This window comes from Pagrus pagrus (genome assembly GCF_965226575.1).
Source record: "Pagrus pagrus genome assembly, chromosome: 12".
Lineage (NCBI taxonomy): Eukaryota > Metazoa > Chordata > Actinopteri > Spariformes > Sparidae > Pagrus > Pagrus pagrus.
Genome location: NC_140196.1, coordinates 16,353,633 through 16,613,111, shown reverse-complemented (window position 1 = coordinate 16,613,111; position 259,479 = coordinate 16,353,633). Strand labels below are relative to the sequence as shown.

General features: G+C 40.9%; 6 protein-coding genes across 13 annotated transcripts; 3 read left to right on the top strand and 3 right to left on the bottom strand.

Annotated features, from left to right (window-relative positions):
- Positions 1–18,372: 18,372 nt before the first annotated feature.
- LOC311266815 (receptor-type tyrosine-protein phosphatase mu) lies at positions 18,373–190,347 on the bottom strand. 8 transcript variants are annotated; one of them, XM_084369382.1, is made up of 35 exons: positions 189,950–190,347; positions 151,432–151,554; positions 138,374–138,648; positions 133,558–133,636; positions 131,600–131,715; positions 128,672–128,846; positions 121,939–122,232; positions 106,689–106,997; positions 104,296–104,405; positions 98,814–99,015; positions 97,960–98,062; positions 86,517–86,790; positions 83,372–83,408; positions 81,774–81,848; positions 79,448–79,583; positions 77,602–77,631; positions 66,330–66,577; positions 62,957–63,037; positions 62,245–62,271; positions 60,402–60,413; positions 58,233–58,426; positions 52,995–53,082; positions 51,291–51,367; positions 45,158–45,194; positions 36,284–36,381; positions 33,731–33,847; positions 32,002–32,156; positions 31,499–31,634; positions 29,390–29,539; positions 28,817–28,990; positions 26,723–26,854; positions 23,610–23,735; positions 21,496–21,659; positions 21,130–21,265; positions 18,373–19,345 (listed from the first exon to the last, which is right to left on the bottom strand). In XM_084369382.1, the coding sequence occupies exons 1-35, from the start codon at positions 190,020–190,022 to the stop codon at positions 19,292–19,294; spliced, it is 4,617 nt and encodes a 1,538-aa protein (XP_084225508.1). In that variant the 5' UTR covers positions 190,023–190,347; the 3' UTR covers positions 18,373–19,291. The 8 variants fall into 8 exon arrangements, with proteins under 8 accessions (XP_084225508.1, XP_084225511.1, XP_084225509.1 ...); XM_084369385.1 differs by having other exon boundaries at positions 23,610–23,723; XM_084369383.1 differs by having other exon boundaries at positions 29,390–29,533.
- Positions 190,348–211,256: 20,909 nt separating this feature from the next.
- LOC311266230 (uncharacterized protein) lies at positions 211,257–213,771 on the bottom strand. Its single transcript, XM_084368501.1, has one exon. The coding sequence runs from the start codon at positions 213,565–213,567 to the stop codon at positions 212,668–212,670; it is 900 nt and encodes a 299-aa protein (XP_084224627.1). The 5' UTR covers positions 213,568–213,771; the 3' UTR covers positions 211,257–212,667.
- A 12,874-nt stretch (positions 213,772–226,645) lies between these two features.
- Positions 226,646–232,707, top strand: LOC311266231 (GTP-binding protein Rheb). Its single transcript, XM_084368502.1, has 8 exons — positions 226,646–226,947; positions 227,960–228,031; positions 230,067–230,134; positions 230,308–230,390; positions 230,506–230,562; positions 230,680–230,727; positions 231,144–231,225; positions 231,889–232,707. The coding sequence occupies exons 1-8, from the start codon at positions 226,896–226,898 to the stop codon at positions 231,979–231,981; spliced, it is 555 nt and encodes a 184-aa protein (XP_084224628.1). The 5' UTR covers positions 226,646–226,895; the 3' UTR covers positions 231,982–232,707.
- Positions 232,708–234,457: 1,750 nt separating this feature from the next.
- Positions 234,458–236,382, bottom strand: ly97.3 (lymphocyte antigen 97, tandem duplicate 3). The gene is made up of 4 exons (XM_084368369.1): positions 236,285–236,382; positions 235,920–235,989; positions 234,928–235,050; positions 234,458–234,592 (listed from the first exon to the last, which is right to left on the bottom strand). Exons 1-4 carry the CDS (start codon positions 236,336–236,338, stop codon positions 234,474–234,476), a joined length of 366 nt encoding a protein of 121 aa, XP_084224495.1. The 5' UTR covers positions 236,339–236,382; the 3' UTR covers positions 234,458–234,473.
- A 1,309-nt stretch (positions 236,383–237,691) lies between these two features.
- On the top strand, positions 237,692–240,256 carry LOC311266950 (gamma-crystallin N-A-like). The gene is made up of 4 exons (XM_084369674.1): positions 237,692–237,731; positions 237,913–238,161; positions 238,641–238,786; positions 240,009–240,256. The coding sequence occupies exons 1-4, from the start codon at positions 237,711–237,713 to the stop codon at positions 240,142–240,144; spliced, it is 552 nt and encodes a 183-aa protein (XP_084225800.1). The 5' UTR covers positions 237,692–237,710; the 3' UTR covers positions 240,145–240,256.
- Positions 240,257–243,252: 2,996 nt separating this feature from the next.
- Positions 243,253–258,827, top strand: LOC311266949 (activin receptor type-2B-like). Its single transcript, XM_084369673.1, has 11 exons — positions 243,253–243,794; positions 245,950–246,157; positions 250,543–250,658; positions 251,014–251,165; positions 251,408–251,551; positions 252,610–252,753; positions 253,556–253,704; positions 253,888–254,002; positions 254,612–254,750; positions 254,998–255,128; positions 255,531–258,827. The coding sequence occupies exons 1-11, from the start codon at positions 243,743–243,745 to the stop codon at positions 255,723–255,725; spliced, it is 1,545 nt and encodes a 514-aa protein (XP_084225799.1). The 5' UTR covers positions 243,253–243,742; the 3' UTR covers positions 255,726–258,827.
- The last annotated feature ends 652 nt before the right edge of the window (positions 258,828–259,479 follow it).

Below are 259,479 nucleotides of genomic sequence, written 5' to 3'. Positions count from 1 at the left end.
CCGGAGACCAGTGTTCGCGTGACATCGCCTGATATTTTTAAAGAGAGAGTGTTTTTGGCAATGGGACCAGGTAAGCCAAAACATTTCCTAACCCTAACTAAGTGTTTTTTTTACGCAATCCGAACCAGACCATACGCACAGCATTGTTTGAAACATAACTGTGGCTTGCAGAATCGTGCATTTATTTTGGCGATTAGGCCGACAACAAGCTCTACAGCAGAGGGGAATGAGATCAGTCAGGCTTTGGATACACAGACAATACTTCAGTACGATCAATTTATTGTTGGTTTTGATCTGTTAATGGGATTTCTTCAAAATAAAGAATGTCACGACGCTTATCCTTTAAGTATACCTTCCATTTTCTTATACGCAATATGTTTTATAACCTGGATTATCTGTGAGAAGTCCATGAATTCCCCAAAGGATCACACTATCAAACTCCAACATCTTAATGTGTAAATCACAACAGACGCAATCAGTGCACAAAATAGGGTTAAGAAGAAACAAAAGTGCATAGAGTACTCTTTATCCCTCAAGCAGAATGCAATTAATAATAATTAAACACACTCACATCAATCTGTTGACCTTCAGTTTTGGCCTGAAGCTACACTTTGTTCATTATCTTCCACAATGGCAATTCAAACAGTGGAATGGAGAACCTCCTCATAAATCACGCCAGAGTTTCCCACCGTAACCATCACCGGCACCATTGTCTGCTCAGGTACTTCAGGGAGAAGACCTTCTTTTGATGAATGATCATTTGGGTCCATCTGCAGCTTCTGCTTGTTGATAATTAGATGCGTGACAGTACTAGCGACTGATGCAGGTCATAGAGACATATTGGTCCGTTTCTATGTCCGGCAGTCATGCGTCTCTGACATCATGTGGAGCACTGGAAGTGGAACGAGTCGCCCAGTTGAAGCAGGTACAGGGACCAGTAAGCTGGGTTACCGAGGAGGAAGGATCATGAGAGCAAGGACGGATGGGAGGGTGGGAGTGTTGAGCAGCAGGTGTACACTGGGTCCCAGCAGGTAGCTGCTTCCCACTGGTGACCTTGTTTCATTTTTCCAGTATAACTGGCTGATGAATAGGCAAGTAAGGACCTGAACATGAAAAGAGGCCAGCTGGTAACACTAATGGGGATTCATGGGAAAATTATGGTGGAAATATGTTCCCTTTAATGGAAGAAAGCCCTAGATAGGGATCTCGGACTCCTTTCTGAAGACTCAGTTGTGGCAAAGTTTGCAAAAACAAAACATAAAACTAGTTCTTTCTTCTGAAGATGCTTATGAAGAGGATAATAAACAGCAATGTGCAGAGTGGGCATTATCTCAAGAAAAGGCAGTAATTACAATCCGCAGCATCAAAAGCTCGGCTCCCCCTAAACTGCAGGATCATGAATCCTGTAGGCTGAGCAGCTACAAAGAAGCTGTTTTTTCCACTATTTAGCTTCATGGCCACATTTTGCAGTGCAGCGAGGCAGTTGCGCAATCAGGGCTGATTCTCGAGGCTTGTAAGATGCAAAGCTTCATGGGATCACAGTGAGAAAAAAGCCTTCTTTGATCTTCCATCCTAGATAATATAGGTCATCTCTTCAGGGAGAAACAACAAAGACCAAATGAGGCGGAAAATACCATTCAACCCACCTCTGTGGAGCAAGAAGCAAATAGTCCCTCCAGTGCTGCTACTGCACGGACCACAACAAACAGCCTAGCAGACCTATTTTTAGGGTCTTGATCTTTGGCATTTTTAACACAACGGTCCATCAGCTTGTGTGCTGACGAGAGAAAACTGATTTTTTTTTTTTTTAAATGTGAAATATTGCATCTGTCATTTCCTATTCTGCTGCCTGTATGTGGAGCCTGTTCAGACTGGGTATCCATGGCAACCGTTTTATAATGCCTCGCGAAACACCTTAGAAGAGGTTCCTTTTTATCTGGGCTGGAGGGCTGGGACGGAGGCAGCGGAGAATCAAATGAGAGGGCAAAAGTGACAGCTGACGGGGTTGTACACAGGATATTTTCTTTTCATCTGACGTCTTTGAAAGGCGCCCCCTCAAAAGGGGTGACTTGCAAAAAGGCAGATCGAGAAAATAATGAAAATAGCTCTGAGAGACCAGAGAAGAAAAATGATGATATAAGATCTGTCAGTTTTTACTGCACGGCCAAATGTTCAGGAAAACCTCTTCCAGTGGACATTCAGAGATTCTTCTTCTGCAGATTCTCATTTTTTTTTTGTGGTGAATACACAGAAAGATGCCAGCATTGCATGTGAGTCAGTGAGACATCCTGGCACTGACATTCATTGTACAGGAGCGCGGTCTCTGGGTCCTGTAGGATCCAGTCATGTGGAATACAGCAGGCGTGAGCATGATGGGAGGGAGGGGGGGGCACACAGCCAGCTGGGTCTTCTGCAGGGTTGAGCCCGAGCCCATGCCAGGAACTGACAGGACCAATCAGGGAAGAGCGCAGGCCTCATCCATGCATGCTAATCAGCCCGTCAGAGGAGCCAGGGTCGAGGGCAACTGCAGGGGTTCATTGCCATGGATACAGCAGCAGCAGTCCCACAGTATTACCTGAGCAGGTAAACCAAGCGGAAGGAATGTGTTGTCTTGGCGTCGGCTGCACGAGGCTCGATGACCTTCAGTTACATCACCGCTTCTTAGAACAGTCAAAGGCTGCGGAGCGAGGAGGCAAAAGTATTGACACATTTTTTTTGGAGGCTTAAAGCATTGTCAGCTACTGTGCTTGATTTAATGAGGAAGGAAAACAAGAACATTTCACCTGATGTAAAGAAGAAAAACAAGAACAGAGAGTCTTAAAAACATGTAGGCTATGGCAAAAAAAAGTAGTTTGTCATTTCAGCACAATCCTATAAGTGGATTTTAGGCTAATGTGGCCGATTTGTCTTTTTCACAGCTCCACTCCTATTTCTATTTTCAGTTGTGCGATACATATGGTGTTATCTCAACTTTGTGTCGGATGATTTTAGAGACCAGGTGGTTTGATCGGAGACCAACAGGCAAACTCCCCACAGCATTCTCTCTTTGGATAAGCTATTTATTCACGTTAAAAGGCTCCACTGAGTCACCAAAGTGAGTGACACAAAAACATCAGTAAATGATAGATAGATGCTTCTACTTTATATAATTTTGACTTTGGAGAGTCAAATATGCTGTAAATGGATTCTCTCCAAAACTGATTTGCCTCTCCGTCCCACAGTGCAGTCTTTTTCAACCCATACAGTATATTTAGCTCATTAATCTCCGTCACAACATTCCCAGTTGTGTAGCAACTGCCAGAAAACGTATTTCCAATCAAAAGGGTTTTCATCTCGGTGGTCGACCTAACACAACCACTTTTGACTGCTTTTATCCGGAGCATCTTTGAGGTCATTCATCTTTTCATATGCTAATGTTTTAATCAACATCTCCCGGTGAATTAAGCCTTTGCAGGGCGCAGGACTCATTTGTGTTATCGGGCAAATTAACCTTTACTGCTGGAGGGACAGCTGAAAATCATAACTGTCTAGCAGCATTCAGAGGAAAGTAATTTTTTTTCTCTTTAAACTTAATGAAATGAATTGAGCAACAATGTGGCAGTGGTGTAGGCTGAGAAAATTCATTTTCAGCCTCAACTGAGAAATGATGGGTTACATCATCCTACATATTGGATTATTGACCCACATTAAGACCTCTCTTAACTTCAAACCATAAATTAGCAATATAATGAAATAAATCACCACATAGCGTATGATTGCTCCTCACTTTAATACACTACCATTATTATGGAGATCAAATAAATATTGATTATGAGTTATACTCATATCTCTGAGGTTTAGAGAGTCACAACCTGTTCTGTCATTGATCTTCTGAATTAAAAAGGTGAGACAGAGCAAAACAGAGATTCAGTAGTGTTTGATCAAAGAGCAAGAAGGCAGAACATGTGATATTTAATTCCACTGGGGATACACTGAACATTCAAGGAAAGAAATGTTTGGCAAGCATTTGCCTTTTCTAACATCCAGCAAGAAGTCTTAGTATTGGCATTTATCAGGTGTTGTGTTTCTGGCCAACTGATGAACTTAAGTCCAATATTCATTCTCACTTTAGCTCTGTTATTGCTCTACAGGGAAATATCGGTGTCTTTAGCTGCCATATGCTGAATTATGTTCACATGCAAGTTGCTAACTGTGTCTGGCCAGCAGCATATAGTGGGTCTAACTGAGATACACATCTGAAGTGAGTCCAACAAAGATGTCATAAAAAAAGATTTTGAACCGCAAGTGGTTGTCTTATGGACGTCTGCATTTGAAGTTGAAATGACGTCAAATAGACACCACATACACTTACACTGTGGCTCCTCACTGGATGTCTTCTGAAAATTTGACATTTGAATTTTTTTGTAACTTTTGGATATGTTTTGCTCAGCAGCTGTCTGCTGTGTCTGGAAATGATGCTGATGAGTGAAATAATACAGTTCACAGCCTAAAAACCAAAAACAACGTTCTGTAGAACTGAACTGTGGATTGACTCAGTTATTAAATACATTTTTTACCATAAAAAATACTGATAAGAGTAGCCTTAATATTGAATCATTAGCAAGAACAAAAAACACGTTTTTCTGCATTTACCTGTGACGAGAGTACCTTTGATTTAAAGCAGCTACAAGAAACTTTGGTATTTTGTTGACTGTGGACAAAAGGTAATCTTTGATTTAGTGCCGTACCACCGGACTACAGAGCGGCCTCTTTCCTCGGGCTCAGAGACCCCCCGATTCATCCTCAACACTCCACCATAAAAAATATGAAGAAGTTGGAATCCGACCTGGTGACAGGCATTAAGAATAACTGTAATAACTATGAAGAAAGAGTCTATCTTCTCACTGATTGTCTCTTTTGCTAATATGTGGGTCATAAAAAGACATCAGTAAAAATCAATCAACCGTTATTACTCGAGAGATCATTGAGGAGTGAACCACCATGTTGGTTCTGACTGAAATGTAATGACGACTGTTGGATGGCTTGCCGTAATATCTTTTTCATTATTCATGTTTCCCAAAGGACAGATTCTACAGACTATGGTGGTCGCCTGATTTTGACTGTAACATGACGCTATGCTTTTGCTTTAGATGATAACATTTTGTTAAATTGATGACATGCGAGGTCAGAATGTCAGCTAGCACCCAGCTGTCTGACATTTGTTCTAAATCTCATTACCATATTTCCTGGAAACGAAGCAGAAAAAGCACATTTTCTGAAAGTACTAGTCATTATAGTAAACAATCCCTGCTGCCAAAAAGCCTCCTAACATTATGTGTGTGAGCAGCAGAACATGTTGTGTACAACCACTCAGTCACACCGTACAACACCATTATCACCTTCTGCTGCCGGGGAGAGCGCGAGTGGGAGCCGGAGAAATGGAGAGAGTCAGTGGAAGTGAAGGAAATGAAACAACAAAGCAGTGTACACTGGCCTAAGACCAAACTGTCCACTGAGAGTGCCTACTCATCACTTTCCTCTGAAACACAGAGCACAGCAGTGACTGATCGGCCATTTGTTTTATCCACATTATCGACACAGGCAGTTGCTTACGTGCTGTGACTTTGCTTTATGTTTATTATGCACATGGTGTCCTTGTTGTGCATCATCAACTCTTCACCATAACAATGAATCTGCTGTATTTAAAAATCAATGACCAGGATGTGACCTACACGTCACTTATAGCAGGTATAATCAATATTTTCATAATAACAATGTAAATGACAATGTGCAAACGCTCGGGGGTCACACCTACAGGGAATTATCCCCAGGCTCTGCAGCTCCTCTCTGCTTCATGGACCTTGGATAGCAGCTGTTTGTTTAGCTGTCCGGCCTGCAGCTTCAATGTTTCGGATCACTCTCGCTGCTCTCGTAACGCAATTTTCAGCTGTACTAGGCAGCAAATTGCTCCGATAAACCCACTGCAGTACCTGCAAAGCACCGAGTGGCAGGTAGACACAGTTAGCGACGAGCATTTAGTGGCTAATGAGCCTGAGGAATTGTAGGAGACCAAAAACAGCTGAAATTGGACTTAGATTCACCAGGCGGCCAAAACACAACTCCCAATCAGTGATCAGTCGCACCGTAACTGCTGGATGTGTAAATAAGCAACTGCTGACAAAAGTGTTTCCAACAATGTTCAAACCCAGAGGAGTCAACGAGTTCACTCAAGGTAACGGTGCGTTTTAATCGGTAGGATGTTGCTATCACTTCCAGGATAGAGTGAGGAAGGAAGTCCATTAATAGCCGTAGACTAGCAAGCAAAAACCCGCAGAGGATGTGTGTGTCTATGTTTTAGCATTCAGGTCAATCACTCAACTCAGCACTCACCAGAGACTCCGGTTCTCCCTCTTCTGTCCTCCTCTCGTCTCTGTAAGTTTACAAGTAAAGTAAAACATTTCCCCTTCAGTAAAGTAACATTTCCCCTTCAGCTCCAGGCGGCAGTCAACCTTACAGAACATAAACACCTGATAATGGCGGTCACGGCCCCGTGGATCGCTGCTGCAGTCAGGTTGATAAATGGGAGTGAAGAGCGTGACTAGTCTACATTTTAAATCCCAGAAGTTAAAAGCAATCTCTGAGCTCTCCTCCTGGCCTCCAAATCGGAGCTGAATTCGACATGATTGTTAATTCCTCCAGAAGGGTCTGGCTCTGCCGTCAACATTCTTCACCAGAGAAACGTCTTTTGTTTTGTTTTGATAGAGAGAAGAGAAGTGGCAGAAATGAATTATTGTGCTGATTTGAGCTAGATTTCATGTTGCTTTTTCCTAGAATGTAATATACTTTGTTGTGTTGCATTATCCTTACTTTCTTTACTTTCTTCTTTTCCTTGTAGTTTGTGCCATTTTTCAGGACTCTAAAACTGTAAATGGGTTTAAATTTGCCCCTAAAATATAATTGTTCCTGCAGCATTGTCACGATAGTACTGCAGGTAGCACTGTAGGACACAGAGTAAACCAAAACAGCTTGCATTGTTTAAGGCTTGTGTCTGCAGTGTTTGCTCAGCCTAACTCGATAGCATCACTCAGCTCCTGCAGGTCTTTTTTTACCTGCAAATTTATGCAGCGATCTCGTTCCATTTTACACCTAATCACAGTGATACGCCACTGAAATAAACTGTGATTTAAATTCAATTACTGTCATGTTCCTGGGTCCATTAATTAAAGAGCGCCGTCAGTCAACAACCAAGTTTCGTAAAAGCTGTGCACATAATGCACAGTTGTTGCAGAGGGACCTACTGTGTGCCAAGAAAAGCCTCTTAGTCATTTTATTACAGCCATCAGCGTGCACCTCTGACACAAGGATGGATAGATCAATCAGTTCATATTGTAAACAGCACATTCTCACACTGACGTCAGTGTCTGACTTGAATTGCAGTTCATCAAACAAGCAAACATTTTCCAATCAATTGTCCATCCTTGTTGATCAGTGCTCCCAGTGTAGCTTTATCTACTTGTTCTTAGCTGAAGGAGATCAGTTCTGCTGCTACAGTTTCTCCACTTGCTACAGATTTGCTGAAGGGCTTGAGCAGCTTCTTTCAGAGGGAGTTAGAGAAGGAAATTCCCACTCAGGGGCAGGCGAATGTAACGACGGATGTTGCTTCCTAACATCTGGAAAGAAACACTTCAAGACAGAGTGGCCAAAGACCTGACATGATAATAGATCGCTGACACATATATTTGATAGCAGGATGTGTAGGATTTAGCCCTTCAGGCCCTGATGATGGATGGATGTGCAGGAGGATGGAGATTAGATGCGAGGTTGCCTATGGCAGCTGTCTCCACTATGGGAGGAACCACCTCAGGGGTTTAAAAAAAACGTGCGTAGGCTGAAACAAGGATCTTGGGCCGTTTACTTCCTGTGAGTGTTCTCTTGAGGACCCAGAAGGTGCTGACGTTTTATTTTCTTTGTTGACTGTGAGTAAACCCTTAGAAGGCAGTCAATTTGATCATCTCAACTGGAAGCAGTTGTAAAACAGTAAAAGTAAAAAAGAAACATAAAAAAAACACTGCAGATGAAAACATCAGGTCCGTGCGGAGCGATGACAAGACTGTAACGTTCCTCAAATTAATACACACGGCAAACATTCCTCTGGGATGGTTTAATGGCACCTGATGGGAAAATCCGTGCAATTAACTGTTTATCTTGACGCACTCGACTTCCTTAAGTTCACATCACAGTAGTGGATGGAAATGCACATTTGTTTGCAGGTTCTTTTAGCAATTTTGGAAAAATCTGCAACACATTTGGATGGAAATCTGACTAGGGAGGTCCTGCTGTAAAAAGACAACGACACTCAGCAGTGTCAAGTGGCACGTTTGATTAAGTTGGCACAAGGAATCATTTCTTAAAAACATCATTCTATCTTCTTCAACTGGGGGAATCTTTGTGGGAAATGCAGGTGGAGAGCATCACTGGATTGGGCAACAGAACCGTGCTCAGCAGCCTCCCAGTCAACGCAGCCAGACCGGGACCAAACGCAGCCTCCGAGACCGATGAAGGCCTAACCTACAGTACCGAGGTGGTTTTCTTGCTGGGTTTGGCTTTTGGCACCCCGAGGCTGACCCTAAAGTAATCTCTACTCAGGCTCTGACTGATGTCTGACCTCCTTCTCACTCCTCTCCCGCTTCGCACCTCTCCTGGACCCACCTGAACCTGCCATGTCTTCCTCAGGGCGGCGCTACTTCTTCATCCTCGCTACACTGTCTCATTATCGCCTCATGAATTGTTATCATGAGACAGGATGCGCCAAGGCTCGCTGGTTAGCATGATGTCTTCAGTAGATATCTCTGCAACAGAATACATAATGTCAAAACTATTAATTCTTCACAATTTGTTGACAATTTTAGTACATTTTTTATGTTTTAAACTACATTTCTTATATATAGCTCCTTTAACAAGGAAAGGTTCTCTGACGTGACCTCTCAAATCCTGGTATGATGAACATCGGCTCTTCTACTAGAGCCAGACCTCTAACAAGCAGCTCTCATTGGAGGACGGGGAGGAAGAAATCTCCCCAAATGGAAGGAGACATCCTTTAAGTACACAAAGATGTCGCTCATGCTGCCTACTTCAACTGAGCCACATGCAGCAGCTGCAGTGTCAGTCTGGGAGACCTCTCTGTCCTCAGTGTGAGGTTACCAAATGGTGGCAGCGATGGATGTAGTCCCATTACAGCCATCATATCACTGCAGGCAAAGTCCGTCACGTGAAGCAGCGGCAGCGAGGATCCACAGCAGAGAGCAACCATGATGGGTTGCCACGTGCCACATGTGATAGTGTTATCACCGCCATTTTCTATTAAGTTTATACTTAAGAGCAGTGAGATAAGGAGATGAAGAACTAGATGTGAAAAACAGAGCAGCCTTCATCTCAAGGTGAACTGTTTCATAACGTACCTTGAACGTTTCGTCCGTCACTAATTAAAACCCAAAGCCTTGAAGTGTTTTCTCTTCTACCACCACCATTTTGTAGCTCTCCTTTTTTTCTTACCTTTTTGGGTAAAACCTGGGAGGTCACCCAAAGTACAGATGTGATTAAAATTGGTAGCCATGAGGATAGTTTTGATTTTATTTGTCGATGTTTGTCTCTGGGATTTCTGCCTCTAGAACAACACAGTGGAGGATGGAGCAGATTAGAATATCTCTTGCGGCGCCCAAAGCATTAAAAAAAACGACATGTAAAAAATTAAACAGCTACATTTCTTTCCAAAAAATAAATAAATAAAAAACAGTGCCCCAGTTACTCTGGATAATCCACAGAAAAACACTGTCAACAGTTCTCACAGGAGAAGTGTTCGGTGGGAAGTCATTCCAATTCCATAATTCCATTCTTGTATGAACTGACCCTTTAAACAGATTTATTTTCATTGTCTGGTCCGTTTTAAAGTGGAGCTAGTAACTGCCTGACTCACTGACTGCACACATTTCAGTACATCATCACTGCAAATACACTACTCACGCTTCCACTCATTCTAATACAAAGTGAGTCAGCTGGAGAGTCCACTCCAGGTTACCTTGTCAGACATGTCTCTAACATCCACCACCTCTGTGTACCTCCTAATTAGCAGCCGATGAGCACATGGCACATCTAAGCGCTGCACCGCTCTGGATCTCAATATAGATACACGATCTTGACATCTACCTTCTCCCCCTTCGGCTCCCTTTGTCTGCTCACCATGTTGCGAGCGCCGAACACAGGCGAGCTCAGCTCAATATAATGCGTCGGAAGATAAAGGAGCTGACTCCCTGCCACGCCAAATCTATCCAGAATGCTATTACGGTGCCATGGCAACAGATGAAGACATGCAGGCCTCTCTGGATGGGGGCACCGCTGGTTCACTCGTCTTCTCTGCTAGACTGACTGGCAGGAAAGCTCCACGGGGCTGCTATGGCAACAGACTGATCATATGCAGAGAGGGGTTTGTTGGCTGCAACGGCAAGATGGGGGCCAAGTTGTCAGTTTCCCCCTGAGTTACAGCAAATTAGATTGACTCTGATGAGGACTTGACCTCGGGCAGGCTCCCAGTATCATTCTGCATCTTGAGTATTTTTGAAATGACAGAGATCGACGCTCTGACATCCGTCTACACGTGTGTGTGTGTTTGCGTGTGTGAATACATTTCTGCTTGTTGGACCAACAGAAAACAGGGAGAAAGTGATGCAATATGCCAGCCATACACCAAACTAGGCTATCCACTTGTGGGTTGACACTAAGCTTGCAACTTCTAAAATATGTAGTCTCAAGCTGCTGAAATATGTATGCCACGTCTGTGCCCAGGAACACGTTTTCTCCAGCCTTCTCAAATCCAGCCTGTAACCAAGAGTAGTACAGCACCGGCAGATTCAAAGGGCTGACGATGCAATCACATCAAGCTGTCTGGGGGATAGGAACAATGTCAGAAGCGCAGAGACTTCTTACTCTCTCTCCTCCATCTGCATGAAAATGGAGGGAATATGAGATATGGATTGGCCTCAGATGTGAGAGCCTCGACAGGGGCGCTTTTTGTATGTTGAGCCGGTCCATTGATTGATCGCTCGCTCCCCCTTGGCAAACGCTCGATGGCAGGGGCTGCAACCCGAAAGCAAATACGCTGAATTATTGGAAGTCAGCTCAAAACAGCTGCTGCATCATTCTCCAAAAAGAGAAACGAGGATGCGGGAATGCTTTTTTTTGTAATTGTCAAAGAAAATCACCGTGTCAACTCATGAGATGCTTTGAGATACTTTGGCCATTTAAAAGAGATCAGTCTGAAATCAGAGCCATGTGAAGCGCACTGTGAAATATGCAGAACGGAAAGCCACATGAGGCCGAGCGAAGATGATGTCCACTTCTGCTCTCACACAGATTTACAGTCCAGTCTGTGCAATTGTTTGTGGTAGAAAAACAAGGTTGGGGATGGGTGGGTGAGTGGGGGGTAAAGAGATGAAGGCAGAGAGAGAGAGAGAGAGAGAGAGCAAGAGAGAGAATAATCCAGTCCCTGGAGATGGAAACAAGCTGTTGTGCTCCAGTTGCTTCAGCTACCCTTTGACCTGTGTGTGTGGATCCGCAGTTGCCTCGTGTTGCATGTGTGTGGGAATCTGCAGTGATGCCTGTGTGACAGTGCTGGAGAGCTTGTTTGTCTGCATTTCGGGGAGAGTCTTGATTACGAGAAAACACACTGCTTAATCTTTCATAGGCAATTGCGGAGTGATTAATTATTCATTGGTTTATTCGGTACATTGTTACATCAGCGCCGAGGAGACAGTGTGGGAAAAAAAAATTATGCTCTGGAATTCAATATACAGACGGAGGATGGAGAAGAGGACACATTAAGCCCTAGATCTGTTCATGATGCACATTTAGAGGTGCGGTGTGATAGGTGTCGCAACACATCATCAACTATGTGAATAAAAACCTGAAATATATATACTCTTAACATCATGAGGTCATTTTAAACATTAAACTTTTATCAGAACGTATTTCCAGGATTCATGAAATATTGACGTTGGGGAATTACATGCTAATAACTAATATATGTATATGTGCTCCTGGGGGGGAATTTCTAAGGCACATTGAGTGTGTAACAGAGTGACGAGTGCTCTCCTCTAGCTGCTGTTGACTTTCGCTGACATTGTGTGGCTCACAGCTTTCGCCCTGCCTGCTCTACACCGCCATCTCCTGGACATGTGGTGCCACGGACGCAGAGCCAATGGACAACTGCAGCAGCAGCAGCAGCAGCAACATTGCTCTCCTCAATAGCAGCTCATGAAAGATTCATGACGAAATGTAATGCCTGCCTTTTTGGAAAATGTGAAACTTGATTCTTGCGAAATGATGTCTGGGAAGACTCTGTCACTGTCAAATTAAAATTGAGGTTGTGGAATAAATCTTCTTAAAGGACTTGGGTCAGGAGAGTCCCTCTGTGGTCGTTATGAGTGTCTTTTAGTCTCTCTGTGGTTGTAATCTGAATCTGTGGTTGCTTTGAGCCTTCTTGTGGTCCTTTAGGTCTTTTTGTGTCTCTTTGAGGTCATTTCAGCAATTTAGAGTCTCCTTGTGGTCGTTTTGGATCTCCTTGTGGCTGCTGTTATGCATTTCTTCGTGGCTCTCGTTGGATGTCATTGTGGATGTTTTGAGTCTCTTTGTTGTCTTCTTGCATTTCTTTGTTGTCGTTTCTGCATCTTTTTGTCTCTTTGTGGTCATCCTGTGTATCTTTGTGGTTGTTTTGCATCTCATTGTGGGTGTTTTGAGTCTTTTTATGGTCTTCTTGCTTTCTTTGTGGTCGTTTCTGCATCTGTTTGTTGACATTTTTGTCTCTTTGTAGTCTTCTTGCGTATCTTTGTGGTCGTTTTGCATCGCATTGCAGATTTTTTTGAGTCTCTTTGTGGCATTGCTTCATTTGTAGTTGCTTAATACATCTTTGTTGACGTTTTAGTCTCTTTGTGGCAGTCTTGCCAATCTTTGTGGATATTTTGAATCTCTCTGTGGTCTCCTTGCTTTGTTTGTAATCATATCTTGCATCTCTTTGTAGACATTTGTGTGTCTTTGTGCTCTTCCTGTGTATCTACGTGGTCGTTTTGCATCGTATGTGGTCATTTTGTGCATCTCTTTGTAGGCGTTTCTGTCTCTTTGCGGTCTTCTTGTGTATCTCTATGGTTGTTTTTGCATCTCATTGGAGATGTTTTGCTGACACTGCTCTGCACAGATATTATGCTAAATTCTACAGCATACTATACATACCAATATGGTCCCAGTGCCCTCCAACTCCTCGGACCTGTGCTTGGTAGGCATGTTTAGTAATCCATCCATGCACAGAATGAATCATCCATCCAAACAATTATTGAAAATGTCATTAGGAAAATAAATGTTATTTACATTTCCTTTGTTTATGCCTCTGGCCAAAGGAAGACTCTGAAGCCAGTCAACTAATGGATTTTCTTGTCTTTCATATGTTTGAGCATGAGTGGTGCAGATATCTGTTGCTGTTTGCATCAGACATACAATTAATGTGCAGCTCTGTGCAGCTCTGTGCATATGTTGTGTGTCCATATGTTGTCTCTGTGCTTCTGGACTCAGGGAACATCTGGTGTGAACCCTCTCAGCCGCTCAACACACATCAAGCCACAGCAGCAGGAGCAGCTCCCAGTTTCCCCAATCTTTCTTCCTTCCTCGCCCCAACCCACTGGATCCCACAGTCTCCATGTGTGAGCAGAGAAATAATTCAACAGCAGCCCTGCAATGAAATATGAAACTATCCCCGGTGCCACAGCGCCTGTAGCTCTGACCAGCTGGAACATTTCTGTAAAGGGAAAAGATGAGACCTTCAGCTTCCATGAAGATGTGCCAAAGATTCCTTCCTGTTATCCAACAGAGAGTCTTCAAGGAGCTGCAGCAGCCTGCAGAGACAAACCAGCCCATCAAGAGCCAATAAAAACCAAGTAGCTAATTTTTAAGAATTGTGATGCTCTCTCTTTGAACCTACAGTGTGTAAGGCAGGGAAACTGGGTGCTGGGTTTGAATTGCTAATCGGCTGCTCAAGTCAAAGGATGTATTTCTAGGACTTATAACAGCTGAAGTGCCAAGGGATGCATGCTGTTTGCATAATATATGCTCAATTGAAACGCCCCATTTCATTGTTTTTTAAGAGTAACGTAATATCTAAACTGAAAAGCATGTTTTCACTGACCTCTTGTGGTTGAAAGTTTTAGTTCTGTTGCAGCATGTGGTCAGAAGCGAGCTCTGTTCCTCCTGGAACACTGACATAAGGTTGCACCTCTACATTTTTATAATGTGTTCATAGATTCATAAATCCCCACTGAGCTGTATGCATTAAGACTAGCTAGAGGCGAAGGAGCTGTCCATCAGACAGTTTAACGTGAGGTATTTAGTTGAAGTTCTTCACATGGAGATGTTGGAGAGAGGCGACGCTTTCTGAGAGCAGTAAAATGTAAATGTAAATAAAACTTTCAGTGAATTACCCAGAAAGTTTCTGATTATTTACTCTTGAGTGATGTGCCCCTTAAGCAATGTGAACATGCACAGTTTAAAGAACTAGACTAATTGTATTACTGTCAGGGTTTAAAGTCTCAAGGTTTGGAAAATTCAGAAGCCCCGAGATCCCAAATTGATTTGAAAACACATTATTTACACCCGTTTTAAAGCTAAATCGTCACTGTAGATGTCTTAACGTCTTTCCAAATCATTTCAGGATCCCTGGGCTTTTTGGGGAATTGGATTACGCTGGACGAGCTGTATGGAGCCACTTTATGGCTTTTTTCTGTTGTCCACAGCCACTTCAGTTGTTTAGGGGAATGCTGCAAAGCTGTTTTGCCGTGAAGCTCCAGAAATGTTTCGTGGACTACAAAACTTCACCTGACTTTCCATCAGCATGAGGATGAATGGCTGGATTTAAATTTTTGGATGAACTGTTCCTTTAATTGTTGACTTAACTGAACTGAACCTTCGAATTGTTCCAGCAGAACTGCTTTCTGGCTGACAGGTGATATGGAGAAGGATTAACGTTCATCCCTGTAGTACTGATGTTTAACTGCATGAGCTCAAATATAAATATTTGCCCGAGTTGATCAAGATGACACTTTTATTTTCATGTCATCGTTTTTAAGTTGATTTACACCCTTCAACTGGACCTGAACACATAATGTGTATCGATTACCAATTACAACATTTTCTTCTCTGACAGATGCATGCGTTGAATGATTAGTGTATAAATAAAACAGTTCGACTTTGCTCACTCCTTGCAAGGGAATTGAAATATAAAGAAATGATTAAACTTTTCTTCCTTTTTAATTTTTTTTATGTCAGAAAATGCTGACCTTGATGCTAACATGATTATATCTGCTGGCCAGCAGTTAATGTAATCTCTGTCCCTTGGTGGATTCCCATATTATTGAGTTTGATCTTGGCAGAGACTTCTCAACCTCTCCAACTGTGCAGGGAAAGTCATTTTATTGAAACGATTGTATTAAATATTACAAAACACCTCACTTACTCAGTTGTAAAAAAAGAAATTGCTAATGTGGACACAACCACAACAAAATGATTTGGACTTGGTCACATGTAACTGATATGAATAAGTTAAATGTTATATGCCACAATGAATTGCTTGTTGTTAGTCAAGGAGAAGGTACTCAGAGACACCACTAGGGGGAGCAAAAGCCAAATGAATCAGAAGGCCCAGAGCTGCACAGGTGCTCCAGATACAGCAGGTTTGACTGATATGAGCTTTGTGCCAATTACATTTCATTCCAATAGAGTAAAATATTCGTATATGATCACATGATATCATTTTCATAGACAAATTACCCCCTAACACTGCCCCTTTCAATTTAACTTCATAAACAAAAGCTAAATGTGTTTCTAAAGATTTAATACTATTTTGTTTTGGTTTCTGAGGTGTTCCTTGATCTGTCAAATCATCAGTTAGCAAGGTATTTATTATATTATATAATTATTTATTCATTTATGCAATGCGTTGTAGGAAAAATCATCTTATCAAAAGCACACTAAACTGATATATTTGAGTATACTTACACGTTACCATTAATAATTATACACCAACAGTACAAGTTGTGACTGACATACATTAAAACATTGTCCATTCTTTATTAACATATCCACCTCGAAGAAGGCAGAAGACTCTACATTTAACAAGTAACACAAAGAACCAATTGCTAACCAGCCATCTGTGTTAGTAAAGTTTCTGCTTTTTTAAAGGTCAGTTTTTTGCATGTATGAAAAGCTCAGGTCTATTCTGACTGATCAATCAGTATAAAGCCTTTGTCTAACCCAGGCTTCTTCAGCACATTTTAATAGAAAAATCAAAATTTGTTGCAAGACTTCTGAGGAATATGGTTTAGAGTCCAACTTCTCAAAGTCACTGCACACTTAACATGTAAAACAGATTTATATAAAGAATTTCTTTTTGAAAAAGAGCGTACAGGTGGGCCAAATGAGGAGAGCTCAATAAATATTTATTCAAGGTTGTAATGCTTGTGAATCTTCTTTTAAAAATCACAGGGAAGAACTTCACAATGTAGTGGATTAAAGTACACTCTCACATTGTACTGCCTCAAAATAACTCATTTAAATGAACACCTCTCTCTAAAATAAAAAAAATAAAAATCTAATTTAACAACCGTAGAGGTAGAATTTACTTGCAGGACTGCTGTATTGGATTGCTTTATATAATTACATGTGTTATTGTGTCTGCCTTCTGTAGGCGAGTAATCTGAGAGCTTTATTTGATCACTGGGCACAAAAATAAAGGTAGACTAGACAGTGCAGAGGTCACAGAAGTCCAGGAGGTCTGGGGTCCATTTCTAGCCTTTATAGATGGACACTCCATAGTAGTTTCAGAGCTGTTAATTCCCCTGGTTCCTGTTACAGTTTGTGTAGTGTTGGGTCAGTTTATTTTATTTATCCATCTTTTTTGTTTGCACAGCACATTGTGTGGATGTGTATCTGTTACTCCTGATATGGATCTGGGGCGGGGAAATGTGCTCATATTGTCCCCTGTTAGCAGCTTTCATGCCTAAACAAATATTTTGTGACACATGGTACATGATTGAACGGATGTATAATTCTTGCATTTTTTCTTGAAATGTACTTCTTTATTTATGCGGGTATACATGCAGTATACTATGTGCTCCTGTTTCGATACATTCACACTCTTTTTATTTATTATCTATTGTAATTAATGCTAACATGTCATTGTTGGTGTTAGTGTTATTTTTGATACACTTTGATTTGTATCCATTAAATGACCAGCAAGGGATGGGGATGGACTGTTATGTGCTATACTTGAAATTGAAAATGGAATTTTAAAAGGAAAGAAATCAATTAAATACCACCAATTCTGACATTAGCGAGAATACTAGTTTTTCATTTAATAATTTGTCAGAATAAAAATGAAGTGCACCTGTCAACTGCATTTACACTGTAGCTTTAAAGGCAGGCACCCTATTACAGGAACACACGTAGTCTTATTTTATATGCGTGCACTATATGATCTCAGATGTTGACTGAAAGTATGATCAGTATATAGTTGTTTTGTTTCAAAGTATCTAATAAAAAAATGCATATTTTACATCTGTCAACATTCAAAATGCATCATTTGTTATCCACTTAAAAGGTGCAATATGGAAGCATTAACTACCTGTCAAATTCATACTCCAAGAGTAACTGCTAACTGCTGCTATCTGTAGCTGCCATTTGCTAGTTAGCTTAGTTAGCTGTGCAGCTAGTGGTTCTATTCTGCCTCTGCCCAGACACCAGAGGAGTGTGGCATAGGAGCTTTGGACCACCGGGAAGAGGTGGTTTTCAGGTCCATGATGGCATCCCTTTTCAGGTACAAAGTGGTTTCACAAGCCCGCACAGGCCAGGGCTAGCTGGTTAGCATGCTAACTTTAGTAGATATCTCTGCAGAACAACTCATAGACGCCTTTGACATAACGACAAAGCTGTTATTTCTTCAATTCTCTTGATAATGTTAATAAACGACATTTTTTTATTCTGACATATTGCACCTCTTCTTCCCACTGAGAACTGCAACGTCAGATGGTTTACCTGTTTCAAGTGGTGTGATTGTTCAACCTGTCACAACTTAATATCATTCAGCAAATATGCTTTAAATTAAACTATTTCCATTTGGAAAAGTGCAGGAAAATCATCTGTCTTATCCTAAAACACAGCAGAACTGAAGACAGTTAGGAAAACTGATAAATACTGTGACATCTTTGAAAGTTGTAATGATGGTGGTGGTGTTATTCTTCATCTCTCCAACAGATGTCCCCCTAATGTCATCTTTCCCAGCTCCACTCAGAAAAGAGGCAGACATACATAATCCAATCTTTATATTGTAGATACATTTATATAATATCTTTTTTCTTTACAATGAAATTGATCTGTCACACAAGATGACCCAAAAAAAAGAGAGCACACAATACAGTCAATAAACCAAACCTATAGAACCTATGATTGTCACTTACTGCGAGTCACAAAAAAAGTACATACCGTGAATAAATAATCTACAGAAATATGTACAATATGCACAACAAGAATTCAATGGAAGTGCAAATAAAGCTTTGGATCCCTGTACAGGAAATAAGGTAAGCAGATGTAGACTGAGCCAGCTGTCCCCAACATACAGTATGAAGCAATAATCATCTAGAAGTCATAAATTTACAGGACATTTAGTAACATTTAGGCTTTGAGCTCCTGCATTTAATGACTTTTAATAAAGAGCTGAGCAAAAAACTGAAATCAGAGAGAAGTAAAATGAACACATCATATTATGTACAGTGTATCGCATTCCACAGAAAACTGAAGAGTATTTAATGCTCGTCGTCCAATGAGGATCAAGGCAACAACCACGGGACTACAGGCGGCTGAGAGAGACAGAGGCAGAGAGAAAGAGGGATCCAGAGAGGAGGCGACTCACTGCAGAGCAAAAATGAAAAAAACCCCAAAACTCATTGTGCTCCTGCTGGCTCCGTTAGCCGGTACGTACTGAAGCAGCCTGCGATATTTAACACTGTACAACTCTGCGACCTTTTCCCATCTAGACCAACTGAAGACCAGAAGAAGACGAAGAAGAAGAAGAGGAGCTGGTCAAAGGAGTTGCATGTATGTTTGTGTGTGTACCTCGCTCCTGTCGGTTCGGTAACACACACACTTAGCACAATGCACACATGTGAGCTGAAGTCTTCTGTAATGTCCCAGACTTTAAGTCTCTGCTGGGTACAGTAGCTCTGAGTTACCCAGAGTTCAAGTACTCCAGCGCCACTTCATAGCAAAACTTGTACTGATCCTAGGAGACAAGAAGAGACGGACAAAACATTAGAGACATGTGCATGGCTGGATTAACTGGCTGTTCTTAACAGCCACACTAGAAGGTGAAGTCATCATACAGAGGTGGAGATGCACTATTGTTTAAATATGGGGATAAAAGCAGAGTCTCTGTTCACATTAAAGGGGCACTGTGTGGTTTTGGAGAAGAAACTGAACCTCAGAATTTTAATATTAACAGTATTATTGAGGTAATAATACAAACTCAGAAATATTTATTTTCCGTAACTCAATAAACAACCTGTTCTCAGAGGAAAATAAGGTCCCCAGAACACTGTTTGAAGCTAGAAAGGTGGCAGGGTCTGCCACATAAGAAGCACTTCTGGGCAGTCAGCCTTTTCCTGTCGAGCAGTGTTTGTTTATTTAATTTGTTTAGGCATTAAAAAAATCAGTCATTGAAGATCTTCCTCTTTTGATTAAAATTTCTTCCCCAAAACTACATAGTGCACCTTTAAAAATGACAGACATTGTTGTGCAATGAATGAAAAAAGACAGCTGGAGGCAGATGTTCAAACACTGGCTCCTTTTTTACCTCCCCAGCTGCACAGTCACAGTGTCAACAGTAATAAAAGAAACTGAGGGAGTGCTTGTTCCCATCCACTACTGTAGGGAGGTGAGTCTTTGAGATAACAGTGGCTGGCCTTAACTCTCCAGTTGGAAAATCATTATAGCATTGCAGAAGAAAAGGGTGCAACAACATGGTGTGATTAAACGCGCACCAGCCGAACATAATGTGTCAATGGGAGGAAGGTTGGATCAGATCTGTGTGGAGCGTTGAGCAGTTTGACTTAATCTAACTTCAGTGGAGGCTGAATTCACATGTAAGTTACCATTTGCTACTTCTAATTCAGCCAAGTGTAAAAACGTTTTTTTTTTATGTGCAAAATAAAAAATTCTCATAAAAACATGTGGATTAAAATGCACCTAATGTTGGATCGTTGTTGGGAGTCACAGAAAGGGTTGTCCACAGACCACCCTAATCCTATGTTGGAAAGGTGGAGGGCCGCAGGATTTCTGATGCTATTTGACCTTGTTTGCGCACTGAATGCCGTATTCATTTACTGGAATTCTCATTAAGCACTTATTAATGCACGTATTGCTTGTCAGGGTCGGTTGCCTATTTGACAGTCCAGACACAGATACGTACAGATTGGATTTTTAAAAATGTGCAGGCTGCATTCTGATGATACTTTCGCTCTAATTTGTAAAAAAAAGGGCAACAACATTTTTTCTCTTTTTCAGTAAATGTAACAATCTTGAAGGGAATAAAATATAACACACAATTTCAATAAGCATTTGTAAATATTTTTTATGAATTATCTTATTTGCCGTGATCACCGAATAGTTTAGATGTCCTATAGCTCGATAGACGTAAGTAGAATTTTGTGACTTTTAAAGGGGCAATCCAACGATTTTACACATGAAGGCCAATTTAATTGCTGCAGGGTGAATCAGCCTGTGATATTGAGGTGAATATACCAGGTATAGAGGGTCTAATGAAAATATGGTTGCATCGTGGGAAATGTTGGGGAACTTTTTGAAACGTTAAAAAAAAAAAAAGAAATTTGGATATTTTGTTCCCTTCTGTTTTGATTTTGACCGTCCTTTTTTAATGTCCCCCCCTGCTTTATGTAAGACTAACTAGCTGGAGCACCCCTTTGAATACCATCTGGCGCTCTTTTAGATTATAAAAAACTCTTCCAATTATTCCAAGTCTCAAAAAAGTGCTGCTGCACAGCTCCTCACCAGTAGGTCCACCATGTTGGGTTTATTGTTCCGTAGTGTTTTGACAGCGTGGAAAACATCCACAGAGCGCTGGTGTTGAAGCATCTCACACACAATGCTGATGGCACAAAATGTCCCACTGCGACCGCCTCCATTCCTAGAGTTGTCACAAAGAAGGGAAACATCAGAAAATATAATAAAAGAAAAGTTGAGCGACATTTAGTTTAACATAGAAAGGTGAGGGTTGATCACAGAGCTGGCAGAGGACTGAGGAGTGTCAGAGTTTTTTGATGCAGTGAAGCTCTTCAGTCAGTAGGTGGAGATGTTTCATTTTTAATGCCAGCTCTGGATGAACTTCCCTCTGCACTCAGTGTTGTGATAACTTACAGACAGTGGACCACAGTGCGTCCCTCGCCCCCGTCGTACTCTTCCTGCCACTTGTCCACCTGTCGGATCAGCTTGAGGAAGGAGCGTTTGGACATGGGCGTGTCTCTGTACATGGGCCAGCCCAGGAACTGGAACTGCTGCACCATCCGGTAGCCGTCCTGAGGCTGGAGGGGAAGGACACACCGGTTATCCCGGGTTAACACACAGGGGGGGGGGTTAATCGCTGCTGTGCAAAGATGCAATCAGACTGTAAAGATGCAGCGACGCTAAGCCTCGAAGTAGGACAAGAGATGGATAAGGGTGCACAAAAGAGATGAATGCGCAGATAGACGGTTTGATAGATGAGCACAGTTACTGCTGGAGACAGATCAAAGATGCAGACACTCTAAATCACACTCAGACATATCGATCAATAACACTTGTCAGTGATCATGTGTGATTAGAGTGTATTCCACGTAACACGCTGGCGGTGCCTCTGCCGGCCGACACGTTAATATGAGGAATGATTATTGACAACCGGAGCTAAGGAGCTTACGCAGGTGACTGCAGGTGACGCTGCCACGGGTCAGGACCCTTTCTGTGCAGCTCAAAGTTAAAGGGTCAGTTCACCCAAACAAAAAAATCACATAGTCTGACTGACCGGTTTGGTTTTTGGCGCTCACATCATTTAAATATGAAATGTAAAACTTGTTCAGCAGCTTGTCTTTTAAGAATCAGTCAGGGATTATGCCTTCACTAAAAAGTACTTCCATAAAATACTGTCAACCAAAGGGAAACAAAATAAATATGAGAAAAACGAAAAACACATTTCTTTTACACAAGTTTAGGTATATTTCTTCTGACCTTTGTTTAGTTTTTTCCTTTTGTCTTATGAAATACTGGATAAAAATCAATAAAATAAAACTAAGTGAGCAGGAAAAATTATTCTTTGATTGAGCTGCCCAACAATTATGTCGACACTGAGGTCTCAAACTGTTATTAGTGGTTTCAAGTTGCTTTAAATTAAGGGGGCTTAAGCCAAATTATGTTGGTGACTCTAGTCATTTTGGGGGAGACTTGTACTTCTCTGTAATTTTACCCGTACTTAAGTATGTATTACACCATGTTATCTACTTAGTTCCTTTCTAAAATCATAATTAAGTACAATTTGAATTAATATCTCAACCTTTCATCTGCATTTTTGCGGTATATAAATCTGATCACAAACAAGTCAATGAAAACTCTGACACTAAACATCAATGGTTAAAAAGTAACTAATACTCTGAGTAGTGTTTGAGAAGGATACCAGCAATTTTACGAGTAATATTTCAGTAATGTAACACACACAGAATTTCAGTACTTTTTCCACCACTGGTGGCCTAATGTCCCTTTAAACACAGCACGTCTACAGGTGGCCCCTTGTCACAGATTTAATGTGCCTATGAGTTGTTGGAGGTATAAAAAAAAAGTGATTCCTCTACTTTTGTTTCATGTGAAAACAGAATTTAACATAAAAGGGGAATTATCAAAGACAAGTCAGAAAAATAATTATGATTTTATGCAGAAATATATTTTGCATTCTCTCCTATCCCACCAATCACCATGAGACCCCTCAGATTGATATTGTGAATTCAGATTGGAAACCACTGATCTCAAAACCTGCACTGATAAAACCAAAACTACTTAAATGCCTGGATACCACTTACTGCAAATGAAAGAATGTGTTTATTTTAGTTCACGTTCATGTTTAGTTCATGTTCTACCCAAAAGTTGTTGATTGTAGAAACAGCCACAGTTCTACTGGGTTTCTACCTTTTTAACAACGTGTGAAGCTGCAAAACTTGTAGCAATAGCACCTCGGTCCAATCACTGGTACAGTGGCATAGTTAAAGGACAGAAAGACTCAGCCTCTGCACAGCTTGAATGGACAGGCCGGCGTACGAGTGGGATGTGTGAGGTGTGCAGTCACAGAATAAATTGGCTGTTGTGATCACCACAGGGAAGACGAACAACTTACAAAAGTTACACAAAAAGGGCAGCAGAAGAGAGAAACTACATGACAGCTCCATCACACAACTGTGTTTTCTCCAAAATAAATGGTTGTTTTGAAGCGTGACCCTCCTGTGCCACCGTACCCGTGCTGCGTTGTAGATCCGGAATATCCTGCTGATGATGTCCTCCTCCAGGTCGGCAGAGACAAACTCCACCTGGATGGGTCCGTGGCGGTGGACTCCGTTTTCTGGCCAGTACTGTGGGCACAACTAAACAAAATAGGCACGTACACACACACATACATTCACACGAGCAGAGAAGCAGGTACACCAGCGCACACACAGACGAAACAAAGAAAAACACACAAGGAAAACAAAAGACATGAAAGATGATTCATTAGTTTCAGAATCTAACTGAAGACACTGACAATAATTTAACTTCATACACAGAGATGTTGAACAGGTTTGAGTGGGATTACAAAGTTCACAAGAAACAAGAGGTAGACGGAAGGAAGGTGAATTAATTCAGTGTGAAGTGCTCTCCTTTTAAAATATGATGACCTGCCTCTTCACTGGAGAACATTCAGAAAAAGCTAGAATACATTTTTGATGGACCAAACACTGGAAACAGATGCACTCTCAGGATGACAGCTTGACCCTTTGTTCAACAAATCAAACAGAAATTCCTGGAAAAACTTTGTTCTTATCAGCTCAGAAAAACACACATACTTTCTTTCTTCAAAGCTGTTTTCTTTACTTTTCTTTCTGGCTAAGAGAAAATCGGAAGGAGTCTTTGTTGTGAAGAAACAGTATAATCAAAAGATATGTTGCTTAAAATAAGGTTGATATTAGATTATTTAATAATTTGATTCTTAATATTTAGCTATCAATTTCAACCATTAATACATTACTTTAAGCTAACTTTACCTATCTTTAAACCGTAGCTCTGTCACTTTAACTAACTTTTCAATTGCTAATTCATTACTTTTGGCTGCAGTCAGGCCAGAAAAAGAATAAGATGTTTTTCATGTCATAACAAGACATTTTCGCATTATTATCACATATAGATTATAGACGCATTACAGGCACATTACAGTATAACTTTTCTTGTTAAAACAATACCCTCTTTACCTTGTTATAATGTGGAACATTTCATGTTATAAAGAGACAAGCTGGTCTCCCTGGTTGACTCCGTGTGGTATGTACCTTGACTGCAAACTGGCTCTTGGCTTCATAGTGTAGCCATACTTCTCACAATACCATCCGAAATGATCAAATAACAGCAGAATCTTGCCATGTCTCAACCTACGCATGAAGTAGAACTGAAGTTCCTTGCACACCATTTCCTCATTGAAACATGAGTATCACATTTTTACACCATTTAATTGCGCGATAAATAGAATATTGTTATAGTAAGAAAAGTTTCCTGGTATGTTGTGATGAATTTGTATGTTGCATATAGTAATGTGACAACAACAACAGCAACAACAATAATAATAATATATACAGAAATGAAATGTAACTTTTACATTTACTGTAAGTAATGCACTTAAATACAATTTTGAGGTGTTTGTAATTAGTAACCACTACATTTTAGGGCCAAATACTGTGCTTTTCACTCACCACCCAAAATCTGACAACCTTACTAGTCACTTTGGCGATTACATGCTGCATCAGAGCCAAAGTAGTGCATTTTTAAATTATTCATTTTATTTCAATCCGACTAAAAAATGACTGAATATCAGATCTGATAATTGGCCAGGCGGGTAGTCGGTCGACCCATAGAATACAGTGTATATATACATGTAAATATAAGTATAATTTACTTTAAGTTTGGATACTTCAATACATTTAATATCAGATTGTTTGAGACTTTAACTCAAGTACTAGTCATATGGTTGACGTTAACACATGGTATCTTTACTTTTACTTAAGTATGACTTTTGGCTACTTTATACCACTCTGGGAACAAATACTAACACAAAACATTTAACAAGTAAAATGCCACTTGAGTGGATCTGGTTTCAGATTTTGTTTGACATAATTGCAGATTGAAAGCTTAAAACTTCGCTTAAAAACAAAAAATAATCCACAGTTGTAGTCCTAATTAAAAGTATTAAGAGGCAGTCACTGATGGTGTTATTGACTGCTCTAGCAGCAGTGTTGAAAAAGTACAGAGGGAGAAATAAACCCCGGGGACGGCATAAGAGCTGCAAAATCTCCCCTATTTCCGCTCCTTAGGAGAGAAAGCCCTGTTAAGAACATGCACCTGCAGAGCGCGCCGCCGGCCTCACAGCACTAAATCAGACTGGTGGAAGCGTACACACACAGATGGACACATTCTGCACTGACAGTCGTGCTTACATACTGATTCATGAACAAACAAGGGGAAAAAAAAAAGAGACTACCTGAGAAGAATGCAAATAACAGGCCTGAGTACACGCATACAGATGGACAGACAAATATACGCTCACTTTGTTTCTCTGACACACGAACAGCACAAACACACATACAGTCTCTATGGCAGCAAAAAGCACCACTTTTCTGGCTTTCTCTGAGAGCCTGTCAAAACTTGACAAATTCAACAGATGCAAAAACAAAGATGCTGATGGAGAAGATGGTGAACCTCCACCTCCCTCGTCTACATCTACGCCTGCCCCCCTACCCTCCCTTCCCCACCTGTGCTGTTTCCTGGGCTGGCTGACTGGCTGGCTACAGTGAGAATATTGAATGAAAGGCCTTTTCTATCCAGCCAGTCAGCCAGTCAGTCAGTCACCTAGGGAAAGGGGATTTGGATGGGGAGAGCAGCCTGGCTTCAGGCTTTGATCCCCGGGTGTTATGACAGAGCCTCGGGCTGAGAAATCTGGAGAGTCTCTTCCACAGGCCTCTTTCTCCATCTACCCGCGCTTTCATGGCAAGTCCTCTTCCACTCTGCGGCTTCTACCTTATTTCAAACATATTCTGTATACACATATATTATGTGTTTGCCAGCACAGATACATCCCTGGGCTTTTTTCCCTGGGTTCATGGTGGAAGTAAACAAAAAAAAAAAAAGAAAGAAAGTAATCTTTCCTGGAATCCAGTTCCCATGCTGTCCTTTTGTACGACTTTATTAGATACAGACGTCTGATGAAAGGAAGTGCTTCATCTGTCATCTGTTTGTGAGTGCACTTCTTGCAGTATCCCTTGAGGATTATTTTCTGTGATGTTTGCACGTGTGTGTGTGTGTTAATGCACATGTATCAGGTCGGGTTTACCTGTGCTGGGTCGACGTCGTTGAGCATCACTATGGATGTGCAGTGGTAGTCCAGCACCAATCTCCAGAAATCCTTCACTGTGTTTGGCAACGGGTGCTGGGTCACTATGAATGCAGAAGGCTGCTTGTAGCTCTGGAAGATAAGGGAAGAAAAAATGCCATTTTAAAAAACGGTGGCTAAATACACCACATGCATGTGGAAGCGGAGAACTAACCAAGAATAAACCAACAACCGTTTTGAAATGTCCTCCATCCTTTGACCTGCTTCCCACTGAGAGTTGTTTTCTAATGGCGATTCCATGTCTAGGGAGATCAGAGCAGGACGCTGCACTTTTAATGTGGTTCCTGGCTCCCAAAGATAGCCCAGTGGTGACTGAGAGGATCCTGTACCTGAAAGGTCACCGGCTCAATGCAGGCAAGAGCCAAAAAGTCCATCACCGGACTCGTGCTTTGTCAAGGTGTTCTTTGTTAGGTCCACCCTGAATAAATTTAACACTTGAAAATTGCCTTACATTGCATTTAGGGTTTATTTTTGTGTTGTCCTGTGGTGCGTTTTAGTCGAACAGAGCTGTTAATTTAAGTCCAAGTCAAGTCTCAAGTACAGTATGTACATGAGGGCTAAGACAGAGACTTTCTTTCATGATCCCATACTACATCTTTTGTTTTGAAATTACAGAAAAGGTATTTCATACTGTGCCTTTAATAGTCCCAACTAAAGGTAGCTGTTCTAGAGCTTTTGACACAATCATACGGTCTTCAATAGCAGATAAAGTTGTCATGAAACTTCTTGAAATTGCTGTCCACTGCTGTTTCCGAGGTCAAAAATGAACATTGAAACTTAACTTTTAAGCCAACAGTGAGGAGGAGTCCGAAACATGCTCATAAAAATGGAAATTTCAACATCTACATCTGCTCACAAGGATGAAGATCATGCAATTTGACTACAACCTCCATACAGGCTACTAAATGGGTGTAAAGGTGAGTCTATTTCTTTGACTGTTGCTTTTTAAGGTCAACCTTTGGAACCATGGACGTCAATTCAGCTTTTAATGGGTGAAAAATCTAATTTATCCAAGAAAAAAGCTTGAAAATTTAGAGGTCAGTAATACAAGTCCTGCTCACTTCTTCCCTCCATATATCTAATTTTAAGCTTTTCTTCTTGTAGAGCCCTTGTCTGTACTTGACAGCACAATACATTTCAATAAATGTCCTTTCATTTTTTTATACCTTCTGTTTTGTGAACACCGAATATTTATTTTAGTTTTTTGTCCTGTGACACTTTTAAATGACACTTTATGTCCCTGTGGTGTGATGACATCCATGTGAGAAAAAGTCCTCAGTATCAAGCTTTTAGCTCTGCGTCAAGATATTTCCAGCGCAGCCGAATTCATTTATTTTTCAGGTATGAAAAACATTAGCGATGTTAATTAAGAACACAGAGAAATCCATTGAATAAAAGGCTGAAATACCAGCGTCACCACTCATAGAGGATATTTTTTCCATTAACTGTCATGGGTAAAATACCTGCTTTGACATCAGTGATTAGCATTTGGCAAGAAAAACAACATGTGGGACAGTTCCAGCTCACACAGAGTCAATTTACCACTTTAAAATGACTGAGATTCAATTTGCAAAGAATTCCAATAATGCTGGACGGCTCCTTCAAGTAACTCTGTGAAGAAATGTCATTAAATATCCTTAAAAGGTAAAACGTTCTTCACTTTGAGGTGCTATAACTACTACACCCGCCTGCATCTGGCTAAAGGGCTATCACACCGCCTCTAAATATGATTTTCTTTCTGTATATTCATTTATTGCAACTGAAATGAACTTTATTACATCTATTTACCCCTTACTCCACAGACTCATAATCAATCTGCCCCTTTAATGTTTTCAACGCTTATGTGAAACCATTCTACCTCATTATTCACACTTTTTTCTCTTTTTACCTCCATGCATATACAGAATATATCTACTCATCCTGGTTCTGTGACTTCTCTGACAACAGGTCCACTATTTTTTCTGTTCTGTACAAAAAAAATAAAAAGATCTCTAAAACAAAGAAGTTTAAAGTTAGTGTCTGCTTGACTCTTACATCCATGAGTGCAGCGTTGATGTAATTGGAGCTCTCCCCATCGATGGTGATCAGGAATGGGAGGCAGCGGTCAGGAGGGAGCACGTCCATGCAGCGGTTCTTCTCGTGGTTCCTGGGCAGCAGGGCGATGCTGCAGTCCTCCACCCGCAGCGTGGGAGTCACCATGTTCAGAGTCTGTCAGGGTTGAAGCAGAATTACACGCTGTCATACCGATACAGGAAGGTAGGCACTTGGGTCTTGAGTGTGCTAATTATCTCCCAATATGGTAATTAACAATGCAATTCTTTAATCAGTTACATTAGCGATAGCTCTAACTCCCCTGATGCGACTGTGATGAAACTTAGGGGGGAGATGCATCCCATATAACTCTGATTGGTCCAGGGAGGGGCGCTGCGATTACAGATTAAAGCAAGGTGACATATTTGCTACTGATTGGCCCAGAGGGGGACTGCCATTCATCAAGAGACAACATGTTTACTGTTGTTTTCAACTCATCCTGCACTTGAGCTAATGCTTTATTAAGGATTTGCATACAGGGTCCTATTAGCCTCATTATGTTAAAAATCTCCTCACCCTAAACTCCTCTTTAATGGGGCTGGAGTTGGTCTGGGGGTCCAGGCGGTTCATGTCGTAGTACACGGAGCGGAGCTGGCTGGCAGGAATGGTGGTGTCGCCACAGAGACAGGCCTCCAAAATGGCATCGTGGATGAAGACATACTGCTCCTGCAAAAAACAGCATCCTCATTGCGGATCTATCAGGCTTCTAAGACTCACGACAACGAACCACATGTGATTTTATTTTTACCAGCAGCAGCAGCAGCAGCAGCAGCAGAAATGCATGAGCCAGTGTTCCTCTGCATATTTGCTCAGAGAATTCAATGACCTTTCCATGACCTTACCATGAGTATTATTTACCCCTAAGGCCGTTCCTATGACTAATATTTGTCATTGTCTATGTTCAAAGGTTACATTACATATTTTTGCATTTTTTGGTACGTAGCTGACTTAATTCTCTTATGAAACTGACATTTTAAAAACCTTGAAATATTTAGAGGCCTGGAACAAAGTATTTTCTTAAATTCCATGACCTTTTCAGGTTTTTCATGACCCTATCAAACCTGGGTGACCTTAGCCGGGTTGAGACTTCGTCATCATTATTGTCATGAACAAGGATGACATCTCCACAACAAAAACACAAACCCCCGCTGTCCTTAACTTCATGCGGAGCAAAACTAGAAAATCGCGACACATTTCCTCCTCCTCGCATCAGTCAGTCAAGCAGTCGACGTGGTGACACAGCTTGAGGCTTGATGCAAATCTTTTCTGAAGTGACATTTTCAGCTGACACTCCCTTGTCACTTCGGACCAGAATCGGCACACATGCATGCACAGGGGGTCAGTGATTTACAGATTCACGGAGAAACATGTGTTGCCATTTGTTAAGTCTAGTGCAGCATGTGAACTGTCGACCTGCTGGCTTGACTAGCTCGGGCTGGGTCGGCGGGTCGGCGGCAATACGGCGCTCGAACCACAGATTGATAGATCTTATCTGAGCTCATAAACTACAAACAACAACAAGGCTTTTCATTTCAGCGGACAGATTAAACCACGTTGGAGAGTTAGTGTCTGGCCGCGGGCTGAGGAGCTGTGCCAAACAGCCTGAACACCTGCGAGGGAAAACACACACATACACACACTTTGAAGGTCACTGAACTTGAGGAGAGTGACTCAGGGTGAACAACATTTGGTCTCCAGTTACTCAAATCCCAATCCGGACGTCAACGATGAAACATTTGCCCATTAAGTCCAATGACGCTTGTGATTTAAAGGGAATTACGGTGAAATGATGCATCCAACGAGACTATGGACACCTCCAGATGGCCGGTGTTCAGGAAAGCGCAAAGTCCTTCGATAGCCCATACTGGCATAAAGCTGGAGGATGAGCCAGGGATGTTTTCAGTCATCAATATGAGCTAAATGCTCTCAGTTACAAGCCTCTAAACCCTTTTATTATAGCATGTATTGGCAAGCACTTGTGCTTAGCATCCTGGGAAATAGTTGGGGAATGCACTTCAATAAATGTCTTTTGTGAGAAATGATCATAAAAATGTAAAGCTGTAGCCATAAATACATCAGCTGTAAATATAAACACCATTCATCTCATATTTCAGGCAGGTTAAAACAAGCACTGAAGAGCACTTGTCCTACAGCTATCAGGTAAAGGTCAATTATCATTTGAATAATATTCCCAGTGTTTGAAAAATGCGGCACTTGAAGTGGCACTTCAAAATGACGGACAGCAAAAAATTAAAACTAATTATGCTGCATTTTTAAAGATAATGGGCATCATCAGTCACTGGCAAAATAGTTAAAAACCTTCACCGGCTGGATCGCTGTTCCGGCAGAGTTATTGCTAATAAATGCAAGGTAATAATTTATTTTACCAAAAAAGAATACATGTTTTATAAAGGAGCTCCTTTCTTTGCTATTAATTCTGAGCATTTGTTCAGGAGCACCAGTGAAGTGGGGCTTATGCTAAGAATTACTCGCAGATACTAGTTAATCCATATTTGATGGCAGCAGCTCGTCAAGCTGCGTCCTCACTCTCTTCCTCTTACAGGATGAGTCTCTGTGGAACAGCCCAGCTCTGCTGAAGCCGCTGTGGGACCCGATCTACCGTACCTCAGTCTGGACCATGTTGACCCTCCGTGAGCGCAGCTCCCTCACGCAGTTGTAAATGTCCACCACACCCTCTCTCTCTGCCATGTCCAGCATGATGTCGATGACGATGAAGCAGCCTGTTCGTCCCGCTCCAGCACTGCAGGAAAAGGCACAGGGGGAACATCAGGAGGGCAACAGAAAGCACTGTTTTAGGACACCAAGTTTGTTACGTACTAACATTGACTGACAAACAAATGTCACCTATGTAGGAGGAAATAGTATTATTCTTTCTATTCTTCAGGTTGATATTTTAATGTTTTGGTTTGTCTTCGACATATTGCCTTTGAGCTGCAGTTCTGCACAGGTTCAATCTCTAGAACTGCTGGTTTTCAATCTACAGACCGTGGAGAATGCTATCTACTACCCGGTGGGACAGCGAACAGGTGAACACAAGTGTAGTGTCAGGTTAGACATAGTAGAAACAAAAGTGTGACTTAGAGTGGTCAGTTTCAGTGCACACCAACCTGCAGTGAACCACCATGGGTCCAGCATTGGTCAGGGTCTTGGACTTGACTCTCCTAATGAACCCCAGCAGGCCCGTGGCGTGATAGGGCACGCCGTGGTCCGGCCAGCCCGTGAAGTGAAACTGTCGAATCTCCCGGATCTCATGAGCCCCTCTCTGAGGAACAGAGTCATCATGTTAAACACACAAAGCGCAGCAGAGGACAACGGGGATGTGGTGAGTAGACAGACGATACAGTGTACAGACCATGTAAGAGGTCCTTCTAAAGCAAATACAGAGTTAGATTGAATACAAACACACACTTCATGGGCAAAGTAGAGGAGGTCTTCAGCAAAGTTTACATTATCTAACAGCAAACAGTATTTTCAAGGCCACTGTAGCTTTTTTTCTTGACTCTATGCCTCGTCCTTCCAGGGATTTAAGTTACATTTATAGTCTGAGCAGTGTGAATCAAACATAAGACAACAGGGTTTGTAGTTTTCATTAAATGGAATTTAAGTTTACTTTAAAGGTGGACTTGGAGTTTAATTAAACACAGTTTAACAACTACAATGTGATTGTATTCTTAATTACTAATTGTTTGTTCTTCAAAATGAATGACCCAATATATTTCAAGTCAAACAGAGTGGGAACCTAATGGTTTAAAAGGGTCTCAATGGGAAAAATGTCAGTAATTGAACAGAACATGCTATCCTTCTTTAGCAACAGTTTTTGGGGTAATTTGCTGCTCCAGCTAAATTAGATTACTCTTTTTACATGCTTTGTTTCTATCATCTTAGAATTACTTCTTTTTAAAACAACTACATTTGAAGTTCTGAATGATTTAAGCATCTTTCATATTATTCTGGGAGCATGTAGTTTTGTTTGTAGTAAAATCTGAATGATCCCAGTGAAACTGGTACAATCGATATGATACCTTTCATCTCAGTGTGAGCTGTGGATTGGGAGCTGGATGCATTGCTGCCTACCAAACAAGCCAAATACAGACACTGTTCAGATCCTACAAATAATGGCTTAATAAAAATTCTGTAGCTTATCGTCACACAGGGTCATGTTAGTTGGTTGTCAGTTATTTTTGGTTGAAAACAATTATATTAGGAGGAATATGAGTAGCATTAAAGGTGCAATATGTAAGAAAAGAAAGCCACCTGTCGAATTCAAAACAAATGGGAGCATGTCACCAGAGCAACTGCTAATTGCTGCTAACTGTAGCTGCTGTTAGCTAGTTGGCTCAGTTAGCCATGCAGCTAGCAGTCAGGATCTGGAGCTTGGAGCACAGAGGAAGTGGTGGTATTTACAGCACTAGCACAGGAGCTTTGGACGGAGACAGGATGGGGCTAGCTGGTTAGCATGCTTATGAGATAATGACCACATTTTCATTTTTGGATGAACTTATCCTTTAAAACTATTTTTGCCAAGTCTTATTACGACCCTGATGAGTAGTTTAAATAAAGTTTATATTGAAAACAGAACCAAGTCCTTTTTAATCAAGTCACGACAGCAGACAAACTTTAAAATATGACTCTCCTGGACCACTTAGAAACTACTCTCAAGGTGCTTATGAGCACAGCACATAACCCATAACTTCTTCAGCCAAACTGTTCAGTGGCCAGAGGTTGAGGTCTAGCACTGAGCAGCTCTCAGCTGAGCGAGTGTGCAGTGCTGTGGACTGATGCTGAAGAGCGCTGATTCAAATCTCTCAGTGGCCAATAAAGGTTAAATAGGCGTACCTTCTCTACAGCAAAGGTCCTGATGACGTACTCCGAGAGCAGCTCAGTCTCTATCAGCGTCACCTTGATGTCTCTGTAGATCTCTGTGTCATCGGGCCAGTACTTACAGCACTTCACCTGAGAGTGACAGAAGCAAGTGTTTCACAACCACATGCACACATAATTTATGCTAACTGCAATGCATTTACATTAGCACACACACAAGCACGTGCGCACACACACACACACAAGCACACACACACACACACACACACACACACACACACACACACACACACACACACACACACACACACACACACACACACACACAGCTTTATTTCACAGCATACCCTCATATAAAATCATTTGAAAGTCTCAAAGTTTCCAGACCATCATTTTTTCCATTAGAGATAATTGTCACCTAACATTACCTTGAATTTGCCACCTGATACTTCACTTTCTGAAGCGTTTCTTTCAAGTCAAAATGAGATTCGCTTCGCATTAGTTTGGACCCCAGGTCAAGGATCTGCTGTAAATGGGAATCTTATGTATCGATGGAGAGCTCATTCTCACATCGATGATGTGAGAATGAGTGTAAAGGTAGACCGCGCAGAGCGCAGGAACAGAGCAGAATAGGTACTGAGGGGGTGTCAGATTTGTCCACCTTAAATTTTTGACTACCAGCACGGAGAAATGGGACAAAACATTAAAAAAATAGTGTACTACAATTGGATGAGGGAGATATAACGACAATCCAATAATGATATGAAATAATAAACCCTCAGCTGTTTAAAACAGATTTCCCAACAGAAATCTAAAACACCCCACTGGAAATATTACTTGTATTAGGTATCATACGAGTGCAAAATTACCCCCTCCCCCTCCTCCTTTCTTTCCCGTTCAATTAAACTGTTGATACTGAGGGAGTAAGGCTGGTGATAGAGATTGAGATCACGGAGGTATATCAGAGAATGATAATTTTTGATGAGGGATAAATGTGACATCAGCCACAACTAGATTCAATTTTCATTTCTGGAGTCTGTGCGCTGATTAGGAATGAAATGAGATTTTGGTTTGTGGAGTGACACAGACAGAGGGGGACTTTCAGGTCCCTCTCTCTCTGACACCCCTGATGACTAATCCCCGATGACAATCACAAATCCACCGTCCGCTTCCAGCCAGATTGAATTAGGCAAAAGCCATTACCTTATTAGATCACTCTGAATCAGGCGCCTGGTTTGGGGGGGAATTAGCCTTTGGGCTAAATTATGCCAGCATACACACAGATGTTCTTTTGCATGGCCACACTTATGAGCATGCGTGTCTGTGTACACAGCACTTGAAGCCATTCGCTCGTATGGATAAAGTGTAAGGAAGAGAAGCACACGTAGCATCACCTCATCACACACATCAGCACGCCACCTTCCAAACCAAATCTCTCATACATCAAAGTGCGCCGAGCGCCGCTCCTGTGTGTGAAACCAGCAGGACAGAGGCTGTGTGTGTGCGCGTCTGTGTGCGTGCCAGGATTTTCCCAGAGTTCATCAGCGACTGTGCCGAGCAGATGGCCCGCTGTGATATGGCGGAGTGATTTTATGGGGCCCTCAGTGGATCCACCGTCACCGTGACCAACTGTGCCTGCCGCCCGCCATTGGACAAGGATCATATAACAGACGGTTTGGGGGCCCGGGCCCACCGAGGACGGCACCGCAGCTAAGCAGGTGTGGAGAAGGTGTGGGGCGGGGCGGGCTCGGCTCAGCTACTGTAGAGGAACGGCTTAATGAGGTACCTAGAGATGGGCCCATGAATCATTATCAGCTCTGCTACATTTAAGCCTCACCAAAAATGCACATCAGCGAAATCAAGGTGTGCCTGTGTTTAAGGGGCTCTCATTGCAAATGTGTTTAAAATTCTTGGAGAAAATTCCCCCGGCAGTCAAAGCATTACACTGTACGTTAGGACCTTCATTTTCTCTTGATTATAACCTAACCAGGAGGAACTACAGTGTGAGTTAAGTGGAACAAATTAGGACTGAAGTAGGGCTCCGGGTTTTCTTTTTTTTCCCGAGGCAGGCCACATGCTGTTGAGTGAACAAAGAGAAAGTCAAGGCTCTAGCATTAGTCTGAACATTATGAACCATCCTCACCACTCAATAACAGTCCCCTTTTGTCCAATGAGGACAACATTAAGAGATGTTTCTGCTAAGAGGAGCCTGGTAGACGCTGGCGGCTACAGCAGACTATAATCTCCTGTTATAGAGTCACTCAGATGAAACAGTAGTCAGTTGCCTGGATGCCTCTCTGGTAATGAAGGCCATCAATCAGTTTTTTTTTCTCACTTCTCACTGATCAGATAGATGGAAAAAGGGCTGCCGGCACGAGAGACCTATGCCTCACTAATCCGGCGCACACACACTCACACACACAGTAACATCTGGGCACTGATGTCTAAAGACGCACACAAAATGATGGCTCCTTTTGCCTTGAGATACAATCAGGCTGTCAGTCGACTGGGGGCAAGGTAATCTTATTTGAGATCTGCGGTTAGAGCAAACGTGTAATTAATACCAACCCTGCCCACTTCCACCAGGTTGGTCACCATGACGATAGCTGCCGTGTTCTCCTGCCAGACCATCCTCCAGAAGTCGAAGACCGTCTCCTGCATGGGGCCTTTGAGACAGAGAGAGGGGGTGACATTTCAGGAGAGAAGTTTCAACTCAATTTACCACAAAAAACATGTAGAGGAGAACTTTTTCAAACTCTGCTTTGGGAACACTTCATGTGGCAGAACTGGCAGCAGAACATACAGACATTGTCATTAAGCAAGACGTTATTTCTGTACAACTTCTTTATCCCGTTAACATCCAACTGCCTTTTGGGGATACATTTTAGTTTAGTTAAATTAAAACCAATGTTTTATTATCGATTGTCAGACCTCATGCAATGAATGTGGACGAAATGTACTATATTCGAGTGATATCACATGAATGATCCCTTTCTGTATTTATTCTTTGTGTAATGAAGAATATCTAATAAACAAATGAATTGTGCATACATTTATTTTGGGGGAGATTTATTACACTGTTCATCTGCCTGACTGTTTTGAAAGTAGGGAGATATGAGACTTTTAAAGAGTAATCTAACACTTAATGCACTTTTTTGTGTTAGTAAATCATCAAGCAGCAACCTCCATGGCTGAAAAATGAAGCAAACATGGAAGTGCCAAATACTGCAGTTCCTCAAATGGCCACTTGAGTCAATCCTCAAGGACCCACATAATAAAATGCCCAACTTTACGGCAAAAGAAACACATTTACAGCCTGGTACAAAAAAAAATAGTTTGGGCTTCTATAGCTAATTTTCCCGGTCATGACAACTGTATGGGGGGTGGATTTAATATAACCTACTCATTTAAATTAAGGCTTAAAGTTATACATAATTAATGGCATGGCTGCACTGAGTGACAGCTAGCCAAATATTATCTAGCTAGCTGTCAGTAACCATGCCTTATTTGGCCCGCCTCAGCTCCACCCACACTCCAATTTCATTTCCCTTTTTTGGATTAGCCCCAAGTTAAGCACTGCACTTTTTAAATTAGCAAATTATATATTGAGTCACTTTATCACACCATCTATTGATCCCGGTCCCATTTTATAGTATTTATTTCAACAGAAGCTATTTCTGGAGAGAAATCCAGTAATTCTGTAGAAAGAAAAAGTCTGGAGTGCTCAGAAGTCAAAGAAAATGTGATGGTGCTCTTTGGTGGGGAATACAGAAGTTCAACAAAAAAAGGATGACATGCACTAAAAGGATGTGAACAACCAAACAAAGTACGTTGTCACCAATAAAACCATGGCCATTAATATGCCGTTACACCACCCTCCACTCTACTGGGAAGACTTTCCACAAGATTTTGAATCCTGGCTACAGAAATTTGCCTGCGTTGAGGCACAAAAGCTATAATGAGGCTGTCCACGGATATTGAGTGATAAGACCTGATGCGCAGTTGGTGCTGGACTTCATCCTAAAGGTCAAGTTTCTCCACACCAATCTGAGAAAAACACTGGGGGTGCTGTCATGTTGAAACCAGACTACTGTCTAAAATGTCATTATGTGCTGGAGTATTAACATTTCACTGAATTGGTATTAAGAGGTGTTGCCCAAATCATAAAAGTTCAACATAGTGCCAGCATGATGCATTTAGTTCAGTTAGAGGCAAAGGGTTAAGTTTAATAAACGGTATCACCCTGAATTTTCCATCATTCTTTTTCTGAATATGTTTCTCCCTCTCTCTATGAGCATATAATACTTCATTGGTTTACCTCTATTCTTAAAATATATTCATGATACTGTATGTATTATTTACTTCATTCTGTTTAAAGTATACATCACGGCAACATCTTTTTTCTGATCATAACATCAAGCCAATAAAGCTTCTGTCACTGTCTTCAGAGGCAGACAGAGAGGCAGATCAACTTACACACAATAAAAACACAGGGGATTTGGAGGTATTACAGCAACAATGCAGTTTATGGAGCATTTTCTTCTCCATTTTCGCTGCTCGGATCGAGCCTTGAAAAACATGTCAAATCAGATTTATTTATAGTGCTTCCAACAACAGATTCCTTGCAAAGTGCTTACTCCACAGCAGAGGGCTTAAATACTAATGGAAACAAGAGAGTACAAATAAATCATAAATTTAAAGATGAGGCTAGAGCTTGTCCATGTATGTGTGTGTGTGTGTGTGTGTGTGTGTGTGTGCGTGCGTGCGTGCGTGCGTGAGTGTTTGTGTGTGGCAGAGCTCAAAGTAATTACCACTACACCTCATCTGTTCAACACCAACCTTTCCACCGAACCAGACCCAAACACGTCTGCTGAACATCAGAATAAATGAGCGCCAGAGCCTTTGAATGTCTCTAATATTTAAAACTTCACTGAGCAATAATTGTGGATTGATAGGAATTTAATTATTATTCTGGTTAATTAAAACAATTATTATTAGTTTTAATCAAGCACCAAGTGGAAAAAAAAAATTACTTCTGACAAATTAATTAGTGAATGCAAATCTCTGCACTTGTGCATTCTCCTGCGTTGGCCAAAATTACCTGGAGACATGAAAAATTATGCAGACACACACAGAGACGCAACACAACAACATGGCAGAGACAAGCATGAATGTTTTTCTTCCCCGTCATTTATGTTGTAGGCAAATTAAAAAACCTTTAGGCCCTTGAAACAGGTGATTGTAAATCACTTTAGACACTTGTATTTGTTGCATTGTTAAACGTTGCATTTAAAACATCTGCAATTAAAATATTTGTCAGTGGACAGATGAGGGGTGACAGGAAACAAGGGGGGAGTGGGACGGGGACGGTCATGCAACAAACATCACCCCCAAATAAAACTCACTGTGAAGTACTACTGAATTGTAAATAGACTTCTTTTCTACTTGAGCAGGGAATGTACGTCATCATTTTTTCACCTATTCAAACTGTGATGGAGGCAGCAACCATGCAAGACACAAGCGTTTGGGGTTATTTAAATATTCTGCATGGAAACCTTCAGTCCTGGGTCCTTGGTGCAAGAACTGCTCAGAAACGTGACAAACACAAGAGCATAAACTTGGCCTCCAATTTCCCAAGATCTCAAACCGATCAGGCATCCATGGGACGTGCCAAAGCAAGTCCGATCGATGGAAGCCCCGCCTTGTAAGAATAATAAGAATCCTGCGTTCGTTACTCTCGAATGAGGCTTTCATATCTACAGAGGAAGAGGGTCCTCTTCCATGGAGTCCGACCAGTTCGTCCTCATCACAAAACAATGTAGGTCGACTGTGAAAGCAGAACAGCCATATTCATGTTTCCTGGATGGTGGCAGCCTCTAGTGGCTATAGTTGTTATTACGGCAGCAAAGGAGGAAGTCAGCTGAGGCAATATAAAGAGCGGCAAAACCCACTTCCGGAGGTGGTCAGGGACGGATGGTTGGGTCGCACAGGACTTTCACCCAGGAGGCGGCTTATGTATGTAACACAGGTACGTTTGTAACTGAAGTTTCAAGCCAAACCACAATGTTTTCCTAAACCTAACCAAACAGTGAGCGTACATTTAAAATCCACTACGCCTGTCACTAGTGTGCTTTGGGAGTCACAGGCAATCAACCTATTAAGTTGTTGAGGGATGAGGATGTGTTGAGTCTGACATGTTACACGGCCATGTTTCCCAGTAGCCCAGAACAAACAAACAAAGACTGGCCTTAAAGAGGTCCATCCATCATTTCTGCATTTTAAGTGGTCGAGGGATGTCTGTTAGCTGAGCGGTTAAGATGCATATCATCCTGCATAACTGAACATTTCTATGTTGACACAGGTTGGGGACCCTTTTTGTTTGTCACCCTTCATTTGCTGTCTGTATTTCTGCATCATCAGTATGATGAAATTGAGGCAAAACAGGATTTATTTCATATAAACTGTATATAATAATTTGATTATCATTGTAATAGTAGAGTATTATTATAGTGAAATCTATTAGACACCAGTTGCAGCGGCTCCAACATCCTCCTCTGTTGTTGAAGTGTTTGTGTTGTGTTTATTGGCTTCCATCTTCTGCAACAACCTAATTTCCCTCAGGGCATCAAGAAAATGTCATCACCATTTTAATCACTTGATTGATCAAGCCATGTTTCATTTGCTTTCTGTGGTGCCTAAACAGGTCTTGACTGTCTATCTTCTGACTGTATGCGAGCACAGCTTATTGTGGCATACTTTAAATCTCTTCACAAACTCTGCAATGAAATTTGAATGAGACTTTTTTCTGAAAAAAAAAAAAAGACAAATGATTCGAAATGAACCATCATCTCCACAATCATATTTCTACTGCCAGCCTGTGCCAGACGGTGTGCCTCTTTGGAAAATGAGAACATCTTGCACAGTATAACGGCTGAATTTTTGAAAAGATTTAAGTTGAACTTCTGCTGACTTTTTTCAATCCCAATTGGTTATATAGAAATTTGGAACAGGGCTCCTCAATATCTTCCATTTGTATTCCCACATTTCCTCTGCTTTGCATGATTTTCTCTGTAGGACCTCAATGTCCAATTCTAGTCACTTCCAGTCTTTCCAATAACTACCCAACCTGATTGAACCACCCACTCTGCTACCTCCCACACTCGTCCCCGAGGGAGGATACACGCTGCTGAGAAGTTTGGGAGAGGGAGACTGAGAAGCAGGACAGCTGGTGTGTAGGACTTCAGTAACACAATAACACTTGGCATTATATGGTAAATCATCCAATGGGGGGCTCCTGCCAAGCTCCAGCAAGCCAATTTTTGTTTCCATATGCATGAAAAGATAGAGAAAAGGTGAGGAGGATATGCTGGGCAGCACTGAACTTATTGATGGCCATAAGGTATCGAGTATGGCTCTTGATTAATTGGTGAATAAGAACAAACAGATTTCATCAGAAACAATTCAACAGCTTTCATGGGGAAGTGGTTGAGAGATTCAAGAGTTTAGTTGAACTTTTGGTGACAACCAGAGGGAAATTTGATATTTCCAAGACAGATTTTTTTGTTTCCACCAATCTTCACTGAAGAATAGCTTGATCGTGTCTGATCCTGATCGTCTCTAACTTGAAAGTGAAGAGAAATATTGCAAGAATGGATGAAAGCGTGCCAAAAAACAACACTGGTCATTTATAGATTTTGAACCAATGACCAGAGTGCCTTAAACCAGCATTCTTTCTTGTTGCCAGCAGGGGAAGACTCTACTGGTTTCTAATAGAAGTCTGGTTGTATGTAAGCTTATGAGAAAAACACCCTACTTCTCACTGGATTTATCATCTCAGTTTCTAATGAGTTTATAGTCTTAGTGTTTAGTTTCAAACCTACACAGCATGATGTTCATTTTGTAAATAATGGTCCCACTAGGTCTAGAAGATAGAGCAGGGTATGCTTTAGAGCGGTTACTTTGTGATTGACAGGTTGCCACCACAGCATGACCTTGGGTTTTCAGTAGGTTAAATCCAGATATCCTCCCCAGATCGCTCCAGGCATTCAAATATTGTCACTTCTGGCTCTCAAAAACCAAGACGGTGATGGCCATAATGTCGTAACTTGAGGCTTCAAAAACGGTGACCTACGTTTTCCTGACAACCGACCTCCTATAGTCATGTGATTAATGACTGCTGTCAAAGGCAGAAGCATCATCTTTCCCTAACCTTAACCAGGTAGTTGTTTAAACTTAACAAGACCTCAACCTTAAAACCTTAGAAATAGCAAATCAGAATATGGTCATTTGAACCTTTTAATAATTTTGTGTAACTATTTCTTGATGTTTCATTTCTGCAACAACTTGTTGTTTTTTCATCTCAGTTTGTGTGTAAACAAACAAGATGCAATGTCTGCTGGCTCTGGCCTCCATAGTTTCTGTGCAGACATTAAAGCACGAGTAAGCATGTCCCCCAAAATGCGGAAACGGCTCCTTTAAACTACAGATCGCACCATGTAAACATATTTTCAAAATTCAAACTTTTTCCAGCTTGTTAAATAATAAAAATAAACACCAATACATGTATGAATTTGTTGAAAAACTGAAAATAATAAGCCCCCGATATCCACAAGCTTAACAGCTTAACCACATATTAACACGACTTTCAAGGATGCCTCAACAAAAAAAAAAAAAAAAGTCAACTTGACAAAGAGTCTTGGTTTAGAAACTGTGTTGAGAGCTCATTCACTTGTAGTGTTTGTAGTAGGCGTGTGTGGGGCCTAGTTGGAGAAGTTTGGAGGAGGCACTTCACAGAAGAACAACACCGGTAGAAGCTTCACTTCCAGCTGTCAGCGAGCTAATGCTGCTGTAGCAGACGCTGTGTTTTGGGACCAGGCCTGTTCCTCCTCAGAAGCAGTGAGTGTGACAGCTGTAGAAATCCCACAGCCAGGTACGCCGCAAAACTCCTGATCAACGTGCGCGCATGCACACTCGCGGGCTATGTTCCCCTTTTGCCCATTAATATTACATGCCGCAGACTTTGGCATAATGTACACTCACTTATCATTGATTTGCTCTCTCTCTCTCTTTCTATCTCCCAACCCTCATCCCCCGTTGGGCTTTGAGATGCTAACCTGTAAATAATAAAACTTTTGCGCTGCTGGTGACATTTGGCGCTCGTGAAGGAGGAAAGGGAAGAGCGGAGGAGACCGGAGGGGGAAAGCTTGATGAAATTGAACCCTTTCCTGCGTCATGAATATTTTCCAAATCACCAGGAGGATGCAGGGACTTATCAGAGCTGTTTGTGCCCCGGCTTCAGTGTAATTCACAGTCTCCACCAGGAAGAAGCTCGTGTCTGATCGGTATTTAAACGATCTGCAGGACATAACAATGAAAAGGGGCAAGGCGGCGAACTGGGAGGGCTGAGCCGCATGCACGCGCTCAATCTGCTAAGTAGGTGAGCTGCAGTTGGCGTTGGCGAATTACTGAGAGTCAGTTGTTGTACTGCTGCAGCAAAAAAAAAACAAAAAAAAAACTGCTGGATGAGAGAATGACCTACATAATGAGGAGTGGAGCTTGGGTGATGAGGCTTTTATGGAGTGACAGCTGTTCTACCTGCCGTTGTCACCTTGACAGTGCAAAGGGACTCATCAATAAATCCCAAACTAATGAGTGTCATTGTAGTTTATAGCATGAGAGAACGGTGACAACGTTTTCCCACATGTCTGCCATATTAAGCACACCCTCAACCACCCCCACAACCAATTTATGGCAAAGATTTTTTAGCTTATCCAGCACTACTGCGGGTATCATCATTTTCGGAGCTACCGCTGGTCCCGGTGGACTTGAGTGGGAAGTGTCACTCACTGAAAAACTTTACTGGGGGAGAGAAGAGACTACTTCCTCATTTTCAGCTCAACTGTGCCAATGCCCAGGTGCTCTTTTCAGGTGCTACAGTATGCACTTTGTCTGACTGAGAGAGACAGGTCTGTGTCTGGCTTTCCTATCATCTCTGGCTGCTCTTTGCCTCAGTGTCAGCAGACTGAGCCTTCCTTCCTGTCAGTCTGCCGGAGCTGATGATGAATTATAAAAGGGCCTGCTCTCCCAGAGAATACAGATGTTTCCACGCACACACACACACACACACACACACACACACACACACACACACACACACACACACACACACACACACACACACACACACACACACACACACACACACACACACACACACACACACACACACAGTCTCCGTTCGTACTGGATGGCTCTACACTATGAAAATCCTTATCGCGCCTGCGATACAGTCGATGGAAAACGAGGACTTAATATGCGAGCTCAATGAGAAAGCAGGGGCTAATTAACTTGAACGCAAACACGTTTAGCTTCTGCAGCTTTTCATCTTGGAGAGGGCTTCTGTTTGCAATATTTCTTTGACTGCTGATCTGCATATGCATATTTTTTAAATGAAATATGGAATGCCCTTAATGACTGTGGGACAATTATAGAAGTCATAATAATACAGTTGAAATCCTTTCATTGCTGTTAAAGTGGCTCGTTTTTTTGTGAACCGAAGCCCCGTAGGAGACTCGGCAATTGACAGACTGTTTAGTTTTGAGTGTTTGACTCGTTGGTCACTATTCACCAGGTGCTGCGCATACGGCCAAAAACGAGCGGCCGCAGCCTGATTGGTATGCCATCTCTTTTCCAAAGTAAGAGCAAACAGAGGGTTGTTTTAATTGAGACACTGAGGAAGAGAGGCAATGCACTAATAAACAGGTAATTATGCAACTCCCAGCTCCGCCAAAGCAGATTGTGAATCCATTAAGGCCTCTTCGCAAAAACGCCTCCTCCTTTTTTTCTTCCTCTGCTGATTATTTTTTTTTTCCTCTAAAGTGGTACGCAAAATCCCCATGCATGCAGCCCTGTTGTGTGGGAGAGAGGCTCCCGACGCAAAAATTCATAACAATTAACCATCAATCAGACTTAACCTCTGGGGTCACGGTAAGTGCTCCTCGCCCCTGTGAATCCGCCGGCCAGATTAACACAGTGACAAAATGTGCCTGTACATGTCAGCTAAGCCATTTATTTATTCAGCTTCCTCCCAGACTGCCTGATTAATCGCTCCCACACCACCGATGGAAGGAAAAGAGGAAACAGACAGCGAGAGAAAACGTGCCGCTCTGTGCGCTCGGAGGTCCGTAAGTGTGTGTCGGTGTGTGTGCGTGCATGTGTGTGTGTGCAGTGAGCAGTACCAGATTCCCCGAACGCACACTTGACTGAGCATCAAAGAGCAGTTTGCGAGAGCGTATGTAAACAACGACGGGGATGTTCAGAGAGACATTCGCGAACACCTGCACACATCCGTCTCTCCAAACAGACAGACAGCTTTAAATTCTCACCGCCCACACATTTCCAACCCAGAGTGCCTTAGCAATTTTTAGAAAGTTTTATTCTTACCTTGAGTGGCAATGTAGTGATTTGGCCTGTGGTAGCCCTGCAGAGAGAAAAAAAGAGAGAAAGGAACATGAGAGTCACTTCACTTTCCTCCTACTCGTAAAATAGAACAGCTGTGTGGCGAGGCCATTCCTCTCAGGAAATTACACACTGTCTTTGATTTTTAGTCTGTTTTCTGACAATGCCGGTTGACCCTGGCATGCAAACGCAGTTTATCTCAAACTTACAAAAAATAAACTTTGCATACAGTGCATCACTGCACAGAGCATATTTAAAATGTATAGAGTACCAGTAAAGATGTTTCTGCAGCGGAAATTAAGTTCCTCTGGATTTTTCTTGAGGGAGAAGGAATAGGTGCCATTTTTAAGGATTTCCATGTTCTAATTATACTTTATTCTGCAACACACTAAAGCAGTTCTGTACACCTTAATATATGCGGGAATGGGGTCTTTGACGTCACTGCTGCTGCACCTTATGAGGTATTGTTTGAAAAATGTGTGCTGCTCTCCTGTGCATGTTCGGGCTGCCAGCTGTTTGCTACTGTACACCCATTCAGTTCTTTGTTTCGACATCTGACTGAGTGAGAGAAAATGCGCGACTGAAAGCCAGTGATGGATGCAGCTGGATGCACGATGCATAAACACTCTCCATCACACACTCTACATGCAGAACACCTCTGGAGTAAGCAGCCAAAGTGTTGATAATCCCCAAGATACAACTAACAGCACTGATCTTCACAACAGGCCCCTAGTCTCACGGATTACTCTAATCCCTTCAAGTTTTATTTGTCCAATTCCTTGTCTTCTCTCCAGAGATATGAGGCAGGAAACAAAACATTAGGACTTAAAGGCTCTTCCCAGGCCCTGCCTCCTCTTGATTGTCTTCTCTCCCCCCCTCCACCCCTCCACCCCACCCCTGCTGCTCTGCTTATCTCCCTCATATTCAATTTAACTTGGACTGTGATTAACGCTCCTCCAATGAAGGGAGAAAGACACAAAGGATATTTTGCTCACTCTCTCTCTCATCCACCGGGCTCTTTCAGCTATTCAACTGTCCTCCATTTTTAATGACTTCTTTATCTCTGGACTGAGGAGGAGATTTGTTTGTGCTTTCATGTAAGTTCTGTCAAGTAAAGTGGAGGCCCAGTACGCCGTCGGATTAGAGGGGGGAGAGACGGGAAGAAAGGAAGGCCCTGACAGTGACTGTCAGGTGAGTAGAGCTTACTATAAATGGACTCGCGGCTTCTTAGACACACGTTACATTAGGTACATAAGAGCGTTTCATCGTGAACAGCACAAAGAGATAAATGCAGAAATGTCTATGTTGAAATTATTAATTGAACAGGTTTTGTTTCCAGGGATGTGTAAATTACTAAAGGAGAATTCAATATGTGTTAGGGTCTCTGTATTTTGCTGCATTGCTTATTTTAATGATCATTTATATTAATTCTTTCCAGCAACAGTGGGGTGTAGAGTGTCTAAAATATGCACAATGAAGTGTTTTTGCCTGAGGGCATGAATCTGTATTTTCAGGCTGAATATCATTAGATAGCCCACTCCTGCTAATCTGGGGTACCAACCCTATCACCTACAGAATACATTCACATACTGCTTATTTGCTTTGCCAAATGCACTTTAGAGAAAAATGCCTTTATTATGCTCACTGGCGATGTTTCATTTATGATCCAGAAAGTGAAACATCCTTCATGGAAGTCATTAGGGGGAGCCAGGCTGGATTAGTAACAGGGCAAAGTGAGAGACTGCCCCCAGGCCCAAGACCACAAGGGGTTTCCAAAGCCTCAGACTCATTATCTATTTTTTATTTATTGTATTTCAGTTATCAGAATCAGAATTTATTGGCCAAGTATGAGTGCACATACAAGGATTTTCTTTCTCTCTTTTTTCCTTACATTTTTTTCTTTTTTCTCGCAGTTTTCTTACAAAACTAGGAACAACTGGACACATGAGGTAAAGGAAGATAAAAAATAAAGAATGGTGAATGGTCAGGACTGTACTGTACAACAGCATTTGACAAGAAAGTCAGTACAGCATAGTAAAAACACCATGGCCAAGAGTCTGTATACAAACCAGCTGTTCTAAATGTTTTAAACAGTGCAAAGAAATAAAGAGTGAATACTGGATACATATGCACATAATGTGGATGGATTATGTACAATATATGCATGTATACATGTCTATATATTACATACTGCATGCAGGATTTACATTGACAAATTATGTACAGCAAGCAGGATATATATTGATCATCAGTAGATAATGATATGTATATGGTAAAGATGGTGCATTTTAAACTAAAAAAATATATTATATAGTGGAAATGAGTGGATGTTTGGTGTTATAGGTTTCATACTGTCACTTGTTTTGGGGTAATTTGTCATTTATTGCATATTTTTGTGATTAAGTGCAAATAATGCACCATAAAATGTAAACTATGTGTTTAAGGGCCTTAAGGTGGGTTATTGATTTTAAGTTGTATTATATCTATCTAATTTTTCTTCTCTACTTCTGGTTACTTTCACCTTTTCAGGCCTAAAATAAAACAGCATGAGGAGAAACAAATCAGTATCTCGTTGGATTCCTCACAGATTATGTCAATAGTTGGTCAAGCGCTGAAGAAGAGGCTGGTTATATGCACATCATATAGTTTCAAGGCTATCAGGAAATCGTGTGAATTAAAGGAGGGTAACGGCTGCACACTTAACCCCGTGCCATAGAAGTTTAATTAAGACAATGCTTCAATCCCACTTGGATCTTCATCAGGTCAGACTGTTTGGCTATGTGATAATAAAATATTGAATTTATTGACCTATACCTCAATTTGTAAACAGCGAGTGTCAGAGCTTTGAGTCACTGTTGTATGCTGTTGTGTTGTTTTCTTGTTCTTTCTTTTAATGGTACTGACAGGGTCGTAAGTATCTTTTCAAAAAGCTTTATAAAGAAACATCAGAATTGAGTTATGGAGCATTTATGGAACAACTCACAGTGACATTGTAAAGACTTGACATGACAAAAGAAAAAAAAAGTCATTTTTTCCACTGTTTAACACATTTCATCATCAGAGGTTAAATGCTTTGGTGACTGTGCAGAGCTTCTGTCAGTAAATACTCAGCCATGACACAAGCCAAAATGGTTGGGAATCACTTTTGCAGAAGGCTTTGCTGAATGTCAAAAAAAGACAGCTTGTTCTGTATTGTATATAACACTGTATAACACCATGGCCTCTATGCTAGACTTGAATGTACATGTAATCATTAGGAGACAGTAAGGATTACCTAAAGTACTTGATTTCTGTGCACAAGGTAAACTCTGTCTAACTTCAGTTTACACTGCACAACCACCAGCAAGCCTCTTTGTGCACAGCAGCACAACCCTGCAGACAACAAGCTATTACACTATGTTTCCTTGCCTCCTAAATGCTTATGAAAATACTCAATCAGCTGCTGCGAAAAGAAACATACCCGGCTGGTTCTGCTTACTCGTACATGACTCGAAATAATCGGCAGTATAATAGAGTACAATAACAAACACAGTGGGAAATGTTCTACACATAAGAGTTTATTGGGCAGGACAAGCTTCTAGATGGGTTAAAAAGCTTTCTGAAGAGCAAAAACATCATTACCCATCTGCCTGCATTTCTGCTAAGTACTTTTTCAATGAAGCTGGCAGAGCAGTGGAAATCCTTTTCAATCAGGAGCCTTTTTAATATGCGTATATTCTTATCTTATAATGGGGCCCTCGCTATTGTGAGAGTCTTCTCCGCAGCGGCCCTTTCCGCAGCATAATGGGCTATAAACTGAATAGTGGGAAAGGTAAATAATTTAAGCCCCCTGCATTTGCCGTGGCACACCTTGCATTATGAATTTATGTTTGAAGGCGTAACAAGAGATTACAAATTACCGCATTAGAGGGGCGGGGGAAGAGAAGATGGGAGAGGGAGTGAGAGATCTCTCCTGAGCAGAAAACCACTTAGGACGTCAGGTACATCACCAGGCCATTACACATGGAGCGGAAGCATCTGCTCAAAGAGGCCAATGAGCTGCTGTGTCTGGTCACATCCTGCTACTAACCCTGCTATCAACAGCAAATCAGGTCAGGTCTATATTGTGTGAGGTAAGTAGGTTAGATCTGTTTTCCACGGGAGGCATGTCTCACGCCACTTTTTAATGATTCTTACTGAGTGTAAAGGTGTGCACAGCCACTCGGGTTGCATGTAAGTGCTGTGCTGCGTGTACTCTCCTGTGGTAAGATGTTTAACAGAACCTCTGTATAAAACTGCTGCGCCTACTATTCACTAGCGTGTCCGTGATAGTTTTTAAGTGTCTAACAGTATAAAAGAAGGCAGTTGCCTTGTGTGGAGGTGAGACTGAGAAGCAGCTCTGATCTTTCTCGACCGTCCTCACCAGAGAAGGACAACATTGGCTACTTGTTCACTTGTTTCAAATGACCAGATGTGACAACGCAAAAAAGCAGCAGTTTGTGACAAAGCCTATTAGGAAGGAGACTGATGTGTGGAATATGAATTAACCCTCAAAGACCTCGACAATGTCATCTGTTATGATTTAATAACATTTGTAGTAACTCTCTTTTTTGGACACATCTATGTGGTCAGTAAATTAGATAAAGGATTACACCAGTTTTTCACTAAAAAACGACAAGGATAATAATATAATATAAATGGCTGTAACTCGGCAAGGAAAGGTCAGATGCAAACAAAAATTCATATTGGAAGTCTAAAACATCCAAGTACATCTATTTAAATAAATAAATGACTCTGACTGAGTCATCGTTAAAAAAAGAAAATGTTGGGAAAATGTTGACAGCGTTTTTTTTTTTTTTTAGATCTGGTAAATTCCTCATTCTCAGACAAGGTAAATGTAAAACGAGGACTTTAAATGAGCCATACTGAAACTTAAGATTCTCCTGAATCAAATGTGTTGATGCTGACTGCAAGAAAAACAAAACAAATACAGAGAGAGTCAGGCACCCAAAAATGTGTTTCAGGTTCTGAAGGTTTAAGGAGTCTCACAGCCTGAGGAAAGATGCTGCTCTGTAGTCTGGTGGTATGGTAGCGGATACTTCTGTAATGCCTGCCAGACGGCAGCAAGGTGAAAAGGCTGTGGCTGCGGAGGGTCTTTTTGGGTTTTGCGCAGACAGTTCACCTCACTCATATCACTAATGCACAGTAGATGGGTACCAATGATGTTCTGGGCAGTTTTTAATCACCCGCTGTGGAGCCTTCCTGTCCTACACCGCGCACTAACCAGGCCAGTTTTCATTCATGATGCTTTCTATTGCTCCTCTATGAAAGCTAACGAGAAATTGGCACAGGAATTTTGCTGACTTTGGTTTTCTAAAGATATAATGACGTTTCTGAGCATGATGGATTGACTATGATGTTGATTCTCAGGAATCTAAATCTAAATCTGGACCATAAAGGAAGCAAAAAACATAAATTTTAGTGACAGCAATATAATATAATAAAAAATAATAATGTGGATGACCTACTTGTCATTTAGGTATTCTAAGTTGTTGTATCTTTAATTTGATAGATAGAAGTTGATTATTGTCATGTAAAAAGAAAAAGCAACAGAAGAGTTGGAGTAGCCAAACTAATCATTTTGACTAATTTTTATCTCTGTGTATCAGCTTTGCTTCTATGCGATGTTAAAGGCAACTTGTATTAATTTTTTTAAGTTTTATTCATCATTATATCATTTTAACTTTTTAATGAATTAATCATCCATGGAACTTCTCTCCTTTTTCCTCATTTTCAGTTCTCGTGCTGTTGTTCAAAGCAAGGTCCAAAACTATAACCTCAGTTTCCCCTGAGTGCTGGTTTGCCTTTTCTCTCTCCCAGTGCTGTCAGCCTCTGATCTTCATTCCTCTTAATATATCCAATGAATAGAGTGCTGCAGCAGCCCTCTAAAGTTGAATATAAAGGCACTGTATGTGTGTGTATGTGTCTGTCTGCATGTGTGTGTGGATATGATGGGCAGGCAGTAGGGGCTGCTTTGTCCCTCAGGCCCCCCGCGACGGCAGCACCAGCGCCCTCTCTCTCCCCGAGAGGAAGCGCAGTGACCTTTGCGTTGGTGGCGCTGGCTGGTGTGTGTACTTACATCAACGTAATTTGCATTAATGTAATCGGAGCTCTGTTCCCCCTCCAGGGCCTGCAGCCTGACACGGGAGTGATCATCTGGAAGAGAGGCGGAGAGGAAGAAACCAGCGTTGAATTAATCATATTAACGAGGGCAACAGGAGAAGAAAAGGGAGGAGAGGGTCGGAGAGATAGACAGTAAAAACAGAGGAGGAGGTGGAAGAATGACCAGACTGGCATCATCACACTGTGGCACAAATGAAAACAGAGTAATAGAAATGCAACACGGCTGATGAATGGCTGCTGTCATGTGATTGAGCCTGTATGTCAAACACAATGTATACATCCCAAGTCTCTTATATGGCATCCATGATTCCTTCATTTGCACCCTTTCCTCAAAAAGTCACACGTTCTCTACTCAAGCAGAAGAACAGTAATAGTAGTAGTAACAGCAATGTACTCAAAGTATAAAAGTAAAAAGTTTCCCTCTGAGGGACATTTCTACCGGCCATTTATGTGTAAAGCTAACTGAACCTCACGTCATATTAATATGATTCAAAGACTATCAAACTTATAGGTTGAATCGGTAGGACTTATCCGATCTGTTCGTTAACGCACCAGAAAGATAGTTGATTGTTGAGTCTCATTCACAGAAGGTCAAATACCGACATTTTGGGTTGGCACTGATAGGTTGAAATCAGTCTTGTGATGTTGGAAAGGCGGCATGCATTGATGCAAAGATAAATAAAATCGATAAAGCCCCTTGAATGCATTAAAACTAAAGTAACAAGCCTGTTTTGAAAATGTAAGAAGAAGAAAGTACAGATATTTGTGTTAAAATGTAGGGAGGAAAAGTACAATGTTGAGTTTAATGAGATGCCTTTCCTCCTAAAGCGCCACATGGAGCGACATACGACATCTCGTTCAAATGTGTTTGATGTAGGGGCGGAGAATTGTTCAACGGAAAGTCTTCTGTGAAGGGTGCTCATGTGTATCATTGTTCATGGGTCGTCAGAGATTCCTCCTCGCTGGCCGGAGCACACAACAGTGCAGAGGGACGGCCTGCAAGATGGAGGACCAGAATGACTTCTGGTAAAAGCGAGGAGTAAGAAAAGAGACTTGGAATGTATCCTGTGACGCTGCTGTCAGTTTGCAACCTTGATGATATTAAATAAGAAATGATGTGCTTCAAACTTGCTTAATGGAAGACCTTATAAACCTTCAAATATTTGTTTTAAAAGTATGTAGTGAGGGTAGAGCAAGAACACAATACAGCCATTTTGAATAAGGACACATATTTAAAGTTTAAGTGAAAACCATGCAGCCTTGACTCTGGATCACGGACATTTTCAAAGAAATGGTATTCTGTAGATCTTCTGCATTCTTAAGTTACCTCTTGTGACATAAAAGACACTAAAGTTTGGATAAGTGATTTGAATTTCTTGCTAAATCAAATTCAGCATCTTGTACAAACATTGCAGAGGCAACATGTTCAGTGCCATATGCTGGCGAAGCTTATTTCTCACAACTGAAAAGACACTGCCGGAAGATGAATATAAAAGTAGATTGGAAAGGTCAAAGCTGCTCTCGTTGGCTGATAATAAAACTCTGTTTGAGCAGCTTATAGTTATCCAGAGTCACAAGCCCGGCCAATAAATCAGCCTGAAGAATGGGGACGGCACACAAAAAAAAACTCATGAGCGCTCAGGAGGTGCTTTGTACACACATGCAATAATATTCCCATATCGGTTCTTCATGCGGTTCTCATCCTTCTTGGCAGAGTCCCACGGCGCAGACTGTCCTTCAAAAAAGCTCTGAAAAGACAGAAAAACAGAAAACAGAGAGAAGAGAGATGAAATATGGTGTCATGTGCGAGCACTCTAAATGATAACCAGGCTAAAGCAAAACATAGCCTCCCTTTTTCAGCTCTCCAAAAAAAGGAAGGGAACATTTGCAATAGAGAGAAAGACACACACAGCGAGAGATATTCACATCATTATTAGACATGAAACACAGAGAGGATGGTGGATCCCGGGGAGCTGTGTCAAACAGGGAGTGCCATTAGGGCAGAGGCAGTGGGTGTCACTCTCAAACCTCTCCCCCTGCGCCGCTCTGCCGGGTGGGGCCACCGCAGCGGCTGTCTGTCTGCCTCATCTGAAGGACTCAATCAGCTCGTCGCGGGGAAAAATAAAGCCAGCTCATCGTCTGCAGATCAAAACTGCTCTGCTCAGATTACCCTCATGAAATATTTATCATCTCTCGCTGGGGAGATTTCCATTCTGGTGGCACACCAGGCACAATTAAGCCAAATTATGAAAATACATCTCCACTGCCAGTCCACCGCTGTTCAGCAGGGGCGGGTGGGGATGGCTCCAAGCAGACTAGCCCGGACAAAAACACGCCATTGTTCTGGCTTTTTGATAGTCAGCTAATGCACATTTGAAAAGTCAGCTAGTACATTAGAATGCAGGCCATCTGCGAGTTAAGATTCGAGAGCATTTATCGGAGCTCAAACAGATTGTTTGGAGGGTTCCTTTAAGTGGGGTTAGCCAGTCTGAGAGAGCTGGGCGCGTCGTCTTCAATCATCAGTGTTCTAGGACTTGATGGTTTCATTCATCTCAGCGCTACGGCAGGCAGCAGGCCGTTTGTCTAGCAAATAAAAGGTCCCTCAGACACGCCACAAGGACATATTCCTGTATTAAGTCCTAAGGATTAGTGATTTCTCTGAGAAACTGCTTTAATATGCTAAAAATATGTCCTATCCCTCCAGTGAAGATGGAAGCATGTCTCAAAGATGAATTATACAGGCCTCTCCTCCCGTGGCAGTATGTCTTGAGTAAATGCACGGGCCAATGTCATTCCCTCTGTCACTCTGAAGGATAAAGGTCTAATATCAAGCATCTGGAGACAAATCTTCTTCAAGCCGAAAGGCGTTACCTGGCGACTTTATAATACTTCTCTCTTAAACTGAGTGACCCTGCCCGTCTCAGGCGGTATAGTCTCATTCCTCAGGCTGTTTAGATCCTGAATTCAGAAAAAAAAACTAATTATGGTGATAAAGTAGTTCTCAAGAGGAAGAGATTATATGAAGGCTTTCAATTTAAAGGCTATAAACTCATACTGGGAATAATTAGCTAACTCAAACTCATTGAAAAACAATGGCTGGCTCCATCTGTAAAAACTATTCCCGAGCAAAGGTCGGTGTTGCACTTAATTTTAATGCATCTGCAGGTAGATTTTCACCATCCTCAAATTACTCCCATAGGTCCAGTTCACACTCAGTATGTTTTTAATTACAGGCTACCTGCTGTACTCCTGTCCCAGCAGAGTTTGTCTGGGAGGCTTTAACCACTTTTGTACATTCACTCACTCTGGGAAAACCTACATAAAGCAACAACGGAGCACTTGACGTACACACCATGGCAAAGTCAAAGAAATAATGGGTGTCAACACAAAGAAGAGTTGATTCTGAAGCAATTAATCATTTACAATGTGAGAGAAGGAGACTCATTCAAACTGACTAGTGTTCATTTGTGGTTGGAGCTTATTGAGTTTCTCACAGTGGGCTCGATGCAACACATCTCCCCTTCACATAAAAGCAGGCTGAAAACAAGTGAAATACAATCACAGCATAACATTTACAAACTTGTTTTCTGCTCACTGTCCGCTCAAACTGTGCGTCAACATGCAGAATAATTTGGACATGCAGATAATTAAAGTTTTGACCAAAAATGGCTTTATAAAGCTTTTGCAAAGTATAAAACAAAGTATGAAGTGATGTCTGATCTGTTTGGTACTGTAAATTAACTTATTTATTTATATTTAGTTAGTTTGGCTATGTGATAATAAAATAATGAATGTATGTACCCAAACCTCAGTTTGTAAATAACTAGTAGTGTCAGAAATGGATTGTTATCGCCCAATTAAATTATTTTATTACCGAGTTATTCTGGCAAAAAAAGCTTTATAAAGAAACATCAGAATTAAGATGTGGAGCATATATTGAACAATTCACAGTGACATTGTAAAGACTTGACATGATAAAAGTAAAAAAAAATAAAAAAAAATGTCACTGCTTTACACACTTGATCATCTGATGTCAAATACTTTGCAAAGCTTCTGTTGGTAAATGCCCTTTTCAGACTAGATCATAAACGTGAGATGTTGTTATCCCACAGGGCCAACAAGCACCATCAATCTGTCAGGTTCGTGATGATCATCTAAAAAACTCACAAATAACCAAAAATATTGGCTTACCTCGTTTATCTGATCCAAAGTTAACGTACAGAATAACAAGAAGCATGGGTCAGAGAGAGATATAGTACAGTGTAAGTCAACAGGTTTAGAGGTGCACTGGGCTCCAATCTCATCATCAGAAATCAACGGTTTAAAAGGGCATTAACCTAAAGACAGATTGATATAGAGAAGACAGCAGCCGAACACAACATACAAATGAATCTCTCTAGCCAAGTTAGAATGAGCTCCGCTCCACACTTTAAGCATCCCATGGGCCTTTTTTGCAAAAGGCTGTGGACGGCGGCAAGAGGAGGGGGGGCCAATAGTTTGTTGTGGCGTTGCTTGTGTTTGATTGACTGTTAGGTGTCGATGCAATGCCGGCCGCATGAACCCAAAACACCTTTATCCATAATGGATTAGGCCCGGAGGGCAGCCCAAAGCACTCCAGACCCTCAATGATCTGATGCTGCAGGTAGCCATGGGAGGCTGCATTATTTAATTCTGCAGTCATAAGCAGGAAGTGTGGAGTTAATTACTGATAAATCTGGCCCACACATAGTAGAGCTAAGCAGGGAGGGAGAAGAGGAGAAGGAACGCAGGAGGTGTAGATGAGGAAATTAGAGTACAGAGAACATACGGTCAGCGGGTTAAAAAAAAGATGTGATGCAAGTTAAAGGGACAGTTCAACCAAAAACAACTGAAAATACGTGTTTTTCCTTTTACCTCTCTATCTAGATTGTTTCGGTGCGAGTTGTAGAGTTTTGGAGATATCGGCCAGAGAGATGTCTGCCTTCTCTCAAATATAATGGAACTAGAAGGCACTGGGATCCGCGCTGCTTAAAGGTGCACTGTGTAGTTTTGGGGAAGAACTTTTAATCAGAAGAAAAATATCTTAATCGATTTATTTTTTATGCTTAAACAAACTAAATAAACAAACTCTCTTTGTTTTCATGACTGAATAAACTGAATAAACAAACTGACCTTAAAGGACAAAACAATTTCATGCCGTTTTACTTTATTTATATGTGGATCTACTCATGGAAGAGGCGTTAATGCTTGTGAATCTTCCTTGCTAGCCTCACGTCCCTGAGTAGATGTACAGTACGCTCCATTCTGCATGGTGACACAGTTAGTGGGTGTAATTTGGTGGTTCGAGCACCACAAGCTGGGTGCCAGCTAGTTCCATTATTTTAGATTAAAGGCAGACATCTCTGCTAGAGTGTGGCTTGTGCTGCATTTTTCTGTCTGAACCCAACTGAGTCGGAGAGAGTACAGTAGTAACTGACCCCACTTGAACTAAACGCAATGAGTTGAACCTTGCAATGACTTTCTGTCCTTCCATGCAGACTTGTCCAGCTTTTGCATGCCTGAATATAGTTTGTAGTGTCTTAAAATATGAATGAGCCTAGTGATAGTGAGTTACTTACTACAGCTTCATTCACAGTATTGATGAAACGATGAAACTTAATGATGTGTGCTGTAGCGAGTGTGTGGTTGAGCAAGTGAGAGAGAGTGAGCGGAAGAGAGCGAAGGTGAGTGCCCGCAGAACAAAGGGAAAGCAGTGAGGCTGTCAGTGAAAAAAGTAGAACATTTAACCTTTAAGGATGACTCATTGTTACCATGGTTACTGTTTACCCTGATAACAGACATGTACAATTGTAGATTATCATGAAAAGATATTGTTCTACACAAAGATACCAAAAATATGTATATTTATGATGTGACGGACTGTAACCCGAACCCAGAAACATCATTGCTAAAGTTTTGTACCTTTTAAAAAAAGAGAACGTCAGGATGGAGGAAGATGAAGAAGAAAGACAGAGGATGTCAGAACAAAAAAGTGGCAATGCTATCAACAATAAAGGGTGATGTCAGATAGAAAGACTGAAGCCATACAGATTAGGTATTTAAAAAAGAAGGATTTAGAAGTATAGCTTGAAGCCAGTCTGTTACAATGTGGCATCAGGGTGAGATGAGGCTGGCTGGTGTGGTGTTGAGGGATGGCGAGGAGCCTGGAGCTCCGCCAAGCCCCTGCCAGCCTCCTGCACTAATGAGAGGAAATGAGAGTGATGCTCTTCTGGGGCAAAAAATCTTTTGTTTTGGTGTCAGCGATAGGCATGGTGTCAGATTACCAATGCTGTTGTGTGACAACAGTCTTAAGAGAGCAGCCGGCTGCTGTCGCCGGAGCCTAATCGGACCGGATTCGGATAAAGAGGGGACATGGCTAACACACAGCTAGCTGTTCCTTGCGCTTTTTTTGTGTGTGGGGTGGGGAAGGGGTTTGCATTTCAAGTTGGTCTACAGCTGAGTCTCCGAGGGGGAACTGGGACAGCAGCATTTGACACAAACACACGCGCACACACACACACACACACACACACACACACTCGCTGCAGACAACAAGGAACAGATGAACAACAAAACGAATCACACCGTAAACACACTGAGACGGGGTGCATTAACAATTTATCATAAAAGTGCATCTGGGGAGAAACAAAACAGTTGTGCTGTGCGTTGCAAAACAGAAAGAGAGACAGACAGAAAGAGAGAGAGACAGATACAGAGACAGAGACATGGGGCTGTACACCATGACACAGATGAAGCCTTGTATTAGACTGATAAACATTCCCACTCAAGAAGCTCTGTGGAGATGTTATACGTCTATCACCAGGCTTTATTTGTGTTTGCAACCTTTGTTGGAGGGGGTGACAGCTGGGTTGCGTCCTACCTCGTACTCCTCCTTGAAGCCGTAGCCTTCGGCGCATTTCATCTGGGTGATGTGCTGGAGGAGGTCTGCAACGCGGATGGCCGGGTGCAGCTGACCCGTCTGATACGGCACGTCGACCGGCTCCCGCTTCCTCAGGGAGTGAGTGTGCGACTGCACCAGGCTGCTGGTGTCGCTGCCCATGTTCTGGCTCTCATCTGTGGGACATAAAGAAAGAAACAGGCCAGAGCAGGTCAGGATGGAGAGGCAGGAGATAGCATTTATTTACCCATATATTGTTATAGGATAGGTGACATAGTGCTTGAAGCAGGAAATGGCAGTAGTGTTTGATTAGTTTATCAATATATACAGTAAAGTTACATAGGTGTCTTCACTCACACCAGTTCATATCTCACAATTGTTCCCATTAACAGATGGCACATTATCTCATTTACTGTTAAGCATTATGTCACCGACCTCCAGATTGACAAACAACTCTCAACTAGTAATCTGTTTGTTATGGATGGTCACAACAACACAACATCATTGAGTAATAGGATGAGTCATGTGGTGGGAAGGTTCAGGTCCATCTGTCTCAGTGTGTGGCTGGAAAAATATTTCATGTTACAGGCCTACGGCACTGTACGACAGCCTATAGGCATTACAATACAAGGCCCCTAAGTGCTTACACTATTAACATTTAATACGTAGAGATGTTCCAACACCATCTTTTCCTTCCTGATACCGATTCCAACACCTGAACTTGCGTATTTATCAATACATTGATCAGTTACCAGTGCATTAAATTAAATGAATAAATAAATAAAGACAGCTGTGTAACCCTGTATGGATGTGATGTTATTTATATCATTGTTGTATGGCCTGGCTCAGGTTAAACTCTTTGTAAAGCATAGACAAATACCTACAACTAGGGCTGGACGTTAAAATAGTATTGCAATTATATATACAAAATCAAATATCACAATATATTTGACCAAATACCTCAATATCAATATTGCAACAATATTGTAGAGATTACTCTTTGACACTATGCCAGTTTTCGATTAATAATAATAATAATAATAATAATAATAATAATAATAGGTGGGTAAAGGCCAGTATTAGAACAAGTGGAACAGTCTGGTAAGTATTGAAAATGAGGAAAAGACAACACTAATGTCATATCATAACGATATACAAAATCTAAAATAATATATACATACAGCTTGCTTATGCTTTCTAGTTTGACAATCAGTAATAACAGAAAAATAACATAATTATCAAAAAAATGTAAGGTTGCTGAAACGCTTGAAGTTACACAAGTCGCTTGCCATTTTTGGCATTTCTGGGGAGCAGCAGGGTCCTATCTCAGGATTACTACATTTTGTGGTAACAGATCGGTGGACAGACTTGCCGATACCCAATCCAGCATTTCAGATATTGGTATTGGTATGGGAACAACCCTACTAATATGGCTACTGTCAGAATAAAAGGAATCAGTGGCCCTTAACTGCAAGAAACACTGTAGAGCGTTTGTAAAAATCCACATAAAGATGCTGTAAAAGAAGTTCACTTTTTTTTTGTTTTGTTACTGGCAGTACAGTATGCTGGTTTGGGCTGCAGCTCATATTGAGAGTCCATTCCAGCTCTTTCATACTGTAATCCAGTCAGTGGCATACATGAGGCACAGATGCTGTGGGGGAGCCAGCGGACGATGGAGGGTGTCCAGAGACATGAAGGAGGAGGATGTGAGGGGGGTGCGGTGGGCCACAGTGAGCATGTTGCAGCAGGCACCGTCAGAAGCATCACACAGACACAGCGTGGATTCAACCCCTGCCACCCATTCTTCCCCCGAAAAATGAAAAAAAATAAAAATAAATAGATAAATAAAATAAATAAAAATCAAACCTAAATTTAAAAAAACAAAAACAAGAAGAACAGGAGGGAAGCGGAGATGGGAGGAGAATGCATGGGGTGATGCTGCCAATGGGGCACTGTACGTACTTTGACCATGCTAGGCTAATGGTGGCGTGGTGGCACGGTTACGGAGGGCGGTGAGATGCTAACATGTCCACTGGTCATGCAATAAAATGTCGGAATGTCCATGTCAGAAGCAGCCTCTCACTGTCGGCTTGCTCTCTGAGTAAACACCACCTCCTTCCCCCAACCCAGGGCCCACTTGGGAAAACTTACCATTAATGGGCACTTTTTAGATAGCAGATACATAAGAGGTTACGTGTGTAAAGAGAAAGAGAGGAGAAGAAAGAGGAGAGAGGGGATAAGCAACAATACAGCATGAGAACCTGTTACAGTAGAGTGTTTTAGAGCTACGCTATAGGGCAAGATCACATGCCTTCTCAGTCCAAACTGCCTAAGTAGAAAGCCTAGTCAAGGGGGGGATGTTGAGTGGATGGATGGGGCAATTTCAACAGTGCAAGACAAAATTAAAAAGAACAAAACAAGGAAGTCATGGATTTCAAGGGAGAAAATAATGGTGAAATTCTGGTCGTCTTTGCAACAAGCTGCAATTGTTTCCGATTCGTGACTTGCGTATTATAATGACGCCAATTATTTTTTTGAGCATTCTGACATTTTGAATTTCTTTCTCTAATTGCGATAATTATATTTGCATGTGCTGGTGTGGTGACACCTGTATTTATAACGTTTCGTTTCTTTTTTTTTTTTTTTTTAATAGGGTAGAGGAGTGTGCGATGAAATAATAAAAAAGAAAAACCTTACCAATTCTTTATGATCTAATCAGTTTTGATCATTAACTTCGACTGATGAGACAATGCTGTGACTGAATGTGTCACAACTGAAAGCATTTAACCTTTTGTGGCTGTCGTAATTTCATGTTAATTGTTTCATGCTTCATTAGATGTGGAACTAACATAAGCAGCTGTCACAGCGGTGATGATGAAAGACGCAGCTTTAAGTTGCACTAATGTGAAGGAAAAAAATAAGCCCTGACTGTAAGTTGTGTCTACTTGTGGTGAAGCTGGAGTAGAGTTGCTTATTGCATCTTCCTTCTTGGCCTTGAGTATTAATTTATTGCAGTTCTAGTGCCCCACTTTCTAGCTACATTTCGTGGTCTGCCGATATAAAAAGCGCCTGATCGTTTAAGATGCTGCACTTTGGGCTGCTCTGCATATTCAACAAAGGCCAGTAATAATTAACAGAAGAACAAAATGCCTTTTGATAATTCTATTTTATCACTGAACAGGATGAATAAACACTGGCGAAAAAACCAAAACAAAAACAAGTAGGTCACTAGCAGTTAGCCAAAGGCAGGGGGAGCGACATTAAAAAGAATAATAGAAAAGGTTGTTGTTTTGGAGGGAGGGAGGGGAGTTAAATGCGTAGTGAGGAGAGAGGGGAGGGAGGGGAGGGCAGCACAGCTAATGCAAAACTTTAGATGTTCAGATGTTCAGACCGAACGCATCCCGGTTTGGAATTTGTCTTTTTTGGTGAGGGGGGCTAAAAGAGAGAGCGTTTTTCTGTCTCCCTCTCACACTTTTTAATTTCTGTTTTGTGTGTCAGTGCAGCTGCTACGGCTTCAGCACGCTGTAGCCTTGGCGCCGGGGCCAACTGCCCCCCCGTTGACCCCCCTTAAACACTCCCCCCACATCCAGTCCACATGTCTGTCCATGCATATGAGAGGTCAAACATGTATGTGACATCACACGCACGACACGCAATGCGGATGGGATGGAGTGAAGCCAGCCTCAGCCCAGGAGAGCCCCTCGTCTGACGGGGAGGGAGAGGAAGAGGAAGAGGGGAGGAAAAGGAGGGGGAACAGAGGGGGGAGGGGGAGGGGGGGGGAGGAGAAGCAGCAGGCAGGTATGAAGGTGAGGAAGCCATCTTTAGTAAAAAAGAGCCAACTGAACCAAAAATGGGTAAAAGAAAATCTGTGCTTTTTTTTTTTGTCCTCACAGTTAAGTCTTCAAACAGCCATCTTATGAATGTAATGCGCTGTCGCTTTCTTCAGCGTAGAAGTAAATAATCAACAGCAATGGGAAAAGAAAATGTGTCTCACCTAAGATAGCAGTTGGCACAAAGGGATCTGCTCATACCCCCATAACAAGTGCAGAAGTTGGAGGAGGAAAGAGAGTTTGCAGTAAATAAAAGAAGATAAATCCACAAAAAAAACAACAATCACAAAAAATAATAGACAGTTCCTTTTTGGTTTCTTGCCAAGCAGCATAACAAGAAACTTATCACATTTTCCAGAGAAGCTAATGCCACTCTAAGTGTAGTTGATTGTAAATCTAGCTGCCCTTTACTCCATCTAATCAATGAGCTGTAATCTGATTACATAAGACGCACAATTATGCATATTATTTGGAGAAACTGAAGTTATAATTGAACAGCTAAATTGCATCGTGGCAAAGTGATTCAAAACACTTTCTGTTGCAAGAAGAAATTAAGCAGGGTGTAAAGCCATCCAAAGTCAATTTAATCTACCTTCTCATTTGTGAAATCAGTTTCTAATTTTTAAAGCACATATTAACTTTATTAGCTGAATTCATACCACGCACTAAAGTCTGTAATTTACATAAAAAGAGGTCTTACCGAGAACATTAAACTAATTAATACTTTTTTGAAAACACGGTGTCTTATTAATTTATCCTGGTATTGTGAAGAATAAATTTCACACCTTCTGGTTTCGCTCAACATCACTGCTTATATAGTCAGCACTTCTCTGTTGACATACAGGATTAGCATGAGGAAATGCAGTGTATGTTTACCTGGGTAGTAGGAGTTGGTGGGGATGGAAGTACTGAGAGTGTTGGCTTTAGGCAGTGTAAAGGAAGAGGGCGATGATCCAGCTAGAGATGCAAAGAAGAGCATAACACAAGGAAATCAATAATCTAGCATTGCTTAGTGTTGGACGTAGTATTCAGAATGTTTGCATTAGTAAAAATAGCAATACCACTATGTAACAATAAAATACAGACAGGTGAGGAAATGTGGTTCTTTGTGGGAACAAGATATTATCTTGAGGGAACCAGATACTCGTTGTGTGAACAAGGTTAATCTTGTGCTAAGTTTTTATATTGTGTGAATGACATTATTGTTATCTTGTGGGGAAAAAAACATTATTATATATATATATATATATATATCAGATACTATCCTGAGGGAACAAGATATCTTGTGCACATACTGTAAGCTACCATGTTGTACAAAGAACTCTTCACCTTTTTAGACTTCAGGGGCTTCTTTCGAAAAAAGCTTTTATGGTCTACAGACGAAAATGTGATATATTCTCTTCAGCAGGAGAGAATACACCATCATTAGGCAACCTGCCGTAGAAGGCGGTCGCGAGCAAGAAACAACAAGCATGTTTCCTGGTGAGAAACATTGTGCTTACTTCTCATTTTGCTGTTCTGGTAAAACCTTTAAAATACTTTTCTGTGACTTTATAAAACACAGTGTAACAATAGCAACATGGAGAAAGTCACACAGGTTTTACTGCAGCAATGTTTGCTTTCATTAGCCACCATCAACCAAAACATGTAAGAGTATAGTGGCAAGACCCCTGAGTGTATCGGACTCAGCAAGAGTGTTTTTCACTGCATTTGTAGTAGAGAGTTTGTGTTGCTTTGTCGTTGAAAAGTGACATTGTCTTGCTTTTACGCAAGGCTGCAACTGAAGATGATTTCTTATTGATTAGTCTGATGATTACAAAAAAGAGTAACAAATGTCTCACACAGGTTCCCAGAATCCAAGTTGACATACTCACATGTCTTGTTTTGTCACCCAAAAGTCAATAACCAATAGGTATTAAATTAAAAGTGAAAATGAAGAAAACCAAGCCAACTAAGCAAATATTCAGATCTGGAAATAGTTTTTGGCATTTTTGCTTGGAAAAATGACTTGAGCGATTTATCAGTCATCACTAATCAGCTTCCTGTCCGCACAACCAACAAACCTTTTAGCTCTACTTTTAAAAAATGCAAATGAGTATTCATTCAGCAGCAGAACGTCCCTCTTAACTACACTTTATCATAATCAAAGTAACTTGTAACTATAGCTAACACACATGCAGTAGAGATGTGAAGGATTGTGGTGGAGTTTAGAGCAGCATACCAACCTACAGTATATACTTAAATGTAAGTGGGTTTCCATTTATACTGATGATGTAGCAGCATAGAAGACTACTAATACTCATATGGGCAATACAGTAAATGTCACCCCCCCCCCCCGGTTTGTCATCTCCTCATGTAACAGAGCTAACTGCCACGCTAATGTGGCTTGTGTTACGAGTGCTGCATGTTCATGACTATAATCTGTCAGCCGTGATGTTTTGAGCCAAAATGACACTATTGACAGTCACATAAGGTCATGGAGCGTGTGAGAGGACTTCGGTACAGTATTGAAGGCATTACACTGATAGGCAGTAAAAAGTAATGCATTTAAATCATTTGTGCTGGCAGACAGTGGGGTCAGATTTAAAACATCCACAGACAGTTAATCAAGGTCAGAGCATCTTTGGGGCTCATCCCCTGCAGGGTTGTGGAGACAGAAGCTGGTGTGGAGTTTTAATCTGATGGTTTTGACTGGGATTATACCAGGTCAAGCCCTGGGTGCAGACTTAGCCAAGCTGTCCATCAACAAAGTATTAAGTTTAACCTGGGACGGAGAAAATTAATAGGTTATCGCACCGGGGAACATCTTGTACGTGTTGTGCTTTTCCTCTGGGAAATGGAAACAAAACGAGTTTAAGCTCTCACGACAGACTTCTCAGCCTTGATTAGAGATCAAAATACAAGATTCCCTTCAGGCTATTAACACAACTATTAACACAGCTATACAACTATAGTACAGAGCTTGTATCAGCAATAAAGTCCTAACAGTAACTTTTTAATATTGCTGATTTAAGTTTACTTTTTGTTAATTAAACAAAATGTATAAAGGGAATGTATAAAAAGGGTAGAACAAACCCTTGAGGCCCTGTGAAGAAGGATGAATCTCTGGTTGAAGAAGAAATGAGACAATCTTTCTCAAAATCATATCAAAGCCTTTCCCGTCAAATCAAAGTAAATTCTGTTGAACTGTTTTGAAGAAGCCGATTCCCTGTTGACTACCACTGCCGCTGTTAACAACGGTCGTTTTTCAAAAGCTACAAAATTACTGTCAAATCACTGCAGACTGAATAAAGCCTCAGTTAGAACAAGGCAGAAACTGAAAAAACAAAAAGATATTGAAAGTTTTTTTTTTTTTTTATTAAAAATCAATTTTGAACACTGTTTTATGCAGCTGGATGTGGTAAATGATAAAAAAGGTCTTTATCATGGTAATAAGATAGAGTCTTTTGGTCAAAACCTAGATGATTTCAGACCTAACATGGAGGAATAGTTCACCCAAAACTACACATGCATGCCAAAGGAAAGGGTGATGTTCCACAGAACATTTGTAGAGCTTCATAACAAAGTCTAACTGAAGGAGATCGGGGGACTTACATCATGTTGGACAGAAAGAGAAACATAAAATGGCTCCATTCACCTTGTCCAGTGTAATCCAAGTCTCATAAACCCTAAGATCCCAATCGATTTTGAAAAGACGTTTCTTTTAAAACACCCTTTTTAAAGCCGAAATCTTCACTGTAGCTGCTAAGCTAAAAGTGTTAGCCTGTCTGAAGTGGATGCACAAGCTCGACCGTGCTTTTAAGGATGTAAATAACGTCCTTTCAAATCAATTTTGTTTCTTGGGGCTTCAGGAGACACACTTTTCTTTTTAAACATTTTAAAACCAGTCCCATCTGCTTCTGTTTTTCAGGAGAATGCTGCAACACTGTTTTGCGGTGAAGCTCCAGAAATGTTTTGTGGACTACGAAACTACTTCGCTTGACTTTCCATCAGCATGAGGGTGAGTAGATAATGATTTGAATTTTCAATTTTGGGAGAACTGTTCCTTTAATCTGCAAATGAGGATTTAATACCAATATTGATATTTGGGTTCTGTGGACCAGGAGTCATGCTTTTTAACGTTACCCCAGTGTGAGTATTTCCCGTGTGGCCGAGTCTGATTTCTTTCTCACCTGACCAAACTAAATAAATTGCTTCCACCGTGCTCGCTATGTGTGTGCGGATCAGGTAGGCTGATGCACCGTCTTACCTCGGCCGTTGAGAGTGAGCGCACACTCGCTGCGGCCGTTGAGCGTGAGCGCGCACTCGCTGCGGCCGTTGAGCGTGAGCGCACACTCGCTGCGGGTGTTCAGCGTGTGGTTGTGTGTGTCCATGAAGGACAGCGCCTCGTCACAGTTGGTACCCTGCTCCGTGTAGCTCTTGTCCATGGAGTTGACCATCACGGTCATCTCCTGCCGGGTGCTGTTCAGTGTCTCCTTACGCTTCTTGGCCAATTTCCTGTACGGGGGGAAGAAATAAAAACAAACAATCAGATAAGAACAACAATGACTCTGCTTGAATTGATCTGATATGATGTTGGCAGCGATGACTCATAGATGTAATGAGATGGCAGAGCTAATGCGCCCCAGGCTGTGGTTACATTAGGTTTTTATTAGGCTCCAGATGCTTTTTCAAGCAGTGAAATATAAATCGTGGAGAATGAGCAAAGGTGTGACACCCTAACCCAAATACATCAGCGGCCCTGATGATTTAAAATTAGCTATAGTATTTGGGGGCCGAAGAATTAGATTTGTGAACGGTGAACTGAAACAGTCAACCTGCTTTTATTGACCTACTTTGAGTTGATGTGCTGGAGCCTACAAGCAATCTGTTCCCGATCAGACACCATTAGAGCATTGTGTACAGAGTAAACACACACACGTGCGCACATTCACATGTATGCACACACGCATATTCCCAGATTGATTCTTATGTAGAAGCAGCTGCCGGGCTCAGATTTCACCTGTGCTGGCTTCACTTTACTGACTGATACTGAGATTCATCAGATTCATGTTTTAACCTATAAAGCTGTCCAACAATCACACCAATCGTTTTTATTCATGAGTGTTTTAAACATCTGGCGGCGTTTTAAGGTGAGGGCTGTTTGACCCCAATCAACACACACATCTCAGGGTCACAAGGTGCTGTTGTTGTGGCCGCAGGCTCTGATGCAGCCTTCATAGACATTAGGTCGATAACACTGAACTGTTAAGTCAGTGTCCAAAACATTCATGTGCATTTAATCTTAATTGATGTAGTGTGTGTGTGTGTGTTGTCTAGAATTGAGTCTGTTCCCATTGGTACAAATGGAATGGACTTAAAGTATAATGGAGCACAATTTAACAGCACCACAAACAGCCTGGACCCCGAAAACAAGAAGTCCATAAATCAACATCCATCTACAACGGTCTCAACGAAATCTAAAGAGTCTAACCTCAAGGCAGCAGTTATTCCAGGACTGTTGCATTAATTGTTAGCCTGGCATCACCAGACTAATTCACAAATGCGTATTAGCCTGGAACATCTCAGTTCATTTTTGATTTCCTTGGGGCTTTATCAACTGGTGCAGACCAAAATGCCTCAGGACGCAATTGGATAGACCTATAACCAATCAAAGCAACGAAACGTGACCTACAACAAAGCAGAGCAATGAAATGTGTGGTGTGTTTGTGAACAGGAAAAGAAATGTCTGCCTGGTCACAAACTTTCTCAAATTACAACACACTGAAATGTGTTCCTGAAAAACATTTAATGAAAGATAAAAGCTGTGCAGTAACAGAATACTGATTTATAGTTGATCATCACTGCCAAGTTTGATGGTTGAATCTGAGTTTCCTGAGCCTGGTGCATTGTGCTTGACGGACCTGAAGACCGGAAGCAGTTAGATTTGCTACGTTTCACTAAATGTGAGGACCCAAACGCAGATACAGTGGGGCAGGCAGGTAGGAAACAAAAAGCAAGCATCATTTACAGTGCCACTATCCAAAGAATCACAGTGCAGGCAATATACTGTATGGCTAGTGACAAAAAGGCAAGAAGAATCCAAGAAAAAACTAAGCTTGCAAAACAAAGAACAAACCAGAAAGTTACGGGGAAAGAAACCTCGAAAACGCAAGGAGCAAATGCAGACACAAAAAAGGCGAGAAGAAACACAGAGACAGGAAGTGGAAAGTCAAATATGATACGTGAGGATAAATCTATCAAAATAAAAGAAGAGGAAACATCTTAAAATGAAACCGAAACCCACGACAGGAGTGACTTAAACCAATCAGAGCTTCAAAACAGGTGATGTGCGACTTTTCAAAAATCCAGACAGGTGACGCTCCTCTGTCAGCTGCGGATAACACCCGCCAGGTATTAGATAAACTGTTGTGACTGGCCCGTTACAAACCAGGATGCCGGGAAATCTGTCTGATTGGGAGGGTGGCCAGACGTATCAGCCAGAAACATGAGCTTGCAGATTTGTCTGGCTCCCACGCTGATAAACTGCAGGTAGGTGTAATAAAATGGCAATTGGGTGTAAATACAAATAAACAACCTAAATTCTACTTGTCTGACTTTGCATTTCTTTTAATTTCATTTGTATTATTGCTGTTTTTCTTTTTGAAACATGATACATTTGCTTTGCCTTTGGAATCTGCTCTAGTGACATTTTGATGACATTTATTAATATGTTTGAATTGTTTCTAACGAATTATATCGACTTAAGGGAGTTGGACAACAGGAGAGAAGGCATTAGCTGCAACTCTCAAAGATTTGTGAGCTGAAACAAATTTCCCGCTACAACTTCTGACCCTGCTGAGGTGTCATAAGTAAAGCTCTGATGCCGTTCTGAAGCTGACCCTGACCTCTGACCTCCCAGAGATAGGAGCCACTTTTACCCTTGTATCCTTATCCCCATGGAGATAAATAATGTGTCACTTTGTCACACTCCTATATTTCCACAGGAGTATCGCTATAGAAAAATGGCAAACAGCTTGAGAGGGAACACACTGTAGCCATATATCTGATGGCTGCCGCTGCTCCGTAGCTGGAGGGGAGCGAGGAGTAAGAATTAACTACGGCAGCCCTCACACTGATCCTCACACTTTGTTACTCTCTGTGTGACCCCTCTGCCTATTTGAATTGCAGTCTCTCTCACGGACAACTGCTGTCTAATGATGCACTCCTGCTGCGTTGTTTTCGCAAATCTCCTCTGTTTATTCAATTTCGTCGCTGTCTCGTGCCATATGGCAACAGGCCCCCGCTGCCTTCAAACAGTCATTTGCTCTGAAGGCCGCGACGTGAGGCTAATAGTGGATCGGTTCTTCAGAAAGCAAAGTGACAAAGTAGTGACATTTTCATCTGCCGGACCCACTTTTTGTCTTTAATCTGCAATTAGAGCGGGGAACAAAATGGCAATCTTGTCTCTTTTTTTCTGTTATAGCTTCATATTGTAATAGGGGGGAGCGCAGAGGGGAGGGGGAGCTGTAGGCACCCCAGGCGATATTAAGACTGATTCGGCACTGTGTGCACTCATGGAGAAGACCATTAAGAACCACTATAATCCAGGTTTTAATACTGTATCACTGTTCTTATTTCTCTTTCTGCTAAGACTTGGATTTCCGATTTCCTGGCCTGTGTAACAGCTGAAGCAAGAGCCTTGGAGATAAACGAGGCAGCGCGGACACCGGTGCCAAAATGAGGAAAGCACCAGCAATACTGGGATGTTTGCTAGGCACCGTGGGTGTTAGATGAAGATTAATTGGCACGCTATTCTCTGCTCATTTGTAAGAATGGAAAATTTAATGATAGATGACTATATTGCAGAGTGCGATGTGCCAACAGAGATAGTACGAGGAAGTGTACAGTATAGTGTTTGTGCATGCTGATGAATGTGATCATTTATCATATCCCCAGATAGTTAGTGTAAAGCTGCATGTGCAAAGATCCCAACAAAGAATGTAAGGACTGATTGCTTGCAGGCATGCATGACAATACAATCACACATTTCTTTGATCAGTATTGAATGTGCATTTGAAGGGGATGGTGCACAGACAGATGGCAGAGGTGTTTGTAGAAGTAAAGACTGAGCAAACACTGGAGGTAACTATATTAGGCAACTCTCATTAGAGGGATTGTCTGCAGTTCAGTACATGACAGGCCTGGCATACCCAGGATCTTAGTGAGCAGAGCGCCGAACGCCATGAGTTCAGCGACAACAAAAAGGAAGCTGCAACGATTGTATGTGTGCGCGTGTTTGCCAGAATGTCTGTTCTGTGGGAGGTGACGCGGCTGCAACTTCTAACACAGGAGCTTCAAAACCTCAAGCTCAGCATGGTGGGCCTCATTTCAGCGCTGGAGCAGCCTAAACCTTGTGACATTGAGACAAAGAAGGCTTCATTAGACGATTCACACACATCCGCAGTGCATGGGTGTGTGTGTGCGCGCGTGTGTTAGATGACTGACACGCAGCTGGGAGGGGCAACAGAAGCGTCTTTGATCGACCCAGTGGGGGCATTTCAGTAGTTGTTTGCGCTGTGTCCTATTTCAAACTTCTACCCATCTTTAACACAGGTTGTCTGTCCATCCATCATACATCCATCTGTCCATTCTTCCGTCTATTTGTTTCAGGAGAAGGAACAGCAGAAAAACCAATAGGGACTACTTCTGAATGCAGACTCTATTCAGTGGCGCACAATGCTCTTTATCTGCTAACTTGATTGCTTCATCAATTCTGTGAAACAGTATTCTTTTAAACAAACAAGAAAGTGAAGACTGTCCTCCGTAACTTTGTCAATCTAAAGACAACAATGAACTGTACTAAGAAAACAGCTGCAGCATGAAGAGCCTTGTGCAGTCTGACATGACCAAGGATTCGTTCGAACTGAGGCGGTTTAATTAAATTTGGAACATTAAATTCACTGCATATAATACATGCTTCAAAATGTGAAGTATGAAATACATGAGAAGACACAATGCTGGGGGTCATTATGTTCCCCAAAAGGTTGGTATTCTTGTAGATAAAGCCTCAACCTGTGATACTGTACAGAGCATTTGGTCTTACTTTTATAATAGCTGACATTTTATTACAATTTGTAACATTTTGGATCTGGTAAAGTACTACTCGTTGCCTCCAAATCTTATTTTAACAGAAGAACTTACATGAATCAGTTTTTTGGCATTATGGCTAGGTTACTAAAAGTTTACTAAACACTAAATGTGCTAAAATACAGAATTGCACCAAATAGTTTGAAACTTTATTAAAAATGTTGTCATTCGAATGCTGCTCAGCTTTTTCTTTTCTTTGTTTTTGCATCTCTATTTAGCTCTAAGTGCTGTATCGTAGGCAACTGGACTGTTCTAACTAACTGGAGGGTTAGGGTCGCCCTGAAACAAGTCAAGTTTCCTACGATACAGCAAGTAGATTTACCACGGCCTGGATGACTGAGAACCTTCATCAACATCTCTATTTAGCGATTCTGGAGAAAGATTGTTGACTGCAAGGTCTTCAAATATTGAAGCTTAGTAGGGGAAATTCTCTAGATCCAGGATTTGATTTGTCTTTCAGTTTTTAAGATTTAAATTCAAGAATTTTAATTTTAATGTTTTACAATAAAGGCTATCTTGTTTTGCAAAGATCAGTAGAGCATTGGCTTTATGCCCTGACAACTGTCATGCAGGTGGATCGCCAATCTGGTGGATTGTATCGTAACTTACGATCTTTAATTTTCAAAAACACAGCAACACTTTAAACTGCACCTTAAATTATCTGAGAGAAAAAACATGCTCACATCAATGGATGTTTTAAGTGAAAAATAAAATGAATCTGGAAAGATTAAAGTAATGTTCACGCTTTTATTTTTTGTGAGGTAAAAAATGCTCTTTAAATTTGTAGGATCCCTAATTGTTTAATAGCATTCAAGTTTGTCAATTAAGGGAACTTGGGATCCTAGTACCATTTTGCATCTTAACAATACAATACAATACAAAACAAAACAATACAAATGGTGCTTGCTTTTGGCCCCTGGCCCAACATTACGTTCCAGTTTCGGCCCTCCAAGGGGAAAATTCTGCCCTCCCTGGTCTATATTATACCAACACATGTTATATGTATATGTTATAATTAAGAAGCTTATAAGAGTGTGTATTGTGCCAAACTGTGACAGGCAGATGTTTTATGAAAGACACATCATTTTAAAATGTATGCATTTAAACTTTGTCATTCCATGCATGACATCCCTTCTGCCTGCTCGAGCTGCTCTTCCTCTCTCCCCCACCTCATCAACATTCAGAGCTCGTCGGTGCAAAAATCTGCAAGGCTTGTACCAATTAATGTGATTCTGCTGCATGTTCGGCTTGTAAGGTTTAATGAATGTGCTTGCCCTGAGCATATTGTGTTATACATGGTACGTTTAGTAGGCCTCCCATTCTGACACTGAGTGTAGTGGAGGTGATTATGAAAAGAAAGATTTATGAAAACAGGGAAGATGATTTATTTGTCTCTCTCCGCGTGTTTTCAGTTAAAAGGAAGACACGTATTTATAAAAAGTACATTATACAACACTATGACACTGCAGGAGCTTGGTAAATTACAGGTGATGCAGTTGTTTATTATTGGGGCCACTCAATACAATGCACGTATTCATCATACCATAATGGATTTATCATGTGAGTGACCACCTGCCAGATGGAAATGGAACATGTCATTACCTGAATGAAATTGAATTGTATTAAGTGAAACTATAAAACACCAGGAAGAAACATTAAGCATAATTCCAGTATTTAAAATGGATATTTTGGGCAAATATGGGCTAATATTTTTATAACTGGAAATAAATCGTTTTCATTAGTGAGGTAAATAGGTAATTAGTTGCCTGTTCCACACATTTATTTTAGGTATGTTCCTGCTAAATCTCAAGTATTCCTTAGTAGTATAAGGCTGTTTAGTGGCCAAATCCTGAGATATATTCACAAGGTAGTTGCTAAGTTTATGTGTTTTTTTGCTGCCGGCCCATAAATCTACTGTTTAGGTTCAATCTCACTGCTTTCATAGCGTTGTTTTCAGCTGTTTTAAGCAGAAAAGCTCTAAAAAACACTGTACACTATCACTGTTAGTAACTAGCTGGTGAACATATTGGAGCATTTAATAGCTAAAGATATATTATTTCCCTCAGGAGTTGGTAGAGACCAAAAACAGAGCTGAAAGAGAGGGAATTTTGGATTTACACTCATTATGCGACCAGAAACATGACTCCCCAAATGAAAGCTCTGTAACTACTGGATGTGTAATTAAGTAACTGTTTGCAAAAATGTTTTCCATATCAACTTGTTTCTGCTCGCCCAAAGTAGCCAAAAAATTTGTTATTGAAGCTTAAAAGCTTTTTTCGCTTAAAGTAGTTCCCTGCTGTGACTAAAATGTTTGCTACGAGAGTGGAGAGAATGAAAAAAAAGCACTAAAGTTGCAAATAGAAAACTGAAACAAGAACTGTTTCTGAAGTGCTCAGTAGAGCTGAGGGGAACTGAGAGCCGGGTGATGATTCTCCATGTGCTCGTCACTACAAGTGAGTCCTTTCACATTGGACATTGTCTTTTAAAACGTTAATTTAAAAACATTAACTTGAGCAAACAAAGAAACGTATAATAAAATGTGTATGCAAATTAAACGGCAGTGTTTCTTTTTTTTTTAGCTTTTGCTGAAAAAGAAATGTCAGCATCTAAAGAGTGGGTCAGATGTCTTACTAGCCGACACTGCAAGAAATTATTTTTACGTCTCGCAGTCTAATCCAAATATTTAACATTTTTGTTCTTTTATTTAGATATATCTGTAGGTGTGGGGTGTGTTTATACAGTTTCCTTTGAAGAATTTTATCTGACATGATGAAGAAAAATAACATGGACAAAATCTGCACATTCAGATCACCTCATACCTGAGGTGTGCTTGTATTCAACATGCTTGCTGCTTTACGGATGAATCAAACCCTCACGGGAATAAAAACCCAATTGCAACCCTTGCCCTATGCCAATTGATCTTTCTCTCGTCCCCAGCAGCAGCAGGCACAGCGGCCGGTACGGCCATCTGATTAAAGGACGGTCATATATTTGATCACACATGTAACTGCATCCCTAATGAGCGCGCTGACTGATGTTGTGTTGCGTGCTAGCCCCCGCAGTCACCTCTGGCAATATACCTAAAGTGCATATTTTGGCGACTGCAGGATGTTCTCATGCCTTTAAAAGTCTTTGATGAATGCATGAGAGCATTAATGGGGTTCATCAATCATAGAGGTGTTGTAATCTCATGGCTGGCAACAAGCCTGTCATCAGGAGTGCAGATGAGCACTTCAGAGAACGCTTCAGAGGAGAGCATCTTAGGAATGCAGTGTTTAATTAATTTGACAATGTGAACCTTGGGTATGTGCATCATATTAGTTATATTTGCTTATGAACTGAACTTAGACACATTGAGTGCAGTAAAAGTAGGGGTGAGAAGATTAATGCCAGCCCAATCCCAACACACCCCTCTTCCTACCACTTAGCCGTACACCTTCATTTTTTGTGACTCCACGTCTAGGTGTAGGGTGTCCCAAATCTTGAGACAGAGCTGCAGGGTGAAGCTACCTAACTTTGCATTGTTATTGCTGAATTTGTGTATACAAGTTTCCAGTACCACTACCCTTTGTAACTCTGTTCTGAGGGGCAATGGGGCACTCGAAAAACACAGGGTTGGGCTAAGAATGGGAAGTAGGATTGAGCCACCATTCCCACAGAGTCCTTCTGTGGTGAGATGCAACAATTTCAGCTCCTGCATTAACAAATCAAGGTGCAAATCAGAGTCGTTCCAATTAGCTAACATGCTTCGGCGCTTCTCTGTGCATACCGTGCAAACCACAAGAGAGACAGATATAAGGAGGAGATGGAAGGATGGGGGGTTGTATCACTGAATGGGACATACCTGTTAATGGCCTCACAGAGAGTTTACTTTGGTTATACTTAGCGATGCAGGCCTAGCGTTGAACAACCTGATGTTATTGTTATTAAATTGCTCCAACAAAAGGTGACGGAGGTGAAAATAACATGTGAAAAATCATTCACATTGTCTTGCACCGAGGTACAGTAAAGATCCCTACACCTACAATAAACAGCAGTGCAGTTCAGAAACTTGGTGAATAAAAATCATTAAAATCGTCATAGAATCGGTTGTTTGACTTTTGAAATAATGTTTAATAATTACACCCTCAGGACTTTCAATCCAATACAACAACTTTGCCAAGAATTCTTGTGTTATGAAGCTTATACTTTTTCAGTTCCTGTTGACACCGTCAGAAAGGAATTAATTCTACTTTGTGATCATGATGAAGGTCAAAGTGGGTGTATGTTGTCGTACTGGAGTGCGTTATATTGAAAGGTGCTGCTGATATACTGCAATCTACCACCTCAATAGTGAATATGTAGTTAAATTAACACCTCTCTGACAGTTATCAATCAAAACAGAACATTATCATCTTTGCAAATGCAGATTTTTATTGCAGCGATGACGTATTGGATCACATCACATCATATCTAATGAAGTGGCCGGTGAGTGGATGATGTTTGAATAGGCGTCTTGCATGTAAAAATATCCGGGGGGCTGTTGCAGTCTAGATTTTTCCATCACAATATCACTTCTTACAGAGATCCCTGTGATTTAAATAAAGTGTGTTTTACTATTACTTCATATTTGCTGCTGTCATGGCACATGTCCCAGTGGGAATCATTAATCCTTCATCTTATCTGACTGTACATTATGTTGTTATCTTGTCAGCTTTAAGAGAGGAGTCACAACATTCACAACCCACTCTTTCCCTTCTTTTTAAATCCTCACAGTAAATCCCCCCCATTTCATTTTGACATTTAGAAAAAATGAGGATGCGGTGCTGTCGACGTCACAAATACATGATTTCTTTTTTTTTTTTTTTTTTTTTATAAAGGGACTCCCTAAAGCCTGCGATTTAACGTAAGTGTTTTTAGAGCCAGGATATCCAATTTGACTCACCTAAATCCTGTCAATCAAAGCAAACATGCCTTAGAACAAACCCAGCTTTAAACACGCACATCTGAAAATTAGCCATTAAATCCCTGACGTCTTCGTGAAAATAATACATCGACTCCAAGAAGATATTATTTGCATGTAACGCCTAAAATAACAGAAACACAAAACTGATATTTTGATTGTTTCACTGACAGCCTCGTCTCTTCCTGCTTAGCTCGGTCAATGTGTGTGCTCAGCTTTGATGACACCACTCCTCCGAGTCATTGGGGCTTTCCATTCAAGACAGCTGTGATCTAATATGAGTGACACACGGAGTAGCATTATCTCCAGGTGTATTCGGAGATGTTCTTTGATGTGAGGCAGCCTCCATTCTGTCCTCTGATCACAGTCATCTCAAGACAGATTAGTCGGCATCCATCACAAAGAACGTACAGAGGGAGCCTATGAGCTACAGCGGGGAAGGCAGAGCTGCAGAATAAGCTCCTTTACCATTCAGAGGTGTGATTTGGAATCAACTGTTATGTTAAGAGCGAATACAGCGGCGAATAAGACGGCCATTGTTTAAGGATGTTCGAGACATCTACAATAAATAGAAAGGAGGCGATTCTGTGATCGCATCAGCTCGTTCAGGAGCGATGCAAACATCTTGTCAGCTAAAGACACAACTCCACCATCACCATAGAATCAATGGGATGGACGTGCAATAACCCAAAAAACATGCTTGGAAAAAGAGGGGAGGAAAAAGCGTGAGATGGTTTGATGAGGATGGAGTAGGGGTAGAGAAAGACTTGAAATTATCACATGCATATGGAGCCAAATTGGTAACGTCAACATATCAGCTCATGCTTAAATTTTCAGTGTTAGCTATAAATATGAGCAATCCTACATAGAATTATTGACAGCATTTGTTTTTTTTGCATTTGCAGGGTATATACATAAGTGTAGAAAATGTGAAATGTTTGGGCTGAGCTCATTGAGGTTCTAGGCACAACTAAAGCATAGATGCACTGTGATAGGCACTTCAAAGTCAACAGAGATGAAATCATCGGAGGCAAATGAAAAATTCACACTCAGTAAAAATGCAGTAGCTCCTGCATTGATTTTTTTTTTTTCTTCCACAAGATGAGTTTGGCAGCCGTACAATCATTAAGGCAGTTTAGTTCATCATACGATAAACAAACTCCTTAAAAGTCGAGCAGAAATCATGTCTGCACCAACATTTCAGTGGCAGGTTCATTTTACGTGGGGGTGTAGCTGCGTCAGAAGTCGTGCCAATGTGACATACAGTGTGATGTGCTCGTCGTGTGGAGAGGCATTGGAGTGGCGTCCTCCGTTCCTCCGGCAGAGATTACAGTTGGGCCTCTGTAATAGCTCTGGGCAGGAAGAGGATGACATGGCTCTTTGCATGCATGGGAAACAGCGTGTGTGGGTGAGAAGCATGGCACTAACATTACACAAAGTGGTTACTTACAGGTAGTAAGTGTAGGAGTGATAGGTTCTTCTGCCGATTGGGGTGGTGGTAGGATTTAAGCAGTGGAGGAGGGGAGGGGATGGAATGAAAAGGAAAGAAAAAGTAAAAATATATTAATGTTTGAAAAAAGAGTAGAAATGAACAAAATCAGATATGGTGGCTTACGTGGAGGTAAACTAGTGATCATGAGGGCAAAGGTGATCGCTTGGAGTCATGTCATGCTTTGCAAGGGAGGAGGGGCCTCAGTACAGTACAGTACAAACTCTCTAATTAAACTGATATTGAGCTGCTCTGCAGCACGTGGTGGCAAATCAGAGGCAACCGTTCTGTCACTAAAACTCCCCTTTTTATCAACACATCATTTTATACACCTATAAAAATTACCATATCTGACCTCCAAGGTTGAAACTTAATGAGCGGTTTGAATGTCTAAACACAACTCCGATTCCCTGTTGCTAACAGCAAATTACACAAAATTCAACCAATGAAGTCATCTCCATCTCTGGTTTGATTAACGCTAATTGAAAACAATTCCATTACTGTGTGCTGATTTTTACACCCACCTACTGATCACTGGGCTACACAGGCAGGGCCTGCCGCAGAAAATGAAGAATCTTACATTAACCTCAAAATAAAAATGGAACATAGCGATTATATTAACGCACAGCTATCACCTTCCCACTCTGCTGCATCTTCTCTTCTCTGCACTGACCTTTATTCTTATAGTCAAGACAAATTAAACTAACATTAAAGGAGAAAGTACAGTAAAATATATAATATAATAATAATAATAATATAATATCATTGTTGAAGCGCAACTTCCTTTTTCTATTTCTATTCAGATCTATCAGTGTCTCTTTGTGTGACTTTATAACATAGACGATACTGTAAAAAAGCCATTAAACACCAATTTCCGCCATGATTTCAGTAATGAAATGTTATATAAATAAAGCTATTAATGATATATAAACAAACCCCTCTGTGAAGTCCTTCAATATATAGATATAAATATTCAACTGTAAAGTTTGGTGTATGTAAGTGCTACTGAAGTGGAGATTCAGGGAAAAAAAGCATTTTGAGGAAATGGCTTTTAAAAGGTATTTATTGTAAAATTCCATATGATTTTATATAAAAAATGTTTAATATGATATTTTTTTTACTTGTAGATATCACTGTGAAACTTCCACAGTTGATTACTTACATTTAGAAAAGAAAATTATTTTATGTAGACATTTTATGTATATCTAAGTATTCATCATAAAAATCTACACCTACAACACAGGAAGTCAACTTGTGTCTGCTAAAGAAATCTCTGCAGAAACTGTTATTTCAAGCCTGTCTGTGGACAAAAGGGGGTTGATATTTGCTGAGCTTCATCTCCACTGATTGTGGGGATATGTACAGAGGACCTACTTCCAGTATGGGGTCCTGGGCTAATGTAAACTCAGCCTTCAGCTATGCGGCCATCATCTTCCCTTTTGAGCCTTTCATCATATTTTCTTTCTTATCTCCTGCACGCCTCTCTCCATACCACAAGCCTCCAAAACATTTTTCCTATTCCCATTCCAATGTCATTGAAGTGCTGCGCATTTGTTTGAGGGTGCCGTGGAAACGGATTAATTTTTCATGGCACACTGTATCTCATGGTTGTAAACAGCCTTAATGGGGCGTATCAACATAATCAAATTAATTATTTACCGCGACACTGACAATACTACCGTTTGAGGGAGAAATATACAAAATGATAAAACAGAGGCTACTTATTTGTGAGGACTCGGAAAGTTACGTTTCAACCTCTTCCACAAATCTAAAGTAGTATTTCAACGAGTAAGAAAAGAAAGCTTACCTTTTCTTCATGAGGAGCACCACTCCTAGGAAAATGATGACGAAGAGGAGGATGCCAGCGATGACCCCGGCGATCTTCACCGTGTGGTCCGTTTGTTTCTCCGGCTCCACGGCGTCAGGTTTGTGGGTGGCTGCTCCTGAAAAACATCACAATTCATAAAAAGATCGGACAAAGAAAGCGCAATTAATCAGGAATGTGAATAAAATCTAATTTTATAAATCTATTTTGCTTTTGTTCAACATCAGAGTGCACATTCATGCTTTCACTATTTTCTCTCATTGATGCGACAGTGTGGCGGACTGAGGCGTATCAATCAATACGCTGATATTCTGTGGCATTCTCTGGACCATAAATATCAATACACATTAATTGGCTCAAAGTAATGCTTATTTTGAAAGTAAGTGACTCCCTTTTGTCCACCTTCAGCTGCGTCCTCAGTGGACATCAGCGCTCTGTGGATCGAGCTGCACTCGGAGAGATAAGTGCGCACCATCTTTACCCTTGGTTAATCATGTTTGGGGCAAATGGTTGCTCGGCTGTAGAAAAATGTAGGATGCATGGCGGGAAAGATAATACCCATGAAGATAAAAAAGCCTGAAATAACCAAAACATTAAATATCAGCCCGGGAGGAGATAGCCAACAACAAGAGACACAAAGAGAGAGGGAGGAGGGAAAAAAGCGTCTTGTTTAAACAGCATCTGCTCCCCGGGAAGTGATAAGAAGCACTCTGAGGAAGGCAACGCTGCCGGAATGACAACTGTCCACCTGAACAACACCATTATTCCTTGTCACCAGGGGTAAATTTAGAATGATAAATTGTTATGTCAGACAAATCTGTTAGAGTGGGGTTCCTTCTCTCTTCAGCGTGGCCATTTTCTATCCCTATCAAAAAGGTAAATATCTATCCCCGGCTGGTTTCTGACATATTGTTCTTTCAACAGCCACGTCTCTATTTAGATATAAGTTTTTAAGGCAGGGCTGTGGAGGATTTCAAGACTGGTGACATATTTGCAATCACGTCTGGACGGATGGAGCTGATTTTGTCTCAATATAGTGTTACAGGCTAATCTTACAGGACTGCTGTCAGTGACAAATCCCCATTTGAGCTGTGAGTGCTGTATATTCACTGCTGAGAGTCAATATTCTTCCATTCTAGGCCAAGGGTGGACAGAAGCAAAGTACAGCTCTTAAACAGATAATATGTAACACTTCCGCATTAAAATATCTAAAAATGACTACACCTTTGTTGAGTTGTGTACTTCCATTCTGCAAAATGTTTCAACAATGTTCAACCCAGAAATTCAGAATTTTACCCCGGTAAGGCAGCGGTGCGTTTCATTTGGTCGCGTGTTGGTGATAACTTCAGGTGAAGCATCAGATGATACGTCAGAGAGTGAGGAAACAAACTAATTGAACTTGAAGGTGGTAATTGGTTTATTTTACAAATAAACATTGTGCAACATTTCTGTGCTTGGAGTGGTTACAATGTTATGGTTGTGCGTTATGTTATGGTTAGTCAAATCAAATTGTTTTTAATGGGTTTACCCACCAATTTGTTGTATTGGGATGAAATTAATTAATTAATGTCAAGTCAAGTCCTTAATATGTGTTTTAATCTTGCCAGTAAACACAGGACTACTGTTAGTTATGTAAACTGTGGCAACAATACAGCAATGCATTGCAAATAAAGGTAAAAAATAAATAAATAAAATAAAATGCAGTAGTTTTAAATGCAGTACTTTAACTCAAACTTTCACTTGTATTGGAGTAATCTTTGACCAGGAGTATCTGACTTTGACTCAAGTACGTGACTTGCGTACTTTTTCCACCGCTGCTCTAGTCTGAGATTACTTACGTCAAAACTGAGCAGAGCAGAATTTCAAGAGTTAATTTCTAATTAGAAATTTAGAAATTTCTCCAGATCTTCACATCGAGCACCTCAGCATCCTTTTGTGTGTTTACAGTTGTCACAACTGCACCGAGCAAAACTTAATCTCCCAGAAATAATGAGAAATATTCATGAAAGGGGATTAACTCCTGCCAAAAATCTCTACCACTGACACATCAAATGAGAATCACACCTCAAACAGGTCTTTCATGTCCACTAATGCTGAGGAGATGAAGGTAGACAACAATGTCTACGAGTCTTTGTTTTAGTCATTGATTCTATGCAAATAGCAGGACAACAATCAAAATCCACACACATGCAATATTCCACTTGTTTGTTTTTCTGTTGAAGGAATTGTCACCGCTGCATTCAACAGAGTGGGAAAACCAAGTTGTGGACAGCATAACTGACATAGTGGGCGAAGCTGCGGGTCTGACCTGTTAGTTGGTTGTCACCGGCCGCTGGGGCGATGCGGATGTAAGGGGTTGTGAGCTGAGTCACGAGTATGGCGGCTGAGTAGAGTCAGTGGATCCAGGATTGCATGCAGTCGAGAGAGACGGAGAAAGGGAGGGAGAGAGAGAGAGAGGGAGAGAGAGAGAGAGGCCACACTGAAGCAGAAAACAGCCACACCAACAGTTCCCATCATCATGCAACATTGAGGCAACTCATTACAGTATTAGAAAGCATTTCACATTTTGTTTTGCCAACTTAGCAACAGCAATCATTTCACACAAGTTCATACCTTTGTGAGCCTAATGTAGAGCATTTAAATTTATCCCTGCAGTTGATGAATTGCTTACATGATCCTTGTAATTCTAGTAGGTGCCGTTTTACTTTCCAGCCTGTTAAGCCATGTAGATGGAGATATCTGGAATTCCACAAAAAATCCATAGCGGAGCCGCATGCAAACTCCACAATATCTAAGATTGTTGGAGCATGTGACAGGGCCTCCTACGGCCCAGAACAGAGTGTGACTCGGGCTCCCTCCGGCCTTATCAATTCTGCTCCCGAATCAATCAATGGTGCTTAGACTTCATCACCTCTAATGTGTGGAGCAGGATGTACAGGCAGCATAGCTAAGTACATCCAGACCTCAATAGGCACACAGGCTGCCTCCCAGTCATGGAAAAGCACATGTTTTTTGGTCAATACATTGACCAAGAACATGTGAAGGCCGTAACACACATTTTTGTCTTTTAAAACAGCGTTTCTCAACCAGGGGTACTTGTACATCAGGGGGTACTACTGCTGCTGCCATGGTGTACATGGAGAGACTATTCATTTAGGCATTATTGCAGTTAAAGGAACGGTTCAATCAAAAATTAAAATTCAGGCTGAAATCTTCACTGTAGTTGCTAATAAGCTACAAGTGTTTTTGTGCACCCCGTCTAAAGTGGGTACATGAGGTTGACTGTGTGTTGAGGGTGTAAAAAACATATTTTCAAATCAACTTGGGCTCTTTGGGAATTCCAGAGACATGGATTGCACCAGAGCCATTTTGTGTTTCTTTTGCTGTTTTTTTCTTACGTTTTAAAACAAATCAACATCTACTAAAGACTTTCCATCAGCATGGGGTTGAATAGACACTGAGTGAATTTTCATTTGTGGGTGAACTAATCCTTTAAGAGTGTGTGAAAACTAGAAGGTAAGAGAACACGACCAAACCGAACAAAACGTTGACAATTCAATTGCAAGTATTGTATCATCCACAATTATATCACCTATAATATTATTAATTGTTCAATAACTTCCAGTTTTAAAAATTAAAACATCTGGAACATAAGTGGTGCTGAAGGAGTACTAGAGTTCATTGGACTGGGCTATGGCTGTACTTCTTACAGAAAAGGTTGGGAATTGCTGTTTTAAGAAGCTTTCAAATGGTAACACATTAACACTAAAAAATGTAACGTTAAGTGAGAGTGTCAAGATACTGATTTCAGTGAGATTCACTTAAAAACATGTTAATTTTGTTAGTTTTTAGGAATCGTATGCAAGTGATGTTAGGACATCATTCACACAACCGGATCTTTCCTACCTTTGGTTGCGACTCGAACGCAGTCAATTTTGGTCTCCTGTACAAACAGATAATTTACGGGAGGAGAGGGGAAGAGGGCGGAAGAAACAGAAGAGAATCAGAAGTTATCATGACACACATGTTCAGACATGACACACACACACACTCTTACACCTATCTAAGAATCCATGGTTACAACAAAACAGCTCGGCCAGTTCCACGCTGTCCCCTATCATCTGTTGAGCTCAATGACTGTGACACAAAACGCAGTTAGGCGAGAGGGCCTACAGCACAGATTAGTGGTGCTGAGCTGCTGATTTGTCAGCCAACAGCGATCTGTCGGCAGCCTGCGGCTCAAGGTGGTCAGCCACTGTGGAGAAACCAGAGCCCTGTGACAAGCGACACCAACCCAGCGTGCAGGGCTCCAAAATGACACGTCAGGGAGCCTTTCTGAATATGTAATCGAGTTTCAGCTCTGACAACAGCCTTCAACAACATAGAAAAAAAAAACCCCAACAACACTGCTCCCGCTGTTGGCAGAGAAGTTTGTTGTCAACAATGGTCTGGTGAACAGGAAAAAGGACACGGACAGGAACAGGGAGGCTGTGAGTAATACAACACAAAAGACACGAGTGCTGTGTCCCTGTGTTTGACCCGGCCAAGCTGTCCAATGAGCAATGAGCACACATGGGAGAAACAGCATTTAGAGGCATGATAAAGAAGAGAGAGAAAGAGACAAAAACATTAATGTTCCTGTGATCCCGGGCGCATGTGTATTCACATTACCGCAGCTTTTAAGCTGTCCTTTTGTTCAAGGAGACATTACAGGAAGCTATATTAGATTTTTATTTGAATAGAAGGCAAAAAAAATATTCTGGGTATGGATGCCACGCACCTTTTCTAAGTGCTAATTTTGTTTAAGAGGCTCAAACAAATCACTCCAACACGATTAGACATTAATTAAAGCTTGCAGTGCTATCCATCGACAGTGATGGCTTAATGAAAGAGAGTGCATTTGGCTATTGTAAATCAAAATATTGAATAGAAAAAAAATGTCAGAAATGTCCCCATCAAGGAGACGGAGCTTTATTCTGTATCAACAAGGGACTCTTTCATTTTGTTTGTTCGAGGAAGAACACTATCAGCCAACTAATACCACTCGGTGATTGGAAAGTTTCAGGCCGCCAATGCTCTACTCTCAAGAGCAAACTCGCTAATTGGATTCAGCCCTGTAGCACGTGTTACTTCTATCGCCTCCTTAAAGACGTGCTGGTGTTTCTCAAGGAGGCTGTTTATGGTGATTCTCATTCAGCACCACAATCAGTAAGGCTCTCGAAGTCACCATTGAGCTGTCTGCCGTGGCTCCGCGGAGGGAGGGCCCCGCCAAGTGCCACTTGATGACAGAGGCTTCGACCTGTGCGATCGGCAAGCCCTGTTGTTGTTGCCTGCCTCCCACACTTAAATGCTGCTGGGACGACTGCCTCTCTTAAATGCCGTTGATCAAAGGCTTGTTTGGCATTTGGCGTGAAGCGCCATTGGAAAAGGCAGGAGACCCGAGCAACAGTAATAGCGAGAGAGAGCATGTCACCGCATAGGGCTCTGCATTCCACGCTTGACCCTGCTGTAGCCTATTAAGAGTGCAGACAGTGCTGCTGGTGCACCCCGCCAGAGTACTGACACATCTAGCAGAGGCCAAATGCAATTGTGCTGCTGCGTGCATGTGTCTGCCTATGTGAGCCGTTCCTGTGTGGCATCAGGGACTTGTGTACTCAGCCACTTCAGTCCCTTCAGTCCCTTTCAGTCGCCAAGTCAATCAATCTGTCAGCGAGCCTTTCACTCTCATTAAACCCATCATAACATTTAGCATTTCATGTACACTTTAAAGTGGATATGATTTAAAAGGCGAGACGTGGATTTGACTTGGCAGTGTGTTACAGAGAGTCCTGTACAAAGAACTAGAAACATAACAAAGTCAACCTTCACATTCAGTTTTAAGGAGTGGGCTTTTTTCTGATGTCAGTGCTCTTGGTTCATTAATTACATACACAAATTTGACGTTTTCTCGACTACCCTAATTGTTTAGTTGCTGAGCTGAGACTGTGTAGAGTACATACTTAGCGCAGCACTATAAGACATGCTGTCAAACAAAAAAATGTCAAGCTGGCACACACTGTTGCCTCTCTTTGTCATCTTTGTTATTAGTGTTTGGTTATAAAGAGTGGTGGAGGGGGTATTAAAGGGGAATTCCAGTATTTATAAAACTGGGCCCTATATTTACATGTTTCGGTGTGTAAATGATTCATACTTACCAAAAGGTTTGGAACGTAGATCGTCTCAGCTGGCAGCCGCAACACTGCTGCAATGGCTGCAACGTAATCCTTTGGGGTAACTCTGACTGCCAAAATGACGTCCCATGAAAGTGCTTGTTTTTGAAAGAATTGCTACAAGGATACACCTGTTTTTGGTAAAGAGTAAGATCCTTTTTGTAACCAGAAACACAAGTCTCGTTTTGGGAGAATTCTTACTTGATTGTCAAAATCCATTAAAGAGTCAGCCATGAAAATACATTATTTCCAACGTCGTCTTCCTGGAACAACTCACCTCTCACAAGATTCTAGAGCGAGACTTCTCCTTGAGCGAGACCTGCGTTTCCGGTTACAAGACAGATCTTATTGTTTAACTAACATGTCTGTCTCTGCAGGAAGTGTTTTTGTAATTTGGTCAGACACTGAGAATAACAACCTCCACCTGAGAGTGACAAAAACAAGCACTTATAGTGGACGTAACTTTGACAGTCGTAGTTGCAGCTGGTGCCACCATGTTGCTACCGCCTGCTGTGGTGATCCACTACACCGATCCAAAAACTTTCACTGAGTGTGAATCATTTATCCACTAAAACTTGTAAATAAAGGGGCCATGGATGATGTTTTTTGTTTGTAAAATCTGTATCTGAAAAGTATTAAAAACTGCTAAATGAATGTAGTGAAGTAAAAAAAAGAACAATATTTCCCTCTAAAATGGATTAAATGTATAAGGCAACGTTAAATGAAGACACTAAAGGAAAGTACCTCAAAATTGAACCTATAGTCAGTATCTGAGTACACATACTTTTGGAAACTCAAAGTAGCTTTAGTGCAACTAACATGAACACTACATGAACACCCACCCCGTTGGCTGTGCTGACAGCCTGGTAGTAGATGCTGTAGCTTTTCTGAGGCAGCAGCGGGGCGTTCCAGTAGCCGTTGTAGGTCTTGTTGTCCCCCACAGTGAAGGGCTGTGGCGAGTGGATGCCAGCGGCGGGGAACTGAGCAGTGAAGTAGTACTGGGAGTTTAGGAGCGTGGCGTTCTGGAAGTGAATGGGAACCGGGTAGCAGCGAAGGATTTCTGCTGTGCCTCGTGCTCTGCGTGGACGTTCCTCCTCCACCACCACCTGGTACGCACTGCAAACACAGGACACAAACAGAATGAACAGACTCCGACGGGCCAAACAGGCACAGGCAGAACACGGCTGGCAATGAAGGCATTTTTCTGTTTTGCCTGTTAGTATCACAAACTGTAAAAAAAGAAAAAAAAAAAAAGCCTCTTTATGAATGGCACAGAAAGGCACGTTGAAAGCTCCAAATCTCAGAGTACACCAAGTCTCTAGATATTCTTTATTTAGACGTGAAATAGAAGAGATTTTTCTTATCTAGCCATTTCAGATTTGCTCATTAAAAGTTTAATTTAAATACTATGATGAACTAAATACGCTGTTATGCATCTGACTTTTGTTCAAGGTCAGAGGTCTGGAACTTTTGCTGATAGCACATACTCACCCACTCACTTATTTGACTTACGAGCAACATACATTCAAGTTTGTCCATATTTTTTTTTCAGAATCAGACGTGTTCTTGCATCTGCAATAGTTGTAGAAATTGTGTAGTGGAGAAAATGAGACACGCTCTGTATCTGTGATTTAGGAGCTGATCGCAAATTCTCCAGTGGAAAGACACATACACGCTCTCCCGCAGTCAAATAGAGAATGTTAAAACATTTATCTCACGGCAGGCTTGCACTGAATGATCTTCAGCTACACTGTATATTCAATGCGACTTACAATTTATTGATCAATATTAAATATATTTCAAAATAGAAAACGTTACACTTTATAATGTAGTCTGGATTGACTCAAAGTTCCCAACTTTGAGAAGCCCTGATACAGTGCATGATCATGTATATGTGAAGATATGAGTGTAAACGTGTAGCTCCCTGGCAGAGTTTCGTTTTTAATATAAAGTCGATAGAGACTGTTCTGAAAAGTTCTGAAAAAGCACAACATTTTGAAAACTTTATATGTGGTTTTATTTTTGGCATATGACTTAGAAAACTAGTTGGAAGCTTAAAGCTAAAATTAATTAGCTTAAGCAGTTCATGGAGTCAAGCAGTTATAAGAAGGCTAACAGTAAGAACCTTAACCAATAATAGTCCAACAAACTTTGTCTGTGAATGTGCTGTGTAAAAAGGGTTATTTGGTGAGCCAAATAAAAAGAAAATGCTTAGAAGAGTAGAGAGAGAGCAGGAAATCGTTACTGATAATTACATTCATTTCAACAACTGTGGTTATTAAAAACTAATTCTCTTAAATAATCATATAAGAGCTGCATAAGAAATTCACTTGTTTTCCTAAGTGAACAGGATAGACTCAAAAATACAATGCAAGATAAATGAGCGGTGACACTGGACAGGGCCTGACGTTATTTGCATTTTCATTATTCAACAACTGAAAAGGTTAACGGCTCTTTCCATTTCCTCTCTGCCCGAGCCTTGTGTTTAGCTAGATCAAAACTGCAGCCCTCTGTGCTGCTGACAGAGATGACATTGTCTCTGAGCCGGCCACTTAGCTGGAGGGGGAGACTGACTGTCTTATAGACGTTCATGTTAGTATGCATCTCGCATCCACCTGGTAAATCTATTGAGTCGCTGAGTGACAAAGAGTCTGTTTACAGCTGCCACGGAGAATAACCAGCCATGATTGGGGACTAGTGTTCCATCACCAAAAGAGTCATGCATACAAGTTATAATTACAGAAGCCTGATCGATGAATGAATGCATGAAAAAATGTATGAATGAATGAATACTATGATGTGACATGTTCTGGTTTTCTGATTTTGGATGGATGACTTATGATTTCAGCACCATTTTTTCCTACAATTGGATGAGTTTTCTTTTTTTTTTTACTAATAGTATTGTAATTTTTGAAGAGTGGCTCATTTTCTTTGTATCATGCAGATGCACAAGGATGCACATCACACGGGCAAAACACGTATTATTGCAATGGCGGATAGTGGCAGCAAGGTCGTAAAGAAGAAGACTGCAAGCTCGCAAACATGGTTGTGCACAGTATTAAATGTACATTTACAATAAAAAAGTGGGTTTGCAAATGAGGAAGGAAATGCATTTAACATGTTTGTTAGACCTCAAGGATACACAAACACTAACATGTGATCTGTATCTGGACTATTAATGACGGTGAATGGACGATGGCTCACAGGTATCATCTGGTGAGCCCTGCACCGTTGTAAAAAGTAGTGTTGTTTAAAAGTGTTATTACAAGCCAACAAGGCTGCAAAATGGTCCACCACAATTCGAGACACACTGTTAGATATATCTTAAGGACACCTGGGAACATTTCCACCTGTTTTTGTGGCGACCAAAATGGGCGCTTTCTCGCTGCAAGTCAGACAATATTCATCTGGGATCGCAGCGACCAAAACAGGCATTTTAAGACGAACCATGATTCTTTCCTAACTCTAACCAAGTAATTTTTGTAAATAAACCTTACCAGAGCATTTGCACCACTTTGTAACAAGTGAGGAATGGGAAGTTAAACTAAACAAAGTTGCAACATAAAGAAACACTCAATTTTAACCCGTGAAGCCCAAGCAAAGCCCAATTGGGCAATTTTTTGAGCACCTAGGTAACATGTAAGTTAAATATATAGTTTGGTACAGATGGTGCCAAAATGTGCCAATATTACACATTTGCAGATCTTGCCTGAGTACTCTGCACTAAAACCTCTCTAATTTTGGTCTGATTCGCTTTATTAGCATCAAAGTTGGCAGAGGTAATATTCAGATGTTTTGCTATGGTTTGCTAGAGATTTGGAGCTGCAACAGCATCATTCCTCAGGGATATATTTTTTTTAAAAATTCTTCATTTATGCTGTGTGCCAACTTAATTTACCCAGTGACATATATACTTATACTTACACATCTGAACAACCTTAACTATTCAAATAGACCTTGTAGTTGCAGAGATACACTATTAATTATCGAGCAGAGACACAAAATAGAGGCTAGTTCTTGCAGCAACGTTTTTTTAACATTTGTTCTGGCGATTGGGTTGCCTCAAACATCTGGGAGAAGCGGAGATAGGCCACCTTTCAACCTGCTTTGCACCTCTTCGATAAGAATGTGGTCACGCTGTATGGATTGCATTTACACCTGGTTGAGATATGATCACAATGCAAGTCAGACCTTCTCCAGATGTGGTCTTGCTGATCCAACAGCATCCCAATCCCAATGCATTCAGTTACACCTAGCATTAACATTAACATGTTTTTTTTCATTATTCAGATACAGATCACCTGCTAACGCCAGATGTAAACGGGGCACAAATGCCGACAGAACTTATGTTTGCCTACAGGAAAATGACCCAAGGCACCGTGTGGTCCTTCCCTCACCTTAAAAGATATCGCTGATAGAATATGAATACATTAAAAGATAATTAATAAATCATGTACTTCACTCTTTTAATAGAGTATGCCAATTTATTTATCTTTTTTGCAAACAAACACCTCATTTTCATACGGCATGGTACAACACATTCACAATGATTGAAATAAGGATAGACCTGGCGGGATGTAGAGCTTGGATGACCCCGAACATTTTCCCTCAGCCCGCATTATTAGAACAACAAGTAGGAAAAAAAATAAACCTGCTGTTGTGGCTGTACTCTTAAGCTCCATAGTCACAGTACCAACAGCTCTGGAGATGATCAATTGTTCCCTGCGGTTGGTGCTGGATGATTAAGTGTCCCCTTGTGTGTACAGCATGTGCTCTTTAACCCTACAGTTTATCATAAGGTGCTTGCAGTGTCATTAGAAAATCCCCCTTTGCTCTTGGTGGGTGTGTCCCAATTCCTCAGAGCTCTCCCATTTAGTGCTGGGTTGGGAGGTGATGAAATATCTAATCCCGCTGAGAGCCTGCAGGAGAAATCAGCCTTTAATTACTGTCCCCTATTGAGAGCGGAGGTCAAAGGGCAGGAGGAGATGGAGCATGGGAGCCCCTTAAGTAGCTGCAGAGCGGCAGAGTATGAATGGCTTCAGCCAAAAAACCCTAGATCTGATGTGAGCTATGATGAGAAGAATACTTAAAATGATAGCAGCTGTCAATCATATTACATTACCCATCTGCTTTAACAGATACACAGTAACTTTTCAGGAAATATAGAAGAAAGACTTATTTCCTGCTATCAGCTATGTCTGGTACAAATTATGGCCACAATTACTATTTGTTGAACTCAGAGCTTGCCCGTATCTGTACTTTATATTCCAAATCAATCTGCAGACAGTGAAATAAAAACAAAAGCTGGCTCCCCCCTGGGTGGCGTCTTGTGATATGATGATGTGGCTGTGCCATGACTTAATGATAGACACAGTGTGAATAGGACTTCCTTTCCTCAGGCAAAATACCAAGTGCCAAAGGCTATGAGGCTCCAAGGGTAAGAACTCTTGTAATGTGGAAATCTGAATCACTGCCTCTCTTCCACAGAATATTCACTGCGGCAAGAGACCGAAAATCTCGCTCGCAATAAATTTGCAATTTAATAAAAATGTTTTGTTCGTCTTTGTAAGTGATAGCGACAATAATACCCACTGGTTTCACTTCAAGCTTTTTTCAGTGGTAACTTGCAGTATGCCTATAAAATATTTAAAGGCGCACCCTTTCTTGGTCTTATACACATAAACACTATTTTCAGCATGAGCTATAAAAGTGACCCAAGAGTGTAATGTTGGCTATTTAAAAACACAATGATTCCGTCTTTTCTGTAATTGCTGCTGTCACATTAATGTGCCTTTGAGCAGCTGACACCTTGTCACCACATGCTGAGTTCACAATTTACATTATGAGTCATTTTGACAGACCAGAGTCATTTAGTCATAATCTTGATTTAGCATGACATGACTGAGCAATGAGTAAACAACAAACAACAGATGAACAACAAGCAATGGCTTGATAGCAAGAACAAAGAAAACCTTAATGGCTGATGTACCATTTGCTCCAATGTAGGCATGATTTCATGTCACTATTACCCTGTCTGACATAACTGCGATTCACAATGTTATCCCGATAAGCACCAAAATATTCTTTAAAGTCTTAAAATTGCACTAAAACATGCTGGAATCACTTTACATTTTGCAAGGACCAACATTTTTTTTTTGCATCACAGGTAGGACAACTTTTATTGTGAAAAACAACCAAAGAATCTTATATAAGTAAAAATAATTCACAAGGCCTTCCTGCACATATAAGGATAAATACATGGTGGTAACCTCATCTGGCTGTCCTTCGTTAGTTTGTTATCCATAATATTTACACAAATCCGATTTAACTTCTCGTGGGATTATCCTGTTAATGAAAATTCATCACGATCAACTCATTGTGTGTTTTTATAGTGCTAAAATCTTTTATCGTCCCATCCCTAATCCAATGCCAACCAGAGAGTTGAAAATTAATTGAATTCATGTATTGATGATGATGATGATGATGATCCAATGATAGCTTAACTTCCTCAAGCAAAAGTCGCAATATCACAGCAAAATATCCTTATCGCATACAGTATGTAATTACTAAATATCGTAGACGCTAGGGTACTTTAATATTGTGGTAGGTCGATGTGGAAGTGCTTGACTGATAGTGGTTTGTCAAGGGTCGATATTATAACTTATGCTTAGAGCAGAAAAAGGCAAATAGAATAAATATATTCTGCAGTGTTGGAAATGAACAATCCTCGACTTAATTAAAAACTGGATAACTGTTTAACTGAACATCAAACGCAAAGTAATAAATACCTGAATTAATACATAAATCTGTGATGTATATCCGCTGTGTGACCATCCACTATGGGAGCCAAGTTCTGCTGACACCGATAAAACTTTTTATCAGCGCCGGTTAATCAGATTAATCAGTCTACCTTTAGTTTTATCTATAACAATCCATCATACGCTGTAAACTGATCATATAATTTGCATATAAAATGTTAATCTCAAATGTTGACCAGCAACAATAGCTGTACAAATAAACAACTGTGATACAACAAAAAGGTAGCATAAAATGGATGCACTCAAAGCACGAGTACCTAACAATTGTTAGTTTGTGAATAAATGCAGTTTAATCTGACTAGGCAAGTGATGAGCAGTTAATAGTCCTCAAAACAGCCGACTAAACCTTCACAAACACACAGATCAAAGATTAAAAGGAAGAAAGCCATAGCTTGCCTCTGTGAAAAGCTGCATAATTGTTCTTAAATCCAAAACTGCTTCTCTCCCTGAGCAGAAGATGGAAAGACAAGGAGAGAAAGAGGAATGAAGGGAGACGCTGTACGAGATGAGCGCTCTAAGCTGTTAAAAGTGGTGTGCCAGAGGTGCCGGCGGGGCAGACCTGTATTCCTGCAGCAACGGTGCAACCTGAGCTGACACCAATTAGGCCTCCTCCAGCCTCACTGCCCGATAGATTTCAGCTCTGCCGCCATGTGACGCCAACCAATTATGGCGGATTGACTCGGAATCGACTGGATTGTGACCTGAAACTCAGATTTATTTTTCATGTGGGCTGATAGGGGGAGAACTCCAGGCTGTTTGAGCAGATGAGGGAAGGTGTATGGGGAGCATTTCAATCACTGTCTCGCTCTCTCTAATGCCAATTGGCTGGCTCTATATGCCTATATGTCTGATTTAAGAGCGGTTGTAAGTAACACACTTCCCCTGACCCAGCAGCCTTCCTCCATGCGTCTGGCTCCTTACTTTATATTTCCCTGGTGTCCATAAAGCTATAAAGCAAACAAATTAGAAGGTGCCATAGATTACATTTGCCATTAAATCGTAAAAAGCACTGAGTTGTGTCACGTTTAGGCACAGCTATTAGCGTTTGCTATGCCTTGATCAAAGAAAGTTAGTGCTTATTTTGGGACTGTAGAAAATCACTTAACTGATTTCAGGCCATGGTTGAGCACAGATAATCTGATGCTACAGGGTAGAAACTACACTGGAACTCAGTTTCCTCAATATGCTGCTTACAATGCCGCAAACTGCTCTATTTTATAGCTTTTTCTGTTTATGCCTGTGTGTGTGTGTGTGTGTGTGAGCTTGCTCAAGGCAAAGGTTATGGCAGGGGAAGAGAGAAGGGCTGATTTAGTGGTATGAATGATAAGGGAAGCATCTCGAATCATTTATTTCTGCAGAGGCATGTAAACATTTATTTTGATGCTACGGAGTGAGGAGGCGTATTCTGGCCCTGACGAGGGGCCATTGCAAACATTAGTTAAACACGACATGACTGATAGACAGTTCACTAATCCTCTTAAAGGAACAGTGTCCCCTCTGGTAAAAACTGTTCCCGGCTACGCGTGTCGTCCCCAGAGATTAGAAGCCAAATCCAAGTTGGAAATGTTATACCGATTAGCAATTACACAAATATGAAAAATTGACTGTCTCCCTCAGCAGTGACAACGTCTGCCCGCATCTATCTGAAATATGATTTGACTTCAGCATGACTGCAGGATGCCGGAGTGAAAAGGACATTTGTCGTCTGCTGCGTTCTGATTTTTTCATGAACCGGCACTTATCGTGTGATCTTCCCCTTCCTGCATTACAGCAAAACATCTGCTGGTTGGAACTCAAATGTCTGGAGCTCTATTACCTCCCAAACCCAATCAGCGTGCAAGATTGCGTTATCAAATCAAGCTTCGCGTGCTGCTCTGCTCTGCGGTGCTGCGGATCAGTGTTCTCCCTCGTCAAATCCTTATTTCACAGGGGCTTTAAAACTGATTTCATAAAGTGTTCAATTTCAAAATGAGCTACCCACCACTCTAGAAAAGTGATGGCTACTCCTGCAACATGAGCGAGAGCACAACATTAAATCTAACTATGGTGTGAAACTTAAATCCTTAGCTGACAAAAAAGCTAACTCTTCAATAGACGGACTGAATCGGCTCCGTTTGGGAACTTCATGGACTCTTTCCAGCACTCCAGGTCATGGAACATCTTAGAAAACATCCCTTTATATGTGCCTCAACTTAGAACGACACTTAGTCATGCATCTCAACCCTCCAACCCAAGAAGAGATTAGAGATGTTGTTATTTTTTGAGCCTGGGAAATTCAGATGACTAAATTTATCATTATTGGCCAGAAAGCAGATCCCAACAGACCGCCGGGCTCAGCTCCTCTGAATGGAAGCTACTTTATAGTCACCTTAGATTTTTCAAAGGCATCTCGTGTCACTTGAGGTGGAGGTGGAAAACACCTTCAAAAGCCTGCCAGTATCTCGTCTTAGGCCTGCATCATAATCTCTCCTGTTTGCTGCCCTCCGCCACCTCCTTTTCCTTTGCAATTCATATTTTTTGAGACACCGGGCACACACATGAAGGCAGTAAACTGGCCTTTATGTCCTGCGAGATTTCGAGAGAAGTGGAAGGTGGGGAGAGAAATGTGTACCTGAAAACCCCCAAAGTTTAGATGTGGAGAGGCGCTGCTGTGATCAAAGGATGCCTCAATTAGTTTTGAGGTGTGGTTGTGCCATGTACTCAACTCCACTGATGAATGGTGATGAATTCTTTTAATGGATTATCTCTAGAGTCTCATTAAACATATATGATCCTTAAAACTAAATGTCGGTATCAAAACACATCTTTTTAATGATCAACAAGCACCAACACTCCATCTAAATGGATTAGATGACAATCCCCATATTTATTAGTGCCCAGTTCTGCCTCAGCTCAGGCAACCAGAAAGAAGCAGGTCTCAAACTAAAGTTTAAATCCCCAAAGACACATTTCTTTCATCTGGTCATGAGGTGGGCATGCCTTCCAACGGTAAACAAAAGAGGAGCCCCGCATGCTAATTAATGGAAGCTCCGATTCACGACACTCTGTTAATTATAATTAGGGGTTTGTAATTAGCCCAGTGAAAGAATGGCAGCCAGAGTAAGGCCTTCTGAATTGTACCTGCGAGAAGATTAAAAACCGATCACTCTGTCTTTCTTGCTCAGGCCTCTCCGTTTGGCGCTGGGGCATTAATCTGGGCAGCTGCACATAAGGTAAACATGAGCTGACAAGCCTGACTAAAGATCTCAGGGCTGTAATCTTTAAAGGACTCAGATGAGTTGATAGTGTAAAATTGAGTTTTACAGCGGGCACAAGTGTTTATCACTCCTCATATGAAGGAGATAGCCCACGCTCTCAGGGTCCTGGTGGCTGAAAGCACAAACTTTTGGATAACAGACGTTTCTTTAATATTGTAAAGGCAAATTCACTACGCACTCAACCTCAAACAAAGTACTTACACAGGTCCAAAACAGTGTTGCTAGATGTACAATAATTTTGCCTTCTGTACGATGTCTGATGTATGAAAATTTTACCATTTTGTGGCGCCAACATTAGAAGTTGGTTTTAGTCCACTGTGTCTCATTTCAATACATTTCCTGGCACAATCAGGAGAGCCAAATACGAACCGGCGTCTAACGTGACCTCTTTCCAGCCAATCATGCTCGATGTAGCTCATTTAAAGCTACCTGGAGCTTGAACTTTCTCACCAAGGTATGTTGCGTGCAAATCATGTGTTCAGATGGACTGATGGACATATGAACACAACCTTTCATGCATCATAGTTAAATACATGTTTTTGTAAATGTAAAACGATCATTTCGCCCAAAATATGATCATCTTAAGCCTCTGGTACAATCTGGCAACACTAAACACAGAAAAACATGTACACATTTGCCCCTTGATTCTATCAGATGCCCAAACCAACCAGCCAAGCCAGAAGCACCTAAGATAGGGACTTTTTCTTTTTACCTTGTGCTACCCACCCAAATGCAGCAATTTAAAGGAATAGTTTGACTTTTCGGAAAATATGCTTATTTGCTTTTCCGCATCCATACGACACTAATATCTGTTTGTTAAATATGAAGTTACATCAGTTTGTTATGTTGTATCTCTAGTCAATGTTACACCTCATTTGTGTTGGTAGGTGGATTTTTTTTTACCTTTGGGAAGAGCTGGTGGTGCCGAAAGCTAAGCTAGCCATAGATTTGCATTTAACGGACAGATACAGTAGTGTGCTATTAATCATTTCATCGAACTCTTATCAAGAGAGCAAATAAGCATATTTCCCTAAATGTTCTTACATTTCAAATTATACCTTTAATGTGGGGAAACTTAATGTGTACTAATCACACATTACACTTCACCAATTTTGGAGGACATCATTAGTTGATATCAACATTAGCTACTGTTGCTCTCTGTTAGCAGAGCGGAGAGAGGCACTGAGAGGAGGCACTTGAGAATGTGCTTAAAAGTCTCATCCTTGAGACTGTCGAGGAAAATCGTAAGTCCTTCACAAAGAAATCCAGTCCAGCAGCTTTAAACAACTTCAACAAGTCTCCAACAGCTTGCATAGGCAACCGAGAGAGATGGGGAAGGTCTCATCTTTCACGTCACGTAACAAAGAGTGATTAATACATGTAAATTACTACAAATTGTTCCATAAAGCCCCTTTTAAATGATCAAGCAGTTAAAGCACCTTTATCCTTAACCTTGTTTCTACTATTCAAACTTGCTTTAACATTAGCATTGGTATCACTTATTGATAGGTTAAAAACATATCATACAAAGAAAAACTCGAGGTGCAATAACACTAGATATAAGAAAATTAATGTGGTTCTCAAAGAAGAGACCTGAAGAAAATAATTGTTTCAGTGAAGGCTGCTCCCTTAAAAACTGTTAATGCTGTATTAACTGAACAGTGGTATATCTTAACAGCTAGTACCTAAAAAAAAAATGATCAAGCAAGCAGCCAGAAGCCTGCATTGGCCTTGGGAGGAAACAAAATGATAACTTTTGCCCCAACAACTTGGCATTTAAAGAGAACAGCTGCACTGCTTCCCTCATGAATGACTAATAAATGCAGCATCAAGCAGGCAGAATTCCTTCGTTCCCCAGCAGCCAGTGGTGGCTCGTGGTGGGCAGCCCGGTACATAAAAGACATGTAAAAGGAAAGAGATCCTGGAGCTAGCCTTGGCTGCACCGGGTTTTTGTGTTCTTATCTTCAAAGGCTGTGCTTCTTTTTCAAAAGGATCAAAACCCACAAACAAACAAAGCTCTGAAAATGAGATCCGTACAGTAAGGTGCTGAATTCCCTGGCAACATTCCTTCGCGGTGGGGTATTGATAAACACAATCTCTTTGATAATTTTCTGTTGCTGATGGTCGTTCCTAGTGTTTAAATATGCCGTTTTTTGTTGTTTTTGCTCTGTGCTGTGATGTGTCTGTGAGTTCTTATTGTGAAAGCCTACCTCACAGGTGCACCTCTGCTTTGGGCAGGTTTAAGCAGCACTGTGACCGTGCTGTCCGTTTGGTTCAGAGAGGTCTCCTGGTCGTACGCCGGCATGGAGGGAGCTGAGGAGAAAACCAAACAGAGAGATGTTTTACCACACTGCAAAGCAAAGTTCAGCTTCGGTCAACATCAAGTCGTTCTGTATATCAAGTCCCTCAGCTCGGCAGTAAATAGAAAAAAAGGAAAGCCAGTTTTCTCACTTTTACACAGAGCACTTACTGCCTTTTGCCTTTATAGCTACATAATTTAATCATTAAGTGGAGCAATAACAGAGGAGTGAAACATTTGCTGCTGTCACAAAAGAAAGTCTTCAAAGCAGTGCACATGTATTAGAATAAGAAGCTGTAGAAAGTAAGGAATAATTGCCAACTAGCCTCGTGGTCATTATATAAATCAATCCAAGTTTTCACTGAACACGACTCACCGTCCTTTATGGGAAGTTAAAGCACAATTTGTCTTCGGCCAAATCAGACATTTCTGCTAAGTCTAATGTAAAAGCCAGACCAAATAATGAAAGTAATTTACCAAAACATCTAGCTGGTTCTGTGATTAAGAATAGAAGGTATTCGAGCTCATGAACATTGTGGCTTATTTTAGTGGATTTTTATTGTTTCGCAGTGTGTTGGAGAGCAGACGGACAGGATATGTCCTTTAAGCCAAAAGAATAATATCCGTGAAGTACAACCAGGCATATCTTACTTCGATTTTCTGTTCGATTTTCCATTCACACATTTGGACATAAAGACCCCCCAGCGGCGTTGAGTGGTACACTACTCATTCGACATCCGCATCCATGCCGTTGACCTTACTGACCTGAAATCTTTGTGGTGAACTGGGTGATGATAGGGGGCCCGTAGCCCTTGGCTGTGCTAGCGCGCAGGGTGAAGGAGTACGTGGAGCCTGGGTAGAGGCCTGTGAACATGTGGGTGGTCTCGTTGCCCAGCTTCACCACCTTCCCACTCTGGTTGGAGAGGTCCAGCTCAGGGTCAAAAGAGCTCACTGCCTTGTAGGAGATCTAGGAAGGAAGAAAATGAATATTCTGATAGTGGCCTCTGGTACTCCACACTCCGCTCTCTTCGGCTGAGGAGGATTTGTATTCATTCAATGAAAACGTTTTATGTTGGAGGCATCCAAGTGGCTCAGCAAGCTAAGGCATTTACTGTACTTGCTGCGCTGAGGTTTTATATCCCACTCATGGTGGTGAGAGATATTTAAATTTTTCTATCTTTCTCTCCTCTGCACTACTAAGTAAAACCGAAAGCCACAAAGCAATTCGAAAGAAGTATCATGTTGTACTTCTTTGTGTGTATGCTTCTGAATCACCAGCTTAATATGTTAAAAAAATAATCATATTACGATTATTTTAACATATTATGTTTGCGTTAATAATTCATGATTTTACTGAAAATTATCATTTTTTGCGTCATACTGAAAGAAAGAAATAATATCATGTTTTTTCTTTTCTTATATTTGGAGAACAAGATTTGTTGGCCAGGGCATCTCTACAGCACCTCGTTATAATGCTGTTTTGTCACACATAACTTGTTTTTAAAAAGTGCAGCTACTTGCAATATGGATATTGCACTTGACCATATGGTGATTTTAATATTATTTTGATTATTTGTGCAGTCCTACAAACTTAGGTATACTCCTTCAGCTGAACAGAGCCCAGTGCAGTAGCTCTGGAGCTATTAGGGTCGGGCAATATGGCTTCCAACACTCTTCAGCTGTGTTAAACAAAACCCAAGAGGATAAGTTCTGCATGTGGTTTTATGTGAAATGTATTTTCAATTTTTGGATGGATTGCCATGACATTTGGTACAGGCTTTTATTTTCACCACAGGATGGATTTGTAATAACATTGGAGATTGCATAACTTTCAGCCTGGCACGATCATCAGGCAAAATTTTAATTTGCTTTAATTTACTCTGGCTTATGACCAAATACATGCAAAATCAATGTTATTCCCATCAGCCTCAGCTGTACTTTGGGTTTATCAATTAGCAAATGTTGGCATGCTAACCGACTAAACTAAGCTGGTGAACATGGAAAACATTATACCTGCTTAAAGAGGAAATTTGCTGTTTTATGTGGATGTCCAATCATTGTTGATGGTATTGTAGTTCATAAATTCCTCAGTGTGTTATATATTAACCAAGAAAGCTGCTTTCCCTTTCTGCAATATCGGTTCTTCCCGTTCCACCAGTGACGTAATTGGGGTTAAGGAAGAGCTACAAGCTATTGCAGCTTGGATTAGCCTCTAGGTTGCCAGGGGGCATGAAGCCGCTCATAAACAAAACATGTTTTGTTTCTTGTAAACTAGCTACATTTCCAACAGGGAAAGGGAAGTGCAGAGGCTACATTTTGGGCGCAATGCATCCTGGTGCTCAGCAGCAGGAAAACTTGGTTTTCTCTGTTAATATATTTATGACTATATTTACCATCAACACTGATGGTAAATCCACATAACATTAGCATTGTGACTGTAGGCATGATAGCATACTGACATTAGCATTTAGCCCAAAGAACCATATATTAATATATGTACTTGGACAACATAGTTAGTATAAAAATAACGTGATATGATCATATTACCATATAATAGAATCATCTGACAAAATATTGGAAAGAATAACGTATTCCAGTGCAACAACCCGAATATGTTAAATTGGTTTCTCTGTCTCCTCTGTACTTTCCAGTAAAGTCAAATGCCACAGAGGAAGTCTTATGTTGAGAAGAGATGCTCTTACTCCATGTGTGAGCTTTTGACTTCATGTCAACAGGGCTTTATGCCAGAATTTCCAAAATTATCAAGGTACAAAAGGTCTTTGGAGAGGAGCTGTCTCATAACAGTGGTTAAATTCTACTGTAAAAGCAGTACATAATATTTTTCAACCAAAGCCGATGCAGGCTTGAGGTTTCAAGGAGAGAGGAAATACACTTAATATATTCCTTGTCCATTTATAAACACAGGGAGCTCTGGAGGGAAGCATTAAGGTGAGTGTTTTTGCTAATATCCATTTTGAATAACTGTAAAGTCCCACTTTAAGAAAATGCCTCTGCTCGTAAAGGAAAACCTCCATTATAATTCCAATTAAGAAGCACAATGGAAGTAAGGAGTGCTGCATAATTTGTGTCCATCAAGTTCTGAAATGCTTCGAGGCCTTCTCATTTAGTCTTTGTCTGTGAAATGAGTCCGTGATGCCAAATCCTATATCATAACATTTCAGGGAGAGGAATTTGAAATGACTTGTCAACACTGGGCACATGGACAGGTTTTTACAATTATAATGGAACTGACGGGAAAAAATAAAATAAAGAAGAATATTCATTTGAGCTTGCTTGTAACTATTACTCGATGTGATATATTGAGCTTTTTAAAATTGCATTGGTTTACTTTTTTTTTTATCTCAGGGAGGTAAATGTCAAATTTATGAATAGTTCATAAAATATAAATGCCTGTATAATCTCCAGCACTCTTATTTTGTGAAATAATGAAGAAAGCTAAAGAACAGTTCATTTAAGATGCTGTATAATCCTTCCTGTCATAAAGTAAAATGAAGAAAGTGGAACAGAAAACCCACCTAAACTCTGTTTAACATTTCCATTTGAATCTTCAAAGGTAGATCCACAGTAATTATTAACAGTTTTTAAGTCATTTGAAAAGGCTGCATCTTTTATAAGAATAGTGGCTTTTAAGGAAAAAAGCATTACTTAATTTTCACGTTCTGAATATGCCATTTACTTGTATATAAGTGTCTATTTCCCTGAGAGGTTATGGGATGCACAGCTTTTATTTACAGCAACACTATGATAAACAAAACGCTACTTCACGGTCAATTAGTATTGTTAAATGGCTGACGACCACGAGATGATAATTGGAAAATGTGCTGTATACCTTTTAAAGAGATGCTGGCTCATGTCTGTCTGAAAAGGTACTAATAATATAGCATTCACAGAGCTTGGTCAAAAAGGAATGGAGCTGAAATCTCTTTGATATCAGGTCTTGTCAGACGTATTTCACTTTGAGTCCTTTGATAATGTCAAATCAAAGCAAGGTCCTGACTCGTAAGAAGCAACTTCTGGGGAATACAGGCAGAATACATTGTGGGTTACTTTCTCAAACCAGAGAGTCAGATTGTTGCAGTGCGAGAGGAACACACCTGGAACAAGCTGCTGTCGGGCTACATTTTCCTCATCTGTCACCCGACTAAAGATGAATAATAATACTCTTCGTTACTGTAAAATACGACCTGTGGTTCTAAATGGTGTTGGGAGAACCCTAATGATTCTGAACCACATTACTACACTGTTAAGGCTTTCCAGACAGAGACAGAGAGAAGTAATTGCTGCAGTATGGGACTATAATAGCCCAGGGTAGGTGCTTTGTAAGTTGCTTCAACATAACTGTGAGTGAACCTGAAAGAGCGGCGATGCAAACCACACCATTTGCTGAATGCTTTTACTTGTAGCATGAATTTTTAAAAGGATAAACAACTGAAACATGTTGCTCTAAAAGTGATTAAGTGTGCGGTAAAGCTACCGTTTTTATGGACATTGTTTTCCTGCACTCTGCCAGCACCTTTAAGTGCACAGGACACAACACTGCACTACACACACTTGAATAAACAGGGCCTCGCTGTGATTCTTTAGGACTTTCCGGCTTTGATTGAAATGTCTCTGTGCCACTGCGGGAATATCTATTTCATATTTCATTCGCCTCAGTCACCTGGCAGCGGATTGAGCAACCTATACAACGACCCTGATTGCATCGCTTTTACTATTCAATCCGCTCTGCTCGTATGAGAAACAGCCGTGTCAATGATTGCTAACCTAGTCAAAATATCAAGCGTGAGCAAACGGTGACAAGAGGGAGAATCAACAGAGGAGAATCAATCTGTGGGAAAGGCTGCAGGATTACTTCCATCTTAAGCTGGTTTAGATCAATGTGAACATATATCGTGTGTGTGTGTGTGTGTGTGTGTGTGTGTGTGTGTGTGTGTGTGTGTGTGTGTGTGTGTGTGGAGACTGTTTCTATTATTCAAGACTCGATGCAGCTCCTGGACGAGGCTAGCAGAGGCTGTGTGGAGTCTTATGTCAACATTTGTTCGGTGCTGAATCGTGATGTGTTCGAGGTGTTCTTCAGAGATTGTGTTGTCTTTAGAGGTCACGCACGTGTTGAAGGACAGAAGACGGCAGTAGTTTGCAGTTGATTACATCCAGGTAAAATGAACAACCGTGAAACACACTTGAGAGATACTTCATAAAGGAGGCGAAAAGTAGCTGAGCGTATTGCAACAATCTTGGCTTGAGTGAACCTAAAAAATGGATTCAGTTTTAAGCTGTTCCACAATTATAATTTAGAGTTAAGCCGGCATAAGAACTAATTAAACACATCCTGCTGAATGCTGCTGTCAGCTCAGTTTGCTTCCTTCATAGTCAAGTCAAGTTGGGTTCAAATAGAGTCAACAAATCAGTTTTTTACCTTTATCGGGAGGGCCAAAAGTTAGCTAACATGTCCGAGATAGAATGAGATTATAAAACTTAAAAAGGAGCCAACCAGAGTAATTTATCTGTGCTCAGAGATGATTTATGTTCAATTTTGAAAGGCTGCACAGGAAGGAATCCATTTGAGTCTGGTAGAAAAGATCGGAACACTTAACTCTCTGAAAACAAACTTGACCAGTTAAGTTGATCTGAAATACAGCTGAAGAGTCAGAGTTTTCATTGGCCCATTTGTGATTGGGTAGCCTTACTGGCTGCAAAAATGCAGATGAAAGGTTTAGATATTAATAACTAAGTAGATTTAATGTTACAGCATGTTATGCATACTGAAGTACGAGTAAAATTACAGACTTGCCCAAAAAAATTGACCTAATTACAGTAATTTGAGTAGCTGTAATTAGTTACTTCCACTACTTGTTTTGGGGTACATGTTTCCCTGGCCTGATTTACTGGAATGTGGCTGGTTTAACGGTTAATCTCACTTTATGAAGCACTGTATCCCTTTGTCATGTAGACTGTCAACACACTAGCAGATGCACCCGATTCCCAATCATAAACTGAAAAAAAGAGTGATTCATGATAAAATTAGATTTGAACATTTCTCTGGCATTGCTGTACACTTCTGACTATCACAGCTGCGGGAAAAAAACAGACCTCAAAGAAATGCAGAGAATCCACAGAGAGGTGGGTGAGAGAACACAGCTTGATATTGGAAATAAGTCTGTCGGCTCCTCAAACGGGTGATAAATAATATCTCTTAACATTTCTCCGACCCTGGTCTTTGTTTTACCTCGTACTGAGTGATGATCCCGTAGGTCTGCGCGGGCTCTCTCCACTTCAGGATGATCTTCTCCTCATAGGCGCTGCCTTGAATGGACTCCAGAGGAACAGCTCCTGGCACTGTGGGAAATGATGACAGACAAACAACTCAAAAGTGGTGGCTGAGTGGTAATTTTCAAGGTAGAAACAATGTTATGAAAAGGGTACACAGTAGCATTTCCATGGGTACATATTATAGGCATGTTGTCAATAAAAGTTGAATGAAAGGCTTTTTGTTTTGATTTATGATGTGCATAAAACAATCAATAAAAAGCTTTCAAGGACCCACAGTACACTCAAGCGGCCATGAGCCAAAGTCAAACACATCTTAACAGGAAACTGGGACATTATCTGAAGTCATTGTCACTCAAAACACGCACTCCGATACATGTTTTACAGCAGAACTGAACACTTTTCTCACAGATAGAACTGTGTTGCAAACAAAGATGAACTAGTATTCCCATGGGAATAGGGGGAATCTTAATCTTTCCGCTATGTTTACTTGTACTGAGATGCTGCCAAAGAGATCTGGTCCTTTAACCCCTCGTGTGAATTACTTTCATTCTGTAACCGAAACAGAACGATGTCGAGATGTCTTTTTTTTCCCCTCCAAGATTTATCTTCAAGAATGCAACTATAGCTACACCCTGTCTGTACACTTGTTCCCATGAGACCCTAAACACACAGATCCACAGACGCGCAGCAGTCAGAGAGTGAGAAACAGTTGCCACTTTCAAGTTTCCGACCACAGATATCTGAGCCAGACATGACAAGACTCTCTTTTCGTCAGCTGAGCCTGTTTGTTATCTGGCGGCCGGGGTTCCTTGAGACTTCTATAGAGTTCATTTCCTGTGCCTGCTGAGGCAACACAGAAGATCTTTCATCTTTGAAGGAGGTGAAACAAGCCTGCGACACAAAGGCTTGCTGTGTGACTTCTGTGCTTACCTGGAAAATATTTGGAAAATCCAAAACTTGTCCCGAGTACAAGCTTTTTATGATCAGACGAGAAGTATCCACCTACACTAAAGATCAAAATGTTCCAACTCTAATGATCAAGCGTGTCTGCTTGAGCGGGACTCGTAATTATCCTCTAAACTGCCAGGTGATATAAGGTAAAAAGGAACGAAAATGGAAAATGACTTGCAACTTTTAACGAATGATTGTTTTTATCAGGGCAGATACGGTTACAGATCATCATTGGTCAAAGAGACCAGTAACTGATATCTGGAGTGATGGAGTGTAGAATTCACTCCATCACTGTACGTTTCCGCTTTCTGCTACTTTGTACTATCACTATGCTACATTTATTTGATATCTTTAGTTACTAGTTACTTTGCAGATTCAAAATTATTCAGTGTTGATAGGCTTTTACCTGTGATGGGTAACCAACCAGATGGTGTAGTGGGTAGGCAGGGCCGTAGCCAGGATTTTAGAAATACTGAGGTCATGCCTCCCACCCCCACCCATCCATTGAGAACATCTTGAATACTTTAGTATAAATCTGTGTATGTGTCTACATTTTGACAGGACCAATAATCACTTAGTAAATAACACCAGCACCAGCACATAGATGAAAATTGGACTCAAATTCTGACAGAAGAAGACGAAAAAGAAAAAGTAACAAATATGGCCAATTTTGACTTAGATCTAATCAACTTATTTAAACGTACTTCTAGGCTTAAAAGAACGTATGAACGTATCATAACAAGCACCATTAATAAATGGTAAATTTATAATTCAGATACAGATTTAGTTCAGTTATTTCACTGTTAAGAAACAAGAAACAATGACATGATCATATTTCATGATATATATGAAATATATATATATATATATTATTTTATTTATTTTTTTGTTGCTGTTGCTGTCTGCTTGCTGAATACTTTGGCCCTCATGCAGCAGCTTCTCTCTGGTCTGTAGTCAAGTCATGCAAAGCCAGACCTCCACTTATTGGTAATAAAGCCTTTCCTAGGGAGCATTAATGAATGTTTAAACACAAACAGAAACCCTTCAGGGGTGGTTTTAAAACGGTTTATATAAATGTATTAAAAATGCCCAAAGACATGTCTTTTTCTATGATTTCGAGTATGTTATGGTTCATTATTAATCGACCAGTAATGAGTGCTCCACAAACAGAGTTTCCACAAATATAAATAACAACACAAAAAAGATTTTTTTTTTTAAATTTAGCTTCTAAGTGTTGTAGTTTTAGTTTAGTTGGTCTAATGTTGGTTTGGGTGTTTTTTTGTCTAACTTTTTTTCAATCATATTTCCTTTCAATGGTTTTAATCCAAGGTCTTTTTAACAAAATCTTGTGGCACACTTTTCCGACCCGTACAAGCAGCAACCCTGCATGACACTCACCATCCTCATCAGTCTGAACTTCCAGCTCTTTGCTCTCCATCACCCCCTCTGGATTGCGAAGCACCAGCTTCACACTGAGGTTGGTGAAGGGCGTCAAGTTGTGGATGGTGTGCTGAGGATCTCGGCTCTGGGTGTCATAGCACACTTCCTCCCGGGTCTCCTCCTTGCCTCCCACCCTGGAGCGGTACTGGACGGTCAGGTTGTAACTGTGGCAGCGGGTCACGTTGTAACCCAGAGGCTCCCAGCGCACTGTCACCTGTTTGGATTGGATGTCCACCACTTCTAGCCTTCGTGGGCCGTGCATGGGCTCTGGCGGGATTGACAGAGAGAAAGAGAGAAGAGTGTGAGCATACATCAAGATAATCAATTAGGCCATACGAAACGGCAGGTAGTGTGAGGTAGTTTCAATAAAATCAAGGAAATTATTGAGGTCTATGCGAGGGCACAGAGGAAGCAGCGTTCCTTTGGGTCAAAGAAAATCTACTACCAGATTTTCATAACACTTGAGACCCATTCAATATTCTTTTTTTCATATTGAAATACCATTTCCACTGTTTGGAATTCATACTTCCAGAAAATATTTAAAAATGTCAAAGCCCCGGCCTGATACTGAGCATTGCCACATCCCATCACCGTTGCTAACTCGGTCTCACAGCAGCTGCACACACCAAGACACCACAGGTCTGTTGGTGGAAACCCTCGGCAGGAGGTGTATCATCCCTTCAGAGCGTGCCGCTCCTCTGCTCCTTCCACCTTGTCCTCTGCCTTTTCCTCTCTCTTTTTCCATCTCGCCCAGTGGCGGTCAGCTATTAGCACCACACTGATACAGAGTCAGCCAGCCTGTCAATCCAGGCAGGACACAACCCCCACTGCCATCCTATCACCTCTAATCACATACACTGTGTCTCCTCGCCTTTTCTTTGCTACTTTCTCCATTTTCTCCTCTCCCTCTCCTTCTTTCTATCTCCTCTCTTTCCATTTCCCTGCTCTATTTTCTCTTTTTTTTCTGTGGCTCCCACATTTCTATTTCCTCTCTCTCTCCCTTTCTCCTCATCTTCTCTCTCTGCTTACCCCGTCCATTTTCCCCTCTTGCTCTCTCTCCCTTCTCTTGCCTCCCCTACCTACGGGAGGAAAGCAGTCCAAGCACAAGGTAATGGGATCAATTTCCATTCCAGGTTAAATTCGCAGTCCATTTCTCTGGAACTTAACACTTTACCACCTATTAGGAAGAGCCAGAGCTCAATTTCCCCGTTCCCCAGGAGACACAGTCCAGCAATTCAGAGGCAGCCACGGCAGCCATGTTTAACATTCTGGAGGTGCATGTGGGGAGACTGGACTGGAGCTCCAGCATGCTGTTCATTTCTACAGGCTGCACAAAGGAACATGACAAAAAAAGCAAGAATCTGCAAATAACAGCAACCCTGAATGCGATTCCCACCAAAATATTTGCTCCGATGCCCAATGAAAAGATACTGTCCGACTGATCAAGTTTTATCAAAAATCCGTCAAAAATGTGCAAGAATAATTCTGAAGTCAAGAATTCTTCTCAAGTTCCTTGTAGCGCCACAGAAAAGCTACATAAGATTTAAAAAAAAAATCTAATTAGGTCATGACATGTGACATGACATGACATGTACAAGCGAGAAAGGATAATGCCAGTTAGAGAAGACAAAGGCACCTGCTAGTTGAATGAAAGACGAAACACTTTCAGATCTTACAAGGAGAAACAATGGATGTGATCTCTCCTGCGCTGTAATAGAGCAGATGAAATAGCGTTAGAAAGGCCCAGAGGAGGCGAAGGAAGAGCTCTCGAAGGCAGATGGGGATTTCAATGCGCAGCATACAGTTCATGATGCATACACAAAAGGTTACAAGTGAAAAAAATATGTCTGTAAAAAGGAAGAAAATCTTTCCAAAAGAAAAAAAAGGCAATTATCTTCTCTTTACAGGAGACTTGTCATTATCGGCCGGAAACCTTGACAGAGTATGATCTTCTCTAGTCTTTACTAACAATCTAAACTGCAGCTGAAGAAAATATATACATCTGTGACGTGCAGAGTTATGCAAGGCTCGCTTAAAAGTGCTTTATATTTGCAAAACATTTCTGCAATACTGTGTAGGAGCAGCTGCTTTGAGAAAGGGTCTCTGACCTCCAGTGATTGTTAAAATTTGAAAGAAATGTTAATCTTAATGCAAGACATCTACCTTCAAAAGGATTAGCTGTAGAGAAAATATTCAGCATAACAGACAGTGGGGTAGGCCAACTTCACTTTGCTAGAGAACTAATAATTCTGAAAGTCATCTGCCATTTTAAGAGATTCTAACACAGAACTGGGACGAAATGGTGAAGGAAAACAGGCCTCCTCAAATAGGTTGCAATGTCGGGAAAGCCATCCAGAAAATAGAAGTTTAAACCCCTTTATTTGCGGAACTATCTGTTGGCCGCACTCAGTAGGCAACGGTTACACTAAAAGCACAGAGAATTGCAGGGTGGCCAGGCACAGAAATCAAATTAAACCAGATGCTCTCAAAGTGACAAATGCACCAAAGTGTGAATCTCAAGCAGACGTGCACGAGCGGCTCGGAGGAAGTCTCATTTCTGGAGCGTTCAAGGAAAATGTCACACTCCCATCTTTGTGGAACATCACAGATAATGTCCGCTGCAGACTAATTCTGGCCAATGGAGAGATGCCAACAAGAATGGGGATCACTTGTGGAAAATTGCAGAGGGAAATAGCCCGAATAAAGAAAAAAGCAAAAAATTCAATAAGAGGAATCAATTATATACATTTAAATTCAGCTTTTTGGCAAGTGGTAAGAACATTACACAGATATTTTTGCCAGTGTGCCAACAGTGATAGTGAGGTGCATAAAGAAACATTGGCCATTTAGCAAACAGCTCTTATGACTATTCTATAGCCCCTTCCTGGAGTTTTGTTGAGAAAAAGGCTAATTGTTTGTTGCCCCATTGGCTCCCTGCAGTGCGAATGCCAGCTGTCTGAGGGAGGCTGTTAAATGTGATGATCTGTGGCGGACGCCCAATCACAACTTGTACCCCATGACTCAGAATGACATCATCTTTTTTCATGAACAACAAGGTGCCTCATCCATTTCAGAGCCTGGTCATGATTGACTTTGAAGAAAAGAGGAAAGAGGGAAAATAAAAAAGACACAGTGTACCCTTCTTCCACACTTCATCTGAAATGAACAGATTCGCGCTGAATGGCAGATATCCTTTACAAATCCATCCGTGCATAGATGGTGGCTATGCAGCCATTTTCAAAACAGGCCCAGAGGCCCATGAACGACAACTGATGAGATGAGCCTATTACCCCAGTCTACTGTGACTGCTAGTTTAGTTTTATTGACTGAGCAGTAAGAGGCTCAGTATCAAAAGCCCAAGCACAAATCACAACAAGGAATAACAGGGCTAGCTCTTGAAATCCATACCACTTTTTTTTTTTTTTTTTTTAACAATTCTCACAAGATATCACACACTGAGGGCGACATTGGGGTGAAAGTACTGAAAAATATGACTCTAATATCTCTCCAGTATGGCAGATATTTCTAGTGGAATAGAGTTATAATAATGGCTATGAAAGCATCCCTTGGAGCAGGAAATTGCTGAGGTCTATCTTATGCCAGGGCACACAGAATGAGCTCCAGCAAGGAGCCAGATTGGTATTCCAAGCGGTGGACAAATTATCACCTGCCCCGCACTCGCCGATGTAATTGAATAATTTGAATTTGACATTTGCACAGAACTATTAGTGATTTTTTTTTTGTCATTACAGTGTGACATTTAAATAATGTTTTTAGAAATTATCAGCACATTATTGCCTCTTGTTAATTTGAATGGGGCGCTGCGTACGCGCTCACTGCAGCTGAAGTGATAACATGATTTCCCAAAACATGAAACAAAAACAACAAATAACCGCATGTTACAGGCGTCTGTCCTAGAGGGGGTTTCAAATGGTGCACTTAGCCCCTGGGTAGAGCGAGACATTAGTCCTGGATGAAAGGAAACAAATTGGGCATGTCCGGAGCACAGCCACTTTACTGCGAGACAAGTGTGTGGTGTGGTGTGCGGGTGCATGAGGAGGGTGGGGGACAATGTGTGTTTTCTGGCATGTTTATGAGGGAAGGAGTGTCCACACGCCTGTGCAGCAGCACAGATGTGGTTCCTCAGCACCTTACTGGCTATATGTACAGAAGAACGATTTACTTATCAGATCTTCCTCGGGCTTTGCGGCGCACAAGTCTTTCAGAAAAGCCGGGATCTTTATCAGATCCACATCGATTAAGAGCAGAAAAGCCTGGTGCTGGCATAGACTTCCATCTCCCTGCTCAGCAAACACAACCAGGTGGAGGGGGAAGGGGGCAGGAGGGGAGAGAAAAGACTACTTCCCCAATGATTAGAAACCACCGTCAAGTCAATGTGGCTCCTGAGCCTGGTTGCTATCTCATCAGGATGAAACAGCGCTCAGGTTGAGGAGGAGGAGGAGGAGGAGGAGGAGGAGGAGGAGGAGGAGGAGGAGGAGGAAGAGGGAGCCTTGTTGTTTGGAGATGAAAAAAAGAAAGAGAAATGCCTCGACTTTCACAAGACGGCATGCAGACTGTCGGATTCCTTGCTGGAGAATGTCAGCTAGGGCTAGTCACACACTCATTGTAGACAGTACCAAAACAACATGACAACAACGGCGAAGATTAAATCCCGGTCATAGGGCTGTTTTCATGTAAAGTGTTCCATTCAAGGCAGTGAGGCCTGGTATTGCCATCACTTATCTCTCCATTGCTGTGTGTTATTCACTCTGTTCTGTTTGAGCTGGGCGGGCTGGGAGGCGAGCACATTTGTTTGCCTCTTTCTATTACATCTCAGTGATAGCAGTGAGGCCATTGAGGTAATGACATGGGTTTTACACTTAGGAAATCATTTTCATATCCCGCAGAAGCGAGCCGTAATGATAGCTTTTGATAACCGACAATCAAAGCTCCATCACCCTCCTAGAGTGCTCCTCTATGCAATCCTCTGGAGGAAGAGAGGGAGGGAGGGAGGGGGTTAAGAGGGAGAGATGGAGGGAGTCGATGTGCGGGTGGGTGGGTGGATTGGCGAAAGAAAGCTAAGACAGAGGAAGAGGGAGGGTAGAGGGGCCAAGGTTTTGCCATCAAATGCAACAAGTCGAAGCAGGCCTTGAGGTTTGACGTGTGTACACATGTTATAATTGATAGCACTTTAAAGGCACTGTACATGGACCTCTTGTGTTCTAACATCGCCCTCTACACCCATTACAAAGTCAGAGACAAATGCCCACACGGTCAGGACACACACACACAGACACTTTGCTCATATACCTTGGAGGCGTGGATAATCACAAGGATTTATTGAATGGTGCTGGTCGCTCCTCACTCTATCAAGCCCTCCTTTATAGGCCTCGTGATAAATGAGACTGCCATGATGGGTGAGGATGAGGCGTGGAGGGGCCTACAACACGCTGGATCGAATTGAAACCACAGATTGAGCCCCGGCGCTGGGCCGAGCTGGGCTGCCACCTTGTCTGATGAAGCCCCCGAAGCTGTAGGTGTGGAGATGAATGGGTGAGTGCCTTCCTTCTCACAGCACTGAATAAAAAGGGAAGGCGAAAAGCGTGAGAGGGAAAGTGAGATACGCCCTACTAGTACAGGAGGATGATGCATGAAAAAGACTCAAGACAAGTCAAGTCATACCAAGTCAGTGCTTGTCTCTGTTCATTATCGACCACCCGACTATACGCTGACCTGAAATAGTCAGCAAGCTCAACTGTGCAATTTTATGGCTGGTACTTTACGACATTTAAGGGTCGATCTGTGCTCCAATAGATCCAGTTCATAAGACTATGTCACAAATCAAAACTATTTATGGCTCTTCTGAATGGTCACACTCGAAGGAGAGGTGCCATCAGGCAGACACGATATCTTCAGATATGGAGATAATGGTTCACATTTTCAGTTGTTCAGATGAAAGGTGACAAATAGTTTTGTCAATAATGAAAAAAGGGAACTGGAGAAAGACCTTCAAACCCTGCTTGCTTCCTCACTTCCAAACAGCTGCCAATCACAGCGTGAAGTGAGTGTAAATGTTGGATTGTCGGTTTACAGAAATGGTCGGACACAGGCACCCCCTAATCCGATGTCAGGGAGGTGCGGTGGAGGATGTTTCTGAAGCTATTCGACCGTGCGACAAGCACTTCTGGAGAAGCTTACTGTGCTGACAGCTGAGCACTTTGAACTTCTAGGTAATTTTGCTTCATTCCTTTTTCTTATAAAGAAGATGAACGTTTGGGCAAAACTGCAGTGAAGAAAGTCATGTTGCATTAGTTGCGACCCGTTCCTATTTGCACTTCAGCCATAGGTGCACAGACAACAATTGACGACTGTGGGACAAATTCTAAAGATAGAAAGGGTGCCGTTTTGGCATCATCTCTGAATGAGTTATGCATGTTCATCCTGGCCCAGTTGGCAGCAAAAATGTTGGCAAAGCAGTTTTCTGCAAACTACATACAAGTTAAAACTTTACGTTTCCTTTGGTCCAGTTTTAACCCTAACCCAACCAGGTTCTAGGAGTTAACACAGACAAAGAGCTGTTTATACTGTACTACTCACACCATGAATCTATTCAAAAGCCTTCCTAATAATCCATGGATACAGTATTCTTGCATAGAATCAGTCACTTCATGAATTGATAATGGTTACTTACTGTAATCATGTTTTGCAACACACTAGATGGTGCTGTAGTGTAAAACCCACTACAGCTAAAAGGGGATTGTTGTTTATTTATCATGACAGTTGTGGTGTGAGAGAGGAAGTAAGCACTGTGCTGTAGAGTGCATTAGTAAAGTATTTCAGGTGACATTGTTTCTCTGCTTCCAAGACACATCAACTGCAGCTACAAGTCAGAAAAAGTTGCATCTATCAATCGCAACATCAAAAATTTTGATTTTAAAAAATGAAAGTGGAATAAATAACTCCATAAAAAACAGGATATAAAATGTCAGCAGGTAGTCTTTTCTATCGCTGACCGTTTAGAGGGATTAAAAGAACAAACCTAGAAAGTGTTCCTCAGGGGCAAGAGGTGAAGGGAAGCGCGAGTCCACCGACCGGATGAAAACAAATGGACAGCCAGTTGATGGAAAGAGCAGAGGCAGCGGAGGTGGAACTGGTTAAATCAATCTTTCATTTCGTTTCCACCAATATGCTGTGCGGTGATTGGGGTCAGAGTGACAGGTACACTGACCCCCTCCTTCCTCGTCTGTCTTAACACATACACATACACACACATCCATCTCCACGATCAGACCAGGCTTCGACTTTTGTGTTCAGTTTCCTGGGGAAAACGCCTGTGGTTAGGGCTCACAAACGGGAAGAACGCGAGCCCTCATTTACCGACAGGGACGCAATCTCTACAGGAGCAGTGGGAGGTTACCAAGGTGATCCTTCAACTTCAACACTCCCCAGATGGCCCGTGCGGCGGCGTCATTTGTCGCCAAAAACCTGCATGTGTCGCGCTGAACTCAGGGTGTTACCTAGAGTGTAAATCAAAGTGAAGCGCTTGACTTTGTGAAATGGTCGCTGCGATTTCGGAGCCACCTACTTTGGCGATATATGAGATCTATGATGTAGCTATCTAGGTGGGGAAATACAGGATATAAATCGCAGCCTTCCTGACATCCTTGTCCTTTAGTTGAAGAGGAGACGCACAAATGTTCCTGAGTTAGAGTTATACAAGCAGACTGAATGAGTGCTTCCTGGACGCCTAGCAAGGGGAATGGGACATGTATAATTCAGCAAAAGGATGGAGAAAATCTGTGACAAAAATTACAGCAGATAGACCATGAATAATTAACCACGAAGAATAGAAACATTTAAAGACCTTGAGAAGCATTTCAGTTCAGATTTAAAAACAGCAGAAAAAAAGGATCTTGCCAAGTCTGACTAAACTACAGCTATTTATCTTTCTCCTGAGGCTTAAGAGTTGAGGTTATAAACAACCTCGATGATAATTGTTTGTGAGGAGCTGAAGAGGCAGCTCGACAGTAAGAAGTTTACATGGATGTCACCAGAGTATCGTTTGCGCACATCTGTTCTCAAAGTCTCCATCCCTTCGTGTTTGGGGAATAGATAGATGTAGTGATGTAGACGAGGGAAATAATAAAAATGAAAGGGCTATAAATGCAAAGTCTCTCTCACTCTGCGTCTGTCTCCTTTCCAGCAGCAGTTGTTTGAAGACGTGTCCTTGAGAAGAACACAATTTGCCTTTTGTGGAGCCAATATCATAGTACACAATTCGCCATTCTACTTCCAACTGCCTGTGATAAAAAGACTTTTATTGTGGTCCTCCTATAACCTTCCTGCACACCAAAAACTCAATCTACCCCCGTTTTCTCTGACTGACAAAAGAAAGCAAATTCAATAGGCCTCAGACCAAGGCTTTTCAGTCCTCTTGCTGCAGACAATTTATAAACCCTATACTGTAGGTCACATGACTGCTGGCTATTGTGGGTGACAAACCAGACCAGTGTTATCTGAGATGGTGAGGTGAAGTGGCTTTCTATTCGAGCCTTGAGGCAACAATAGCGTTAATTAGAAACATCAAACCTTGCAAACATTTCCCTTTTCCTTCTTTGACCCACAGAGACAGATCTGCTCAATCTCAGCTGCAGAAAAAATAAAAAAAATATCATGAAGGGTCGGACCTCAGTGAGGCCATTTGCCCTGTAGACATGCATGAAGCTATAGATGGAATAAATAGCAATTATAGCTGACTGATCTATGTTAATAAAATGTCAAGGCTCTTTTAGACAAGAATGGGCGAGGTAAAATATACTGACTCCTTTAAGTGCAGCTGGAGATAATGTAAGCTGATGGAGCTAATCTAGTCAGCAGACTGACAAAATGAGAACTGCCCACCCCTTTAGCAAACAGAATATGTTATCAACATGCATCTCTGTCCTTGGACTTGTAACATCCTTCTTTCTCTGCTTCCTTTCGTTCCTCAACTACACAGTTTATGTACTGTATACACACATGGATATAAAGAGTCAATTCTTCCTGAATGAAGAGACCAGAGACACCATTGCTGTCATAATGCCCAGACAATGGAGACTCTTGCTATATTGTAAGCTTAACCAAGCTAAAATTTGACCAATGAGGGGCCAGAGCTCGCACCAAAACCAGACCCAAATGTTTAAAGTGAATAAGAATATTCATAGAGACTTTATGCGAGTGGTGCCAAGCCCCAACTGTCCTTAGTAAGTCTGGTCATTAAATCTTCTTGTCTATCACCATAAATGGTTTCTTGACAAATTAAAAAAGTACACTGGGGAAAAAGGTCTTTTATCGTGTAGATTGCACTTTTCAAAGCCATTTTTGACTTTGCTGAACAATGCCAGCAAAAGGGAATGGCATTATCTTACGTAAATCACTCTAACCATTATTTTATTCTTTGTAAGGTGAAAAGAAAAGATGAAAGAAAAGGCAGATTTTTTTAAACTATACAACTTTTATGACTCTTATTACATCAAACATGCTCACGTAAGAGGGTCAAATCTTTTTGTGTGTGATTCACAAACCTCAAAGTCTGGCAGTAATGATATTCTTCACAAAGGATTTTTATGGGAAGTACAGATTTGCACAGGAGCGCTTGGATAATTGAGCTGTGTTTCTTGTCCTGTTTAAAATTATGAAAATAAAAATGTTCTCACAAAGACGCTTAATCTTGTATTACACATAATAACAACTTTCTGAATGCACAGATTAAAAAAAACCAAAACATACTTTAATATCACCTTTCATGAAAATATGTTAATTAAATGTAAGCAGACTATCTAAACACACATCCTCCTTTCCCCCATTCATTTAAAAGTAAGAGGTGAAAATTGAACAGGATTTTCTGCAAATATGTGAAGGTTTGCAGGACGTTTCACAAAGAGAGGGAAAATGCTGGAAAATCAGTTTAACTTTCACTGCAGCGACAAATTATTTTCTTGGCAACTTAAGCAATTCCACTCCTAATCTTTTTCATGTTGCCAAACACTGGCTTCATTCTTATTTGCGTCAAAACAGACCTGGTCTTTCACAAATTAACCAGGAGGCTAAATGCAAATAACCAACCTTGGTGTGGGTGCACATAATTGTGCAGCTCCTCCCTACTCTCCGCTGTTATAAACGAGTGTTTAAGCGAGGGCTCATCCCTGATTAACACTGATTCCCCTGTGTTTAATAGCACTCAGTGCAACAGAATGGCAAAGTAAAAACAAACAGATGAGACTACTCCCACGTGGTACTGGAGCGCAGATGGAGACAACTTATAGATGGAGATGTAGAGTTGGCAGAGGACGGAGTCTGAGCAGGTGTTTGGACCCAGCATGGACATCATGTACAGCCATTTTTAAGGAGGCTGAGAGCCAACGGGACAGCAGAGGCCATGGGGTGGAGATGAGGAACGCAGCGAGGGACAGACTGTTCTTCTACCATAGAGACTATGAAATCATCTCCGCTGCATTCGAAACAAGCGTTGTGTGGAAAACTTGCATGTGCACCTCTTACACCCCTTTCACATCAGACAAAAAAAAAAGCGGATGGTGTTGTCCATACCAGGTTAACCCTAACCCCTTTCCACTTCCTCTCTTTGTCTGTTTTCCCGCCCTTTTTCTGTGTCCACCTGACGACGACAGTGGCGAAACAATCTCTTTCGGATTACTTTCGAAGCAATTTGATCAATGATAGAAACACTGACAGCCTATCAAAATCCATCTGAATTGACAGGGTGTCTCTTTCACAACAGTCTTTCAATTAAATGCTTCTATGCTGCAATTTACACATACAGTATAAAAACATTATTTTAACTGAAACATAATGCCAAATGGTCTTTGGTGCTTGTGCACAAGTTAGTTTTGTCCTTACTGATGTCCTCTTTCAAAATCGTTAGGATGACTGTCTGAAGAAAATTTGTCCTTAAAACGTAACAACTTTTCTTTTCTTCGTCTTCTTTTTGTTTTGCAATGTGTACTTGGCGCTACTGTTAACAGAACATTATCGTTCATCAGTGTGCATGCTCACGTCAATGTCATTATTGTTATTGTTATCGTGGAGTTATTGTTCTTGGTGTGGACAGCCCTTTTCACCCACTAACATCTGCCTTTGGTCTTGAGACGGAAAGGTAAAATCGGCATTCATTCCAGGCAGAAGTCACAGGTTTTTATCGGCTCCAGCTCAGAATGCATTGATTGAAACGTGACATCTGGGTGGACACGCTAATATTCACCAATACATTGGAACTGGATGTCAAACACAACCAACATGCGAGAAAAAAAAAAAGAAAGGCATACTCGTCTACAAGCAGAAAAGGAGTCACTCAGCTATCTTTGGTGGGCTTCCCTGAATTTTAAAAGCCTGCATACTTGGGATTTGTTGGGATCCACAGATGAGTTTGAGGGATTTAAACTGAACTCTGAGCTGAACTGTCCCCCACAATTCTCCAGGTCTTCTCACCCGTCACATATACAACCTCATTTTAGTGGAAAAACGGTATTGCTCTGGCTCACTCAACTCCAGATAGTTTTAAAACAATAACCAGAGTAATTGTTGATTGAGCAAAGTAATTGTCATCAAGTTAACAAACTGTTAACCGTCTGTGATAGTCTTAACCCAAAGCAAGAAGACTGAAAAGATCGAGCAAGTTTTTTTTCAACACAGACATAAAGTACAACTCTGACTGCACAGGAGTAGTTGTTTAAGGCTTACTTATCTCTGCTGCCTAGCGTGGGCTGGAAATGGTTTCTCTGCGTGAGATGGTCTCTCAATGGTGTTGCTGAAATGCAGGGCCCCCTGCTGTGATCCTAGGGCACCACCTGATAATACAGTGTCTTCCTTCAAGTAGCACTTACTGAGTGTGGAGAACTCTGAAGTGGTAAACAACTTCACACAGACATAAATTTCACATTTACCAAATGTTTTCTCCTTTACCTCAAAAATATTTGGTGAGTAATGTTAGCCAGTCGAAAAAATGGGAAAATAACAAATGTTAACAAGTTTTGAAATTCGACATTGACGGTCCGAAGACATGAGGACATGCAAAAGCAAAGCGCTTTTTAAACCTCCTGCGAAACTCTTGAAACCTACAAATAACCCCCTGGAGCAATCAAAGAGCCTTGGATAAGATATTCTTTTGATGTTCACTAGAAAAGTAATGAAAGTGCGTCATGGGAAAAAAAATCTTTCAAGGCTCCCCTTTTCTTCCTCCTGCTTCTGAATTGAATTGGTTGCGTCCTTGCATTATACATTCCACATTTTACAGAAGATTGAATTAAAACATCCTTTGTCGTCAGAAACATTGCTCAGTTTGTGAAGTGACCAAGGCATGGCAATGAATAATTATGAGAGAGACAGTGCTCTAAAGTGGCCACAGATTTTCATTAGCGCCTCCAGACAGCAGTGCAGGGAGAAGGGGAGCGAGTCTCGGGGCCTGTCTGTATCAACAGTGATGTATCACACATCCCTGTGAGTCTTAACCGTTCAATTAGGAGCTCTGCTGAGGCCCAGCCTGTCAGTGGGAAAGACCAGCAGAGAGCCGGACAAGATCAAGAGCTGCTTCCTCAAACACACTTCAGTAGCCGGGGCTATCAATCTCCCCGACTGTGACCGGCAGGGTGGCCAAGGGGGCAGGACCCCCGCAGAATCCGGGCCTGGCTCAGAAGGCAGCACAGGTAGGGCCATTCATCCCTATCAGCCAGACTAAAAATGAATAAGCTCATGACCTTCACAGTGGGGAGAGGGGGTTACACCCTGGGCAGGGAGGGGAGAAAAATCTCATTTTCATCAGCATTTCTCTGGACACAAAAACAGCATTAGCCTGGGAAAATGCTGAGGCTAGGTTTGTTTTGTTCCCCAAGTTGGCATCCCGGTACAGCATGGGAATTTAGCTGGTTAATGTTGTGAGAAGGGCAATTTGTACAATATCATCAGGCATTCTCAAAGTGTTTATGTACATGTTTGAGTTTGAATACCCACAGTACGGCAGCGATATAATGATCCAAATCTAAGGTGGCACTTTGCTTCACACGCGATATCAATCTGTGTTGCTAAAGAATTAGGAAGCTTGCAGGGTTGTTGGAATGAGAATTAAGCTGAATAAACAAGTAGTTATGAAGTTAACCATGTGGCAGGGGCAGTTTTCAGCTCTATGTTTGGAGCCAACTATAAATCATATCAATTATTGTGACACACAGCTGTTCCAAATAGCAGGGGAAGTTTAAAAACTTGTTATTATCCCATAGGCTCATATTGTAGTTATCATTTTCTTCTGTTACGTGAAATTTTGTAAAAAGTATGCATGGCTCTAATTGTTCCAGATGCTCATTACTCAGATAGGAGACAATTTATGTCCAAATGCTCAAACTCCTAATGAAGATCTATAGGTGGAAACAATACAAACACAAAGGGCTTTGTCTATAGAAAATAATTACCTGAGTAAAACGGTGATGATATATGTTGGGCAATTATGAGCTAGAGTTACTTACTTCAAATGGCTTTAGAGGCAACACAATGGAGCTCGACCAACAATGGAGCCCTGTACTGATGGATATTTATGTTTGCAGGGGGCGATTTGTGAAAATAGGAGTCTTTTTGAAATGTTTTGTTTGTTAAACAAAGTAAATTCCAGATTGCACAAACTCAAATACAACAAGCCCAAGGCAATAATAATTTTAAAAAAATGCTGAATGAATAGACTGCTTGAACTGCTTGACCACTCTTTTTCACAGGACTGTTACAAAAACCAATATCTCTCTCTCTCTCTCTCTCTCTCTCTGTCTCTCTTCTATTTAAGCGGTCCACTTTTGTTCTTTGTTGCATTTTCATTGTGTTGGAACTGTGCAAAGTGCTGACAGTGAAAGTGAACCTTGTTCGTTCAGTTGTTAGGGCTGTGCACTGTAACAGAGATGTGATTTTGGTTGCCTGGCACCTATTGACACAGGCTCATTCACAAACTAAAACACGCACAATAAGCAGGCAGCAGATTCTGATTCTGATGCATCTGTCCCCACAGGTAAAGAAAGTGCTGCAATTTGAAAAGTTGCCCACCCTGCGAGGCACCTGGATTTGCGCGATCACGTGATTATGTGAACTTTTAAAATCCATTTTTCTAGGCTTCAACCTATCAGTGGTGGCCGAACACAATGGTTGAACCAATCAGTGTCTTTGAGAAACTAATGGCCTAATAACTGATAACCTAACCAAGTAGTTTTGTGCCTAAACGTCACCAAAATGCGACTGAAAACTGAAAATAATCAAATTGCAAAAAAACAACCTAAAAATAACAACTCAACTAAGTCTAAAAAATATAGGTCAGCATTGACTTTTGGCTTCAGGCAGGAGTCCAACATCAATCTCCTGTGTCAAATTCCTTTGTTTAACCCATCTACCAACCATGACTTCATCCTTGAATTACTAATAATTAGACACGTGCTAGTAGCGCAGTCGGGTGAGACTTGCGCTCCCAGCTAGCATCCAATCACAAAGATGTGTTGAAGCAATGAGTAATAGCCAATCACAACATGGTCAGATGGGTCTAGGTCGAGCACTCATGGCAGAAAAAAAAATAACGCGGACGTGCATGCAAGGAGCGGGGGGCCGGTGTAAATATTCTCACCTGAGTGCAAATGAAGAATCGGTCTATTTTATAGATCAGCTGTTTTTCTTGTTGTTTTCTGTGTTTTAGGGCTTTTACATTTAAAGATACAAATTAAAATTTTATTTTTTTCTCTCTGTTCTTTGAAATGTCATCAATAACATGTAATTGCTTTCCCCATGTTGGCTTTTGATTCTCTCTCATCTCAGTTGTGAACAATTGCAAATGATTTTGTAACAAATATGAATACTGCTGTTCCGTGGGCTTTGTCTCTGATGTGTAACTGACGGGTCATTAATTATCAAGTTAGAGTTGAGAAAAGGCTCCTTGCCAACCTCTGCGTTGTGTTGCAAGGTCTGTTACAGGAGTAGTTTGACTGGATTGTCAACAATAAAACTTCTCTCTGTCTGGCTCTAGTTCACTTTTAAAGCTTGGGTAAAATGTATACACAATTTATTTTACACACCTGCATCTACATACTGTATAATGACTTGATTTTTTAGTCACTGTGAAACAATATAATGTGTACAATTTCTCTACAGGGAGGTCTCAGATATGTGCTGTAAGTTATAGTATTTTTGTCCTCACCAGCACATCTGGTCCTGGCCCTCAGCGGCGGTCCGGGGGCTCCGGTGCCTCCCTCCAGAGGTCTGGTCAGCAGAACGCTGATCTCGTACTCTGTGTCTGGATCCAGGTGGCCGATCTTATGTGTGGTCTTGTCTACAGGTTGCAAGTCGTACATGGTGCCGGACACAGTGCGGTATTCCACCTCCCTGTCGATGATTGGGCCGTCCCCATTGATGCTGTTGGCGTTCAGCTGGATCCAAAGGTAGGTGGCGCCGACAGCAGTTAGCTGAGGTGGTGCGATTGGCACTGGGGGCTCTAGGGGAAAAACAAGTATATGATTGATGTTAGATAGCCAAGCTATTATGGTGAAATGATGGAAGGTCTTGACGATAAAGAAAACAATTATTTATTTTTAATTGTGTAAAAAGCACCGACATTCTTAAACAGAAAAAAAACAAAACAATGGATAAATGCTTGTACCAAGAAAACAAGATGCTCAAAATCAATTTTGTTCTTTTTAACAATCAACCACATCAAAACCATCTTGCACAACAAAAGTATCTTCATGTTTTCCAATGATCAAGGTATTTAAGAAGAGCCACGCAACAATCAATAGTTCCAGTGTGGTGAGGAGTCTCATCACCAGTGACTACAGTCACCAGGACCTTGGCAAATGATGCTCCTATTCAACACCGTATTGATTTCAATCATGGACTTCTATGGAAAAGCCTCTGATAATTGACAACTACTGTAGTTGTCATCACTCTCGTCTGATTCAGCAGCTGCCTTAATCTCTCAACTCATTATGTTGTGTAATTTTGCCTTTTCTCTATTTAAAGCTGAAAACCACTGCTGGGAAAGCCTACGACAAAACTCGATATTATGTTAACTATCTCGGCTAGTCTTTCTTTTACAACACAGTTAAGCCTTGTGTTATTTAAGTTAGGTTGTGTGACGCAGTATGCCTTCCTGTCAATGCTTTCACACTATCCCATTGATCAACAAGTGGTAGTAACACGGCAATATACATGTACGCTGAAATGCTTCTGCAAATTTAAAGAAGAAGAGACGACTGCTAGCTAGTGAACACTGATGTAAACAATGCTGAATTTAAAATAAGCTTAAAAATTAGCTTTGCAAAAGTTTTACAAGGAAGAAAATGCGCTTAAAACATTTCTTTGACCTCAAGGATACACACGGTGAGTTTCGGTGTCTAACACTGGAAGTAAACATGACTTTTGGTTCTTTACAAGAAAACCTCTCAAGGCCCCTTTAAAAGATCTCTTACACAGTTGGGGAGGAAGTATTCAGATCTTAGCATCAATACCACATTGAAAAATACTTTAATACTTTTATTCTTTATGCAGCTTAATCAATGATATTGCATCATATTTTATAAGATCATCATATTTAGACCCTTGAGTTATAGAAATAGTAACGACAACTGTTAATTAACAGTAGTGCACTGTAGAGGACATCATATTCCCTCTAAATCATAGTGGAGAAGAATTGAGTGTAGCACTAGGTTGAATATCTGACAGTATTGCAGTTCAACAGCAGGGCATGGGTAGTCAAAGATTTAATCAGTGTGTCCAAATCAGACAAATAATTGTACTTGTTCAATTCAAACTGCTTCAAATGCTTTATCCCTCCACAACATTGTCAAAATAACTCAAGCAGTGACTGAGAAACAGTATTTCAACATCAAACTCTTCATACTATCATTGTGAGGACAGCTTCATCTGTGTTGCCGCCTTTGTTTGAGCCAGACTTACTGGTAAAATGTCCAGGTCTTTCAAAGTTAGAGACCATCACACAATGATTAGCAATAACAATATGATCCTGCAGTCTGTGGTTCTTAAAAAATAGACAAATTTCCAGACTATTATGCAAACATTTAATGGAAGTTCAATTTTCCTCTAAAATGAATGCTTTAACACTTGAATACATTTCTGGGCCCTTTGAACCTTCAATGTGTCTGTTTGGATTTTGCGGCAATGTAATCTCAAGTTCTTCAATAGAAGTTGGCCTCTTTCATACAAATGTGGTGTTCAATGACAGCCTTTAAGATGACCTTTCCTCTCTTATGTCACCGATGTTTGTGTAATCTTGCTTAAACCTTGTGCCGTTTCTGGTTTAATGACACTTCTCAAAAATGTTATTAAAGTTTTTCTAGGGGCTGTATCGTAGGCGTCTGGACTTGTTTCAGTTTCTTGAAGACGTTTCACCTCTCATCCAAGAGGCTTCTTCAGTTCTAACTAACTGGAGGCTTTTAAACTCTGTGTGGGAGTGTCCTTATAGAGTCGTTAAGGACACTGTGAGCTCTGAGTTTCAGAGTCGTTAGGGCCACTTGTGGGTTGTTGATCCAACCGGCGTTTTCATGTGGGTTGTTAGGGTTAGGTGAGCCCAGGTGTGAATGGTTGTTAAGCACCTAGCCCTAACAACCCACATGGACGCCGGTTAGAGTTAGAATTACCATGACCTGGATGACTGAGAACCTTCATCAAAATATTATTTTCAGGATTATAAAAGCAGGAAAAGGGAGGCTACAGTAACATTTGAGTTGAGGCATAATTAGTAAATACTAATGTTTGTGAGAATAGTTCTTCACAAAAAAACAGCCTGTTCTAATTTCCATTTGAATATAGAGAAAACAAAACAAGTGCACCTTCTCAATCCCACCGTCATGTCTTTCATGCTTTGTACACTCCCCGTCTCCTGGTGCAACCAAAAAAACCTGCCATTGTCAACAAAGAGCTATGACCCACAGCCAAGGCATTGCTTAGGAATCTACCCTTGTCATGCACAACAATAGGTACACGTCCCAGAGGCCACGGTGAGTAGCTCTAATGAGCGCACACATGTAACAGAATAACGCCATTAGTCGCCTGGCTGCTTCTCATGGAGTTGTCATGGAGAGGGTGAAGTCTCCAGGCACATTAGAGAGCAGGCTGAGGTGTCCTACAAAGCATTGGAGGCTCTCCCTTAGCAGATGGTTACCCCACGGTGACCTCTGTCGCAGGTCCCTAAACTGCCACTAATCCAAGCCTCCAGTGTGGCTGTCAAACATCACCTAAAGCGAACCAGCTAATCCAGCAGGACTTCTCCCGGACTCACACGCGGCGCACCAGTCTGCGTGCAGGAGCCAGACAGAACAATGAGGTGATCCAAAATCTGGCTTGTTTTGATGGTCTTTTATGGTCTGTTGTTGTGTCTTAAAGGGGTTTAACACAGTTAAGTGGCAATATGCTCGGATTAATGTAAATAACAGAAAGCAGCGCAGACTCACCCTGCCACACCATCCCTCAGAGTACAATGTTATTGTAATGGTGTTAAGCATTAAAAGTTAAAACATCAAATGAGGCTAAAATGTATTAAATGGGTTGGTTTCAGAGAATCTAGTATTTAGATTTCCTTGATGTTGTTTGGCTTTTATTTTTTCTCCTGAGAAAAGCAGATGGCATGTACCATTCGAGGACCAGGAGTAATTTATCTATCATCGGAAAAAAAACAAATTAAAAAAGTAAGAACTTTGTAAAAGAACTTACTCAAAGTACAACTTTTAGTAGAGGTTGTTACCAGATTTTATTGACACATTTGCTGACGCACTCATTCTGTGTTTACACCTGCCACAGGACCAAATGGCTCGAAAATATGACAGTGTTCCTAGCTGCTGACTCAGACATGACTAGTTCACAGGATGACAAACTTAACTCCAATTCAACCAGCTAAGAACCACTAAAATTGTTATACTGCATCTCATAGTTATCTGTTTTTGTTCTGTTTAGTCTGATATAATTACCTATGACATCATCTTCACACCAATCTTCCTTTTCTACAGAGAACAGGCCTTAGATGCACTGCAATGCAAAGCTGCCTCTGCTGCCACTCAATCTCATTTTTGCCGTTATCACTTGAGACCATTCCGGTCACAATAGGACTAAGCAGCATAACGTATGACCGCAATAAGCATTTCATTTTACTTTGAAAAGTTACTGCTTCACAAAAGCAACAGCAGCTTACAGTGATGTAATAACTCCTGTAGGTGCAGTAATCCTCTGTTCAACAGCCATAGCAGATGCACTGAAAATAACGGATTACGGGTGTGAAATACACTCAAGTGCTGGAACACTTTAGGATATTAACAACTCAATTCCCACTGTTTAAGCCTCACGAGGCACCGTCGCAGCAGCGGGGCTCTGGAAAGGGCTCCGAAGCGAGCCCCGTGCTGGCTGGAGATGGGTGACGGCGCGCAGATGACAGTGGCGGCCATACGCGGGGGTCAGCGAGCAGCTGTTGCCATGATGTTGACCAGACAGGCAAACGGCCTCGCGACAGCTGCGTCCTCCTCTGCTGCAGCACCTGCCCGCCTGCCAGAACGCAATCACACAAATGCACGCTCATGCACATGCAACAAATACACACACGCTGGCATGCACATGGACCCCCGGGCCGAATGATAAAGACATACTAAGTAGCAATGGACTAGTGCTTGAACTAACTATTATTTAGATCTTTTAATTAATGTGCCTATTCTTAATGTGTCTACAAATTGTATAAAATTGTCAAAAATGCTCATCATGGTGACTTATCATTGCTTTTTTTGTTAAACCGACTGTCTAAAACACAAATACATTAAATTTACAGTTATATAGCACAGGGAAAAAACAGCAAATCTTCACATTTGACACGCCAGAACAACTCAATCTTTGGCATTTATGCTAAATAAATGACTAAAATGATTAATCAGGTCTCAAAATTGTCATTTCATTTCCTTTCCAGTGACTTGTCGATCAATAGACTAATCGTTTCAGAGCTGCAAAACATACATAAATAGCACATACTGCAGACACGCACATGTTTCCTGCCATCCATTTACAATTCACCACACTGAGAGCAATAATAAGAGCTGCCACTCTGCTCTGCTGTTAGATTAGTGAGACCTGAGTCTTTATAAAATCCTTCTTTCATTTGCCCGTTGCATCCACAGAGCCTCTCCTGCTAACATGCAAGAGTTCCTCATTACGTTGTGCACTCTTCCTAATTGGGCGGCTGTGAGTAAAGCATTGATCTGGCCCTGATAGGAGAAGAGGTGGCCACAGGAAAATGACGAGCTTGGCTGGCTGGCCTTCGATTTTTGGTGGCTATTCTCATTAGTGGTGACACGGCCTCGCCTCGGCAGCCTTGACTTGGTAACACAGCCCAGAATACTACGTCGGAGCCCAGCGGACTCTCTGCGGGCTCCAGGTGATTCTAACCAGGCCAAGAAAGGAGCCAGCACTTGGACAGGGAGTAATTATCCCCCTTTCAGAACCACTGGCTGCACTACGGGAGAGCCCACCACAAGGAGGGCACAGGAAAGGGGCTGCACGGGGCCAATCCGTATGGCGCTCTAGAAATACATGCAGTGCACTTCCACAAAAGCACATAAATCTGACTGAATACTGGCATGAAAGGCAGAAGTGATTATCTGGGATAATCAAGCATTCACTCTCCTCATGTTGTAGAAAAAGGCAGTGTATGGTAATGAGCGGCGGGGGGAGTGCGAGCCGATGTGCCGTTTGTAGCAGGCTCATAATCCACAGAATCGCTCCGTGGTCACTCCTCCAAAAACGAGTCACGGACGCGGTGAACACACATTTAAGGAGGATTTACGACTCAGACACATTGCTAGGAGGGTTAAGCACTTGTTTTATGACTGGTACGATAAGAGGAGATATCAGCTTTTTTATGTGTGACACTTATAACCGTGAAAACGCCTCTTTTCTTCCCCGGACGACGTTGGCTTATGCCGGAGTCATAGAGGTGTGAAATCTCTGCAGAATTTAAAGCAGGGATGCATTACAAGAATCGACGAATGCCTAAATCTAGAAAATTACTTTATTTTAAATATTTATGACAAAGGCACTTTACACTTAACTGGTTTGTCTCGTGCGAGAAGATATCTAGTAACACATTGAAAGCAGTGATCAGCAGAAATATTACCATCTAGCGAGTACGTGTAAGTGCGAGGAGGATGTGCGAGTGATTGTGTTGCTGAATTTATGCACGAGTGTGGTTTTGAGTGCCTCCGGAGTGTCAGTAAATTTTCTTTGAGTACACCACTGAAACCCACTGATACACTCGGGCAGAGAGACTTTATCTCTCTCTTCACTCTGCTGTGTCTGGGCCCGGCCATTCTCGCATGATTGACAGACCTCGATCTGGACAGCCAGGATTAAACCTATCAATCACATAAAGCTTGGAGACAAAAAAAAAAAAAAATGGAGAAAAAAAATCGGGGCAGTAAATTCAATTGAGAGCACAGGGAGAAAATTGAGGTGAAGAAATATAGAAGGCCATTACCGGGCTATAGGGCTGTAGGAAAGTGAGGCCTTGCAGGATTTAGTTTCAGACGACTCCATAAATTCATATCAAATGACTAGAGGAGTGAAATATCAGTGAGGTTACTGTAAACCCTGGTGCCTCTTGCCTTTGTGATCTTTTAGGTGGAATTGTGCGCAGTCAAGGACAGCCTTTACACAGGAAGGTATTAAAGTCCACCGGATAACAAATCAACATAAAAAGCTAGTATTTTTAGTATCGCCTAGGAGGACATTTTCATCTACGAACACGCAGCGTTTCCTGTTTATCTCCCGTTGACTTTGCTGTATGCACAGAGGTCGTGCGGATGGAAAACATTCCCGCTGTCTGTGCTGTGTTCACTCAGATAGGTAGTGTTTGTGTTTCTCTCTGCTCTGGGACCAATACTCACGTTTTATGGTTAGTTCTCCATAATTGGACACTCCAACCCCTTTGTCTGAGTGGACGATGCAGCGGTAGCGGCCCGAGTCGCCCTTGGTTGTGTTCTCTACGTCGAAAGTGCCTATGAAGCGTCGGTTGTTCCAAGGTTTAGTGGCTTTCATGGGGGCCTCCCGTCCACCGATGCCCTGTTTGGAACCGAGACAAACACAAGTGAGCCTCCAAAACGGGAAGGTTTAATAAGCAAAGTGGCCTGACCTTGTGTGTTTCACAAACTCTGGTTGAGCGTACTTGTTGTGTGCTCTTGCACGTGCTTGTTTGTGTCCTATCATTCCCATCGGTGGCTGATAGTAGGAATACATTTATCACACAGGAATGCATGCACACACATGCACGCACGCAAACACACAGCGGGCTCTCCCCAGCTGTCACCCCTCACAGCAGGCAGATGGGGGACATTTGTTCATTAGAAATATTTCTTCATTACTGTCATCGGGGGACTTCACTTAATGTTTGTTTTCCAGCTCCTGTGCTAATGAGGACGTGTTTGTTAAAATGATGGAGTACCTGGCAGAGGACCTTTACCCAGCGTCATGCTCCCACTGATCACATGTGTGACAGTGTGCTTAGCAGCAGAGCCGGCAGGGTTATGTCTGCCAGATGCACTACCTTTGCTGCTCAGAACAAGGTCAATTCAAGACTGCTGTGCAGCTCAGTTGTGCCAGATATAGTACACAGTATCCACAGAGCCAGCATCTATATAGGTTAAGACCATACTGCGGTGATCCGAAACAACTGTAATCCCCCGCCTCCCAGACACAGGTGAAACCTCAAACACAAGGGTACAACGAAGCAGCGTGTGAGTGTCCTGTCTTGAATTTGTCAAATGATTTCAGAGCTACTTTTGTTTCCTAAAACCAGCTTTTAAAAGTGGATGAAAGGCTGGCAAAAAGGCATTTTGGTTCCTAAATTACAGGGGGCGCACTACAGGTGAGAACATCATTTTTTCATGCACCGGTCAATTTTGAGATTTTGGGTTATTTTGCTTTCATGTCTACTTTCAGACTGGTGGAACAAAAATGTCAAAAATAGACATTTAAGATGTGTATTTTAGACAGATATCTGTTCTGGGCATGTATGCAAATTAGTGCATATTTAATTAGATAACCTCATTTAACCACAGTTTAACATAAATATCAGAATACAAAAAATAATTGTCTCAATGAAAGCAAACAACTGGGTAAGTTTCTTGGTGATATCCGTTTAAAAATGTATGGAATTTTACAACTCGTATCTTTAAAGGTCGTTTTCACTCACATGCACAGAGCCTCCCAGTTTTATTCCCATCTATACTCTGAGGGATCTTCAAGAGGAGTTTGTTCATATATCATTTAGAGACTAATTTACATTTTATTCCAAAGAAGATGGCAAAAATTTACTTTTTATGGTTGATGATATTTTCTGATTTATGGAGTGATAAAAAATAAATATCCAAAAATTATCTATGTATCCACCTTTGACTCCAATATGTCAACAAAATGAATCTTGAACAGGCCTTTAACCAACATTTCACATTTCTGGCCTGGACGCGCATTTGTGCAATTTTAACTCGATAATGCCTCATTTCAAGATTTAAACATCAAATTTCTGAAAACTTGTAATCCAAAAAATAGTGCGAATGTAAGCAATCAACAAGGGACGTTTCATGGCAATATCAAGTAGTTAAAAATCTGGCTCCACTTAAGAAAATAGTTTCCATAATTTGTGTAAATATGGTACATGACTAGGTGCCATGATAAACAGACGGGTGACAAATTAAAGGAAAAACCAACATACAGTCTCTTAAAGGTGCAGCAGCTTCAAAGCCCCTTGGCATTGATTCTATAAGTCTCTGGAACTCAACTGGAGGGATGAAACACCATTCTTCCCAAAGATATTCCCTCATTTGGTGGTTTGTGAGCGCTGTCTAACACTTCAGCCGCCATTTGTTATGTTTCTCCACTCTTTTATTCAGGTTTCCTTTAATTATTCAACTGTCTGTATGTTAACATGATTTAAGCCCCCATGGCGTTTCTTCTTTCACTTCCATGTCCGTTGTTTTCTCGTATCAGGCAAAATGCTTAGCTGCCCATTGTCTTTTGAGTTAACTCGTACCGTATCTTGATATATCCAGTACATTATAACCGTTTCAACAATTACTTTCCATTTAAATTACTTTACAAACTGATTTAGAGTTGTGGCTAACCAGAGCTATGTTTGAGGTCTTCTGTTTTACAACTTTAGAAGACATCTGCTAGCCAATCAGGAAGATGTACTGTCTATGGTTGTGGTGTAACTGTTTACATTTGGCGCCATGTAATTAGGGTTAAACATGTTAAAAATAAGCAAGTAGTCCTGCCTCAGCTTCTTTTTTTGCTACCCTCTCTCTCTTACCCAGCTATTTGGACCCAAATAATGTGATTTATTGAACAGGCACACAGTGTCTACAGTATTATGGGTTGTTCTTTGATGCTGATTAATCATCAATTTATTTTTTGCTCACCATCTATTTTATTTTCGTCTCATTTTTGCGAGACAGCTCACACAAACTGGTTGACAGTTGCTAAAATCTGGCCTGATTTAACTTGGATAAAACGTTGATTTGGGAATCATTCCTGTTATGAAAGACGTCGTTATCCCCTCAAACCCGACGTTGATCTCACATACATTAAATGGCGAATCCTACGCTCCTAATATCCCATTTAAAGAAGACATAGGCATGGAGTCGTCTTAGACCTGCTGGCAACAACAGCACTCCAGATCAGAAGATTACATATTCAGACAGTAGGCTCTGTTCAGTAAAACACATTAATTTCCACAGGGCCCGCTTCTAATAGTGATTCCTCCCTCTGATCTTGTCTTTGATCTAGAGTGTAAGTAAGAGGATAAAAATGGATCTCACCTGAAGCCAGAGGCGGAAATTGTCCCTTTTGCGTCCATTGACGGTGCAGTGAAAGGACGCAGTCTGTCCTGCGTTGACCTCCACTCCTTTTATAGTCAGGAAGTGAGGCGTGTTCACTGTGAAAGAAATGCAAGTATTTTTCAGACAGGTGCAATGTTGAGACACAGAGTCCAACTTCCCTAAAATGGGTTTGTACTTCATGAGAATCAATCACCAGAGCTGGGTGCTAGAGAAGCTGCTCATCGCCAGCATTAAGAGTATGCCAACGCCAATTACACTTTTACCCACTTCGTAACTCCTTGTGCCAAAATCTGCATGTAAAATTGGACAACTGAGAGAAGTAACCCTGAATGGATACTGCTCTTTATTACACTCTCTGATACCCCTCGGTGCTGGAAGCCAGCATCGCTTTGTGAGGAACATTCCACCTAAATCCTAAAAATGAGACACCAGAGGCAGATCTCACACCTACCAAAAACCCAATTTCTTCTGTCTTTTAACTGCATCCTTTTATTGATTGAGAGGGAATTTTTTCCAAAAACATTATTCCTTTCTCCAGCTGTGCTCATTACCAGCATGCTCACTGACTGGGATAGTCCACAGAAAGTAACTTATGTAGAACATTTTTGATTAGTACCGCTATTCTGCATCGAAAAATAGGGCAATTCAGTGGAGCGACCTTGATTCGAAACATAACCAAATCTCTAAAGACTTGGCAAAAGCTAATTCTATCACTTTCATCATCAAGACTTTCACTTCTACTTAATATTTTATAACCTCGTCTTTGAACTGCACCTCCTTTATAACTTTGTCCTGTCAATCCATCCGCTGCCAAATAAGACAAATCTATTTTTCTCATCGCTAATGTCTTCTTTAATGACAGAGGGAGAGGCAGACCACCCGGTGGCATAATCACACCTTTGTGCTAGATATTCCACACGGTCATATAAATAGAAAATGAATTGGCTGTGCTCCACAGAGGAGTCGCTCTGATCACTTTGCTTATCACTCAAAGAAACCCGATTGCCACTGAGTGGGTTATCGATCCGCCCACACTTTTACGCATTTGAACATTGATCACGTCGCAAGGTGTCATTGATTTCCTCAAATACATTTATATGCAACACCTTTCACTATAATAAATCCATCTTATTGACATAACATTTGTAGGAATTCAGCTGCTTTCAAATGGTTACCAGGTCATTAGCGCCTAACAATCCGAGCTTGATACTTCAGTTATGTGGGCTAGAATAATGTATAAATCAATTGATGAGACCTCATGTGGTATTGATTAAGACTTAGACTGTAGAGTGTGAGCACCTCTTAGTATAAACTTAAGGAGTGCCATACGGACTAACGTGGCTCTCAGTACTCAAAAGCGTAGCGATGAAGAATCCTGAAGAGCCCTCATCCTTGTACTCCCACGGCAACAGCAGACTTTCCCAAAAGCCGGAGCAGAAAAATTCTAAATATGCGAGTGATGACATGTTCATTAGCTCCGCAGCGCACTCTGAAGTGCTTGTACTTATATTCAGCCACGGTAGCAGAAATCTCAACATCTGAGAGATGAGATGCTTAACTGAATATCCTTCAGGGAGGAGAAACATAGTGGAATCCAAACACGAGCAGCAGCAGCACACTGTACGGTGGTATTTGTTTTTCGTCCCCTTTTCTTTTGCACTATTTCTCCCATTTCTCAAAGGATAGATTTAATAGAGCCACTGCAACATTAAATCACGAGCACACTTGAGCATGTCGACCGTATGCTCGTAAATCTTCAGGGAGCCAAGAGGAGGGAGGTTTACACTTTGGATTGACTGTAGTATCCTCTCTGAAGGCCTTTTGTTTGACTGGGAGGCCTTGGATAGAACAACGGTACAGGTATTTGGGAGGGTGTCATGGAAAGGACAATGACTCTTTGATGATATTCTTTTACGGTGAAGGGAAAAAGGACTTACTGCACTGGTGGCCCTGGACCACGACGTCTTTGATGGCCAGCAAGCCACGCTGCCCGGAGGTTACGGCTTCAAACACAATCTGAGAAGGAGAGAGGAGACTCATAACGCCAGTGATAAATGGGCACATGTCTTCAAATGGCACTTGAGTGAGGCTGCACAGAGAAGTCCAGCTCCTGCTAATACGATCTGCACTTTGCAGAGCTGCAGCTGGTCACACAGCTGCAGGCCGCTGACGTTATTTCCACAATATGTCACAGCCGATAGGTGTTATGACATGCAAGTGTTAAATTAAGTTTGAGCCTTGAGACGATTAGCACACAGTCTGTGGCAAGCACACAGTGTACTGGAGGTGAGACATCACAGCTATGTTTAAGGGTTCAATTCACCCAAACCTCACTTCCCACTTACCGTTATCTAACCACTTGATTTTAATTATCCAGGTGATGAGATTTTTGCCCTCACCCCATTGCAATGTAGGCGAATGGAATTTCGTTTGTGCATTGAATCAGAACAGTAACATCTCTTTCCAGGACTGGAAAGATGAAAATGTCTTAGCTGGAACAGACCTGAGTGATCAGAGAATTTGTTGCTGGAAATTTCTGTAATGCTGTCAAATCCAAAGCAATCACATGTGTAAACAGGAAGTCACTGTAGCATCACAAGCTGTCACTGATCCTGCATTCAGATGCTTCTCAACTGGTCCCATTTCCTGTTTTGGGATGTCGTTGGTCCAACTTCTGTGTGTTCATGAGGTTTAAGCCGCAATGTGGATACAACATAGACGCTGTACAGAAGATGTGTTGTATTCTACTGCTCAGAATGCTTTAACAACATGTTGATTCATTGCTGCTTGAAGCTTTATATTAAAACCTGTTTTTGTCTCAGACTTCTTGCTGCAAATTGTGCATTTCACAAAACCACTAAAATATTGCTTTACTTTCTAACTACTCTATGTCACTCACACACGGTTTAAACCTAATACCATATTACAAAGTACATGTGATCAAAAAAATTTATATGCAAGACGTCAATTAATACAAATTTTCAAGCGAAAAGTTAGAGTTATTGCTCTATAATAGTATAAAAGTATATATAAAAGTTAATATAAATATAACTTATATATAAAAGTTATATAAAATATAAAAGTTTTAGGGTGTTAGCAGTATTTACAGTATGTAGGATGAGTGTGGAATAACAGATTAAGCAAACCTAACCACTGTTATCTGGCCCTAAAGTCTAACATTTTGGCTAATGTTATGTAATTTGAGGTATACTGTAAAGTGTACGTATTTTTATCTCATGAGGTCATTATGTTAGCAAGCTAACATCAGCTTGGTTGGATGTTTCACCTGGCAGTCACTGAGTGCAAATATTTACTACTACTACTACTACTACTACTACTACTACTAATAATAATAATAATAATACTAATTACTGTAATCACTATGTGAGAATGAGTTCATGTGGTGCAATCTATAAATCTTCATTTAGCAAACACTTCAATGATAACCAGGCTTAGTTTAAATATGAGAACAGCATGGTTACTGTTCACTCTGGATAATCCACAGACCTCCCTGTCAGCTATTTTTCATGTTGACAGAATTGCTGGCATTGCTTTCTATTAGAGAAACAGTCTCTATAAAAACTGTTAACTGGGGTAGAAATCTCAGATGTGAATACCTGATACCTGAAAAAATGAAACCAAATCTACCTGCTTGAAAAGATACCACAAGAACTAAGTGTGAACACATGTTCTAGCGAGCCAGTCGTTAAGTGTAAATTTAAACGGTAGGGAAGTGGCTGCTGTTGCATTTCACAGTTGCTCTGTGTCTAATGTTTCCTAGTTGACATGTTTGTTGCCATCTCCGACAACATAACCTCTGAAATCAAGTGCAACTGTGCTGCGTAGCACCAACATGACCCTATTTTAAGGGCCAAGCTCTCCTCCAAAACAAATGGTAGTAAGCCCCAGCAGAAGGCGTGTCCCAGCAGAATGTAGAGTTATGTACTCGCTGGTCTGCAGTGTGATAAAAAGGGAAACAGAATGCCGGGCCCTTCCCAAACCGAGGGTGTGGTGCAGAGACCATTTACACCACACACAGTCGCACTACACATGTTTTGCATGCCATCATTCGCTAAATATAACCCTATATCATCCAGTGATCGGTATATATTAATGGATAGGTACCGTATATGGTGTCACCCAGGAACTTGTGTCCTGCTAGTCATAGCGAGATTGCACACACATACATCTCTGAGATTCCCTTTGTAGCCGAGGAATGTGGAGGAGGAGATAGTTACCATTGTCATCTGGGAGGCAGGATGCCTTCAGATAAGGCTGTCTAATTATAAATTTCTTTTTTTGTCTCATGAAATATGAAAGTGAATGTCTTGGGTGCCAATTATGGCCTCATTACAGGCTAATTTAAAGGAAATTAAAAGGCCAACCACTCCATATATTGCCACCAGACAAATGAACTAGACCTCACTCTCTAATTGAAATCCTTTGTTTGTGCAACAGACATCAGTCAGCCTGCCTAATAGCTGTGATATAATTGATTTCAACATCAATGATAGTGCGATGCATAATTGGGCCTGACCCACAGAGTGAAAATATTCACATGGGACGAAAGCTGTTGATGTCACGGGAAAGTTCACCATTCTCATTTGTCAGAGAGACAGACAGTGAACCCTACATTCAATGTCTACATCACCGCACCTGCTATCCCTAAGGGACTTGGCTAAGTGCTACATTACAGCAGGATTGATTAGCTCTGCCATAAGTTATACTGTATTAAAATCAAGATAGATGAGGACATTTGGGTTTTTCTCTCTCATTGGTGCACTGCTGCATATCGGGATAAATAATGGATGTTCATCTTAAACACTCAGTATATATTTTGAGTGGGATATATTTAGACGATGCATCACATTTGCTGTAAATTATAGTTGTTTGTGTTCAGCAGTTTTGGAAATGCATGACAATCTCAATTAAAAGTTTTTGGGATGACCTGACAGAAGAGTAATTATCAAAGGCTGAAAGGCTCATGATGACTAAAAGCCTTACCGGTAATTAAAAAATAATTTCCAAGTATCAGGTGGCTTCCCTTTGACAATTGCGTAGGTTACTATGCAATTAAAGATACCTATAATTAGTGCCATGTTGTTAATTAGTGACAATTTTAAGCATTGGTCTCTCTTTTTCTTGACTGAGCGTGGTGCTAAGATCATTAGCATCCTCGCATTTACCCATGTTGTCAGTTTGGGTCCGGAACAATTACAAACACAGACAGACCTTCCGCTGGGGTTTGAAAGGCAACAGATGCTGGGAATTTCCCTGAACACACTGGAAGGCATAATATGTCATTTGGGGCCTCAACGCTCACCCTATGTGCAGAGATTTGCTGAAACACGGCATGAACAGTGTCTCAAAATGTTTAACCGTCACTGAACTTCACTTAAAATTCAGATGCAACACACTGTTTTTGTTTGAAGGTGTTGATTTGTTTGTGGCACTGGAGAAGCAGCTGAAATCAATCTGTCTGAACTTTACAAATAAAACCCAAGTGAAATGGGTTTTTTCCCATAATTTCATAACAGAATCAATAACTGATTGGACTTTTGCCGTGGGATATATCCAAACCAACAGGCTATGTCTCTACTACAGACAGACTTCAATCTTTCCAGGGTAACTCCACCATTTTTACACATTAAAGTGAGCTTTTGTGGCTCCAGAGGAAGCTGCATGGAATTTGATAAATTGACTCCAGTGATGTCACTCAGTGGTTAAGTTGCATTGTGGGTAATGTAGGCTCCAGGTTTTGAAAAGAAAGAAAAATATGTGGAATAAAAAAATTGATATCTCTGCTTCTGCTGCATCAGTTTTGATTATTTGTTTGAAAACTGTCAATAGTGAGTCCAGCAGTGTTATACAGTGTATCGCTAAACCCGTGGACTGCTTTTCAAAACCTGGTGCTTACATTACCCACAATGCAATTTAGCCATTAAGTAGTAGTACTCCCCAAGACCTTTAAACACACTTTCAGGTGTAAAATTGGTGGAGTTACCCTTTATGTGACTTGAGCTGAAATAAAAAACATTCAATCAGACTGGCTTCGCATCATTTTCTCACACGAGGGTCACCATCCTGCTAACAGTGAGTGTTATTAGTAGATGTAGCACATTCTGTCTGTCATCTGTTGCCCTCTTTCTTTCTTTTGTCCATGTGCCCCTCATTATGGCTCCTATGTTGCATTCAGCAGTGAGAAGCCCAGCGGTGTGCCTTGTTAACTAAGTTATCAGGTTTGCTATGATGAGCAGACAAGGAGGACTCCCCTCAGCTTCACTGTGGACCTGCACTGCCAGGCCATAATGAAATAATTCACCAAGGGACTGCCTCCCATTGGGAGGTTAAGGGGTCTCTCTGCATCAATTAACATTTGGTGGACTCGTGGAACAAGCCCGGCGAAGACTAATAGCCAGGCAAGTGTGAAATCACCTTGCCCCGGCCAGCAGTCATGTGCATTGGTAAGTGAAAATGAGTTCTCAGAATTGGAAAAAGAGAAGTGGCTCAGATGATAGGGGGAGAGGACAGATTGCCATGGATACCGAGGTAGCCCCAGAAATCAATAATCTTAGGTTAGTTTTAATGGGCTATTGTGCGATTGTTCGCAAATAATAAATTTGTCTTGCTCCACTCAGTGAACAGGCTTTAACGGCTTTAGCTTGACTATAATGGCTGCTTACAATGAGCAGCCTAGTTTTGAGATAAGGCATTATGCAAAAAGAAAGCTGGATTCAGACTACACTTCCTCACCTGGTAGAAGTTGGGCCAGTAGGTGCTGATGGCCAGCTCTATCTGTCCCCAGGAGCGAGTGGCTGGACCCGACACGTTCCAAACAGGCATCCCCATGGGACTGTTGTTTTCTTTGATATACACATTTAGGTGACCTGGGTGGCTGTTGTCTCTGCCTCCGATGTAGTAGTGGAAGGTAACGCAGTGGGTGTCATTCTCTCTCAGCTGAGGTGTCAGCAGTAAGGCCTTCTGTCCTGCAAAGCGTCCGGACGTATTCACCATCATGAAGGCTGAACCTGCAACACGGACAAGAGTTTAATATAATGACTGGAGCAGGTTTTATCCAACTTGCAGTTCAGTGGCAGGAAAACACAGCCTCCCAACTTTTTGGGAATTTGGGGTTGTACATGGCATGATAGCACGCTAGAATGAACTACATTTCATTTTCGGTATACTGAAATACTATTTCAAAAGAATTGAAGTAGTGGTAACATTGGTAATCTATCATTAGCAGAAAGAGGTTTTAAACCACGCTCACGGTCGGCAAGACAATGTTGTCTGTTGGTCGGTCCACCACCTCACTTAGATGATAGTATCTTTATTTATCCTGAACTTTTAATCTATCATCACCAGGGCAAATTCTAATGTGTCCAATCCTGCAGCTTATGACCCAATACCTGCAAAAATAATGACTCAGCTGACCAACCCATAGTGTCAGTATTTGTCGAGTTGGGAATCAACTACCTTACACATTGGACCTTTAATGCTTTTTAAGTCGACATGTAAGGATGTACTACTGTCCCATTTCTCGTGTGTGAGTATCAAATTCTACATCACTATGTTTTTGATTTTCTCTGTATTGCATTCAACACCCACAAGAGGCAAGGCAGGATGTATGTGTAAAGCACCTTTCAACAACAAGTCATAACAGTGACACTGAATGAGAACATTTTCATAAAAACTCTGTGAATATGTTTTGAAACTTGACTACATTGAGTGTCAAATTGTTGACGGTGAGGTAAGGCAAATAACAAATATTATCTTGTCATGTAATGCATCTTTAAAGTCAGCTACCAAAGACTTATGTGGTATTCTATGAGCACTAAAATACTTTCGTAAGGGACACAAAAGACCTGCAACAACTTTATATATCTATGTATGTGTATTTGATCCAGCAACGTAACTTGGATCTGTTGTGTTTACAGGCAGGCGGTTGCAACAGAAAGATCTCACAATCCGGTCCTTAGGTTCAACAGTAACTAAGTAAAAGGGCCAATCCTATACAAGTATGCAGGAAGCAGGTAAACGAATGTTTGACCTTCCTGTTAGTGCTAGAATTTCTAGCATAAATGAGAAAATGCTTTTATCTCTGGATTGATAGAAACTCTATTATCAATTCCATTCATCAAAATACAAAGACAATAAAAGACTCGTCCTACAAATGCCGGATGTTTGAGAGCAGTGTTTTTATCCCTCAATGACGGAGAGAAGGGAAATGATGAGAAATCAATAAGTTAAAATCTATTTGCCAACCAAGCCCCATTTAGATTTTATCGCTTGGTTCAATATTAAAGGTTAATCTAATCCTCTCCCCTCTTGCCAATAAAACACAAGTGAGAATTATTATATTGGCAAACTTTCAAGGAGATGCAGAACACATTCTATTTGTCATCATCCTATTTAGCTTGGCTTGGTAATGAGATGGCACAAATCGTAACAGCATTTGAGACGGCGCCAGAGAGGCTCGGTTTATGTTGAAATACATCTTTTTGCAAGTGTGGAAATGATTGGAAAGCACATTTTGCTCAGAGGTGAGACAAACAACCTGTTAGCTTTACTCTCATGCATGCGAGGCAGAGCTGAAAGGCAATGGATGCAAATCTTTGTCATTAAATTTAACATCTGGTGATTCACTCAGATATGGTGTTAAAAAGGGTGAATAACGTCAACTAAATCAGCAGGCTCGATCCCCGAGTGTGTCAGCCAAACAGCCTCTCACAAAACCCTATTTGCTCCATCAATGACTCGAGTTTGCCCACTTGTCTTGTTGTGCTGCACTTGTAACGCTCACCAATTCCATCTGTCTCCAGCTTCAGATAACGAGTGGGGGCTCTGTCATGTTTACACAATGAAACAGGAGGAGAGGGAGCAGAGGAGGAGGAGGAGCAGTGAGTTGTGATGACACTGAGTCAGCCTCCTCGGCTTTGTTTGTCAGGTAGAAGCAAGTTGTTGTTTTAAGGATCTCAACATGTTTGGGCTGCATGAGGGACTGTATTTTAATATGAACACACTCCCACACATAAGTGGAAACATGAACACTAACCAGAGAAACCATGCTCCAGTACACTGCTGATGAAACTAGTCATGATAAGCGTACACGCCCAACATTTGATTGTGGATCATGTGGACTACATGTGTTGCCCGGTTGTCATCACATTACCTGAGTGTGGAACTTCTGAACTAAGGACATGAAAACGATTAGTCGATTAATCCATTAGCTGATTGAAAGAAAATTTATTGCCAGCTATTTTTATAATCGTTTTCATCGTTTAAGCAAAAATGTCAAACATTTGTTGGGTCCAGTATCTTAAATTGTAAGGATTTGCTGCTTTTCTTTGTCATTTATGATAGCAAATAAAGAGTCTGTTGGTAGGGCAAATGAAGGAATTCAGAGAGGTAATTTGGGGGTGTGGGAATTTGTGATGAGCAATTTTAACATTTTTTTGCCCTTTAAATTATTAATTAATCAGTAAATCGTCAAAATAATCGACAAATCAATCGCTAATGGAAATAATTATTAGTTGTAGCCCTCAACTATTCCAACGCTAAGGAAGACTGTGAGATGCAGCTGTCAAATAAATACATAGTTTCAAGGAATTGATTTAAAAAAGTGAGAATAAGGGTTTGAATTGTTTGTGTGAAAATATTTTTCTCAATTTCTTTTATTATGTATGGCTCACACTGGCCCTTTTGTGTGAAATCTAGTGAGTCATTCAAGGCCAATCATAATACCTCCTTCTGTTTACAGTAATAAAAGGTATTTTCTAAGTTGGGATTACCTATCATAGACTGTATAAAAATGTGGAAAGGGCCACCGTGATGTCCCCTATTGGTATGTTGACTTACTGTAGGTTTTGAAGCCTTGAGTTTGGCAGTTTGGGCTTCGGCATTTTAGTCTTTGGTGAGCATATTTGGACGGGAGGATAGAGCTGGGGAGGATATCCTAATTGGATCTGACTTTGAACCCCTGTAAGGGGGTAGTGACTTGCCAATCACATGGTAGCCAAGCCCTTAAGCATACCCTGCTTTACCGTCTATCTACTCTAAAGGGGATCGTCATTTTCAAAATAAAAATCATGCTGCAGACGACTTGAAACTAGTTACTGAGACCAAAAACTCATCAAGCCACCGTTTACATAAGTGATAAATCGAGTGAGAAGTAGGGTCATTTTCTCATAGACTTCTATACAATCGGACTTGCAACCAGTGGAGTAGCCCCCCTGCTATCATCAAGAAAGAATGAGGCAAAAAGTTTGAGGCACTTCTGCATTGGCTTTACTTTTCAGATCCAGAAGCTTTTATACAGTCCAAATCAGCTATTTTTGATTGTGGCTTTTTTGTTTTTATAGATTTTCCTGCACAGCATGATCACTCATGATTCACTATTGTAAACAGCACACTGCTGTTCTCCCGGAGCTTTGTAATCTATTATTCACATTCGGTTGGTCTCTGATTCAAATGATGAGGCTAATTATTTCTGAGGCTACGCGGGAAGTTGTGTAGGTTACATGTAGAAGGGCAGGAGAGGAGTCGACTTTGAGACACTTGTTTGTCCAACCTCAATCAGGTGCCTCTCTATGAGGGCTTTGAGGTCTCCTTAATAACATTCAGCCATCTGCTCAGGTGCCCAGAACATTTTAGTTTTTTCCCTTTGAGGCATCAGCAACCCTTGGTGTGATGCGAACCAGCACTAATAATCAGTTGATGAATTGTTCGGTTGTAGCTCACGTTACAAAGACAAAGATGCTGGCACCACTGCTTTCCTCTATGATTACAGCAGGCTGTTTACTTTTCATCTCAAAACAGCCACGTTGTGACAGTGTTGCACAGGAGATTTATGCACAGCCGTGCTCTTTGTTGGTAATTAGAGATGAAAATATCAGAAGCCTCAAGCGGCATTTGTACATTTTTACTCCCATGTTAATGAAATATTAATAAAACAATAGGTACCCCTTTTTAAGCAGTCACTTCTTGTTTAATAAAGCTTAATGCAGTGGCCGCTAGTTTTCATGTGCAATTACTAAACAGAAAGACGTGTAAATACAAGAACATTTCTTCCTCACTGCCAGGAAGATTGCAGAACTGTTGCAACAAGGCTGAGAAATTCCTGTCACCGAATTTGAGGCCTACAAATCATCTTGATTTGGGTCAGTGAACTCGAACACAACAAGGGGGAAAAGTCTTTCCTTCCGTCACTGTTGACCACCATAAAATGTAAGAATCCAGTATTTCGGTGACAGTGTACCCACCTAATCGTGCTGCCATTGTCACTGTCTAAAGAAGTGAAGAAGATGACAGGAAAACACTGATTGTCATTCAGTTTCTATGCTCTCAGAGCCTAATGACCACATACTCTGCAGGACCTGCTGCACCATGACAAGCTAATTAGCCAGCAAGACTAAGAGCAAATTATAATGACACTGTGTTAGTGCTGTGCTAATGTGCTAGTGATGCACAAGGGTGTTTTTTCTCCCTCTTGTCTCCTTTCTCTATCTCTTTTGCCTTAACAATGACGTGTTCAAGACCAATTAAAAATAGAGAGCTCTCAGCACACTCAAGGCCCGTCTCCACGACTCGGTAAAGGCCAGGGCTCGGCTATTGTCTAAGGTATTCAGAGGAACAGATTTATTATTATTCCAATGTAGGCCACCTTCACCTTCCATTACAATGATGGCTGAACATGGCGAACATGGAGGCTGGTATGAAAAATGAATTAGTGAAAGATGAAGCGTTCCTGCTGCAGATGCTACATACATTCATGTTGCGGTCCAGAAATGAAGGGGAAGAGCGCTGAAATAGAAATGCATGACTTCATTATGTGAAGATATTTTAGACATTATTAACAAGGACAGTGTGCCTGGATGAGGGCTGTTACACAGAAATCATTAACCATGCATCGATTATCAGACAATTCATTGTCAGAGGCAATAAATGAGTAGGTGGTTCACATTTAGTTGTGGCCCCAAACTTTCATGGACCAATTTCAGTGAATTTCAGTCATTAGTCAACTGTTTTTACTTATGACTAAAGGGGAACACATTAAACATTACACATTAAAATCTGTTTACAGGTCTTGGGGAAAACCACCTCACAGTTTATGTGGAAACACGGTCTTTTGTGGCTTCACAGGAAACCACATGAAGTCTGATAAGTTGCCTCAAATGATGTCTCATGAGTTTGCGTCAGTTGGGGCTGAAGACTACAAGTTTGAATATAAAAAAATCTGGGGGTGTGGAGTAAAAGAGCAGTGACCTTACCAGCTGCTACATTAGCACCTTCTAGTATGGCACACCCGAAGCACTGGCCAAACTGTCGGCTGCCAAGGTGCATTGTGGGTAATGTTGGTGCCAGGTTTTGACAAGGACGTCAGATAAGAGATCTTTTTAAAAAAAAAAACAAGGTAGGAAGTTCATACATTTATCATTCTACAATTTGTAATCCCTTTATGGGGATTAGGGGTACTAATGATATGTCAAAGAAATTAACTATTTTGATTGTAAAGTGCGAAGGATTCAATGGGGAGTTTCAAAGCATGAGGAAGAAACTGTTCTGTAGTCTGGTGGTGTGGCAGCGGATACTTCTGTAGGTGAATTTCCATCCATCCATTTTATTTGCGCACTCTTAAGTTGTGTGTGAAAATGCCAAATATTTAAAATTAAATCTCAAAATCTTGCAACAGAGTTCTTACGCACAGCTGACAGCGTATCAATAAAAGCAAAATGCAACAAAGTGCAATAGAAATACAAATAAGAAATAAATGATGACCTACATAAAGACTTAAACATCCACATCAGAGACATTAATTAGCAGCAGACTAAAACTTCAGATCTGTGTGGAGTGATGAGAACTGTAACATTCATCAACTTGTTTTTGAAACAAGCATTTATTTGCATTTTCTTTGGCCGATTTTCTCCAAATGCGGTTAAAATTTGCGATACATTTGGATAGAAACCTTGCCAGATGAAAGCAGGGTGAACAGAGTGTGGCTGGGGTTGGTGTTATCTTTTAGTATCCTTTGGGTTCTGTGCAGACGCCTCGCTTTACCGATATAACTGATGTTCTGTAGCTCGGTACCAATGATGCTCAAGGTGGTTTTAATCATCCGCTGCAGAGCACATCCATGCCAATTTGTGGTTCATTTGTATTTCTAGTCAGGATGTTTTCTCTTGTTCCTCTGTAAAAGTTAACAAGAACAACATCCAAAACTTCATCAATTAAACCATCAAGAGGCTGCAGCATTGCAAGCTGAATATCTGGTCAGCATTGATTAAGTGTCCAGGGGACGGCTTCCATCAGGTTAATCCTTTGACCTGTCGGCTCACTCGCGCTGGCAGAGCAGGTGGGAGTTGGTCACAGCTTGTGTCGGTTCATATGGGAAAACAAGCTCATTCAGCTAAGAGCAGAAACTGGTGACAAATTCGCAATCACTCAAGAATTAAATACTTTAATTTGATGGTTTTCTAGCACCTAATCACCCCATAAAATAACTTTTTAGTGGCCACTGGAACTTTCTATCCAAGCACATGGGAGCTAATTTTTCTGCGCATTACTACTCTGACATTATCTTGAGAGAACACACGCGAAAAATAATGACCATAATCCATCGAAAGACTAACAGAGTGATATACAATATGAATTCCCGCTTTTATGAAGCATGCAAACTTAATTTAGAAATGACAGCTTTTCAGGATTACCACAATGGGACAAGACCACATCCTAATTTCCTCGTTTCCTGCATCAAAGTGTCTTTAGAGTCTGTCTTTATTGTAGTCATTGTTGAGAGCAGGAAGAGGTTCGGGGTTGGCGGAGACCAGTGACCGGAGACAAACTTTAGATGAATCCTATTAAGCCTGTTCTATTGCATTCATGCCTCCCGTGTTTGACTGGAAACAACTCTGAAGATGCAACTCAGAAAAGACTTAACAGCATCCTGTGTACGAATGAGATTTATCTTAAGCACATCTGATCTGATCTTTTCAGGCAAAGTAGGCATGATGAAGCGAAAACACCCTCGAGCTGGTTAAGAGGCTTTTTCTTTCTCCCTTGGATCCTTTTCTTATATAAAAGGTAGGGAAGTCTTCTTAAGGGGAGTTCAGGCTGATATAATTTAGTTCACACAAATAGGGTACTGTCTAATCCTAATCATCAAAGTCTATAGGTTGAAGGTATTTAGATTAATTATGAGTTGAGTGATGGTCTGAGCAGAGCATATAATTTGCAGTAATGACTAGCGCTCATTATTTCTCCTCCATTCAGGTCCTGAACTCTGTGGAAATCATTATGTGGGGGAAATCAGAATGAAGGGGCGCTCTTTAAACCCAAACCCTCCAGGTCTCATTTGCTAATAAAATTCACAGAGGTCACCGCCGCAGAAAAGCACGGCTGCCGCTTCGGAAATGTCAATGAAGACAGGGCTATTCTCACTGTCTGCCACCAATCAAAAATGCTCTCGCTGTGAGGGTTAGGCTGTTAATGTGAACAGCCGTGGCCTCCACTCAATTTTCCAGAACTTTCCCAGTGTCCTTTGAAACATGAAAGGGTCTGATAAAGTAACAGTGAATAAGTTTAGGCTCTCCATATGAAGGACCTGCCAGGTTTATTTGACGGTGTCAGACAGATTCACCCGAAACCATCCATCATGCGCAACACGTTTCAGCGCTGTCATTTTAGTCAGGTGCAACAACTGACCCTTATTATGTTCCATGACAGCATCCTTTGTTGCCGCATGTCAATCAACAGCAAATCTTAATGGCTTAATATGTCATCTTAATATGCACCACGCACTGTTGGCTCTCCGCTGCAATAAATGGGTCATATAATAGCCCATTTGCCTGATACAAACCCATTACACAACAGAGAGTGTTCACATGTCACCTAGCTGCATCATTAGCTGTAATTGTACATACCATGCACACTAATGGGGGAAAGACATAGTATGCAAATATGTCCTCCATCATGACAATACAGTGTGCTGTCATAATCCTGTTTATAGTAATGCATGCAATCCTGTTTGCTCAGACCACGGTACAGTACTTAACCTCACAATGCTAAATTGAAAATCTCAGTCTGTCGTCCCCAGGAATTAATTCACGAATTGATCAGATGTAATTTGCTGTTCAGTTTCATCCCCTAATCATATAAAGGGGTTTCTCCTTAACCTCACAACCTTGCCAACACCTTGCAAGGTGTGATTTTCACACAAAGTTGTGAATGGCCCAAAAGCAATTAGCTTATTTTCACAAGATGGGGCCCCTCCCTCGTCAACAGCAAATCCCATCTTTTGCTGATGTGATTTAAATTCTGATTAAATTTCTGACGTCCTTCAGTCAGTGGGTGTTCTCTCCTTATATTTTAAGTGGCCATCCTTTGAACAGCACACACAGCGTCGTAAACAACACTGGTTGTCCAGGTAAGGCGGAGGGGCTTTGTCAATTCATTACCTCCTGATTAAAATGGTCATAAAGGTGAACTGTTTGCCTTTTAAGATGATCCGACTTATCCGTATGCAGTAGCCGCACTAAGAAAGGCACCCTTCTGGGTTCAAGAGTGAGCTGCATTTGCATGAACGCATTATCAACCTGACAAGAAAGAAAACAGAGCGAGAGAAGATCACCGTTACCCTATGAAGAACCTCATTCTGCCAATCCTTCACTATTGTCTAGGTGTCATTACGGACCAAGGGCATGCTATCAAAACAAAGGCCTTGTGCAACAGAGAGACAAAAACATTCAATTTCTCTTGCACAACATATTTAGAGCAGATATTAAGAATACAACAATAAGTCATTTAGCCCGAGCTGCACTTGCTATTGTGCCTAGCATAATACAAAAACCCTAATTAATCTCAGTTAGAGGACCTTCTTTCTCCTCCTCCTCTTGTCATTATTCCCCAGAACGAGTCTCAGGGGGGAGGCAGGGAGCAGCGGCCTACTGCTGGCAACATCCATGACACCATCAGAGAGGAGGCAGCCTCTGCACCAGATGGGGCTCACTAAAAAAACAGCTTCCTTCTTAATGGCATCTGGACACCCCCCCCTACAGCTCGGCACTGCAAACTTCCTCACAGTTTCTTCATCCATTCTTCTTTGAGACAACTGCACCATGTTGGAGAAGTCATAACAACAGAGGGCAGGGTGGAAATGAGAGAAATCAGTTTTTTTAAGAGATGACACAAATGTCTTTGATTCAAGTGTGGTAAATATCTTTTTTTTTTTCAAAATAATAAGCAGTCCAAGCCAATTTCGGACTCTGACAGAAGTGTGTCCAGTTTTACTCTCCAAGGCTGAATGAGCGTTGGCTGTGAGGGTTTTATTATCATCGTCCAGGACAGATGAGGCTTGTTGGTAATAACAGGACTGACAGTGACAGTTCTGCCGGGGGTTTCTCCAGTTGGCTCGGGAGAGGGAACACACAGGGGAGTGCCCAAGCAGACATGCAGAGTCTCAGAACTGGGCTGAGCCACTCTAAAGGAGCCAAAGCATGCAATCAGAGCTGTGCGGAGGGATAAACAAGGCTACTCTCCGTCCAGACGTAGCAATTAGGTAGGGATCGCATCGTGGTAAACAACCAAGAGTTTCAGGCGCTGCTCATCTCTTCTTCATGTGACTGGAGGGCTTGTTTTTTTTCTTGTTGCGTTTCATTTTGCCTTTTTCCCTTTTTGGTTCTCTTTTATCTACATGATACGAGGGAGTCAGGCCAGTTTGGTCTTTGGTTGCAGCATGAGCTTTCGTAGGATGAAGGAGAGTCCTCAGCGGGGCGACATCAACTTCTGCACAGGGCCTCTCATGAGTTGTGTGTTCTCTACACTGACACAGCAATGTAGGATGTTTCCTATTGATTTCACAGGCCTTTGATAACATGTTTTTGTAAGGAGATAGTAGATAACATGTAGCGTTCAAGTCTGAATGTTTTCAACCTTTAATAAATATGTGAAAACGGATTGTTGCATAATAAACTTAAATAAACAGGTCTAGTCCAATTTTTCAAATTGACAACGTCGAGATAAAGTATCTGGATACAAATAATGGAGAATAAACCTGACAGATAGGAACCTAAGTGCTGCATGAGTCCACAAAACCTCAAATTAGATTTAAGGACGTCTTTTTTTTTTACATTAAGTGCCAACACTTTTAAAATTCTCCCTTTCTGCATTATCTGCTAATGGCAGCTACAATATGTTATCATGGTAATTAACTTTGGCTGAGATATGATCATGAATGTATTATTGAGACCTTTACACGACGACGCCGTTAAGCCTTGCTTCCAATTTTGCCACGTGACAGATGAAAATGTTCCTGCGCTCCAAAAGCATTTTTCCCAAAGAGCACCATTATAAAAGCTTTTAATAGCACACCTCAATATGCAGACAATGTCAGTTAGGCCTATGACTCTTTCTACTATGGATTTTTGACCCATGTAGGTTTTAATTTTGTAAAACTTTCCTCGAGCCCAGAAAAGTGATATGTGATTAAAAATATGTGATTTCACCACACTGTAAAGAGTATGGGCTGAGTGGGAACTCGGGTCTGGGATCTAGTACCACAATCCATCTATGGGTATGGTTAGAGCTAGAAAACTGGAACACTTGGTTAAGGTTTGGGAAAACAACTGTGAAGAAGTCATGGTACACCACCCTGATCTTCACACACTTACATAACAACCTCACTACATTAAAGGATATGTTCACCCAAAAGTGAAAGTTCAGTCATCACCTACTTCACCCTCACGCTGTAGATAATATCTAAATCTTCATTTTCTTGGTGAACTTATCCTTCAAGGGCGAACTATATCCTGCATTGGCACTCAACATTGGTTTTGGATCGAAGTCATAAGGTGCAGATTTGTCCAAAATTCAAAGGGATACTTGGATTGGAGTTTATGTGAGGTAGCTGTTAAGACCTCTAGAAGGATTTAATTTAATGTTTTAATCATCATTTCAATCATAAATTCACACTGACATTAAGAACATCTCTATTTGGACAGACACTGTCTACAACCAATTCTAAAAGTGTTTGAGGTAGCAATGCCTTCTGTCAGGAACAATCTGTTCTGTGAGTATGATAAGGTCGTTTTGTGAAGATTCATAAGTACAGGTTGAGAGTGAGACAGCAATCAGAGGTGAGATAGCTTTTCCACCAGTGCGGCTTTCACATAAATGCATTTCTACCCATCAACACCCTCTCTCCGGTAGCCCTAAAACAATTTCAGGCGTCAAGTACACTACATTTCACATCCCTTTCAGTGCGGTCAAAGAGGAGAGATTACAATTTCGCACGGCAGGTTGAGTGCTCACACTGAGAAATGGAGAAAGAGCTGCAGCCTGTTAATTACGCACAATTCAAGACACGCGGGTAGAAAACAAGCCTATCTGAAGTGCACTCAGTCTAGGAAGCACAATCAGGGACACCTCTTTACCAGACATGGGATTTTAATCAGATATGTTAAATTTAGACCATGCGCGAGGTGTTAATTTGTAGGTCAAGGCTTTTCCAGATCTCACTGTAACCTTTGCCCAGCCTCTGTGTGTCCCGACATTAATCAATTGCGGTAGAAAAAAAGTCGACACTTCCCCCGCCATGGAAAGCAATTTCTCCGGGGCGGTTCAACACACATCGTCCTGATGTACACATAAACAGGTCTGGGCACTGGCTGCTTAAAATTAGTGAAGGCCTGCTAATTAATTCCCCCTCTGTCACTGGGGGGGCCCGGTGCAATCTATCTGTGATGCAGCCTTTGTGAGATTAGGCATCAGATAGGGGAGGAAAACAATATCCATTAGTTTGCAACGCTACCTTTGTTATAACACGGGGAAAAAAGTCATTCCATTAGTCTAATTCCTTAGGTGCCTCCTGCTCAGTGGCGGTGATATCTCTGCATTTCGAATCAAATGAAAAGCGATCAATGGAACATTAAAGAGACAAATTGTGTGCGACAGACACAAAATGCACGGAAAGCATTTTAATGAATTTCAATATGGGGGGCTGACAAAAAGGCCGCGTTAATTAAAATGGATCTGACTGTTTTTATATCAAATGTCGCTTTTGTCTCAGTTCACGTGACTGTCCCATAGATCCTGTGTAGCAGACACTCATGCGGGGAGAAGTTGTGTCACGTTGCTAATAAAACAGAATAGTGTTGAAACTCTAGAGCAGCAGGTGGAAGTGTTGTCTTCTCTTTAAAGATTACGCTTACGAGATCGAATAGAACATGAACATGCTGTATAAGCTGCAATCAATATTTATTAGTCCCTAACACGAAGTTGTTTACATGCAGCCTTACAGTATATTCCAATTATAGCCAGACGTATAGCCTAATCAGAAAAATGCCCCATGGAAACACCTAAATCATCAGACCGAGCTGGCCATTTGGAGATGCATTTCATTTTGTGAAAAAAAAAACAAAAAAAAAACACATAACGTAAACATTTGTCACGTAAATGCTCTGTCAAATTAGTTGCATGTTAGGAGTATTTATAATGATTATGCTTATAGCATGCCCACTTGAGCCAAGTAATATTTAGGCTACTATTTCAAGGATACTCTTAACCATGGCGGATGTCACGGTGGCTAATCCATCTCCATGTAATAAGGAGGAGCGGCATATTCTGATTCATATTTAATCGGATGCGTTTTAGAAAATAATATTCCTTTGTGTAAAAATAACCCTTGTTCAGCACAGAGCACTGCTTCTTACATAAAAAACAGACAGGGTCAAATGTGCAGACTATTGCAATGGTGTACTCTCTGTATGGTGATGGTTTCATCATTTCTCCTCCTCAGAAGCCAGTGTCACTCTCCTTACCTGAGGGCATCCATGGATCTGATGAAGGCTTCTCTCTGGTATTGGCCTGCTCCCAGTCAAGGTCATCGTCTCTGCCTTGGCTGTACCCGCACGCTGCCAGCGGCTTCTCAAAGTTACAATCGCCTGTGACAAAAGGAAGAAATTTATATGGTTATACAGTTTTTCCATTAACTTGCTGCTCAAATGAATGAATATATAAATTAAATTCGCCTTCTTTTTTTCCCCAGCGGTATTCATAACGCAATATGCCAGACAATGAGATGCATTTAAGTGAGACAGAGTGAAGGATTACTGTAGTAGGCGAGGCACAACATACATTACCATCATTAGCGACACGGCAGTCCAATTTCACAATGACAAGTATGAAGTGTCCAAACTCCATCATCGTTAGGCATTATGTTCCAAAACTGCACCACCATCAGGGATAAATTGATTTATTTTCCTTGCCGGCCACAGAACTTTGCTGTTCATTCGCCCCTACTCCACAGAGCCACTCTAATCCTTTTTACAAGCTGCTTGCAAAATGACAGCAAGCAACCATTAGGGCCAGGCTTCAACCAGGCTTGGCGTGTGATCGATTAATACAAATTCCCCTTTTATTCCTCGCACCTTAAAGGCCACGCGGAGAATGTGAGAGTTGAGCTTTTTTTTTTTCTTGCCCCAAAGTGCCTTTCAATCCACTCATAAATCTACAAAAGAAAGGCATAGACAAAACAAGATGTCGCTGAAAAAAGGAGCTCAAAAAAGTGTGAACATATAAAAGGTGGCTTTTACACAGTGGGAGGTCGATTTCAGAGACGGCAGATGCGGCTAAATGATATTATGCAGCTTCGGATGCGTGATTACACCGGCTCGTCGTTGATAACGTATGCACAGTATATCATCACGCCTCTTGCCAGAAATGAATCTGAAAATGTTTGCTTGCTCATTGCTAATAAGTTTCTAAACACAGATGACATACAAATTTTATTGCCTCTCTTGTAATGTCCCTTGAGCCAGAATCTATGCCCGGCCAAAACTAATATCTCATCTCTTACAAGCTCCCTCTGACATTCTGCTGCATAAAGGCTACAGGCTGGGCTTTTTGTTTTCCCATTTATCTCTCTGGTGACATTTACAGTACACGTGCAAATGAGTGGCCAAACGAGGAGAACACAGGATAATTAATATCCAGCTCCATAGGGCAGCTGCTAATGATATATTTGCTGCTTTGTCTGTTTTTTGAGGGGGCGGACATCGAAAAGGGAGTGATTGCCAAAGAATCACAGGTATAAAAGGTTGAGGAATTGTTGAGAGCGTGTCCAGAAATCCATCGCCTACTCAAGCTAACCCCGTCACCAAAGAAACGTGCTGAGGATAAGAAGGTAAGTGTAACGTTACCTGTGCATTAGCTAGGGTTACTGCTAAGTGCAGAGAGAAGCTAACAGGTGACAGCCAAAAAAACAAACCATACAGAGACAGATATTCAAGAGCTAGCACAACAAACCATAATAAGAGACTTACTTATACTCACAAAGAGTTCAGACTCCAAGAGATAAGTCCATGTTGCTCTATATAGGCTAATGCTAAATTAAGCAGTTTGCTGTAACATGTTAGCCGGAGCTAAAAAGCGCACTCTGGTGAGTTTGACTAATGTTATGTCTACTTTAACTGCTTAATTTAGCTCCAATTGACTCTTCATACCTCTCTTGTAAAGTTTCCATGTAAGCTAACTCCCTTAACTCATTTAACCCTCAACATACACAAGCTGAGGATGTGTGTTGAAGTTGCTGTCAGCTGACATTAGCTAGCTATAATTTGAAAAACACTCGAGGCTGATGAACAAACAACGGGTCCTTGTCACAGTAGAAGAAAATCACAGGTTTAAATACTAATATATAATATTATTCATACTGTGTGTCTAATTGTTTCTGTTTTGTTTTTTTTAATTTCCATATTTACCTCACAAAATGCTTCATATACTTTTGTTTTTCCCTCCAAGCTATTATGCTAAGCTCATTAGCATTCTTTAACAGCTGCTAACTGCCATTGTATAATTGGGTGCAAGTAAGTTCATTAATCTGTGGAGGCAGTTAAGCAGTGGATCCACCTATAGCAGCACAGTACACAGCCTGTCCAACCTGGAACGTTAAGTGTTTTATAAACGTGAAACAGCAATAACAGGTGGCCAAAAAGTGTATTCCCAAGACTAGCAGAGAACCTGGCTGAGGAAATCTGAACAAGAAACCTTTGTGAATCACCATCACCATACCCTTGAGCAAGGCTCTCAACCTGCAATGGTTCAGTGGGAGCTGTTCAGTGGCAAACAGTGGGGAGCCGTGGTTGTCCTCCACCTCCCTGGAGTGACTGTGTGAAATTCTAGTACGAGTATGAAGGCGGTGCTGAAAAAGAGCATGTACTCCATGCTCAGTCAACTTTCTCTCTTAAATAAATAAAAATGTTTGAGTTGCCAAGATGTAACTTGGAGAACATTAACATGAGTCTTTGGCTGCAGCGGCATGGAGACTGGCTCCGTTCCATCAATATTTTGACTCAATAGTTCCAAGATCCTTTGCCCCGCGCCGCCCACCTTCCTCTCACAGCATGGTGGTGCTCAAACAAACCCAAAGAGGTGACTTTTATTGGTGTTTGATATTCAAATCGATGGCATTGGCGAGGAGCAGAATGTATTCCGAGTCAATGGGTGATGGGAGTGCAGGGAGAGTTTCAAAAACATGCACTGAGCAGATCCCTATCGCCGTTCAATTTTCAGAAGGTTTCATTTAACAAAATGTCAACTCTGTGTTTAATAATAAATCAGGAAAATGAGAGGAGTGTGGTTTCTGTTTGAAACTTCATTCCCTTCAAAGCCATCATTAACAGATCCGTTCTATTAATGATTCTCGCATTGCGCAGTTCATTTGAATTCAAAAGACATTAAGTGAAAAGAACACAATTCAGTTTTCACTGCATATATTTCCAGAGGCGATACATAGGAAGTTAACAAAATGTTCAGCTTATATCACCAATATTATTTTACACAGGCCACCTGCAGTTCAACCTGTAGCTGTAATCTCAGTTTTTAGTGGTATGTGACACCAGAAGTTATTACGGTGACAATTAAAAGGCTTTACTTTAAGAGAATTAATTCAAAACCCAATCCTTAATGAGAATGTAGTGATTATAAACCATTTTACAGTCTCTTGGTAACGTTTTAATTGATCCTCTATGGATCTGAAAACGGTGGGTGGAACAAACCCGTACCGCTTTTTTATTGACAATACCGAAGAACCCTCCACATTCAATGCTTTAGCTGAACTATTTTGACCAATAAGACGGGCTAACAGGGTGTGAACATGCAATAAATCAATTTGCATTGCTTTGATTGTTGCAAAGGGCTCTTGGTATCAGATTCCAGTATTGGAAAATGCACCCGTGACGCCTGCAACTTGTTATTGATCTGCTGTAGAACTGTTCTGCCCCGAGGCAAACATTAAAGCGTCTCGTTCGGCAGAAAGCACATGTCATCAGAGCTTTCATAAACATGTGACATCACCATTGTGAGCGCCATAAATCAAAAAACAAAACGTATCACCGATCACATGTTGCACGGCGTCAATACAAACAGCTGCTTCTGAGTCAAGAGATTGTACACATGCATGCAGATGAAAGCATCAATCAATAGCATCATAATAGTCCTTCTCTCTGTAGGAGGTTTATATCGCTGCCAGTGTGTGGCACAACCCCCATATAATCAGCCTCGACAGCTGCTGAAATAGATATCCCAACGAGAGGCTGCCAACTCTCTGAAGGAGATTTAACTTTCAATAAAAGCTTCTATGAGGTGTGGGTAGTCTGGGACTACGAATGAATGTGCTCCACCCTGTCAACATTCCCCTTTCAAGAGAAGCAGGCAGCTTGAAGCTAAAAAGGTGGCCCTAGATATGTCATGAAACAATTTATTCCTGAGTGAGAACACACAATAGTCTTTATATTCTCACGCAGAGTGCATTTCAAAGAAATCTATCCATCTTTTCCTGGACTGAGCCAGAGGCCAGAATCAATACCTCAACCCCTCAATGCTGGAGCCAATTTCTCCTAAAGATTTTCAAGTCAGACTTAAAAGGCCTTTTGTTATTGCACCTGTAACAAAAGTAAACTTTAAGCATTAAAAGCCGTGTGCTTTGTGTGTGCGTGCGTGTGTTTGTGTCAAAGTCTGGTAGTGTAGTGGAGTGCTATGCATGCAGTCCTCTCTCTGAATGCCAACGAATGAATGTGGGAAGGATTGTGAGGGTGAAAATAGAATATAGGAGAAGCAGATGTGTGTTGAGGGAAAATAAGGTGAAAAATAAGGTGTTTTTGAACACATTAGTTGCATTTGTTCAGGATGCATCTCCTTGGTGAGTTTGTAATTCACTTGGCTGGCTTCTGTTTTGGGGATTGTTTGTTTTGTTTGGAAGATTAACATTTGTGAACTTATTTCATTTTTTAATTTTGGAGTCTTTATTACTCTGGGCTTAATGAAAAGACACGTTTATTTGGCATCAAATCCAGGCCTTGATTTGACGCTAACCATTGTTTGTGGTCCTTAATTTTTTTTAGCCATATTGTTCAACTTTTTTAGAAGGAATAGTTTTAATTATTTGCTTTCCTGCTGAGAGTCAAATGAGAAGATCAATACCAATCTCATATGAAAAAAACAGCAATCCTGGGTCAGCCCAAAGGTAATAAAATCCACCTACAAGCGCCTCTCAAGCTCAGTAATGAACATATTACTTTTAATATTGTTTATTTCTATATTGTAGAAAGTCTACTTGCAATACGAATAATGTGAAAGTATCAAAAGGATCAATGCACAGAGAAATGCACACAACCGGTATTCAGAAACTGCCTAAAACGAGCCATCAGGATTTCCGTTACGTTGTGACGTCACAACTATACCTTCACCACCCTCAGCCACGCCCCAAACCAAAAAACACTGGCATAGGTGACATGGAAACATAGTGGGCGGTGCCTGCTCAGGCTTGTGTGAGCTGACCAATCAGAGCAGACTGGGCTTTTCAGGACAGGGGCCTTAAAGAGACAGGCACCAAAATGAAGCGTTCAGGCAGAGCTTGAATAGAGGTGCTGTAGCAAAGGATAGTATGAGAAAAAATAATGTGCTTTTTGAGCATTAAAGCATGTAAACATTTTCTAGTTGACACCCAAGATAAAGGAATGGACCAGAAAATGATCATTATATCAGCCCTTTAATTCATATTACCCATTTTTACTTTTGTTAAACGGCACATAAAGCAGAAAAACAAGAAGACTGGAAGGTTTCCAGGCAAAACATGAACTCATGACTTTAAGGGTAGAGAACATCTTTGGCACCTGTACAATAATTACTAGCTACTTCATAATTAGTGTTCATTTTCCACGCAGTAATTTTGAGAGTTATTTTCTGTATGGCATGTTACAGAGCAGGCAAATGAACAACAGTACCAATAGTGTGGCGTGCGGCTGTCACTCGTATGGCATCAGATAGAATATCCTCGCAGGGAGGATACTGAGCCCTTTTCCAGCATCACCACTGCCTCGGTCCCAGTGGCAGATATCATTGCTGCAAGACCTCCTTAGCCCCTCTGCCAATTCTGCAATTACCAGCCTTCCAACCTGCTCTGTCTGGCTAGGAAATCGCAGGTCTGCTCCTTGCCCCAATCTGCCTCAATGTCTTCACTTGTTTTAACAAACATCTTGTCTGCTGGCGTCCCCGCAGACTGAAACCACAAGGCAATCTTGGGTAATTTAAAACCAATGTCGACTATCTCCCTGCACCACCACCAGTTTAGAGCTCCGGATTCCTGCAGCTAAGCCCCTTAGGGACTGATAGGCCTTTTCACTCTGGCCCTATTTCACTTATCTATTGGCAGCTCCTGCCAAGTCCTATCTCTGCACTGAATTGCATGTATATATACTATCTGTTTGGGGACTTTGAACTGTGGGATGGGATTTAGACAATCAATCTCAATATCATTATCAATCACGTCTTGCTGTTCACCACATTGATTCGGGGGGAAATAAAGAAGTTGGAGTGGAGATTTCCACTGATAATCTGCCTGGCTGAGCTGTGCACTTGTCAGCAATGTTTTGCAAAACAAAACCGACAAATCACATCTAGTGTGACGGAGCAAAATCAGGGCAAAAAGCAAACATCGCATTTGTAAGTTTAGACAGTGAAATATGTCAGATGATGTATGACACTATGAATATTTTGACTTAAAAATATTGTGCACAAATTCATTATTAGAAAAAACCCTTTGGCACTATATGTGTAGCTCAAAACCACCTCATTATAAAAACCTCTTTGCCTTTCCGGGGCATTTTTTTTGACTTGTCAGCCAAATATCAAGTTGATGAATGTGCTTTACATCAGGAGTACAACATAGTTCCTGATCAAATCCACCCTTGTGCCTGGTTAGACGTACATAGAAGATGACAGGCAGCCTTTCTCCTTAGATATGCTAAATTTTGACAGATGATTTTCAAGCTATGTGTGCCAGAACACGGCTTGACGTTCTCTTCCACTGCGCCTGTCAAGAACTTCCAGTAAATGGCTTCAAATCCATCTCCATTCTGTACAACCTGCCAGGCACCAATTAAGATGAATATGGAATCTAAGTCGGAGACATGGTAGATCCTTATTGTCATTTTTCTCTAAGCAATAAAAATGAGGACTTTAGGTCTGACTGCACAGAAGGATCCTGTGGTGATAACATCCAAAAATATGCTAATTTTTCTTCTTAGCTAAAGTCCATTTTGAATCACAGCTTGTCAGAACTTTTAAGGGAGGTTAAGGTCAAATAATATAGTTCATTTACATTAAAGAGCAGGAGAGCTCTCAAACGTTGAAGATCAGATTTAATCCAATCTTAAGACTGAGGACAACCACCTGCTGTGCTCGGTACTTAGTTTGCAGACAGTTGGCTGAGGCACAACCTGACTCTGACTTGACAGCAACGAGGCTGGTTAACAATGGCTTCTCCTCCTATTGTCCCCGGCATCCTCATTCTTGTCTCTATCCACAGAGAGAGAGCTACAGTCTGTCTGTCTCAGTGCCTCTGCCCTCCAGAGAGAGAGAGGGAGAGAAAATGCGGCTGTTTCCTATTCAGCTTAATGCCTGTTGATACACTGAATGGCAGAGCGAAATAGGCTTGTTTGGCTTCCCATTTTCCTGTGTTCAACATGCCCCCAGAAATGATATGGTGACTGAGCATAAAAGGCGCTCAATTAAAATGACTGTTTATTTGTTGCTCAAGTTAAAACTGCAGCGAGGAGAGGGCGCATTTTGATCAGTGAGGTGAGGAAAAGCTGGGAAAAATGCTGAGACTTTGATTGTCAAATAAAAGAAGACAAAGAAACATCCCGCTGTGTCTGACTGCCCCGGTATTGTTGATGTGTATCTTGTGCTGCAGAATCAACTCAAGACGGTTTAAAGTGGAATTAACCCTCTGCATTGATTCACAACACAGTAGTAGCTCGATACGATAAGACTGGAAATTAAAACTTCCTCCAGTGTGGTTTCACATTTGATCCAGGTGTGATGGGCCACTGGTCTGAGCTTCAATCAATGAAAGACAGTAGAAGAGAGGAGAAAACTCCCTGGTTTCCGGAGGAAAATAGATCCACACTTGGACAGGGAGCTCTCTGAAAGAGAAAAAGGAGTCGGAGCCATGCCTGTGCTCAATGCTAAACACCCCCCTGGCTCACTCCAATAGAAAACAACATTCCCATCCCTCTGTGGCTGACCCTTCAGACTGAACCCCTTCAATCCTCCCAAAACCTGCTAAGTCAACAAACCTTTGAATTCTGCCCGAAGAGTGCAACAAAGAAGGGATGAAATGCTAATGTATCTGTAGCTTTTCCCTCACGTTTTCTCCGACTTTCCCAGAGTCTAATTTGTCAAACATGCAAGTAACAATGCCAGAAATTAGCCCAAAGGGAGGTTTCCTCCAGAGGAGAGAATGATTATGTTTGATCATGGAATAAACAAGAACATTAACATGCTTTGTTGGTTTTCCAGAACTGGAACAAATGGTTGTTTTTATGTGTGGAGGAGGGAATAATTCAAGGTTGAATGTCAAAGAATTAGGAAATCACTAAAGCTAATTAGAAAATGTAGAAGAATAGAAGAAAGGTTGAATCAATCCCTCTTGAGAAGGAGGGAGAATCTAGGCCACAAGGCAAAGCTTGCGCATCCAGGCAGAATTATCAGCTTGATGAAATATCATTACTTTGCTTTTGTGTCATGACATATCGTCAATCACATGCAGTGCGTTTAATCCCTCGCCACACATAGCCGCGGCGAGCTCGTAAAGTCTGACCAACACGTGGACAGACGGTGCACAGGTGGAAGGTGGATCTCAGCCCAGGTGAGAGGTTACCGTTTGGATCTGAGTGCTGCCTTAACAGGTGTGGCTGAGGAGATTTCAATCCCAGTGGGAGCTTTTTCAAAGTGCCGTCTTAGGGTCTTCACCTGCACACTTCAAACACATTCAGGCCCTTTGTTTCTCCTGCTCAAGCCCCATAAATCAGCTACCAGAAAGAAAAACCCCGTGGCCAGGCTTAATCCTCCTGGGTCGGGGGGGAGCCAGCGAGGAAGGCATGAGGCACATGAGCCCCCGTTTCAAATTTACTGCGTGTGCCGAGCTCTTGTTGTGCTTGGCAACAGGAGAGTCTGCAGACTGGCCAGTGTGAATCTCGAAAACAAGTGGGAGGAATACCGTCTCACCGAGTTTAACCACAGCCTCACTTCTTACAGACATGACATTTTAAAGACAATGTAGATAATTATATCAATTAAGATCACCAGCAGCACTTACCATGACATTTCTCTCCCTACCAAAGCACCTAATAATATCATCCACATCATTCTGTCTCTGTAGCCTAAAGCCATGTCTAAAACTGACATTGCAGTCAATTTCTACTGTGTCAAAACGCTTCCCAGTGTGCTGCCCAGTCTGTTTCCAAGTAGTGGAGTGCTGATTTTATTGTTTTTAGAGTCAAATAAGCAAAAACTGTAGGAGCCTTCTCGAAGAATATTTTACTATAGTTTAAGTAATGGCCAGGTGCCATTAAAAAAATACTGGATTTTGATACAAGGGTTTAATTTCCACCGGGGATAGGACTTTTCAAAATCCAATTTTTCCCCCCTCATTATTGTTTCATTTTCTTAGCCGACGGAAAACCTGATCAGTGTTGATTTAGTGTCCTGCCGACAAAGTCCACATGAGAGGATATTCTCAGTTGATCTGTCTGTTTATGAAGCTTGAGCTACCAGCTGGTTAGCTTAGCTTAGCATAAAGACTGGAAACAGGGGAAAACAGCTAGCCTGGGCTCATTCAAAGGATACAAAGTCCACATACACGTACAAACACCTCTAAAGTTCACTAATCAACATCTCATATCTCTCAACCACAGTCGAAAAGGTGTAATGACAAACTAAATATCGTCTGTCTATCTAAGTCTGCCTTCTCCTTACCTTACTTTTCTTAGAGGAATGGTCCTTGGACGGCCGGAAATACATTGAAATACTGTGATATTAACAACTGTTTGATAGAATCGCAGGGTAAGATCATCATTTAACCTTAAAAAGATTATAACCAGGCCTTGCATACCTCAATTAGCTGAAATCTCTACAGTGTGTCTCGCAAATTAGCAACTATAACTGCTTGCTGCAAACGTAGACATACTGTCAGGATCTCAGTTTTCCTATTCTTCCTGCTGGTGCCCCACGCCTTATTGCCTGTAGTTCTTCAGTTTGGTATCATATAAAAACTTAGTTCTGGGTTCTTTATCTTTTTGGTCATGCAAAGTGTGGCACAGCAACTTGTAGGCATGAATCTATTGTTTGCTAGCAGACAGAAGTACGAAGGAGGCACCTTCATGCAGCCCAAAGTCAATGCAGAGCGATGAATTGTTTTTCCATCCAGACGTGGGCGGGACTTAATTGTGTACTGTCTCTATAAACACTGGTATTTCTTGGCATTTCTGAGTCTCGGATGGTTGGCTGGCAACCGCACAGTGGTTTTTGCACAGATTAAACAAGCGTGCTATAACGTGTTAATCAGTGAGCTGTAAAAGGTGCTAATAGGCATATTTTCAGATCGAGCAAAGGCTGGCAGGTCGCCCCATTTTCTGTCTTTATACTAATCTAAGCTAGCTGGCAGCTGGCTCCACTTTCATATTTACCATACACACCTTAGATGTTTTTATATATCTTCTAGATATCTTCTAGATATTATATCTTCAGCATAGTGCAAATACATTGTGCATCTTTAACAGAAGTTACCACGATGGAAAACTGTGTCGTCCACAGGCCACAATCGCCTTCACCTACCAGTTCCTTATAATTTAAAAAAGTAAATAGCGGGTGAAGATAAAGTAACAATTGCATTTTTGTGCTAGTTTACACTGCTTTACCAGCCTAGCAATGTCTATTTTAAAATGAAATATCTCCTCTTCGCCATCCGGTGCAGCTAACCTACATTTAATATGATAATGCATGTACAGGTCGCCTCTGTGCAGTGTGAGTGACAGAATACCCAGAGACATGCTAGACCTTTTCAGCTGGTTTGTTATCAATTCAGACAGTCAAGTGGTATGAATAAGTCACGGAAACAAAGGAATTCCCCGACTCTCATTAATATTATTAATTTTTAAATCCAATTATTGTATGACGGCTCATGACCTATTTTCTGATTTAAGTGTCCTATCAAAACCTAACACATCACGGAGAGTGGAGGAGCCTTTTACGGTTCTAGGTGGTTATCGAGCTTCAGCAGGGAGTTCCTTCGGGAGTCCGCCCGCCTTGGTCGCCTTCAGACGTGTCCTCTGCAGGACAATATTACGATCCAGCCACTGTACCATCCAGGTGAATGATTGCAGGTATTAGTCCAGAGCACACAAACTTCTGAGGCACAGCAGCTCCATGATCCCTTTTAACGCTGCAGTTTTTTTCATTAACAGGGTGACAAACGTCCGTATAAAGTAATAGTGCAAGCACATTTGAGCTGGACAGCAGAAGAAATGGAGGAGGGCAAAAGGGGGCAGAAGTCCAGTGAAGAGAGCTAATGTGCAAATTGAAGCAATGATGGTTCACTGTAATAACAAGGAAACTGACATAAAATAATCATTAGTATGTACTTTTGTTGTCTTGTCCACTATGTTTAGTATTAGAGCTGAAGTTTAGTCAATTAACCTATTAATCTATCAACAGAAAGTATTACACTTTTTACTATTTTGATACTTTATTAAGTTTTGAATGTGAGGATTTGTTGCTTCCTCTAGTGGCTTGATGGCTCTGGGATTTGGACATTTTTTTAAATTCCTCATATGCTTTTTTTTTTTTAGACCAAATAACAGATTGTCTTAAGATCACACAGGGTTTCCCATTAATTACCTAGAGTGTGACTGCTCGCCACAGTCTAATTTGTCCAATGCATTTGAGACACAAAGTTATGCATCTGATTTTATGAAGATATTTCCAAAATCCTTAAAAAAACTGGATCATTAAAGACAGTCTTATCTTGGTAAACAGGTTCAAAGTGCCTGACAAATGTGAGACTGATGTACAACTCGCATTGCGCTGCGATTGATAAATGCTAATGGGCAATGGCGTTTATAAACTGCAGCTCAGAAAAACTAATCACGCTGCGTTTGCACAAGCAGGAAATGAAACTTTTTCCAGCAGCAACCCGTGTGTGTGACCAGTCCAGACAATATGTAGGCGTGAAGGCGATCTTCACAGGCAAACATCATTTTAAACAAGACAGTGATCTAGTCTATCAGTGGAGGTTTACATGCAATGGATTGATATTGACTACAGCCTATAGGCTCATGCTTCCATTTTAGCCAAAGCTGTAGATACAGTGTGCTGTGAGGACTCGACCTGTCACCAAGCAACAGAGCCAAAGCTCAGTGTTATATTTTATCATTTTATACATCATATATTTTCCACAATTTCTTATTCATGTTCATGTTATTTATGATATACCATCATGAAAAAAATAGTTTGTTGCAGCTCGATTGAGTATTGTACCAAACATCTAAGTCTGTAAAACCTCCCTCTAAAAGACTCGAACCTTCATCGTGAACTCAGAAAACAAGAATAAAGCAGTGCGACCGTGTCAATCTACTCAAACCATTGTGCATATCTACTTACGACTGTAAGTATAAACAAAAAGAAATTGTAAAATCATTATTTTAATATTGCTTTTTCATCCTAAGTATTAGCTGATAAATTGACTATAATCAAAAAACTACTTCCTTACAGGTATTCGTAATGGCCAATAGAAACACTTAACAGGCCAGCGCTGAAGAACTGAAAAGTCTAAAAGGAACATTCTGTGCAGTTCATACCCTAAAATGGTCTAATGCCATGTATTCAAGTGCTAATTCACTGAAGAATCTGAAAACCAATAGCAGAGGCTTAATCCTCCTCCTTTAAAAGTAACAGTCAAGCAACAAAGAGACTTAAAAACAGACATAATGTGCGTTTTCTTCTTCTGGGCTTGGTCAGCGCACATGCTCCTGCATTTTGAATGAGCTGCCGTTCATCTACAACCTTCTCGGATAGATCAGAAAAAAGAACTTTAGCAAGTCTGCGAGAGATAAAAGCAGCGTCTGCCTTCTAAGTGAAAGTCAATAGACATATTCCTGTGACATTTATATTCCCTCAATTTTTTTGTGGTGAGATGAGTTCCTGGTCAACACGTCATGAACACTCACTGGCTCTATGAATAAATACGCTGTTGGACTCAGTATCCATAATTACATGCTGCTGTATATGCTGCATATAGCAGAGTAGCCTGCGTCAATACATCCCAGCAGTCAAAGCAACTACAGGCCTTAATTAAAGTAGCAAAATAAAAGATGTGTTAGTCATCAGTCACTTTATATTGTCTCAGCTTGAAATGTCACTTGTGTAATCTAGTGAATTCACTGTTATTTTCCAAAATAGTAACCGAGTCTCTGATATATGCTGAAGAATATGCTGGATAACTTTTTTTATTTGCAGTACCTGGAGGCTCGTCAATCAAAAAAAAAAAACAGTGACATCTGTCAATCTATCTATCTGATCCCTCAGGTCTTTCAAAAAAGTGTCATCATCCGAATGACCACAAAGGTCAAGATACTCGCAAAGCTCTGATATTTGAGGAAAACGTCTCATCCAGTCAAACATCACTTTGAGCCGTCTGCTCTGCTTGACCATCCCACAGGCCTTTCGGCCTATATTGGTTTGGCCAGAAGAGCTAAATCAATCACAAAACAAGGAGAGCTGCCAAAGACTTCTTTCACACCCCAACAATGCAGCACTCAATGCCATGTTAAGGCTATTTTGACAAGGTTTCAGAAATGTCACAGACATCAGCAGGGACAGCATGCAAATGCTGCAGGGCACGTGGCTGTCATGAATATGACCATGAGACGAGTGAAAAAGACAGAAGCTGTTAAAAGATAAGAGATGATAAAATATTTAATGACACTTGGACCAAAGAAACTATTAAAATGTCTTGATGACTCATTGATGGCAAAAGCAATAACAACCGGAAAAGTTTCATTTTATATGAAATTAGCTTCATCGTCTTCTTTATACGACCAGGTTCAGTCAAGTTTACATCAAATGCTGCTAATCCAGCATAGTGAAAGAAATGATCCCTTTGATGGAATTTCACCGCAGCACAGATCAACAAATTGAACTAAACCACAAAACACACTGAAGTAGCTCGAGGCGATGTGAGATTAGCGAGAGAGCAGGAGAGAGAGAGAGAGAGAGACATAGGGAGAAGGACAGGGGGATGGTGGTGTGTGTGTTTGTGTGTGTTGTTGCTCGATCTCACCAGTAGCAACAATCTTCAGGAGTACTGGAGAATCGACTGCGACCACAGGGGCATCGACCTCAATGCTAATACCAAGAAGCACAAACAGGCCTTAAATGAAGCTCATTTATAGATGAATGGGGAAGAATGATACGAGACAGAGATTCCATATGGAGCACGAGTGGTCACTGACCGGTGTGATGAGTTTTTAGATCACCGGATCTCGACCCCACTAAACACATTTGGAAACTTCTGGACCATGAGCTTCCAAATAGACAAATGACTTTCATCCCTCCAAAAGACTTCAGAGATCTATGCAAATTAGTGTTGAACTGTGCTGCAGGCTTGAGGCAGCAGAGCGGTCGTACCTCTAGTGTATTACCTTGCATTTGAGTCACAGAGCTATGCATCCGTTTTTCTGAATGTATTTACAGAATCCCTAAGGGCTCTTCTCAACATCTGGATGTCTTCTGTCGTTGCATGATCAAAAAAAAAAAAACTTTTCAAGTTGCACCGGCTTGTTCCAAACAAAGATGGTAGCTGGAAATGACACATGACCCTGCTCAATGAGAATCATGTGAAACAACAAGAAAACTCAATTACCCATTATGTAATGGTACCTTTCATATATTCTCAAAATACTTTTAAAATAGAACTGGGCAATCGACTGATTTAAAATCATCTTAGATTTTGAATGTCCTTACATCGTGATATATTATTGTTTTAAATGTGTTGGATAAGGCATAAGCGTGGTCTCTTCCTGGTTTTAAAGGATGAATTACACTACAATGTAATTTTCTGAACTTATCGGACTGTCCTATGCCCTGACCAACTTGGTTATTAAATCCACATTAATGATGACTATTCATCAACAATCTCATTGTGTTAATATGTTGCAAAAGTACAAACTGCCATCCCTGTATTATATTGTCGCATTTTCAATAACAAGGTATTTGGTCAAAAATATTGATATTTGATTCTGTCGCCCAGTCCTAGCATTTATGAAGAAAAATCTTTATTGAATATACAGTATTGTGTATCATAATATCGCCTGAAAACATTGCAATGTTATTATAATTTAGCCCAGCCCTACTTCAGAAAGACAGTGTTTTGAAATGAACTGGGGTTTTTTCCCCCAGAGATCACTCGGTTATTATTTTTAGTTTTAGTTCATTTTAATCTCAATTATGTGACTGGAATGTAATGCTAACACGAGAGGCACAAACTGGCCCTTACTCACACACTTCATGTCTTGATCTCAACCTTTACTTTTATTCGATTTAATGCAATTTAGAAGTCGTCCCCGTCAGTTACAGGACCTTTCTCGAAGGAAGGAACGGGAAGTCACACACAGAAAGAAAAAAAAAAATAGACAGAGGTACAGATGGTACTGCTGTGTACTTCTCGCAGGCACGTATGCTTCACATTCACATATTTCTCTATAGCCGTGAGGAAATGTTATTTTAACAATTATTTGGACTCTTCAGATGGAGGCTGGAAGAAAACCAGGAAGTTATTCTCATTTGTGACTACAGAAACTTTTTTAGCTAACCTTGTGTAGCCCACTCCCATATGGCAAGACGAATCTGAGAAAGTACATGGTGTGATTACACAAAATATGGTCAGCTAGACCCGCACTGGTTATCAATGCCAACATCCAGATGTTTAAGTGGAAAATCGACAAGGGATTCAACACTATGACCATCTGCAGTGCTGACCTGACATTACAGGAAGGGGGAAAAAAAAAAAAGAAAGGCTGCCGGCTTTTCGAAAGCGCCCAAATTTGCATCTCCAGCAATTAAAACCTGCACTTATTCCAAATACAAACATGGATTTTGTGAAGCACAAACATTGGAAACTTTTAACGAACACTCTGGCTCTTGGGATAAACCATATGCACGCACAAACAAACAATGCACAAAATCACAAACTTCTCCAACAGATTGAGAGCTGGCAAACTTCCCAAAGCTTCTACAGGACAAATCTGAATATGATGATGATAACTGGCGCCTGGGAAGCATTTGCTCCTTAAAAGGAAAATGTGAACATTCAGCTGTTTTTCCGAAACGATATGAGCATAAATGCATTATCCATCTCGTGCATAAAATTAACAAGCTGTTCCTCATTTTGACATTCACAGGCTTTTTATTTTCTTATGATTAAGGTGAGAAGTTGCGAAGTAAGCGGTAAATTTAGCGGCGGATCATTTTCGTGGATTGTGCCTCGGGCTTCGGCTCCTAATGAATCAGATGTGTGAAACTTTTCGAGAGCCGTCTTCTATTTCACACACACATTTCATTAACCTGTAGTTCATTCATTATTGCTGTGGGTGTGGAGGAAAGTAGCAGCCCCAGATATAATTGTGTTATCGGGGGTTGTAAGGGCTGTGGCTAATTACTGGCTGAGAACACAACACAGGCACTTAGACATCAGCCTGATGGAACAATCCACAATGGCTTGTGACAAGAGCTGTCCTCCCTGGAGTTTCAGGAGAAGACATGATAGCATAGTGATTCGTGACTCATAACAGAATCGCATCATCTCCATAGCACGGGAGATGACACGGAGACACTGAAATAAGTCGACAAGTTTACTATGCAGCACGACTGAAAGACCATAACCGACAGCAACCGGCTAAGACAGGAGGAATGTTTTACGAGAAGTCAAAATGTAGGATTATTTTAATCACCACGTTCAAGAAATCCACATCAATTTGTCGTGGTGATGCGGCTGCTGCAGCATAGTGGTTATGCTAACATGCACGGAGTCACCTGGCTGTTTGCCTGTGAGCCGTTAAGGTCTTATTTGAGTTAAGCTAATTACACAAGGCTTTGATACCCTGAAAGTAGGTCTCCGTTTTGCCAGAATATTCCTTTAAACCTGCAGCGTCCTGTCTGCAAATACAAAGGTAGACTCAAGTCAAGTTTATTCATGTAACCTCAAATAGTAAATTGGTTTTTAACACTTCAGTTCCTCTTTTCTTATACGTTTGATTCAAATAAAGAAAAAGTTAAGTTAAGTAAAGTTAAATAACTTAATAACAAAATAACTTTAAACAGGAAATATATTGAATAAAAGGCATGAAATATTATTAAATAAAAGAATCAAGATATTACTCAGATGAAGTAAAAGTAAAGTATGATATGTAGTGCTTCATGAATAAAGTATTCTACATAAAAGAGACAAAATAAAGTATATTCAAACCAGATGGCATTCATACTAAATTCGGCTGATTTTTGAGTGTGCTGTTGATCAGGACGATTCTCCCATAATGCAATGCACAAAGGAGTAGGAGAAGCTGCTGACAGCTGAAGAGTTTTAGGACTAAATTAATTGTGCAAAGTGGTGAAATGGCTCGAAAACAATCTTGAAAAAAATGGTATAAAAACTTAGGAAAAACATTTTAATGTCTGCGTATAAAGTATAATCAACAGTCGCCAGGTCGCCAACAGTTGTTGAGATATTTCAGTTTGAACTAAAGTGGTGGTCCAACCAAACAACACCCCATTATTGAAAACACCTGGCTGCCAAGTACCTTGTCCATTAAATTACATGTAATACAGTGGAATAAAGGCCATAATGTCATCTGCAACTACTTTTCTTGTAGTTCTTTGAACTGGAGCTCAACAAGGTTATTCTAATGAAGTTATGAAGATAAATAATGATGAGTGAAAACTAGATTACCCGAGTAACTGGGTTGCCCTGCGTGTAAACATGCCTCTGACAGCTCACAAGGTATTTTGGAGCGTACCGACACACCCGTTATGCAGACAACACGATCCCAAATACTGCACAAAGGGAGAATGCAAGGCACTGAGAGGCCAGCAGCTTTAAATGTTTCCATCCACATTCATAATCAATGTTCAACAACGTCAAGTTCAGTGAAGGTACCGAGCAAAAGACAAACTGAAAAAAACCTAATTTCTTCCGACTGCATTTGGTCTAAACTGTGCTTAAGAGTCTTTAAATTATTCGTGGTCCTCTCAGCCCATTCATGTTAAAAACTGAAGTAAATGGCCTGACATGAAGAGCCCTTATCCCACAAGTCAGAGGGAGCTGGAACATTGTCTGTCACCTGGCCTCCCTTATCTTCTGGCCAACACAATGTCTGACTCATTGCAGCTCTGAAAACTCCACATTTGGAGCTCATGAAAAGGACGAGACATCCACAGCAGCATATTTCCTCACAATCAAAGCTTTACAAAGGAAGAAAAGGAGAGCGCAGACGCCTGAGAGTTATCCTCATGAATATCTGGCTGGATTTTTTTTTTTTCTTTATCCTCCTGTCGACAGCTTGTCTGATTCTTATAAAACCCATCCTTCACTCATGTCTGTTTGCCTTTCATTGAATTGGCTGGAGATATCTTCTCCACTCATTGACCTTGAGAAACAAACTAAGAGTTTTCACAAATTTCAAGAGTGAAGCGTTCAACTTTAGGCAAATCTTTATTTTTTTTCAAAACGGGGGAGAAATAAATGGAAATTCGGGGATAAAAAAAAGGGAGACGTACAAACTCTTTCCCTCTGCAAAGCTCACCAGCCCCAAAGATTCTGCTGTTGAGAAGGCTGACTAGTTTATTTTCTCTCTGCCATTTTTATCTCTCTGTTCACATGCTGTTCAGTGTCCATTTATCCGTGGTGAGGGCTTCTCCTTGGCAGGAACGATCACTTTCAACAACAGTCCCCGCGAATCAGAGCGACGTGTCACATCGTTCCAGTGACAACTAACGACTACCAATGTATCTGGGCAAGCTGCCAGTGCGCTGGGCTAGGAACAGCCGCCGGGTGTGTGTGTGTGTGGAGGGGGGGGTGGGGTTGGTGGAGGAGACGGTAGAGGTGGGGGGGCCTGCACGCTCCAAGGAGACAGAGGTTTAGCTCACATGTGGCAGCATTAAAACCTCACATCACATCCCCGCAGTCAACAAAGTCCCTTACATATCATGTGCCGAGAGATTGAATCGATGTGCTTTGAGAGGCTGACTCTGATACTGTATGTCTGGAGGCCGACTGAGACAGGAGTCAGAGAGCCCAATAACCCGACCGAGAGAGCGGAGACATGTGGGTCATCTGATTCATCCAACAGTCAGGCCCTCTTTTCCTCTCCACCCGTCTGCTCATTTGTATTCCCAAGGTCAGAGGGGTCGCCAAAACTTTGCTTTGCATATATATTTTCTGGCACTAAGATTGAGAGTAAAACACACTATCTCCATAAATAAACACTAATTGGTGGCTAATTTTCTTAGTTCTTGCCTGGTTGATTCATTGCCTCTGGGCTAATATGAATTATTCATCCAAATGGCAAAACAGCTTTATGTAGAAACCTACAAGGCACCGCATTCATTATGCTATCATGCCGAGTAATTCCAGGCACTGACGGCTGGTATTAGAATAATATGCATATTGGGTATTCTTTTTTTTTCCCGGGGCATTGGCAGGCAGTAATAGCGCTTCCGTTGGCAGGGACTGAGAGGGATGCAACACCCCTCATGGCTGACAAAACCCCCTTGTTTTGACAGAGGATTGAGCGAGGAGGGGAACGAGTGTTTCGACTCTGCCCTCGTGGAGAGAGGATTAAGCTGTGTGGCCGTGCTGCCGGGTGGCGCGGGGAGTTGGGTAGGCTATGTTATCATGTCAGTCCTCCCTCCCGTGGTACCGCGGATCTGCGCTGCCCCCGTGACTCCAGAGGAAGCACCTGGCCTGGCCACGGGGAGCTCATCAGGCTCACTGTTCTCCCTTGGGAGCGAGGTTGCAGCATCCCAAGTCTGGCTGACTGCAGAAGAAGGACAACTGAAAGGCATATATACTGTGAGGCCACGGGTTCTGTTTGTGCTCGGGAATAAGCTTTCCGTCCCCGCCATCACATCTAGATCCCCATGTTTTTTTCTGTACACAAGTTTGCGGCGACAGCGGCAGAGCGGGGGCGATGAGTCGGACGAGAGATGGTAAAACAGAAATGTCAGTTCAGAGCAGGGTGAGGCTCTTAAATGGCAGCAGGCGCCTGGCTGAGGTATCCGTCTTCCCAAGTGTTCCCTGTCTCCGCAGATCTGTCTCTGCGCCGGAGATACCTTGCCTCCGGAGGCAAACGCCGTGTCCTCAGGCTATGGCAACATCAGCGCGGGGATAACATGCAAGGAACACGGGTGGGCTACAGCTGGTTTTCTCCACAGGCTGGGCTACTGTAGGAGCGTCACAGTAAGAATTTACATGGCAATTTGCAGGTTAAAGTGTAGCTTAAATTGGGCCGAATAAAAAATGAAAGGTTAAAGTTCAGTGCTTATTTTTCCAAATGTGGTTGTTTCATTTTGAAATAAATCAGTTTAAATGCCTTTTAAACAATACAGAGCCTTGGCTTCAACACTTTCAACCTCAGTCTTCCTGTATCCAAATTATATGTCTAAGAATAGAGTTTCTCATACGATGTTAACAAAGCTTTGATTTCAGTGTATGGAAATCCATTACCATGACCTGCTAGGGGTGGGCGATCTGATGAATTAAGATCACAATCGTTCTTGAAGGTGTCCCCAATCTACATTTGCAATTGCGATATTTAATATCATCTTGCTTCTGTTTCCAAACTTTACATAACCTCGTTCACTAGCAGATCCATGCTACATACACAAATCAATAGAGCGATGTAGCGAACTAGATGGGTATGCTGATCGGATGAATTACTTAACTTATTGTTAAGATGGTAACAAGATTATAGCTAGCAACACGGCGGATGAGCCTGTGCCAAAAGATAACAACCTTTAAGCAATATTGTGTTTATTAACGATTAAAAGCCACAGAATAACACCAAGCACCTGCGCACAAACACTTTCTTCGACAGAGCGATGAGCCATCGCATCACAGTAATGGTGCAGCAGATCTACACTTCGCTGCAGGAGCGTTTATAAACTCAGTAGAGTCAGCAGCACAACCAAAGCTCGACAGTCCACCATCGTTCTTGTTGTCCTTTCTTTCGTGCATGGCTACTGGGCTGAAAACATAATACATTTGCACGAAGGGGGGCCTTGTTGTCACAGGTTTCTAAACTTTGCGTTTTCAGGCCCCCAAAACGCTGTTGTCATGTGAGCAAACGACCACAATGCAAGAGCAGTTAACCATTTTATGCAAAAACCTTTGTCAGCTATTCCATCCAATAGTTAAAGTGACAGACTCTTGAAATCACAAACCTATTTCACTATCTTATTATCCAAAGTTGTTTTTAGGAGTTTAAAGAACCCCTGCTGACAGTATAGCAGCCTCCAGAAATTGCTGATTGAGTTGTCAAACTGTATTACTGTACAATCCCCCCTACATTGAAAGCAGTAAGTACAAAAAGTATAGGATTATTGCTGGCTGTTTGCCACGCCTGGTGTCATTTATGAGATCTCCGGTCAATTTGTCTTTGTGATGTTGGCGCCAAAAATCCCTTGTTCGGTCCAGACCGTGCAACAATAAAATGTGATCTGTGTAATAGAGCATGCATGTTTGGAGGAATTATCTGTGTTTCAAGTGTTTTCCTCATTATATTGAGTATCAGAGTGTCTGCTGTCACATATTAGGTGGCATTAACATCATGCATGCCCACTGGGGTGGAATTCAGCCTGTCTCCGAACCCAAAATGATATTAATTTCAAGAAATTAGACAACCCAGGGCGAGGTCAGGTGACGGGCTCTGCCTCGCAACAAATGTGCCATGAGATTGTTATCAATCTAGCAGTAATTGTATCGTCTGATTCAGAGACCACTTGAGTCCAAGGACAGTATTTTTGATTCACTGCTGCCGCTCACTACTGTTCACTTTCTCCTAAGAGAGCTCCTCGTGTAGATATATTCAACGTGTTAAGCAAATCTCAACATATTCCCAAGTAAATTGAAAAGATGTTTAAAAACTTATTAACGGGCAAAGGATAATATCCCTCCTGGAATTAAGGATTGACAGAATTAGAGCAACTCGGGCGAAACATTAATTAAGCGCAGGGGTTTGAACGTTCAACCGCTGCAGCCAGCGGATCGTCTGGCATCCAGTCCAACATCATCGCAGGAGGCCTCGATGCTGCCAGGCCTTAATGCACACATCTAAAATGTCAATGCATATCTCCGTGATGATTACATAGTGTGAACATTTTAAGAAACATCAGTGATGCAGGACCAAACTATTCAGACAGCTCAATCTTTACTCTCCGAGGGCAAATCTTACAAGCCATGACAGAAAGTCACACACTGGTAGAGTACAACAGTAATGAAAAAATGTGATGGAATCTAGATAAGAGTGATATCATAAATCCAGCGGCAGAAACCAAAGGTGAATTTTCAGAGTAAATGTCAGCTCCTCCCACAGGAGGATAAGCCTCTATGCCTCGCCACTGTCGCTGCTCCATACCGTGTGTGCAAGTGTATTACTGTGAGATAAGGTGCGCGCATCCGAGGGCGTCCTATTTAATTTCTGAAAATAGTACCCTTTTACAAGTGTGCGAGATGAACTTCCACCTCGCCGAGCTACTTATAACGATTAGATAGAAATTTCAAAAATTGTCTTCTTCCACAATTCGAGATAATAGTCCAATGAGCACACAAAACAATGTGACCCCCTTCGCTGACCCTCTTTGTGGCAGGGAAATTGCCTGTAATGACATGCTGTAGCACTGACACATTAAAAAGATTTCTCTTACAGCTTTGCCAATTGACACATCTTCAGCAAAATCCTCCACATGCAATAAATATGGCAACCCACTGTACCAGAGTGTAGCAGAAATCCATTTTTGCCCACAGCAATAATCTTGCATCACTCACTCTAAATCATACTGTAGTACCTTGATGTAATTCGACAACTACAGATGATATTGAATAGAATCTGGAGGATGAAATAACCTCATTTTTATAGAGCTGAGTTGCAGCAGCAGCACACTTGGGCATATGAAATTAGGAGCCATCAAAGTAAAACACGTAATTATCTTGGAGGAAACGAATGTGCGTGAATGCATTAACAGAAATTAATAAGACTAATCCTAATCTATCTTTTTTTGAGTCAGGTGCTTCTGGAGAAAAGCTGGACAATCTTCGGGGATTCCTTCAATTAAAACTGTGACTCCAAAGCTTAGACCTGGTTATTATAAATCTCACCCTACCTACGTTTCATCTCCGAGCCAAAAATCACATATTTTTCTGTTGTCAGTACCGTGGCAGACGCTAATTACAACTCATACATAATCTTTTATGTAAATGTTTTTGCCTTCTTTGATCTCCCTGTGTAGTCGAGGACAGCCAGATCACAGACTTGGGCTAGATCTGTCACTTGAGTCAGAAAGAGAGAAGCGAAGTGGAAGGAAATCTGATTTGTTGTGGTGTTTGTCGGCCCATGAGCGCAGAGGATGTTTGATCAGGTCATTTCATGTTGGGCTCTAAAACAACACGGTCAAACCACCCAGATCTTTCATCCCCATCTTACGGGACAAACAAGCTTAGCCTCAGATGTGAACTAGTGAAGATAGAGGATAGAGGGGGATTTGAACACCTTTTAGTCTCTGGATTAATCTTTCTTAAGCTGCAATGCTTTTTTACACAGTTCTTAAACCTAATGAAACACAGGCTATACGTTAGAGCGACTCATTTTTCATAATGAAACTTTTAAATGGCTTTTATAATTCTACATTTCAATGACAGATAATGATTGGTGCTGGGAATAAATGGGGCAAGCAGCAGCCATCAGTATCAGTATGAGACCAGCTGAGCAACACAAGTCTCAGTGTACCTCATTAGCTATTACTCAAACATAACATTGGAGTAGGCCCCTGTGGTCCTTTCTGAGGCTTAAACACAGCTGGGGGCATGACAGATAGAGGCCGACTGTACGTTACTCCTCCTACCAACAGAGAAAGGTCAGCTCTGACACCCCGGAAGGAGCCCTCAAGCTCTCGTGGACATAAGGAAGCCAAACTGGCTCGCTCTGAGGCTGAAGGGTCAGACAGCCAGCCCCGAGCCAGGCAGGAAGGACTACAGACATCCTCTGGCACTGCCACCCGGTCCCAGCTTAACACAAATAACAAAACCAACAAAAAAAAAACAAAACATTAACTCACTTACCCCTAGTGGTGTCAACGAGTGCAGATTTTTAATATTGTTGAGATTGACAAAATTGTCAATTAGCCGCGTTTCCATTAAGTGGTTTCGAGCCAAAAAACAAGGCTGCATAAAGTTTAATCAAAAGTTGGTGGTACAGGCTACGTTATGCATGGCTGTAATCAATAAGTAGAAGAAGCAGAGGTCGCAAACCGGAAACAAAACCAAGTTGTTTGCTAACTGCCAACTGCTAGACCCAGTCGCCTTGGCCATCTACGAGAGAAACCAATGAGTAACCCGTTTGTTACGTCAGTACTTTGGAAAAGGTGTTTCCAGCTCCAACTTTTTTTTTTTTTTTTAATTTGGCCATTTCCATCAACCGTCTCTAGCGCAATACTCCAAAAAGGGTATAAAAACACGCCGATGGAAACATGGCTTGTGAACTAGCTCTGAAATTAACATTATAGCAGTATCTACTGGCAGTACCAAACCAAATCAAGCTGTAGCAGTAAAACCCCGAAGTGTATTGGCTTAGAGCTCATATTACTTATGATTTTCACTTTGTACTTATAGAAAAATAATTAGTGATTTATTTCCTTTCCTTACTTAGGCCTATCAGCTTTTGATTAGAGCAAAATTCACTTGTTTATGTGACTCAAATAAAAGTAGATCCTTGATAAACACCACGAAGAAAAGGGGCCAAGGTTTTCTCCAGCCAAACCTAGCTCTTTGAAATTGAGAGCAAAAGGGAAAGACTTGACAAGACATAATGAAAAGGAGAAGACTGAAAGGGAAAAATCTGCTCAGTAGACAACGTGGTTAGCGGGGCTATCTTTGGTCGACCAGGCAGCGGGGAGTTTTGCATTTGCAGGATTTTGATAAGAAGAGTGTAGGTGTTCTCTCCCTCTGTGTGTTCTACAAATGAACATGACGGGCTTAATCCACTGGTGCGAGGGCCGGACCCGCTGTCCTCTCCTTCCGTCCTGCCAGTCTGGTTACTGCCTCTCTCATTCCCTCACGCCATGGTGTCACCAATTAGCCAGGGCCCAGGTTTCATTAAGGCATCGCGGCTGCTGCCTGCCGCCTTCTGTCACATCCTGATTATAAGCCTGAGATGGGTCTGCTACCTGACACACAGGGACGAGCACAAAACACAGCACATACACGGCTCACAGACACAAGAAGATAACCCACACTGGCTATGCACAACGACACACATCCAAGCGCACACTGGTGGAAAGTAGCCACCATCAGAGATACACACACTATAAACACAGTCTATGTGTTTATGCGCACAAACGCCTACACAGTCGATCTGTCAATGCTTGAGCGTCTTTTGTTCAGATAATTATAGAAATGAAGGCTGAATGATGAAATGTAGAATGATGGGAAGAGGGGGGGAATGAAAGAAAATTCAATGTGCTAAAGTCAAACTAAAGCAGCTATGGCATTGTTATGCATAAAACAATGACATAAAAATATGACACTTACAAAACCCAACAGAAAAACACTTTTTTGAAAACTCAACCTGGAGGTGATTGGTACCAATACCAAGATGACGTGTACACAAAACAGTTGTGCAAGACCTAGAAATGTCAGAATTGGGCAAAATACAGCAGTAGGCTAGAATCGCACCCACTAGAGCGCATACCTCCACCAACGCCAAACAGTCTGACAGCCCTGAAACTGCTTAACCATAATTTAAATTTACCACATCTAGGATGCGTATGAAATCATACTCACTCATAGATACCAGCCACATAAATATGTCTGATTTTCTCAGGACCCATGCATTACTCCCTGAGGAATCAACGAAAATGTCGAGAAGAAAATTCCTGGATCCATCCCTTTATCCAGATCTGCACCAAAAGTTATTGGGGTCTATTCTGGGCCATGACCCATCCTCCATCCAAGATTTGTGGAAATCTGTTTGCTAGTTTTTGTGTAATCCTGCCGACAAACCAACCAACAAAAGAACACAGGTGAAAACATAACATCTTAATTAACAATCTTACCGAATTTAGTGTTCTGGGGTTTTCGCCAAGAAATACACAAACCTCAGCTTTTATGTTAACATAGACGAGAAGTCCTTAAAAGGTCCAAGTTGTAAGAAAGTCTATCTTTGAGTCTTATTCCCAACTTATCACATATCGACACTTTGAGATTGTGGGTCGGGTCAGCTGCCATCCCAAAGTGTCAGTATTTGATGAGTTGAGACTCAAAAATCTACTTTCTTACAAATTGGACCTTTGAAGCAACAAAATGTGACTTCCTGGAGAGAGATAGTTGATTGTTGAGTCTCATCCACAGAGCGTCAACTACTGACGCTTTGGGTTGGCAGCTCGGGTTTGGACGCCAATCCAAAGCGTTTAACGATCTGTGGATAAGACTCAACGATCAACTATCTCTCTCAAGGAAGTTACATTTTGTGGCTTTAAAGTGTTGGAACTGCTGACCAAGACCATGTGACATTATCAAATGCTCCTGAGCCAAACGGACACTGTGGCAAGATTGCTTTCTCATCTAGCAAAGTGTTGATTTCCATCAATAAGTGTATGATCAAAGAGTAAATTAGAACATAACAAATTTGACCAGGGACTTGATGCCAGCTTGGTAGGTGATTGTTTTCAAAGCTGGAGGCTACAAGCACGTTTCTATCAGCACCAAAAAGTACAGAGGTTTACTGAGGCTCTAATTATGTTCAAACTTTCCTCAATATTTCTGAGTCCACTCACACATCCGCTTAGCGTACACTGAACTATGTTTCCTCTTAACATTTCTGTCATTCCAGCCACGGCAGTGCTTTTCTGACAGTTTGGAGAAAGCACAGCTGGGGTGATGCCGGGGTTGAGGTTTTCCCCAGGGAAAGGAACCTGGTGGGTTGAAGGAGGGAGATTTTCAGACACACAGGTGCTGCTGAATATTAGTCTCACGGCAAGAAGTCTGGGCTCATGGGAGTGAATTATTCATCCTCTGAACCTGTGTGCCTCTGCCTCACCACCAGGCTACTGCAAGCCTGATCTGCAACGTTTGATGCTGCTGCAACTTCCAGCGACTAAATAAAGCAGAGCTGCTCTAAAGACGAGCCATGCTGTCCCTGTCCGAGGGAGGCATGTATATGAAAAATTCCCCGGAATCAGCAATTCTGCTCACGTTCAATGTAGTCTTTCCTACAGCGACATTCAGTCCACTAATGTTTTGAGTTGAGTCATGCACTATGAGGATAATATAAAAGAAAAAACACCTTCAGTATTGTACCAGTCTTGACTGTATACATGAAACCATTTAATTAATAAATGATTTTGTTGCCTCATGAGGCTGCTATGGGCGTGAGCAGGTTGAACATAAGAGCTGGCTCCGAAATGATTCACTTTCAGGTTCATTTAGGCTTCAACATATGCGATGCAGATTAGAGTGTAATAGGCCTACATACTCAGAAACAAAGGGAACACAAGCAATTAAGCAACTAAGTGATGAAATAAATGAGAAAAGTGAGACATATTGATCTTTTAATTGCTGTTAAAAGGTCGGCTTGATTTAATGTGCAGAGGATGAGAAAATCTGGTAAAAAAACAAAAAAAATTCTTGACCTCAGACTTGCCTGCTCGAGAAAAACCTTACCAGCTGGCATAACACATGCCGTAAGGGTGCGATCATATGCTAAACTACAGCCGTAACTCCTAAATTGTGAACAAGACAAGCCTGCTTCAAAATGGCTCCATGTCAACTGTTGAAATCAAACACTTAACAACCACATAATGGATTTTTTTTGTCATTATCTCTGCTAGTTAGGCGACCTGTGGCAGGAACCTAGCTAGATGAACAAAATGTATCATTATCATTTATCATCACAGCAAAGGTCATATTATTAAAATTACAATCACAGGTATATAATTCAAAGGCTTTGTTGTTTATCTCACTTTCATCCTTATTCTTCTTGATGTATGTTAGCCAACAACACACAACTGGAAGCTAGCAGGTTTTCCCTCCTGAATGCAACACCAAGACTTTTAATTACACAGTTTGCAGGAAAATGGCAGCCTGGCCAACGCCATGACAAGAAATCGAAAATTATACGTATTTAGGTTCAACATTAAGTGGTGAAAGGCTTTGAAAGGTTTCTTTTGATGAGTGTTAGCCAACTACATGTAAAGCTGCAGCTAGTATGACTAAAAGCATAATAATTCTGAAGATTGAACGCAATGTTAAGAAAGCTAATGGCAAATTAAAATTAGGAGTTCAGTCATCAATGATATGACAAGCAATAGAAAATGTATGGACAAAGAAATAGGCTATTTAGGTTTAGTAGTTGAAGGCAAGGACAATTAACTTGGACCACTGGCGCAATTTGTAGGAAGAAAATATCACATCAGTCACCATGACAATAAAATAAGACAAAGGCATGCTTGAATTGAGATTTAAACGAACCTATGTGGTGACACAACAGGAAAAATGAAAAATTACATGCTTTTCTTACGAATCCAGTTGCTCAGATTTTTTTTCCCCCCTTGTCCTTGCCTCTTTTTATAAATGTCTCCACCGTCTACCTTCAGCTGGGATTCTATTATGAATAATGCCCCATATAGAGATCTGGGAATGGCAATAGGGAAATCCTCGGCTAGCCTTGGGACTTGCTCAAAGAGTTAGTAGGACAGGGAAAAACATATGTTTGCATTTTCGTCAAACGTGGCTTCGGCAGCGGGTAATGATATTTACACTGCATAAAAATATTCACATTAGTGTTCAGAGCATTTTAGATGTAGTTCTTGAGGCTATAAAGTGCAGAAAGACAACTGCACAAATTGCTTTAAAAGTAAAAATCAAACCAAGTCAGACTGTTTCAAGAAATTTGGCAAACATGGTAAGTTAATTCTGTTCTAACTTGTTTAAGCAGGGTGCTATTCGTCATTATATGTTGAGCTGAGGCAGTCGGACTGATGATAACGTTGGTGGAAAACCAGCTAACTGATGCTCCAGGCTTTCCACATTAATTACTCCTTTTGCCCTGATACCAATACGTCTCTGAGACATCACATCCAACTGAATTTATCCTCCCGGCCGGCAGCGTACTATCATTACAATCAACTTGTCAGATTTTCACCGGTTTGTTTATTCAGATGTGCATTATTCCAAAAACATGTGTTTTCAACTTTGTTTCCGTTTGCAATGCCGAGCTGCACCCACACTCCTAATGACTCCTGTGCCCTGTAATTTCTTTAGCGTGGCAAACTCTGATTACAGGGTGGGAGTCAAGCTTCAAGCCAAGCATCATCTTTTCTAGTTATTGTTTTGTGTTTTCCTCCGTCTTTAACACTGGCCCCGCAGCTGTGTGTCTCAATAGCCGTGTCGATGAAGCAGTGGTTAACACCAAAAGTGATTTAGTACAACAGTTCGCTGCAGTACAGCCCGTGGCTACTGATTTTCAATGCATCGTTTGCTCATGCACGCTGGCAAATTACACAAGGAAAGTGTTAAAAACGGAGCTGACATCGGTGGGAGCTTGATGGCCGACTGTCCAGCAGTCCGCCAAGTTGTCCCCAGAAGAGCTATTAATGCACTTGACTCATGTCAGAGCTCAGCGAGTCAACAGACTGTCAGAGGGACAAGCACAAGTGAGAATATAATTTATGTTGTGATAAGAGGTTTGCCACATGGTTAAATAATGAAATGGTGATTGACATGGGAGGAAAACACCACTGTACCATCAGATTATTCCCTTCCCACAAGCAACATCCAGTTCGGGGGCATAAAGGGTTCATTCACGTGAGCATCCGCATGTTTTTAGCGAGAGACAACAGTGCGTCTTTTCTCCAGCATCGTTCCCACCGTCTTATTCTCCCTCTTTCCCTCTGCTTCTGGAGGCATGCACACCCCCCTCGGGCTCCGACAGCTCCGGAGTGACCACCCTGCATAGTGTGGAGCGTACAGTAATGCCATTAAACCTCCCCCCCGGGGAATCAGTCACGCGGAGGTTTGAGCTCAGGGCCAATACAAAAGAGACCCATTTGAAAAGGAGCCAAGCCCAGCCTGAGGAGGTCAGAGGGCTGTTTACAGAACAACAGTCTCTTATCGGCTGTATGCTTCCCCGAGGAGTCTCCACCGCAAACAGATAACAGCCTCCAAATAGGCGCCAGAGTGTGACCGATAGGAGTATAATCAGGTACATTCTGCTTCGGGAGTAGGTAGCGGAGGGATAAGGCTGGATGATAGTGTACTCGACTGTTAGCGGCGAGATCATATGCTCGAGAGACATTAAAAAACATACGGAAGGTGAAAAAAAGTTGCTCTCAGTATGCCGTAAAAATGCTGTTTTTTTTCACGTCCTAATAACCATTATTCAACAGCACCACTGAGGCCTAATTCATCCTCAGGGATCGCTTCATTATTGAACAGTTAACTGGTCAATAGGTTCAGCCGAGGCAGCTTTTAGAACAAGGGCAAATAGGCAGCGTAAAAGCCAATGCAAATAACTGGCACTCAAACAAGGCCTAATGCATTAATGACTGCATGACGCGCGCTAATGTGATGGCAACAGATTCAGACTGACAGTAATGGAGAATTTTGCCCCTGGTTATACTCATAAGGCCCGGATGGGGAGAGGAGGAGGAGGGATGTACACCTGCCTACTGCCTGAGCCTTGACAGAAGCCTAATAAATAACAGGAGACAAGGTGAAACAGCGGCAGCAGCATCACCCCCTCCTCCTCCACCTACCGCCGGTCGTGTGAGGAGCAGCGAGCCTACGCGGAGGACAGCTTTTTGGCACGAAACCGAGCCTCCCCCGAGTTAGCGAGTGCACTTGTCCCGCGAAGGAGGCAACTTGAGTTATTCATGGAGAAACTTTGCACCTTCTCTCAACTACGTGACTCCGGCGCCAAAGCAGTGGCGGGAGTTTTTATTTGACAGACTTGAAATTAAGCTGCAGGCTTCAGGTCAAGGCTGTACGCTCACCTGAACCAAATATCAAAGTGCGCTCCATCAGAATCAATTTCAGTGCACATAATAACCCCTGGGTTTTACTGGGCGACAATGCTGAAGAGAAACAAGCTGATTGAACGGCCGGGTTTGAAGATAAGTGAGGAATGTGACGGGGTCGGGGTCAATTCAATCTGAGTGTAAAACCATCGCTGCAACTGCCAGTCACTGGTCACTGATACAGGTTTAATTCTCCAGATAGCAGCAGTGAGTTTTTTTTATTTAATTTGGAACAAAAGTGAGCTGACATGCAGATAGAAAGCCTCCAAATCAATCGAGCAGACACACTGTAATATCCTGATTTAAAATGCTTCTCCTACTCCTCCCTCGTTCCCCTCCTCCTTCTCGTCACCATTAATAACAATTGAGACCCTTGGAGCATTAATTAGTGAATTTTTACTGAGTGCCTGGACTCTCTGAGCCACCTACAACGAATGCAGACTTCTGTAAACATGATGCGCTGCATAGTAAGTTGTTGTTTTTCTACCGAGGGTTCTTTTTTTCACTTTCCGACATGGTGATGAGATCACAGAATTGTTCGAGCATGCCTCAGACACACAAACACTTTTTCTCTCTCGCTCTCCTTTCTCTCTCTCTCTCTCTCTCTCTCACACACACACACACACACACACACACACACACACACACACACACACAAACACTCGCCTCTCTGTCTCTCACTCTCTCTTCATTAGGCAGCCCCTGTGCTGGCCTGTGTGCGATTCATTAGCTTTTATCCTCTTCATTTGAAGAAGGAGCTGTGTATAATTAGAGCAGCTCTGTTTGTCCAGCATCCTTCACACAGTCACATCTCAAGGCCAATTATCATTCCGTCGCACAGCTCCCAGATAGCATAGCCACATCAGCCGCCTCGAGGATGAACTTCAAACTATTACTGCCTCTCAAGAATGTAAATAAAATCACTTGCAAATCAACAGCTAATGATTGAATGTGGAGTGGCACTCCAGGGATATGAAGATGATGATCATGTTGGTAGACTCTGCGTTCCAATATTTCACTCACTTTCTTTCGCCTCAAAGTGCCTGTGATGAGCCAGCACTTAACCAATTTCCACACTTACACGAGAGTTTGGACAGTCACATGTTTGTTTTTGTGTCGGCGCTGTACGTCAGCGCTTGTTACCTTAAAGCCATTGTCTCATTTCAGCTTTAATTTAAGCTTTAAGTCTTAAATTGAGCTTTAATTTCAGCGTAGCAGCAGCCATTTTCACACGATGTCTCCCAATCTGAGGACAGTGGAGCAGGAAAATGATCCTAAACATACAGCAAGGGCTCCCAAAGAGCCTGTTATGGTCAACACTGGAATGTTATTGACCAGCCAGGTCAGGCATCTGACTCCGTCCAAATTATCATGTGTTTCACTCGCTGAACACCAGACTGAAGGTGACTGGAGAGTCTGCTGATGTCTGCGAGTCATTGCTTGGAAAAGATTCAACACCAAAATGTCAAATAAGAAAAAAAAAAAAACTTCAGCAAAGCAAGTAGAAGAGACATATTAAAGTCAAACTGAAGTCATGATTAGTCAGCCCCTTTTTGCAGTCGAAAATAAAGACAATGAACTTTTTTATGTATTGTTAACTGAATTGTATTATTGACAGAAATAGAAAAGGTCTGGGGCAACTGATTGACAGAATGTGGCAGGCTGCCAGAGTGCTGCTGTTAGGCTGTAGACACACATATGCGAATGCGGGCAAATGAAAGTGTGCCTGAATGTGGGCAGTGCAGGAGGTGAGGCACACAGAACTCAGCTAGCTGGATTGTAGACAGTCTGACGGGTCAACCACACACATCCTTGCTACTGGTTGTGGAAGCAACTCAGCAGGTCAAAGTTGAACTCCACATGAAGCAAAGATGCAGATTTGCTTCACTAGCAGATGCATCGAGTACAAGTGATATGTTGGAAAAGAGCATTGGGCAAAAAAGCGTGGAGCACCTGCTGCATGTGTAACCTGGCGCTCAAATGTAATTAAAAGAAAAAGCGGTAAAACTCAAAGCCTTGCGCTGAAAAGTTGGCCATATTTTAACGTCCAAAAACCTTCTCAACCCATTTTCAGTTTCAATTTCAGTTAAGCTACCTGGTCTAAAATGCTGACCAGTTTCTACCTGGCAGGGTCTTAATCAATGGTAAAACCAGATCCCTAACACCTGCTAGTCTATACAGACACTTCACCAGAAATCAAATGAGAAATCATCAAGAGCACCTTTGCATTTCTTTTGTATTTGAAGCATTAAATATGATGAGTTCATGTCACCTTATCCAATTACCTTCCATACCCTACAACTGGGCTCTATTTTATAAAAAGGGTTATACTTTGTGCCCTATTTATCTGATGAGGATCCAAAGCACCTTCTCATTAAAGCTGGGAGTCAGGACTTTAAAGACTCTTAATCATTTTAAATCCCATGTGCTTGGGTACGGAGACGGCACGACAAAAAAATTTATCACTGTGAAAACAGACTGCACTTTGTTTCCTCGTAAGCCAATCTATAATACCACTTTTATTAAGTTTTAGTTTTACATAAGTGAAAGCGGGAAAACAAAGTGGCAATGTGAAGAAAATTAGAACATCATTGATCTTGATCCATGTTGGAAACATTTCATGAATTAATGTGTCCAGATCTGACAAACAGGCTAATGTCCCATTTAAAGTGTTACAAACTGTGTCAATAACAACAGTTAGAATGAGACAGATTCTTACCCGATTCAATCTCTGCTCTAGTTATGTTACCTTCTCCCTAAATTGATGTAAAAGTCCACCCTCAACGTTAGTCAGGCACTCCTATGCCTCATCGGTCTGTGATGTTAAGAGTTTCTCGGGAGTTATTTCATCATGAAGTGTTGTTTACGTCTCTTGATGTGTCGACTTTTCCTCAGCCTCCGTTATCTGCTCCTTCAGTTACTGATTCCCTACATTTCCAAGAATGCCTCGTGGCATCTTCCAGAAAACAGATGCTGACTTTTCCCAATGAAACAAAGCTGAATAATGTGTCAAGCTGTGTGCCCTTTACTCAGAGTGCAATGTGTTTTGTTATTCAGATAGAGTAAGTCTAATGAGGATAGCAAATTATTAGACATCTTCCTCTTGTATAATTAATTTTTCTTGAAAAAAGTTATTGAACTTCGATTCTGAGGGACTTTCTGACATGAGTTTCTGACATTTGCTGCTCATGGGTCAGATAACAGACTAAGCAGCAAGTGTGTAGGATAGAGTCTGACCGGTTCTCCATTCTTTTGGGTTGATGTGGAGATCAATATGAGGGAGTGAAAGACTCAGATATTGATATATTAGCAGATATACAAATATGTTTTTTGCAATGTTTTAGATCACTCTTGTACCAAAGATATGTAACGCAGGCCGGATATTTTGCAGTTTAACAATAAACTGAAAAAGTTAACTCCTCACCAACAGGCGCTCCTCTCTCCCACAGAAAACACTGCTCCTGAAACGCCTCGTTAGTGGTCCCACCTTTAATTCTGTGACTTTGTGACATCACACTACGTCGCAGAGCCGCACATCTGCATTATTTATGCCTTGCGGCTAGTTTCGCACACAAGAATTGATTTAGCACGGCTGCTCTGTTGTTGTTGTTAGCGGTGCTGGGTCAGTCATGTGTAAGCTGACCAATCAGAGCAGACATTCAGGAGGGGGGCCTTAAAGAGACAGCAGCTAAAACAGAGTGTTATAGACCGAGGGGGAATACAGTGATGCAGCATTTGACAGTTTGAGATAACTGATGTGTTTTTTGGGCACTAAAGCATGTAAACCTATTCAGGTAGTAACCAAAAATAAAATTCCTGACCTGAAAATGAGCATAATACAGTATGTCTCCTTTAAATGTTAATATTTTCTGGTTTCTTAAGTCCTTGATGACACTAAACTGAATATTTTTATGTGGTGGACACAACAAGACAACAACTTGGGCTTTGGGGAACAGTGAACAACATTTTATAGACCAAAGAAAAATCGGTCATTGCAGTGTCTTACGTAACTGGGTGTAAAGCTAAGATGCACAGACACTGACAGGCCGGTACAAAGACATGTTGGAAATCAGATGCAGTGATTTTCTTTTTCACACATCCTGAAGAGTTACGTTAAACTCGTTAAAGGAGTGAAAAAAGAATAATACTTCTGTTCGTCTAGTCACTTCAAACGACTGGTCTAAGTCTGTACAGCAGCATTTTAAGTTCCTTAAGTATAGTTTTTTTTTTAAAGTGAGAACCCCCCCATGTCTACCAGTCGTGATCAGCCCTGCTGACAAACTCAGCAGACCCTTTTCTAGGAAGTCACATGTACCCGCAGTGTTTGAACAGCTTCAGTAAATCCATGCCTCTCCACCGCCTTCATTATCATCATAATATAAGTGTCTGAAAAGCAAAGTTACAGAAGAATGTAGACACCTCACTTTCTGCTTTGTACTATCATCAATCACCATGGAGCTTTTTTTTCTCCTCCAACATTGGTTGAAGCCATCAAAAAAAAAAAAGACAAAAAAAAGGGAAAAAAAAAAAATCACATGCATATTTAATTTCATTCTCCACTGGCTCACACAAAGGAAACTGCCACCCTTCAGGACACCTTTCGGAAAAAGTCTCTATTAAATCTGAGTCAGCTGGGAGTAGGGAAAAAAGGAAACATTTCATGAGTGAAAAACTATCTAAATTATTGCCAGACTTCAAATGAAGTGCTGTTTATCTTCCCAAGCAGCCAATGTGTTGTTTTACTCCTTAGTCACAGCTTGGATGGCAATCAGGATCGGTCAACCAGGACACTATCAGCAGCAGTCACTCCGCAATGACAAACTACGGCTCTACACTCCAAGCATGGGCATTATTCTCAACTCACGGCTCGGCCCTATCAGAAAACGAGGCAGGTTTTATGGCTGCTGGAAAAGGTGGTAAACATAACAAAGCGCACAGCTCCCTGGAATTTAATGTGCTCGGTCAAAAGACAGAGTATAGATATCAAAGGGCAGGCCTTGTAGAAAAAAAAGGCTGTCCTCATAATGTAGAAAACAGAAGCACTGGCCATACACAACAAGTGATTTATAGTGCTGTTGTTTTTTTCTTTTTTTTGCTTTCTCTTTGAGCCGAGAGCATCCAGTGGGCATTGTGAATGCAACAGGGAGGGAGAAAAAAAACAACAACAAAAGAGCAGTTCATCTCTACCACACCACTGAGAGCAGATATCCAGGTGCATAAACAAGTTTACAAAGGAAGGAGATGAAGCTGATACAGTGTGATCCTGATTACAGAGTCGGTTTGGGTTTTTTTTATTTATTTATTTTTACGCGTAAATTAAAAGACCTCCAAAGGGCCGTTCTGCTGTGATCGAATTGAGGCTGCACAGTCACAAGGCTCTGATACCGTGCACTGAGTCGACTGGTACTCTGGTTACCTCAGTGATCTAATTATCACATGAGCTGCTATCACATACTCGCCATAACAAATGTCTCGGGCCGCTCATATTTAGCCCTCCACCTCTCCATCCGCGCGTGGCTAATCCGTCACCTAGCCGGGAGAGAGGAACACACATCCGATTGATTTCTTCCTGGTTTACATATTTACACACACACTCATGCAATTAGGAGCACATTTATCGATGGGCTTGGGCACCACTGGGAGCCCCGCAGTGCAGCCCACTCCAATAAATCTCCCAGTCCGGAGGTTGCCAACGGGCAAGACTGATGAACCTCACACAAAAATGGACTGGGAATACTTAGTGCTTCAGGGTAAGAGAGTTCTCAGTCACTAAAATTGACCCCTGGCGTTCATACTGCTGGATTAAAAACTATTTATCCAAAATAAAATGTTTTAATAAATCTTCTGTAGGACCTTGAATGTGTCTGCCCTCCTGTTAAGAGATCCCAGGAACGATTCAAAGACTAAGGAAACTAAAGATCTAATTTATTCAGCAGCTAAGTTGCGTTATTAAATCAAAGTTGTGATCAAATCTCGTCACAGCACCGACACAAATAGTTTCCAAAGTGCATCTGAATCCTGATCTGTGCGTCTGACTCGTGGTCCGCCACTCTGCTCTGCTTGGCTCCATCATCAGGGTATCATATTATATGTGTGCCATGCTGCCCCCAACAGGCTCTCAGAGAAATGCATCGGCTGACTGTTGAATCCCCCCACAGCATCCGAGAAGCCACACATCACACCACAGCCTCACCGCACACGTCGCCTCCTCAGAGTCTGAGCAGCATGTAAAAGTCAAACACATGCAGACACTGGGTGCCGGAACGTCCCGTGTTTTTATGAAGTTTTTAAACGCAACTCTAAATTGAATTGGCAGTATGGATCCGTCTCAGTCTGGACATTCATCATCTGTGCATTGATTGGCATGAATACAGGCTAATGTGCCTCTTTTCCACATAGATAATTCCATTGTAGAAACAGCAGAAATGACCTCTTTAGGGGCTAAATTAGGCTTCTAATGTAAAATCCCTTGAGGCAATCTACAGCCATTAAAACTGACAGTGAGAGTCTGCACTGTTATTTCAGTCTTTCTAATAAGTCAAACCACTACCTGGGACTAATCCCTCAACTTTTTCTCCTCACAAAGCTTTGAATAGACTTGACAAATGAAGTTGCCTATGCATGAATATTGGGAATCTGAGGGGGAAGGACGTGGAGAAAGTTTACATCAAGAATCAGGCAAACAATACATGTAATTTAAAGGGAAACTCCGAAGAAAAATTGACAAAGCAGAGACACCCAGAAACATGTTCCTCAGCTGGAAACAGAGCGCGTGCAGGGTAAACTGAGGGGAAGACGAGAGGATGATTCAATTCTACACAGTAAATTGAATTAAATGAGATTTGTAACGCAAGAACACAGATGAAAAATTCTTTCTTTTTGTGTAGGGCACTTCTATCCACAACAAAGACATTTAAAATCAGTTCTGAAAGTCATATAAAAACTACTGTAGAAGTATTTAACATGTGGAATTTGGTATTACGCACAGAAGTTAATTAATCTTTGGGACAAAAACAACTGTGTCCCCCAAAAATAACTCACATTTAGCATTATAAGTGTGGGCGGGGGGGCGCCACACGTTAAACTGACTCTGACCTGTGTACATAAGCTCACTGGGGCGTTATAAATGAAGTTCACGGTGAAATAACGACACCAGGTCTCGTTTGGCTTATCGCCTCGCCGTGTACAAGCAACAGTGACACTCCGGCCCGTCAATCCCTTGAGCTTAATCACATTAGACAGCCAACTTATCAAGGTAAAGTTAGACACAACAAAACAATGAACTCGTTAAAGTCGGGTAAATCGCGCCGTTGAATCGAGGCGCTCCGGTGGCCGTAGCGCACCTGCTCGTTGCGCACGGCGGCACAGAAGGTGAGAACAAACAAACTGATGAATGCCAGCGCTGTGGCGGCAAAAAAATATCTCCTGACATTATTTTGCAACCCTCGTGTAACTTATATTACTCCCCTGCTGCCGCATACACTCGATTTTGCGCCATAAAAATTAGTTCAAGCTTCGAATTTGCCACCAAACTATCAGACAAAATAGTGCGCTAAACTGTTTAAGTGCCTTTCCTTTCCACTTCGTCTCTCAGCTGTGCCATCATACATGACTTGCGCGTATGCTCTCTGCGTGCAAACATGTCCAGGTAATCCTCCTTACCTTTAAAAACTTCCCCTCGGACGGACACCAGCAGGGTTACTGCAGCAAACAAGCAATTGATAACTTTATCCATGTCGAAAGCGCCGTCGTCGCGTTAACCCCCAGCCGCGGGGTTAACTGGCAACTCTTCTGTCTTGATCGCAACTTGAAATCCTAACCTGCACTTTCAGGAGTGTTTAAATCTAAAGTGTTCTCGTCCTGCCCTCCGTCCCTTAGCGCGCTGTCGGGCTGTGAGAGGACACTGTCGCCGACGCGGCTGCTCCTTTGCCGGCTTGCTCCACACTTGGAGGAGGAATGTGTGAGTGAGTCCTGATTCCTGAATTACGCGTGGATTGAGTGGTCCGGCAGCTCCAGGAGAGAGGCGGCTGTGTGCGCGCGGTCTGGCCGGTAGAGGGCGAGTGTGAGTCCCGCCGGGGAGGGAGAGGACAGGCGGGTGGGTGTCCCCTCCTCCTGGCTCCAGCCGTGACTGTGTTGATGTTTATTTGGACCAGGTGTGCAGACTGAAGAGGGTGGAGGTGAAGTGGTACAGTTAAATCTGCCATTATTAATTCAAGGCAGCAGTTAAAAATTAACAGTCAGTGATATTGTGATAGATCTCATGATCACTATAATGGACATAAAGCAGTTATATTAGAGGACAAGCTTTGCTCTTTAACCTTTACTTCAACATTTCCTTTTAAATATCTTATTTTATTGTATTATGACCTCATCAAGACCCAGTGTGTAGAAAAGTGTTGGCATGATAACACTTCTCTGTCTCTGAAGGTCCCAGTATACTCAAATGACCATGAAGCATTGCTGTTCCGCCAAATAAGGACATATCCTGCATTCAAATACCCATACTACCATACTATTTAGTGTGCCAGAAAAAGATTTATTATGTCCCAATATGAAGTATGTGCAGTATAAAGCACATGTAAGTGCAAGTACTGTGTTCTTTGTACTCCAAAGTTTCGTGCTAAGGCTGAGACGCATGTAGGTGCACGAGGGTCAAAGTTTAAGGTGCACTATCATGAGGAGGTAGTATGTCCCAACTGAATGCATACTTTTGACTTAACTGTCATAAAACTCCAATATCAGAAAATGAAGCAAACAAATTTTGGATTTAGTGCTGTGTAACAAGTTCTGACACCAATCACGGATGCAATAAATCCATTCAATTTAATTACGTTGCGTAGTTGTCCTCTCCGAGGCCCCAGACACAATAATGCATCAACTTCTGTAGCGGACCTCTTAAAGGATCAGTTCACCCAGAAATGAGAATTCAAACATCAACCCTCATGCTGTTTACAGCCATTTGATCATTATCAGTTGTTTTTCCCCCATCCACTGCAGCTTTTTAGGAGAATGCTGCAACACTGTTTGTCTGTGAAGCTCCAGAAATGTTTTGTGGACTACACAATTTCACCCGACTTTCCATCAACATGGAGGTGATTAAGTAAAGAGTGCATTTTCATTTTTGTGTGACCTTGTCCTTTATACATGAATTCAGTTCAAGCGATGAGCAATTCTCATTGAATTAGGAAAAAGCCATGAGGTATCAAGATGATAAAACAATATTAAGTATGTTTCAGCTGTGTTCAAACAGCTGCCATCAAATTTATAAGACTGTAGCTTCCAGTTTAACATCTTCAGCCTACTTATAGCAGGCCATCATTCAGTTACCAATATGAATATATGCTAATTAAATACACAATATTAGATATACTATAAAACCATTTATTTAAATCTACTGATGAAGAAGTTCATGTGATATGACCAAAGGCTCCTCAGCTTTATTACCTACTGAAGTGACCTTGTCACCTTGTGGTATATTTTTTTGGTAATGCTGTTTTCAAGCTTTTTAAAAAAAAAAAAAAATTTTTAAGTAAAATCTTTAGACCTCAGTTTTTAATCTCTCATGGACAGAAAATGCTCAGAAAATTAAATAAAAATGTACATCTAACACTCCGTAATCTGCTGATGAAGACCATGTGATATTATCAAAGTCCAGCGCAGCCACTAAAAGGACCTTGTGGTGAAGTTGTTGTGATGAATAGTTTCATATTTCATTGATCACTATGAGTAATTTTTTTTTTTTGTCCTCCACTGGAGGGTGATTTTATTAATCACAACACTAAATAGGCTATATAAGCCTTTTTCATGCTCAACTTGACACCTTAATTTATTAACTTAATATTTCAAATCTCTGCCAGCTGGATTTTTAATCAGAGTTCACCTTGTGTGTCCTTTCTGATCAAATTCATGCATTGATCCTATTAAAGGGAAACCCAGGCTGACATTCAAAGAGGTCGTCATCAGTTGACCTGGCAAAACGGACCGCATCATCACACACAGTTTTTTTTTTTTTTCAGCTTTGATGAATCAATAATGATGGCTTACTTTAATATATGCAAATATTTGTTCAAAATTAGTCTTATCTGAGACGGCAAGTGCAAACAACGGTAGGGTATTCTCGCAGCGATATCAAACAGAGGGATGGAGAAGCAACTAATGACAAAGTCAACCAATGTCGTTCCCTTATTGTTTTTGCATGCATAAACACACATGGCTATTTCACTTGTACCAGCAGTTTTCACGGCTAATTAAAATGCAGCCAGATTGACAAGGGTCTACATTTAGTCTCGAAATGACCTCGTGTTGTCAAGGATATATGGCTCCGGTTGTTGTTTTTCCTACATAAGGACACCAAACAATGGCTGAGGCATTTCATAGCGCCACATGTCTTTTTGTGGTTTTTAGGTATTGTCTTGGCTGCGACAGTTATGTTGCCAGGAATGCATGAATACCAGTCTGAGCAGAGTTGTCATGGGAATTGATGAGAATGTAAACTCCTCCGATTGGACGGAGGAATGAATGGATAGCATCATTGTTTGCACCCACGAAAGCAGACAGAGAGAGAGAGAGAGAGAGAGAGTGTGTGTGTGTGTTTGTGTGTGTGTGATTGAGGGCTGTGTTTCAGTAGTTCTCCATAAACACAGTGCTAAGTCATGTTCAACAAAAAATAATAGTATCCCACTTCTTTGTCTGATGTAGGTACACCCACGAATAACGTTCCCCTTCATCAACACCACCCACGATGTTCCAAAATTGTTCCCTTGATTTGATTTTAAACTGTGTTTTGTATGGGAGTCGATATTGTCAGAGCAGTTTCTCCATACGATTTAACCTTTAAAGTTTAGGTTAGATCGGTCGAGTCAGCATTCTGACTGGAAACATCACAAACCGGCATGGTTCAGGCACGGCAAAGGACAGGATGACATTGCAGTGGGTGATTAAAACCACCAAAAACATCACTGGCACTGAGAGTTATTGATATCGGTGAGTCGAGGTGTCTGCACACGGGATACTAAAACACCCACCAAAGCCACAGTCTGTTCACCCTGCTGCCGTCTGACAAGAGATACAGAAGTATCTATCTATCTAAATGGCAAGTTGGATATTGCCATTTATCCACTTTCGACTATTTAAATAATAATTCATATAACTCCTAGTTTACCATCAACCATTTGTCCATTAGAATGCTTTTAGCTATTACCACCATCGATGTTACATTGTCTTTAGCTCACTATCAACCATTTATCCTTTCCTATTTGATCCATTAGCTAAATGCTTTTGCAAAGTATTAGGCCTAAAAAATAATTAGATTTTTTTAAGAAGGTCTGATATTTAAACCTTTAATTCATTACTTTTAATGGCTTTAACTAGGCTATGTAGACCATACAACTGCATAGCAGGATTTTTAGCTAGCTATTTCAACCATGTTCATTTGGCTACCTTTGGCTAACTATCAACCATTTATCCATTATGTTTGGCTACCTAGGACATTTCAACCATCTTAACCCTTTATCCTTTACATAGCTAACTTATTATTTTTAGCTGTCTATTTCAAACCTACTTTTGGCTAGCATTTTAACCTGTTGATCCACTGAGCTATTTTCTAACGATAAACCATTCATCCAACCATTAGCTATCTATTTCAACCATAATCCACTCCCTTTAGCTAACTATCAACCACTTATCCACCACTTTAAGAGACTATTTTAACATTTTATTTATTGCATTTAGTTTACAATTTAGGCCATTTATCCATTCATTTTAATTATCTATTTCAGCCATTTACCCCAAGGCATACTCTTTACTAACTTCAACCATTATCCATTACTTTTAGCTAACTAACAGTTATTTACCCTTTACGTTTGGCTAATTAGGCCTATTTTAACCTTTTATACATAACTTTTAGCTATTTAGACAATATCCATAAATAAATGAATGAAATAAATATCCATTATTTTTAGCTACTATATCAACCCAGCCTGCCACTTTTTTTTTTTTTTACATAGTAACCTTTCACAAGCCTTCTTTCATCGCAATCTCAAAGCAGGACACAGGAAAGCTGTGACATCACACTGATTGGATGGAAGGAAGTGGCTCCAAAATTGATGCCAGGCCACGATCAAAAGATTCCATATTTAGGCCTCAAAGGTTATGACATGGCCTGCTGTTTCAGTGACTCACCGTTGCTGATTTTCTGAACAACAACATCCTGAGCTTTTGAATTGGTGATATTGACATTTCATCATGGAGAGCTGCCACCAGCCAGGGAAGAACCTGTTGGCCTTCAGCAAATCTATTCCCCTGCATATTTCTCTCTGCGGGAATCAGTTAAACATAGAACGATGAGCTAAATAACAGTTTGTAGTAATTGACGTAAGTGGTGGTATAATGCTGTTTGTCAATAAATGCCAATCACCTCACCCTATGTGAGCAGTCTCAGTGAGACTGAATAAATCACAGAACTTAAACTGCACTCCAAAGGAAGACTTATTAAGCCTCTCCTCATGCGGCTGCCAGACAACAGTGATTTTGCCATTTAATTCCATTGTGATTATCCCATGCCTTGATTGTCAAAAGCTCAATATGAGATTGATTAGCTGTCCTTCATTATGGGAAGTCACTGGCTGCTAGCGATGCTAAACTGTTTTCTAAGCTTCGGCTTATGAATGCAAAATACCTTTGAATGAAGAACACGGGTGCCAATCTGTGCTCACCCAGTTGTTGCATCTTGCACAGTGTCTCATTATAAAGCAAAGTTATCAGAGCACGCAGCAATTAAATAGGATCAGCAAATCCTACAAAGCTTGCTAGGGGCCGTCATGGGTGATCTCGGGTGTACAGCTGACCACTAGTGAGTGAGTGCCGTTCATTACAATGAGGTTGATTGCCAGACTAAAAAGGATAATTTAAATTAATTATCATGATGGTTAAAGTGTGTTCTTACTTAAAATATTGATGAGAAAACAGAAATTCCACTAAAATCCAATAAAAACTGCTGTGTCTCATTCTAGCAGTATAACAAGACATGTCGGCATTGATTTCGAGTCGATGGCTCAAATGACCTGGGAGCTATTGAAAAAATCGGGCGGTGTATTCACCAAAAATGGTGATTTTTCATGAAAATATTCCTCAAAAATAGAAATTCCACTGAAATACAATAAAAACTGCTGTGTCTCATTCTACCAGTATAACAAGACATTTGGCCATTGATTTTGAGTCGATGGCTCAAATGACCTGGGAGCTATTGAAGAAATCGGGCGGTGTATTCGCCAAAAATTGAGATTTTTCATTAAAAAATTCATGAAAAAAAGAAATTCCACTAAAATCCAATTAAAACTGCTGTGTCTCATTCTAGCAGTATAACAAGACATGTCGGCATTGATTTCGAGTCGATGTCTCAAATGACCTGGGAGCTATTGAAGAAATCAGGCGGTGTATTCGCCAAAAATGGTGATTTTTCATTAAAATATGCCTCAAAAATAGAAATTCCACTGAAGTCCAATAAAAACTGCTGTGTCTCATTCTAGCAATATAACAAGACATGTTGGCATTGATTTTGAGTCGATAGCTCAAATGACCTGGGAGCTATTGAAAAAATCGGGCGGTGTATTCACCAAAAATGGTGATTTTTCATTAAAATATTCATGAAAAATAGAAATTCCACTAAAATCCAATAAAAACTGCTGTGTCTCATTCTACCAGTATAATAAGACATGTCGGCATTGATTTTGAGTCGATAGCTCAAATGACCTGGGAGCTATTGAAAAAATCGGGCGGTGTATTCACCAAAAATGGTGATTTTTCATTAAAATCTTCCTCAAAAATCGAAATTCCACTAAAATCCAATAAAAACTGCTGTGTCTCATTTTAGCAGTATAACACGACATTTGGCCGTTGATTTTGAGTCGATGGCTCAAATGACCTGGGAGCTATTGAAAAAATCGTGCTGTGTATTCGCCAAAAAATTCATGAAAAATAGAAATTCCACTAAAATCCAATAAAAACTGCTGTGTCTCATTCTAGCAGTATAACACGACATTTGGCCGTTGATTTTGAGTCGATGGCTCAAATGACCTGGGAGCTATTGAAAAAATCGGGCGGTGTATTCGCCAAAAATTGAGATTTTTCATTAAAAAAATCATGAAAAATAGAAATTCCTCTAAAGTGCAATAAAAACTGCTGTGTCTCATTCTAGCAATATAACAAGACATGTTGGCATTGATTTCGAGTCGATGGCTCAAATGACCTGGGAGCTATTGAAAAAATCGGGCCGTGTATTCACCAAAAATGGTGATTTTTTATTAAAATATTCCTCAAAAATTGAAATTCCACTAAAATCCAATTAAAACTGCTGTGTCTCATTCTATCAGTATAACAAGACATGTCGGCACTGATTTCGAGTCGATGGCTCAAATGACCTGGGACCTATTGAAAAAATCGGGCGGTGTATTCACCAAAAATGGTGATTTTTCATTAAAATATTCCTCAAAAATAGAAATTCCACTAAAATCCAATAAAAACTGCTGTGTCTCATTCTAGCAGTATAACACGACATTTGGCCGTTGATTTTGAGTCGATGGCTCAAATGACCTGGGAGCTATTGAAAAAATCGGGCGGTGTATTCGCCAAAAATTGAGATTTTTCATTAAAAAAATCATGAAAAATAGAAATTCCTCTAAAGTGCAATAAAAACTGCTGTGTCTCATTCTAGCAATATAACAAGACATGTTGGCATTGATTTCGAGTCGATGGCTCAAATGACCTGGGAGCTATTGAAAAAATCGGGCCGCGTATTCACCAAAAATGGTGATTTTTTATTAAAATATTCCTCAAAAATTGAAATTCCACTAAAATCCAATTAAAACTGCTGTGTCTCATTCTATCAGTATAACAAGACATGTCGGCACTGATTTCGAGTCGATGGCTCAAATGACCTGGGACCTATTGAAAAAATCGGGCGGTGTATTCACCAAAAATGGTGATTTTTCATTAAAATATTCCTCAAAAATAGAAATTCCACTAAAATCCAATAAAAACTGCTGTGTCTCATTCTAGCAGTATAACACGACATTTGGCCGTTGATTTTGAGTCGATGGCTCAAATGACCTGGGAGCTATTGAAGAAATCGGGCGGTGTATTCGCCAAAAATTGAGATTTTTCATTAAAAAATTCATGAAAAAAAGAAATTCCACTAAAATCCAATTAAAACTGCTGTGTCTCATTCTAGCAGTATAACAAGACATGTCGGCATTGATTTCGAGTCGATGTCTCAAATGACCTGGGAGCTATTGAAGAAATCAGGCGGTGTATTCGCCAAAAATGATGATTTTTCATTAAAATATTCCTCAAAAATAGAAATTCCACTAAAATCCAATAAAAACTGCTGTGTCTCATTCTAGCAGTATAACAAGACATGTCGGCATTGATTTCGAGTCAATGGCTCAAATGACCTGGGAGCTATTGAAGAAATCGGGGGGTGTATTCGCCAAAAATGGTGATTTTTCATTAAAATATTCCTCAAAAATAGAAATTCCACTAAAATCCAATTAAAACTGCTGTGTCTCATTCTAGCAGTATAACAAGACATGTCGGCACTGATTTCGAGTCGATGGCTCAAATGACCTGGGACCTATTGAAAAAATCGGGCGGTGTATTCACCAAAAATGGTGATTTTTCATTAAAATATTCATGAAAAATAGAAATTCCACTAAAATCCAATAAAAACTGCTGTGTCTCATTCTATCAGTATAACAAGACATGTCGGCATTGATTTCGAGTCAATGGCTCAAATGACCTGGGAGCTATTGAAGAAATCGGGGGGTGTATTCGCCAAAAATGGTGATTTTTCATTAAAATATTCCTCAAAAATAGAAATTCCACTAAAATCCAATTAAAACTGCTGTGTCTCATTCTAGCAGTATAACAAGACATGTCGGCACTGATTTCGAGTCGATGGCTCAAATGACCTGGGACCTATTGAAAAAATCGGGCGGTGTATTCACCAAAAATGGTGATTTTTCATTAAAATATTCATGAAAAATAGAAATTCCACTAAAATCCAATAAAAACTGCTGTGTCTCATTCTACCAGTATAACAAGACATGTCGGCATTGATTTTGAGTCGATGGCTCAAATGACCTGGGACCTATTGAAAAAATCGGGCGGTGTATTCGCCAAAAATGGTGATTTTTCATTAAAATATTCCTCAAAAATAGAAATTCCACTAAAATCCAATAAAAACTGCTGTGTCTCATTCTAGCAGTATAACAAGACATTTGGCCTTGATTTTGAGTCGATGGCTCAAATGACCTGGGAGCTATTGAAAAAATCGTGCTGTGTATTCACCAAAAATGGTGATTTTTCATTCAAATATTCAAGAAAAAAAGAAATTCCACTAAAATCCAGTAAAAACTGCTGTGTCTCATTCTAGCTGTATAACAAGACATGTCGGCATTGATTTTGAGTGGATGGCTCAAATGACCTGGGAGCTATTGAAGAAATCGGGCGGTGTATTCACCAAAAATGGTGATTTTTCATTCAAATATTCAAGAAAAAAAGAAATTCCACTAAAATCCAATAAAAACTGCTGTGTCTCATTCTAGCAGTATAACAAGACATGTCGGCATTGATTTTGAGTCGATGGCTCAAATGACCTGGGAGCTATTGAAGAAATCGGGCGGTGTATTCGCCAAAAATGATGATTTTTCATTAAAAAATTCATGAAAAATAGAAATTCCTCTAAAGTGCAATAAAAACTGCTGTGTCTCATTCTAGCAATATAACAAGACATGTTGGCATTGATTTCGAGTCGATGGCTCAAATGACCTGGGAGCTATTGAAAAAATCGGGCCGTGTATTCACCAAAAATGGTGATTTTTCATTAAAATATTCATGAAAAATAGAAATTCCACTAAAATCCAATAAAAACTGCTGTGTCTCATTCTACCAGTATAACAAGACATGTCGGCATTGATTTTGAGTCGATAGCTCAAATGACCTGGGAGCTATTGAACAAATCAGGCGGTGTATTCGCCAAAAATGATGATTTTTCATTAAAATATTCCTCAAAAATAGAAATTCCACTAAAATCCAATAAAAACTGCTGTGTCTCATTCTAGCAGTATAACAAGACATGTCGGCATTGATTTCGAGTCAATGGCTCAAATGACCTGGGAGCTATTGAAGAAATCGGGGGGTGTATTCGCCAAAAATGGTGATTTTTCTTTAAAATATTCCTCAAAAATAGAAATTCCACTAAAATCCAATTAAAACTGCTGTGTCTCATTCTAGCAGTATAACAAGACATGTCGGCACTGATTTCGAGTCGATGGCTCAAATGACCTGGGACCTATTGAAAAAATCGGGCGGTGTATTCGCCAAAAATGGTGATTTTTCATTAAAATATTCATGAAAAATAGAAATTCCACTAAAATCCAATAAAAACTGCTGTGTCTCATTCTACCAGTATAACAAGACATGTCGGCATTGATTTTGAGTCGATAGCTCAAATGACCTGGGAGCTATTGAAAAAATTGGGCGGTGTATTCACCAAAAATGGTGATTTTTCATTAAAATATTCCTCAAAAATAGAAATTCCACTAAAATCCAATAAAAACTGCTGTGTCTCATTCTAGCAGTATAACAAGACATTTGGCCGTTGATTTTGAGTCGATGGCTCAAATGACCTGGGAGCTATTGAAAAAATCGTGCTGTGTATTCACCAAAAATGGTGATTTTTCATTCAAATATTCAAGAAAAAAAGAAATTCCACTAAAATCCAGTAAAAACTGCTGTGTCTCATTCTAGCAGTATAACAAGACATGTCGGCATTGATTTCGAGTCGATGGCTCAAATGACCGGGGAGCTATTGAAGAAATTGTGCGGTGTATTTGCCAAAAATCGTGATTTTTCATTAAAAAATTCATGAAAAATAGAAATTCCTCTAAAGTGCAATAAAAACTGCTGTGTCTCATTCTAGCAATATAACAAGACATGTTGGCATTGATTTCGAGTCGATGGCTCAAATGACCTGGGAGCTATTGAAAAAATCGGGCGGTGTACTCGCCAAAAATGATGATTTTTCATTAAAAAATTCATGAAAAAAAGAAATTCCACTAAAATCCAATAAAAACTGCTGTGTCTCATTCTAGCTGTATAACAAGACATGTCGGCATTGATTTTGAGTGGATGGCTCAAATGACCTGGGAGCTATTGAAAAAATCGGGCCGTGTATTCACCAAAAATGGTGATTTTTCATTAAAATATTCATGAAAAATAGAAATTCCACTAAAATCCAATAAAAACTGCTGTGTCTCATTCTACCAGTATAACAAGACATGTCGGCATTGATTTCGAGTCGATGGCTCAAATGACCTGGGAGCTATTGAAAAAATCGGGCCGTGTATTCACCAAAAATGGTGATTTTTTATTAAAATATTCCTCAAAAATTGAAATTCCACTAAAATCCAATTAAAACTGCTGTGTCTCATTCTAGCAGTATAACAAGACATGTCGGCACTGATTTCGAGTCGATGGCTCAAATGACCTGGGACCTATTGAAAAAATCGGGCGGTGTATTCACCAAAAATGGTGATTTTTCATTAAAATATTCCTCAAAAATAGAAATTCCACTAAAATCCAATAAAAACTGCTGTGTCTCATTCTAGCAGTATAACACGACATTTGGCCGTTGATTTTGAGTCGATGGCTCAAATGACCTGGGAGCTATTGAAAAAATCGGGTGGTGTATTCGCCAAAAATTGAGATTTTTCATTAAAAAATTCATGAAAAATAGAAATTCCTCTAAAGTGCAATAAAAACTGCTGTGTCTCATTCTAGCAATATAACAAGACATGTTGGCATTGATTTCGAGTCGATGGCTCAAATGACCTGGGAGCTATTGAAAAAATCGGGCCGTGTATTCACCAAAAATGGTGATTTTTCATTAAAATATTCATGAAAAATAGAAATTCCACTAAAATCCAATAAAAACTGCTGTGTCTCATTCTACCAGTATAACAAGACATGTCGGCATTGATTTCGAGTCGATGGCTCAAATGACCTGGGAGCTATTGAAAAAATCGGGCCGTGTATTCACCAAAAATGGTGATTTTTTATTAAAATATTCCTCAAAAATTGAAATTCCACTAAAATCCAATTAAAACTGCTGTGTCTCATTCTAGCAGTATAACAAGACATGTCGGCACTGATTTCGAGTCGATGGCTCAAATGACCTGGGACCTATTGAAAAAATCGGGCGGTGTATTCACCAAAAATGGTGATTTTTCATTAAAATATTCCTCAAAAATAGAAATTCCACTAAAATCCAATAAAAACTGCTGTGTCTCATTCTAGCAGTATAACACGACATTTGGCCGTTGATTTTGAGTCGATGGCTCAAATGACCTGGGAGCTATTGAAGAAATCGGGCGGTGTATTCGCCAAAAATTGAGATTTTTCATTAAAAAATTCATGAAAAAAAGAAATTCCACTAAAATCCAATTAAAACTGCTGTGTCTCATTCTAGCAGTATAACAAGACATGTCGGCATTGATTTCGAGTCGATGTCTCAAATGACCTGGGAGCTATTGAAGAAATCAGGCGGTGTATTCGCCAAAAATGATGATTTTTCATTAAAATATTCCTCAAAAATAGAAATTCCACTAAAATCCAATAAAAACTGCTGTGTCTCATTCTAGCAGTATAACAAGACATGTCGGCATTGATTTTGAGTCGATGGCTCAAATGACCTGGGAGCTATTGAAGAAATCGGGCGGTGTATTCGCCAAAAATTGAGATTTTTCATTAAAAAATTCATGAAAAAAAGAAATTCCACTAAAATCCAATTAAAACTGCTGTGTCTCATTCTAGCAGTATAACAAGACATGTCGGCATTGATTTCGAGTCGATGTCTCAAATGACCTGGGAGCTATTGAAGAAATCAGGCGGTGTATTCGCCAAAAATGATGATTTTTCATTAAAATATTCCTCAAAAATAGAAATTCCACTAAAATCCAATAAAAACTGCTGTGTCTCATTCTAGCAGTATAACAAGACATGTCGGCATTGATTTTGAGTCGATGGCTCAAATGACCTGGGAGCTATTGAAGAAAACGGGGGGTGTATTCGCCAAAAATGGTGATTTTTCATTAAAATATTCCTCAAAAATAGAAATTCCACTAAAATCCAATTAAAACTGCTGTGTCTCATTTTAGCAGTATAACACGATATTTGGCCGTTGATTTTGAGTCGATGGCTCAAATGACCTGGGAGCTATTGAAAAAATCGTGCTGTGTATTCGCCAAAAAATTCATGAAAAATAGAAATTCCACTAAAATCCAATAAAAACTGCTGTGTCTCATTCTAGCAGTATAACACGACATTTGGCCGTTGATTTTGAGTCGATGGCTCAAATGACCTGGGAGCTATTGAAAAAATCGGGTGGTGTATTCGCCAAAAATTGAGATTTTTCATTAAAAAAATCATGAAAAATAGAAATTCCTCTAAAGTGCAATAAAAACTGCTGTGTCTCATTCTAGCAATATAACAAGACATGTTGGCATTGATTTCGAGTCGATGGCTCAAATGACCTGGGAGCTATTGAAAAAATCGGGCCGTGTATTCACCAAAAATGGTGATTTTTTATTAAAATATTCCTCAAAAATTGAAATTCCACTAAAATCCAATTAAAACTGCTGTGTCTCATTCTATCAGTATAACAAGACATGTCGGCACTGATTTCGAGTCGATGGCTCAAATGACCTGGGACCTATTGAAAAAATCGGGCGGTGTATTCACCAAAAATGGTGATTTTTCATTAAAATATTCCTCAAAAATAGAAATTCCACTAAAATCCAATAAAAACTGCTGTGTCTCATTCTAGCAGTATAACACGACATTTGGCCGTTGATTTTGAGTCGATGGCTCAAATGACCTGGGAGCTATTGAAAAAATCGGGCGGTGTATTCGCCAAAAATTGAGATTTTTCATTAAAAAAATCATGAAAAATAGAAATTCCTCTAAAGTGCAATAAAAACTGCTGTGTCTCATTCTAGCAATATAACAAGACATGTTGGCATTGATTTCGAGTCGATGGCTCAAATGACCTGGGAGCTATTGAAAAAATCGGGCCGCGTATTCACCAAAAATGGTGATTTTTTATTAAAATATTCCTCAAAAATTGAAATTCCACTAAAATCCAATTAAAACTGCTGTGTCTCATTCTATCAGTATAACAAGACATGTCGGCACTGATTTCGAGTCGATGGCTCAAATGACCTGGGACCTATTGAAAAAATTGGGCGGTGTATTCACCAAAAATGGTGATTTTTCATTAAAATATTCCTCAAAAATAGAAATTCCACTAAAATCCAATAAAAACTGCTGTGTCTCATTCTAGCAGTATAACACGACATTTGGCCGTTGATTTTGAGTCGATGGCTCAAATGACCTGGGAGCTATTGAAGAAATCGGGCGGTGTATTCGCCAAAAATTGAGATTTTTCATTAAAAAATTCATGAAAAAAAGAAATTCCACTAAAATCCAATTAAAACTGCTGTGTCTCATTCTAGCAGTATAACAAGACATGTCGGCATTGATTTCGAGTCGATGTCTCAAATGACCTGGGAGCTATTGAAGAAATCAGGCGGTGTATTCGCCAAAAATGATGATTTTTCATTAAAATATTCCTCAAAAATAGAAATTCCACTAAAATCCAATAAAAACTGCTGTGTCTCATTCTAGCAGTATAACAAGACATGTCGGCATTGATTTCGAGTCAATGGCTCAAATGACCTGGGAGCTATTGAAGAAATCGGGGGGTGTATTCGCCAAAAATGGTGATTTTTCATTAAAATATTCCTCAAAAATAGAAATTCCACTAAAATCCAATTAAAACTGCTGTGTCTCATTCTAGCAGTATAACAAGACATGTCGGCACTGATTTCGAGTCGATGGCTCAAATGACCTGGGACCTATTGAAAAAATCGGGCGGTGTATTCACCAAAAATGGTGATTTTTCATTAAAATATTCATGAAAAATAGAAATTCCACTAAAATCCAATAAAAACTGCTGTGTCTCATTCTACCAGTATAACAAGACATGTCGGCATTGATTTTGAGTCGATGGCTCAAATGACCTGGGACCTATTGAAAAAATCGGGCGGTGTATTCGCCAAAAATGGTGATTTTTCATTAAAATATTCCTCAAAAATAGAAATTCCACTAAAATCCAATAAAAACTGCTGTGTCTCATTCTAGCAGTATAACAAGACATTTGGCCTTGATTTTGAGTCGATGGCTCAAATGACCTGGGAGCTATTGAAAAAATCGTGCTGTGTATTCACCAAAAATGGTGATTTTTCATTCAAATATTCAAGAAAAAAAGAAATTCCACTAAAATCCAGTAAAAACTGCTGTGTCTCATTCTAGCAGTATAACAAGACATGTCGGCATTGATTTCGAGTCGATGGCTCAAATGACCGGGGAGCTATTGAAGAAATTGTGCGGTGTATTTGCCAAAAATCGTGATTTTTCATTAAAAAATTCATGAAAAATAGAAATTCCTCTAAAGTGCAATAAAAACTGCTGTGTCTCATTCTAGCAATATAACAAGACATGTTGGCATTGATTTCGAGTCGATGGCTCAAATGACCTGGGAGCTATTGAAAAAATCGGGCGGTGTACTCGCCAAAAATGATGATTTTTCAATAAAAAATTCATGAAAAAAAGAAATTCCACTAAAATCCAATAAAAACTGCTGTGTCTCATTCTAGCTGTATAACAAGACATGTCGGCATTGATTTTGAGTGGATGGCTCAAATGACCTGGGAGCTATTGAAGAAATCGGGCGGTGTATTCACCAAAAATGGTGATTTTTCATTCAAATATTCAAGAAAAAAAGAAATTCCACTAAAATCCAATAAAAACTGCTGTGTCTCATTCTAGCAGTATAACAAGACATGTCGGCATTGATTTTGAGTCGATGGCTCAAATGACCTGGGAGCTATTGAAGAAATCGGGCGGTGTATTCGCCAAAAATCGTGATTTTTCATTAAAAAATTCATGAAAAATAGAAATTCCTCTAAAGTGCAATAAAAACTGCTGTGTCTCATTCTAGCAATATAACAAGACATGTTGGCATTGATTTCGAGTCGATGGCTCAAATGACCTGGGAGCTATTGAAAAAATCGGGCCGTGTATTCACCAAAAATGGTGATTTTTCATTAAAATATTCATGAAAAATAGAAATTCCACTAAAATCCAATAAAAACTGCTGTGTCTCATTCTAGCTGTATAACAAGACATGTTGGCATTGATTTCGAGTCGATGGCTCAAATGACCTGGGAGCTATTGAAAAAATCGGGCCGTGTATTCACCAAAAATGGTGATTTTTCATTAAAATATTCATGAAAAATAGAAATTCCACTAAAATCCAATAAAAACTGCTGTGTCTCATTCTACCAGTATAACAAGACATGTCGGCATTGATTTTGAGTCGATGTCTCAAATGACCTGGGAGCTATTGAAGAAATCAGGCGGTGTATTCGCCAAAAATGATGATTTTTCATTAAAATATTCCTCAAAAATAGAAATTCCACTAAAATCCAATAAAAACTGCTGTGTCTCATTCTAGCAGTATAACAAGACATGTCGGCATTGATTTCGAGTCAATGGCTCAAATGACCTGGGAGCTATTGAAGAAATCGGGGGGTGTATTCGCCAAAAATGGTGATTTTTCTTTAAAATATTCCTCAAAAATAGAAATTCCACTAAAATCCAATTAAAACTGCTGTGTCTCATTCTAGCAGTATAACAAGACATGTCGGCACTGATTTCGAGTCGATGGCTCAAATGACCTGGGACCTATTGAAAAAATCGGGCGGTGTATTCGCCAAAAATGGTGATTTTTCATTAAAATATTCATGAAAAATAGAAATTCCACTAAAATCCAATAAAAACTGCTGTGTCTCATTCTACCAGTATAACAAGACATGTCGGCATTGATTTTGAGTCGATAGCTCAAATGACCTGGGAGCTATTGAAAAAATTGGGCGGTGTATTCACCAAAAATGGTGATTTTTCATTAAAATATTCCTCAAAAATAGAAATTCCACTAAAATCCAATAAAAACTGCTGTGTCTCATTCTAGCAGTATAACAAGACATTTGGCCGTTGATTTTGAGTCGATGGCTCAAATGACCTGGGAGCTATTGAAAAAATCGTGCTGTGTATTCACCAAAAATGGTGATTTTTCATTCAAATATTCAAGAAAAAAAGAAATTCCACTAAAATCCAGTAAAAACTGCTGTGTCTCATTCTAGCAGTATAACAAGACATGTCGGCATTGATTTCGAGTCGATGGCTCAAATGACCGGGGAGCTATTGAAGAAATTGTGCGGTGTATTTGCCAAAAATCGTGATTTTTCATTAAAAAATTCATGAAAAATAGAAATTCCTCTAAAGTGCAATAAAAACTGCTGTGTCTCATTCTAGCAATATAACAAGACATGTTGGCATTGATTTCGAGTCGATGGCTCAAATGACCTGGGAGCTATTGAAAAAATCGGGCGGTGTATTCACCAAAAATGGTGATTTTTCATTAAAATATTCCTCAAAAATAGAAATTCCACTAAAATCCAATAAAAACTGCTGTGTCTCATTCTAGCAGTATAACACGACATTTGGCCGTTGATTTTGAGTCGATGGCTCAAATGACCTGGGAGCTATTGAAAAAATCGGGCGGTGTATTCGCCAAAAATTGAGATTTTTCATTAAAAAAATCATGAAAAATAGAAATTCCTCTAAAGTGCAATAAAAACTGCTGTGTCTCATTCTAGCAATATAACAAGACATGTTGGCATTGATTTCGAGTCGATGGCTCAAATGACCTGGGAGCTATTGAAAAAATCGGGCCGCGTATTCACCAAAAATGGTGATTTTTTATTAAAATATTCCTCAAAAATTGAAATTCCACTAAAATCCAATTAAAACTGCTGTGTCTCATTCTATCAGTATAACAAGACATGTCGGCACTGATTTCGAGTCGATGGCTCAAATGACCTGGGACCTATTGAAAAAATCGGGCGGTGTATTCACCAAAAATGGTGATTTTTCATTAAAATATTCCTCAAAAATAGAAATTCCACTAAAATCCAATAAAAACTGCTGTGTCTCATTCTAGCAGTATAACACGACATTTGGCCGTTGATTTTGAGTCGATGGCTCAAATGACCTGGGAGCTATTGAAGAAATCGGGCGGTGTATTCGCCAAAAATTGAGATTTTTCATTAAAAAATTCATGAAAAATAGAAATTCCTCTAAAATCCAATAAAAACTGCTGTGTCTCATTCTACCAGTATAACAAGACATTTGGCCATTGAATTCGAGATGATGGCTCAAATGAACTGGGAGCTATTGAAAAAATTGTGAGGTGTACTCGCCAAAAATGATGATTTTTCATTAAAAAATTCATGAAAAAAAGAAATTCCACTAAAATCCAATAAAAACTGCTGTGTCTCATTCTAGCTGTATAACAAGACATGTCGGCATTGATTTTGAGTCGATGGCTCAAATGACCTGGGAGCTATTGAAGAAATCGGGCGGTGTATTCACCAAAAATGGTGATTTTTCATTCAAATATTCAAGAAAAAAAGAAATTCCACTAAAATCCAATAAAAACTGCTGTGTCTCATTCTAGCTGTATAACAAGACATGTCGGCATTGATTTTGAGTGGATGGCTCAAATGACCTGGGAGCTATTGAAGAAATCGGGCGGTGTATTCACCAAAAATGGTGATTTTTCATTCAAATATTCAAGAAAAAAAGAAATTCCACTAAAATCCAATAAAAACTGCTGTGTCTCATTCTAGCTGTATAACAAGACATGTCGGCATTGATTTCGAGTCGATGGCTCAAATGACCGGGGAGCTATTGAAGAAATTGTGCGGTGTATTTGCCAAAAATCGTGATTTTTCATTAAAAAATTCATGAAAAATAGAAATTCCTCTAAAGTGCAATAAAAACTGCTGTGTCTCATTCTAGCAATATAACAAGACATGTTGGCATTGATTTCGAGTGGATGGCTCAAATGACCTGGGAGCTATTGAAAAAATCGGGGGGTGTATTCACCAAAAATGGTGATTTTTTATTAAAATATTCCTCAAAAATAGAAATTCCACTGAAATACAATAAAAACTGCTGTGTCTCATTCTACCAGTATAACACGACATGTCGGCATTGATTTTGAGTCGATAGCTCAAATGACCTGGGACCTATTGAAAAAATCGGGCGGTGTATTCACCAAAAATGGTGATTTTTCATTCAAATATTCAAGAAAAAAAGAAATTCCACTAAAATCCAGTAAAAACTGCTGTGTCTCATTCTAGCAGTATAACAAGACATGTCGGCATTGATTTCGAGTCGATGGCTCAAATGACCTGGGAGCTATTGAAGAAATCGGGGGGTGTATTCGCCAAAAATGGTGATTTTTCATTAAAATATTCCTCAAAAATAGAAATTCCACTAAAATCCAATAAAAACTGCTGTGTCTCATTCTAGCAGTATAACAAGACATGTCGGCATTGATTTTGAGTCGATGGCTCAAATGACCTGGGAGCTATTGAAGAAATCGGGCGGTGTATTCACCAAAAATTGTGATTTTTCATTAAAATATTCATGAAAAATAGAAATTCCTCTAAAGTCCAATAAAAACTGCTGTGTCTCTTTATAGCAGTATAACAAGACATTTGGCCGTTGATTTTGAGTCGATGGCTCAAATGACCTGGGAGCTATTGAAGAAATCGGGCGGTGTATTCGCCAAAAATGGTGATTTTTCATTAAAATATTCATGAAAAATAGAAATTCCACTAAAATCCAATAAAAACTGCTGTGTGTCATTCTAGCAGTATAACAAGACATTTGACCATTGATTTTGAGTCGATGGCTCAAATGACCTGGGAGCTATTGAAAAAATCGGGCGGTGTATTCGCCAAAAATGGTGATTTTTCATTAAAATATTCCTCAAAAATAGAAATTCCACTAAAATCCAATAAAAACTGCTGTGTGTCATTCTAGCAGTATAACAAGACATTTGACCATTGATTTTGAGTCGATGGCTCAAATGACCTGGGACCTATTGAAAAAATCGGGCGGTGTATTCGCCAAAAATGGTGATTTTTCATTAAAATATTCCTCAAAAATACAAATTCCACTAAAATCCAATAAAAAACTGCTGTGTCTCATTCTAGCAGTATAACAAGACATGTTGGCATTGATTTTGAGTCGATGGCTCAAATGACCTGGGAGCTATTGAAAAAATCGGGCGGTGTATTCGCCAAAAATGGTGATTTTTCATTAAAATATTCCTCAAAAATACAAATTCCACTAAAATCCAATAAAAAACTGCTGTGTCTCATTCTAGCAGTATAACAAGACATGTTGGCATTGATTTTGAGTCGATGGCTCAAATGACCTGGGAGCTATTGAAAAAATCGTGCGGTGTATTCGCCAAAAATGGTGATTTTTCATTCAAATCTTCCTCAAAAATAGAAATTCCACTGAAATACAATAAAAACTGCTGTGTCTCATTCTAGCAGTATAACAAGACATGTCGGCATTGATTTCGAGTCGATGGCTCAAATGACCTGGGAGCTATTGAAGAAATCGTGGGGTGTATTTGCCAAAAATGGTGATTTTTCATTAAAAAATTCATGAAAAATAGAAATTCCTCTAAAGTCCAATAAAAACTGCTGTGTCTCATTCTAGCAGTATAACAAGACATGTCGGCATTGATTTCGAGTCGATGGCTCAAATGACCTGGGAGCTACTGAAGAAATCGGGTGGTGTATTCGCCAAAAATGGTGATTTTTCATTAAAATATTCCTCAAAAATACAAATTCCACTAAAATCCAATAAAAACTGCTGTGTCTCATTCTAGCAGTATAACAAGACATGTCGGCATTGATTTCGAATGGATGGCTCAAATGACCTGCGAGCTATTGAAGAAATCGGGCGGTGTATTCACCAAAAATGGTGATTTTTCATTAAAATATTCCTCAAAAATAGAAATTCCACTAAAATCCAATAAAAACTGCTGTGTCTCATTCTAGCATTATAACAAGACATTCGGCCATTGATTTTGAGTCGATGGATCAAATTACCTGGGAGCTATTGAAAAAATCGGGCGGTGTATTTGCCAAAAATGGTGATTTTTCATTAAAATATTCCTCAAAAATAGAATTTCCACTAAAATCCAATAAAAACTGCTGTGTCTCATTCTAGCAGTATAACAAGATATGTCGGCATTGATTTTGAATTAAAACAAGCGTTTTAGTGTGTTAGTAAGTGGTGAGAAATCTTTCCGTCTATATATAATGTTCACTTGATGTTAAACAAGTGACACAAGCACACAAAGTCACTGTTTTATCACTAGAGTAGTAACCACACAACACTTACACACCGAATTCAGGTCATCTGACTCACATTGATGCAATATCTTTATAGGTGCTTTATTTGACAACATGTCCCATGATCACTATCTAGGACAAAGACTTATTCAGGAGGGGCTCATCTATCATGAATGCATGGTGTGTGTGTGTGTGCATGTGTGTGTGTGTGTGTGTGTGTGTGTGTGTGTGTGTGTGTGTGTGTGTGTGAGTATTGCACTGGCGGGTGGGGGGGGGGGAGTGGTGGATAGCTCAGCCTTCACTTTGACTAATGTAGTAACAGCTACATACCAATAGAGGTCACTTTTCTGTCTCTTCTATAGCACCTTCAGTCTTCACTGAGTGGTTAAAAATGTGTGTGACCTTCTTAAAGGTAGTGACATCTTAACCTCATTATTGATTGAGCAGCAAAGTCGAGACAAAATCTGTTTAATTTACAGGAGCAACCTCAAGGTAAAATAATAATAATGATAATTATAATATAATAATGATAATAATAAATGGGCGTACAGATATATTTACACAGTCATTCTCATACCATCATAAAGCTGCTGTACTGTAGTTCAGATCAGGATAAAGTCACTTGTTGGTTGTTGGAGTAGCAGGGGGAAAAAACAGAATTAATCCTTCTCCGGAGAGCAAATACCGCAAAGAAGTTCTGTTTGAAGAGGAGAGGATTAATCTAATTGCTCCATATCGATTTACATCTGTCGGGAGGAAACAATCGTGATCATTATCTGAGACCCAAATTCATAAAAACAGACGCAACTCATCATCAAGGTCATTTGAGTTGGCCTCCTGACAATCGCACGCTGCCATCAGTGTGAGTATGCATGTGAATGAGGGGGAAACTGTGAAGTATCTCCTTTCTTTGATTTGGTGGGCCAAATCAAACCACTTTGGGCAGCCCTGCACTAGAGGACATCAGTGTACGACTTGACACTGTCTAAAAAATGTTTCTACGCCACATTATGTGTTACTTGACCATCCATTAAAATCTTTACTTTTTATCTACCAAAAAATCCTTGTTTGAACGACATGCGCCTCTATGGCTTCATACACCTGCTTCAACAACAAGTACAATTTTAAGCTTCTTAGATTTATTGTGAATCATGGCATCGGTTAAAAGGTCCACATTATGATGTTTTAATCAATTATGTAACCTCTTGTTTTTTTCTTCATGGCATGCTACAGTAACAATAACAACACATTTGTAACAAAATAATCCAAACTCAAATGTCCTCATACAAGATTTCTGAGCTTTAATGACATATACATGTTTGTATATTGGCTTGAGTCATTTGTTCCACAATAGTCCACATTAACTCTATTTTTAGAAGCTATTTTCAATCAGACGTTTTTTTCCCCCAGTGTTTCAAATCATTAGTGTCACATCACCCAACAACCTCAGAGGAGCTGCGACCCAGCAGCCCTGCTCTGATCTGATGGAGTGGAACAACATTTAATCAGAGTCTAAGTCCCTGTTGTGTTTTGTTTTATTTTGTTGTTTGCAGATCTTAAGCCCCCCTCCACTGTTCTTTCCACTGACTTTACACACCTGATCCCCGTGACCTGAATGCAGCAGCGAGGGTCGTGATCTGCAGCTGAACTTTACCTCACTGCGTCAGGCCAAACAAGATCAACTGGCCAGTAATCAGCCCCCAAATGTAGACCTGTGAATTTTTTGCGTGAGCTTGTCCTGTTTATACATGACACAGCAGTTACTTGTTGTCTATTTTTAACCCCACGTTGACATTACATAAAAACCAGGATGTATAAATAGTAATATTGAGTAACAGTATCTTAATGTAATCGGTGCTAGCATTCACAGCATGGCTACCACGTGCCAGGGGTCAGATCTGTGCCACCATTTCAAAATGACTCACTCTTTTGGACGCACACCAACAGATCAACATACACACACTCGGACACAGTCTCTCATGAGGGCTTGAGGTAGTTATAGAGGGCACTGAGTCCTCCTTGCAGCACCTCCTTGATAGGCTTGAGCAGGGGGTTGTGAACAATATGAAGTCCTTTATCCAGCGGGTGGCAGGCCAACCTCCCGAGCCTGTTCAGTAGGTACATTTCCATCGGAACGTTTTGCAGTTCATTGAAGTCAACATTGAGGAGTTCTAAAGACTCAAGAAAGCACAGCGTCTTAGGCAGCGTGTGGATACTGTTTCCCTCCACGATGAGGATCTTCAAGTTCACCAGGTCCTGGATCTGGTCCGCAATGGTTTCCAGACGGTTGCAAGCCAGGTGGAGAAAGACCAGGCCCTTCATGCTGTAAACACAGGTGGGGATGTGAACAATGCGGTTGTAGCTGAGGTTGAGTTTGGTCAAATTGTGCATGGTTGCCAAGCTGCCAGGGAGGCCTGTGATCTGGTTGTTGGCCAGGCTGAGCACTTCCAGGCAGGCGCAGGAGCCCAGCTCCTCCGGGACTTCGCTTAGGCGGTTACGACAAGCGAACAACACACGCAGCTTTTTCAGGAGGCCGATTTCCGGCGGGAGGCTGGATAGGTTGTTACCCCACAGGTTGAGGATCACCAGATTGTCCAGAGTGCCAAGGGCAGGGGGAAGAGAGCACAGGCAGTTCATGGACAAGTTTAGCTTCTGCAGTTCTCGGAGCTCCCACAGCTCAGTGGGGGTACCATCGAGCCCCCGCATGGCCAGGCTGAGGGTGCTGTAGCCAAAGTGCACTGTGGTGTGTCTGCGGATCCTCTCGGCAGCCGAGGACACGCTGGGCTGGTCGTCTCTCGTGGCACTCTTTCGCCTTTGACTCACACTCACCTCATCCAACTGCTTGTTGGACAAACTGCGAGATTGCTTCCCACCCATCCTGTTGGTTCTATCGCCTATAACAAGATGTCAGCGTGCCATTAGCTGAATCACCAACATTGAGAGGATTGTTAGGGATAATGGCTGCTGATTGATCTCGAGGGTTCTTGAACATGATCAGTTCTACGGGTTGTCGCAGAACTCCTGATGTTTGGCAGCAGTCACACTGAATCCTTGGCTGGAGTTTTTGCTCACCGAGTTGAGTTGCAGGCTGCTGTAACTGAGCACTATGGGGACTCGTGGTCTGCGTCTCCCAGACCAACTGCCTGTCTTACTGGATTTCATACCCCAGCTGGCCCTGTCACTTTTGCGAGGCCACAGATAGCACCCTGCTGCTGCTCCACCCACTACAGGAGGGCAGGACTAGGGATAGGATGCTGTGTGAGCTCAATCAGTTGAGGTCACTGGCATGAGCTCATAGCTAAACACACAGAAATACACCGCTGCTCCCAAACGCTGTCACCCTTGCGACACAGCTGCTATCTCTTGAAACTGTAATACATTTAAAACAATTCAGATATTTCGCATACCATCCCTGGCTGACAATAATCCTTTCTCACTGTTTTCTCTCGCGTCAGCCCCTTGCGCCTTTGTGCATGATCTCTTGTCTCAACTTTAAATATGGCACCAAGCTGGCAGCCGTGAAAGCACTGAATCATCTCTCAAAAAAGTAACAGTTCTTAGAGGTATTAGTTGAACCTTATGCACAGACGTGTTGGTATAATCTCAAGTGCAAAAGGACATGGAACATTCCAGCATACTCGGAGAAAACTCTGCTGCTATTCAAACTCTCATTCATGTGCGCCCGAGGGGAGACTCTCTCTTTATGTAAAAGCATATACTGTGGTGCATTTACATTTTTGAATTTGTCTTTCCCCCCAGCAACTTACACACTGAGGTAAAACGCTCTTAATGCCTTTTCTCTACGGACTTCTTTAAGTGTCTTCATAGCATTTACTGGAAGCTTTTTGTTCCGCTTTCTTTTCAAAAATTTAAATTCAGAAAAGATTCAAAGATTATAATTTTCCAGAATTTCCCCAGAGTCGTGTGAATAGTTGTGTGTCTGCTAATCAGTTCAGGGTTGTAAGGGTGGTGAAGATATCCCATGATGCATCTGTTGAGTCACAGGGAAGAGAGTACAGGTCCTCGCAGAGTTAAACAGAGATGCCATCTGAGGTACCCTACTTTTACTTTACATGAGTATTTCCATGTAATGCTACATTAAGCTTCTACTTAACTTCATGTCAGAGCAAGATATTGTACATTTCACTCTTGTGCATTTATCCTCCAACAGATGGGAGATCCCCAGGACAGACAGACAGACAGACATGGGATAGATGCCGAATGTACAGAATGTACAGTACAGAATGTACACTGAACCGCTGCATGCCAACCATACTTCAAATTTTTATATCTGAATATTGGTCTATTATGGTGTAGTTATATATATTATAGCGTTTCTATACAAAAAGTATAAATGTGCACCACTTTTTGACTATTATAACTTATGAACACATCTGAACACATATTTAACACTAGAGTGGCACTCAGTAGAGTGCATACCTCTGCCAAGGCCCAACAGTCCCCTTTTGTACTCACTCATAGATACCAGCTACCTTAATACGTCAGATTTACATCAAGATCCGTCCTTTATTCCCTGAGAAAGTAATCCATCAAAGTTTCATAGAAATATTTTCAGTAGTTTTTGTGCAATCCTGCTGACAAACCAACCAACAAACAGACCTCCTTGGCGAATGTATTGGGTTGTCAGTCATTATCTGTGTATATACAAGCATACAGTTATGGATGTGTCTCATAAGGAGTTCAAGTTGTTGAGAACTACATCAGTAAACACTTAAAAAGACCTCATGTCTGCTTACAACTACATAACTGTGTTATAAACCATTTATTAAATGTTTATATGCTGCTTATAAATGCTTAAGTGTTACCTCGCTTTGACCATTAGACAACAATTATAAATCATGAACAACAAAAGAATTTTATGAATATTTTCCTTCATATTTATTTTATGGCACCAATCAAGAGGTGTCGCTGAAGTGATTAACATGACTTTTGCAGCAGGAGAGGGCCACACTCACAAGCCGTGAACGAGCTATATAAACATTATAGGGGTGTAAATGGGACCTTGGACTTGATCCATTTTCCTCGACAGCCTTACAGAGTCTGACCAGGACTTAGAGTGGCCTTAGTCATCATTCTTCTCCCAGTCCAGTAATCAAAGTACTGCAGTGGGAGAAGTAATGACAGTTAGCAGTGATAGCCAGCTCTGGGGACTTGTGGCTGTGCTCAGAGCACGGCTATATCAGCACTTATGAATGACAGGTTGAATCATGTGTTTGCTGAATTGGACACCGGAGATGAGGCTGTTGGGGTGCAGTGCCCATTCAGGCAGCTGCTTGTGCAGCACGACTCATCTGGACATTTTTTACTGCAACAGCTTCATATCACAGTAGCTTCCTGTAGAAATGAGTTTCTGGCTGACTGGATCAAGACAAAGTCTTTACACAGCCCTCAGAGTTTAGGAGGTCTGTACTGCTGATCTTGTGCATATGTGTAGCACAGCTGATTTCACAAACAGCAGGACTGCTACATCGTGCCATCCTCTATTTACATGAAAAATGACACCGCCAGAGCAACCCCCCTCGTGTGCAAACACATCCCAGAATGCATGCTGTCAAATATGCAGAAAACCGCTGACATCATATGCATATCCCTCATTATGGGTTAACTGTAGCGTTGAAATACCTGGAACAAGCTGAGATGGATGGACAGATGGAGGGAGAGGGTGGGGCAGGAGACAGATAGGCAGGTGGAAGAATGGACATGGTGAATAATGCTCATTTCTATGACGGAGAGATGTCATCATGACATACCTCTCCATAACACACTGCCGCCTCACACTTCGTCATAATCTAGTGAGGCATGAATCTTCATTAAATGCTCCTTTTTTATCCCGTGCATGCTTTTTTTTTCCACCTCCAAATGACTCTTCCTTTCTACCAGAGGAACAGATGTGTGGAAACAGCTTGAGATTTAAATTACAAGAAAATGGGATTTACTATTCCTCTTGCATTCGCACAACACCTTAATACGGAGTCCCATTAGCACCAAATGAGGATGAGTTATTCACTCTGAGAACAGTTACACCCTCCAGTCCTCAGGGTGACAAAAATGATCTCATTTGAGAAAGCTCATCTGGTTATGTGGCACAATAATGACTCTGGATGAGCTACCTTTAGAGACTCAAGTTCAAGATATATACCATTATTACTTGTTCATTACTGTGGAGGCTTCTGGCGATGACAGATGATATATGGCCCTGCTGCCACAGAATCTGCCGTAGGTGTCTCTGTCCTGCTGAAATGTAAGGAGTACCTGCCAAGACCCGAGGCTCTTTAGAGTCTATATTGCAGACACATTACTCCCTGAAGCCAGCACTCTTATTGAAGAATATGTTCCCTCTTTAGACAGAACACAAGACAAGATCAGGTCTGAGAGACAAGAAATATGCATTTTGCAAGCCTATTGAGTATTCCAGACAAAATTAGCTGCGTGAAATGAAAGAGAGCATGTGAATAGGGGTGGATGGTGAGCCACCTGAGCTGATAATCGTCTATTATTCAGCAGGTGCAGATGTGAATATTCACACCACTGGACACTTTCCACTTTCCATTTGTGCACGCTGACGCATCCGCCCAGCTAATGGAGTCTGTGGAAATGGCCGCAGCATTCTTGTCAAAAATTGAGGATATGTCACACATTTGAATTACCATCTGGAAATTGGCTGCAACACTGCTCTGCCCAAACCTCCAGGTGACACAAAGGAGCTACTCAGCAATGCAAATTAGCGAGGAGGAAATTTGAGGGAGTGTCCAATGAGTGTGCTCGGAGGCTGAACGCGAGGCAAAGAACATTTCATTTCAATGTTTCAAATGTTCATTTATTTACCTGATTGGACATGCCAAGGTTGCCGCCGGCTGGCTGTGCAAATTGTCACCATGGAAATGACCGTCCATCAAGGCAGCTTTCACATATTCAAGCCTACTTTGAAGACAAATTGGTGCTAAAAGAGCACAAACACAAATTCATCGCCTTTCTACATCTCCTTCGAATATTTTTCACTTCCTTATCAACTCTAACTGAAGCACCTCCGCTGAGTATCTTGTAATCTCCTAATCTCCCTCCCCAGGCCACACGCCAGGTATCTGTAGTTAGATCTGCGGTGAAGCAGCCAGATTCATCTTGAGATAAACTGGGACAACATGATGAATAGATAATAAAGGCACCCAGGGGAGAGCACTATCCGGGTTAACTCCACCGCATAAAGATACCATTTGTAATGATGGCTGGAATCAATGGGGAAGAGCAGTGAGCAAAGCTAACTGGGCTCCAAAGTGACCAAATCAGTCCTGACTTTGCTGATGCAGCAGATGGGGAGTACAGACCAATTGTGGCTGTGACAACAACAAGCCGGGTGATGAAGTACCACCGAGCAGCCTATCTGGGTCTCACCTGCTCACTGCCGAATGGGCTACTGAGTGCTAAACAAAAACAGTTGTACAGTGAGCGCAGTTGCAGACTGATCATGATGAGATAAACTATCAGTGCTTTGAGGTGGCAGTGAGGTTGATTGATTTATTTGGACCTCGTCACTGCCGACAAAATCAGCAGAGACTCAGGAGGGACAATAATGAACTTCTCCTCCAAAGCTGCATTAGATACAGAGTGACGCCAGCTAACACATGAGGCATCTACTGTGTGTGGGCGCTCGGTGCCAGACACCTGGTCCTACGAGGCCCCTCAGACCCCTATGGGAATGAAGTATCAAGTAAAATTTCAGACCATCACAGGAAATATACTGTAACGTAACGGGAGTTGAGTTGGGGACATGTAACCCGAAAAACAATATAAAACAATAAATGCAATCAGAGACATCGCAAAAACAAATCAAATCTGCAGAAAAATAATTCAGGATGACTCATGCTCCTCTTACTAGCTTTTTGGAGCCTTCGACCACATCTAATGGATGGGCTTTATATATGTCATGAAATTGGCTGAGTTGTGTGTTCAGTTTAAGGAATAAAAGAGTAAACAGGGTATTCTACTTTTAAACAGTGCTTACGTTTTCCTGTACATCCCAGTGGCTAACGTCAGCTAATGTCAGATTTAGGCCCAACTTGCCCCTGCCAATTAGCTCTACACCTCCATTTTGCAGATCCACACCTAGGAGTAGTTAGTCCTGATTCTTGATGGAATAATGGTGTAGGCCGCTGTGCTTTCCGATGTATTATGGTCATTTTCTTTATAGCTATCTATGATGTCTAATAATGTCTTGGTGGCTAAATGGCTAGCTTGCTAACATTATGTTGTGATTGCAGATTTGTGTATAACAGCCCCACATTTTGCCAGTTTTCAATGCAAAGCCTATAAAAGCTATAAGGCACCAGCAGTGACAAGGTAATGAAGTGTGGTTTTTTTTTGTTGTTTTTTTGATAAATTGATTGACAGTGTGAGTTGTTAGCATCCATGCTTTCCTGTCTCCATTAGATAAATGGTGAATAATAATTGTGATAATACCGGGATTGCCACAGAAATCACCACAGCTGAAGAGGGCTTATTGGTAAAAACCTGTCGCGTCTGTTTACATAAACACCAGCCATGACTACTGATGACATATGAGGGCCTTGAAGGGTTGTCTCATTTTACAGGGGGACATGTTCAACCCCTACCTCTTTAAACTCTTTTCTGAGGGGCTAGGGGGCACTTGAAAATGAGAACTAGGGGTAAAAATTGTAAATGGGATTGAGCCTTAGCCTTGGATCAAAACCATTCAAAGAGACGACGCAGGGACTGTTCATAATACTCAAACATGTTACCACACTACTCAATAAAAAAACAGTTTATATCAATGTAAACAGGCTACTACATATAGCAGCAGCTAAAAGAGGAAAACATGAGCAGCCTGACAACAACACATTGCCTACAGATCTGGCATAGCTAGGAACAATTTCCTAAAGTCAAGAAGACGCAGCCTGGTCCTAAACCATTAAACCTCTTCCCACATCTCAGATCTTTTCACGAAAATTAAATGAAATTTAGTCTCATTGTCAGACTTCACCTGAAGCACTACATAAGTGGTAACGGCAGAGGCAATAGTAAGGGTTAGCAAATTAGCAAATGAGCAGTGCAGCAGCAGGACAGCAGAGTGAAAGAGAGGAAAGAGTGGGTGACTGGCAGCTTCAATAGAGGGCCTTTTGCAAAGGCTGCGTTGAATACATGTTGAAGTGTGTGGAGACTATTATGTGTGTGAGTTGTCTGCTTGAACCAAGCATTGGTGATGTGTCAGGTGAGCTGGAGAAACTCATATTAGAAAGTTTTTATTTTGACCAAAAGTGACAGTTTCATCAGAAGTTCTGCTCGTGTCACCAGACCTTGAAACAATAGAATGTGACAAGCTCTGTCCTGGAAATTAGGATGCTTGCCAGGCGATCACTGCCAGCAAGCCATAAATGTTTCATGTGGTGCTGATATGGTAATCATTGGATCCCTACAATGACACCTTGTGAGAGTTGGATAACGATGGCTGTCTTTCAGGCCTGTGTGACTCTGGCCACGGTCCAACAGCTGAGGCACAGCCTGAAGTGTGGATCTGCCAGTTTAAAAGTCTGCGTTGTGTCCTATAGGTAGATAAAAGTCTCAAAGATGAGCCAAGTAAAGGTGCGACGGGTGTCCTTTGGGCATCATGCACACGTACAGACTGAAAGGTGCCGCACAAACGCATTCCTCTGAGTTAAATATGCATTCCGTTTCATGAGGTTTGTGGGTCCAGGTGCCCGTTGGTGGCACAGACCCAGCTGGAGGATGTGGCTGACTCGCTCCACTGGCGCTCAGGCTGGCATACTAACAGAGCCAGGGGTGCTTTCACAGTGAGTTGAAAGAGGCTGGCGCCGGTGCCACACACCCAGGGTTCAGAAGCTCCAGCTGCATGTCCACCAGCTCGCATGGCTAAAGAAATTAGGGACTGGAGTGTGAATTTTTTTAACCTGCATCATGGTTCGTGACGAGAATATGGATCTCATGACATTAACAATCACGCACAACACCGCCGCCTTAATCACATCGCTCCCATGGTTGTATGCGAGATTCTGTGAGATTAATTGTTGGGGTTGAGGTGAAAAAAAAAAGACATTTTCCAATCACAAGGGATGAAGCAATAAAAGGCCAACATGTCTAAAAGAGCTTAATGTATTATTTCTCTGAGGCTTGTGTAAGCCTTTTATTAAAGTGAAACAATCTTGTCAGACACCTGTTGTTCCTGCATGGGGGTATTTATTGTTGGCCTATGTCAGCACACTGTAATCCCTGGCTGGAACATGGCTGTATTACCAGTGTGACCTATTCTTGGTCATCATAATTTCCTCTGTGTGTGTGTGTGTGTGTGTGTGTGTGTGTGTGAGAGAGAGAGAGAGAGAGAGAGAGAGAGGCAGAGACAGTGACAGCGTTCATGCCCGTGAGTGTGTATTTGTGTGTGTCCAGTGATTGCAGGCACCCTTCAGCCATTTCAGTTGAGCTTTTTTTTTTTTTTTTTTTTTTTTTTTGACACCCAATGTCATGCAGAACAAATCGCCTATTGCTGACACCAGTGATTTCTTGTCTCCAGTGCTGAGAAGTGTGTGTGGAGGCAAAACAGTCAGGTCTTACTGACGGCGAGTTGGACAGTTCTGTGATTAAGTAGTAATGGTCCAGGACGTGACAGGGAAACAGGGGATTTCATTGGTCACAGGGCAAGAAAAACTGCACACCCTTGGGTCTGTGGGCTATTTTTGAGAGAGTGGGTAATTATTTCAAGAGTTTGGCTCCAAGACAATATAAACTGGCATTTAAAGGAATAGTTCACCCCAAATTAAATATACATATTTGTTTCTCTCACCTGTGGTGCTATTTATCCAGTTGATTGTTTTGGTGTTGCAGAGTTCTGGAGATGTTTCCCGGTAAAAAGATGTCAGCCTCACTTGAATATAATGGAATTTGATGGCACTCAAAGCGCCACTGATATAAATTTAAAAAAACTCAACAGCAATGTCTCTTTCCAGAAATCATGACCCCTTTATTCAAGACAATCCACAGCAAACCGACCTGAGAAGCCTGTATAAGGTTATGTATACAGAAACAGAAAACAATAGTACCAAGCTTGCCATATACCCCAGCAAATGAGCATTAAATGTGTTTCTGACCACTAAGGGTATTTGTCTTTCACACGTGAGCGCACACAATCAAAGCACACTCACATCCATAAAGTAAAAGTTTGTTAAAAGTGAATTATCATTTATGCAGTGCTATATTATACTGTAAGGTTTTAATTTCCCATTTACCCTTTTAAACAATTTATTAGCCACACACATGATATTGAAAGCACACTCACTCATAGATCACTTCTCATTGTGTGACAGAATGATAGCTAGCTGAATCGCTGACTGCAAAAGAGAGGAAACTCGGCACTAGTGTTGCAGAGCCATGTCCCTGAACTGCTCAAAAATGAAAAGAATTCAGATATATTTCTTATATTCATCGTTTATTTTTTTTAAGGTCACTTTGAAATATATTTAATGATACAAGAAATGATTTTATTGGACCTATTTTTGACTCAATCTAGTGACATTTTTCAGCATCTATGGGGAGCAATGCCCCTCCTGCCTCCCCCAAACTATTTTCTTGGTAAGGACACCCGCCAGCCACATCACTGCACAGAAGGTAACGTGCATCTACTCACAGGCGAGAGGCTTAAGGGATGTAAACATTAATGGTGTCCTCGGCTGAGCTGTAATGTCAGATAGCTTAGTTAGCTTAGTTAGCTATCCTCTTGTCCATAAGTGGGTGCACAATTCCTTTGAGTGGCGATATGGAAAGAAATTAGTTCCTACTTGCTCAAAACAGAGTAAGCGGGTCATGATTTCTGAAAAGAGCCGTTGGTGTTGAGTTTTTTGTGCGTAAAAAACAAGTGCCATCTAGTTCCATTATATCCCAGAGAAGGCCGATATCTTCAACTCACACCAAAAGAAATCTAGATTGAGAAATAGCACTACAGCTGAGAGGAAAACTGTGTATTTTTGATTTGGGGGGACAGCTGTTCCTTTAAGATCTCTAAAATTCAGCTGAAAATTCAGTTTCACAGGCTTCATCATTAGAGTTTCTGGAGTACTAAGCAGTGAGTGACACATACTAAACATTAGGGTTGAAAAGCAAAGAGGACTCTCATCATCTCACCACCTTCGCAGCGCCTGCCTTGAATTCCAGCGTCTGCCTACGAGCTTAACCCACTAATTGTGGCCTGAGCTCCTATGGTATTGTTGCATGCCTGTGGGTTGGTTTAAGGCCACAGTTATATTAAGACCTGGCTGTTTTAACATCCATAATGGAATACTGTATCAGCTCAGATAATAAGGGATGTGTGCAGTCTGATTTATATGCGAGGTTGTTGTTGGTACAGGCGGTATTTCTATGTTTAGGGGTTTGTAATGCACAGTTTAAGAAACATAAATGGAAATAACATGTAATTAGACGGTGATGTTTCTATGGGAATACATACGATGATTATTTGAATTTTTACAGATGGGCCTGTGGTGCTGTAAGTGGCTCCTGAGTGAGGTATAAATGGTGTTATGAGGACATCTACTGGACATCTATAAGAAGGTGGAGAAGCTTTTTTTTTTTTCTTCTGCTGTACACCACCCTGTTCATTTTAGACCTCTCTCAGTCATGGTGTCCACTACACTGGAAGCCACTTTTAGCATTTTTCTCGCACACTTTTTTTTTCTGTGACTCAATATACATCTGTTCACTCCAGTGGATGTTATGCGCCAAAGGGTATATTCTGCCTATCTCCATCCCCCTTATTTTGAAAAACATGATATAATTAACACTTGAACAGTTTTATTTAACAGCAATATTAAATAGTCTTCAGATGTTGTGTCAATATAGACCCAACAGAATGTGCTTTTTGGTCCCAACAAAGATGTACAAGAAAAATATTATCGTAATCTGGATAAAAGTATTTCGAACATCTGTTATTTAGTTGAAAACATTTGTTTTTTCCTGTCTGTTTTTTTGAGAATAAAAGGATTTAACCGTTTTTTTTTTCTGATTTGGCAGACATTAACACAACTCCTTCAAAATAACATCGATTGAAAAAAAGTTATTGGCTTAACTTTAAAATACATACTGTACAATTTAATAATTCAGGTGTGAAAGGGTAAAATCATCCTATATAACTCCAGTAATATTGGATAGTAGATCTGCATACCGTAACCCTGCTATAAGATCATAGTGTCCTTACCGTGCCTTTGACACTCTCACTATTACTTTATTCTGTTAATTCTTTTTTCTTTCTTTTTTTACGATTGGCACTGGTGTGTGTGACACTAAATGAAAGTTTTAAGTGATTGTACTGCACAGTGTTGAAACCAAGATTTTAGAAATATTGAGGTTATAAGTCTTGATTTGCCCCATTACAGCCCTGCTAGCCTATAAAAAACTTTATAGGAAATGTTTCAATTTTTCTTTTTATATGCTTTTAACTCATGCATCTTGGTTTAAGGCCTTCATCACACCCTCACAATTTTATTCTATTAGAGAATCTTTGAAATCTCTTTATGTTTTCGTTTTTTGTCGTAAAAACAGGCCCATTCAAAGATATTTAGTCTAAACAACATCACAATTAGCAATCAAAAATTCTGCTGTAAAATAGTCCCTGTCAATGTTTTGTGATTAAAATTACTGCTGAATCAATGTTTATGTTGCATCTTACTGCTGTGTAAGGATAAGTTTTAACTGTTGGGCAGTTTAATCTACAGCAAAGCCTCATAATCCATAAGGTCATTGTATGTTTGTAGTGTGGCTGTCCTGTAAGAATAACATACCTCTAAAAAAAGCCAACTTTTCATGAGCTCAGAAAAGCAGCCTTGCTTACAGACGTCATTTAAAACCAATCCTTATCTTTATAAACAGGAGCATGTTATCAGGTAATCAGAAAATTCTCAATAAAAATCAGAACATTTTGGTACGTAGATGGTTTTTACTGGACAAGAAGGGTATGATCGTAATCTGAAAATGGAAACACTATCTATACTAACTAAAGTGTAAGTACCTCCAATTTTTATTTAATTACAATACTTGAGCAAATTTGGCCTACTCAGCTACATTCCACCACTAATTACACATCCCCCTGTGTGTCATTTGTTTACACTTTATTGATCCTGCAGGGGGAATTCACAAGCTATTAACAAGTGTTATTGACATTGTAATGTATTTGTTAATTATCTTTATCTGATTCTGAAAAGTAACCAAACAAATGTAGTGAATCAAAAAAGTGCTTGTCTCTTAATTATAGTGGAGTATACGTAAGTCAGAAAATAGAAATATTCAAGTGAAGTGGCCTAGCTCACAACTGTGTTTAAGTACAGTACTTCACCACCATTCAGTGTTGTAAAAGGAAGGAAATGTCATACTTGAATGAAAGTAAAGATATTGTGCTAATATATTAGTTTGGTGAGAATAAAAGTCATCAGTACGAATAAAACTTGAGTAAAAGTCTTAAAGTATCTGGCAATAAATGTAATTAAGCAACAAAAGAACTAGTAAAAGTAAATTATAAATGGTTTTACATACTGTCTACTATGGGTCAACTGTTTGTCACCTTGCAAATTATCTGATTTTTCAGATTATTAGGATCATATTTGCCTCCAAAAACTCTGCTAGGGGAGTGGAAGTGTGAAGTGGCAGATAATGGAAATACTCAAGTAAAGTACAAGTAAGCCTATTTAAAATTGCACCTGTACTTGAGTTAATGTACTTAGTTACATTCCATCACTGCCAATAATTAGGATGTAGTATAATGAATGGGTGTGCACTTAGTTATCTGCAACCACTAATAAGATGATATAATGATAAACACTATTCAAGGTTACTTAGGATATTGGAGTATGGGTGCATGCATCCCTAACTAACTTTGAGTGTGTACTTTTTAAAGGTATATTTTGATGGTAATACTTTTGATCTTTAACTTGTACTTTTGAGACAAATATATAGGGTATAATAATTCCCACTAGACATTCGGATGGCACTTAAAAAATGGCGAACTCACTACATAGTCTACTATATAGTTGGGAGTAGCTGATTTCAGACACAGCCCATGATTTTGGAGAAAGGCGGTTGTTGACAGCCCTGCTTCTTCAGAAATGTTTGACTAACCTATAAAAAAGTTTGTAGGAAATTTTTCAGTTCTTCTTTTTAAATGGCAATAACTCGTGCATCTTGGTTTAAGTGTTGTCCCTTGGCCCTCACACACCGTCAGGATAAAATTCTGATACAGAATATTTGAAATCTCTGTATTATGTTTTCATTTTTTGTTGTAAAAACTGGCCAATTCAAAGCTATTTAGCCTGAACAACATCAACATTAGCAATTAAAACTACGTAAACTGCACTTTATTTTTGTCTTTATTAAATTTTTAATTTTTCTTGTGACGACATGTTTGCAGTGTGGCATTGCTGAGTAATTCTTCTGCCACTGCCAACACTTAAAAACTTTGTCTTTCATACTTAGTAGGTTTAAACTCATCATTTATCATTCTTACACTTCTCCAATGTTTTAATGCCCACTTTTATTATATTGTCCATGTTAAATAATGAGTTTGGCCTCCTTACAACCACTATAAGAATTGTATAATTGAATGTATTTTCTTTACTGTATTGTGACTTTTCCAGGTAATTACTAAAATTATTACATTGTGTCCGTGTAAAAAAATAAATAAATAAAATGACGTCTTCATTGGAGCATCCAGGCCAGCATCCCTGCTCCCTGACCCTGCACACATGAATGACATTGCACCCGACCACCCAGCCCTTCGTAATGCGCGTGGCAGCCAATCAAATTCCAGAGAGCGCGCCCTGTCGCTCGACGAACAGCCGCCTCGTCCAATCGGGGGTTTACAACGGGCACCGGCTCCCGCCTGCACTCCGCGCGCAGCCAATTAGGACGGGGCAGTAATTACTAATTCATTACATCGCAAAGGGGAGTGACGCAGTTATTGTAGATCTATAGATACTCCATGCTTTCTTTATATGACCTGAAATAAACATTTTATTTCCAACCCGCGGACGTAAAACCCCCACAAACGGACCAGAGAGGAGGGGTTCCTGCTGTCTTCTGGAGGCTGTATGTCGAATCTCTGCACCCGTTGAATTTGGATGCCATTCCGGTTGGAGGTTGCGGTTCACCCCGAGGACTAGATGCGATAACCAGAACGAGATATGCCGCAGCCGAAATCACGTAAAATCGCCATCCTCGGGTACAGATCCGTAGGTGAGTCCAGACGAGATAAAGAGGTCGGGGTGTCAGGCTAACTCACGGGCCTCGGATGAGATGCTGAGGATGGGTTTCAGCGGCCTTTCGGGTCCGCTTGAAATCCACTATCCGAGCGGTTTACGCCTCCTATAGTGGACTTAAACCACATAGGATCCTACATCTCATAGCGCCACCAGGTGAGCCGTGGCCTTGTGCCTCTCAGCACGTGAGGCCTCTCATTATGTGGCCCAGTAGAGATATTTTTGCGCTAACTATCCAGTCTGATGGATGCGTTTCGGATCGCTGACCCTCACCCTGGTGCCCATGCTCCGCGCGAAGGCCCGACGGACCACCCGCATTTGACGCATTAACTGTGCGGTTTGCTCCGTCGTACGTGAAGCCCGAGAAGCGCAATTTGTATGCGGTGAAAGTATGTTGAGGATGGCAAGATGGCACACACAGATAGCTCGGCTGGAGGCCCAGCGGCATACCAGCACTGAGCGCATCCAATGTTCACGTACTTGTATTGCGCTCATGGCTGACTACCCCATAATGAGATGATAGTAAACGTTGTGTTGCTGTTCTGTGGCCCTAAGGTGGTCATTTTAAGTTGGTAGATAATAGTGAATGTGTTGGGTTTTTTTTTTATATACAGTATTTTTCACAGAGAGGCCACTAATTCAATTTTTATCATCTTTGTGCTGAATATACTGAGCCACAGTGCAGGGTTGAAGAAACAAAGGAATTAAAACTACAATATCTTGTAAACTTTGACACTTTATTCCTAACATCTAAAGGGTCCCTGTTAGGGGTCGACCGATATGACTTTCTCAGGGCCGATACCGCTTATTAGAAATCAAGGAGACTGACAACTGATATTTGGGGTGTTAATTCCGATGTTAATTTGCTGTGAAACTGAAAATCTTTGCGCCAAAATTTCAAACAGCCGATACTAATAATTCTGAAAAATGTGAATATCAGCCTCGGTCTGCCCCTGGTCCCTGTTTACAGTTTACTTTCTATTTTGCAGGAAAGTCCTCCTTGACAATTCAGTTTGTGGAAGGCCAGTTTGTGGACTCCTATGACCCAACAATAGAAAACAGTAAGTAGAGGATTTTGTGGTCTCTCACATTTCCATACACAAACAGGGTTTCCCCACAGGAAAGTGTTAAGTGGAAGTACATCTCTAAATAGATAACAGCCTCAAATAGCTTTATTCACTGTATCTAATAGCAGCGTTTCCCTCCCCTCGTGTTGTATTTTCTAATTTGTATGACCCTAGCAGAGGTGGTCTCCAGGCAAGGCGGCCCACCTCTGCTGTGGGAAACCCTGAGTGTGCATTCCATCTCTTTGTTGTGCGCATATGTGAGGTGTAGGCTGTATTATCCTTTACCTGCCCTGCTCAGTGTTTCCCTTGTGTGTGTGATTTTGCTATGTCATTCATGTGTAAACTCATGTCTGGTTGTCAGGCACAAAGTCAACTCTCATCAGTTTTAGTTACAGAGCACAAAATCACACATTTGTCGCAGGCTTTTACAACCTGAACAAATGGCACTCTCCATTCTTAGAGCCTCAGTTCTGATGAGGAAAAACTCCACAAAAGGACATGAGATTGGTCAGTTTGGTTGAAATCAATATTATAATTGTAATTCCTGTCAATTTACTTGGATTTTCCAAGCTTTCTGCTCCATCTTACAGCCTTCCTCAGTGGGTGGAGTCACTCAGTTGCAATGGAGATGCTTTAGTTGTTATCACGTTAACTGATGCGATAACATTGAAAATTAATGCAAAATATTCAATAGGGCTGCAACTAATGATTATCTTTATTGTTGATTAAACTGCTAATTACTTGTTTATTTTATAGAATTTTGTAAAATAACAGGGATTATCCGTAACATTTTCCGTGCTGTATATTTGCCTCTAAATACCTCATGATTTTCTTTTACAAAACCATTCTTTCATTCGTTCTTATCATGTGAACATCTAAATTGTGCATCCTGATAACTCTTTAACATGATGTCCCCAAGAGAAAAGCAAATTGTTACCCAGCGGGGCGTAATGTTCCCTCCAAAACCAATGTGTCCAAACACCACACCAGCTGATTACACCAGTTTCCACACTTCCAACCAGAGAGACAAAAAAAAACTTTCTTCTGACGAACTTTTGGGGAAATCAGCTGGTGCTGTGTTTGGTCAGAATTAACCCTTGTGAACCTGCTAGTATAAGTTTTGACGTTATAGTCTTGGGAGGGAATCTTGCTAGAAGCTGGAGAACATACAGTAATTCATCACCCTCCTAAACACACACACATATATTCCCAGACACTCCACAGATTTGAGTCTAAACTTTCCCTGCAGGCTGTTTCTCTTTTTCCCGACATGTTCGCTCACATACTGCCCTGCGTTTCTCTGTTGTGTGGTCTGTATCTATATATAATCTGCGGATGGTTAACATAAAGTGTAGTGTCAGCGTTATCATCGAGATGCTGCCGGCAGAGCGATCCCTCAGTCCTGCTGTAGATGATATGACCCATCTCCAGGCACTTATTGACATTTCTGTCCTGAATGAACTCAGTGGTACCAAAATGGATCCATAACTGGGTTGTGTCTTGTAGCATGTCTCGAGACCCACACAGTAATAAAGATACAGTCAGCTGCGTAGTGCTGTACAGTAGAGATGTACTATGGTGTTCTGTTGTCTGTCTTTGTCAGTGTTATTTTGAAAGGAAATTTATTGCTCTTCATTCATTAAAGGATAAGCTCATGAAAATGAAAATTCAGTCGTTATCTATTCCCCCTCATGCCGATGGGAAGTCAGATGAAGTTTCATAGTCTACAAAACATTTCAGGAGCTTCACAGCAAAACAGCATTACAGCATTCTCCTAAACAAGTGATAAAGATGGGGACGTTAAAACGTTAAAAAACAGCAACAATCCCCATCTAATTCATTTTTTTAAGAGAATACTGCAACATCGTTTTGCTTTAAAGCTCCAGAAATGTTTTGTGCACTAAGAAACTTCCCCTGACTTTCCATCGGCACGGTGGTGAATTTTTACATTTTTGGGTGAACTTTTCCTTTAAACTGTTTAACTTGTCATTTCTATTGATTCATTTTCTAATTTGTCTCTTAACTGCAGCATTTACTAAGATGATCACAATAAATGGACAAGAGTACCACCTTCAGCTGGTAGACACAGCAGGACAGGTATGACTCAGTGCATTAGCCGCGTTATTGATTTTTATGTAATTACGTGCTGTTATGATGATGTTCCTTCATAGTTTGGAGTTAATCTGCGTCATTAATTACTGCTGTTGATTGTTTCTCGTCCAAACCTACAGCTTTGCATACTAATTTCTTTACTATTTCTGTCGCTACAGGATGAGTACTCCATCTTCCCACAGACGTACTCCATAGATATCAACGGTTACATTCTGGTCTACTCAGTCACATCTAATAAAAGGTATAGTTCCACCTCTTTTAAAAGCAAACAGATATCTATTGAGTTCTGTATAATGAGTCGAGCTGTGTGCAGTTCATGGGTGCTGAAGATGGAACTTTGCCCTCGTTTCTTGCAGCTTTGAAGTTGTACAAGTTATCCATGAAAAACTATTGGACATGGTGGGAAAAGTTCAGTAAGTACTTCTTCTTCTTCTTTTGCTGTCCGAGGCATTCCAAGACATTATGTAATACATCATGTAAGACATCGTGCATAAATGACAATGTGCTCTTGACTTTTCCCTCTAATGCAGAGTACCAATTATGCTCGTCGGAAACAAGAACGACCTACATATGGAGCGGTACGTCCCAACACGGCTAAATCTTACACATTGTCACATGCATTTGCATATACATGAGGCATACAGTAGCATTTGCCTGTTTTATTCCTAGTTTCTGTGTCATTTCTTATCATTTTGTGGGCTCCTGGTGGCAAAAATGCATTTCTTAACACACCCAATATGTGACACACAAACAGAAATATAGAGCAGATGTTTATATCTGGTTCACAGATGACCCAAAAGACAGGGAAGCCATATGTACCAAGCCTGCTTACTTATACTTGCAAATCCGCCTCACTCGATGGAAGTTCATAAGAGCAGATATCTTATGAATTTAACTATGTGGGTTAGTAAATAGTCGAGACTGCGGCCTTACTTTGAAATATTTATGTTTTATTCTAACCTGTTTGTGTGTGTGTGTGTGTGTTTTAATTTAGAGTAATCAGTTGTGAAGAAGGAAAAGCATTAGCTGAATCCTGGAACGCTGCCTTCATGGAGTCCTCAGCTAAAGAGAACCAGGTAAAGAGCCGAGGCTGCAGAGATCATATTCGGCTGCAGGTGCTTTACGTTTGATTTGGTTGTTATAAAGCTGCTATAAGGCTATAATAAAAAGTTGGCGTGAATTTGATGATGAAGGTTTGGTGTGATCAGTCTGACAAAGGGCTCGGTGTGAAACCTTAAAGGGGAGCTTTATTCTCTGAATTTACAGATCATCATTAATTATGATAGGGAAGAGCCTGTGAACAGTCGTGTAACGTCTTCTGTGGCTCTGAAAATCAACCCTGTTGATGTCATCAGTGGCAGAGTACTCTGGGAAATTATGTTTTTTCACATTTTTTTTTTGACATTTTATAGACTAAACGAACGAAGCTAAATCTTAGTCAACGCGAGCAAAAAGATAAACAATACGGGCAACGGAAATCAGTTCTCGAAACCCTCTTTCCATTCTCTGGTGGATGTATTTCCCAACACAGCCAGGTTTCATATTCAGGAAGTCAGTTTATCTGCTTCAAATCGAGTTAGCAAACAACAACGCCACCTCTGTTGTGCCTAAAGCCAGTGAGGCTCCACTGGCTGTAAGTGTGTGCTGCTGGAAAATTCAAAGTGGTGTGACTGAGACATGTGACAGCGTCCTGTGTGTTTATGTGTGTGTGTTTGTCTCTTTCTCTCTCTCTCTCTCAGACGGCCGTGGAGGTTTTCCGGAGGATGATCCTGGAGGCAGAGAAGATGGACGGCGGCGTGCAGCCAGGAAAAACGTCCTGCTCCATGATGTAGAGCCACCCAATCAACACACAGGACACTGCACTGGGATATCCCGTTACTTGAAGGCTAGCTGCCAGTTCTCCTCCACCTCAGCTGACTCCACCCCTCCAGGGTCCTAAATATCCAATACTGTCTATTTATGGCTCTGATTCCACTGTTATTTATCAGTATTTCCTATTCCCTTTTGTCATCCTCCTTTTTTCTTTGTGTGTTTGATTAAAAAAAGGATGAGTGGTGGTTCCCGTGTCTTATATTTCCCACAATCCACCTCTCCTCCATCTCTGTGCTCGGCACTGATGCAAAACACAGAACATCATTCGGGTGTATCAGAAAAAATGTTTTCCTGCGCTCGGTTGTGACGACAGCCGTAACGAAGGCCAGAGATAGTAGTGGCTTGATGCATCTTAGCTTCTCATTATGCAGCTCCCATTTAGGCTATGAGCCCTACTCTGTTTAAATAACAAGAGATAAGAGAAATGTCATGTCTGCCGTGCACACGCTCTGAAAACGGATAAGTAAACATGGACGTTTCTTCTGATACATCGTCGGCTGTTTGGTCTCTCCAACGTACAGCTCTTTTTCTACTTCATCTCCACGCAGTACCCACTTCTCTGTTCCTCAGTTTGTTTTCATAGCGGTTACTGTCAGCCAAAAAAATCTGCATCCATTTTCTAATGTTGAAAATGTTGTACAAATGTTTTTGATTGTAATCATTAAAGCAAAAAGTGGTTATGTAAAGCGGCCGGCTTTGAGTGTGGATTATTACTTGATGACTGATGACTGAGACGTTTGTCACCTGTGAGGCAGGGCAACTTAATGTATGTACTACAGTAGATATATAACGTTAAAGGGGTTGAATAAATTGAGGAGGGTGCAGGATCCAAGTGCACGGTCGATTATGATACATCTTGTAGTTTCGAAGCTTTGTTTCAACACTGTGTGGCAAAATATCAAAATGTTGCTTTTCCATGTTGTATTTTGGATAAGCAGACATATGACCTGAGAGAGCTCAACATAATTATTGACAATTTAAGATACATGTCGCTCTCCACCTTTTACAAATAAAATGGTCTTATTTTAATGACCTTTTTACTGTTACAGTATCCTATATGGACACACAACTTTCTTCCTAACTTAAAACACTTATGGTTATTTCATTTTCTCTCTGTTGTTCTCACTGGTAAAAAAAAACCTGTCATGTACTTCAGTCAGTGCACTAATTAGAATCTGAGTGTGGTGACAGCTGATTACATAACACTTAATATTGAGGTGAGGTGAGGTGATGAGCATTAATAAATAAATTAGACTGTATACGTGTCAATAATAGCATCATACACACTGATAGATAATCAGACATGGTAACACTTTACAATAAGGTACATGAAAAAGAAATGAATCAGTAATGAATTGATAATAAACTAATAAATCATTAATGAGTAATCACTAGGTAATCAGCAAGAACTGTGATTCGAGAACTATATAGTAGGTAATGATGAGTTACTACAGAACAGACTGGGAGATGCAATATTAATGAATCATTAGGTAATGATTAGTTCCTAAATATCTGTGTCTCGACATACTGGCAACTTTCTTCATGAGTATGAACCAGCGGCTGAGTGACGACTAACTACTAATTACTTAACCATAAATCACTCTTTTAATGCACCTTCAAGTAAAGTGAAACAATGCTCAGTAGTAACCAAGTAGACTCATCAATTCTTATTAATTACTCTTTTTGAAATCCTTAACTTAAAATGAGACATAATACTGAGTAGTTACCATGTGGACTCATTAAATACTTATACATTATACTCATTAATTATCAAGTCTTTACTACTCACATTTTTTGTACCTTATTGTAAAGTTGTACCAACAGCATTTGTAAGCACTTAAAAGAAACTTATGTGAAAGCTGCTTAAGAATGTTGATTTAAGCCATATGAGTTTCTTTTAATTGTTTTTAATTGCATTACAAATTGAATGTTACAGGGTGATGTAGAGAAATGCAGTCAGAAGTCGATGCAAAACCCTGAGAACTGGTGTGATAAATTGCTTTTCTCCATCCCTGATAGGTGATGAACTGTATCAGCAGCATTCTGAATGAATTGAAAGTTGCCCGGGCACCTTTTTGAGGACACTCGAGAAAAAAAAGACCATTACGAGAACCCAACCTGCTGGAAATGAAAGCACGGATAAGATTCTCTAACCCTTGTCTGGACATGAATCTAATAATTCCTACTTTATAGAGTGAAAGCAGGCAGATAGTTTTTGAATTGACGTGATTGTCGAGGAGTAACAAGAACACTCCAAAGAGAATGAGAACAGGCATTTGCTCTATTTCAGTCAACGTTTTTTATTTGTCAAGGGAAACGTTTGATAAAGTATTCAAATTCATACATGAGTTCACACCTGGGAGCCGCCTGCAGCAACCACAGTCGGCAGGAGTCATTGGGATGTAGTGCATCGCTCAGAGATACTTAAATGTGCTGTAATTTTCTTCAATTTTTATATTGAATTATCGAAAGTGTTGCACATGTTGTCGCCGCAGCACTTCATATCAATGTAGGCGTTCATCTTCAGCATTTCACAGGAATCCAGAGCCATGCATTTCTGGTACTGGCCATCTAAGAAAGTAAAGGGGGAAAAAAGGTAAAGGTTGGCTTTTGACAAAAAAATGCTCCTCACCATCTCACTGTGGTTGAGCCAATATGTTTTGGCATATTTACATGATTCAGGTATTTGACATGCAGATCTCTTTCACGCTTTCACCTTGCCTGATACTGTTTATCCACAAGAGGTGTTCAGGAATGTAATGCCCCTCACCCTCTAATTCTAAAGCCATGTTTTACATGCAAATGTTTTTCTTCAGTCAATCTCTCTTTGACTTTTCAAGGTTAATACTTAGGTTAATATTCCGGTTTTAACTGCTATATCAGTTTGAGCATGTTGAGAAACTCACGTGGTGCTCTGAGGAACCTGGCAGCAGCACAGCCGTCCTTCTCTGGACTGCAGGTCTCTACGGTGAGCTCACAGGTTCCTCCGGCCTTTTTGGGGACACAGCGGTGGCATTCCAGGGCGTTACCTGGAAAGAAAAAGCAAATTTCAGTCTAAGGATGTCTCAACGCCGCAATTTTCATGATAACTGTGATATTAACTTTTAATAATACACATACACTGTATTCTTAAAAGTTGGCTTTACATTTTAAAAAGTCAGGAAACCTCAGAATTACCAAGTGGAGTCGACTATTAAATTCAAGTTGTACGAGCTAAAAGGTTTTAACTACTTGAAATTATTATTCTACTTTCCTTTTTGATGTAACTGGTTTCCTTGAAGATGTGTGGCCTTGTGCATCATTTCTTTATGAGTTGCCTTTTCAAGAGTAATTGAGCAGTTGAAAGTTTTTACACTTTTTTTTTACAGTTGTGGTTGCAGACTGTCTCCACCTCTCTACACTCGTGTTTTAAGGGTAAACAAAGTTGAAGATAGATTTGTTGGCTGCATTTTATTTTCAGATGTTGCAAGAATTTCGTTATTGTGATTTTATTTTGGCAGTGATAATCGGGATCTGATATCGTGACAGCCCTGTTTCGGTCATTATGTTTCTTTTTCTGTTGCCTTATCTGATAAAAATCAGCTCATATTGTGTTTAGTGTCTCTTCCTATAGAAATCTATCCTGGAATTATGAATATGAATAAGTTATTAATAAGATTGAGTTTAGTAAATAGAAGTTGGAGCTGAGCATGAAGCCACAAAAGAGGTACATTAATTCCTTTTTACATAATTGCTTCAATTTCTTCAGTATAACCGTCTAAAATCTTTTGCAAAATGAAAAGACCGCCTTTGAGTTCCTGACAGGTCTGTTGAGAGTACAATACAGAGTTAGCAGGCGCCCCTGTTGCACAGCAGCAGAGGTTGTGTTTATTCAGTGGAGAATCAGTGACAGACCCACCAGCTGTAAACAGCAGGGCGACGGCTAAAGCCAAGACCAAAAACTTCATTGTTCTGTTCAGTGCTGCAGCCTGTGAATGATAAGGCACACATTTGATAATACAGTATGTACAACATTTTCAGTTCTCCAGATTTCATTGCATGTCTGCCATTAAACAGTGTGTTTCTAGAGATGTGAAGAACTGATTTGAAATATACAGTCTAAATGACAAAACTGTAAAAAAAAAAAAAAAAAAAGAAAGAAAAAGCTAAATCCACAGTAACACAGTGATATTGACATTTGATGTCAAGCAAATCTGGATTTCATATTTAATTAAGAAGTGAAGTTTAAATACACAAAGTAAGAAAACCTTGATGTTTACATACCTCGCTGATGTGTCTGTCTTCCTCTGCTTCTTTCAACGTCCGAGAAATACTCATCGACTTCCCTTCTTTTTATACCCGCTCATACCTTCTCCTGCCATGGTAACGTCCCATTAAGCGGTGTATCTCTGTTAAGTCTATATACTTAGCACCTTGCTCACCCTGGGTACACTGTGTTCAGGGGTTACAGTTTCCCAATGATCGGATTCCTGCATTATGCAAGAGCTGCCCGCCCTTTGTCCACTGCTGTATTTAATTAATGAGGGTTCTGCAAATATGAATGTCTGCGTTTGTCACAGACTCGAATGAAAGACGTCTATTAGTTGGATTTGTGCCTTAAGAGGACGAGAGGATATTAGTTAAAGGTACGGTATGTTTGCTCGAGGTGAAAAGTATTAGGTCTGAATTGACTTGAGCTATTGATATGAAGCTAATGGAAGAGAGTGAAATACCTGGCATCTCATATAGAAAGAAAAGTAAAAACATTTAGCTATCACACATGAATGGCTGCCTCAAAAACACACCTACAGCTTCAAATGACTTTCAATAAATGTGAGGAATCTAAAACCTGCACGTATCACAAAGAGGCCACTTGTTCATCGAATGGAGTGAAACCCTTTCACAAGGTCCACATTTTTCCAACCACTTCTGGCTTTGTATGGCCAAACCCTGTTCTATCTTATCTCTAAAAATCTAGTGATAAATTGTGTACTTTTTTCTCTGCTTGAGAAAGAGAGAGGGGGCTGAAGTCACACGGTTCATGAAAAACAGGGTTTTTTTATCTGTTTTGTGTCGTGCTCCACATGCCGAACATTACAACTGGTGGTTTTTGATGGTGTGACTGAGTCTCCTCCCAGATTTGGGATCAGAGAATCAACAAGAGAGGGATCTGAAAATAAAAGCTGGAGGGAAAAAATCTGCTTTGGAGTGTGAGATCTGGGCCGCCCTGCTCATGCTGCTGCCATCTAAACTCTGCTTAAACTAGGATGAAAACTGAGTGGGACCACACCTCATTGTTTCTACATTTTCTCAGTCAGGAGGCCGATATCTTCTTTGCACTGGGTCATTCATATCCTTTAACCTCTGCTTTAACTTTCCCTCCCTTGTTTGTTTTCCCTCTCATCTGGACACAACCCAAATATTACTCTGCAGCCCCCCCACTCAGTGCCACATCACTTCCAAAGCTCAATCAAAGCAGAAAATCTCTCCCCCTTTTGTTTCGCCACCCAGAGACAAACTCCAATATCAGCACTGGCACATGTAAGGGAAACTGTCCATGTGGCAAAATGTCTAAATCCCCCATTGTTGTGCTTTTGTTGCCCCGGCCTCGCGATACCACCGCGCTCTCTGTCGGCCATATATATCTGAACGTCCAAATTTTTCCACTCTTATACTGTGTGACTAGTTTGGAAACAGCAAACAGTGGAAAATGTCTCAGTACTCAGGAAAGGTGAGTACCACAACAAGCGAGGGTGATGGAGCCACACTGGAACCTTCCCAAACTTACGCATGTGTGTCACAAACAAATCACAAATAATGTAGATGACTGGTCCAACTTTAGATGGATAGACTGAATATCTACAGCACAGAGTACAAATGTTTTTCATGTTCACAAAAAAAAAAAAATACAGATCGTGTTCTATGAGGGAAAATGTTTCACTGGGAGGAAGCTTGAGATCTGCAGCGACTGTGACAACTTCCAGGACCGCGGCTTCATGAACAGGGTCAACTCTGTCCGTGTGGAGAGCGGCGCCTTCATCTGCTTCGACCATCCTGACTTCAAGGGCCAACAGTACATTCTGGAGCACGGAGAGTACCCCGAATTCCAGCGCTGGAATGCCCATAACGATCACATGGGCTCCTGCAGGCCAGTCAGGATGGTAGGAGTGTGTGTTCGTGTGTGTGTGAGAGAGAGAGAGACCCCAGGGAGAGACAAATATTTGGTTGTTAAAAAACACTGGCAGGCAGACTGGCATGTGTGTGTGTCTGTCTCTGTGAGTGTGTGTGTGTGTGTGTCCTCATTGTACATGTGTTGTTTTTAGATAAACCAGTCAGAACTGTTGAAATAACTTGAATCCTAGAGCACAGAGGCATATTGGCAACTTGCAGGTTTTCACATCACATTGGCACAGAAAGAAAGTAGCACATTAGCACACTTAACATATAGACTGTGAGCTACACATACCGTCCTTCACATGTGCATTTAATCTTTAGATTTCTATAGGTGCCTGTGTGTAAGTGTTTGCTCACAGTCCCCGCCACATAAAGGAAGAGGCCTTGGTCCTTTGCAGTGTGAGGTGAAGGCGAATTGCTGTTGTTGCTATGATTCAGCGAGAGGACATGTCATTATCCTCAACAGCATGGAGAGCACTACAGGATGGAGCTGTTCGAGGCAGACAAATTCAGCGGCCAGTGTGTGGAGCTGTGCGACGACTGTCCGTTCCTGCAGGCTCGAGGCCTGACCAAGAACTGTGTCAACTCCCTCAGGGTTTATGGAGACGGAGCGTACGTATCTCTGCAGCAAAGAGACATTTAGTGTTTGAATTAACCTGCTTAGAGCACTTTGTAGCACAAAATATTTAGTTTAGTTTAGTAGGTTCATTGATGGATGACTCTGATAACTTTTTACTTGGAATTTTAGCCTTTATGGACAGGAAAGGTGGGTGACACAACAAATGTCTCTTATAAGAATTTTCCCCACACAGAAAAAAAGTGTAATTTGTCTTTTCACAACAGTGGTTTTTATTTGTGTTTGTTTTTTGTTAGGACTTGACAGAGACATCCATCTATAGAATTTTGGCCATGTCATGACCATGTTGCTTGTCGCAAAATAAGGAATTTTACTTTATTTTGTAATTAATTCCAAATTCACGTAAAAAAAAAAACTGTGAAAAATGAAAATAGTGTCCTTGTTACTGTGGATAAGTCACTAAAGACATTATCACCAGTTTCTCAACAGCAAGGTGTGTGAATTATAAACATTAACTGGGAATTTGTTGCTGTTACATTTATAACGTGTACTTTTTCAAAACCTTTAGCGTCACAAAGAAAATTCATGAGTATTGCGCTCATGCGGTAATCTGTGTGTGTAATGTGTGTAATCTCAGAGGTAGGATGCCCTGGGCGAGTTTTCCTCTCCCCTCATTTCCTGTCATTTCTGAACTCCTGATTTCCTGTCAACACTTATGAGAACATAAAATACCCTAAAAATGTATTAGAAATAAAGAGTTCTCAGAACCTAAGAACTTAAAGGGTAACTCCACCAATGTTACACATTAAAGTGTGAGTTGGACAGTTCAAAAACAAATGATTAACAAATACAGCAGAGTTATCACCTTTTTATTACACACATTCCTCCTCCTTTTCAAAACCTTCAGCCTACATTACCCACAATGCAAATGAGCCACTGAGTGACAGCACTGGAGGGAATTTATCAGATAACACACAACTTTGCAAAGGCTTTATACTACTTTTTTCACATATGCAGTAGTACTCCCCAAAACCTGTAAACACCTTGTAATGCATGAATTTGGTGGGTTTAGCCTTTAACTGCATAACTAAACACCACTAAAGGTAAGTAAGAAATATTGTTTTTATATTTTAGATGCTATATAAGCCAAGTCAGACATAATATTGTCAGAAATATGTACTAAACTTTACCCTCTAAACCTTCCAAACCTCTACTTTTTACACTATTTCTAAGTTATTGGTCTATTTTCCCAAACAGCTGGGTGCTGTACGAGGAGCCTAACTACCGTGGCCGCATGTACATCGTGGAGAGAGGAAACTACTGCACCTACATGGAGTGGCAGGCGGAGAACCCCAACATCCAGTCAGTCCGCAGGGTGGCGAACTACTTCTAAACCACCTCGACTGTCGCAGGCAATAATGCAGCAGGGATGAGATCATCCAGTGAGGAAAAACACTGCACACTGTCAAGTAATAATCTCCCGCTGAGTCTGTGGGGCTGTAAAATAATAAAAGATGAAGAAAATGTTTGACTTTGCTTGTTGTTTTATTTTTGTACTGAATTATTCAACAGCTGAAATAAAGCAGTGATCCTACAATATCCACAATCTTATTTCCCTTTTTTCTCCCTTTATGCTCACTGTGAAACTAATTTCACCGTTACATTTTATTATAGAAATGGCTGCAAGCTATGATTCAGGTAATTGCCTTCTATTATATGCCATAACTCCAATACATTTAGTGCCTCTTCTTCATACTAAAAGATCCATTAGGTTGCATTATGCCACTGATTAATAGTTAGCTATGTGAGCATTTTATTTATCCAGCATGGAAATTAAATGGTTTTAATAGTAAAAAAAAACTTGCAGCCTGTTAAAAAAGAAAATAAAACATTCAAATTAAGACACAAGGACGCAGTTTTGGCAAACATGTTCCCTCGTAAAAATGAATGTTTGGCTGTCAGCAGTGAACAATAGAAACTGAGTGTCTTCCCTACATATACAGCGTATAAATCAAGAGTGAAAGAGAGATATTGCACAGGTTGAAGCACCTGCTCCGGGGAGCTCTGCTACCACCTAGTGTCATTTATCTATTTTACGGTGAAGTCGTGACACTCACCTCAGGGTTTTCAAAGAGATCACGATGTGGACTTTCAACAGCAATGACACAAACATATGAAAAATATCTGGATTCTGGGGGATTTTTCCTCGAATATAAAAAGTAACACAAAGAACAGAAACACTTATTCCATATAGGGTATTAATTAATGTTGTCCACATACATTCTGTTTAGCTTATATCCATAACGTGTTTGCATTATGTATTGATGCAGCATAAGTAGTGTCAAACTGGCATAAGTTGTATTTCACCGCCGTTTGCAACACGATTACCTCATAGTTTCATGTTTTTTATGCACCACTGCATCATCTCCCCACATGCTCTCATTCTTCTGGAAATGTCACACCATGGCCGTGGCTCCTGGACCTTTAATGAGCGCTCATGTGCTTTCTCTTCCAACTGTCATGACAACAGATCACCTATCTTTACAAGGTTTCGCTCATGGCCTCTATCGAGTTACAGGGTCAATATGGGATAGCCTAATGAGGAAATGCTTTGTCTTGAGTTACACTCGGCGGCACTAGTTTAAGGGCGATTACCTATGTCTAACCTTATTCCTGGGCCATTTGCTGCTTGAATTGGCTGGGTGTCACCAACATGCCATTAGTCTGCATGTCAGAGAAGAGAAGGGGAAGAGGGACCTGTGAGCACGGCTTAATGGCATTTTAACAATGTCACTGCTGATTTTCTCTGATGATGGGATTTATTATTCCACACAATGGACTTCAGTTTTGAACGAGCTAGTCTTAAATGCTACACAGACATGACATTTTATTATTATAGACATCTATTTTTTTGTGTCATAAATAAGCCTTGATTACTTGCTCTAATGGAGGTAAGCATTTCCTCTTAAGTGGGGGGGATTACAAAAGAGAAGCACTGTCAATTAGGCAGAGGAAAATGACTTCTGAAGGAAATACTTCTGAAAGTCATTGTCTGTTGGCTGGGAGACTTGATGAGAAGGCAGACTGACCACTCTTGTGACACAAACACTTCTTTTTTAAAGGAGCACTGCGCAGTGTTGGGAAAGAAATTCAAACTCAGAATTGTTATATTTACAATATTAATGAGGTAATGATACAAACTCGGAAATGTTTATTTTTTCAGTGACCGAATAAACAAGCTGTTCTCAGAGGAAAATAACACTGTTTGAAGCTAGGAAGGTGGCAGGGTCCGCCACATATAAACAAAGTAAAAGAGTATGAAATTGAAGAGAGTTTGTTTATTTAGTTTGTTTAGGCATAAAAAAATCAGTCAATGAAGATATTTCCTACTTTGTGCAATAATTCATCTAACAGTGCAAAATACTTGCACGCACACCTGCAATATTTTCTTCTTTTTACTGGGTTGCCTGTTTCTTGTGCGCCTTAACGTAAAGCCCTTTTCATTTCGTTGTACATTTTATAATGACAATAAACTCTCTACTGCCAAGGCTACATAGCGCTCCTTTAATACACATCAATAATGTCACATATTTTTTGGCACTTATCATTAGAAACACTATAAAAAGAATAGTGTGTTTGGAAATTGGGGAAGATTAATGTCCCACACTTCCTGTTTTGTGACAATAATAAAAATGCTTAGTGATTCATTATGAGCTACGGTTGTGTCGGCTCTATTTTGGTTTTGCTGTGTGGGATATACTTTATATTTAACACTGTCTGGCGGTGGGATGAGTAATTAGAAGGAATACATTTTAAAAAGCATTTATTGTATCCTCTTACTCCAAATTAGGTCAGCTATTTTTAGCACTCCCGCTAATGCATAAAAGATCATTCAGATAGACAAAAACCCTCTGAATTTAACATATTTGTGGGGCTGTGGGAGATTTATTAGGCCACATTGGCCCTGATTAAAAGATATAGTATTACTTTAATACTTTAGGAGCTGATACATTAATATTCTTAATGTGTGGGTTACGCACAAGCTAATTGTATTAATATACTAGAAATAAAATTAAAATACAGACTGTGTGTAGCTCACCTCAGCCTCAGTTGACTGTATCTGCTCTTATTACATTAATAACGTTATTTTCTATTAAAAATAAATAAATACATTTAAAAAAGCTCTGATTTTTAATATATTTTTTTTTTTAAACAGCACACATGAGCTGAAAATCTCATTTTAAACCCCGGGCTAAATATAAGAACCGAAAAGTAGCCTATATAAAATACCAACTCTGACCACAGAAAGTGCAAGTGTTGTATCAGCTGGAAGCGGGACAAACACAATCGTGGATACAAAAAAAAAAAAAAAAACCCCACACATCTCCCACCAGCAAACCTCACATTCCTTCTGCCGGGGCTGTTTCACGGTGAAAATAACGCTACAAACGTCGACAGCGGGGCGGATAGCGAGTCATTTCAGGCGTTTGTATCCGCGGTGTCGCGTTAAGGTCACTCGCTGGCTGCCTGAATTCCCCTCTTTGTGTTTACACATCCGGGTTTCCCTGTTTGCAGCCCATTCCCCATTTAGAAGCCATTTTGGACACAGATCAGTAACATGCATGTAAACCCCGACCGACCTCCCGATGCAGCGGTGCTACTATCCAAGTGAATAACCTCAAGAAAGACCGTCTCGGGTGTTTTTCAGCAGCCTCCCGTTCGCTTTTTTTGGGTCCACTTCCGACGCGAGATGCCGCACCTACGGACGGACTAGCAGCGTGGCGGGCAGTTCATCGCTCCTGTCGTCTCTTGCAACATTGTTGCAGCGTCGCGGCTATTGACACGCGCTGTGGTGGTGGTGGTGGTTAGGCTGCGGAGGGACCGGAGGCCTGTGGTCGTCTTGATCCCGGACTGATGTTTTGGACGAGCTGAGTTTGAATGTTCGCGACGGAAAGCGAAGGGAAACCTGTGTCCTGTATTTAACGCGGAACATGTCTTTTTCATGGCTGACTTGTTCACTTCTTCTGGGAACTTTATGCGCAGGTAAGCCGCTATTGTTGGTTCTGAATTTGCAACAGTTTTTTTTTTCCCTCTTCTCTTCTCCCCCCTCTTAACCCCCGTCCTGAGGCAGACACGTTTTTGTTTTTTTCGTGCGTAATTGTCTGCGTACGAGTTTGTTGGCTGATTTCAACTTTGCTTAGCGGTGGATACTGCCGTTCAGCTGGAGGGGCTTTTTATTCTCGCACCCTAATGTCTCTCTCTACCACATCTAATTCAACTATCAAAGCAAGAGCTCCGACTTTTATTTATTTTATTTTAATTCTTGTATTTTTGTGCGTAAAAAAATGACGTTAAAGCCATTCTTCCACGCCGAGAAACCCCCCCCCCCCTTTTTAAAAATAAATCCAAATGTAAAACTGTTGCGTCCCGGTGGCAGGAATAGAAGGCAGCAGCTGCATCAACATCCTGAAACCTTATAGGCTTACGTCTCAGGTCTGCACTCTTGTTTGTGGTCACAGCCCCGAACAAGAGCCTGTGGAAACACACTTTCTCTGGACGGCTTTCCATAAATCAATGGCGTTCTGATACGAAGAGACAGCAGCTGTTTGCGTGAAGTCGGGTCTTGAGGTCACTGTTACACGGCCTGCGACTTTTGTACCACGTGAATGTGAGCAAGCAGGCTTGTTATTCTTTTGTTTGGCTCCTGTTTTTGTTCCGTTTTTAGAAGCTCTCACATGGCAGATTGTATTGTGTGTGTCCTCCCCTAGCCGGGCAGCCTTTACTGTGACTTCACAGGTATTTTTTAAAAAACCCCAAAACAATCACATCCACTTTACACCTCCGTCATCACGGTGTGTTTTGAGCCTTTTCCTCGAACCGTGATGAAATTTTCATTGGGCCACAGCTGTCCTCCTGTGTGCCCAAATAGCGCTGTTGGCTAATGCCTTTATGGTTTATAGATTAGGGGCTCGGAGTGTATAGTAAGCTGTGCTTCTCCAGAATACATGTTGTGGTGGTGTAAGCCTCGGTAAGTGACAGAGGGAGGGGGGTTGGGCAATGATCTTGTAGTAAAAGTCCTCCCGGATCATGTGACCACAGATATCAGAAATGCCATCTCGGCTCAATGGAGCATTGAGCATCTCTGCTGTGTGTGTGTGTGTGTGTGTGTGTGTGTGTGTGTGAGTGTGTGTTTGTGTGTGTGAGAGAGAGAGAGTACATGTGTGTGTGTTTTGTCCTTACTACCTTCCTTCCTTCCATCCTTAATAATGAGCATGATGTTTGGTCATTGCATGCATCCCTATATGCTATAATGAAATCCATTGTATGCTGCTGGACAACTAAGTGTATGTGTAAGTGGATGCGTGCCTGTGTGTGTGTGTGTGTGTGTGTGTGTGTGTGTGTGTGTGTGTGTGTAATGGGTTGTGGGGGTAACACTGGGGGATGGGCAGCCTCCTATAGGCAGGGATTTAAAGAGACATGCACTATTTTTTCTGTGAACAAAGATTAGGCATGAATGTCCAGGCCACACTGTGAATGACACGAACGGCGTGTTATCTCCCTCGCTGTTCATCAAAACACGCCTTACATGTGTCGCCTCGAGTGTTTTCCGACGTTCGAACCCGCACGAGAGGGAAGAATAAAACCCTTTTCTATTAGGAATTGTGCAACAGTAGGAGACTGACAGCTATTGTTACATTTCGCCCTTGTTTCGAGGGGACTATTTCCTGTTAAATGACAGTAAAAGCCCCTTTAAAGAAGGTCTTATCTGTCTGTCCAGATGTGTGACACTCCAGCAGGCTACAAGAGTCCTTATCTATACAACGTAGCGTACAAGTAGCACACCGGTGTATGTGTGTGGTGTGTTTCCACGCCACAGTGGGGCATACCATTGTTTTTCTAAAGCCAATTAAATTCTGTCATTTTTCCTCCTTTTTAGTTGTTACTCTCTGAAAAGATCTTTTAGTGAATGGGATTATGCCGAACTACTATTCAGCTACGTTTTCTTAGCCCAGAGGAACTCCCTTTTTACTACAGAGAGCTCCCAAACTTGGCCGTGCGCCAGAGTGATGATAGAGGCTCTGCTCGGAGATATTTCTTCGTGGCACAGAGCGGATCCTGCGCCATATGTCCGTGCTTCCGCCACTGACTTTTCAATTCATTAAGATGTGAGCTGACTGAGGCCTTCTGTCCATCACAGGGTACAGTCTGGGCGAAGCGGAGACCCGGGAGTGTGTGTACTACAATGATAACTGGCGTACGGAGAGGACCAACCAGAGCGGCTTCGAGCGCTGCGAGGGGGAGAAGGACAAGCGACTGCACTGTTATGCCTCCTGGCTCAACTCCTCAGGGACCATCAAGCTGGTGAAGAAAGGCTGCTGGCTGGACGACTTCAACTGCTATGACAGGTCGGATCACTGAGCGAGGTCATCGACCGACGCGCATTTACATTCATATTTTAGGTGTCTGCTTGGTTCCCTAAGTGACTGGCAGCAGGTACAACATAAATATCTGCATCAAACTGTGGGACCTGGAGCAGCGTCAGGGACAGAAATAAACAAAGTGATTCATTGAAAAAACAAGCAAAAGGTGACAAGTATTTGCTGGTTTCAGCCTCTAAAAATGTGAGGATTCACTGTTATTCCCTTTTTAATATCCCTGCAAATTTAAATATTTTGTTTTTGGACAACACGAGCAATTTGATTTTGTTGGATGGATCAACAGATTTAACAATTTGGAAATCATCAGTTGGAGCTAAACAAATCCACACTTGAAAAACCATGGCATGAAGAGAAAAGATGGAGGCTCTATTACCAGATCAGCTGAGGTCCATTTGCAAAAAAAAAAAAAAGAGATTTATAGTGTTTTATCACCAACTTCTCCATTAAAGTCTCAACACATATCTTCTAAGATAGCAAGCAAACATGCGGACCTCTTCAGTTACAGTACATACACATAGTGCTACTTACTCACTCCACGTGAAGCTAAGAATAGGATGGCATAGGACTGCATAGCAAATATTTTCATTATCAAACCGAAATGGCACTCAGCAGGACACATACCTTCTTCAAGGCCCAACAGTCCTATTTAATTTAATCCAGCCTGTCTAATATTAAACTCAAGCCCAGTATCACTCTAAATGGTAAACAACCCATAACTGCTTAACCGTAATTTACGTTCACCAGATCTTTGACAACAAAACAATGCAGATGCAATCATAATTGTGTTGCGGAAGAATAATAGATTTTCATGAAGATCTGCATCATTGTACTCACTCATACATACCAACCACCTAAATACACCTGTTTTTTGTTTTTGTTTTCATCAAGATCCATGCATTTTGTCCTGAGAAAATGCTCCATTCTCGCAATGTTAAAGAAAGTGAGAACAAATTCCTGGATCTGTCTCTTTCATACGAATCCGCACCAAATGTTACTGGGGTCTATTCTGGGCCTAGGCCCATCCTCCATCCAAGTTTCATGTAAATCCCGTCTGCTCTTTTTGTGAAATCCTGTAGTCAAACCAACCAATCAAGAAACGGACACGGGTGCAACATAACCTCCTTGGCAGAGGTGATCATTTTCATTGCCAATGAATCTGCTTAAGATTTTTGTAGTTATCTATAAAATGTCAGAAAAAATTGTAAATATGGAAAAATGGCAAGTGTCATTTCCCAGAGGCCAAGGCAACATATTGAAATAGCTTGTTTTGTCTGATTAATGGTCCAAAACTCAAAGAAATTCAGTTAATAACGATGTAAATCAAAAGATTGCAGAAAACACATTTAAGAAACTTATACCAGCAGATTTTAAGCACGTTTGCTTGTAAACTCACTCAGCTGATGTTAAAAATAGCTTGATTCACTCTGATGATTGAGTAATTTATTCATAATTTCAGCTCTACTATGGCATAGACAACATTAGGACGGCACGATTAATCATAATATTATAGAAATATCAGTACAGCCATGGGCAATATCTAAATCACAGAGGCTGCAATTATTTGATAAAGGTAAAATGTGTGACACAACGGCATGATGGACATAATGAAGTACTGTAGTGCTGCAGAGAGGCCCTGTGCCACACATCTTGTTCTCCCAATGTAAGAAAACACGTTTGTTTGGTACAGACTTAAACAAATGTCATTTCAGTGAAAATGAAAATTCAAAAACGATCATTCTCACAAATCCTAATTCATATTACAATCATAATATCTGTCAAAATACTTGCAAAATGACTTTTATTGTCTATTCTGGGCTGTCCTATACAACACATATATAACCAAATGTGAACTAAGAGGCAATACTACTGCATCCACACAGAAAACAGTTTATCAAGTGTAAATGATTTAACATCATCATCATCATCATCTGTAAGGTCAGCAAAATGGGTTGACTTCGACTGGAGGAACAATAAGAAAGGGTTCATGAGCATGTTTACTTTTGATTGGACCCTCTAAGGAGGCACAGATAGTCACTGCAGAGCGCAGCTCGGTGTCCACAGCCTGAAGATGGCAGAAAGACACAGTGTCAGCGGACCACTCAGTTAGTCATGAGGAGAATTTTAAAGTAGCCTTTATCAGCTGTCTGTTCAGAGCTGTGGTTTCAGATTCAGAGAGCTATAGTGGTTCTTGAAGGTAGTTGGAGAAAACAGTTAATAATACTTGTCCCTGAATGACACGCTCCCATTTGTGTGTGTATAAAGAATTAACTGTTAGAAACCAATAAAATGGGTACATTTTGTAATTTGTTTTAACCTCTCTATTATCCGATAACGGTGACTGCTATTATGAGAGACAAATTGACATATCAACACTAATGTTGATCAGCAAGGACTACATTCCACCAAAAGACATTCGATAGCTTTGCTGAAATTGGAATTTTACAAATTGTAGGTTTGGACGCAGGTATAATTTCCTTGACAGTTTCAAGGGAAATGGCTTTAGTCTGAAGGTGCTGTTGGCTGTAATTATAACTATAAAAGGGATTTAGTGAGACCTGAAAAACTCAGTTTAATTCTGATTAGTTTTATTCAAGTGAAAACACATCAATGACAGAAAATGAAGAGCAATGAGCAGGTGGGCATCTTTTTCTAGAAAGTTTAAGGACGATATTACAAAGCTTGATTATGCATGTAAGAGCACTCCTTCAGTCGTGTTCATAAAGTGTTCAAAACCCTTGTGTGACTTATACACTGGCATCTAGGAGTGTAAGAGTACTCAGAAGTCATGGTTCAGTTCATTCACATTTATGGTTATCTATCTCCCCTTTTGTGCCACAAAAACAAACATTAAGGACGTTATCTTTGAAAGAACACTCACTCGATCCTACTGATTTATGAAACAACCTTTCATATAACCTTTTCACATGGAAAGGATCCTTTCTTTTGAAAAGCAGCTGCCTCAAAAGCATTTTGAACCTGCTATACAACTACCTGCTCAATGAGAAGAAAAAAATTATCAGTACTTACACAGCCTTACAATACTGATGGCAAGGATGTCACAAGCCAGTAACTCTTGAATGAGCCAAACTGACAGTAGTGCAAGTGTCAAAGACAGATCGAATGCTCTTGTTAGGGAACATTTCACACATTTCTGTATTACGCTGAACGAACACTGAACACTTTCTCAAAAGGCAATAGGTCACAGTAGGATATAAAACTGAATGAAATTTCTATGAAATTGAGTACACGAAAGAATCATCACAAAAATAATCATCATAATCAAAACAGAGTAACGCAAAATAATGTTTCAAGGAGTTCCACCTTGGCTTTATTTAAAGCACCCATATTTTAATAAAATATGTAACGGTGGAGCAACGCCAACACGCACTATCTTGGCTTGGATAGCAGTCAGCTCGTTGTGCTAAAATTGGCACATGTTGCTAACAGTAATCGGCTAAAAGTTCCCTGTAACCTTTGATACTTTTTCGATTGCCACAGGTTTAAAACCACACTCACTATTGAGTATTCATCTGATAGTATTGAAAGTACCAAAGCTTTTACATAAAACAAAACACCCAAAATAAACCACAATCATATTTTCAACCCAAAGCTATAAAGATATTTACGTTATTAGAAATGTGTTGGTTTGGTTTATACAAACTTATTCTGCACCGGCATTGTGTACAGTAGGGATCGGCATATCAAGCAAAAAATCCTATTTGATAGTCACTGGGGACTATTGACGATTATTCCAAGATCTGCCGTTTGTGTGTACTGTAGCATATAGCGGCACAGGTTTATACTGACCATGTGTAGAAAAGACTGTGCTACACATGTTTTACCAGAGCCTGGCAATAATAACGCGATACCTATTGGTTTCATGTTATTTCACGCTACCGGTAAAAACAACACATTTTCACCTTTTGCATTTGTATCAAAAGAGGTATTGAGTATTGTTTTTTCAAACTATTTGTGTTTCTAAATTAAAATTCTGTTATTGTGACAGCCTAGTTTCTGGATGTTTGTGATGCATTATGTGCATCAGTTAACATGTAGTCCTCGTGCACTGTACCATGACAGCTAGGCATGAATGTTACATCCCTACTGGAGACATTACCAGTAACCAGCACCAAGGATTGAAGCGTGGATTGAAGACAGAGTCCTGATAATAATCAGGACAAATGTTTCTTTGTCTGTCAAGGGCTTATGTACAGCAGAAGCAGAGGGGAGAAAAACAAGAGTCTAGATCACAAAACGCTATGTTAGGTTGACTATCATGAGTTTGACACGTATCTGGTTTCGACATTTGTTTATTGAAACAATAACGTAGGTGTGTCATCTACCGTTTTCAGGCAAGAGTGTGTCTCCATGGAGGAAAACCCTCAGGTCTTCTTCTGCTGCTGCGAGGGCAACTACTGCAATGAACGATTCACCCACCTTCCTGACATGATTGGCAGTGGCAACCGAGGTGAGCGGCAAATGCATCCCACATATAGTACAGGCAAAAAATAGGTCTCTGCTTTTCCCCTCCGATTAGTGGGAGTGAAGCTTAGCCTTGCATGTAGCAGTAAAAAAAGAACATCATGTATTTCGCATAATAATCAAATCGATGGTGCATTTTAAAGACTTTGTGGTTTTTGTCCTTTTAAATGTAGCTAATATGCTAATCATTTGTAATTCTTGTATTTTATAATAAATGTAAAAAGTACACTAAGGTCATTTCTTTGTTCATGTGGTATTTCAGCATTCAGTACCTATTATTTGAATGCTTGCAACCTACAAGTCAAAAAGCCGGCTAATTATTCTGTTTCCCTTTTTAACAGTGAAAATCCGGCCTCCACCCAGAGTGCCCTCCCTGCTCAATGTGCTGGTGTACTCCCTGCTGCCTCTCTGCGTGCTGTCCCTGGCCCTCGTCCTGGCATTATGGATGTATCGCCACCGCAAACCTCCCTACGGCCACGTAGACTTGAGCGAGGTGAGAGAGGCCATACTCCTGTTGTTTAAAGTGGTGATCAGAAGAGATCGGTGTCCTATTGATTCAAGTTTGAGTTTCTGTACCGCTGATCAATCGTGCAGGCCACTGCTGCTCATCCTAATTATTCTTCCTTTATACAGTAGCATATATGTAGGAAAGGCAAGCGAAGTGTGAACATCTTCAGTGTCTTTTTAGGCAAATTTAGCAGAAAATTCAACTGGTTTTCCTTGTCTGTTATTCAGGATCCTGGACCAGCTCCTCCATCCCCCCTGGTGGGTCTGAAACCACTGCAACTGCTGGAAATAAAAGCTAGGGGGCGCTTTGGTTGTGTTTGGAAAGCCCAGTTGATGAGCGAATACGTCGCAGTAAAGGTCTTCCCAGTTCAGGTATGTCAGGAGTGTTAATTCGAGGAACCTGTGTAATATTGTATTTTCTTGAATGCTGCTTTATTGTTCCAGTTTGTGCCTATCATGCATTAACATTAGTGTACATTTGAGTCCTGTGCTCTTTGAATACCTCAGAGACTCTTCTTACCATCTGGATGAACGAATATCTCATCTATTGCATAATAATAAAAAAAAGATTTCAACCCATTTCGCCAGTTCTGATTGTTCTGTAGGGCTTTAACTAACGATTATTTTCATTAGCAATTAATCTGATAATTAGCTTCACGTTTAGTCTAAAAAAAAATGTTCATCACAGTTTCCCAGAAACCAAAATGATATCTTCAAATTGCTTCTCTTGTCCAATCAACAGTCCAAAACATAAAGACATGTAAAGACACGCATGTTTGTGATATTTGCTTGAAAAACGATTTATTGACTAATCCTTGCAGTGCTACTGTATTTTCAAATTCAGGGAGCCACAAATTACATATTGCTTCCTTTTGAATCGGGTGGAAAATATTCACATTGCTATTTTGTATGAAAAAATAATATAATGGAAAGGTATGAGACGGTCCTTTCTTAATCCCACGAGTGAAATCTGGGTGTTACAGCAGCCGAAGGACAAAGTAAATAGAGATGAAGAGAAAAATGTAGAGTACAATTAAATGTATGTGACATTGGAGTAGATGAACCATACAAAGAACTATACAAGATGAATACATATCAATACAACTGAGATTTTTGAATTTGGTGCAGCTTGTGAAACAGACCAAGGATCTTTTTTGTCATGCAGCGGATGAGTGTTTTTTAATTCATTCAGATGGTTAACAGTCTTTGAAGGTTCTGTAAATGCCTTCTATAGTGCGGTAATGTTGTTAAACCAACTTCAAAGAAGTTCAAAGGGTATATAGTTTTTCAGCGCCGACTTGAATGTTAATACGTGAGAGGCGCTAACTGGGGCTAACTGCTTTGTGTAACATAAACAAGGACCCCATTTATTTTCCATAAGTGCATGTATAAATCATCCAGACCTAAATATGGCTGCATGCTGTGTGTAGGATAAGCAGTCGTGGCAGAACGAGCGGGACATCTTCCTGACTCCAGGGATGCGACATGAAAACCTCCTGCGTTACATCGCTGCAGAGAAGCACGGAAGCAACCTGGAGACGGAGCTGTGGCTCATCACCGAGTTTCATGAGAGGGTGAGTGCATGTCTCCACACATACACACCCATATACGGCACATTCATAGAGAGGTATAGGGCTTCTTTGTTTACTGGAACTGCTGGACATTTTCCAATATTGGCAGAGGCTTTTATTTACCTCGACAAAAGAGCATCACAGCTTTTATTAAAGAAGATTTTATTACTTATGGCAGGTCTGCAGCACCCTGTATACCTTCAAGGGATAGAGCTGTGTTGTTTAGATTTATATAGCTTATTTCTATAAGCATGGAGTGTAAAAATCATAATAACGACTAATACTACTTGTATTAAAAATAGCAGCAAGTGTTGGTGAAATAATACAGTTTGATTGAACGCCTTCGAGGCAACCAGAACATCCTGTTCATTGGTGTTCTCTACAAAGGTATTAACAGGATTAAACAATAATTACCATAAGCGCAAATGTGGCATTACATTTGTGTAATGACTTTAATGCCTGTCCTTGTAGCACCTTCTTATCATGGCAGTGGTAAAGGCGTATTTAGTTACAGTTATTGTCTCAGTGCCATTAGTGCATGTGTCATCTGTTGTTCCATGTTCCCTGTGTTTCCATTTTTGTCAGTCTTTTTAATGATGTTTTAAGCCATATCGTGTGAATTTAGACTACTCTGGCAATTTGTCAGGTCCACATTATTCTGCTGGCAAATGAAGTGAAACACACGGCTAAAAACAATCTATTCCAAGGTTGCGGTTGGCTATTTCCCAGGACTCTGACTGACGGTAGAGTGAGATTCTTGCGCACTTATTAATCCTTTGCTCCTGAATCATTTATGTGCCTGCAGGGCTCATTGACAGACCACCTGAAGGGTAACACTGTGACCTGGAGTGAGCTGTGTCACTTAGCAGAGACCATGTCCCGCGGCTTGGCCTACCTCCATGAGGACATTCCCAGCTACAAGGGAGAGGGGCCCAAACCCACCATTGCACACAGGTAGAGAAACCATGAATTGTTCCTGAACCTCAAAACGCTGAATACAAATTCCAGACTGCATTTGATTTTAGATGAAGCCTTTTATTAGTACTGCCTGATTTAGTAATTTTGCCTCAAGTCCATGGATTAATATGTGTGACTAAACATCTCTGTAATGAATTTGTCCTCAAATGAATCTTCCAGGGACTTCAAGAGTAAGAATGTGATGCTACGAGATGATTTAACTGCAGTCATTGGAGACTTTGGGCTTGCTGTGCGATTTGAACCAGGAAAACCTCCAGGAGATACTCATGGCCAGGTATGGAATCACTTAAACACTGTTTTTAAGGGGTAACTCCATCAGTTTTACACATTAAAGTGTGTTTACAGGCTTTGGAGAATACTACTACTTATGTTTAATAAAAGTAGTATAAAGCCTTTCGTGGCTCCAGACGAAGCTGCATGTTACCTGGTAAACTGCCTCCAGTGATGTCTCTCTGTGGCTAAGTTGCGTTTTGGGTAATGAAGGCGCCAGGACTTGAAAAGAGAAAGGAATGTGTGGGGGGAAAATGGTGATATCTCTGGTTCTGCTGTATCGATTTTGATCATCTGTTTTTAAACTTTTCTAAATGAGTACAACGGTGTTACAGTGGTGCAATTTAAAAAAAAAAAAAATTCAAACCAAACCTCTTTGGAGATTGTAGAAGTAGAGTCAATTTACCCAGCTGCAAGATGTAGGATGTCGTTTGATGTTGTTGCTTAAACTGCCTTATTCTTATGTAAATTACCTGCGTGTAGAAAGTTTCAAAATGTATAAGAAACACAATGTAGAAATCTTGCAATATGAAACCTGATGGGCTCCAGATTTGGCGCTTGTTAACACATCCTTCATGCACATAGTCATGTTTACAATCTATTGTCATTCCAGGTGGGTACGAGGCGTTACATGGCTCCAGAAGTGCTGGAGGGAGCCATCAACTTCCAGCGAGACTCCTTCCTAAGGATAGACATGTATGCTATGGGCTTGGTGCTGTGGGAGCTGGTGTCTCGCTGCACAGAGGCTGACGGTGAGTTTAACAGTGCAGGAATGCTGCTTCACCCACAGGTGAAAGGTCGCTGTGCTGCAGGCTGACCTCATAAACAAAGAACTAGGTTTCATTTAGTCCAGGAAAGCCATCTGATTCAGTTTAAAATGTGTTGTGTCTTTAAAGAGAGCGAAAGTTTCAGATGATCAAAATCCAAACACTGCACTCTTTACTTGACATGATCTCTGTGTAATGATTTCCATTCTGTGCCCTTTCTGCCCCTCTTCAGGTACGGTTGGCGAGTATATGCTGCCGTTTGAGGATGAAATAGGCCAGCATCCCACCCTGGAGGATCTACAGGATGTGGTCGTGCACAAGAAGATGCGTCCAGCCATCAAGGACTGCTGGCTCAAACATCCTGTGAGTAACAGTGGAAGAATGGCTCCTGCAGTTTCAACAGCAATGCCAGGATGTCATGCATCCTTTTTTCCAGTGAATGCAGCTCAATCAGCTGACGTCAGAGTTCTCTGAATTGGTTCTGAAACACACGTCAGTTATGTTGATACTATTTAGATCACAGAAAAAGTGAGAGATTTCTGGCCTGTGAAATGGATTTTTATTTACAGGGATTGTACATGTACGCAATGATCGAAACATGCAATCAAATTCTATATGAACTGATGGTAGAATGAACAAAGTAAGAAAATATTGATTGCTGAGGGTATAAAAGAAGTCTGTAAACTATGTATTGAATGAAATGCCCTTCTATTAAGGAAAGAAAATAGAACCACAGCCTGACTATCTTCTTGTTCGTTGCTACAGGGTCTGAGCCAGATGTGTGAGACCATCGAAGAATGCTGGGACCACGACGCAGAGGCGCGATTGTCAGCCGGCTGCGTCGAGGAGCGCATCGGCCAGATCGCCAGGACGATCAGCAGCACTACCTCAGACAGCCCTGTCTCCATTGTGACGTCTCTCACCAACGAGGACCTACCTCCCAAAGAGTCCAGCACCTGAATGGGGCGACACCATCCTTCACCTGAGCTCCTGACTTTTTATTTTTCAAATCCAAACTCAGCGGATCTCCGTGAATATTTAAAAGCATAAAAAAACAACTAGCAACGTGAATGCAGCTGCTATTTTATCCCAATACTGGTATTTTTTTTTTTTTTTTTTTCCTGTTTTAATGTTTTAATGTCGGATCTTACTAACACATCCATCTGCTGTAGTTTTGAAGTAGTAATAAGTTATGCGAAGGGCACATCTGATAACACCCATGTGTCAAATCTTAAATGTTGTCATTACCTCATGTATTTTCTTTTGTGTTAGTCTATTTTTATTACCTCATAAGTTGTTATCTTTGTCATTTTTCCTGTCTTGGTCATGATCGTCTGCGGCCAAATGAAATGAACCTTTGCTCCAAACCTTGGACGACGTGCTGCACACCTCGGAGGAACCGTTTTGAGACTGTTAGACAAAATATATTCATCTTCCTCAGGGGTCGAAGCGTCTCGATTTTTAAACTCGAGTGTGCTCCCTTATTTTAAAACCTGTGAATGCCTCTGAATGGGATTAGAAAAAAGAAAAAAAAGATCAAAAAAATCGGAGCACACCTGTTCTATCGCAGGGGAGGAGCTAAAGTGGGAGCGCTGAGCAGTTGTATTGGACATTTTTGAACTTTTTTGAAGATTCGGGACAAGCGTCTTGTCCCCGGGGAACTACCTCTCAGGTATCCAGTAGGCTTCTTTGGAACATTTTCTCTAAGTTGAGAGCCAAGCTATCCAGCTAGCTATCATGGACATATTCCTGGATTTGTTTTGTTTTTTAATTGTAGGAATTCAGAGTTACTCCTTTGCCAGTGCCAGGGGCATTGACGGATGCTGCCTGGAGTTGCAATGTTACACATTCTTGATTTTAACTGTCTGCGTGTGTGTGCGTATGTGTGCGTGTGTGCGAAGACTAAATGATGTGAAATGTATAGAGAGTGTGTTTTTAAAGTAAGAACCATGGACAGATAGTTGGGGTTTTATCCTTGCGAGGGCCATACTTGAGTAAGCAACATGTCTGTTTTTAATTTTCATGGGTGTTTGTTCAATAGACTCAGTTGGACACCAGTCCCCAGATACCTCAGTCACTGTACATCATGCAAGGAGAGCTCAAATGGTTGCCTTTGTCTCAAATGCAATGCCATAGTTGTACCATAACATGAATACCATACATTGAATGTCCGTTATGCTGCTGTGACTATTCCAGGATACTCAAGGATTTGTAGATGTACATGTATTCTTTGTTAATATAACGCTAATGATATTATGTGAGGCTAATATTCTGTTTTTGTGTTTTTTGACCGAGTAAGCCCTCAGCTGCTTACTCCTCCAGACTGACCTCAGATATTCTGACAAGTACCTCAGGCTTTTTCTACATGTATATCAAGTTGTGTTATGTATTTTATTGTGTTTTAGTAGTGGAGATATTTTATTGCCGGTTGGGCCTCTTTGTCTGTGGAGATTTTTCTTTTTCTTTCTTTCTTTTTTTTTTTTTTTTTTTTAAAGAGCCTGACCAGTTGTCACGGTGTTAATGCTGTATAAATCTAAAAGAAGAGAGGCAGATTCTTGTAAATAGACCTGTACACACAGTTGCCGAACACTGATCTGATTTTTAAAAATACAAAATCAGGGCATTAATGTTCTCATTTCACAGAAACGGAAAGGGATTTCTCAGTTCCCCCTCTACATATTTAAAAGTCATTTTGACAACAAGCCCTGAGATGATTTTTTAAATGTGTGTGTATATATAGATATATATACATATATACTTTTTTTTTTCAGATTTTACCAGATTGGTGGTTGTTACTGATTTCTATAATAATGGTATCAGTTGCTCTGGATCAGAAGCTGTGTAGGTAGCACTTGCATTAGAAAGTTTAGTGTGTATATCATCAAAAACACAAAAACACGTTTAAAAAAAAAAAAAAAAAAGAATCCCTGATGGTTTGCTGGCGGCTTCTGTGATTGGCAACTTGCTGGGTTTGCCCGTTTGAACAGTATTACCTCAATATTAACCCGCTGATGTGATAGTCGGACTTGTTCAGTGATAGTTTAGCCACGTTGGACAACACACAGGCTCATCTGTTGTGCTTTGATCAGTGCTGTGGAAAGATGGTGATTTTGACAGTGGTCTGTAACGCTTGCTCCTGTGCAGTTTTTGGTAAAGAACGTGTTGGGGGGAGAAAAAAAAAAAACATCAATCACTACAGAACAATGTTTTTTAGTGTTTTGGAAATCATCTATGTGTCTGTAACCACATGATTGATTTATTAATAATGCAGCCCCATTACGATTCATGTAAACAATGGCATGTGCGTGGTCCGAGGGTCCAGCAATATTTATTACACAGCAATAGTCACTTGAATATCATAGTTTATGTAATTAAACTCTGCTGTGACTTAGCAGTTTTCCTCTGCGGATCAATAAAAGTCCATCTCATCACACCTGGATCATGTTCTGATGAGGACACATGTTAAAGCCTCCTGATAGAAGAAACAGACAAAATGCAGTGTGTGCGTGAGCTGAACGTGACCCAGGTGCTTTCACGTATTGTGCCAGAAAAACGACGATCACGAAGGAAAAAATCTGCCGTGATCGGTCGTTTACCTCCAAATGCTGTCTTACACCCAGCTCTTCTGAACAGAAAAACCAGTTACCTCATGCAGTACCTCGTTAGTAACACTAACATGGAGTCGGTCTCATCTTCAAAAAAAAAAGGAAAAAAATATCAATTATCGTGTATATATTTACTTGACAAATGTAAAGGGTTTCTTCCTTTTCATGTGTGAATCCTGTGAAAGCAAAATCCTTTTTTTTAATTTACAGTCAACATATTGTTCAGTTCTCGTAGTGTGAATGGATGCTTGACTGAATCGTGTGACCTTCCCTGTTTATGTGAAGAAAGAAAGTGTGCCTGTATGTGTGTGGTGGGTGTGTGTTGGTTGGTTTCACTAAAACAGTATGAATGGTAACCTTATCTGTGAGTTGAAATGCTTAGAAATATAAAGTAGATGAGAATACATCCATCTTTTTGTATATTAAAATAAAGACAAACACTGATTAACCATGTAAATGGAATTCTTTGCTTTTTTTTCAGCTCCCATCTGACACACAACATCAACTTAAAACAAAACACAGGTCTCATTTGATAAATCCACAAAGAGATTTGGTAGTTTCATGAAGCTTCCAGCAGTTGTAACTACAAAAAGCTTGTTAAATCCTAAATTATGCCTTTAGAAATAACGACAAAATTGTTTTTGGTCTGTATCAAATTTACATCCCCAAACCATACTGTGTCATAGTCTGTAACATACTGTAAATGTTCTATGGTTACATATGTACACTAGATGGCAGCAGTGGTGTCAGTAGTTTGGTTTGATTTATTATTTTATTTGTCTGGGACAATACCCATTGATCAAAACTGTAAATGAGACAGAATAATGAGGGCTGAGAATTCATTTTCCCAGCATGGACACAGACAAATCTCACAAAAATCTATTAAAAATGTGATTAAGCTTCTTTTTTTTTTTATCCAAATGACATATTACATCGTCACCTATTCCTTCAGTCATGTGCTTAACCTTTCAAAATGCTTTGATCTTTTTTATTCAGTTTTTCTTGTCGTTGGAGCTGATATGAGGTCTGAAATTGTTAGAAATAATTATGTCTGTGCTTCAAAACATCCTGATTTACCTACTGCAGAGCAGGAGCTGAACAAATGCACT

What these genes read in the sequence shown, in the direction of transcription:
- LOC311266949 (XM_084369673.1), top strand. Translation starts at nt 243,743, where the DNA reads ATGTCTTTTTCATGGCTGACTTGTTCACTTCTTCTGGGAACTTTATGC. An exon ending in GCCACGTAGACTTGAGCGAG is followed by an intron (nt 251,166 to 251,407) that starts GTGAGAGAGGCC and finishes TCTGTTATTCAG; the next exon opens with GATCCTGGACCAGCTCCTCC. An exon ending in CAGGAGATACTCATGGCCAG is followed by an intron (nt 254,003 to 254,611) that starts GTATGGAATCAC and finishes TTGTCATTCCAG; the next exon opens with GTGGGTACGAGGCGTTACAT.
- LOC311266231 (XM_084368502.1), top strand. Translation starts at nt 226,896, where the DNA reads ATGCCGCAGCCGAAATCACGTAAAATCGCCATCCTCGGGTACAGATCC. An exon ending in TGACCCAACAATAGAAAACA is followed by an intron (nt 228,032 to 230,066) that starts GTAAGTAGAGGA and finishes TCTTAACTGCAG; the next exon opens with CATTTACTAAGATGATCACA. An exon ending in TCAGTCACATCTAATAAAAG is followed by an intron (nt 230,391 to 230,505) that starts GTATAGTTCCAC and finishes CGTTTCTTGCAG; the next exon opens with CTTTGAAGTTGTACAAGTTA.
- LOC311266950 (XM_084369674.1), top strand. Translation starts at nt 237,711, where the DNA reads ATGTCTCAGTACTCAGGAAAG. An exon ending in TGTCTCAGTACTCAGGAAAG is followed by an intron (nt 237,732 to 237,912) that starts GTGAGTACCACA and finishes AAAAAAATACAG; the next exon opens with ATCGTGTTCTATGAGGGAAA. An exon ending in CCTGCAGGCCAGTCAGGATG is followed by an intron (nt 238,162 to 238,640) that starts GTAGGAGTGTGT and finishes TATCCTCAACAG; the next exon opens with CATGGAGAGCACTACAGGAT.
- LOC311266815 (XM_084369382.1), bottom strand. Translation starts at nt 190,022, where the DNA reads ATGGATAAAGTTATCAATTGCTTGTTTGCTGCAGTAACCCTGCTGGTG. An exon ending in ATTTCCGCCTCTGGCTTCAG is followed by an intron (nt 128,847 to 131,599) that starts GTGAGATCCATT and finishes GGTTCCAAACAG; the next exon opens with GGCATCGGTGGACGGGAGGC. An exon ending in ACGACGTCGACCCAGCACAG is followed by an intron (nt 23,736 to 26,722) that starts GTAAACCCGACC and finishes TATTTTGTTTAG; the next exon opens with TTGTGCCCACAGTACTGGCC.
- LOC311266230 (XM_084368501.1), bottom strand. Translation starts at nt 213,567, where the DNA reads ATGGGTGGGAAGCAATCTCGCAGTTTGTCCAACAAGCAGTTGGATGAG.
- ly97.3 (XM_084368369.1), bottom strand. Translation starts at nt 236,338, where the DNA reads ATGAGTATTTCTCGGACGTTGAAAGAAGCAGAGGAAGACAGACACATC. An exon ending in AAGACAGACACATCAGCGAG is followed by an intron (nt 235,990 to 236,284) that starts GTATGTAAACAT and finishes TATCATTCACAG; the next exon opens with GCTGCAGCACTGAACAGAAC. An exon ending in CAGGTTCCTCAGAGCACCAC is followed by an intron (nt 234,593 to 234,927) that starts GTGAGTTTCTCA and finishes TTACTTTCTTAG; the next exon opens with ATGGCCAGTACCAGAAATGC.